The 247,956-nt window shown below is 38.9% G+C and overlaps 3 protein-coding genes and 2 non-coding genes across 12 annotated transcripts in view; all 5 read right to left on the bottom strand.

Annotated features, from left to right (window-relative positions):
- Positions 1–4,685: 4,685 nt before the first annotated feature.
- On the bottom strand, positions 4,686–155,539 carry ACAP2 (ArfGAP with coiled-coil, ankyrin repeat and PH domains 2). 8 transcript variants are annotated; one of them, XM_023551646.2, is made up of 25 exons: positions 117,579–117,707; positions 104,934–104,991; positions 103,618–103,681; positions 102,645–102,707; positions 95,694–95,813; positions 94,012–94,065; positions 73,278–73,336; positions 70,962–71,145; positions 66,673–66,717; positions 63,353–63,448; positions 58,399–58,473; positions 53,496–53,608; positions 45,454–45,505; positions 43,490–43,590; positions 42,759–42,864; positions 36,891–37,099; positions 36,480–36,549; positions 33,292–33,383; positions 31,063–31,247; positions 30,085–30,177; positions 27,283–27,467; positions 26,764–26,873; positions 17,026–17,136; positions 14,466–14,527; positions 4,686–8,635 (listed from the first exon to the last, which is right to left on the bottom strand). In XM_023551646.2, the coding sequence occupies exons 3-25, from the start codon at positions 103,639–103,641 to the stop codon at positions 8,535–8,537; spliced, it is 2,310 nt and encodes a 769-aa protein (XP_023407414.1). In that variant the 5' UTR covers positions 103,642–103,681; positions 104,934–104,991; positions 117,579–117,707; the 3' UTR covers positions 4,686–8,534. The 8 variants fall into 8 exon arrangements, with proteins under 8 accessions (XP_023407414.1, XP_023407416.1, XP_064125712.1 ...); XM_023551648.2 differs by lacking the exon at positions 102,645–102,707 and having other exon boundaries at positions 117,579–117,702; XM_064269642.1 differs by lacking the exons at positions 102,645–102,707; positions 103,618–103,681; positions 117,579–117,707 and adding an exon at positions 155,392–155,538.
- LOC111751457 (U6 spliceosomal RNA) lies at positions 136,270–136,376 on the bottom strand. The gene has a single exon (XR_002786576.1). It is a non-coding gene; the product is annotated as a U6 spliceosomal RNA (small nuclear RNA).
- A 29,791-nt stretch (positions 155,540–185,330) lies between the features above and the next one.
- PPP1R2 (protein phosphatase 1 regulatory inhibitor subunit 2) lies at positions 185,331–213,448 on the bottom strand. The gene is made up of 6 exons (XM_003412928.4): positions 213,117–213,448; positions 199,295–199,402; positions 196,955–197,032; positions 196,383–196,477; positions 188,440–188,613; positions 185,331–186,006 (listed from the first exon to the last, which is right to left on the bottom strand). Exons 1-6 carry the CDS (start codon positions 213,236–213,238, stop codon positions 185,969–185,971), a joined length of 615 nt encoding a protein of 204 aa, XP_003412976.1. The 5' UTR covers positions 213,239–213,448; the 3' UTR covers positions 185,331–185,968.
- LOC111751469 (U6atac minor spliceosomal RNA) lies at positions 195,464–195,588 on the bottom strand. Its single transcript, XR_002786587.1, has one exon. It is a non-coding gene; the product is annotated as a U6atac minor spliceosomal RNA (small nuclear RNA).
- Positions 213,449–242,059: 28,611 nt separating the features above from the next.
- Positions 242,060–247,956, bottom strand: part of APOD (apolipoprotein D) — an 18,693-nt gene continuing 12,796 nt past the window's right edge. Inside the window, exons 4-5 of the mRNA XM_003412929.4 lie at positions 245,771–245,859; positions 242,060–242,552 (exon numbers count right to left, since the gene is read on the bottom strand). Of these exons, the coding sequence (XP_003412977.2) occupies positions 242,317–242,552; positions 245,771–245,859 (325 nt within the window). The 3' untranslated portion in view covers positions 242,060–242,316. The remainder of the gene's footprint in view (positions 242,553–245,770; positions 245,860–247,956) is intronic.

The following is a 247,956-nucleotide window of genomic DNA, read 5'->3' as shown; positions in this document are numbered from 1 at the left end:
TCAAAATCACAATTCATCTCAATTTTAACTCTTGTTCTTTTCATGTGGAGCAACACATTTCTGAGAAGCACTAGACCTCTGACACAGGCTTGACGACAACTTCGATGCCTACTACTCACCTTGCAAAAAAAGAGCAGAATTAGCTTCTTCGAGTAACTCACTCTTAGATCATTTAATCCTCACAGCTCTGTAAGGTAGACGTATCATGCCCATTTGGCAATCAAGGAATTGAGATTTAGATATTAAATTGTCCAATTCTAGTTGGCTAGCAAATAATGGAACCAGCATCCCAACCCAAGTCAGACTACTTCCAAAGCGCAAGCTTTCAGCCAAGATTAGCTTTAAAAGCAGTAATTTCTTTTACCACAAAAGTCAGCAGGTTACACTGAGGTTAAGACACCAGCTCTGAAGTGGACTACCCAGGTTGGAACTCCAGCTCTGCAAGTTGTTAGACTTCAGGCAAGTCATTTAACTTCTCTGAGCCATGACTCTCACCTGCCCCATTTGTAAAACGGGGATACTACTAGTCCCCATGCCTCCTAAAGGAGCCCTGGTGACACAGTGGTTAAGCGCTCAGCTGCTAACCAAAAGGTCAGCAGTTCAAACCCACCAGCTGCTCCGTGGGAGAAAGACGTGGCAGTCTCCTTCTATAAAGATTACAGCCTTGGAAACCCTATGGGGCAGCTCTACTCTGTCCTATAGGGTTGCTGAGTTGGAATTGACTCGACAGCAATGGGTTTGGTTTTGGTTATGCCTTATAGGGTTAAAAGAGACAGTGGATACAAAACAAACAGTGCCTAATACATAGTACACAAATGTCTACTTAACTATGTTAGATACTCCAAACTCAAAAAAAAAAAAAAAAGTCTATCTGCCATGTACAAAAATATATTTCAGCAACCATAGCTTTTCTGAGGTATTCACAAATACTAGACTCTGAATTTCTCTTTAAAACTTTATTACATGTTCCACAGACTCTCCACAGCAATGTGCTATATAGCTGTGATTACATTCTAAATATTGTTCATTAATTTTTTTTTTAATAAGGAGGAAATAATTCTGGAATTGTGCCTTTTATGTCCCCACCTACACTCTCAAGAAGGTGGCTTTTCTCCTCTGCCACTTATTCTAGAATTGATTTATTCATTGTTTCATCTTTCAGACCTTTATAAAGGTCACTAGTCCTGCAGTTTATGGATATGAATAACAAAATAATAAAATTTTAAATGTACATAGGAAGTCAGTAGACACACAGGAAAATACTAAAGAAACTGGTTTTTTCTCCCAGTTCTTTGCCCATAAAGAAAAATGAATGTTGCAGGTCACCACCAGCTTCCTGAAGGATACTGCTGACTGCAAACTAAAACGGTGTGCTCAAGATAGCCAGTCAGTCATTTATTCAATAGCTAGTGAGCGCTTACTACATGCCAAGCATAGTAGCATCTAGGAATACAGCAATGAAAAAACAAAACTCCCTGCCCTCCTAGAGCTTACATTCCAGTGTGGGGAAATAGACAAAAAGTATGTAGTGTATCAGATAGTGAGATGTGCTGTTTCCTCAGCTTAAAATACATACCTTGGTGTATTATGACTTGGCTCAGTAGGCAAAGAACCCTAGTAGACACAACAACTGTCCAGTTCTAACTGTAACTTGCGCAAAGTTCTCTTACTTCTGACCAGAGGTTAGGTAATTTATTTTTCCTGTTGTGCGATGGCCGTTATTTGCAAAGCTAGATAATCAGGTTTTTAATTTTTTTATTGACCGTCACCTAACACTGTTAAAGATACAGAGAAACAGGTACTCTTCTATACAGCAGATGAGTGTTTGCATGTTGGTACAACTTTTCTGGAGAACACTTTGCTGATGCTAAAATGCCTCTGGCCTCTAACAAACCATTCAGTTCTCTTTCCTGTCCAGACCTAGAATGCTTCCCCCGAAACAGTGGTTCTCAAATTTTGGTTGGCATCTGAAATACTTGAGAAACTTGGTGAAAACACAAAGGTCCAGGACAAACCTGGGCTTCTGCATTCGTCAGATATCCAGATTCTTTTACAAACTGAAGTTTGAAAACCACTGCTCAAGACCTCTCCTTATGCTTGGCCTTGGCTTAGATGTTACTTCCTCCACAAGTGGTCTCTTAACAGCTCTCCACCCCGTATCTGGGGTGGGCACCCTGCCCAATGAGTGCCACCTCTATACCAACCTACCCCCATCTTTCTCCTTTGCAGGAATGCAAGGATCCACAAGAACAAAAAGTGTGTCTACCTTTTTGCCATAATATCCCCTGTATCGAGCACAGTAACTGACTCAAAATATACTTAACCTTTGAACCACCATTTTCATTTCTAGGTATTCATCGTAAAGAAGTAATTAAAAATATACTCAAATATTTAGCTATAAAGGTAAGTCAGAGCTAGGGGTATGGTAGCAAAAAAAATTATAGCTAAATGTTCACCATTAAAGTGTAGTCATTAAAATGTAGTCATTAAAAGCGATGTATTTGACAAATGCCAAGTGAAAAAAAATTTTTAAATGGAGGGAGAAACTACAAATTAATATTCAGGAGACATATTAGCCAATTGCAATGTACAGAACTTAAATGGATTCTAAGTTGAACAATCTGTTTAAAACATAACATTTGATTAACATTTGACACAATCAGACAGTTTGAACGCTAGTTTTATTGTGGTTGTTTTTAACAGTCCTTATCTTCTAGAAATATGTACCGAAAGACGTGTTGGTACAATGTCTGAAATTTGCTTAAGAAACATTCAGGGAAGAGGCAGAGTGGGTGGGAGTATAGATAAACAATGTTTGCCATAAGCTAATGGTCACTGAAATTATTTTTTGTATATGTTTGAAATTTTTCATAATAAAAATATTTTTTTTAATCCTTCCCCAAAACAATGTAGAATATTTCAGGACTCAGAAATTTGTTCCCTATCTATTAAGCGAAAGAAGCAGGTAACAAACCATTATGACCCCACTGTACAGATGTACAAATACACCCAGCAGAAGGTCTACAAGGGTATATACTAAGGTAGTTAACAGTTTCTCTCTCGGCGCTGTCCAGTAGAATTTCCTAGGATAATAGAAATGCTCTCTATTATCTGCCCTGTCCAAAACAGTAGTCACTGGCACCCTGTGGCTACTGGGCTTTTAAAATGTGGTAGTGCCAACTGAGGGACGGAACTCTTATTTTTATCTAATTTTAATTCATTTAAATTTCAACAGCTGCATGTGGCTAGTGAGAAGCATATTAGCCCAGCCAGATGACTGAATTATGGGTATTATCTTCTTTTTTAGTTATTTTTATTTATTTAAATATTTTTCTACAATGAACAGGTATTGCTTTTGCAATAAGGAAAATGTGGGTTGTCCGTTTCGTTTTCGTTTAAAACATTTATTGGCTCGGTGTTCATTCTCTGCCTCACAGAACCATTCTAACATGGAGATGAAGCTAACCGAAGCAGGTCACAGGCACATTTTATGTGTCTGCTCCCAATTCACGTGCAAAGGAGCAGCCAAAAGCAGATGATTTCCACTTCTGTTCTTTCAACTCTCCATTCCTTCCCTCAAAATTCATATAAAACCAGGCTTTTGCTTGCTGTTTGCTTACTGAAAGGGTTGCGTATGTCTGTTACCTCCATTAGAAACTTCAAAAAGGTAGGGACCATGCTCATACCACAGTATAATATCATTATTTACTTGTTTGGTTTTTTTTTTTTTTTTTAATAATTAGTACACGGAGCGGCTCAGGGACAGATATGCTGATCATAATGAGAAGAAAATTAGGGCTACAGCCCAAAACAAAGCCTTTTGTGGTTTTGAGCCACTGAACTGTGACCAGGCAGAAGAACATATTTAAAATACCAAAATGGATTTCTTAGTTGAAGCAATCAGCAAATAGGATCAGGCTGGGTCAATTGGAGGGGGTTGGAAAGGAATATAATACCTTAAACGTAACTGGTTAACTGCTATGTCTGCAGGGTCCTTCACAAGAAAGCAGGAAGGCTGAGCATAAAGGAACTATGCCAGAGAGATTTTTATTGACTCATTATCATAATTTTTCAGCATACAAAGTATTTAATCAAGTATAATATCAAGTATAATATTTACAATTCTTACATAATATACATTTTAGAATAACTATAAAGGTAATGTACTTTGCTCCATTTACAATGACAAGCTACAGTAAAACTACATTCATGTATTAGATACAAATCCTCTATAGACCAATAAAAAGTAAATGGCATGTTGGTTAAACATTCTTTAAAATATACCTTTTCACAGGTAGCAAGAAATATTACAGGTAACAAGTCTCTATGACTGGAATGATTCAGCAATGTCATAAAACACAGGTAAACACATACAGAAAAGTGGTTCACCGTTTCCAAAAGTTAACCTTTAGCCTTTATGTAAAATAAATGGTGCCAACAATCTTTGTAATGAAGCGAGCTTTCCCTGTTTAAAACGAACACTCAGAAGGGGGGTTGAGGAACAATAAGAAAATCTAGACCATTAAGATGGCAAAAAGACCAATGCAGAAAAAAGTTTAATCAAATATTGCTTTTTCCTCATTAGTCCATATTAAGTGGATAAATTTATGTAAACAGAAAACTATGTCCATTAACAAAACCATTATTATAGATGTCAGGATTCAGCTAAACTGAATCTCAGCCTATTAGTTCTCTATCATTTGGAAGCATCGAGAGATTTAAAAAAAAAAAAAAAAGTATATGGTGGATTAAAATTACCTGTACAATGTTTTACTTTCATCAGTGTTTGTTCCTGTGAAAAATGTAAAATTTATCTTCAAATCCCAATCTATTCCTTTAAAGTAATATTACATTCAAGTTCTCCAGAATATGTGGAGTCTTTGTTATCAAAACACAAGGAAAGCTTGCGGTTATTATCAGATTTTGCAGCTTTATGATTTCAAACCACTTCATGATACTAGGAAAATGCCTCTAGACTGGCAGTCAGTCAGACCTTGGTTCTGGTGTCACTTCTGCCACCAACTAGCAAACCGAGCAACCTCCTCTGTAAAACAAAAGGAGCAGCTAGGCTCAAAGATGCAGACAATGTTAGAACTCTTAGATTAAGATCTTAAAGTCCTACTGAATCAGGTGAGATAAAGTTAATATCAAAGTGCACCGTAAGTGGCAAAACATTATACAAATGGACATTATATTTTCACCTTTTCTCATCCCACTCACTGTATTTGTGAGGAGCCTGGAATCCAAAAAGGGTAGGGACTACCAGTCCAGTGCTCTTTCTAATATATCATGTAGCTCTGAAGTCATTCTACAATTGTATAAAAATATCATCTTCCCAGCTCATGTCCATGGTTCAAAGTATTATCAAATAGAAAAGTTAATTTGACAATGTAAGAGTGTTTTGAGAATGTCTTATTATTCAAAATGGGTAATAAATTTAGTCTTAAATACACCTTGGTTTATTGTGACCATACTTTACAACCATAAAATTCTATTTTTTTTAAATACTGTTTAAGGTATCACAAACTTAAGTTGTCCAGACTGTGAAGGTATAACCTTTTTACTAAAGTACATATTCCAAATTAAATCTGCATATTTTAGAAAGTAAACATCTAAGTTCATCAAAATCTACCATGAAGACCAGTATAAATTAGGCAAACACTGTAATGTAGTGAACCCCTGGAAACTTCTGAATTTCTAAGGACTGTACCAAAGGTAATTTTTTAAACCTTCGAGACCTTAAACATATATATAGTGTTGCAATGAAGCATTACAAGTAACTACTGAATTGCCTTTAATCTAGTTGTAACATGAGACTGTATTTTATGAAGTCTTCATATTTTTTTTTCATATTTAGTACTGCTATTCTTATTTTGATAATAACCTCATTTTTTAAGTGAAGGAGCTAACAGAAAAATGATAAGGAAGCAGAAAGTAAAATCTGTAGGTCAGTTATCAAAAGCAAACAGAGGGCAATCACACCGCCTTCTGAACCCCCAGAGTATTATTAACATCGGTTACACTGTAATTTCTCATAATGCATTGAATATTTCACAGCATAATAAAACCCAGCCTCATTACATACTATACAGTAAGAGTTCTTAGCTGACAGTTAAATCCACCTAAAAGCCAACCTACCTGATAACTACTCTGTAACTATTAATTTACTTCAGTGTCTTGCTGTTTACTCCATCATTTCTGCCAAAATAGTCCAAACTGAATCTCAGCATATTCAAGAAGTCAAGCCATTGAAATTATGTATTTTTGTTATGTCCAGCTTCCCTGCACTATCAGAGGTTTTGTTTTCGCTGAGGAGATCCAGAGCCATGATCATCTTTAGAGCACTTCGAATACACCTCTAACCACTACATTTGAGTAGACACGAATCACTGCCACATGAACAGCTCATGACTCAAGCCATAGGAGGGTAACATGTCACAAGGAATTGCCTTCACCACCACAGAGATCCCGGGCGTGATCTGACGCGCCAATTGCTGGATCCACAAGGAAAGCTGCCTAGGCCGCCTCAGAACAAACAAAACAAAACAAAAAACAACAGGAGCTCTCGGAGTGAAGTCCTAGGATTAAAACAGGAGTAGGCCCTGCAAAGGAGAAACAGGGCTCTCTCTTCTTTCCTCTTTCCTTTTTTCTTTATTTTTCTTTCTCTTGTTAATCTGTTTTTGACATTATTTATCTTTGAGCTCTTCTGACAATTAATTTCAAAGTACACTCTAATAAAGATGTTACAAACCAGACTTTTGTCTCTAGGTAAGGTACCTAAAAATCCAGGTGATTTGTGACTTTGAGGTGAAACACCAAAGATTTAATGTCCCTGTTTTTGCTGTAATTAAAATGCAATGCTTTAGAACTAGCCTTTCCTTGGAAATAATTCACAAATATATATAACACATTTTTATCCTTATTCTAATATACAATGACTATTACTAAACAAGCACCATATGCATGCAATTTGGGCAAATTATGCAGCCTTTTCTGTATCATGATTTTATTTCAGTAAAATTCCTGTTTATATAGATTCTGATTTGATACTTAATCAGTTTATAAAACCCTAGTTATTAGGGGAAATGTTAGAAAATTTATTATCTACCCAATTAAAAATAATTTCTCTACTTTTTAATAATCCAAGTTTTAAAATCTCTCTTACAAGACTGAGTATCTAGTAATATATACGTAATTTGTAAAAGATAATTAAACTTGACTATACTGAACGACTATACTAGAAAGGAACATAAGGCAAATTATTTAATTATTTAATTATTCTGTACTCCTGACAAGACAGTCAAAGCTGGAATCAGACTAACTTGTAGCATACACATAGATGGTAAATAAGTATATCCATAATGCTTTGGAATTGAAGAGTCTGTGGTTTGTAACCAAACACTAAAGCTACTATAGATGATATAATTAAAAAGAATGTACACTGTGTCTCACACATGTGCACTGGACAGATACAGAAAAAGTTAAAAAGTGAATTATTGCTATATAAACTAAGAAAAATACAAGGTTTTTTTCTTCCTTTAGACAGAGATTTTACTTTCACTAGGAACAACGGCAAAATATGTATCTTGAAAAGGACAAATATCAAATATAAAAATGTCCTATATGTTATGTTATGAATCAGCTTTTCAGGGAACATTACATTTTGATGAAAGCTTGATTTGGCAACATTCAGGTAGCCGCTGAAACTGTTTTATCATCTCAATAAACTTGGCAAGGTTTCATGAAATCAACCAACAAATGAAGAACTACCATTTCTACAGCTTAGTTTCTTCTGGTGATTAAAAAAAAAAAAAAAAAAAGTTTTGAGGGCTTCTTTTTTCTTCATAAAACAGACTAAGTCTAAAGGAGTGAACTATGTCTACCTGTAGAGCCATTACATATACGCTAAAGTACAGGGCAATTACCTTACCTCTAGAAGGATAACTGCATTTATGAGTAAATGGGGAAAACATATTCTCTATTTCTAATAATTAAATCGTATATTGTGTGTATGACAGCTAATCTATGAAAAATAACAACAATAACCAAAAACACAGTAACTATGAACCACCAAAAATCGTCGGAAAGCTAAAAAAAAGACATTTCTTGAGGCAGGCAGGACAGGTGACTCCCACGCAAGGCAGCCATGCTGACTGAATGACTCTGGGCATGCCGCATGGAGAAGCCACTGCTCTGATCCACTGGCAAAAAAGAGATTTGCCTAATCCCTTGGCCATCTTGTAACCTAGAGACGGCCTAAGGCTAGGTTTTACTTTTATCTATACAAAACAGCCTATTAAACAGGCTTCTTTTAAAAAGAAAAAAGAGGTCCTCAAGTAGGTGCCTCTCCTAACTATTAGAGATCCATATTTTAATTTATAAAAAATATCAATGAATGGGTACCTTTTTTCTAAACTCTTCAACATCTACCAAAACTAATTAAGTAAGCAGACTTAATGCGGTAAAAACTTGAGTTTTCGGCTGTACACATTAGGGGATCATCAGATTTAATAATTCCTCCTTAAAAAAAAAACTCAGAATTTCTGTGATTCTTGCTGGAAACGATTGAGTTTCTCTGGGTTATTGGATGCCATTTGGGAAAAATCACGGAAAATGTCCTGGTATGTTTCGTCACCTGCATGAAAATAAAATGACACTTTTAAAATTTATACAAATTCATGTGATTAAATTACTAAAAAACAGCATTCCTTTTTATGACCAGTAACTAGTTTGTAATTCATTACATTGAAAATTGGTTCAGATGAGCCTTTTTAGAAGGAAAGAGACCAACTAAACACAAATGCCAGAAAGTGTAAATTGAAAGGGGGGAAAAAAAACCAAAAACGATACCTGAAAAAAGCACCTCAGATGCAGCCATAGGGGAAAGCTCAGAGTTAGAAAAGAGCAAAGATGCAAGTGTTTTAAAGCAATGTAGAGAAATACATTTATTAACACATGAGAAATAAAAGTCGTTCTGAATGAGGTATCGTAAACAAGGCATTCTTTAAATATTTCCTTTGATAAAAGCCGAAAGAAGTGACCAAAACCAAATACTCATGTTTTTGATGGGGGCAAGTTACTACAAGGTAAACTGACAATCAGGTGGGGAATAAAGCCTCTTGTGTTAGTATCTTCTTTTAATTAAAAGCCATTTTCATTTAAACGGCATGTGAAAAATAATTCTTTAATCAAACTTCAATGCTTAATTAAAACTAAAGAACTCACCGACAGACACATTGCTGCCCACTAAGCTTAGAAAATAACAAAGTCTAGAAAACGACTATAAAATCATCATTTCGCATTTGGTAAGAAGCTCTTTGTTTACTGTCGATCATATGAGTAAGAATGCTCTGACAGAAGGAGAATATATACTAAAGACATCTGCTAAATTAAGAGTAATAAACAGGATTATGTTTAATATATGTACAAATATGCTTCTAGAGAAAAAATTATACTGATATTATAGCAGATTGAATACTATTATTCTTGCCATGAGAAGCTAAATTTATACATACATACAGATTAAGTCCTCAGATAAAGATTCTGTATAAAGTAAAATCTTCTTTTCAAGATCAATCACTCACCAGGAGAGTTTCCTGCTAAATTTAGCTTTATACACAAGCTTGGCTTGATACCATTTCTCCAGGTTCAGACCACCAAATACTATTGTAGATAACTACTGTTTCCACATGGTTTTATAATTATCTCCCAAAGGATACCTTGCATCCACTTAGAACAAACTCATTGCTACAGTTGTTAATAGTGCAGCAAGTTTTATCAGCTCTTAAAAGGCGAAATTTTTGAGGTAAGAGATGTCATACCAAAAGCTACAAAGTCAAAACAAGTTGAGGGAAGGGGATAAAGATCTACTGAAAAGGTCAAACAGCATAACCCAAGATTTTCAATGAAAATTTTGTGATCCTTTTAATATTAGTCTCTTCTAATATTTAGTATATGTAAAAAAAACAATTTATTAAAATCTCTATATAATGTTTTGTTAGCCCTGGAATTTTTTGGTGACCTGAACCTGAATCAATCAATTAGGCCTAATCACTCTAACTTATTAAAAAAAAAAAAAGTTTCTTAATAGGATGGCTGAGAGTAACCTCCACCTTGTGTTATTATTACCAAAACAGTAAAAATCAGAATTGACATGCTGGAGCAACTGTAAGGCAATCCAATTTCACCCATTATTTCTTAGAAGACAAACCACAATGTATTCCCATTTTTAGCCATTCTCAAAGATATCAAATAAACTGAGAAGGGAGCAACATTAAGTAGCAATTAACAAACCATACAAAATATTTTTTTAATTTTCTTATTCTTAGATGTTGAATTAAAATATTTATTGTAAACATTATAATTTTTTTTTTTTTTAAATACTACTCAAACTGGAGTCTGGAATTTTACTTTCCAAGAAAGTATAAAGTGCAGAGTATCATAATACAAAAATACCACACTGATTTTACCATTCAACATCAAAACTAACTTAAAAGGCACACATTATACATTCAAGAAGAATCAGGAAAAAAGGATCTAGCAGACGCTAATACCAAATATTTTACAGATAGCACCAGATGAGCACTCTCAAGTACTACGACAGTACAATGGCAATATATGGCTTCTACTATTGGCAATGCATATTTCATAGAACAAGCTGTAGGATCGTTTTCTTCTTTTTGTAGAGTCCCAGTTTTTGTTTTTAAATCATCTAGTACGTATTACACAAGGACATTTTAGTAGAACCATTGTACCATGCAAAACAAGTTATAAAGTCTTTCATTTGCTGAACTAAATGCTTCCTTGAAGGAAAGGGTTGGTGCTACTTGCTACGCTAATCATTGGTTTCACTGACTGAATCCATTTAAAAAGAGTTAATACAAGAAGTCTCCACCTTCACACACACACACATACACACACACACAAGAATTTTGTGTTAAGATTGTTTCTGACAAGACATAATTAGTGCATTGTCAATATACTACCTTCTTAGACCTCAAAACGTGTTGTCAAAAAAGCAAATGTTATAACAATAGTGACTAAGATATTTAATATAGTCAACACAAACTGGACTTCACTGTGATTCTTTATAATTTAAATATTTTAATCTCTTAAAATTTTTCCCAAGGCAAATAGAGTTTGTCTACACTGGAACACATAAACAACAACCCAGGATACTCCCAATGGAATGTTCACAGAAGTACATTTAACAGTTTATTATAAATGGTAGACAACTAATCACCCCATGTTTGTAACATATCCTTTGAAGTACTAAATCACGTTCTATTTTCCTTGAGACAGTTCACCTTCATATGTGCACAGATACTTCTGAGTTTCTAAAATGTGTGCTGCCGTCCTTCTGCTGATAGCTTAAAATAGTTTTTGCTTTTTGGTATTCAGAATATCCACTGCAACAGCAGTTATGAGGATCCAAGATTTTGCTCTTGAAATGCACTCCCTCAAAGGGGTGGCAGCTCCAGGTGATCATGCCCCTCCTGGGTTGCTAATAGCTTCCTTTCTGTAACTGATTAGATCAGTGATTTCCAGCCTCTGCCCACTACTTACTGCTATAGCCAGTTCACTAAAGCAGTGATTCTCAACGGGCTGAGGGGTCATGGGGCCAGAGACTGTGGGAAACCACCAAGCCGGTTTCCAACAATTGAGAGCTGCATGTGACAGACATTTCACTCATCAACCTGGGCCTCCTAAGAGTTGTAGGAAGTGATCATCAGAAAATGCAAGTTCTGATTTCCTCTTGCAAACCACTGGGAGTCTCAGGCCTTTACGGGGAGTAGAAAGTTCAGAAGTTAGGTTTTCTAGGAATAGGTTCATGATTGCCAAAGACTATATCTCAGTCTTTTCAATGGTCGGGCTCTTCACTATCAAAAGATTGAAAACACCTGCTTTTAAAAAATTACCTATAAATCTGAGGTTTTCTTTCTATTGCTAGGGACAACAAACAAATGATTCCTACAAAACATTCCTACAAAACAGTCAACCAAGGTCAATGAGAGAAAAATCTGGAGTAATAAACAGAGGGGAAAAGAATGAGCCGCTGCCTGTGCAGACATACCTGCTCTCCAAAGACTCATAAAGGAAAAGTAGCCATAGAACAACTGCTGTGCCATTTCCCCACACTGCCTGTGTTTGTATAAAACTGTTCCGCTTTAAGTATTAGGGCCTCAAAATGAGTTAAAAATCTAACTATTATCAAGATGGCCTTCAAACAGATCAAAATTTCATTTAAATGCTGCTGATACATCTAGAATTCTGATGTATTTTGAACCTCTAAAATATGAGAGTGGTGGGAAAAGTTGTTTTAAAATGAAGCTTTTTGTTGTTGTTCAATTTTCCATTCAAATAAATTGGAAAAACTACTTTTCGCCGATGAACAGAAAATATTCATGTGCTCATATATAAACTTATACATAAATGAAAGCGAAAGAACATCTGAATGCTCCTAATGGAGCCCTGGTGGTGCAGTGGTTGAGAGCAATGACTGCTAATCTAAAGGTCAGCGGTTCAAATCCACCAGCTGCTTCTTGGAAATCCTATGGGCCAGTTCAACTCTGTCCTATAGGGTTGCTATGAGTCGGAATCGACTCGACAGCAACGGGTTTGGTTTTTTTGGTTTAATGGTGGCAGCAGAAGCCCAAGTAATTTGGGTGGAACTACCGGTGGCGAGAACAAAGAAGGCCTTATCCTTTCAAGCTGCCCAACTCCAGAGAAGAGTCAACCACTGACCTTCTGGCTAATCACTTGGGTATAACTTCATCAGCAAACACCTTAAAGAAAGATCAGCTGACCAAACATTTAAGTTTAAAATTTCGGGAAAAGAAAATTATTTAACTTAAAATCTTGAAGTTCACTCTTTATCTCACAGATATCAGTTAATATATTCTTTGAACGATTTTTATTTTAAAGTGCTTAAACACAAAGGCCTCAAAAACGGCCTAGTAATACTATCGCTTGATTATATTTGTTACAAAATTATAACTTCTTTAAAATCTAACATTCAAGTTTAAAACAAACAGCTGAAATCCAGGATTAATGCTGGAATTCACCCTCATCAGCACTCTTAGACCGTGCGTCATGGGTCAGTACTGCTGTATGATCCACAGGATTAAAGGGGGGCACCCTAGAGTAGCGGCACCTAGCTGAAGTGCCTCTGTTCTCAAAATTCTTACCCGTTCCCTAATAAGTTTGGCCAAAAGTAAGGAGTAAATACAGTCCTCTGAGGAAAGAATGGCCTCCCGTTTACATTAATTATATGTTAATCTGGTTAAAAATAAAAGTAAACGGCTGAAGCTAGCTAGCATAAAGTATAGAGACTTTAGCACATATTTAAATAGGAAGCAAAGATGATATTACCAGGCCACTTTAGAAATAATATATCAAAATTCATTGGCAAGAAATCAAATATTTTCATTGCAATCTCAACATTCTCAAGGATTTCAGTCATGAACTCCTGAAACTTTGTTACTAATATGTATATAAATTTAAAACAGATAAATTAGTGATTCATATACTCCAACTCATGAAACCAGAGGTCCAATGGTGCCTCTCTTGGTGAAGAACGGCTGATCAGGATGTGTTCACCAAGGAGACGACTCTGACCAGCAACAATTCTTTCTTTTCTTGACATCTTGACTCAAAGGTAAAATTAATCAAAACTGAAACTTGAGCTGATCACGAGTTGAGATTTCTCTACTAAGTCTACTTTGCCATCAGGTTCACAAATATTATCCTACATAATCCACTTACCCAAGAGATACTGTACACAACTGCTTGGGGCAAAGCTACAAGACTGAATAAGACCTTTTCCCTCTGTCTTGTAAACTAATTATCACTCCCATTATGGGCTTGTTAACCTACTGATAAACTTTTATTTGAAACCTTCAACTCATTTTTAGATTGGAGTACAAAACTCTTAATTCCATAAAGTTTTTCTTGGTATCTTCCATATTGACTTTTTATATGCCAAACGTACGATGATTTGTTTTTTCCCTGAACACAATTTATAGAAATTCCCTGAATGACAAAAAGGAAACAGTTATGTTATATACACTTGACAGCTAAAAAGAATTCCAGAAAGGAAACACCTATTGTGCTGCTGTAAGTTTATAGAGAACACATTATCATTCCATTCACTTCACTGGAATGTATATGGAAGACATCTGTACAGCAGATAAAGGAAGTCAGCAGCCAAGAAGTTAAATACTGCACGTGAATGTGTACTGCAATAGGAATACTGGTGAATTTTTCACAATCTGGCATTAGCCACCCAAGAGTTCAGTAAGTACAGTACACAGCTAAGAAACTCACAATTTACAAGTATGTTATAAAAACTCTATAGTGTTAAGTTAGTTTGCTAAAGAACTATGAATCTTCCAATTGTAAACTGATAAATTCCTGAATGCATTTCTTATACTGCATTTCAGTATGATTATTAGTAGAATATTGACCTGGCTGTCCATAAAGTCCTTCTGACTCCCGCATCTCTTCATTCATTCTTGCTAAACGTAACCTGAAATTATACAGAAGGATTTTTTTTAGATGACAGTACACAACATAAATATTCATTAACTAATGAATTATATAGGCAGAAAATACACATACTAAAGAACTTATTTTCTTTTACTAGTAACTGGATTTTGGTTTATCAAACCCAGCAATCTGAGGTACAAAAATAACTATATCTTACTTCATACAATACTTATGAGAGAAGACGATAAAAGATTACTGAAACGTGCATTCCAGCTCTATTTAAGCTGAATCCCTGCAGCACCTCCAGCAGCTTGCTTCCTCCAGACTACAGAGAGTTCCTGGCTCCTACAGCAACTTGGCATACTTTTTAAGTGCCAGCTGCTGAAATTATTGCTCCTACAATGTGGAAGCAATAGCCTGTCATAAGTTTACTTTGGTTTACCCTGAGGGGAGATGGTTCCAGATGCACAAATAGAGTGTGTTATCTCTCAATACTGATTATTTGGAACTTGGGAATATATTTTGAAATGCAAACTTTACAATAAATGACCACAGGTTACTAAGATTTTCCCAAGACTACCATAAACCCGTAAAACCAAACCCATTGCCATCAAGTTGATTCCAACTCACAGCAACCCTATAGGACAGAACAGAACTGCCCCACAGGATCTCCAAGGAGCTGCTGGGGGATTCAAACACCAACTTTTTGGTTAGCAGCCAAGCTCTTAATCACTGTGCCATCAGGGCTCCGGGAAGACTACCATATTGCTTTTTTGGGTTATTAATCCCGGCAGCAGTAAGGGATACAGCATTAGATTAAAAAGTTAATAATTTGCTCCTGTATTCTTGCTGACTTTAAGCAACATTTGAAATAGGCAAATGTTGTCTTTGGTATCCCATTCCTACTTTGTACTGCTCGCCTGTCCTCCAGGCCCACTGCCTTCCCAGACCTCTAGCACCCTTTTCCAACATGGCCACACTGGCGACTGCAGCATCTAGCAAGGGCATTTCCTGTCTTCAAGGTACCACACAACACTCTTCATCTCTTCTCTCAACCAACCACTGTGTGAATTAACAGTAGCACCATAAATCTCCCTTTGGTATTATTGAGATTTTAAGAGAGGGAGTTTATTTTTGAAAATTCTTATGTGAAACTCCTAATCCTCACACAAATTAAAATGAGAAAATTTAGACCATTTGGAGACATACATTTTATAGAAAGGGAGTCATAACGACATAGAAATGGCCCAGGAAACTGTATCCAGAGTGCGTGCCTCTAGGCTCTCCCTATTTTTGTTCTTTAATAACTTATCTTTCTCCAATCCTAAATCTAGAATGATTTAACAGCTCTATTTTTTTTCTTTTTTCAAAATACCTTCCAAAATACCACCACCACCTCCAGTTAGAAAAGGGCATCAGCAGGAAAAGCATATTTTGCTGTTTTGTTTTGTTTTGCATTTGGAAGGGGTTAGGGTGGAGTGATACACAGCAAGTCATGGAAGGGGTTAGGGTGGAGTGATACACGGCAAGTCATGGAAGGGGTTAGGGTGGAGTGATACACGGCAAGTCATGGAAGGGGTTAGGGTGGAGTGATACACGGCAAGTCAAGAGTTCTCAGTGAGAGCTCTGGAGGTTAACTCTGGAGGTTCAAGTCAACTGAGGGAGTTTCTCTTTGTAAATGACTGCGATTCAGTAATGTAGATGGAACTCTCTCTACTCAAATGACAAGGGATCACCAATTCTGGGCTTCATTCAGCCTAGAATACAATGGAAAAGCAACCTCATACAAAGTACTCTTGACATTTCGTACATAATGAAACCTGGGTGACAATCTCACTTCTAGATTTCGAATGTAACATACTTTGACTTCAGACGAAAATCAAATTAAGAACTCAAACTTTTTTCTTTAATATATCATTAAATTCTGTGCAAACATTCACAAACAAGAATTTTCATTTTACAATCAATCTGCTATTCATGAGAAAAAATCAACACAAACAAATTTCTAGATATCATGGCCCAAGGGCAATGCAACTGCAATGGTTATTAACGTTAACATCAGTGCAGCTGCCCTCCCTACCCTCCCGACTTAAAATCCTCTAATTCTTGAGGAAGTGCTACCTGTTACTCTGTCAATCTCCCTCTGGTACTAAATTAAGAGATAACAAATCCATTTCAGAGAAATCACCGGTTTTTTCTTTCTACCGGTCATACAGTAGGAAGCAGCCTAGAAGTCAGATTTCTTGGTTTAAATCCCAGCTCCACCATTACTAGCTGTGTGATCTCAGACAAATTTCTCAAATCACCTGTGGATTAGCTTCCCCATTTATGAAATGAGGATGGTAATAACAATGCCTCCCTTATAAAGCCGCTGTGAGAACCAAATAAATTCATACCTTTAGAGTATGTAGAGAAGAACATAACACAAAGTAAATAACTGATTACTTTTGAAGTTCACCATGTGCATGAAACTTCACGTCAACACCCTGAACAAGCACCAAATCGGATGTGAAACATTAAGTGAAAAAAAATTCTTACAAGGTCACTATATCAGCGTTGGCTGCTTCCACAGCTATAGTCAAAGGGTCTTTCCCTTCTTCATCAGTGGCATGTTGATTGGCACCTCGTTTTAGAAATAAACATACCTGCCTGTTTAAGGAAACAGCATTTTTAAACAACAAAAAAATTAACATTCATCATAAAATAAAAACAAAAATACTACCTAAAGAAATAACATTTTCATTAGACATCTGATTCATTCTTCAAATACTTATTGAACACAGACTGTAGTATTTTACAAGTCTCAAGAAACGTTCGTATACATTATCTCTTCTGACCTCTCATGAGTCAGAATTGACTCAACAGCAAATAACAACAACCCTCAAAATCATCAAAGAAAGTAAAAGACCTATACAAACAAAACTGCAAAACATTACCGCAAGAAACCAAGAGATCTACATAAATGGAAAAAAGTACCACACTCATGGATAAGTAGACTCAACATTGTGAAAATTTCCATTCTACCCAAAGCAATCTACAAATACAATGCAATTCCGATTCAACTACAGACAGCACTCTTTAACAAGATGGAAAAACTGATCATTAACTTTACATGGAAAGAGAAGAGGCCCCAGACAAGTAAAGCACTAAAGAAGAAGAATAAAGTAGGAGGACTTGTACTACCCGACCTCAGAACCTACTATACAGCCACTGTAGTCAAAACAGCCTGGTGCTGATACGACAGTCACATTGACCAATGGAACAGAGTTGAGAACCCAGATGTAAATCCATCCACCTACGGTTACCTATCATTAAGGCCCAAAGTCCATCAAATGGGGAAAAACCAAAAAAAAAAAAACAAAAACCAATGCCGTCGAGTTGATTCCGACTCATAGCGACCCTACAGGCCAGAGCAGAACTGCCCCATAGAGTTTCCAAGGAGAAAGACAGTCTTTTTAACAAATGGTGATGGTAAAATTGGATGTCCATCCGTAAAAAAATGAAACAGGACCCATACATCATGCCATACACAAAAACTAATTCAAAACGGATCAGAGACCTCAATATAAAACCAAAACCTACAAAAATCATAGAAGAAAAAATAGGGTCAACACTAGAGGCCCTAATACAAGGCATAAACAGGATACAAATCATAACTAACAATACACAAACACAGATAAACTAGATAACTGGGATCTTCTAAAAATTATACACTTACGCTCACCAAAAGACTTCACCAAAAGAGTAATAAGAGAACCTACAGACTGGGAAAGAATTTTTGGCTATGACAAATCTGACAAAGGTCTCATCTCTAAAATCTACAGGAAAATCCAACACTTCTACAACAAAAAGACAAATAATCCAATTAAAAAATGGGCAAAGCATATAAACAGAAACTTCACCAAAGAAGACATTCAGGCAGCTAACAGATACATGAGGAAATACTCATGATCATTAGCCATTAGAGAAATGCAAATCAAAGCTACAATGTCATACCATCTCATCCTAACGAGGCTAGCATTAACTCAAAAAACACAAAATAATAACTGCTGTAGAGGTTGTATGGAGTCTGGAACATTTATACACTGTTGGTGGGAATGCAAAATGGTACAACCACTTTGAAAATCAATTTGGTGCTTTCTTAAAAAGCTAGAAATAGAAGTACCATACGATCCAGCAATCCCACTCCTTGGAATATATTCTAGAGAAATAAGAGTCCTCACAAGAATAGATATATGCATACCCATGTTCACTGCAGCACTGTTCACAATAACAAAAAGATGGGAACAACCTAGGTGCCCATCAGTGGATGAATGGATACACAAATTATGGTATATCCACACAATGAAATACTACCCAACCACAAAGTACCAGTATCTCATAACACTGATGAATCTGGAAGGCATTATTCTGAGTGAAATTAGTTGTAAAAGGACAAATATTGTATGAGACCACTATTATAAGAACTCAAGAAACAGTTTAAACACAGAAGAAAACATTCTTTGATGGTTACAAGAGTGGAGAGGGAGGGAGAGGGGTACTCACTAACTAGACAGTAGACAAGAATTATCTTAGGTAAAGGGAAGAACAACACAAAATACAGGGGAAATCAGCAAAACTGGGCTAAACCAAAAGCTACGAAGTTCCCTGAAGACAACCAAACACTTCAAGGGACAGCGTAGCAGGGGCGGGGGTCTGGGGACCATGGTTTCAGGGGACATCTACGCCAACTGGCATAACAACGTTTATTAATAAACAAAGTTTATTAAGAAAATGTTCTGCATCCCACTTTGGTGAGTGGTATCTGGGATCTTAAAGCTAGCAAGCAGCCATTTAAAAGTATTAATTGGTCCCAACTCACCTGGAGCAAAGGAGAATGAAGAACACCAAAGACACAAGGGAAACATGAGCCCAAGAGACAGAAAGGACCACATAAACCAGACAGTCCATCAGCCTGAGACCAGAAGAACTAGATGGTGCCCAGCTACCACCAATGACCACCCTGACAGGGAACACAACAGAGAGTCCCTGGCAGAGCAGGAGAAAAGTGGGGTGTAGAACTCAAATTCTAGACCAGACTTAATGGTCTGACTGAGACTGGAGGGACCCCAGAAGACATGGTCCCCGGACTCACTGTTACCCCAAAACTAAAACCATTCCCGAAGCAACCCTTCAGACAAAGATTAGACTGGACAATAAGATATAAAATGATACTTTGGAAGAGTGTGCTGCTTAGCTCAAGTAGATAACATGAGGCTAAGTGGGCAGCTCTTATCTGGAGGCAAGATGAGAAGGCAGAAAGGGGCAGGAGCTGGCTGAATGGACATGGGAACTACAGGGTGGAAAGGAGGCGTGTGCTATCACATTACAGGGAGAACAGCTAGGGTCACAAAACAACACATGTATAAATTTTTGTGTGAGAAACTAACTTGAACTGTAAACGTTCACGCAAAGGACAATAAAAAAAAAAAGCATTAAAAAACTAAAGTTTAGTTAGGGTTAAGGAAAGTAAAGGCGCAATTTTTTTTCCCACCAAAGAAAAAAAAAACTACAATGAGATACCATCTCACCCCAAAGTTACTGGCATGAATCAACCAAACAGAAAATAACAAATGTTAGAGAGACCGTGGGAAGACTGGAACTCTTACGCACTGCTGGTAGGAATGCAAAATGATACAAACAATTTGGAAAATGATATGGCGTTTCCTTAAAAAGCTAGAAACAGAAATACCACATGATCCAGCAATCCCACTCCTTGGAATATATCCTAGAGAAAAAAGAGCCATCACACAAATAGACATACGCACACCCTTGTTCACTGCAGCATTATTCACAATAGCAAAAAGATGGAAACAACCTAGGTGCCCATCAACAGATGAATGGATAAACTATGGACACCTACATTTAATGGAATATTATACAATGATAAAGATCAATGATGAATCTGTGAAACATCTCACAACATGGATGAATCTGGAGGGCAAAAGGACAAATACTATATGACACCACCATTACACGAACTCAGGAAAAGGTATACACACAGAAAGCAACAATCTTTGATGGTTACTAGGAAGAGGAAGGGTGTGGAGGGACAAACACTAAATAGACAATAACCAAAAATCAAACCTGTTGCCACTGAGTTGATTTTGACTCACAAGGACCCTATAGTGCAGAGTAGAACTGCCCCTATAAGGTTTCCAAAGAGTGGCTGGTAGATTCAGACTGCCAAGCTTTTGGTTAGCAGCCAAACTCTTAACCACTGTGCAATCAGAGCTCCAAATGACAATAGATGAATGGTAACTTTGGTGAAGGGTAAGGCAGTACACAATACTGGGGAAGTCAGCACAACTTGACCAAGTCATGTTGTCATGCAAGGTTCAGAGACACATCTAAACTCCCTGAAGGACAGAATTACTAGGCTGAGGGCTGGGGACCATGGTCTCAGGGGACATGTGGCTCAATTGGCATAACATAGTTTATAAAGAAAATGTTCTACACTCTACTTTGGTGAGTGGTGTCTGGGGTCTTAAAACTTTGTGAGCAGCCATCTAAGACACTCCACTGGTCCTACCCCATCTGGGGCAAGGGAGAATGAAGGAAACCAAAGACACAAGGGCAAGATTAGTCCAAAGACTAATGGACCATGACTACCACAGCCTCCACCAGACTGAGTCCAGCACAACTAGATGGTGCCCAGCTACCACCACCATGGACTGCTCTGCCAGGGATCACAATAGAAGGTACTGGACAGAGTTGGAGAAAAATGTAGAACAAAATTCTACCTTACAAAAAAAGACCAGACTTACTGGCCTGACAGAGACTGGTGAAACTTCAAGAGTATGGTCTCTGGACACCATTTTGGTTCAGTAATGAAGTAAGTCCTGAGGTTCACCCTTTAGCCAAAGACTAGACAGACCCGTAAAACAAAACAAGACTAAACAGGCACACCAACACAGGAGCAAGGACAAGAAGACAGGAGGGGACAGAAAAGCTGGTAATAGGGAACTCAAGATTGAGAGGGGAGAGTGTTGACATGTCATGGGTTGGTAACCAATGTCACAAAACAATGTGTACTAATTGTTTAGTGAGAAGTTAGTTTATTCTGTAAACCTTCATCTAAAGTACAACTGAAAAAAAAAGATCACTCAAGGTCATTATTTGGGAATCAGGGAAGTCAAGGCAATTTTAAATGTCAAAGTATATTAATGACAATGCATGAGCAAAGACAGGGAAGTTATCCTCCCGCTACACTCCACAAATACCATAGCAACTTAAAGAAACTGACAAAAATGGACAGAAGAAAAAAAAAATGTAAATGGAGTCTTTGAAGTGCCAAAGGAAGAATTAGGAGTGTTTACTTTATGAAAAAAAGGATGAATTAAATATCGTCGGTTTTAAGTATAGAAAAGTTTTTTTATGAGAAAGTTATTGATTGTATTAATAGAGGAAAAGAAAAAGTTATATTAAAAATATAAGATGCTGGGGATCAATCTATGGCAGCATGAGGAGCTCCACTGACCTGCTTCCCAGTGAAACTGGAGAAAATTATTCTTAAAAACAACTATTTAGAGCCTCCGTAAGAGAAGAAACTAGTCTACAGGGGTAACAGCCTACACGAGCTACAGCCTCATCTACTCTAAGACCAGAACTAGATGGTGCCTAGCTCTCACTACTGATCATTCTGATCAGGGCCAGAGTAGATGGACCCTGACAGAAGAGGAGAAAAAACATGGAACAGAACTCAAATTCGTAAAAAGTCTAGACTTACTGTACAAGTTGAGACTAGAGGACTCCCTGAGACTAGCGCTGTGAGATAGTCTTTAAACCTTGAACTGAAACTATCCCATGAGGTCACCTTTTAGTGAAATCACAGAGTAGCACACAAAATAAAGGATAGTACTCATAAGTACAGTGCTCTACTAAAAAACCAGCTATATGAGACCAAAAACTCACCTAAAGCAAAGATGAAAAGTTAAGGGGGCAGGGAAACCAGAGCATTGGAAACGGAATCACCAAAACGTAATTACAGGCAATGTTGACACATTGGGAATGAAAAATGTGACTAATGTCACAATAATTTTTGTACAGAAATTGTCAAATGAGAACCTAATGTATTATGTAAACTTTCACCAAAAACACACAAAAGAAATTATTAAAAGAAAAAAAAGAAACAAAGCCTCTGGAAATGGTCTTAAGGGCAAACAGCAAAAAAAGAAACACCTATTGAAGAAAAATCTATGAAAATTTTGTAAGAAAGGTGAGAGTCTGGAACTTTGACAAAGACTCGCTCCCTCCCTTCTTCCTCCTCCCTTCAGCTAAGCAAGGCAAAAAGTCCACTCCAAACTCCTACAACCAAGAACACAGGGCTCCCTCTTTCCCTAGCTCCCAGTTTTATCCCCAGGACAAAGCAGGACTTCTTCATTTCTCAACCTGCCCCCATCTGCCCCCTGCTGAGGTTAAGTCCTAGGTGAGTATGGTCAAGAGGCTGGGCTCCCTTCTTCTGCCCTACCCACACTCATGTAGCTGAGGCTCTCTCTTGGGCGTGGCACACGGAGAATACCGAAATAGCCCTTCCCAAGAGAGGACCTCAGGGTACTACTGAGCCCTCCACTGAGTGCTCAACTCCTAGAGCAAGGGACTCACTCAGGGAGAAGCTTTGCATTGTCCCTGTCCCCAGTTCCAGAGCCCCAGCTGAGAGATTTTGGCTGGAGGGAGAAACAGGCCATAAAACAAATAGCTTCTTATCTTTTCCCAGAAGAACTAAGTTAATTTGCAACTGAGATAGAGAAGTTTAAACCTAAGAGCATTCTTAAAAATAGTGGAGCTTGTGGTGAAGGGTATTGGGAGGAGATTCATAGATCTAATAAGGATACAGCCTAAACTGTAGGCCTGCTAGTTTGCAGGAGAGAACTAGAAAATAAGATAGCTTAGGAGGAGACCTACTGGGATCAGAACAAATATCAAATACTGACCTCAGAAACTATTCTGAAGAACACTACTGACTATATCCCTTTGTAGCCAAATTCATGCACCAGGCATTGTTTTAAACAACAGGGCAATTAGTGGAGCTTAACACCTTGGTGTGGTCATGGAAAGAATGAAGGCAAACATTATCAGTACCTCTGTCATTCCAGAGTGATTGTGGGTGTACGCAAAGCTGTACCCCCCTGAGGAACAACATGAGAGACTTAACATTGTGGGAGGGAAAAGAGACCTCAGTAAAATAATCCATCTTGTCATTAAACAAATAAGCAAATAATAAGTCCTGAAGGAAGTGGGGGATCAGTACCCAAGGTTGCTACAGTATATTATCTAAAATGTCTGGTTTACAACAACAACAAAATTACCAAGCATTCAAAGAAACAGAAGAGTATGACCCATACACCAGAAAAAAAGCAGACAACTGTCTGTGAGAATGGCCCAATGTTGAATTTAACAGGAAAAGACATAAAAGTAGCCATTATATGGTCTGACTGAGACTGGAAGGACCCCGGTGGTCATGGTCCCCAGACCTTCTGTTGCCCCAGGACAGGAACCATTCCCAAAGCCAACTCTTCAGACATGGATTGGACTGGACAATGGGTTGGAGAGGGATGCTGGTGAGAAGTGAGCTTCTTGGATCAGGTGGACACTTGAGACTATGTTGGCATCTCCTGCCTGGAGGGGAGATGAGAGGGTGGAGGGGGTTAGAAGCTGGCGAAAAGGACATGAAAAGAGAGAGTGGAGGGAGAGAGCAGGCTGTCTCATTAGGGGGAGAGTAACTGGGAGCGTGTAGCAAGGTGTATATGGGTTTTTGTGTGAGAGACTGACTTGATTTGTAAACTTTCACTTAAAGCACAATAGAAATTATTTTTTTAAAAAAGTAGCCATTATAAATATGTTCACAGAATTAAAAGCAGGGGTTAATTAAAGATGGTATGATGACAATGTCTCATCAAATAGTGACTATTAACAAAGAATAGTAATTTTTATAAAAAAGAACCAAATGGAAATTCTGAAGTTGAAAAGTACAATAACTGGAAAAAAAATTCATTACAGGGACTTAACGGTAGATTTCGACTGGCAGAAAAAAGAATTAGCAAACTTGAAAATAGGTAGAGATTATGCAAGCCACAGAACAGAGAGAAAAAAGAATGAAAAAAAGTGAACACAGACTCAGACATCATTAAATGCACCAAAATACACATAAAAGGAGTGCCAAGAGAGGGGGTGAGAGAAAGGAAAAGGGAACAATCGTCACATTCAAGAAGTTCGACAATAACCTACATATTCAAGAAGTTCAACAAACTCCAAGTAGGATAAACGCAAAGAGATCCACAAACAGACACCCAAAAAACCCACTGCTGTTGAGTCAATTCTGACTCATAGTAGCCCTACTGGACAGAGCAGAACTGCTCCACAGGGTTTCCAAGGAGCACCTGGTGGATTCGAACTGTCAAACTTTTGGTAAGCAGCCGTAGCACTTAACCACTATGCCACCAGCCTTTCCACAAACAGACAAATCACTGTATAAATGCTCAGTCAAGGATGGAAAAAACCTTAAGAGGAGCAAGAGAAAACTGACTTGTCACCTACAAAAGAATCCCAAAAAAGGTTAACAGCTAACTTCTCAGAGTAAACAATGGAAGCCAGAAGGCAACGGGATAACATATTAAAAGTGCTCAAAGGAAAAAAAGAACACCAACCAAGATTCCTATATTCAGCAAAGCTATCATTCAAAAATGAAGGCAAAATACTTACCCAGATAAACAAAAAATGAAAAAATTCATTGTTAACAGGACTAAAAAAAAACACAGATAAACAAAAAATGAAAAAATTCATTGTTAACAGGACTACCTCACAAGAAATACCAAAATATGGAAAGCAAGAACAGACAAAAATCCAACTATATCAACAGTATTAAATGTGAATGGATTAAATAATCCAATCAAAAGGCAGAAGTTATCAGACTGTATTGAAAAAACACGATCCAACTATATGTTATCTGCAAGAGATACACTGTAGATTCAAAGCCACAAATAAATTGAAAGTAAAAGGATGGAAAATGATGTATCATGTAAAGAGCTACCACAGGAAAGCTAAATAGCTATACTAATATCAGACAAAATAGACTTTAAAACAAAAAAAAGTTACTAAAGATAAAGGAGATTTTATAATGATAAAAAAGCCAACTCATCAGGAAGACGTAACTATTATAAACATATATGTACCCAATAACAAAGCACCAAAATACATAAAGCAAAAACTAGCAGAAATGAAGGAAGAAATAGACAATTAAACAATAACACTTGAAGACTTCAATACCCCCATTTTCAATGATAGCCAGAACTAGGTAGAAGATCAACAAGGAAATAGAAGACTTGAACAACACTATAAACCAACTAGACCTACTAGATATCTATAAAAGACTCCACCCAATATTCTTCTCAAGTACACAGAGAACATTCTCTGGGACAGACTATTTGCTAGGCCATAAAATAAACTTCAGTAAGTTAAAAAAAAAAAGTGCAAATAATATAAAGCATGTTCTCCAGCCACAAAGGAATAGAATTAGAAATCAATAACAGATAAAATTTTGAGAAATTCACAAATATGCGGAAATTAAGCACACTCCTAAATCATCAGCGAGTCAAAGAAGATAACAAAGAGAAATCAGAAAATACATTTAGATAAATGAAAATCAAGACAGAGCATACCAAACTTGATGCTGTATTAAAAAAACAATCAACTGTAACACAAGCTTTTCAAATAAGGCCAATATTTTTACTTCACCTATACCTTATAATACAGAGTCCATTTTCATGGCTTTATTGTTCTGTGAGTCTAAATATTGCTCCAGAAGCTACAATGTTAATAGAACAAACTACAAAGCTAGGTTAGAATATTACAAACTTTACCTACCCTATGTAAAACCTAAAAATTCCATAGTTACGGAATTCTCACATGTAAATAATTTATGTCCACAAGCATAAACACATACAAACAGTGACTGACAACGTCACCACAGTCTTAGTAACAGAGGAGGTCACAGTACTAAAACTGACCCATTTAAATGGCAAGTTAAGTTCAAAGTAAGCTTTGCAATTTTCCTACCTAGTAAGTTTTTTTTTCTGAATGAAATTTTTTTAAATTTCAAATTCCATCATGACACTATAAGTCATAGGACATCATCACTTTCCAAACTCTATCTAATGGCTTTAACCTGAGAAAAAGCAAAACATTTAAAGTAATTTCTTCAAATAAAAGCTACATAAATATTTGAGCAATATAGCTTACCCCGTGTGCCCTAAGACGGTGGCATGGTGCAGTGGTCCCCGCCCTTGTACATCTCTTTGGTTCACATTAGCACCATTCTGTAGGAGGAACTCGCATGTCACCAAAGAACCCTTCGAGAAAAAAAAAAAGATAATGATGTACAAAAAACAATATATTTCTTTTTTAAAATGGTTTTATTTACTTACTCAAATAGCCTTTCTATTTTATTCTCCAAAAAGAGAAAATACCCCACAAGCCCTACTTCTACCAGGGATTCAATTCGTCATTTGTGATCTACCAAGACACATCACTTTCATTATCAGAATTCTCTTCCATTAAAAAAAAAAAAATTGAGCTTAAATAATCAAATGTGATGCTCAGAAATCACCACTAACTGCACAGAGTCTTCTTCTATTTTGCAGCTCCACCTCTTAAAGCAAAATAACAATAACACTACTACTAAAGCCATGTTCAGAATGAATTATGATTTTTTAAAAAATATTTTACTATCACTGAAAACCTCAATGTACAAATTCATACCCCTAGTACGGCCTGAATAAGTGGTGTTGCTTGGTTTTCCTCCAAATTAGCCCAGTTCACATCTGCACCGTGAGCCAAAGCCTCAGCCATTTTAGGAAGATTTTTTTCATACGAAGCCCTATAAAGTTGAAGTCCTGGATTAAGATGTTTAGAATCAAGAAATGCAGAATCTTGCCTTTCTCCTTCTGAAAAGCAAGCACAAATACACCAATAAAAATGAGCTTCTTGCCTCGAGCACAGGCAGTGAACTACAACACAAAATTAGCCATGTGCTGGCAGAAGATAATAATGCGTAGAAGTAGGTCCGTAAGAAATACTTTTGTAACCATGATCAAAGCTAACACTTACATAGTATAGGCAGTGTTCTAAGTGCTTTTCATATATGAGCTCCCATTTGTCATAACAACACTATGGAGTAGGTACTATTATTAACCCCAGTTGATAGACCAGGACATTGATTCACAGAGAAGTAAAAGTGGTGACACAGCTGGTGAGTGGCAGAGCATGGATCCAGACCCTAGAAATGCGGCTTAGGAATGGAGAAATGTTTAACTGGAATGTGTTCCTCTCTCCTTACTACCACACGCACAAATATCTAGTTACCTTAAAAAAAATAAAAATAAAAAGTACATCTGATCTTTCCATCCCTTTACTTAGCTGCCTCTGTTAGCCTAGGATGGCACGCCGGGCCACGTGCCTTTTCAAGTACCAATTTCAATGCTGGAAAAAGCTATGTCCCCTTTTTTGAAAATACCCATTCTTTAAGACCAAGATTAATCATCATCTCTTTCTCTTCAAGTTTGTAACTCCACCTCTTGTCCTAGCAGTCACCAGTTTGTATTATAATTATCCACTGACATATGCCTTTTCTACGAGATTCAACTCCTTAAGGCAAGAACCATGTCTTATTCATAGTTGTATACTAATTGTTCAGTGCACGGTGAATGTTCTTCTACGTGTTGAACACCAACCTTTCTGTTCTTCATGCTATTCCAATTTTTGTACATAACAAAGCAAATTTTTTCACTAATGCCTTGTTTATAATACATTAGATCAAAACCCTCACAACTTTCTTCCTCACCATTCGCCTCATCCAAAAAAGACTTTTAACCCAGTCATTTGTTCAACATTCCCTCAGCATTTGCGTAACCTTTTGCAAATTCTAGTTACAAGTGAATAGGAGTTCCTGCGTAGAGCAAACGGTTAGGCGCTCAACTACTAGCGGAAAGGCTGGCAGTCCAAAGCCAGCCAGGGGCGCTTCAGAAGACAGGCCTGGTGATGATCCCTAAAGCTCACAGCCTTGAGAACTCCATGGAGCAGTTCTACTCTGTAACACACAGGGTTGCCACGAATCGGAAATGACTGGATGGCAACTAACGACAACAACAGTTGCAAGCGATGGAGTCCATTATATTAATTTGTAACTTTGTTTTCATTTTATTTTCCTCTTTGAATATTGCTCATAAAGCTATAGATCCAATACAGTAAGTATGTACGAAGTGTCAAAAAATGAGCTCTTAAATGTGTCATTACGTGAAAGCTGTAACATAAGAAATCACTAATTTATCATAAGGAGCTTATGGGAGTTTTTCACCCAGTGATCTTATATCTCACAGACTATTCAATCATTCCCCATGGGTCCCTGGGTGGCACAAACAATTAAGCGTTTGACTACCAGCTAAAAGGTTGGCAGTTCCAACCCACCCAGAGGTGCCTCGGAAGAAAAGCCTGGCAATCTGCCTATAAAAGGTCACAGCCTTGAAAACCCTATGGAGCAGTTCTGCTCTGCACACATGGGATTGCCAAGAATCAAAATCGATTCAATGACAACTAACAACAACAACCATTCCCCAACCTTTAATCTCTTATATAAAGACATAACTGGTATACCAGGCCTTCGGGGTTTTGCCAGTATTCAATGGGCAGGTTAATTACTCTGTATTAATTTAAAATTGTATATACTCCTATAAGCCTGAGCTTAAAACTAGACCAAACCTCACTTCTTTCTCAGGATGGTCTGATACCATCACAAATTGCAATATAAGCAGTTCAAGTAATTTGAACACTACCCTGAGTGTTCTTTGAGACCACAATCACTGAAATCACGGAAAGACTACAGGAATGAAGCATGGGTCAGAAGAAAAACCTAACAGGGAGGGAGTGGTTGCTTTCTTTCTCCTGGTAAGAAAAGATAACCACAAGATAAAATAGTGACCCTATGGGACAGGGTAGAACTGCACCATAGGGTTTCCAAGGAGCACCTGGTGGATTAGAACTGACCAACCCTTTGGTTAGCAGCCGCAGCACTTAACCACTACGCCACCAGGGTTTCCAATAGAATAAGAAGGATGATAATTTCATGTGGAATGGAAATTATCCTCAGCTATTGGCAGGGCACTTGTAGCACATATCATTAAGCTTGGAAGAACGGACAACTAGAAAAAGAACTTCCAAACATGAACAGAAGTACTGGCTTTCTCATTTAACAGTATTAAAAAACCTAAACCAAACCCAGTGCTATCAAGTCAATTCCGACTCATAGTGACCCCATAGCACAGAGTAGAACTGCCCCACAGAGTTTCCAAGGAGTACCTGGCGGATTCAAACTGCCGACCCTTTGGTTAGCAGCCATAACACTTAGCCACTACGCCACCAGGGTTTCCTTAACAGTATTACTCCTCCTTTAATATCTTCCGAAAGACTAACCACTCCCTTTAGAAACTATTTCATCAAGATCAGGCATTTATACATGTATTTTTCAGCAAACACTATCAGTTAACACTGAATTTCACCCAAACTCACCAGGCTCATACAAACTATTGGCTGACACCATGGAGGGTAAAGACTCTCTTCCATCATCAGAGCTTTGTTGGATTCCACTGTCATTACTTCTGACTGTTTTAAAGAAAAAATCAGCTAGTGATTAAAGTTCAAATCATTTAGAAAATAACATCCCACAAACAACAAGGTTTTAAAATGAGCTCTTATACATCAATGTAAGCTTGGCCACCACCAGTAGCATACATTTAATACAATTTTAATCCTTTTGAACACTTTGCTTATCAAGATATGAATCATCGCAAAGCCTGGAAATAAACATTTTCAGAGGTATAACACATCTCGTTACTTCATAATATGTCAGGGGTGGTAATAAGCTTAATTTACTGTATGACTGTAAGGATGTAACTCTGAGACAATGAGTAACATCTAGAGAAATGGCCACACCGCACAATGACCACTGGCACAGACTCGCAATGCTCCATAAGAGTAGTACTTACTACTACGCAGTTTTGAAGAAGTATCAAAGTAGGAGAAGAGTGAATCTAGCTCATCAGGACAGAACAGAGACTCCCGCCTGGCCTCGTCGCTATTAACAGCAACCACTGGGGACATGCAAGTTAGCAAAGCACAGAGCAGGCAGTAAGAAGGGAAAAGGGCAGGAGAAATCGTTATTGGGAAAATTTAAGAGGAAAAACTAGGAAGGAAAATAGGTAGTTAATCAGATACTTTGGGGTCTTTGGCATGGTAGATTTACACTTCCCATCTCCCCTTGCATTTTAAGCAGTATTATTCCTTAGAATACACATGTCAATTAGCGTGGCACTAGTTAAACTTAACTTTTCTGAAGACACAGAAATCCAGTATTTCCTTAAAATATACAGAAGGAAACAGATTTTTAGCATTAAAGAAAAAACCTAAACTGGCTATCAATCCAGAGAACATAAAAGAGATTTTCGACTTAAGAAAATATTTATATACACAATAAGTAAGCTGTACTACCTGAACTCTGGGCAGCTACTCTGACTTGGTCACCTGGCCCAGGTTTAGAAATGCTCAGTCTCTTTTCTTCACAACTTTTGGAGACAGTCTTCTCTTCCTGCTCAGGAGGTGATGCTGATATAGCGTATTTATCCACAAATTTCCTCTCCACATATTTTGCTCTGATATATGCCTCTTTTTCCTGTCTGGTACACACAAAAAGGTCATGATATACTGCTTAATCCATCAGCATGACTAAGATGGAAAAGAACCATGCTATGCTGAATTTTTTCAAAGTCACTAAAGGTAATATTAGTTAAAACTGAATTTGTGGTATTATGCAACATGTTTTGCTTCCAAATATTTAATCAACTATTATTTCACGTTCAAAGGAAATACAAATAACAACATAATTGAAAAATCACAAGGATTAACATGGTACCTTTTTATTCTCTTATTTCCTGTGCTCATTCTTTTATATACATACCCCTTCATGCTTTTTACAGAATGAAAAACATTGCCACAAAGACTATAAAAATTCCTAGAAATTTACTTTCATTTTTACTCAAAGACAAAATGTCATATACTAAAATACCATTATTAATAGCCATCATTTTTCATAAGACAACATTCTGAACTTTTCATTTACGATATAATCATAAAATGTCAAATATGTTCTATATGTTTTCTTATTTGTATCTTTTTAAAATGCTTAGATCTTTGGCTAAAATGGAAGCGTATTTCAAGCTCTTGAAATAACTCAAACAGCCATTCTTTAGCAAATAAATAAGAATCTGATTCAACTGATATTGCCTTAGATAGCAGTAACTTTAAAATAGTATTGTTTCTACAGAAAGATTCAGTCAAACATAAAATCCCGACACAGGCTTATGGTAAACAAAACTAAACTAAATAGTCATAAATAGTCATAAAGGCTAAAATCAACAAAATATAAGTATGTACCTTGAAGGCACTGACTTTTACCCACTTCCCTTATATATCTATATAGATATAGATATATAGATATATAGATATATAGATATATATGGTTTTGGTTTGGTGGCACAGTGGTTAAGTGCTCAGCTGCTAACCAAAATGTCAGCAATTAGAACCAACCAGCCACTCCTCAGGAGAAAGATGTGGCAGTCTGCTTCTGTAAAGATTTATAGCCTTGGAAACCCTATGGGGCAGTTAAATTCTGTACTATAGGATCAATATGAGATGGTATATATGTATATTATATTTTAAAAATTAATGAAATCTTTTCCTAAGTGTGTGTTTAAATCTTCTACTCTGTCCCATAGGATCACTGAGTTGGTATACACACATATATATATATATATATATATAAAATGAACTAAATCCGTTCCTAAGTGTGTGTTTACATCTTCTACTCTGTCCTATAGGATTGCTAAGAGTTGGTATGTGTATGTGTGTGTGTATAGACACACACACATACACACAAAACAAGTGAGAGCCATTCCTAAGTGTGCACTTAAGTCTTTAAGTCAGATTTGGAGGAAGTCAGAGCAGGTGCACATGTTCTTAGCCTGACTAGGGCGTAAAAGCAGCACATGCAGCAAGTGAAGGTGACCGTGACGAACAATCTGTTGCCAGTGCGGGTTGGTTCAGTTGCATCAAAGTGAGGACAAATTTACTAATATTAAAGCGCAAGTATGAGCTGTCCGGAAGTTGGACATTCAGGACCCAGGGACTTACTGTATACATATATTTGTAAGCACAATTTCAAATGCAGTAAATCAAGTACTCTCGACCAGAAGCTACCCTTTTTTTCTTTGATTCTTCAACATCATAATGCCATGAACGAAGTATGCGACTAACAAATATTTGCTGAACTAAGTCAAACAATGTAAAATTATTCATTGTACGTAGCAGAGACTTGATCCTTGGGAGACATTAATGAACAGATTATCTCTTTTTAAAGGCCTTCTACCTGCTTCTAACAGAACTTCGTTCCACTTTAATTGCTAAGAGTATTTACATGTCTATGTAGAGCCTTAATTTTTAAGATTTTCTCTCCTCTGGAGACTATAATTGATGATCTGTACAATAAAACATAACTAATTAATATACGAAGAAAGAGTTATCCACATTTGAATAGAAGCAGAAATGATCATTTCTAGATACTCACTCTTCCATCTCAATGTATCAATTATAATGATATAAAATCATAGCTACATTCCTGATTAGAAAAAGAAAGGTAACACACTAAGACAACTGAGATAGTACCTTTGTCCTGGTTGTGGTTTCTTTATTCCCATTTTTTCCACTTTAGCTTCATAAACTCGGTTTATAACATCGTTCCCCAATTCACACATAAGCTGTTTGGCAGAAAAATAGAAAAATTAGCCATACATTTCTAAAAACATCCTAAAAGTTCTTAATCCTCGAAACAAGTACAGCTAACTAATTCTTCATGCATATTATGCAACTTCTAATTTCACAAAGAAATTTAAAATTAAAATGAGGTACGGACTGAGAGCAAAATTATCGTTTTGGTATGCTACGCCAGACTACCTCCCCTATAAGACTAAACCTGTTGCCATCGAGTCCATTCCGACTCATAGCCACCCTACAGGACTCAGCAGAAATGCCTCACAGGGTTTCCAAGGCTGTAATCCTTACAGAAACAGACTGCCACATCTCTCTCCTGTGGAAGAGCTGGTAGGTTCGAACCGCTTACATTTCAGTTAGCAGCTGAGCGCTTAACTACTGTGCCACCATATTACCTCCCCTATAAGAAAGGGTTTCCACTCTCAGCTATTCCTTCTTTCCATCTATATGTCCACTGCAGGGCAAGAATCATGACAATAAAGTATTAGCTATAAATGAAGGTGCAGTGAATACTGGCCTTCACTAGTCTTAGGACAGGAAGTTAAAAATTAGATGTGCATTCTTTCACAGGTTTCTCCTCACTGTCTTCCAGTTCCTACAAATATTCAAATCTTTCCAATTCACAACCTGTTGAAACTAATCTTGGATGCTTCTTTCTTCTTAGGTTCTATCTCCAAATAACAACCAATTCCTATTTAAATGTTCCAAAAATTTTAAACTCTAGTTTTCCTTTCCATCTCTCCATGCACCTCTTCAATTCAGTTCAAACTCCCCTAACCTCAGTAATAAGTTATATTTGTAGCCTCTGCGGATCATTCAAACCACTTCCCTGACAAATCCTAGTGGATAAAGGAAACACTGGTGCACACTGGGCTGACCTCACTGGGAGCTGCAGAGAACAGAGGTTAAGTGGTTGGGACATATGAGTCAGTGGACAGCAAGAGGATAAAAATGCTGTCTGATCCAAGAAAGGGGCCAAGTCTGGGGAGGGCATTCTCTGAGAGTATACATTAGACAGACAGGAGACAATGGTTTCCCTTCTCCTCTTGTCCTTAGTCAGGACCCCTTTCATGATCCCCCTACTTTGACCACATCCCTCTTCTTTGCAGGGTCTCCTTTTCTTGTTTTTATTCTCTCTCTCTCCTCCTCCATCTTCTCCTCCCCTGCCCCCTTTCTGGCCTTCTCCTCCTCCCTCTTCCTTTCCCACTTCCTCTCTCTCTCTCTCTCCCTTGCCCCTTTCCATAGCCCAGCTACCTCTTGTAAATTTTAAGTGTGCTATTTTCTTCTTTGAGGAATTATTACCTTCAGTTTTCTATAGCATATTTTTCATTTTTAAAAAGTAAATATTCTAATTATTATATAATAGCCTTTAAAACAAAACAAAAAAAAACCCTGCACTGGTACTATGAGATAAGAGATTTACCATTGGATGAGAAATGATACCACAAAAATCAACCCTGTTTACAAGAATTTAACGGAGGGAAAAAAGAAAGAACAAGATGATGGGAAAGCACTGTTCAATAATTGATGCTGGGAAAGCTAGTTAAGAATTTGGAAAAAACATCAAGAGTTAGGTACATATTTTATACTATATGATAAATAAATCCACACGAATACTATGATTACAAATACACAAACTATTCTTATAAAAATATTAGTGAATTTCACCAAAAACAAATTTTATTAAGAAGAAAAGATTACGAGAGTTTTTACCTATTTTCCAAAATTTTAGTCATGTATATTACTGATTTATAATTTTTTTTAACTTTTAAAGAAATTATAAAGGAACAGAATAAAGATCTGGAAGAATATTTGGGAAAATATTAACAACAGTTATATCTGGGGTAGAATCATATAGGTGGTTACTGTTTTTTGGGTTTTTTATCCTTTTGCAATACCTGTTATTTTAAAGCTTTTCTTTGTTAAATGTGTTCTAATTAAAATAATGAAAGGTTTGCAAATCTCACCTCAATTGCCTCCAATTACTCCTCTTTTCCTACACTTAACTAACTGCCCAAAGAAAAAGAGTTCCCTATTTTCTCCCTAAAGTTTTAGAATAAAGAAATATCAAATCGAACCTAAGCTCGGCACTGTGGCACTCTGGGACCTCCAGAAGACCATTCTGCCTTCCATTTCTTCCTGTGCCATTAAGTTTTACTCATGTGAAGCTATGTAACCTACCTGAAGGATAGTTTCACTTTCCCCTAGAAATTTAACCCTTGAAGGCTTGACCCAGACTACTTCCATCTTTTGCTAAGTACCCTCTATACCAGCATCTCTTAATCTAAAATCTAAATTAAAATATCAAGGGCTCACACCTCTTATCTCACTTCTTTATTCCTATTTACATTATTTCCCCTAGCTTGACTTTAGGGTCTATTGGAGTCGGAATCGACTCAACAGCAACAGGTTTGGTTTTTAGTTTTTACTTTAAGCTCCTTCCGCATATGGAATCCATCTTGTACTGGTTTCCTATCCCCACTACGACTAGCACAATTCTGCATATTACTCACAAAGCCTGATGACTTAATTCAAAAAAGCACCTAAGGCCAGAGAGGTGAGTTTTAAACAACTAAGAACTAAAGTAAATTATTTTTTCTTTATAATTTACATTTAAGTATTTCAAAGGTTTTTTTTAAGTTTCAGTCATATTTTTGAAGTACCAGACAGATGAGTCTCAACCAATTTTTCTAATCTAAAAGGATACCTTGGTTTGATGACCCCTACCCTGACAAATCTTTGCAAATGGTCCTATGCTAAAATAAACCAATGGTCCCTTGTGCTAAACCAATCCATTATGGAGCTTTCTATAGCAATATATCACATATTTTTAACAAGAATCTATATAATTCTAAAAGATTAACACTGAGTCACAGAAGCTAGGATATTTTTTGCGAAAACAAAAAAAATGTATGAAATTTGATTTCCTTAGAGAGTGAACTGAGTTACAGTTGGGAATGCTACACACACATTGCAATTTAAAAAACCCATTATGAAAACACCAGATTGGCCAAAATAGCCTCAGATGTGCTCTGCAACACAAGTTAGCTCACTGTTAAAATGAGAAACTCATAAATTTGTACCTTTAAAAGTTCAGGTTCCCAGGTATCTAAAGTTAAAGATCGTACTTTTGAAAAATGAACCCCAAGACTCCTAGGTGGAAAAAAGAAGACCACATTAGTATAAGAAAAACATCAAGTCTCTGCTCTATTTGCATGTTCATACAAATTCTTCTTATCTTTCATTGTGACATCTCCAAGATGGCCCTCAACACAGATACAAATAGGGATAGGTCTTCTCGTTAATAACAAATGGTGTAGCAAAGTCCTCAAAAGCACTTTTCAAACTAGAACTTTATCCACCTTATGAAAGGTGCAAAAAGAGAAACTGGCAGTTCAATAAACAAAGTGGAGAAGGCCCTCAAACCAATGGGACACAATTCACAATGTGTGTTTGCCCAGAAGAAGTCTCTCACCCTGGGCAGGACTACCCACCGGTGAATCCCGGAGCACTCAATGCACAGGGTGATGCCCAGGTTGATGCTGGCCCACCGTGGGTCTGCCAGACCACAATCACAACAGCTGGCATTGCCAGGGATACACTGGACTCGCTGCAGTGCGCTTTCTCCTTTCAATAATTTTTCTTTTGACTCACTTCCAGACTCTAGGCTTCCTGTAGACGGAGATGATTTCTTATCCAGCTTCTAAAATAATTAAGAATTACTTGTTTAGGGGGAAAAAAAAAAAAAAGATTCTAATACTATGTTGCATGCTACATGTACCCAACAGAAGGTCCCAGTCAATAAGTTATTAAAGACCTAGCATGAGTCTAAGATAAACCTTCTGCCATCAATGGGCTTTTTGTCTAGTGGGGAGAAACATGCACACATGTAAAATTATATATAATAATGGATACAACGGAGATATGGACAAGATATGAGGGCACGGAGAAAGGGGAACACTAGTTTGATGTTCAGGATGGAGACAGAATGAAGTAAACACAAGACTATGAAGACTCAAGGAGAAAATAAATTATTTCTTTACACCAACTTTTTGCCAAAGTGTTCAATGAACTGTGAACAAGTCACTTCAATTACTGCAGTGAACTTGAGTAACCGGAAAAAGGTATGGTCTTGCACAGCTAAATACTATAGATCAATTACATAATTATAATTAAAGAGTCAATCAACAGAAGACACAACGTCTAAAATCTCACGGGCTATTACATAAGCTAGGAGATACTCTAAAGATGGCCGGTAAATAAAAAGTTAATTTTTTAAGCACACAAGCAAAGTCTTTATCAATAATAAAGAATATTGAGTAAGCACTTGTGTGTGTGTAGCGATAATGACCAAATGCAAAGACACAGTTCTATACGATATATAAAAAGTCTTATCCTAAAAGACATTTCAGCCTTAACTAACCAGTACTTTAGTATATAGTCATTAGAAATATAATCTGGCCTTTTCTTGCCCTTCCTGAAAACTCAATTCAAGAGTCACTAGGTGGGGCTGCACAAGGTAAGTACAGCAGTAGTTAGCTGACATCAAGATGGCCCCTGACTCATGGTGACCCTGTGCACAAAAGAATGAAATGCTGCCCAGTCTTACGCCAATCCATAATCGGTTGTGGATTGGGTTGTTATGCTCCATAGAGTTTTCTCTGGCTCATTTTTGGAAGCTGATTGTCAGGCCTCTCTGCCTAGTCTGTCTTAGTCTGGAAGCGCCACTGAAACCTGTTCAGCATCATAGCAACATGTCAGCCAACACCGTCAGATGGCTGGTGGCCACACATCAGATGCACTGGCCAGGAACTGAACCCGAGTCTCCTGTATGCAGGCCATGAATACTATCGCTGAACCACCACTGCCCCCCTTCATTCCTGTTATTTTTTGTGCATGATTTTGTATAGCACAGGATTTTTCTGAAATGCCACCTGGCTTCTTCATAAAAATGACCTGGACACACATCTAATTTTGCTCCCTCTCAAAACTCCACTAAAACTAGAGAGTTATTTTTTAAAGGCATTACCCAGAGCTCTTAATGGACAAAGTTGGGATAATATAACCATCAAAAAGGTAAATTATGTCAGTTGATTGGGATTCATTGTATTTATAAAAATCTATGAGTCTATATTGATACCAAAAAAGTTAGAAATCTGTCCCCATTTGAGGGAGCTAATAAATCAACCAAATATATACTTAAAGACAAAGGATTAAGCATTCTATTACAGCAGCTAAATAGCCCCAGTTGATGAGGACAAGCTATATTTTACATAAGAACACAAGTCAATAAATATAGAAGGAATGCCAGAATTAGAAATTATTTTCATTCCTAATGAAATTACAGATTCAATTGTTAAAATCATTAGATGAATAGATGATGGGGAAGTGGATCTTACGGTGTCAAAGTGACATCACGTACAGTAGAATAAGTTAACGTCACATTTATTTTGTAATATATACCTACGAAATCTTGTTTCTGTATGAACCAATGTGAAAATGTTTCACTGGAAATACATAGTCAGAGAAACATGAGAAAGACACACACACACAATGAGATTATCACTTCACACCTACCAGGATGGCTGTCAAACAAACAAAAACCAGAAAATAAATATTGGCGAGAATATGGAGAAACTGGAACCCTCGTGTGTTGCTAGTGGGCAAATGACGCCACCACTGTGGAAAACAGTTTGGTGGATCCTCAAAAAATTAAAAAAATAGAATTACCTTATGACCCAGCATTTCCACTCTCAGGTATATACCCAAAAGAATTAAAAGCAGGGACTCAAATAGCTACTTGTACACCAACATTCATAGCAGCATCGTTTATAATAGCTAAAAGGTGGAAATAACCTAAGTGTTCATCAACAGAGGAACAGATAAAAAAAATGTGCTATTTACATTTACATAAAATGGAATATTATTCATCCATAAAAAGTAATGAAGTTCTGATATATGCTACAACATGGATGAACCTTAAGGACATTATGCTAAGTGAAATAAGCCAGATGCCAAAGGACAAATGTAGTATGATTCCACTTATATGTCTAGAATAGGCAAATTCTTAGAGACAGAAAATAGAATAGAGTGTACCAGGGGCTGGGGAAAGGAGCTAATGGGGAGTTATTGTTTAACAGTATAGAGTTTGTTTGGGATGATAAAAAATATCTGCAAATAGATAGTAGTGATGATTATACAACATTGTGAATGTACTTAATGCCACTGAACAGTTCACTCAAAAATGATTAAAATAGTAAATCTTGTGTTATGTATTTTACCACAATTAAAAAAGCAAGAGAAAAATGCATTTGCCTACCACAAGAATAGAGAGAACAAGAAAGAAAATAAGAGCAACAAAATTTAGGGAGCTGAAAAAATAGCTGAAAGAATGGTAACTGACTAAAAAAAAAAAAACTGACTAAGCAGACCCAAAACAGAAATCGTCTCTAAGCCATATCTAAGGCTATCTAAGAAAACCCAAGAGTTATCCAATTTATATCACAACACTCAAAGGGCTCAAGGATTTCTACCAGTTAAGCCTGAAGTAGGGATAAAAGTATAAAGAACAATTAAGAAGCAGCTAGATCTCAATTTCATGTCATTTGAGGACTTCTCTCTCCACACATAAATACATGACTAAAGGTTTATTTTCATGAGTAAAACAAAACATCTCTGAATGTAGGTCACCTGAACAGTGGAAGGCAGGGGATTAAGTTGTACACATACTGAATGTTGCACTGGATGCCAGCATTTAGCTCTCAGCCAGTCCCTAGGTGAGAAATTGGAGAGTCTTCTCTGTAGAGTCATACCAGCCAAAAAGACTCCAAAGAGCCTGACTCTGGTTGTCCTCAAAAAATGGTCCAGCATTCATTGAAGCTCACAAGCAATAAGTGCTCAGAGCTTCTAAGGTGGTTTTAGTCCCTAATTTGTAATCACAAGCAGATTACCAGATAGCCAAAGAAACCCTCTAACACAGTGGTTCTCAATCTTGGCTGTGCATGGATATCACCCAGGAAGTTTTTAAAAATATTAATGCCTGGGTTCCAACTCTATTCAATCGCTCTGGGATACAACCTACCTGTGAGGATTCTGTAAAGCCCCCTCTGTTATCTAACTGTGCAGTCAAGGTTAAGATCCATAGATCTAATATTGCATCCATGCAAAAAAGAATGGGTTTATATTTATAAACATTCAGAGAACAAAAAGGAAGTCTTAAAAATTAAATATATCCTAGGAGAACTGAATAAGTCGATAGAAGATATGGAAGATTAACTAAGACTATCTCGCAGAAAGTAGACCAAAAAAGACCAAAAAAGGAAAAAAAAAAAAATACAGTTCCGAAATTCCAGAAAAAAAAAAAAAAAACAGAAATTGGAGAAGAGATCTTTTGAAAAGAAATTAGAAAAGATTAGTAATCAGAACTGGCAACTAGAAAAACAAGGTTTTTAACTTTCTTAAGAATAATTATTTCCAACCTAAAAATTCTATACCCAGCCAAACTATCAAACAAATACAAGGACAGAATAGAAACATTTTTAGACAAGACTCACAAAATTCTCATTTTCAGGTAGCTACTAACAAAAGTACTCAAGTGCTTCTTGATAAATCAAGAAGGATGAAGATATGGACTACAGGAAAGAAGAGAATACTCAGAATGACTGTATAGATAATCCCAAACTAACAGCTGTAGAGCAAGCTTAGAGGAAAAGTGGTCCAGATGGGAGTGTGATTCAAGAGATCAACATATTAATGGCTATCTTCACAAGATGCCCTTTGCCAATGTTCCCATCATATGTACCCAACAATGTCCAGGTGAACTTGGCCACTGATGAAATTTCTACACTCCTCTCTATGCCTTGCCGCTTGATCAGTTGAGTACTCTTATCTCCTACTGGAAACGATTCTGATTTGATCTACTGCTGGGAGCTGAAAGCTGGCCAAGATAGGCTTCGGGACACAACATATAGAGCAACCCATTCTGCCAACCACATGCCTGACAGCTATTTATCACTAGGTCCATTCCACGGTCACATCAGATGCTTCAAGAGTGGTGTGTTCCATTACCAAGTCTTACTCATGATCTTGCCCCAAAGAGTCTGTAAACTCTTTAGGAAGCTGAAGCTAGACATGACCCAAAGATTCCATATCAAGTTTATCTTCTCCAGGGAGTCTTCAGCTAAGAAGCAATGTTGCTCTCTCCTTTTTTGCTTTTTACTCAGTTTTAATTTTAAATACTTTCCACGTTCATTATTTCATTATTTCACATCCTTAACATTCATTATTTTAGGCGAAGGGAAGGACAACACACAATACAGGGGAAGTCAGCACAACTGGACTAACCCAAAAGCTAAGAAGTTTCCTGAATACAAACACTCTGAGGGACAGAGTAGCAGGGGAGGGGGTCTGGGGACCATGGTTTCAGAGGACATCTAGGTCAACTGGCATAACAAAGTGTATTAAGAAAATGTTCTGCATCCCACTTCGGTGAGTGACGTCTCCGGTCTTAAAAGCTAGCAAGCAGCCATCTAAGATGCATCAATTGGTCTCAGTCCACCTGGAGCAAAGGAGAATGAAGAATACCAAAGACACAAGGAAAATAAGAGCCCAAAAGAAAGAAAGGACCACATAAACTCCATCAGCCTGAGACTGGAAGAACTAGATGGTGCCTGGCTACCATCAATGACTGCCCTGACAGGAAACACAACACAGAATCCCTGATGGAGTACGAGAAAAGTGGGAAGGAGACCTCAAATTCTAGTAAAAAGAACAGGCTTAATGTTCTGACTCAGACTGGAGGGAACCCAGAGGTCATTCCCCTGGACTCTCTGTTAGCCCAGAACTAAAAGCATTCCTGAAGCCAACTCCTCAGGCAAAGATTAGGCTGGACTATAAGACATAAAACGATACTGGTGAGGAGTGAGCTTCTTGGCTTAAGTAGACACATGAGACTATATAGGCAGCTTCTGTCTCAAGGTGAGATGAGAAGGCAGAGGGGGACAGGAGCTGGCTGAATGGACACAGGAAATACAGGGTGGAGAGGAGTGTGCTGTCACATTGTAGGGAGAGCAACTAGGGTCATAGAACAATGTGCGAATCAGTTTTTGTATGAGAAACTGACTTGAATTGTAAACTTTCACTTAAAGCACAATAAAAAAAAAAAGGAAGTAAAACAAATTATTTTGTTATTAACTAAAATATAAACTATTGTTGGGGAAAACGCTAACATCAGAATGGCTCACACCAATCTGGAACACATATTCAGATATTAAGATTACAGGTAAAAATCAAGAGAATGAACCCAGACTTTCAAAACTAATACCGGCAACATACTATTTGGTACTGCAGTGCTGTTTACTCACCTCTGATTCATCGCTCTTATCTCGATAAGCAGTGGCAATACTGGTCTGAACAGCCTTAATCCACGCCTGGCGTAGCTTTTCAGAATCTGCCTGGAGCATACAACTTCTAAAAAGAAATAACGTATTGTTTTCTCAGACATTAAAATAACCAATAAAAAAAAAAAAAGCTTTAAATTTGTCTTCTTTGTTATTTAATATTTTTCTAATTAAAAAAAATAATAATTTCTGTTGAAAACAGGTTTTATTTCATCTATCTTTAGGGCAAAATATGCTCATGAAGAAATTAAGGTACCATTAAGACAAATTATCTAATGAAAACCAGTCGTCCATTCCCGTGCATTAAATTAAAAATAAATTCTTAAATTCACCAGATAAACATAACCCTAATTTTTTCTATTGAGTAGCTTTTTAAAACATGAAATTATAGTTCTCAAGGAAACTGACGTATGATTTCAGTTCATTATTGGGACAGCTAAAAAAGTTTTCATATCGGCATTATCAGTAATCTCTACTGAATTTTAAAGAATATGGTATATAAGGCAGAAGTTACATAAGTATATGACTGTAATATCTTTAATAATTAACTATTAAAATTGATTTTAAAAACACTTTTATCTTCTTTAGCTCTGATAATCATGAGTCAAAGGCACACCTTTCTCTGCTCTGGGGAGTTCTCCCGGATAATCTATAGAAACATAACAACAACTCTCACATTCTTTAAAGCCACTCACTTTGTTGGAGAGACCACCTCAAAGCAAAATCTTCGTTCTATGTCTTCACAATGTTTCACTGTGCAGAGCCTGAGATCTTCAACTACCACTGTGGGGTTATCCTACAAAAAGGAAACAAAATTCCCAGACTTACCAACTTAGGTTTTAAATACTACTACCAACAATTACACCTTTAAAAACATTACTTGGAAGAAATGGTCTACTTTCAAATGTTTATATTCTATATTTGATTACAGATAAAGGTCCGCAACCACAGATGTGACCAATAAAGGTAATTCTATCCTGTGAGTAATTGTATTTGCCTCATGAAATTGTTGCATAAGGATTAAATAGTTCATGTTAAGAGCTTAGCCCAACACTTGCTACTTAGTAGATGCTCAATGAATATTAGCTTCCTGTTAACATCCTTCCACTTACCTTCCTATCCATTACTGTTAATCCTCACGCACACATAATAAGAACTACTTTCCTCCCAAAAAGGAGCCTTTAACAAATCAATTTTAAATTACTCTTAGGAAAAATGAGGCTATATACCCTCCTGGAAATACTTAAGAAAATGAGAATGTTTTTATCATGTTCTACTACTTAATAAAAATATAAACTCAAAACCAAGTTTATCAGAGTAGAAGAAACCATGAAATAATTAGTTACACTAAGGACTCAGGATGAAGAAGGCTGCCTCAGTAGAACCTAGCAAGTAAAATTTCATATTGTGTCATCTCACAAGTGAATATTTGAAAATTACAGCTGAATAGATCATTCATAATGGCTAACTAGGTGAAAATCAAGTCATCAAAGAACTATTTTTTTTCCTAATTACTTTTAACACTTCCACATCATGTGCTTTTCTAATGAATAAAACTTTCTTACTCTTTGTTATGGATTGAATTGTGTCCCCAAAAAATGTGTGTTGCAAATCCTAACTCCTATACCTGTGGCTGTTACCCCATTTGGGAATAGGGTTTTCTTTGTTATCTTAATGCGGCCCTATCAATGTAGGGTACATCCTAAACCAATCACTTGTGAGACATAAAAGAGAAACTTAGGCACAGAAGCAAATAAGCACAAACAAGAAAATATCTATGCCATATGGAGACTACCAACAAGTGCTGGGCCTACACAAACTGAAAACGATCTTCCCCCAAAGAGGGAGGCTTCGCCTAGAGCAAGTGCCCTGAATTCGGACTTCTACCTTCCTAAACTGTGAGAAAATAAATTTCTGTTCTTTAAAAACCACCCACTTCTGGTATTTTTGTTACAGCAGTGCTAAGAAACTACTCTTAAAATAAGGTTGGGAAAAACAAAACACGTAAAAACATTAACAAATTTAGACGTTTCTATTTAAATTACTTACGTTTATAATTTAACATCAGTTTTAACTTTCCCATAGTATCAACTTTGACCCTAACATGATACTTCTTAAAAGGCTTATTCCCCTTCAGCCTCAAATAGCACTATGAAATGTCAGCGTTACTTCTATCACACAGTTAGACAGAAAAACATATAAAGAAACAGAAGTAATAATTCTGGGACACAGAAAAATCCATTCAAAACTAGGAATTCATAATTCACTCTGCTGCTAAGGATCAAATGTTGATCCTTTTTACTCTTGTTTTTGTTGCATTAATTCCAACTCAAAATGACCCTATATGACACAGTAGAACTGCCCTACAGGATTTCCTAGGCTGTAATCTTTACAGGAGCAGATCACCAAGTCTTTTCTCCCATAGAGCTGCTGGTGGGTTCGTACCACTGACCATCCAGTTAGCAGCCAAGCACTTAACCACTGTGCCACCAGGGTTCCTCACTTTTCACTCTAGAGTTCACTTACCTGTGGCCAAACATAAGCATTGCTTTTGCACAAATGAGTATTTGTGAACTTGTATCTTACAAGGCAAACTGGTAAAGAAATGAAATTTGGGGCTCACTAGGGTTTTCACTGGATTACTTAACAAAACACCTACCTTAAACTTTTTCTGGTAAACCAATTGATTGTTCTGTATTGAAAACCAGCGTCTAAACAAATATAAAATAGATTAAGTTTTCATAAACATAATTTCAGTTGCTGCTAAAAATGAAGTATTTGGGAAAGTACTGGATATCAGTTTGTGGTTAACTACATTTGACAAGTGCGTTCTTTTGCTTTCCTTTATATAAATCGATGTCAATATAAGAGATGTAGTGGAGGTAAAGAGTAAGCATTTTAAATCAGATTAGGAAAATAAATTCCTATATTTTTATTTGTTTAATGGCATAAATTTATTTCCTAATAAAAGTTGTTACCCTTTAGGCTATCACCAAGTAATAACAGTTTTAAAGCAAAAATCTATAGTGTTTTGAGGTTCCTCGAAAATAACTGAAATCTTTCCCTTGAAATAATTGCTTTTATTATAAAGGAGAAATCAATTTATATCATTAATAAAAATATCCATTTACACACAGTAAAACATATGAAAAAAGTGGTGTGCTACTTTCATCCTTTCTTCAGGTAAGTCATCATGTACTTATTTGTTAAACAAAAAAGGAAACTAAATAATCCTTTTAGAACAGAAATCAAAGAGAAGATAATCACCAATTAACTTGGCCTTACTTTCACATAAAATACTTCTAGGCAGAATAATCAAAGTTATCACTACAGATGGTTCATCCAACTATTTATACTCTTCCGTTGATTATTATAAATTATTAGACAATTTACTTAAAATCTTCTTTAGAAGAAAAGCTAAGCTATGGAAGGCATATTTACTAATTCTGATTTGTTTAAAAAAAAAAACAGTAAACGGACCTAAAGACTTTTAAAAAATCCACAGCCAAAAGCCATTCATAAAAGCAAAAATTCTCACCAAGCATGAAAGGTAAAATGATAATTGGGTCATTATTTTAAAATTAGTTTCATGTGAGATGATTTCTATGGTAAACATTAGTTATTAATCTATTAGCAGATAGAGATTCTACCTTTTCATTGATACTGATATAAAGCACTAGAAATACATATTTACAGACTCAGAATTTCTATTTTAAAAAATGAAGTTAACTCTCCAAAGCTGAGACAATAACTAGGAGGTGCTTTTTCATTTTTAAATCATTTTCTAGACAGACTATTAGTTTTTGCTGTCACTTAAAAAAGTATCACCTTTACCATTAAAATAAAGATTTGTTAAATAAGCACCTGGACAAAGCCAGGTGGAGTGTCTCTAAGTGCAAACCATCAAGACGCAGGCTAGAAAAGGAAGAACTTCTGGGTGTTTTGCTTTGGGACACATAGTTGGTTAGACATGTTAAAGGAAATACCTACAAACAAACAAAATGGTGCAGCCCTGCCACGTGGGATGACATGCAATGGACAAAATCTCTGATAATGATTAAAGTGGGTTTTTTACAATCATTTGAACTAGGGTGAACTACATAAAAATTCATAAGTATTTTATCAAATTATAATAACCATATAATTTGATGAAAATTTTCAAGTTTTTTTTAATGCACAGTGGAGAAGCACCTATGTAATCATGTAAACTTTTCATGCTTCTGAGGTCTTCAGAAAAGGAATTTCTTTTGACCTGCTGCATCTTAGCCAGCATCTACTACAAGTAATAATAAAATACTAGATAGACATGTTCTTTGTCAAAGACCTTTCTCTCTAATTACTAACTTTGCAGATTACCTGTATTTCTGAAACACCCTTCTCCTGCCATCTATCTGCTTCTGGGTGACTTTCTCACATCATCACTTTTTTACACTCAGGAAAATCCATGACCCGTTGTTGCTGAGTCGATTCCAACTCATAGTGACCCTATGGGAGAGCAGAACTACCCCATAGGGTTTCCCAGGAGCAGCTGGTGGATTTGAACTGTTGACCTTTTGGTTAACAGCTGAGCTCTTAACCACTGCGTCACCAGGGTGCCATACTCAGGAAAGATAAATTAATTTCAATATAAATTTATATTTATTTGACAATGTCTCCTAAAAGAAAAAAGTCATATAATACCCTAGGTAGAAAAGAATTTTGAAGTACTATGCTCTGTGTGTCTTATGACATTATCTCCCCTCCACTGCCATTTAAAAAAAAAAAAAAGAGCTAGCTGTATTCATTTAACTATGATTGAGACTTTAATCAAGCAGTTAAGTAAAATGGAATATAATCTTTAATTGTTCCTAAAAAACAATGCTAGGTATTAACAGTTCTAATAAAAAGAAAAATGAGACTCATAAATAGTTCATAGTCTACGGGAAAGAGAAAATGTACTGGTACCTGGAATTTGAAGGTACCAGGAAAAGTAATTCGATCCAAGGAAAGCATTGGGATGACAATCGTAGTCTATCTTACAAGATTAATAAACTGACCACAAAGCCAAAATAAAACACAGCTTTCTAGAAAGGAAAATTTCTTGCTTCAGTAAAAAAAATAAGGAACATTTCGTATCTATCCCAAATTGAAATAACTTGATAGAATGAAGACTTCAGGCTAAAATTGGGTATACTTTACTTATTATTAAAAAAAAATACTGGTTTTTACATACCAATAAGAGCTTCCTGATGACAAAACTTGGGGGGTGGGGAGGGAATATTTATATAAACATGTATTAAAAAACTATCTTTTATCCTGTTTGAACACTAATCCCAGAGCTGCAGTTAAAATAAAGAATCAAGGTATAAGTGAAAATTCAAATCTGTACAAGGTTTACCATGAACTATACAGATGAGGGTTTTGTGCACATATTCAGAGCAGTGCTGAATAAGTGAACGTTTAACAAAACTAAAAGCTTAAAATCTTATCCTCCTTTATTTCGAATTCAATTTAATTTTTCGCAGGGGGAAAAAAATGGTAAAACAAAGAAAATCTAGGAACTGATGTTTCTTCTGAACATAACTAATATGTTTATTACTACAGAGACTAGTTATCGTTTACTTTTTTTTTTTTTTTACATTTCCTAGCTTATTTCCTTTTAAAAAAGATACAAAAATATTCATATCACTCAATCCCTATCTTCTCTGGATAACTATGAACATATCATACGTTCTTTTCTAGATTTAAACAACTGAGGTGACGGGCAATTAAAAAGGGTATAATGACAGTCCTCAAATAAAATATTGACATTTTCTTCCCAATTTAAACTCCAAAGAGACTTTCTATCCATTGCAAGTAATCCAACTGAAATGCAGATTAATTATGAGCTTTCTCGTGCCAAAGAGAAAACTGGAGTAGGGTGGGGGGGGTGGTGAGGGGAAGGAAGCCATTTGGTACCTGATATGATCGGGCTTTTTCCTGTCATGTAAAAAAATGGGGCAGGATTAAAACATAAGGGAAAGGTGGTAAAAGAATGAAAACGCAAATGTGCAAAATAAGCAAAGGACTAGCATGATATAAAAATAAAAGCAAGAATTAAAAGGAACAAGCTTAAGCTCATAATCTAATAGTCAAAACTACTTGTTGAATTTTATTTACATATTATACATATATGCATTTATGCAATAAATTTCGACTCAGGAATCTCAAACGCTGATTTTTCACAAATATTCTTCAAGAATTACACCATGGAACATTACGGTGGGGCTTTGCATGCTTGGGCAGACCTCCGCTATTATTTTCTGCCTCTATGGTCATAGAACATAGCTAGTATCTCTCCTCATCTTAATAAGCTGCTCCTAAAAAATTAAGGGAAATAATCACTGCACGTACATCTATATAAACCTGAGACAAATAAAAACTTTTTATAAGGAAAGAGGGATCACTAATTAAGAATTTCAAAAATCATGAAATAGTACTGGCCAAATAAACCTATCACCCCACCCTTTTTTACCAAATGATAGCAGAGAAACTCTAAGGCCACACATAGCTATGGTTCATCCTTAATCCATATATACACTTATTTTAAAATGAAAAGCAAATAAAATATCAAACATTTCTATCCATACTAGCAGCATGTACAACTACCTTGCTTTAAAAAATACCTGTAATACATTTTCTGTTTTTAGCTAATATTTTCTCGTTCAGCACAGACTGGATAATGATTCAGCTTCTTTGTTAGTTTTACCAGCTTTTTACCAAATAAATTATGTTAATATTCACTTGTTTTTTCCCTGATTTTTCATCTTTTCTGAACTTATTATGAAAAGCAAAATAGAAACACAGGTTCTAATAATCCATCTAGCACTGGTCTGAGCTGAAGAGAAGCTGCCACGGCAAGAAGATGACCTGATAAGGAATGATTATTTTGATAGACCTCATGTGTCTTCCAAAAAACATATATATAAAACCTTAAGAGACACCACAAACTAGAAATCTGAAACCAATCAGAAATAAACTCAACCGCCCACACAAGACAGAAAATGTTTCACTCCTTATGCTATTCCAGTCACGTCACATAAAATATGACACATCCAGTTAAAATTCAGATTAAAGAATGATGTTTTCAAAATATAATTTATGAAGTATGCAGGTGAGATTTTAAAACTTTCTAGCAATTCCTAGTCACATTCATATTTTCCTCAGAAAGATTTTCTTTTTTTTTTTTTGTCATATTTCCCATTTTATTGAAGTATAAAATTCACATCAGGAAAGTTAAGACACCAGTCTTCAGTGTAAAACTTGATGAACTTTCCCATATGTGGATAATCACGGATCGGTCAGCCAAAGTGAGACTTAGAACACTTCCAACGCCCAAGACGGCATTCAGGAAGGGGGTATTTTTTAAAAGTTGCTTTTGAAAATATTATATGGCATAATTCCATAAAACTATAGATAAAGCAAATGTGTCATTAAATGGCTGGTACCGTATAGTGTCTACAACAACAAAATGTTCCCTAAAACAAATCCAAAAACAATGAAAAAAAATCATTAAACAGAAAAATCTCTGTATTTGGGTAGCTGGATTCCCGAATTTCTAAAGTTAAGACACAAATACCATGATAAATCCCCAGTCCTTCACCCAGAGGCCAGCAGAATACGTTAAATCAAGCTGGACAGAGAACTAATTAGAGAAGTAGGGCAGACTCAAAATTCATACGTGGGTAAAGAGAAACTATTTACAAGTGTTTCCTGAAATGAGGTTTTTGATAAGCCTCATGTAAGAAATTATATATATTGTACATTTTAAGAATTGAAACGCAGAGGAAAATTCTAAATAACATTTTATAGATAACTCTTTTCTTTTCCCTTTCATTTAAAAAAAAAAAAGTTGCTGTCAAGTCGATTCTGATCCCTGGTGACGCCACAGTTTCTATACTAAAACCTAAAAAATTTTAAAACTTAAGTTGCAGGGTTTTGACTTCTGCTTTTTGAAGAAAGTTTCAGATAACATTTATATGCTATATTTTTTATAAGTCCACTTTTCACTAGGTGTTTTAATCAAAGCCTTCTTTAAAGGCATATGAAAATGAAATTTATTTGCTATCCATGCTTTTCTTCCTAATAATGCAAATGAAAAAGTTTTTTTTTTAATAGTGAAATTTTTTTTTTTTAAATGAAGTTGCCGAACTTTTTATCAAAATACAAATTATTTGGAACATCATAGCAGTATTAAAATGTCAAAAGGCCACTGTGTAAGGCTTGGGAGTTTCAGGTTTTGTGCCCCAATTTTTTTTTTATTGTCATAAACCCCAGCTGTGACCCCGAATAAGCCATGTAATCTCTCTGTACCTCCATTTCTTTATTCAAAATTAGGATGCTGAACTAGAATGGTGTTAAGGCCCTTTCTTATTTTAATCATCTATGATTCTAATCAATGACTGCCACTCCACTACATATAGATGGCATTGCCTTTAAAACCAGTCTCGTGCCTTTTTCACTTTGAAAATAGTAACATGTCTACACGTTGAGAACTTAAGTTATTCCTTACTTGACTTTAAACCAAAAAAACCTAAATCCATTGCCATCAAGTCCATCCCAAGTCATAGTGACCCTACAGGACAGGGCAGAACTGACCCACAGGGTTTCTGAGGAAGGGCTGGTAGATCCGAACCGCCAACCTTTTGGTTAGCAGCTGAGCTCTTAACCACCGTGCTACCACAGCTTGACTTTAGTTGCATATTAATATCTATGGCAAGAATTCATAAAACAAATAATAAAAATAGGTGTATGCTTAAATCAGAATTAATTTTCCTCTCCTGCCCTCAATGGCAACAGAATTCTCCACTAACGCTCACTGAGCTTCAGCCTGATGCCTGAGGTCACTTCTCACAGGAGTAGTCCATGGAAGCTCACTTCATTGCTTCTCAACACAGTGGTACAGTTTCTACGGATTTACTGTATTTTCACTGTGTTAAACTTTAAGTATGTTGCTTTGAAATCTGAGGTTAATTCAATTCTAAGATCATGTAACATACGGGTTGGGTAACCTTTACTTACTATAAAGATTCACCAGTCACACTTTTTGCCCAATCATACTCTCTTTTACTTTCCTACTCTGACTAGGGAAATCTGCCACGGGAGGCTTAAAATTACTGTCTTCATTTCTCATTTTCACATAAAAACAATGTCTATTTTACCAACCAGACCATATTAGTAGGTCCTCATGCAGTCACGTGATATATATAAAAAAAAAGTTCTACATAACTCAAAAAAGCTTGATATAAAATATAATGATTACTCTTTCCAGTTTATATCCACTCTAAAAAAAAACAAAAAACCAAACCCATTGCTGTCCATTTGATTCTAACTCACAGCAACCCTACAGGACAGAGTAGAACTGCCCCATAGAGTTTCCAAGGAGCGCCTGGTGGGTCTGAACTGCCTATCTTTTGGTTAGAAGCCGTAGCACTTAACCACTATACCACCAGGCTTTCCATATCCACTCTAGGGTAGTGAAAAATCATTTCAAATATGAAAAATCATGTACCACTAAAATATCAAATGCTAGGAAAATGATCAATAATCACCGACATTTACAAATGTCAGTGAATTTTTTTTTTTCTTATGGCCAAGAAATTTAAATAAGCGCACTAGGAAACCACGTCAATAAAGCAGGAACACTTCCATTTAAATTAACAAGAAGGTATACTAAATTAAACTCAACAAGAAAATTCTATTTATTTTGTTAACGTCCATTTTTAAAGTGACACCTTCCCTATCATTATGTGAATTCACATCCTGTTTAACAAATGAAATCCAAACATTCCAACCAATATATAATATTAAATCAATTAATCAGAACCCAAATACTAAATTCAGTTACTACAATTGTTCTGACCATTTCCCCCCCCCAAAAAGAGAGGCATCCCTGAACAAAAAGGTTAATCACTGATATTCAGAAGGATGATTCCGAGATAACCCAACCTTCTTTTTGATGCCTTAATGTCTGAAATTACTTCACTGTGGTATGTTTAAAACATACAGGGAAATACAACAAAACATTTAATGCATTCTTTCAATAAACGTTCACTGGATTTATATATTTTTTAAAAACCATTTTAGTAAAAAGAATGCAAAGTTCTTGGTTGTCATCAAGCTTAGAATAAATGAGTACCTAGCAGCCATGCACTTCACACACTAAAAAATTCCCATTTCCTAAACATCCTGATTAACTGAAGTTACTGCAAGGCTGAAAAGATCAGGATCGCCTTGCTTAAAGATTCAGACACCATGTAAAAGAATGCATAAACATCAGATAGGGGAGAAACCAAAAGAAAGAAAAAAAGCTCACTTGTCCTACTGATCCATTATATTCAATACATAACGTGCAATTAAGTCTATTTTATAACAAATACGGGAGGAAGGTCGCATAAATTTATTATAATGACTTAGTCATATATGACCAAGCATTATAAAAATTCTTACTGGCTTCCTCATTTAAACCTTGCTCAAATTTTAGATTTTAGAATTAGTGTTGTCCTTTTTCACCCGTTTGTAAGGGCTCCTTTTCCTAGACAAGCATCTTCAGCGGACTGGGTTCCCCAAAGTACTGTCAACTGAGAATTCAGGGGATTACGAAGGAAAGAGTTGCCATATTCCATGGAAAGTCAGAAAATCACAAACATAGAAAGATCAAGGCCAGGTCATAAAATATATTACCTGTTCCAAGTTTTGAAGGCATTGCTGGCTCGTTTGAACAGATACCCTTCCATCACAATGCCATTCGCAGCGTCTACATTATATTCTAACTTAGAATCATCACTGGAGAAATCCTAGACAAAATAACACAAAAATATTCGTTTGATGTGACTCACCAACATACATATCCTAGGGAAATAGTTCAAAAGGAAGAAAATCTTTGCAGTAAGATAGTTATCACAACATATTCATAAGAAAGGGCAGAGGCCTAAATGTTCAATAGTAGAAGAATTCTTCAACATATTAAAGTGTTTTAAATTCAATGGACTAAGCAATTCTCATGATGATGATGTAAAAACATTAAAGATTATATAGAATACACTATAAAAAATAATAATTTTATATACACTCGGATTAAAACCACAAAGGAATATACATACAAATAGACAAAAGGAACCACTAAATATTATAAAGCATGTTACGTTTATAGATATTTTCATTTTAAAATGGCATTAAAAAAAATTACAAGTTGCTGTGGAGTCAGTTCTGACTCAAGGAAACCCCACGTAAGAGCAGTCCTGTGTTCCGCAAGGTTTCAACGGTTGGTTTTTCGAAAGTGGATTGCCAGGATTTTCTTCTGAGGTGCCTCTGGGTGAACACAAACTGCCAGCCTTTCTGTTAGCAGCCAAGTACATTAACCATCTGCACCACCCAGGGACTTCCAAAAGGGCATATAAAATCAAAACCAAACCCACTGCCTTCAAGTCAGTTTCAACTCATAGCAACTCTACAGAACAGAGCAGAACTGCCCCGTAGGGTTTTCAAGGAGCAGCTGATGGATTCCAACTGCCGACCTTTTAGTTAGCAGCTGAGCTCTTAACCACTACACCACCAGGTCTCCAAAAGGGCATGTAAGTACATTTAAGTGGGATTACTAAAATCTACCACTATTTTCTAAATTCATTACTACCAACTCATAGCGACCGTATAGGACAGAGTAGAACTACCACAGTAATTTTTTAATCTGGTAGGACTAATAACTCCACTGTCTGGAAGGGAACAGAGTTCATAAATAGGATGAAGGCTCCACAGTGTTTTTTCCCTATAACAAAATACAGTTTGGCAGAGGAGAACCCTAGTCCACAGTTTGAGGTGCGCATGTTGAGATCATCTGTTTATGAGGGCTCACACTCATTCACAGTCTTCCTCTAACTGCCCACGCGCTTGAGCGCAATTCAAACTTTCGATTCTCCTCCAAAGATTCATGAAGTTTGGAAATCAGAAATCCTATATTTAAATTATTTCCTGATTAACTTCCAAAGTAATTAGAACAAAACCGCAAGGTTGGTGCTACCTCCAAATAAAAAAACCCTAAAAATCAGTCCAAGGACTTCCAAAATTACTTCTGTAACAATGATTTTTTTTTAACAATGATCAAAATCAGGATGCTATCCTATTGGGCAACAGTGAACATCTGGTCACAAGAAACATTTTAGCAGAGGCTGGCTGGGTTGCCACCTGCTGAGAAAGCTGGGATGTGAGGGTCTGGTACCAGAGGGGAGGTGGGATAAGGGTCACCTCCGAGGAGAGGTGGAGTGAGGGTCACCTCCGAGGAGGGGTGGAGTGAGGGTCACCTCCGAGGAGGGGTGGAGTGAGGGTCACCTCCGAGGAGAGGTGGAGTGAGGGTCACCTCCGAGGAGAGGTGGAGTGAGGGTCACCTCTGAATCCAAGAATCCGTTAAGACGGGAAAAGGAAACAGTCTGAATTCAGAACTGAAAAAACCTTCCCTGACATCTTTCAAAATTTAACCATAAAAAACATATGCTAATTCAAAATAATCAAATGAAGTAGAATCTGTAAACAAATAGCTACATTTCTTATTTTTTCTCTGAGAAAAAAAAAAATCAGGAAAACTTAACTCCTTCATCTGAAATTTATTTGAAGTTATAATTTACTTAATTATGTAGACAGGATTAAGTCGGCAATAGATACAACTGAGTTTGGCAACATTATAAAGGTTTTATTTGTAGAATCAGCAGTTTTTTAATAACCTTGATGCTACTGAAACATAAGACTTCTTTGAAAGTGCAATACAAGTATTTTCTAATTTTCAGATACACTTCTTGAGATGAACTGTCTTCAATTTAATTAATATTAATATCAATTAATATTTTATAATACTTAGAGATAGTGACAGATTATATGATTTTATAATGAAAGCAACTAATATAGTATTGAAATCTCTTTAAATGAATTCATGAGCTGAGAAGTTAGGAAGGAATACACCAAAACCAAACTCACTGCCATCAAGTCAATTCCGTCAAGTAAACCTATATGACAGAGTAGAACTGCCCCATAAGAGTTCTAAGGAGCAGCTGGTAGATTCGAATTGCTGACCTTTTGGTTATCAGCCAAATGCTTAACCACTGCACCACCAGGGCTCCTAGAAAGGAATACTCAAAAGCAATAGATTTAGTGGAAATGGAAAGCCTAAGAGGTCAGCAGAGCACTGAAGCCAGAGTTCACCTTCAGGACATTGGCCTCATCAGGGAAACTTGAGCTCTGGTGTGGGGCCCAGGGAATAGTAGGCAAAACCAAGATTGGACAGGAATCTAATAGAAGCTTTCCCTTTAAAATTGCAAACAAGACAAGGCCCATTGTTACCACTTCCTTTCAAGATTACGTTGGGGTTCCTAATCAGCAAGAAAGCAAAAATGATATCAATTGTCTCCCAAATTGATTCATAAATCCAATGCAACCTCAATCAAAATCTCAAAAGCTACTTTTATGGGACCTGAAAAGCTGCTCCTGAAACTTACACAGAGATTCAAAGAGCCAATACCGGGCAAACCACTTTTAAGGAAGAAAACGCTTCACTTTATCAGTTATCAAAATTTACTATAAATCTGTGATAACTAAGACAGCATAGTATTGGCACAACTGGACCTAAAGACCAATGAAGCAGAATAGAGAGCTTGAAACAGAACTCACATGTACAAAAATGTCACGTAGAACAGAGGAGACACCGCGGATAACTGGGGAAAGAATAGACTTCTAATAATTGGTTATGGATCAACTGGCTACCAATGTGAAAAAAAAAAAGGAAACTGGAGCTCTAACTCACACCATACACAAAAACCCAATTAGAGATTAAATACACATAGGAAGCAGTGTCATTAAAGAAGCGTCAATTAAAACCACAATGAAATATCAATATACACCTACCACACTGGCAAAAATTAAAAACTCTCACAATACATTGGGATGAGGTGGAGCAACAGGAATTCTTGCACAATGCTGCCAAGAATGGTCTAACACTCTGAAAACAATTTAATGTTATCTACTAATGCTGAACATTTCTAAACCCTTGTGACCCAGCAGTCAGAAATGTGGGTACATATCCAAAAGGTATGCACAAAGATGTTCATAATGTCAGTGTTTCTTAATTAATCAGTAATTCTTGAAAAACTCAAATAACTACATTAGCCATCTTCCCTTAATTTTTAGATGACTGGATTTTTGTTTTTACCTGTAATGCAGCCTGTGCCAGCATTCAAGGGCAGAAAAAAGGTTAAGTATTCAGAATGCACAAAAATAACATTACTTTCTTTAAAAGGAAAACATTTAAGTGAGTACTATTTAAAATCAGAGAAGTTATTCTTAGATTTAATAATCTATATATGTTTCGGACTTTGAGTATCCCACTGAACCTAAAATCAATCCTTCACGTGTTACAGAATAGAAAAAAAAAGTTAAAAGATGTATAATATTCATTTTAAAATTCAATAAGCAAATATTCACCTATTCCTACAAATATCATGGTCTTTCATTTTAATTAGAAATGACTGGCCTCAAATTTTTAACAGTCTTTCAATAGCCATGTCATTAGACAAGTTAAGCAAACAAAGTGAATCTAACTTTACTTCAACAAAACAAAACATGGAGTTAGTCTCACAGGACTGTAACTCAGAAGTAACTAAAGATGATCTGATAGAAAATTACCCTTTTCTAGTACTTTTTCTCCTTGAGTACTAATAACCCAACATGAAAAAAAGTCTCCTTACTTCTATTACCACCTTCCCTTTCATTACTGTCACTGACATATCTTCTGTACCAGATCTAGTTTACTGGAATTTTAAATTCTAAAAAAAGCCATAAAAATACTTGACTTGATTGCTCAATACCACGAGAGAAGAATTTCTTAAAGCAATGCCAGAAGGCATCTTGTCAATACTTGTGTTATTACATTTGCCTGTGTTATTACAAAGCTCTTATTCTCAGATTACTACATAAAAAAATCACTGACCATACACAATATTATTAGGTTGAGTTTTGGGTCTATCATCCTCAAATCTTCTAGTGTGCAAAAATAAAAACTGGTTTAAAATTTAAGTGCTCATTTTTTAAAACATATTTTTCAAGTATTAGCGTACCTAGGCTTAGGCAAATTATGAAATGCCAGTGAAGTTTCAGCACCACGTGGCAGGCAGGGTGCCTCAGAGTGACAGCAACTATAAAGCCAGTAATAGCAAACTCACACACGGACCCCAAAGTACTCGCGTGCATGCGCATACAGACATCCTTTTTTACAAGGGTTGATGGTATCTTAGCTAAAACTAGGAATAGTGTTTTTAAATTTTCACTAAGGGTCACTTTTAACTTAGTGCCCTAAGAGGCTGATGTTTTACTGGTTCAAGAGCATGGCTTTCAGATATATTTGATACAAAAGAATAATAAAATGCATACCTTAACATCTGAAAAATATCGCACTTTTCACAAAAAGAGGAGGAATTTAGCTGCACAGTTTAATTACTAAAGCAACAAATAAAGGATTTGTTTCAACACAACGGTGCCTTGCTGAAACCAATCCTCAAACGATTTCGTCAAAGAGGGTTAGCCTCCTTTGAGCTTCTCCCTCAGGTACCTTTTGTTGAATGGTGGAATGTTTTTGCTCCATCTCTCTTTTCTCCTTTGCTGCATCCACAACCAGCTGATCCAACTGCAAAAAGGGGAAAAGGGAAAACAATTGCACAGACTTAAAAGTCAAAGAAAAAAACGCATGATTATTTTTAAAAATCATATTCCCAAATCATTTCACATATAGGCATAGCAAGGGGCTAGTCAATTTAAGTTTACTTTAAAAGACATTCTGGTTAGTACTTTAAGGTGGAAGTTCGTATTTTTTGCTGGTATTAAATCCTCTATGGAAAGGTCTATCTCTCCCTAAGGGAAGTATTTCTAAGGACAGCCGTGAAGCCAAGCACAAGCAGCACAGTGATGGCAGGTTCAGTCCCTGAATAAGGAAAGCTGCCTGCTGATCCAGCCGGCAAACTCTGGCAGTCACGGTCAAAGACAGCAACAAGAGATACTGGTCATTCTTTGCCAAAGAGCAAAAGGTAGCAGCTAAGCAAGTGCCGCCAGCTCTCAGATACTTCCCACCCATCACTCAAGTTGCTTCAGGTTCTCAAGTTGGCTTCCTAACGTTACAATCAAAATTTAATTTACTAGATAAAAGAAACAGCGAAAATAATAACAGAATAAAAATCACTGTGAGATCAAGGTATAAAATCACCAGTTTCTAAGATACAAGTACTTTCTTTTTAAAAACCTTAAAAAATTTAATGAAAAAAATTCCCATTTCCTTTTTGCTCCTTTCCTTCAGAAAAGATGATTTTCATTTCAGAAAAGAAGTATTTGCTGTACCACATACATGTATCACATGTATTATGTGACGAGAAACGCACTAGCTTCCTGAGCCCTTATTTGCTGGAACAGTAAACATTTGGCTATGCTAGAAACCCTGGTGGCGTAGTGGTTAAGTGCTACGACTGCTAACCAAAGGGTTGGCAGTTCAAATCTGCCAGGCACTCCTTGGAAACTGTACGGGCCAGTTCTACTCTGTCCTATAGGGTTGCTATGAGTCAGAATCGACTCGACGGCACTGGGTTGGGTTTGGCTTTAGATAGCCCATTATGCGGGTCTCCTCCTCTAAAAAAAACTGTGATATATGTCTTGTTTTCTTCTTTGAACTTCCATCACCTCTAACTGATTACTACAGGTTTGATAAATGAAATGAACAAAATATAAATATCAGCAGGAATATGGAGAAAGTATTAAATGCCCAAATGTTTATCCTTTGCAAACTACACTGGAAAAAGTCTTCTTAAAAAACTACTTCGTCCTTTATTCACTCTCTATCACACATGATTTTTTTTTTTTTTTCCTACAGGTGAATAGTTCTGGTCACAGAATCTTAATGTTACTGAATAGCATTAAAGAACCAAAAGAAAACACCACATTGAACAGAACTATCGTTATTATAATAAATATTAAATTTAGATGGCAACTATACTACCCTACTCAACCACCTAATACATGCGACCTTAGTGACATGTCACACTGATTTTACAGACAATGCTGGTATATGCTGCACCAGAAAAATGTGTGTCCCCAATAACTGCTTATAAAGAATCAGTAGGATAAACATTACACCATGGTTTTTAAAGCCTCTAATTGAATGGATTATAAATATTATTCATTCATTCAGACTAAAGTGCACTACAAGGCAGCCCCCCCAGACAGAAACTAATATGTACAAACCTGCATGTGAGTACCTTACACATGAGTACTGCAATGCAGGTGATGGTTTCCTGCCTATCAAACCGGTAGTAAATTTCTCTGCTGTATCCCCACCCCAACTCTACTGCCCAGAAAGAGGGGAAATTCCCTTCTTTCTGTTGGGGCACTGAGGCCCTGGTGGTGCAGTGGTTAAGAGCTTGGCTGCTAACCAAAAGGTCGGCAGCTCAAATCCACCAGCCACTCTTTGGAAACCCTATAGGGCAATTCTACTCTGTCCTATAGAGTTGCTATGTCGGAATTGACTCAACAGCAATGGATTTTGTTTTGGTTTTCTGTTGGGGCAGGAAGGCAAAGAAATATCTTTCAACATGTTGAGATGTGAAGGCCGTCAGAGAATAGTACAGTCTTCTAGATGCTGGGAGCTGCATCAGGAACAGTCTGGAGCACAGCAGGATATGCCCCATGTTTGTATCAATGTTAGACACTGAGAGTTCAATAGGCTCCTGTAACTAGCTAGGTACCCTCCTTCTCTGCCTGTGTTCTGAAATCTATTCCCTCGTATCACCTCAGATATCAGCCCTTCCCTTTATCTTTTTCAAATTCTCCCTCTCAAACTGGCCCATTCCCACCTATTCTACATGTGTTCAAATCAGCTCTGCCTTAAATAAACGACCCCTCCGACCTGTATTCCTCTCTAGCTACTACTTTTTCTTTCTTACCCTCACAGCAAAACTTCTTGAAAAGGTTGCCTATATTCTCTGTTCTCCACTTGCCTATTTTAGATTCATCCACCCACTCTAATTCAGCCCCTGTCGTCCGGGCTCACACTTCACTGAAACAGCAACTCTCACAGATGTCACAGACAGCCTTCCCGTTGCTAAACCCAATAGATATTTCTCAGTTGTACGTTTATTTGACCTTCTTTTCAGTATTTGAAACTGAAAAGCTTTCTGAGAGACTCTTACCTTGGCCTGTGATATCAGTCTCCTGGTTTTCCATATCCTTTCTCATCTATGTCCTCATGCCTCATGAAGCCTCTCTTCCCTAGCCATCCCTTCAAAGTTGGTGCTTCTTAGAGCCCAGTCCCAAGTCATCTTCTCTTCTTACTCTCCACCAGTAAACTTACAGAATCAAAATTTTTAGGCATAGTGCCCAGGTACCTACATTTTTTTTTATTTTTTATACCTCCATAATTTTGAGGTATCTATTAACTCTCCCAAGGCCAATATATCCTTCTACCCTAAAACTGATTATACCTTAAATATCCCTCAAGTCTACCTATTTCTCCCCATCCCTATTATTATGACCCCAGTTCCAGATGCCACTATCTCCTAACTAAACTACTAGAAGAATATCCTAACTATTCTCTCACATTCTAATTTAGGCTCTACCCAATGTGTTCTTCACAAAGTTATCTTCGTAAACTATAAATGTGATCACGTCATTCTCTAGCTTAAAACTGTCAATGGCTTCTCAGAGCTCTTAAGATAAAATCTAAACTCCTATAAGTAGTTCACAAGGTCCTATGTGAAACTGGTTTCCGATCAGTTTATCCAGCTTCCTCTGTTATATTCCACACACACAGTTTGCTAATCCTCCATCCTTCACATCTCAGCTTTCCTCTGAGACACCATGCGTGACACCCCAAATAAAGTCATATTATCCACTAAAATAAACAATTACTTCAACAAGTCAACCACAATTCATCTTACATTGTGTATAATGATACTTAATGTGAGATGAGGGTTGCAATCTAATGTTTGATAGGATGCAAGGGGTGCCTAGACATGAGGAAGATCTACATTAGATGCCCTGTCTGCATGTGCCTACAATACCTCAACTCTCCCCTATGTGGTAGTTGCTCCCCAATATCCATGCTCTCCTTTTCCCTTAACAGAACAACCAAACTCTAACAGGTCACCTGGCTACCTGGCATCAAGTCTACATTGCCCAGATGTGACCTTGTGGCTAAGCACTGACCATTGGGATGTACACTGAAGTGTATGTGCAAACTCCAACAAATGCCCTCATGCAGGGGAGTGTGTCTTTCTTTCCTCTTCCTCTTCCTGATAGCTGGAATTTAGGTATGATGGCTAGAGCTTGAGCAGCCAATTTGAACCATGAGGTAGAAGCAAAAAATAGAATAAACCTGGGTCACTGCTGATCAAGTGACCACCACACCAGGGCTTTGGCTTTACACAGGAGAAATAAAAATCTTGTTGAAGATACTCCCATTTTAAGTTTTCTTTCACTTGCAAACAAATCTAATCCTAACTATACCCAGAGTCAGGTCACTAAGGCACTCAGTGCACAGAGATTAGACACAGAGATTAATACCCAGGTGACTTGTTGGTTTAATTCTAATAGATTAACTTCTGTGGAGGCAGGTCTGCATGTAATTCATGGCATAGGCCCTGTGTGCCACCCCTCCCCAACACCATCCCAAGACACACACACACATGCTCTGATCAGAGACTCCTGTTCCCATTCCATGTTTACTTTTTACCCATTTCGCCAAACTCTTGTCTTTCAACTTTAATCCCCTCCCCTCAGCAAGTAGCCTGAACCATCTTGGAAAAAAAAAAAATCACCTAAATATTTACACTATTAAACCCAGAAGGGTCACCAATCAACAAAGGACAATGTCCCCAGAGCACATATATACATATATATATATATACACACCATATACATATATATACACTAGATACATATGCAAACACACACACCCCCAAAGCTCCCAGGACTTCTGTAGCCTTACACAAACTAAAACCAAACCCACTGCCCTCCAGTGGATTCCAACTCACAGCAACGCAACAGGACGGAGTAGAACCGCCCCAAGGTTCCTAAGGCTGTAAATCTTTATGGAAGCAGACTGCCACATCTTTCTCCTGCTCTATAATTTTAACATTCTAAAATTTTATTTATTCCAATGCTGAAACATAATTTTTTTTTTTTTTTAATAAAAAGGAACAACAACCCAAATGGAAAACTAATTAGGGGATTAACTCAATCGTCCAAATGTAAGAAATTAAAAATAAATTCAGCTCTATATATTATAGACATTTTATTTTTAAATTTTCCTTTTCAGTACTTTTATATACTATCCACAAAATAAAGTTACTTTTTCCTTTAATTTCATTTTTTGGTTATACATTTAACCTATACACAAATATGCTATAGAATCAAAGTTCTTCATTAAATAAATGAAATGTCAAATCTCCCAATACGCTTACTTTATTTTTAAAAATACAGGGATCCGTATATAATACCAATCAAGAAGTAAGAACCAAGATTACCTGTGCACCAAGATCCTTCATGTAGGGCCCAAGTTCACTAAATAGATCATATCCTTGATGAAAGAAGGCCAAATGGGCATACATAAAAGATAACATCTAATAGGGGAAAAAAATTCTCATTTTACAATCTATTTCTCAAGAAATATTCTGAAATTTAAAATCCTGCATCTTATTTAACGCTTAAAAATCATTCCAAAAGAACAAAGCACCAAGCCAATTTAAAATTAAACAAGCTGACTCATTTTTCTTAAGAGTATTTAAAAAATTTTTGTAAATTATTATTTAAAAGAAATTTCCCAGTAGTTTAAAATTGTGATGATTTCCAAAATTTTAGTGGTTTAGACTATATCTAGATGATAAAAATTTATGTAGTAATATTTCAAATAATCAAACTTTCAATAGCATCACCATCTTCCTAGGTATATTATGAAATATTTATGTGCTCCTTCACACAAACTCACCAGCAAACCTTAAATTACAAATAAGGCATAAAAAGGTTAAGAAGGGAAACATAAAAAAGGCATAAGAAGGTTAAGAAGGGAAACATAAAGCTCTCAAAAAAAAAAAACAATGACAAAACATTACAACCTACTAGATTCAACAAGTACAACCTGAAGGGAAAGCTCTTTTTTTCTTTTCTCAAGATGCTAAAATGAGTCAAGTCTCTTTAAATTTATTCTACAATGTTCATTAATGACATTCTAAAAATATCATTAATTTAAAGCTTGATTTTTTTCCCCACATTTTCCTCTATTTTGCTTATTTTATGAGAGCTATTACCCTATTTTTGCCCGTTACATTTTTACATATGAGGGAATTATATAATTAAATGCATAATACTGAAAGAATCCTCCAAATATCCATGCTATTTTTAGCAAAAAGAGACATATGTTCAGTTCTCTGAAATCTAAAATACCTTAATACCTTAATACTCAAGAACCCACCAAATTTTTTTCTTCCAAAATGAAAAGACAAATGCAAGAATCACAAAAAAAAAAAAGATTGTTCTGGAATTAGATAATGATTATCCAACTTTGTGAATAAAATAAAAACCACTGAATTGGAAAAAAAAAAGAAAGATTAATAGCTATGACTACATAAAAATGTAAACATGCCTGTATATCAACACACATAATAAACACATTAAAAGACAAATGATAAAACTAGGAAATACCTATGACAAGGGTTAATAGTCTCAATATATAGATGTTACAAACCAGCATGAAAAAGATGAACACTCAGAGAGACTAAAGACATAAATAGGCAACACAAGAAACAAAAAGATATATATATGTAAATATATATATGTGTACATATACACGGAAAACAAAATATTCGAACTCATTTGTATTAACAAAACACAAATGTGAACAACGAGATCATGTTTTCTATCTAACAAACTGGGGGTAGGGCGGTAGGGAACTGTAACACATAAAAGTGTGGGAAAATGTTCGCTCTCACACATCACTAGTGGAGATGTAAACAGTAGTATAACCTTGAAATTTGACAATATTTTTAATGATTATTTTTAATAATTAATGAAAGTTTAAACCCTTTGACTAAGTAATCCCTCATCTATGAGTCTATTCTAAGGAAATAATCAGACTACCCATTGGGATGATCATCACAATGCTATTTTTTAACACCAAAAAACATGGAAATTACTGAAAAATCTATTAACAGGTGAAGTTAATTTATGGCATATTACAGAGGTCAGCCAACTACTACCCCATCAGCAATTCTGTATGGTCTATAAACAACAAATGGCTTTTACATTTTTAAACGGGTGAAAGAAAATGGAAAGGATATAGTTTTATGACACAGGAAAATTATATGAGTTCAAATTTCTGTACCCACAAAATAAAATTTTATTGGAAGAGTCGTGTTCATTTACATATTCTCTATGGCTGCTTTCTCGCTACAAGGGCAGTGCTGGGTAGTTAACACAGAAACCATATGGCCCGCAAAGCCTAACATATTTACTATTTAGGCCTTTACAAAAAGACTTTGCTGACCCCTAGTATATTCACATGGTAGAATTGTGCCAGGCCACAAAAGTCATCATTAAATAAAAAGTATTTAATGATATAGAATGATTTTTCAGTAGTTGTGAAAAATGTAATTAATAAAACAGTATGTAGGAATGATTCCTATTTATTTGCTTTTTAATTTTAAAAGCTACACATACATTTTTACGTACACACTCACACAGAGACAGAGAAAAAGGCTAGAAGATGCAAATCAAAATATTAACAATGGTTCTCCCTTGGTACTAGGATTTATAAGTCGTTTTTATTTTCTTCTTCATACATTTTATTTTCTAATTTTCTACAATTAATATACATTAATGTCAATCTGGGGAAAAGGGGGAGGATCGACAGTATCTTTTTGAAAATATGAAGTACAAAGTACTTACCTCATAGGGTACTATGTGATTATAAACACGCACAAAAAAAAAGCTAGGGGGAGAGGCAAGGATCAAAAGCAATTTAAGTATAGCCTTTGGGGGGAAAATGACTTCAGTGAACAACTTCAGAGAGCAGAAATCTCAAAACATGAAAGACTGAGACATCAAACCACTACCATTCCCTGCCCACTTCCTTCTAAACTTTAAGGCAAAAAATGGGCAAATAAAAAATGGTCGTCACTATGTGTGCAGACGTTCAGGGGAAAAAAAAAGTGGTTCTCCAGTTTCACCCGGTTTGTTTTTTAACTGTACAGCAATGCACAAGCCAAAAGGCTGATACACCATCAGCCCTCAGGGAAAAGTTCTCCAAGGGATACTAGTCACGTTAAGTCCTCAGTCTCAAATATTTTAGATGTCCAAATGATACATAAAATTATCCAGGAAAATATAACTACTCTGAAAGAGGTTGAGCAGAATATTTTGAAAAGCAAATGCAAATGAGATGAAATTCAAAACCTAAATGTAACAGTATTTTATTTTTAAACTTTTCAAAACGAATCCCGAAATTCTCAGACGGGTTTACACCAACCATTTCCGGTTATTTCCCGGATAGCACTGGGCATCTACGACCTGTAAAGCATCTTATTAGGACAACAGAAGATAAAAACAGCAGCACAGAATCTGCCTGAAAGGAGCTCAGAGTGTACTGAAAGGTGGGAGGCACATAAAGAGCTATAGCATGAGGAAACCAAAGCAGTTAAGTGACTTAAGTATAAAGATCAGTACGAAGTTCAGGGCAATTATGAACTTGAGATATATACACGTATATTAGATGCAGTTTTAAACACTTGAATAAATATGCACGCTCTTTTACATTACAGTATTGAAAACATTATTTCAATAAATATCTTACTGATTTTAGGATTTCTGACCTCCTTTTTGATTGAAGAACATTAATCTGAGGGAAAATACAGTTGGTTAATCACTCAAGCATTATTTTAAAAACAAATCCATAATTCAATGCTGTAGAATTTCCTTATTTCTATAGTTTAACACTTTCCAGAAGAGCAAATAAAAACAAAGTTCAAGTTTTTTCATCCTTTGATCCTCTTTTTGCAAACACATTAATAAAATTCTCATCTATTTTTTACTTCAAAGAAAAATTCGCCATTTAAATTGTAACACTGTGGCTGACAGAACTATTTTGAAATTTGAACTTCTTGGAATTCCAACTCTTTCTCATCCTCCTATCTAACTGCTCATCAAGACCCTTCAACATACATCCTTAATACAACAATTTTTCAAATCTTTTACGCTGCCCTCAACCCCCATCATATTTTTTTTCCTGGACTGTTGCAATAGTCTGTGAACTGGTCTCTCTGCTTCCAAGCTTGACTCCCTATAATCCATTCTCCACACAGCAACCAGAGGGGGCTTTTAAAAATGTAAATAAGATCATGTTACCTCCACCTGGAAACCCTCCAGTGGCTTCCCATCAAACCTGAATAAAATGAGAATTTCCTACTGTGGCCTACAGAGCACTCTGTGATGTGACCCCTGCCTTCCACTCTAACACAGCTTCTACCGCTTCCCCCCTTTCTCCGTGTGCTCCAGCCACACCTCAAGACTGCTCCCACCTCAAGGCCCTTGTACTAGCTGTTCTCTCTCTGTCATGCTCCTCCACCAAGACTGGCACAAGCCATCTCTTATCAACCAGATCTGGCTTACCATCTCCTCACCCAGGTCTAAAGGAGCCCCAGAGGCGTCCTCTAGCACATCAACCCTGTTTATTTTCTTAACAGCATTTATCACTATCTTATATTTTTTGGGAAACCCTGGTGGCGTAGTGGTTAAGTGCTACGGCTGCTAACCAAAAGGTCGGCAGTTTGAATCTACCAGGTGCTCCCTGGAAACTCTGTGGGGCAGTTCTACTCTGTCCTATAGGGTCACTATGAGTCGGAATCAACTCGACAGCAATGGGTTTGGTTTTGGGGTTTTTTTTTTAATATTTTCTTCTTTAGCTGTATCTTCTCCAGCTATAGTGAAATCTGGGTCTTTTCCTTATTCCCAGCTATATTCCCTACCCGGCATGTGGTAAGCACTCAATAAATATTGTTAAATAAGTTAATGAATCTTAAATATTTTCATTAGACTAAATTTACTGAAAGATGAACATATTAAGGGATTTGCCTTTTGTGGGACGTCTCCCAATTCTACGGTTTTATAACAAACATGTTATTTTTTTCTCTTATTATATATTTTTTTTTTTATTATATAGCCGCCTCATGAAATGAAATTTTTATCCAAGAACCCTTCATTCTCTGCTAATATTGTCAAAAGGCTACAGAATATCTGCCTTTTTAACGTTTTTCCCACTGAATTCTCTGCTTTTTGTATTTTAAGATTAATTTTAAAGCACTGACCAGAAAATAACAGAAACAGACCAAGAAAAATCTAAATAACTCTGCTTAACGAAGCCCTAGCTTTTTCTACATGTCTGCTGCAAGGCCTAGTCTGTTTTGAGAACTAGAATCTTAACTTTTAGGTGCTCTAAGTAAAAGCAAAGGCAACAAATATTCACTCTATTATTCAAACTTTAAAAAATTTTTAAAGTGCCCCTTGTTTTATATGCCTTTTTCTTATGTTTGGTAATGAGATAAAGTATTTAAAGCCCCAAATAAAAAAGTAAATTTAAATATCTAGAGAACGTAAAGCATGACAAACCATACATATCTGAATATCTGTTATTTACTATTTTCTATTACCTAAAATAAGCTGTCTGGTCATAACCATAAAATGACAAACTCCTCTCTTAAGAAAAATCAAACAAATAAGCTGACAGTGTCTTGGGTTTTTTGTTTTGTTTTTGTTTTAAGTGGGGGCACACTTAGAACTACTGGACGGACACCAGAGGAAAAAAATTCTTGTGTGTTTGAAAATGAAAACTATAAACATTTACAATATTAAGTCACTCATTCTTTCCAAAATATTTATTACCTATCTATTTTACAACCTAACTAGAGGTTGGGCTACACTCTAGGAGTAGGAAAGACATATAAATAATTACAGTAAATGCAATAGGTGGTCGAATAGCAATGTGTCTAACAATTCTATGGAGACACAGAAGAGACAAAGACAAGAATGCTGAATTCTGCCTGGAGAAGTTTGTAACCCTAACCACAGAATAGAGAATAAATCAGTGATAGAACAGGTAAAAGCAATGCAGAGAAGATAAATTTAATAACAATACCTTAATACTCCAGACAAGAAACAGTAAGGACGGGCGTTAGGGCTACAGCAACGGTGAGGAAAGAAAAGACGTAAGAAAGTACATTAGAGGAGTCTTCAAGATTGTTTTGGTAACTAGATATAGCAGCTGAGAAAGAGGAGAGCATCTGATATGATTCTCTCATTGTCAGCCTGTATGATAGAGTAAGAGGGTGATGCCATTAGATAAGGAAAAAGGACAAAGAGAAAGCAGAAGCACTTTTAGAAGAAGACAGATTCCAGTGGCAGACATAGAAGTTTGAGGTACCTCTATGAGAAACAGACTTTTGTCATCTACATATAATACAGGTGATAACTCAAGCAAGGGCATGATCAGATTGTCAGGAAAATCATCAAGTAAAAAAAAGAAAAGGACCAAAGATGAAATTCTAAGGAAGGAGATTGAAAAGGTGGGCAAAGGAGAGAACCCCAAAACAGTAACTGAATAGATATGAGAAGAAGAGGGCCAAAAAAGTGGTTTCAGATAAATCAAGAAAAAAGTATGCTTCAAGAAGGAGAGTGAGGTCTGCCATTTCAGCGAAACAGAATAGTGAAGTTGGTCAAAATCTAAAATATGTCCCTTGAAAAAGACCTTAGTATGAGTCGTTTCAGTGGAATGGAGTAATGGGGGTTGAATATTCATACTATAGTAGAAAGCGGTATGAATGTGAGAAGGTTAACAGGAGACTGGCAACAGAGACTACTCCATTCTAGAAGTCTTTCATCCATAAATGGAGTACACCTCATTTTTAACATTTAAATTCCCTCTTACTAAGCAAGAACTTAAAATTGAAAACCATAATGTTCTTTTCTAATGTTTACAAAATTACCTAAAAAAAAAAAAAAATTGTTGTCAGTTCTGACTCATGGCAAATCCATAGAGCCATGATCCATAGGGTTTTCCATGGCTAATTTTTCAGAAGTAGATTGCCAGGTCTCTCTTCTAAGGCACCTCTGGGTGGATTCAAACAGCCAGCCTTTCACTTAGTAGCTGAGCACTTAACCATCTGTGCCACCCAGGGACTCAACAAAGTTACCTCAGTAGTTTTTAATTACTAATTTGTGTATGGTTACTTCTGCATTAAAAAATATATATATATTCTGTGATCACAGTTATGTCAACAATCTCTGTGAATTCCACTACTGTTTTGTAAAAGGAGATTTAAATAAGACAATTCTCTAAGCTTTAAAGCTCTTAAGCTTTAGACTTCCATGCTATATAGTAACACATAATGTACATAAATATCACATTTGAAATAACGTATAAAAAGAATCCCTTCATTTTTTATGTCTCAAATTCCTTTACAGACCATCATATTCAAGCTGGTGTCGATTGTAAATTGGACCAAATCACCAAGCAACTCATCACACACAGATCACTAGTTTTTGTTGTTTTTTTTTTTTTTCAAAGCACCTATGCAAACCTGAGAATACTAAATCTACAGAAGTATTTTCCATCTGGCAATCTGGTGAGCCTTAGAACTTGATGCAATTTTAACTGCTAACTCTACCTCTAAGAATTTACTCTAAAGAAATAATCAGAAATGTGGCAAAACATCTGTATACAAAGATGCCATTATCATTTACAATTAATAAAGATTATATTTTTTCTATTGCCAGTAAATGTCTGATAATCAAACATTAATTAAATCAACATAGCAACTTCATAAATTTTATTACATATCAATTAAAGATAACACTTTTTAAAACATCTTAAAATGGAGGAAAGTATAATGTTAAGTGAAAAAAGGAAGAAATCAGAACCAGATCGACACACACAAACACACACACACGTATGTACACATGGAGACACAGATACAAAATATCATGTTTTAATTTTATATTCAAAGGATTATTTATTCTTTTCAGTGTTATCACTCAAAAATAATAACCACTTTAGAAACCATTTTTTTGTAAAACACATAACAAACATACCTGAAGTACATAGTCGAGCGCTATGTGTCGAAAACATTTTCTTGTTGCTGTCAGAATGTTTGTGGCCTCTTCAACTTCGTGCTGTTTGTTTCTTTGTACTTGAGCATTTTTTACTAATGCATTTTCTTTCTCTTCACTGACTTTTTCAAACTGCTTCTTGGCATCTTTGAATTTTCTAAGATCTCTAAAAAGTAAGAACTTGGTGAAATTTTCACAAAACTTTCTTGAGCAAAAACTTCAGCAAAATATAAGTAAAATAAGTCAGACATAAAAAAACAAATATTAGTATGATCCCACTCATAATTAAAATCTCCAATAGGCAAATGCATAGAGAGGAGAACAGTGGTTACCAGGAGCTAGGGGAGAGGGCAATGGAGAGGTGTCGTTTAATGGATTCTGAACTGCTGTTGGGAGTGACAAAAAAGTTTTAGAAAAAGACAGTGGCGATGGTTTCACAACACTCCAAACGTCATCAATGTCATCGGATTGGACACTTAAATGGTTAAAATGGCAAATTTTCTGTTATATACGTTTTATCACAATAAAATTTAAAAACAGAAAAATTAGCAAAACAACATTTAGAATGAATTCTTATGTTTTGGCATTTGTTTCATTTTGCACTGACCTTCACCAGTTCTTCCAACCAAAAAATACATTGTTTCACAATTATATATTAATTCCAATACAGTCAGCTAACATTTCCTGATTTAAATCTATAAAATTTGAAGTGAAAATAAAATTATCAAATTAACATTATAGAACATAAAAAAAAAGTTTAATTTTTTTTTTCTAAAGACAAATTCAGGAATATATACCACTGTTTAACCAAATGATCTTTAAATAGTAGTTTATTTTATAAGTATTACTGTAGGTAGTTTATTTAAAATTAAATCCTAAGGCCCTTCTCCCAAAGATTACAATTCATTAGTCTTTGGGACAAACCCTAATAATCGGTTCTTTGGCTGTTTTGTTTTGTTTTAAGATACACCCTTGTTTTTACTGCTATGGGTGGTCTACAGACCACACTTTCTAACAAACAATAATTTAACTATTCATTTCTTGTTGGAGGGAATTACTGGGTCAAAGGGCATGAATATTTTATGTCTTAATATAGCCAATACAGAGCACTTTTCGCAAAGAACTGAGGTACCAGTAAAGGGTAACAGTATTCATTTAAGTAGCCTGAAAATCTTAAACCCTTGATTCATGAATGATTTTAGATAATCTTACTAATCTTAGGTGATCACAGCCTTCTTACAGAAGACTACCTAAAAAAAAAAAATCATTTAAAAAGAATCTGAAACCAACTTTTAAGCCAATTTCATGTGTCTCAAAAATAAAATTGCCTGTAATTACAGAGGAAAGCATTGCATTCCTTTGCTTTTACTTTTTCTACCAGGGAACTAGACACAATAATTTGGAGACAGATGATTTTGAAAAAATGAAGTATACATGAGAAAGACTTTAAACTCTATAAAAGAAGCCATAACTTTTAATGTAAATAGTCTCTGAGCAGCTTTGCTACCAGTGCTATTTAGTCTAATATGAAGTAACTTATAAAGGATCTGAAAGACATCACCCACAGGACAACAAACTCTAACCAAGTAAAAGAGCAGCGCATTAGGTTGATGGTACCTGACACTATTCACTGCTCATAATGTCTATAGTTTATATTTCTATAGTCTCATAATCAACTTTATCTGTATTTTTATGCATTCTTAATCAGAAATTAAAATAAAAAAACTGAACAATTAAGATGGAAAAGGAAAACTTGAGTCCCTACCTTGGAAAGTTCAGAACTTTTTATTTCTAGTTTCATTATATGAAACGTGACTAATGGAACACAAAAGGATCATGGGTAGGAAAGCAGCAAGCCCTCCCCTTAGTCATCTTCTTGTAGAATCCATTATCTTATCTTGAAAGAAAACACCAGATACAGATAATGGAAAATTTAGTTTCAACTGCAATGACCAATAGTATTTCAACCACTTTTTGAGTCTGCTTTGATTTTGAAACAGGATTAGATTGTTTACACACATTTAAAATAAAATTAAAAAAAAAACCTCTAACAATCCTAGCTATGTATCCTGAACACATATTTCATGATCTAAAGGATTCACTGAAAGACATGAAGTATTGTTTCCTTACAAAATAGCTCATGAACAAATGCAATATGCATTTGACAAAACAAAAACAGAGGGAAACAACTCTAATTTTTCAGTAATTCATGTTCATAACCTCTTTTGAAAGATACCAATTACCAGATGTGATCATTAACCGGCTCATCTGTCTTTCTCTTCAATGCAATTGACTTACTCTTTAACAAAGTTCTGAAGCTGTGCTTTAATTGATCTCTGAGTTTGATCAAACAGGATCTAAAAGATAAAATACAACATTAAACAATTACAAAAGTAACCAAATAATATAATCTGACATGTTCTATAGATACCACATCCCTACATCAACGCTTCGATTCTAATAATATCTATATTTCTTATTCAAGACTACGTAAGAAATAATCATTTTTAAAGAACCGGAAATTATTGTCAAGCCAATTTCAACTGCCTCAAAAATCAAACTGCTTCTGTCTACAGAAAAAAAAAAAAAACTGCATTAAAATTTAAATAGAATAATCAAAAGAGCTGCCTATTTCCTTGGTTTTAATTCAGGCTTTGGAAGACAACCTGAAAGAGTTAACAAATTCCATTCCATCCACTACAGAAGTTTCTTGCTCCAATATGTCAAAGCGTACCAAGTAAAAACAACTGGAGGACTGCCTTACACCTAGTTACAGGTTACTCACTTAGGAACTGGGGATTTAAATGTTTTACAGTTTTAATTCAAATCAGCATTATTTAGATTAAAGAAAAGAATAAAGTTTCATTCCTCAGGACGACATTTTGCCTCACTTAAATGATGCCATATAATTCTGATAGCTCTGTGTGCAGTAAATTTTACAAATCTTTTCCTGGGAATTCCAAGTACTTTCACAATTTACAGATGTACTTCATCTGGAGTTTGAAACAGATGTCAGATGAACAAGTGAAACAAATACTTTTTTAAATCTTGTGTTCTACCAACTGGGGGGAAAAAAGACTCACTCATTAGTTTGTTTTTTTCTTTTTTAACAGTACTGCAATTTAATTTTCTCTGAAATTTTGCTATTAGCGAAGTCTTATAGTCTCCCCTAAATACCAAATACACATACAAACATATACACATATTTGGATGTAACACAGAGTTTTAAAATCTGCCAACATACCTCCAAAGAGAAAACAAAATTTTTTTTTCTGTACTATGTTGAAGTACTAAACCCAAACTAAGCAGAAGACAATTAAATAGAAAACAGAAAATCAACAGAGAAAAACCGCTGAAACCAAAAGCTCGATTCTGAAGAAGATCTATAAAACTGATAAGCCTCTAGCCAAAATGATCAGGAAAAAAGAAGACAAAATTTCCAATATCAAGAAGGAAAGAGGTGACTTCACTACAGATTGCACAGATATTAAAAAGATAGTTGGGGATTTGGGGTTACAATTTTATACCAATAAATTTGACTGATGAAATGGAAAATTTCTTTGGAAAGACACAAACTACCAAAGCTCACTCAAGAAGAAATTGATAACATGAACAGAATTTAAAAAATAGAACTTGTGATAAAAGACCTCCCATATCTTATAAAATTAAGCCTGCATTTACATGTTGTTGTTGTTAGGTGCCATCAAGTCAGTTCTGACTCATAGCGACCCCATGTACAACAGAGGGAAACACTGCCCGGTCCTGCGCCATCCTCACAATTGTTGTTATGCTTGAGACAACTGTTGCAGTCACTGTGTCAATCCATCTCATTGAGGGTCTTCCTCTTTTTCACTGACCCTCTACTTTACCGAGCATGATGTCCTTCTCCAGGGACTGGACCCTCCTGATAACATGTTCAAAGTACATGGCATAAAGTCTCACCATCCTTACTTCTAAGGCACATCCTGGCTGTACTTCTTCCAAGGCAGATTTATTTGTTCTTTTGGCAGTCCATGGTATATTCCATATTTTTCGTGATACCGTAATTCAAAGCATCAATTCTTATTCAGCCTTCCTTATTCATTGTCTAGCTTTCGCATGCATATGAGGTAACTGCAAGTAACATGGCTTGAGTCAGGCGCATCTTAGTCCTCTAAGTGACATCTTTGCTTTTCAACATTTTAAAGAGGTCTTTTGCAGCAGATTTACCCTATGTAATATGCCATTTGATTTCTTGACTGCTGCTTCCATGGGCATTGATTGTGGATCCAAGTAAAATGAAATCCTTGACAACTTCAATCTTTTCTCCATCTATTATGATATTGTTTATCAGTCCAGTTGTGAGGATTCTTTTTTTTTTATGTTGAGGTGTCATCCATACTGAAGGGTGTAGTCTTTGATCTTCATCTGTAAATACTTAAAACTCTCTTTGCTTTCAGCAAGCAAGGTTATGTCATCTGCATTATCACTGGACGTTAGTGAGTCTTCCTCCAATCCACATGCTGCATTCTTCTTCATATATTCCAGCTTCTACATGAAGAAGCTAACTATACATAAGACCCAGCAATTCCACTCCTAGATATTCGCCCAAGAGGAATGAAAATTTAGGTTCACACAAAAACCTGTACGCAATGTTTATAGCAGTTTCATTCATAACTGTCTAACACTGGAAATAGCTCAAATGTACTTCAACCAATGAATATAGAAACAAAGTACAGTAAATACATATGATGGAATACAAGTCAGTCATAAAAAGGAAGAAACTATTAATACATGCAATAGCATGGATGAATCTCAAATGTATTTTGCTACATGAAATAAGCCATATTCAATGGGCTACAAACAGCATGATTCCATTTATATGGCACTTAGGAAAAGGCAAAACTATAGAGACAGACAGCAAATTGGAGATTTTCAGTGCAAAGGGGTGACAGAATCAACTGATTAATGATGGGGCAACATGAGAGTATTGCGGGCTGATGAAACTGATGTGGCTATCCAGCTGTGTGCACTTGTCAAAATATAAATCTGTACACCACAAGGAGCAAATTTTATTACGTACAAATTTTAAAATAGCTTTAAAATATGAAGAACATCAGTATAGATAGTACTAACAGACTTGAGAAAGAATTAAGAAGAAACAAACAACATGACTAGATTGACTGAAAGGACAGGTACAGAAACATAAGACCAATAAAAAGAGAATACCCATTCCTCTCTGGAATACTAACCAACCAAACCAAACCTGCTACCATCAAGTCAATTCCGACTCACGGCGACCCTACAGGACAGAGTAGAACAGTGCCATAGGGTTTCCAAGAAGCAGCTGGTAGATTCAAACTGCTGACTTTTGGTTAGCAGCTGAGCTCTTAACCACTGCACCACCAGGGCTCTGGAACACTAATTTTTGTCCATACAGTAAGGCATAAACCAAGAGGATGGGGTCATGCAGAACATGCTATGTGACCTCAATAAAATTTAGTTACACCACAAAATATTAAAAGGAGAGAACTCCTGACACCAGCAACAATATAAATGAATCTCTGAAAATGTTACGCCAAGTGAAAGAAGACATACATACACACACAAAATATGATTCCATTTATCTGAAGCTACAGGATGAGCAAAACTAATCTATGGAAGAAAACCAGAAGAGTAATTGGCTTTCGGGCTATGGACTGGGATTTTCTGAGCAAAGGCATGGGAAAACTTTTTCTGGGCGATGGCAACGATCTGTATCTTAAAATGGGGTTGGGTTACCAAAGCGTATGCATGTGAAAATTCGTTGAATAGTACACCTGGGATCTGTACATATAAGACTAAACCCTTTGCCGTCTAGTGGATTCCGACCCACAGCGACCCTATGGGACAGAGTAGAACTGCCCACAGAGTTTGCAAGGAGTGCTCGGCAGAATCGAACTACCAACATTTTGGTTAGCAGCCGAGCTCTTAACCACTGTGCCACCGTTCTAGTATAACCGCATTAAATTTTGCCTTGAGAACTAAAAAATAACTGTAAATAATACTCTGGTAAGTTCTATGCATGGTGAAGTGCTCAGTAGTGAAGTGTACGATGGTCTATAATTATTTTGAAATGTATCAATAGATGAACTGATACATGGACAGAGGGGTGGAGTAGTGGATAGTAATGTCATAAAGCAAAATATAGACAGAGGTGAGCATATGAATGTTCACTGTACAATTATTTCAACTTTTAATAACAGAAAAAGTCAACCTCCCCTCAAGGAGAAAAGAAAAACACCTCCAGCAAAGAAAACTCCAGTTCCAAGTATCTTCGCTGGTGAATTCTACCAAACATTTAACAAAGGAAAAAAGAATTCTATGCAAAATTCTTCCCAAAAAATTGTCTTCTATCAGAAAATCTATTCTATGAGAAAACTCTTATGAGACATAGACTCAGACAAAAACATTGCAACATTGCAAGAAACGTAAGCTACAAGCATGAACACAATACAAAATTCTTAACAATGATATATGACAAAAATACATAACAACAATATATAAAAATGACAACATACCATGAACCAAGTAGAGCTTATCTTAGGAATGCAAGATGAATTTAGTATTCAAAATCATAATTCATCATATTAATAGACTAAAGAAGTAAAACTGTATGATCGTCTCCGCAGATGCAAAAAAAAAGTATTTGGCAAACCCCAACATCCATTCCTGCTAAAAACTCTCAGCAATCCAGGAACAGAAGAAAACTTCCTCAACCTGCTAAAGGGCATATACGAAAAACCTACAACTAACACCGCATTAAATGGTGGAAGGTTATGTGCTTTCAGCCAACGATCAGTAACAAGGCAAGTGTGTTCGCTTTCATCTCTTCTATTTAGCAGTATACTACAAGCTGCAGCAGTGCTATCAGGCAAAAAAAAAGAAAAACTAAAAAGCGTGAGGATTAGAAAGGAAGAAATAAAATCATCTTTATCCACAAGCAACATGATCAATTATACAGATAAATGAGTTTAGAAAGGTTGCAGAAACAAAGTCAATGTACAAAACTCAGTTGTATTTCTAATTACTAGCAATGAACAGTTGGAAATCAAACTTCAAAAAAAAAACATTTACAATAACAAAAAACATGAAATGGTTAGGGGTGACTTTGACAGAACATATGCAAGACGTACATAGTGAAGACTACAAAACATTGCTAAAAGGAATAAATAAAACCTAAATACATGGAGAAATATTCTGTGTTCATGGATCAGAAGACTCAATATTGGTTAAATGTCAATTCTCACCAAATTGATTTACAGGCTGAATGCAAATTCGATCAAAATCTCAGGCTTTGTGTAGAAACGGAAAAGCTGATTCTAAAATTCAGAGGTAAATGCGAAGGACCTAGAATTGCCAAAACAACTCTGAAAAAGAGAAACAAATTTGGAACGCCTACATTATCTGATTAACTCGATGGCCTCGGGTTTGGTTTAAGACTTACTTTGAAAATTTGGGCAATCAAGACAGTGTGGCATTGGCATAAAGGTAGACAAAAAGAAAAATGAGCAGAACAGAGTCCAGAAATGGACATACACAGTGTTGTGGGGTGTTTGTCTGTTTACAAAAAGTACCAATAGAGAAAAGATAATCTTTTAGGCAAATGGTACTGGAACAAACAACTGGAAAGTCACGCAAAACAATGAACCTCAACTCCCACCACACAGCATGTACAGAAATTAAGTAAAAATGGATCAGAGACCTGAACTTCTAGAAGAAAACATAAAATAAAATCTTAGTGAACTGGGTTAGGCAGGAATTTCTTAATAGAACACAAAAAGGAAACCAGAAAAGAAAAATCAATAAATTGACTTTATCAAATTTTTAAAGTTTTGGTCTTTAGAAGACACTGCTATGGATATGAAAAAGTCAAGCCAAAATCTGGGAGAAAATATCTACAAAACATATATCCAACAAAAGACTTATACCTAGAATATATAAGGAACTCTTACAACTCAATAGTCAGATAATCCGGTTTTTCTTTTATGGGCAAAGGATCTGAACAGACATACCTCCAAAGAAGATACACAGATAGCAAGTAAACACGTGAAAAGATACTCAACATCATTCGTCATTAAGGAAACACAAATTAAAACCATAGTAAACTGAAGAGTGACCACACCAGCTGTCGATGAGCTTAGCGAGTAACTGAAACTCTCACACACTGCTGGTGTAAAATGGTACAATCACTCGGGAAAACCATTTGGTAGTATCTTAAAAAGTCAGACGTAATCCTACCTTACCAACTAGTTGTTCTATTCATAGCTATTTAAACAAGAGAAATAAAAACACACACCCACAGAGTTTTACACACGTTTATAAGCAGCTTTATTTGTAAGAGCTGAAACCTGGAAACAACCCAAATGTTCATTGTCATGGCTTTAAAATATGTCCATAAATGTTTTGACACTCCTCCCTTCAGAAACTCAAACCAAACTCTTTGTCGTCAAGTCAATTCTTACAGCAACACTACAGGACAGAGCAGAACTGCCCCACAGGGTTTCCAAGCAGCAGCTCGTGGATCTGAACTGACGACCTTCTGGTTAGCAGCCAAGCTCTTAACCACCGTGCCACCAGGGCTCCCTTCCCTTCAAAAATGGAGCCTAGTTCTTCTCCCCTTTAGTGTGGGCAGGACTTGGTGACTTACTTCTAACAAATAGAACATGGAGGAAGTAACAATGTATGAGAGGTTCCTGGGTGGCACAAGTAGTTTGCACTCGGCTACTAACCTGAAGGTTGGCAGTTCAAACCCACCCAGCACCACAGAAGAAAGACCTGGCAATCTGCTTCTACAAAGATTACAGCTAAGAAAACCCTATAGAGCTTAGTTCTACTCTGTACCACATGGGTGTCACCATAAGTCCAAATCAACTCAATAACAACAGGTTTGGTTTTCTGACAGGGTGTGACTTCTGAGACTAGCTCATAAAAGGCACTGTGGCTGCCCCCTCGCCCCTGCTCCTGGATCACTTGTTTTGGGGGGTAGCTAGATTCCATGTCATAAGGACACTCAAGGAGCACTATGAAGAGGTACCTTGGTGAGGAACTGAGGCCTCCTGAGAAAAGCCATGTAAGTAAGTCATCTTGGAATTGGGTCCACCAGCCCCAGTGAAGGCTTCAAATGACTGCAGCCCTCACCAACAACCTACAGCAATCTCGTGAGAGATTCTGAGTCAGAACCACAACCACCCCTCTATTCTCAAATTCCTGGCTCATAAAAACTGTGAGATAATAAATATTTGTTGTTTTAAAATATTAAGTTTTGGGGTAATCTACTATACATCAAAAGATAATTAATACATTCATCAACAGATGAATGGAAAACAAATTGATATATCCATACAATGGAATACTACTGACCAATTAAAAGGAACGAACTACTGAGTCTCAAAATAATTACTCTGTGAAAGACACCAGACCAAAAAAAAAAAAAATTACTCCATTTACATAAAATAATAGACTAACCAAATGAATTTATAATAAGAAAAAGCAAATCAGTAACAGATTAGGAATGAGGAGGCGAGGAGGGAAAGGAAAAAGCACAAAGGGGCACAAGACAACTTTTGGAGTGTGATCGTTCTGCTCCTTGACTGTGATGACGGTTTCATGGAGGTATACATATGTCATGACTTATCAAATCGTACACTTCCACCATGAGCCATTTATGTCAATTCTTCCTCAATAAACTTATAAAATTATCAATATATTCCAGCAAGAAAAAGAGAATTTTTTCTGTTTAATACTGTTTATGACTATTAAAAACATTACCATCTACATCTGCCAAAATATAAAAATATATATATATATATTTTTCATATATATATAGCATTACTTAAATTACATTTTATATGCATTTTAATAGAATAAAAAGTATTTCAAGAAACTGTCAAAATCTACATATCTTTAAACACCTTCATTAGAGGGGACAATGACAGGAAAATACGGTAATAATTTACTAACAGTTTTTACAGCCTAAGGACTAAAAGTAGAATGAGATGGTTTAGGTGACAACATTGGTTTATTCTTGTTGTTAATGCAGAACCAACTGAGTAAAAGCTCTGTCTCCTATTTGCCAATCTCAGACCACCCAGCTACCTAAAGCCTAACTCTTTTTCTGAGTGAACTGTTGGACAGAACTGTCTCAATTAGTCTGTTGGTGTCTCACTCAATTCCAAAGTCATTAATCTAAGCCACCCTAAGACAGAATTCACAGCATTCCTCTTCATGGGCTGTAAGTAAAAAGCTATAAAGGCTAGTAACACAAAGCTAAGGTTCAATTCTATTTCTGGAAATCAACAGTAGGATTTTTGGCAACATCTGTACGATGGATAATCGACCATGTCCTTTGGCCTATCTGCTAGTTATTAAAGGACCTTACTAAAGTACACAGAATAATACACGGCTGTTGAAAACTAATCGCTCACACTCAGGTTATTCCCTACTCGTGTCTAGACCCAGCTAAAGCCATGCTGTGTTCAGAAGAAGACGAAAGCCGAGGTGCACTTCAGAGATGGCAGAGCCTATACTCCAGGACGTTCAGTAGGAAAATGGGCTACATATCCATAGCCATGTGCACAGTGACTAGGATCAGCCCTGTTTTCAGTTCTTACCATGTAGGTGCCCTTGTATTTCTTTGTAGTTTAAAGCCTTTGTAATCCACTTAGATCTCATTCAGTTACCATAGCACTCTCTCCCAATGATTCTGCCTGTCTTAATCTTTCATGTCCTTTCCAAAACCTAAAGAAAGGAGCAGGCTGTCACTTTTGACCCTGGATTCACTGACTCTTTTGGTTACTCTCATTAGACCTATAATAAATAGGCCTATCACAAATAAGACTCTTCTTTGGTACAATGCTGGAATAGGCCATAATAATGGAATAGGTCTGATATGCAAATAACATTTATAATTTGTTCCTCTTATTCCATATGCTCTGGCTGTAGTAGCCTATCCTTTCCTCTAAACTCTCTCCTTCCTTCCTTCAAAGCAGTTGTTCTCCACTGGCTTAAGTGTGTGCCAAAACAACCTGGAAAACTAACAGAAAATCAAAACACAAAGGTCCAGGCTGGTTGAAGAGGGATAGGATGGTTCTGTATTTTTAGCAAGTTCCTTAGATAATTCTGTGATACAAAAATTGAGACAAATTGCTCCAACCCAGTGGGTCTCAAATTGATTGCACATTAGAATAACCTGGGGATCCTTTAAATTGGCTGATGCTGGGATAATCAGAAACACTGGTGAGACTCAGGAATCAGTATTTTTAAAGTTCTCTGGATATGAACCAGCAGTATCCATATCACCTGGGAGGTTGTTAGAAATGCAAAATCTTGACACCCACCCCAAACTTACTGAATCAGAATCTGCATTTACCAAGATCTCCAGATGGTTCGTTGTTACCGGAAGCGACGCATTGTTTCGCAAACTGAGATGCAGGCTGGAGTGACCTGGGGTGCTTTAAAAGTTACTGCTCCTTGGTTCTTAGCCCCCAGAGATTCTGATTTCATTGGCCTGGGATGCAACCTGGGTTCATTCATTACCACTTCGCTGACAAGAACTTATCAAAGACAGCTACTATCACTAAAGCTGAAAGGTATCCTAACAGATAGGGTCTTTGGAAATGGGCAAAAATAAAGTACTCCTCTAGAGAAGGGGTCAGCGTAGTAAATTTAAAGGGTCAGAGTGTAAACATTTTAGGTTTGTGGGCCACATGGCTTGTCACAGCTACTCAACTCGGACATCTCAGTGTGAAAGACGCTGCGGATATTACACATGAGTGTGTAGCTGTGTTCCAATAAAAATTCATTTACAAAAAAAGGCAGTGGGCTGAGCTTGGCCTGTGAACAGTAGTTCCCTAACTCCTGCTCTAAAACAATGGTTCTTCAACTTTAGAGTGCATCAGATTCACCTGGAAGGCTCCTTAAAACAGATTCCTGGGGGAAGTTCTGAGAACCTACATTTTTTACAAGTTCCCAGCTGATTGCTGACGCTGCTAGGCTAGGGACCACCCTTTGAGAATCACTCATCCAGAGCAGTCGTTCTCAAACTTTACAGCATGTCAGGATCACCTGGAGAGATTTTTAAAATTCTAATGCTACATCCAGATGGCTTATACCAAATCTCTGGGGGTGGGGGCCAGTTTACTACTGCAGAGGTTCCCACCCCTTGGGCCCTGGTACACACTACAGGTGTGTCGAAAGATGTAGGAGATGGTCTACATAGATGGCCACCATCAATTCCTCCCATCCTGCATATGCATACCACTCTCCCGCCAAGAGGTAGACTTTATTCCCCTTCCCTTGAATCTGTGGTGGCCCTGAGACTTGCTTTGACCAAAAGAACACAGCAGAAGTGATGCTCCGTGACTTCCAGGCCTAGGCATGAAATGGTCTTGCACCTTCTAATCTCACCCTCTTGAAAGCCAGCTATCACATTATGAAGTATGACTATCTCCTGGAGAGAAAGGCCAAAAGGTCCTAGAAAATGAGAGATACCAAAAGGAGAGAGAAGCATGGTCAGCCTCAGGCGTTCTAGCTATCTAAGCTGAGGCATTTGGGTCTTCTAGTCATGGAAACCCTGGTGGCGTAGTGGTTAAGTGCTATGGCTGCTAACAAGAGGTCAGCAGTTCAAATCCACCAGGCACTCCTTGGAAACTCTATCAGGCAGTTCTACTCTGTCCTATAGGGTCGCCATGAGTTAGAAATCGATTCGACGGCAGCGGGTTTGGTTTTGGTTTTAATCATAGACAAGCTACCCAGCCAATACCAGCTGGAGCAGAGACAAGCTGGCCCCTCCAAATCCTGCTCAAAAATAAATAGTGGTGTTGGTTTTAAGTCACTAAGTTTTGGGGTGATTTGTTAAAAACAGTCAGAAATAACTGAATCATCCCAATAAAACTGATTATTTTGTCACAATTTGTTACCAGTTCTTTGTTTTGTGCATATTGTAAAATATTTAATCTTCCTTTTGCTCTTTTCAAATTTTTTCTACTAACAATGAAGGTATGTAGCAGCATCATCATTTGGGATGAGATATCCCTAATAAAATATAATTGGTTTTGTTATTCTTCCGCTGGTACTTCTTGGTATTTATTTATTATTGGCTTTTTATATTAATTACCCAAAGTCTGACTTGATGAAATTTCATTCTTTTAATTTTTTAATTATTAAAAAGTTATTTCTGAAGATGAAATTTAATGCATATAATTAAATCATTTTAAATGGAACCGTAGGTCTTTACAGATTGAAAACTATTTTGAAATTTTGATTTTCTGATCATACTTGAGTATAATATTTATTAAGTAAAATTATTTACTATTTTCTATTTTACTTACAAAACATTAAATTTTTACCATCTTTCAATGCAAATTGTTTTAAAACATTTTAAGAATGCATAAAATTATTTACATACATATGTATATACACCCATACAGATACATATCACTTTCTGAACCTTAAGAAATAAATACTACTATACTTCATATTATTCACCTTTTTATTCATTGCCGTTTTCTCACCATAATGGACAACTTCTTCATTAAAGCTAGAAAGTCATTATATTCAGAAGACAAACACAACAATCCCAAATTCTCTTCCTCAGCCTAAATATCTTTTATATCAGATGGTTACTAAATAAAGCTATGGGACCGAGAAAATCATGCAGCATTTAACACAAAATATCCATTTCATACAGAAAAAGGTTTACAGTCCAAGTCTCTGCAAACATAAAAAAGAAACAAAGTTCTTTAATGATCAGTTATAACAAAATTAGACCAAGCAGCTAGTTACAAGGTTACCCAAACAGGAGCCAGAGCCAGAATCCCTCATGCATTGCTCAATATCCCAGCTTGAGAGCAAAATGTTAGAACTTTGTAGTTTCCAAAGAAAGAAACAGAAAAGATGCCGCACTGGAATAACCGGGTTAACAGATGCATCTGATGGCATGCCAGATAAATACAGCAATAATCACTAACCTAGAGGGTCACTGTAACCAAGTCTTCACTGCAAAGTGGTGATCCTACATGTTAGTAAATGTGCTCAACTTAGTAGTTAAAACCCCTGAACAGAAGATGATCTTGGGCAAGCACAGATTATTTTGCAAAGAAGTACAAACTTAAAAGGAAAACTTTAAAACAAAAAGATATTACAGAAACATTTAAGTTTGTATATTTCATAACATCTGGTCAATTAGCATAACAAAGTTTATTAAGAAAATGTTCTGCATCCCACTTTGGTGAGTGGTATCTGGGGTCTTAAAAGCTAGCAAGCGGCCATCTAAGATGCATCAATTGGTCCCAAACTACCTGGAGCAAAGAAGAACGAAGAACACCAAAGATACAAGGAAAACATGAGTCCCAAAGACAGAAAGAGCCACATAACCACAGACTACTCCATCAGCCTGAGACAGGAAGAACTAGATGGTACCCAGCCACCACCAATGACTGCCCTGACAGGAAACACAACAGAGAGTTCCTGTCAGGGCAGGAGAAAAGTGGGGTGCAGAACTCAAATTCTTGTGAAAAGACCAGACCTAATGGTCTGACTGAAACTGGAGGGAAACCAGAGGACATGGCCTCTGGGCTCTCTATTAGCCCAAAACTAAAACCATTCCCAAAGCCAACTCTTCAGACAAAGATCAGACTGGACTGTAAGACATAAAATGATACTAGTGAGGGGTGTGCTTCTTAGCTCAAGTAGACACATGAGACTAAGTGGGCAGCTCCTGTCCGGAGGTGAGATGAGAAGGCAGTGGGGACAGGAGCTGGTTGAATGGACACAGGAAGTAGAGGGTGGACAGGAGGAATGTGCTGTCACATTGTAGGGAGAGCAACTAGGACCACATAACAATGTGTGTAGAAGCTTTTGTATGAGAAACTGACGTAAATTGCAAACTTTCACTTAAAGCACGATGAAAAATAAAAAAAGAGTTATCAGCTACTGCTGTTTCATACAAAGATGCACCAGCTGTCAAAAAGAAAAATTCTGCCTAAGCTTGAGTTAAAAGAATTTTACAAAGTTTGGGAGGAATAAGTCTTAGCTTGCAGATTTGTTTAAAGCTAGTTACTGACTTTAAATTGATGACTTTCTTAACTGATGTTCTGAGAGCTGATTAACTCAACATAATTTGAAGCAGTATTTGAAATTTTTGATTAACATTTACCAACAAAGTTTATGGCATTGAAGTACTACAAACATGAGGCTGAAAATGAGTCGCTAGTGTGTCAGCGCTATAATCTGAATCCAAAGGGAGAATTACTGAAAGTGGATAGAGCAGCTCCTGTGTGTACCTGCTGAAAAGCTTCACCATTAATTCACTGAAAATCCATAGCCCAGAAAATTTAAACATTACAGGTGTCGATGAAAGAAAAAGGCAGTTCCAGTTAATGAATGATTGTGCCTTTGAAGTACAATTTAAGGAGGTGGAATTATTTAAATTTTAATTACATGTCAATAGGGGGAGGGCAATAAAAACTGCTGCCTTTCACTAACACGACTACTTTTACAAGCAAAGTTTCTCATCAATAACAATGACTGAGAATTTGAAGAGATGATCAATTTCAAAATGTTGATCAGGAATTTCCTGAAGTCATTTCTTGGAGAAAACCTCTTTTTAAAAAGTTGCGTTCACGGGAAGTGTTACACACATTCAATAAGTAGCATCTTCCCTAACACTCTGTATTTTGAAAACATTTTTTTTTTAATTTACCAACACCCAGATTGAAAAAAAAACAACCCAAATCCATTGCCGTCGAGTTAATCCCGACTCACAGTGACCCTACAGGACAGAGTAGAACTGCCCCATAGGGTTTCCAAGGAGCGCCTGGTGGACTCGAACTGCAGACCTTTTTGGTTAGCAGCCAACCTCTTAACCACTGCGCCACCAGGGTTCCAACACCCAGATTACTGTTGTCCTTAGGTGCTGTCAAGTCAGTTCCGAGCCATAGTGACTCTATGTACAACAGAACGAAACACTGCCCGGTCCTGCGCCATGGGCTTGAGCCCACTGTTACAGTCAATCCATCCTGTTAAGGGTCTTCCTCTTTTTCACTGACTGTCCACTTTACCAAGCATGGTGTCCTTCTCTGGGGACTCATCTTTCCTGATAACATGTCCAAAGTATGTGAGATGTAGTCTCGCCATCTTTGCTTCTAAGGAGCATTCTGGTTGCACTTCTTCCACACCCAGATAGGTGCCTCTATAGCCCCTGCAGTTTCCTGCAATGGCCCATACAAACAGGATCTTCAGTTGCTGCCCGTGCCACGAGATGAGCAAGGCTGGGAGGCACTGCACTACTGTATTCTCACCACCTAAAACCAGTTGTTGAATGAATGAATGGACAGCTCTAAGATCGAAAACCACACTTACAAAAAATGTACCAAAAGGGTTCACACATTTTCATAGAACATAAGCAGTAAATCAACTGTAAAGCTTCAATCAGCAAAGAGAACAGTCAAATAAATATTCCAAGTTTCTGATACCAACAGCAAATTAGAATCCAAAAGGGTCATCAGTGAGGTCACAGAACGCTCTAAATTCCAAGAAAACAAGGCAGTTAAAGCAACTCTAATATGTGATGAAATGTAACTAACACACGACCTGTTGTGAAAAAGTCACGTTAGCATCTTACAAAGATATGAGTACAAAAACCCACCCTCACAAATTATCATTCTAAAAGAAATGAGGATCAGTTCTATTCAATTTTACAGAGAAGATGAATCACAAAATAATCCAAATTATTTCTTAAGATGACTGGATAACCCAACCTCAATCTATGTTTAATCTTTATATGGCTAATAACTCAAAATGGTTCTATTATTTCAAAACATTATTTAAGCCCACAAAGTTATTTCATAAATGACATCTCTGGAATATTCAGACTTTTGTCATGACACAAACAGACACACAAAAACGTGTTATGAGCTCAGCTACAGACTGTAAAGCAGGTTCCGATGTTTATTACCTTCTAGAAAGCAGTTCGTCCCATCCTATGAGCCCTCCTTTATCCTCAAATGCTGTGTAATTAAAATGCCATTGTAGATAATGCTACTAAAATAAAGGATTTTACATAATTGGGCTTTCTCCACATTATAACAAATGGCTCTAAGGTAATTTTAAATCTTATAAAAAATTCTTCATAATTATACAACTTTTATAATTAAGAGTCGCCTAGTTAATCCTCTTCATTTTGCAGGAGAGGAACGTCAACTTAGAAAGTTAAATAACTTCATCAGGATGAGAATTATGCTAAGCACTAGTGATAAAAAGATATATTCCTATCCATAGTCTAATTAAAGTGATGTGCAATAGTGCTACGATGGGCAGAACTTTTTCCACAAATGTAAGAATTCTGATTCAAGTACACATGAGTCAGTTCTATTGGGAAAAATTAAGAGAAAAGTAGTGGTTAGCAGGACGGGAAAAAAAAAAAAAGGCCAGGTTAAAAAAAAATTTTTTTTAAAGCAGACAGCATAGCAACTACAAAAGGAAAGAAAGTAAACTAGGGGTTCACAATTCCATTGTTTTATCTATTAGCAGGAGAAACTCTGAGAAGCTGTTTAAAAAAATAATATGGGAATAAAGTTAGAAAGGCAATGGACAGCAGGGTGTGGTATCAGATAAAGTCTTTTTATGAATATATGTAAACACACACTGTACCAATCTATTGACCTACAAACCTCTAGGCAGACAAATATAGTTATTTCCTTAGTACGCAAATTATCTGTTTAAAGCAACAAGAATTTTACAGTCAGAACTGAAGTTTCTCAAGTGTAAAAACCTATTTCCATTGAGTCAATTCTGACCCACAGTGGCCCTGTAAAACAGAGTAGAACTACCCCATAGAGTTTCCAAGGAGCACCTGGTGGATCCAAACTGTCAACCTTTCAGTTAGCAGACATAGCTCTTAACTACTACACCACCAGGGTTTCCTTCTCAAGTGCAAGGATGGTAAAAGAAAAATTAGATGTTCAATATGCACATTGTTAATCAAAAGAACATTAAATTCCTTTGTCTATTTAGTGAGTTTTGTTACTGATTTAATGAATCTTTATTGACTTACTGACTATAAAATATATATATATATTTTTTTTTTCATAAGTTCATGACCTCAGTATCCCCTGCCCTGCCTTGAGGAACTACTTTTTATCAGCACTGTCCTCGGAACCAGCAGCAGAGATAAACATAACAAAGCACCTACAGGCCTGGAACTCAGAAGAATAAGTACAATAAATAAGCATATACATTTAAGAACTCTGTGTGTGCATGTGTGTTTTAAAGGCAGGGTAAAGTGATAGAAAGTAACCACAGAGTGGTCAAGAAAGACCTCTGTGAAGAGATAGTGACCTAAATAAAGCAAGAAAAACCTATAGAGAAACAGGATATTGTGAAGAAACTAGCTACACAGAGTTGTGGAGGAAGAACATTCCAGACAGAATATACAGCAAGTGCAAAGACCCTGAGATGAGACTGACCTTCTATGTTCAAAGAACAAATAAGAAGCCAAGTGGCTACAGCAAGGCAGATGGTGATTAGAGACGAGATCAGGGAGTTACAAACAGGGGCTTGATCATACAGGGCTTGATAAGATCACACAGGGCTTGGTAAAGGGTTAGGGTTTTATTCTGAGTATGATGGGGAGCAAGTGGAGAGGCAAGTGACGTACAGTAATTATACTGTTAAAAGTTCACTCTGGCCATTGTCTGCAGAACTCATTGCAGAAGGGCCAGATGAGAGGCAGAAACACAAGTTGGAAGCTGTCATAGGAGCCTAAAAAAGAGGCGGGTCCCTGGGTGGTGAAATGGTTTGTGCCCAACTATTAATGGTTGGTGGTTCAAACCCACCTAGCAGTATCACAGAAGAAAGGACCTGGCAATCTGTTTCCATACAGATGATAGCCAAGAAAACCCTATGGAAGAACTGGAGAAATCATTTAAAGAGAAGAAAACATTCTTTGATGGTTACGGGGAGTGGGAGGAGGGAGAGAGGGAGAGGGGTTTTCACTAATTAGAGAGTAGATTAGAATTACTTTAGGTGAAGGGAAAGACAACACACAATATAGGAGAGGTCAGCACAACTGGACTAAACCAAAAGCAAAGAAGTTTCCTGAATAAACTGAATGCTCCGAAGGCCAGTGTAGCAGGGGCAGGGGTTTGGGGACCATGGTTTCAGGGGACATCTAAGTAGACTGGCATAATAAAAACCTTTTAAGAAAACGTTCTGCGTCCCACTCTGGAGAGTGATATCTGGGGTCTTAAACGTTAGCAAGCAGCCAACTAAGATGCATCAGTTGGTCTCAACCCACCTGCAGCAAAGGAGAATGAAGAACACCAAAGACACAATGTAATTATGAGCCCAAGAGATAGAAAGGGCCGTATAAATCAGACAGTACATCAGCCACAGACCAGAAGAACTAGATGGTGCCCGGCTACAACCGATGACTGCCCTGACAAGGAAACACAACAGAGAACCCCTGAGACAGCAGGAGAGAAGTAGGATAGAAAAAAAAAATAAATTCTTGTAAAAAGATCAGGCTTAATGGTCTGAGTGAGACTAGAAGGACCCCGGAGGTCATGGTCTCCAGACCTTCTGTTAGCCCAAGATAGGAACCATTTCCAAAGCCAACTCTTTGGACAGGGATTGGATTGGACTATGGGACAGAAGATGATACTGGTGAAGAATGAGCTTCTTGGATCAAGTAGACACATAAGACTATGTTGGCATCTCCTGTCTGGAGGGGAGCTGAGAAGGCAGAGGGGGCCAGAAGTTGGCTGAATGGACACGAAAATAGAGAGTGGAGGGAAGGAGTGTGCTGTCCTATTAGGGGGAAAGCAATGAGAAGTACATAGCAACGTGTATATAAATTTTTGTATGAGAGCCTAGCTTGATCTATAAATTATCACTTAAAGCACAATAAAAACTAATTAGAAAAAAAAAAAGGGTAAAGCTGGTTACAAAAAAAGAAAACCCTATGGAGCAGCTCTACCGTATAACATCAAAAGTCGGGTCATCAAGAGTCATAATCAACTTGACAGCAACGGGTTTAAATGAGGTGATAGTGGTTTAGACTTGGAAGTGGCAGAGAACTACTGATAGTTGGATTTCTGGTATATTTTGCTAATATGTTATATATGGAGAATACGGAAAAGAGAAGAGAGAAAAAAAGTAAGGATAAAACTTTTAAGTTACAGAATAATTTTCCAACCAAAAGATTTTCCAATTACAGCCTTTGTGGTTGATACGCTGGTTGTTTACTGGCTCTCAGCTCCACGCTCACCCTTCCACAGTCTCCTCTTCTACATTGCCAGGCGCTAGAAACCTGCAAAGTATATTTTCCAGATTCCCTTGCAAGTTGAGAAGTTAAGTCAGCCCACGGGAAGCAATACCAGATTAGCAGGTAGGAGAAAAGGAGAAGCCCTTTTTTCCCCCGTTTCTGTTCTGACATAGCCATTAGTGAGCAGCTGTAAGCTCCTCCAAACTCCAGCAACATCAGTGGCCAATTCAGCAATATCAATGAGACTTCAGGCTTCCTAGTAACTGCATCAGCAACAGGAAGGCAAGCTCCTGGCTTCCTGCCACATAACAACGGCAGTCTCCTCGACATTCAGCACTAATGGGCCCTGGGCCACACTGCTTTCCATTTTGGTCCTCCAGCCTAGGGACAATAGTGGCTTCCCGTATTTACCGAGCTCTGGGTGCCATCGCCTTAGCCTTTTTATTCCTCCCACCCTTCAACACTTTTGTAACAAATTTCCTTTTTAAAACCTTTCTGCTTGAAATATCTTAAGTGATTTCTGTTTTCCTGAATGGATGCCGACCAATACGGACAGCTAAGGAAGAAATGTTGCTCTCCAGATAAATTTGCCCCTTAGATATAGGCATAGCAAATACTATTATTCCCTTTTACGGAAGAGTAAACTAAAAGAATAAAAAAATTACTAAATTAATTGACCCAAATTACACAGCTAACTCAATCTAAGCTATCTATGTTAATTAAAGTCAAGAAATACTGATTGCTTTCAATTTTAAGAAAAGAAAAAATTCTTTTTTAAAAAACATTTTATTGTGGTTCAGGTGAAAATTTACAGAACAAACTAGTTTCCCGTTCAACAATTCACACACATTCCATTTCATGAGTGGGTTGCAATCCTTTCAATATGTCAGCACTCCTTCATCTTCCTCCCTGGGTTCCCCGTTTATATTCGCCCAGCTTTCCTGCCTCTTCCGGCCTGCCCTCTGAATTTCGCTTTTGGGTAAATGCTGCCCTTTTTGTCTCCCATGGTTGATTGTTTTAAGATGCATATTCCTCATGGGGGTTATTGTTCACCTTATCGGCCTGTCTATTGTTTGGCTGAAAGGTGATTTCCGAGAGAAGGTTCAGTTCCAAGTTTGAAGAGCATCTAAGGGCCATAGTTTCAGGGGTTCTACCAGTCTCTATCAGACCAGTAAGTCTGGTCTTTTTTATGAATTTGAATTTTGTTCTACATTTTTCTCCCCCTCTGTCCAGTCCTTTCTATTGCGATCCCACTCAAAGTGACTGATAGTGGTAGCCAGGCACCACCTAGTTCTTCCGGTCTCAGGCTAGTGGAGGCTGTGGTTCATGTGGTCCGTCAGTCCTTTGGACTACCTGTACCCTTGAGTCTTTGGCTTAATAAACTGACTGGAGTCTGCACAGGTTAGGGAGCTAGGTGCACATGAAGAGTATTGGCACTAAGGAGACTAATGTCTGTCCCCTTGAAACAACCTATACATACATACCTATACATCTGTATGCATGTATATACACCATATATTTCTCTCAAAACAAAACTGACTTTTGATGACTGAATTTACTCCAAGAGAGTAATTAACACTTTGAATTAAGATTTCTTGACAAGAAAACTTCCCACATACGCATAAATATTTTATATACCAAAATTTTATATATACCATAACTTTTCACAGGTAAAACTATAGCACGGAGCAAAGTATTCTTATATGATGCAATAATATGAGACTTACTGGTTTAAAGAAAATATTAGAGACATGAATATTTCAAAAGATAATAATATATCATGAAGAAAACATTTAACTGATCATGTTCATTTAAAACCAATAATTTTTACCAAATAAAATTTTACAATGATGTTTAAATCCAGAAGGTCATGGGTCATTTGATTTAAAGAAAAATAAAATATGCTATACACTGGCATCTAAATTCACTAGAAGGTGAAGAAAGAATAAATTGTCCTTAAAAACAAATTGATGCAGCCAAAATTTGAACTAAAATTGAAATACACATTGTCAGATAACTTCACTCATTATATGTTAATCAAAAAAAAAAGATAACAAAATCAAATTAGCTAAGAACCAAGAATCAGCAAATTTTACAAAGAATATAAGTATTGATATTCTTATTATAGACAGGTGCTAATAAATTTTGAAGCACTGAATAAATATATGACAGACATATCAATTAAGATTAAATATATATATATATATGAAGCATATAGCTTACATGCATACATTTTCAGTAAACTTTTCACAACACGTATAAAAGGTATTCTTTGACATTCCAAGAGCAGTACATATCCCTCATTCTTGAAGGATAAAAAGCTCAAAGGATTCTGCAGTCTTTAACATTGGCAGCTTATTAGAGAAAAAGGATATGTAAGCATCATACAAATACTGTATTTAGAAATAGCTAAATTTAGAACAATGAGTTTTATTCCTATATTCTTAAAATAATGTTTTCAAACTTATAGAGCCACACTCAAAGGTAAAAATTAACTTTTATGAGTGTGCACTTTATTATTTAGGTCACTATATCAGAACTGGAAAGTATATACTTCTCTTTCAATTTCCCCCTCTCCAATGCGTGCACACACACACACACACACACACACGGTGTGTGTGCACATTTTAGATTCACCCCAATCAGTGAATTCCAACTTACGTTAACCAAAACCAGTGAATTCCAAGTTAAGTCATTACACAAAACACTGTAACATGGTCATAACAACACCTACTTACTGACACTTACTGTGTGAAAATTTATCATTTCCTGAAGACTGTCAGAAAACTTGGTCAAACTTGTCTACGAGAAAGAAACCAAAAGAAGTCATTAGGAGCTACTAAAATTGGCCACAAAAATGTTACTTCAGCATTTCTGACAGAAAGATCAAGTTACACTGTAAATAATAACATTTATTTCCAATGACAATCTCACTACCTCATGGGCACGCTCTGTAGAGAGGTCAAGTCTTTACATGTTCTAATATACAAAACCCCAGAAAAGTCAAAGAATTAGTATTGTCCTATCAACAGTATTATGCTAATAAAGAAGAATGGCATATATAAACGTAAAGGTAAATTGTTGGAGTGTATCAGGACTGTGCCCATTTAGGCAGCTATGATTAAATAGTTCTCAATCCTCATCCATTTCTTCACCAGTTCTTATTCTACACTAAAGAAAAATCATAACAGAACGCAGTAGAGAAAAGGATTTAAGCTAACCCGGCATAACTGGCTAACCAGAACGTTCCTATACGACCCCACAGAGTTAAATACAATTCTTAGGTTAATGCTCTCTACCTGCCCCAAGAAGCAGCTAGTAGACAGGATCCCACTCTCCCTGCTCCTGTCCTCTGGAAGGTGCTTCAACTCACCTAGCAGCAAGTAAGCTTAGCAAAACGAATGAAGTGACAGAAACCTGGTTTCAGAGAGTGATGCTACGTATTCACAGTGCAAATCAACCATCAGCTTCTAACAACATTAAAAGGTAGGATTCTATTCACAAGGGAGTACTACCCAAGGGTGAAGGACAACGGACCTGCGCGGCACCTCACGACGTGGGTGAACACGGACGGTATTATGCTGAGCGAAGTAAGTCAGGCACAAAAGGACAAATACTGTAGGAGACCACTATGGTGAGAACTCAGGAAAAGGTTTACGCATAGAAGAAACCCTCTTTGGCGGTTACCAGGGAAAGCGCCCGTCTAAAATACTCCACTAGTCTCACGCCTTCGGGAGCAAGAGAGAATGAAGAAAACTAAAGACACAAGGGAAAGATTAGTCCAAAGGACTAATGGACCACAACTACCACGGCCTCCACCAGACTAAGTCCAGTACAACTAGATGGTGCCCAGCTACCATGACTGACTGCTCTGACAGGGATCAAAATAGAGGGTCCTGGACAGAGCTGGAGAAAAATGTAGAACAAAATTCTAGCTCACAAAAAAGACCAGACTTACTGGCCTGACAGAGACTGAAGAAACCCTGAGGATATGGCCCCCGGACACCCTTTTGGCTCAGTAATGAAGTCACTCCTGAGGTTCACCCTTCAGCCAAAGATCGGACAGGCCCATAAAACAAAACGAGACTAGGGGGCCACAACAGCCCAAGGGGCAAGGACTAGAAGGCAGGAGGGGACAGGAAAGCTGGTAATAGGGAACCCAAAGTTGAGAAGGGAGAGTGTTGACACATTGTGGGGTTGTTAACCAATGTCATAAAACAATATGTGTACTGTTTAATGAGAAGCTAGTTTGTTCTGTAAACCTTCATCTAAAGTACAATAAAAAGAAAGGGTTATACAAGGTAGCGTCAAGAAATATCTTTTCTACTTCTAATTTTTTACGTCACTATGTTAAAAAGTGAATTAGTAAGGTAATACTTTAATGTCTTGTTGTAATTACCATTTTAAGCTATAATTTTAATAATACTAACCTCAACTACAGCATCATTACTAGAATACTGTGCCAGGTCTCTAATCCCATTCATGAACTGTTTATTTGCAACACAAAAGGCTTTTCCGGTGTCAATCATCGCGATACACAGCTTCACAAGCTGAAAAAAAAAAAATTATATCAGGTTGAATGCAATTTTACAAATGACATGTGTTGACAGAAGCCACATGAGTTAACATAGCCAAGATAAAGTATGGTTCATTAATAAACTCAAAATAGACTAAATAAAAGTTGTTTTTTCCTTGGGCTTATGAAGCAAATTCATAGGCAAACTAGACCAAGGTTCACAGACGAGAACCCAGAGGCTGTCTCATAACAAAAAACAAACAAATCACTTTGTCAATTCATTCAATCCATAAATAAACCCTCTAAATATTTATTAAGCACATCCTAGAAGGAAGAAAATGGTACTTCAGACAGGCCAAGCAGTATGATGAAAGGAATTTTTTAAACCATCTGATATGTTGGTGGAAAGGGAAATAAACCAGTGCAGTGCACTGGTCACGCTGGTCACTTCAATGTCAGTCTTCCAAAGCCAATGTCTGAACTGAGTCCAAAAACAAATCTCTCCAAGGCACTGTGCTCAGCCTTTACAGTGCCTTCCTCTTTCTCTCTTTCTTCCCTTCTTCTTTTTTACTGTCTTTCTTTTTCTCTTCTTTCCTTCCTTCCTTTTAGACATGGAACATCTTCTTCAAACAAAGTGTTGGGTGAAAGTCAAATATATATATATATACACACACACACACACATATATATACATACATACATATAATATAAAACCCAGCTATTCTAAACAAAGGAGGGAAGGTCATGCAGAGGGGTGGGGAGAAAGACACCAAAAAGAGGACAAAGAGGCCAGAGAATCTCCAGAAAACCCCCAAGGATCTCAGAGTATAATTTAAAGCCGTTGCTCTAGGGTCTAATCTCTGCTCTCAAGGAGCTCTTGTTCTAGCCAGGACACAAGCAGATAAATTCTATACAGCACAAACAAACCTACCAGGACAAATCATGTGTAAGGGAACAGAGAAGAACACCTAAACAGGCTTACTGGGAATCAGGGGAGGATTCCTGGAAAAGGCAACAATTGAGATAAGACCTGAAGACCAACAGGAACTGGCCAATCAGATAAGGGTAGCTGGAAGCTACTACTCTAGGAAGATGATGTGCTAATGCCCTAGAAACAGGGCAAACCTCAGGCACTAAGTGCTTATCAGAGTGTGAAATTGTGGGGGCATTAAAAAGCATAATGCTGGAAACATATACAAGGGCCAGATTTGCAGGGGGAAAAAAAAAAGCAAAAAACCTTGTATGTAATGCTCCGGCCCCAGTGTCACAGTGGTTAAGCATTTGGGTGCTAACCAAAAGGTTGGCAGTTGGAATCCACCACCTGCTCCTTGGAAACCCTAGGGGGCAGTTCTACTCTGTCCTATAGGGTTGCTATGAGTTGGAATCAACTCAATGGCAACGGGTTTTATGTAATGCTAAGGTGTTTGAATTTTATGTGAAAGGAAATGGGAAGCAATTAAAGACATTAATTGGGTGAGTTGATCAGAGTTTCACTTTAGACTGGTAACCTTAAAGGGGAAAAATAAAGACAAGAAAATAGAACGAGTAAAGACAAGGAGGTAGCCTGAATTAAATCAGCAAGCAGGGAGAGAAGCGGAGCAACCAATGCAAGAACTGCTGTGGAGGACTCCAGCACAGCTAAGCAGACTGCTCTGCCAAGGGGGAGGGTAGGTGCTGAAATCCAGCCTGCACTCTGCTTGCCAAGCTCTGCAGGAGCCCTGACACAGGCTGCATCTGCTACAGGATGCTAGTTTGCACAAAGACACCACACTGGCTAGCAGAGCTGAGACTCCTGTTTTAACCACGTTGGGCCTGAGCTATATGGGCCTATGAGACAAAAAAAAAAAATGAGACAAGCCAAGTGGAAAGTCTATCAAACACAACAGAAAACAGATGTTTGAAGCTTAGAACAGAGGAGTGGGCTGCAGATAGTGGTGGAGACATCAGCAAATACACAGTGTTGGTGATATATTCTAGAAAGAAAGCAAAGGTTGAGCATATAAGAAGACTCCCCAGCTGTGGCGACTATGGTCTCAGGGAACATCTAGTGCAATTGGCATAACATAGTTTATAAAGAAAACAGTCTACATTCTACTTTGGTGAGTAGCATCTGGGGTCTTAAAAGCTTGTGAGCAGCCATCTAAGATACTCCACTGGTCTCATCCATTCTGGAGCAAGGAAGAAGACAAAAGGGAAAGATTAGTCTTAAGGACTACTTTGGACAACTACTACAGCCTTCACCAGACTGAGTCCAGTACAAATAGATGGTGCCCAGCTACCACCATGACTGCTCTGACAGGGTTCACAATAGAGGGTCCTGGACAGAGCTGGAGAAAAATGTAGAACAAAATTCTAACTCACAAAAAAAGACCAGACTTACCGGCCTGACAGCGACTGAAGAAATCCCACGAGTACGGCCCCCAGGCACCCCTTTAGCTCAGTAATGAAGTCACTCCCCAGGTTCACCCTTTAGCCAAAGATTAGACAGACCCATAAAACAAAAGGAAACAAAAGGGGCACACCAGCCCAGGGGCAAGGACTAGAAGGAAGGAAGGAACAGGAAAGCTGGTAACGGGGAACCCAAGGTCGAGGATGGGACAGTGTTGACATATCGTGGGGTTGGTAACCAAAGTCACAAAACAATACGTGTACTATTTACTGAGAAGGTAGTTTGTTCTGCAAACCTTCACCTAAAGTACAGTTAAAAAAAAAAAAAGATTCCCAAAATAAGACTAAAGAGGAACAGGTAAAAGTAGGAGGAAAACCAAGAAAATGATTTCACCAAAGTCAATAAAGAACAAAGTGCCAAAAATGGATGACAGATAGGATGAAAATCCATAAAGGTCAAGTTTTAAAGAGATGAAAAAAGTGCCTAATGGATTTCATGACCAAGAGTCACCAGTAATCCTGGCAAGGAGAGTTTTAAGAAAAACTGGTTGTGGGGGAAAAGGGTGCAGCAGCCAGATTACGGTGAGTTATGCACAGTAGATAAAGAAGAAGACATGATCAGAGGTCATTGTTTCCCAACACATATGCTACTGACCATCCTGCAGGAATATTCTGCACCAAATAAAGATTCTGTGATCAAGTTAAGTCTGGGAAACTCTAAGTTTTTTGACGTTAAACAGGTTTTTTTAAGTTGTTGAACCTTTAAGAATTTCTGACATATTAATACGCACTATGAATCCAAGAGAGAAGGTATTATATTCAGCATTTCTCAAAAATACGTAATTGTGGAATTCTCTTTAGAAGAAACATCTCACAGGACCAGCATTCCATAAAACCCACTATGAGAAATGCTGGCAAAGTCCAGTCTTTTAAATAATTTGTCAGTTACCCAAAAAAAAAAAAATTCTAATAACTAGAAGAACTAATTCTATAAGTTCATATGTAGTAACCAACATGCACAAAAAGAAAAAAAAATTGAAAAAGAGTAGTATCCCTATAAAAACCAAACCCAGTGCCGTTGAGTTGATTCCGACTCATAGCGACCTGATAGGACAGAGTAGAACTGCCCCACAGTTTCCAAGGAGCTTCTGGCAGATTTGAACTGTCGACCCTTTGGTTAGCAGCCATAGCACTTAACCACTACGCCACCAGGGTTTCTAAAATATGATATTAAAATATGAAGGTACAGAAATTAAAGTCTGGTAATAGATGTGAAGAGACAAATGATCAATGGTACAGAACTGAGAAGTCAAGAAACAGATACCAGTATATAATATTTAATAAAAGTAATATTCTAGCAAGCAGGGGAGGGAAAGAGATTATCTAGTAAATAACAGAGACAACTAAATCGCCACCTAGAGAGAGAGATTTTAAAAAAAGAAGAAACTAAATTGGATTCCAAACCCTCGAATTAATTTCAGATAGAGTAAAGATCTAAACATAAAAAATAAAATCAAGAGGTATCCTGAGAAAACAGGAAGTTACATGTTTTATAATCTCAAAGTGGGAAAGGCCTTTCTAAGAAGATGTAAAACTCAAAAATCAGCAAAGAAAAAAATTAATAAATTCAGGTACATAAAAATAAAACATTTCTACAAGAAAAAAAACTTTAAAGACTAATGACAATATGGGAAAACAATATGAGCAATAAGTCGCACAAGGCTAATTTCCCTACTATAAGAAAGGCTGTATATAAATCACTTTTTAAGTTCAGAAAATTCGGCAAAGGGCTTGTACAGATAATTTCCAGAAAAGGAAATACAAATGTCTCTTAAACCCATGAAAAGTTGTTCAATTTCATTCATAATAAAAGAAATGCAAATGACTGCTTTTTTTTAACAGAACAGCAAAGATCAGAGAGTCTGAGAGCAAGCTGTTGTGGAGCACAGGTGTGGGGAAAGAGGCACTGTCATACGCTGTTGGTCAAAGTGTGAAAAAGCAGGCTGAAAGGAAAGTGAATTAAGAAGAAATCTGAAATATCAGAAGTGGACAGACTGAAAGACTAGAGGTCTGGGTAAGCTTGAAGAATAGAAGCAGAAGGAGTGAGAATGAGAACTGGAAGAACTGCAGAGGCAAATCAGAAAGTAAAATCTCAACATTGCAGATTTCAGAGATTAGAACTCTGCGTGACGAGGCGTAGAATATGGCCATGAAAGCAGGTACCAGAAGTACAATAGAGGTGACTATCAAGGGTCACTGTGAGCTGGAATCAACTCAATGGCAATGAGTATTTCTTGGTATCACAATAGTTAAAGAGAAAATCAACTTGTCATATTACTGAACCACATGTAAGCTATCCAGGATGAAGGTCTGACTTGGGGAAAAAGGGAAACTTTGTCAGCTGTCAAAATCCTTACTAGATGACCACAATGAACAAGATATAACTGAATAACATAAGCCACAAAGTGAGAAGATTTTTTCCTAAGAGTAAGAGTAAATGCAAAGTTGATTAAAATTATCAAGTAGTAGCCTCATACACTGAGCAAATTTTTTCTAAGTGATAATAACTATGTCCTAGGCATTTTGTCAAATAATGGGAAAACGAAACAACTTAGTTTTTGACTATCCTTGAATAAGTAACATTTCTTTAAGTCTCATTTTTTCATGTGCAAATTGGGGATAACACAAATTTGCAACGTTGTAGGGACTAGACATCATGCAAGTAAAACACAGGACTTGGTACACAGCAGTGCACAACAAAAGAGTTTTGGGGTTTTGTTTTTCCTTTAAAAACAGTCTCTGCCTTCAAGGAGCTAACAGTCTGTTGAAGAGCTATCATCATCACCACCATTAACATCTGGGACTTACATGTGCCAAGAACTGTGCTAAGCACTTTACGTGTATTATTTCATCTTATTCTCATAATAACCCTAGGACATAGATAGATATTCTTATTTTCCCCGTTTTGCAGATGAAAAAACTGAGGAACAAAAAGGTTAAGGAACTTGCCCAAGGTCACACAGCCAGTAAATGGTAGAACCCCATTCAAACCCAGGTATCCTTGCTTTAAGAGTTGTGCTCTTAACTACTACAGTATGTTACAAACCAAAAACTACAATAGTATTTTAACAGTTTAAATGGAAGCACGTACAAGAAGCAATGCAGTGTAAAAAAAAAAAGAACTGAAGTTTGGTTCAGCTGAGATTTAAAGGATTTCTGCTTAACAAAGAGGGGAGCAAGCTTTCAGTGAGAAGATGCAATAGATTAAGAAATTATATCTAGATGGCAGCTATGATACTCTATGATGCTGCCACAATGCAGAACACCTGCCAGGGCGGCTAAATAATTGAACCCAGCAGAGCAATACCACCAGAAAGAACGTAACTACTGGTGGCACACATCATAAACAAAATACATGTAACCTAAGTCACCAGGCTAGTTTAACCTGTCTCTGGCATGATTTACAATGATAGTACAGGTAGAACTTGCCCTGCAGAAAGTTAGGAAATCACTAAAACTGGTCTTGGGCACCACCACCCCTTCTTGTCCTTCAATGCCACCGCCTTCAATAACAGCCATTTCCTGTTTCTCTCAGGCTGTCTGTGCTAACTCCCCATAATTCTAATGTAGAAGTGATATACAATAGCTTAAGAATGTGGGAGAAACAAAAAAAAAAAAAAAAAGAATTTGGGAGGGAGTATGTTTTATAAAGGAGTGAGATTAAGTTTGGAATTTCCATTTGGGGGGAGGTGACATTTTAAAAGATGACAAGTTTCCATGATGCCCTCAGTAGACCTAAGAATGACTCTTTAGAAGGGCTTAGAGTTCTTAGCACTGAATGCCAATGTTTTCATACCTTGTTTAAGATTTTATTCTTCCAGTCTTAAGATTCAGCCAGTCTCCCTCACCCTCAATCAAATCATATAAAGAACAACAGCCACTCGTAAAAGCATTATCATTAACTAAAATGCTGCCAGTGGATTCTGGGTGTTTAGGTACTTTAAAATTTGAGGGTTTTTTTTCCCCCCTTCAAAGTGTTTCACATGATTTAGTTGCAGTTCTATCTAAGGAGGATAACCCCACTGCCTTCAAGTCAATTCTTACTCATAGCAACCCTATAGCACAGAGCAGAACTGCCCCATAGGGCTTCCAAGGCTGTAATCTTTAAGACAGCAAAATACCACATCTTTCTCCTGCAGAGCAGCTGGTAGGTTCAAATTGCCAACCTTTTGGTTAGCAGCCGAGCGCTAACCACTGCACCACCAGGGCTCTGAAGAGGATATCCTTATTATACTACTCTTTGATTCTTTTTAAAAAGTCTTGCCCATCTATAAATTCTCTCACAAGGCTACCAGAAAATCAAAACTAAATATTTAATGTTTAAGAAAAAACAATTTTTAAGTAGAAAACAAAGAAAGCCATTTGAAAATAACAGCCCTACGCATTATTAAAATTTTAATTTTTAAAAAACACTTGCCTGGAAATTTGTTAAGGTTCCCCAGAAAATCTCCAAGTGGCATGTGCTCCCCAAAAATGGACCCTGCAGTACAGTGGTATGTAAGAGCACTGGACTAAGAGTCGAACATATGGGTTCTAACCTTGGTTCTGTCTCTTCGAACTGTGATTTGAGACAAGTCCACTTCATTTTCTTGGGCTTTGGTAGCCTCATTTATAAAATGGAAATAACACCACTTGTCCTACCTAGCTTACAGAATTATTACAAAAATAAAAAAATATATACTATAAAAAAAATTCTTGAGTTGATTCCAACTTATGGTGACCCCACGCAGAGTGAAACTGTACTCCATGGGGTTTTCATGGCTGTGACCTTTCAGAAGCAGACTGCCAGGCCTTTCTTCTGAGGCACCTCTGAGTTCAAACCACCAACCTTTCAGTTAGTAGTGAGGCGCTTAACCACTTGCGCCACCCAGGGAACCAAGCACTACACAAAAATAACTTATTAATAAATATTTTCTAAAGTTCTATTTATTCATTTATTTTATACATATAATACTACTGCTTTATAAAGCTTCTGTATTACATATGTCTGTGTATGTGTGTCTATATATATGTATGTTCCATGATTTCAAAACAGTTGAAAACTTTCAGCCTAAGTAATACATTTGACATCCTTGCTACTCAAGGTGTGTGGCCCATGCACCAACAACACTGGCATGACCTAGAATCTGCTTAGAAACACAGAATCCCAGGTACCTCAGACCTACTGAATCAGAACCTGTATTTCCACCAAATCCCCAGGTGATTTCTACGCACAGTAAGGTTTGAGAAGCACTGCTTTATTCGGCAATACCATTTACAAAAATAATTATATTAATAAGAAATTAACTTCAGAAAAGGTATTTCAAATATATGCATCTGACTCCAGAATTTTTAAGAGAGAAATTTCACTGAACAATGGTTCCTGGGACCCGAAGTCATGTCTTACTTACTTTGCTGTCTCTAACACCCAGCATGATGCATGATACACGGCAGGCAGTCCACAGATGCAGAAAGCTTATCGATCGTTAATATAGAAGGTGGAAATCAATGTACATTTACACTCAGAAAAAATATAACCACTTAATATCAGTTATTGAATATATCGTAAGTATTTCTGTCATTAGCTAAAAAAAAAATTAGAATCAGTATTTTAACGTATATTTATATTAGAACCTGTACACATACAAATTTATAAACAAGAATGGTCAGGTTATGAATGAAATCCCGTAAGCATCAAAAAACATACATACGTATGAAATAGCTAGAACAGGCAAGCATACACAGACCAAAGTATTACTGGTTACCAGAGGCAGGCAGGAGGGAAGGAAAGGGGAACTCATTAGTGGACACTGAGCTTCTGCTAAGGGTGATAGACAAATTTGGACATGGATAATAGTGAGGGTTGAACAATATCATAAACATAATTAATGTCACTGAATGTTGAAACGGCAAATGCTTCATTACTTGCATTTATCACACAATAAATAATGGTAATAATAAACAAACAACAAAAAGACAGACACTATCTTTTTGACGGGGAAGGGATAACGTAAAGGATGTCTAGTGAGCTTTGGAGTCAGACATGAATTCAAATTCTTGCTTTGGCACAGAGATAAGATTTCGGACAAGCTACTTAATGAATGTCTCCAGCATCAGTCTCTTCATAAGTAAATTTGGGATAATAATAGCATTTATCCTCAAAGGGATAAAAGAAGTAATAGGATAAAAGAGACCTACATAAATGGAAGAACATTCCATCATACGCACATAATGCAATCCCGATCCAAATCCCAACAACATACTTTACTGAAAGGACAAAACAAATCGCCAACTTCATATGGAAAGGAAAGAGGCCTCAGACACTCCTTAAACTTTGTACTGAAACCACACCTCGAAGTCACCTTTCAGGAAAATATCAGGTTGGCTCATAAAACAAAGAATATCACCCGCAAGTAAATAGTCAACATTTACCCTAAAGCAAAGACGAGAAGGTAAGGGATCAGGGGCTGCAAGGAAGCTAGATTAATGAGGATAGAACCACCAGAGCAGAAATAATGAGAATGCAGACACACTGTAAAAAATGTAGCCAATGTTGCCGTATAGAACTTGTAAATGGAACCTAATTTGCTATGTAAACTTAGACCAAAAACACAATAAAATATTGTAATAAAAAAAAGTAATGCGAAGGATCTAGTATAATAGACACTAGTCATTATTTATGGAAAGCAAGGATTACTGTTTCCAAAAGTTACAAATGTAAATTTACCTTATCAAGTTTCAGTTCCAATTCTGCCACATCTCCTTCTACTTCTTCCAGTGCAGCCCTAGAAAAATCAAACATAACTTATTACATGTGCTTAAATATATACTTTACACTTCAAAAACAACTCTTGCTAAAAAAATAATATCTGAATGCTCAAAAATTACACTTCATAGAAAGTAATAATTACCTCAGGATGGAGAATGAATATTTCATAATCATGGAAAACAACAGACAACAGAATTCTTATGTAGGGCAAGGAGAGAACGCATTAGGCTGGTTTACACATTCATGCTATCCAAGTTAATAACACTAATTAGAGCTAAATAGCACGTATTTAAAAAAAAAAAAAAGAAGAAATGTTACAAGTTGAGCCTTATAAAGCATCAGATGTCTACACAACAAAGCATCACGCAGCAAGACAGTAAAGCAACCGGCAACCAAAAACAGGGGCGTTCACGAAAAACAGCTGAGAAAGAGGTTCCTTTTGCGTAACGCACCATTTTGTTTCCAATTTATTTTATAAAAATCAGTACCTAAAACCAATATATTCTAGTCTCACTTCTCCTAACAACCCAATTTTAACACAGAAAATTTAGCAAAGGCTAGAAACTAAATAAGGAGCTGTGTGTGGCGCAGTGGTTAAGCGCACGGCTACTAACCAAAGGCTGGCGGTTTCAAACTACACAGCAGCTCCGCGGGAGAAAAGACCCGGCAATCTGCTCACGTGAAGATCACAGCCTAGGAAAGCCTACAGGACAGTTCTGCTCTGTTACACAGGGTCCCTAGGAGCTGGAACCCGATGAGTAGGTAGGCTGCCTCTTACAAAAGCACTCCATAGTGTGTAAACTGAATCTGTACAGCTTGCCTGCTATAAGGTAATGTTTGTCAAACTGTAGGTCACAACTCATTAGAGGTTCATTTAACCATTTTAGCAAGTCAGGACAAATGTTTCTTTTTTATGAAAAAGAACAGAAATTTTGAGAGCATTATCAGAAATAAGGGTAAATGATGTTTCATGAAACATCTGTTTCATGTGTGCATGTGCACACATCTGTAGCATGTACGCGCACACTCGCTAAATCAGGATTCAAAATGTGATTCTTGCTGTACGTTGTGCTAAAAAACTTAAAAAGCCCCAGGTAAAAGAAATGCAAGGATCAAACAGGGGCCACGGAGGCAGAAAGGCTACTAATCCCAACTTAAATCTTATTAAACGTAGAATTTAACATTCTGAGATTCATCTCCCTCTGATAAATGAACAAAACACCTAATTTTTACAAAAATTATTTGGTATATTATATATCTAAATGCCTGGAATAAAGTCATCACTTGATAAATGAGTGCTACATCCCATTATTCTTTCTAAATCTAAGCCAAATAGAAAGTTATAAACCCGGTACTATACCGGCTATACAACTTGCTATTTGAATTTCTTAACATCTGTGAGCCTCACTTCTCCTTATCTGTAGGGAATTATGATATCAACATATCGCAGGGTTTTGGTAAACAATAAAAGTAATCAAAAAACAAAAAACCAAAATATCTTGCATGGATGACAAGAACAAAAAGGCTTTCAGTAAATATTAGTTTCCCCTTCTCCAACGCCAGCCAACTCTTTTGTATTAAGTAAAACACACACCACCCCACTCTGTGGGAGTGCACACTCCCACGGCATACCAGCTCCTTCGAAATAAAAGAAAAAAGATTGAGTTCCTTGGTTTGGAGGTTTAGGGTCATGTATCATTGGACATCCCAGTTAATTGGCCTAATAATGTGGTCAGTGCTCTGTTCTACCTCCTAGTTCACTGTGCAGTGCCTGGTGTTTTAAAAAGCTTGCAAGCAGCCATCCAAGGTACCACTGGTCTCTATTCACCTGGAGCAACAGAGGAAAAAGAGTCAGGAATAGAAGGAGGAAATGGAACATGTGGTTAATTGCCTCCATGAACAACTGCCTCCTCTACCATGAGACCAGAAGAATGGGATGGTGCCTGGCTACCATTACTGAACATTTTGATCAAAGTTTCTATAAAAGAATCCTGATCAAAAGGGGGAAAATGCAGAACAGAATTTCAAATTCTTACAGGATCCAGGCTTTCTGGAGCCATGGAAGCTGGATGAACCCCTGAAACTACTGTCCTGAGATATCTTTAACCCTTAAACCAAAAATATTCCCTGCAGTCTTCTTAAAAGCAAACAATAGTTCAGCTTAACTAGTAAAGAAAGTCTGCCTTGTGCACTGTGCTCCTTTAAGATCTATCTATATGGAATCAAACTAACAACAGCAACTTGAAAGACCAGATAAGACACTTAGGGGGCAGTCAGTTTATGTTAACGGGGGAGGGACAATTCAGAAAAGGACGGTGAAAGTGGTTGCACAACTTGAATGTAACCAATGTCACTGAATTGTATGTGTAGAGATTGTTGAACTGGTGTGTGTTCTGCTGTGTATATTTTCAACAACAAAAATAAAACAAATTATGAAAAAATGTTTTTAAGCTTTGGGGATTTTGAAAATGTATAAGGGATTAACATGATTTTATTTTTCTGTGTCTCTCCCTAGATTATAAACTCTTTGTGGGCAAGGATTTCTATCTTATTAGTCTTTATATCCTTGGCACTATGCATGGTGCCTTATCCAACAATCCTTATTTAATGCCTACCTCAATAAAATGTCAGTTAAGAGGACTTTTTAGAAAGACAAAAGTAACAAAAAGTATAGATTTATTCAAAAGAGTCAGACAGACTGACACATTGGCAATCAGAACTAGATACAATTATTATTCACTATAAAACTTTGAAAAAGTAATTTAGACTGTCCAAATAGTGATTTCTACAACTATAAGATTATTTGTATAAAATCTCATAGGTTCATGGAGTCAGTAAACTATAGCTCATCAGCCTAGACTGGTGTGTCACCTGTTTTTGTACATCCCATGAGTTAAAATGGTTTTTATATTTTTAAATGGCTGAAAAAAAAAAAGAGTAATATTTCATGGCACATGGAAATTGTATTAAACTGAAATTTCATTGTCCATAAAAAAAGTTTTATTGAAAAACACAGCCAAGCTTATTCATTTATATACTGTCTATCACAGCTTTCATGCTACAACAGCAGAGTTCAGCTGGAACGGAGACAGTATGGGCCACAAAGTCTAAAATATTTATCATTTGGCCTTTTACCGAAAAAGGGTATGCTGTTCCCTTATAATGAATATCAAATAAAAGAACATGTATGTACTTCATACACGAGAAAGAATTTTCATTCAAGAAAATAATTTTTAGGGGTTAGCTCTGGCTGGCTGTACCTGAAGCAGCTGAATTAACTGAGAACTCAGGGAAATAGAAGTTTCACTCAGAAAATATTTAATTCAAAACACTAAATTAGAATAGAAAAAACACCCAGCGGAAAAAGCTAACACTGAGCCACTTCTAATCACATAGCGATCACTCTGGCCTGTGAATTGAGCAAAGCTCTATGAGAAGCACAAAAATAGAACTCTCCACACCCAGATAATTGCATATTCCTAGCGTAGCAGCAAACTTTTGACACTACTGTTTTTTTTTAAAGATTACCCATAAAAATAACTAAATAGGATGTGTCATTTGAGCATTACATTTTCTTGATAAAAATACTATTTAAATGAAAAACGAAGTGCAATAAAGAATATTTTTTCAATCCGTTTAGAATCTTAAAAAAAGAAAAACTACCTCCACTTCTTCTTTGTCAATATCCTTAAACGGGAATTACCAAGACCAGGTCACACAGTGATGTAACCTTATATGCAACAACCAGATATTCAAGATCGTTACTAAGCACGCAAATACCCTCCAAAGCTTCAAGATGGATTTGAGGCTCTAAGTCCTAACAATCTCCTAAAGGATGATCAAACTAAAATAAATAAAATAGTCAAAATAGAGTGTGCAGATTTTGAAACTGACATCTGGACTTCTTGTTTTATAAAACAGATGTATTCCTAACATTTGCATATAAAATGAATAACCATTTACCTGTACATGTTCATCACGGTCTCTACCATGCCCAAGTGTAGTGAAATGAGTTCCTTTAGGTGGCCTTTTCCCTTAGTTCCTTGAATAAACAGCTTGAGAGGTTTTCTCCCTAAGCCCTGAGGACTGACTTTGTCCTAGTTCTTTGGAGAAGCAACTTGGGTGGGGGGGGGGGTGCTCCCAAGTTGTTTTCTATCCCAAAACATTTGTTACTTTTGTCCCAGTTGATTGACATGTCCTGGTAAACTGTAAACAGCATGATGGTGCTTTTTGTCTGGACCTGAGCTGCAGTCTACCTGTGATTGGTCTATTTTATGCATCTTTCAGGGACTGGTCAATTTGCTACACAAACAGTGGTACATAAAACCACCTAATAGAATGGAGTGATTTGCAGGGATTGATCAGTGGTCCTACTGCGAGGGTCATGCCTTAAAACTGACAAGGAGTTTGCTTAAATAAGCAGTCAACCCCACAGAGGCAAGAAGAGAGAAGTAACAAGAAAGACAGGAAGTGAGGAACCTCCTAAAGGAGCTGTAATACAGGTCAAGGGCTGTAACCCTGAAGGCAGTGACAGATCCAGAGGGGCCCTGCAGCAGAGTCAGCAGTGAGGGCAGAAAGCTACGGCTAGGAAAGCAGCTGAGAGAGCTGAGCAAGCTGCTATACTGGCTATGAGCTGGGCCAGTTAGCAGCGGAGAGACCAGAGGCAGTGTGAGGGCTGAGCTGGCCTGCTTTTGGAAGCAGCAGATGCCCAACTATACTGAGAGCTGTAACTCTAAGGCCAAGAGGAGGTCTGTCCTGAGGGGACTGAGAGGGCGTCTGCCCTGAGGGGGCCAAGAGGGGGCACGCATGGCCGAGAGAAGGGCTTGTCTGTTTGCACAGCCTAGAGAAGGGTCTGTCTACTTCTACGGCCAAGAGAAGGGGAGCTGAGAGAGCTATACTACATTGAAGAAGGGAGGGATGTGCTTTCCACTTTGGCCGAGCCTTCCAAATCTTACCTACTTGCCTCCCAACCCTGATCCTGAGTTCCCTAATTAACCACATAAGTATGAATACAGTCTTTGAGTTCTGTGTAGCCATCACAATGAATTATCAAACCCAGCAGAGAAGTAGATGGCTGGTGTCAGAAATGGTACACCCTCTCTTCACTTATAAATATGGTTAGAAATTCCAAAGCTCAGGTCATTATGCAAAATCGGTGTTATACAAAAATAGAGGATGATTAAAAAACCCGTTGCCATCAAGTCGATTCCGATTCATAGTGACTGTATAGGACAGAGTAGAACTGCCCCATAGAGTTTCCAAGGAGTGCCTGGTGGATTCGAACTGCCGGCCTTTTGGTTAGCAGCCATGGCGCTTAACCACTACGTCAACTACATCATTACATAGCTGCCAAATTACATCATTACGTAACTGCCAAACCACTGAAAACCATGGCCCAGCCAAGCAAACATAACCTTAACCATCAAAGCCAGTATTACTCTTGCCTTGCACCTTGGTGTTTGTTACTGCCAGGCATACCTTATACATGCACAAAATAGTCAGTAGGTTTTTTAATATTGTCATAAATGCAAAATGTTGGATAACGAGACAGTCAGTAAGGGAGAAGGTGTACAGAAGTTGGACAGCGGCAGTCTGTCTGTCCATCTCATAGGAACCACCTTTGTGCTGATCCTGATTCTTATCCTTCAGGCATTTAAACAAATTCTTACACCTCAACACACCAGCCAACTTCCTCTTTCAGCTCAACTCCTTTACCCACCAAAGCAGTGCTGGGCTATTCTTTGCAAAAAAGAACAATGGCTAGAACAGGGATAACCCACTAAACCACGGGAAGACTTGTGGCTCATTAAGTGGCATCAAGAAGGGTAAGAGAAATGTTCCACACCAAATGAGAGGGCTCACTCTAGGTTTCTGACCAGAGAGCACATACCCTGTAACCCAGCTTTTTAAAAGAAACTCCCCCATTAAATCATTTTATAATGTGAATGGCCACCTCTGATCTTGTTCAGTAAGTCCTAGGCCCTTTATATTGGGATCTGTAACACTTTTACGTTGAGAGGCAATAGAATTGCGTGGTTAAACGACTGCCTATGTTTGAATTCCTACTTTACTTATTTTTTGTGTTTCATCTACAAAATTCAGGTAACAGCATTCTCTCCCACAGAGATACATAATGATTAAATTTTAAAATACATGTAAAAAGCTCAACAAAGTGCCTGACACTCAGGAAGTACTCAGTGAATATCAGCTGTAATTACATTGTTAAAGAAAACACACAATTTCTTTTCGTTTTCATTTTATGGGACCAAGAGGGAAGAAAGCAGTAAGAGGGTTCAGATATTAACATACTTCCAACAAGAATTTGAAATGGTTTCAAAAAGGAGCACAGAAAAGTGACAACAGGTCTATGATCAGCAAATAAACAGCAAGTCCAGTTTCCTATAAGAGAAAATGCTTCAAAATTCTCTCCTCCTCCAAAAAACATGTCAAATACACATTGGAGTCTTCTCCTAACTTCATAATTTCTTGTAACTTCAGTCTAGGCCACAGGACAATATTATAAAATATCTGAAAATCCATGTGGTTTTCTGGGGTTATCAAGGTGGGTTCTATCCTACTCTTCTAAGATCCAAAAGCAGAGGAGAGCCAACACTACAATCGGTACTAAGGAGAGTTTATTGCATAAAAAAGAAGTTATTACAAAATCATATGCTACCTTTTTAAGAGCCTGTGCCTTTAAACAGGCAAAGGACACTTCACCAAATAAGACATTCAGGCAGCTACAGACACAGGAGGAAGTGCTCACAATCATTAGCCATTAGAGAAATGCAAATCTAAACTACAATGAGATACCATCTCACCCCAACATACTGGCAGGAAACCAAAAAACAGAAAATAACAAATGTTGCAGAGGCTGCAGGGAGACTAGAAGTCTTATGCACTGCTAGTGGGAATGTAAAATGGTACAACCATTTTGGAAAACAATATGGCACTTCCTTAAGACTCTAGAAATAGAAATACGGTATGATCCAGCAATCCTAGGAATGTATCCTAGAGAAACAAGAGCCATCACATGAATAGACATACGCACACCCATGTTCCTTGCAGAGTTATTCACAATAGCAAAAAGATGAAAACAACCTAAATGCTCATCAACAGATAAATGGATAAACAAACTATGGTACACACACACACATACACACATACACAACAATAAAGAACAATGATGAATCTGTGAAACATCTCACAACATGGATGAATCTGGAGGGCATTATGCTAAGTGAAATAAGTCAATCACAGAAGGACAAATAATGCATGAGACCACTATTGTAAAAATTCATGAAAAGGTTTACGCACAGAAAGAAATAATCTTTGATGGGTTTTGGGGAGGGAAAAACACTAACTACATAATAGATAAATGATAACTTTGGTGAAGGTTAAGACGGTACACAATAGTGGGGAAGTCAGCACAACTTGACCCAGGCAAGGTCATGGAAGCTTCACAGACACATCAAAACTCCCGGAGAGACCGAAGTATTGGGCTCACGACTGGGAACCAGGGTCTCAAGGGACATCTAGCTCTACTGGCATAGCGTATAGTTTATAAAGAAAATGTTTTACATCCTTCTTTGGTGAGTAGCGTCTGGAATCTTAAAAATCTGTGAATGGCCATCTAAGATACTCCACTGGTCCCGCCCCATCTGAAGCAAGGGAGAAGGAGGACAACGAGAGACACAAGGGAAAGATTAGTTCGAAGGACTAATGGGCCACAACTACCACAGCCTCCACCAGACTGAGTCCCACACAATTAGATGGTGCCCAGCTACCACTACCGACTGCTCTGACTGGGATTATAATAGAGGGTCTTGAACAGAGCTGAACACAAATGTAAAACAAAATTCTAACTCACAAAAAAAAGACCAGACTTGCTGTTCTGAAAGAGACTGGAGAAACCCCTAAAGAGGATGGCCTCCAGATATCCTTTTAACTCAGTACTGAAGTCACTCCCGAGACTCACCCTTCAGCCAAAGATTAGACAAGCCCATAAAACAAAATGAGGCTAAATGGGCACACCAGCCCAAGGGCAAGGATGAGAAGGCAGGATGGGACAGGAATGCTGGTATCAGGGAACCCAGTTGGTCAAGAAGGGGAGAGTGCTGACACGTCATGGGGTTGGCAACCAATGTCACAAAACAATATGTGTATTAATTGTTTAATGAGAAACTGATTTGCTCTGTTAAGCTTCATCTAAAGTAGAATTTTAAAAAGTGTTTAAAAAAAAAAGAGCAAGTCTGTGCTTTTATTTTTCAGAACTGTCAGTGGAATTAAAAGATCTCTCTCCTCCAAATATTATCTTAAAAATGTTGTCACTGCTCCTATTTGCTTAGATTGGTTCACTAGGAAAACCTGACAAGATCCATGAGAAACTCAGTCCTGTAATGTGAATATGAACACGGGAAAAACAGAGACCAGAAGTAGAAACCAAAACTTTAGTCCAACTCTCTATCAACCAATATGAGTGCCTGAGAAAATCACTGCTCATCTTAAAGGCAAGGAACAATCAAAGACCTAAATGTTAAAGCTAAAACTATAAAGTTCTTCAAAGAAAACACATGGACAAAATTATGGGACCTAATTTTTTTCAGAAACAGATTATCAAACACAACTAAAAATGCACAAACAGCAGTAGATAGATAACTGAGACCTCATAAAAATTAAATACTTATGCTTATCAAAAAACATTATCAAAACAACAAAAAGACAACCCTCAGACTGGGAAAAAATCTTCGTGAATGACATTTTATCTAATAAAAGTCTAAACTCTAAGATATATAGAAAACTTCAGCAACTCAGCAACAAAAACAGTAACAACCCAATTAAAAAATAGGCAAAGGGCATGAACAGACACTTCAATAAAGAGGATATTCAAGTGGCCAACAAACACATGAAAAGATGTTCATGATCGTTAGCCATTAGAGAGATGCAAATCAAAACTACAAGGAGATACCATCTCACCCCTGCTAAAATGGCCCTGATTTAAAATAAAAAATAAAAACAGAAAACAACAAATATTGGCTAGAATGTGAGGAGATTGGAGCCCTTACCCACTGCTGGTGGAATTGTAAAATGGTACAACCACTACAGAAAAGACTACGGCACTTCCTCAAAAAACTAGAAATAGAACTATCTTATGATCCGCCAATCCCACTTCTAGGAATATACCCTAGAGATCAAATAGAAGCGACAGAAACAGACATATGCACACCTATGTTCACAGCAGCATTATTCACAATAGCAAAAAGATGAAAACAATCTAAGCGCTCATCAACAGATGAATGATAAGCAAAATGTGGTACATACATACAATGGAATACTATGCAGCCATAAAGAATGGTAAGTCTTCGAAACATAACGTGGTTGAATGAAATAAGTCAATCACAAAAGGAAAAATCCTGTATGATCTCACTTTTATAAAAAGACAAGAACAGGCATATATAGAGACCAGCGTTCACTGGTGATTACCAGGGATGAGAGGGTGGGGGCAGTCACTCTCTAGATGGTAGACACTTGGTATTTTTGGTGATGAGAAATGCAACAATGAATGTGGGTGAAGTATGCACAGCATGACCTAGGTAAATGATGTTACTAAGATGTGCATAAGAAAAAAAGGACCTTTTGATAATCAGTACAGCATATATAATTTTGCAACAATAACCAAAAAAATGTAAGTCCAGGTATAGATGTATGTATGCATGTGTACATGTGTATATGTACATATATGTGTGTATATATAATAACAACAAAAAAAACCCCACTGCCACCAAGTTGATTTCGACTCACAGCAACCCTACAGGACAGAGCAGAACTGCCCTATAGGGTTTCCAAGGAGCGCCTGGTGAATTCAGACTGCTGACCTTTTGGTTAGAAGCAATAGCTCTTGACCACTACGCCACCGGGGTTTCTGTGTGTTATATACAGGTATATGTATATGCATATATGTGTGTGCATGCATATACACTCATATATATAATTAAGCACATAGTGGACACAGACACAGATAGCTCTTAGACATAATCAAATGCCTTACAGGATTGGTTTTCTGGGTTTGAAGGCTTAGGACCATCGTCTTGTGGTACAACTGAGTCAAATGGCATAATACAGTTCACAAAGTTTCTGTTCTACATCCTAGCCTGGTGAGTACTGTCTGGGGTCTTAAAAGCTTGTGAGTGGCCATCTAAGATACAGCGATTGGTCTCTATTCATCTGAAGCAAAAAAGAAAGTAAACCCAAGACTCAAAGAAGAAACGAGTCTACAGGACTGTCTACACGAACCATGGCCTCATCTACCCTGAGGCCAGAAGAACTCGATGGTGCCAGGTTACCAGTACCAATTGTTTTGATCAAGGCCACAATAGATGAATCCTGACAGAATGGCAGAAAAATGTGAAACAGAACCTCACTTTCTTCAAAAAATCCATAATTACTAGACTGGTTATGACTAGAGGACTTCCCAAGACTATTGCCCTGGGATACTCTTTAAACCTTGAACCAGAACTACCTCCTGAGGTTACCTTTTAGCTAAATAAAAGATTGGCTTGCAAAATACAGAATATCACCCGTGAGTACTGTGCTCCTTTAAAAAATCATCTGTATGAGACCAAAGGGCCAACAATTACTTTAAAATAAAGATGAGAACTTAAGGGGGTACGGAAACTAGATTACTGGAAACAGAACAACAAGAGCTGAACTAATGAGAATGTTCACGCACTGTGAAAAAAGTAACCAATTTCACTGAATAATTTGTGTAGAAATTGTTGAATGGGACCCAAATCTGCTGTGTAAACTTTCACTGAAAACACAATATTATTTAAAAGAAAAAAAAAGGCAAGAAAGGACTGGATCATCTTTAATATTACTTCTGTCATAGATTGAATTACGTCCCCCCAAAAATGTATGTATCAACTTAGTTAGGCCATGATTCCCAGGATTGTGTGGCTGTCCTCCATTTTGTGATTGTAATTTTATGTTAAGAGGATTAGGGTGGGATTTTAACACGACCCTCACTCAGGTCACATCCCTGATCCAAGGTAAAAGGAGTCTCCCTGGGGTGTGGCCTTAACCACTTTTTCTCTCTTAAGAGATAAAAGGAAAGAGAAGCAAGCAGAAAATGGGGGACCTCATACTGCCAAAAAAAGAGCACCAGAAGCAGAGTTAATCCTTTGGACGTGGAGTCACTGCGCCTGAGAAGCTACTCGACCAGGGAAGATTGAGGACTAGGACCTTCCTCCAGAGCTGACAGAGACAGAAAGCCTTCTCCTGGAGCAGACACCCTGAATTTGGACTTGTAACCTACCAGACTGTGAGAGAATAAACTTCTCTTTGTTAAAGCCATCCACTTGTGGTATTTCTGTTATGGCAGCACTAGATAACTAAGACAACTTCCAAATCTATTCTGCAATAAGTATTCAAAGTCAAGTCAGAACTTGGATTTGAGTCTCTCTCCCAAAGCAAGGTTTCCTCCAACCCCTCACTCATGCTTTCAACAGTTAGAAAAAAAAAAAAAGAAAGAACTTTAAAGAAATTTGGTATAAAATCCTCACCAGATTTTATACCAAATTTCATTCACCTCTCTCAAAAGTCTCCTGTGTACTTCTTAAAGGGAAAGGATAATGAATATAGATGAAAATAAGTAAGTTTTTTTGTTAAGTTTTATGTTCAGTTTAACATTGGGGGCAGGGGGGAGGGGCTTAGCTTTCATCCACCCGTCCAACTTTTTGAGCAAGCTCCATCATATTTCTTTTTTTTTTTAATTGTAAATGTTATTCAGCCATTTCCCAGAGAGAAAATTTTTTAGAAAAGGTAGCTCAAGGAACATACACTCGTTTCTTCAAACTCTCCCCTATCAGTACACAGCATCCAAAGTAAAACCATCAGGACTAGTCAAGAACGTAACCAAACCACAGCCCAAGGTTGAGATGCAAGCCAAGTAGGGCCCAGGTGAACGAATACTGCATCCTCAAGTCAATACTCAGGTGTCAATAACCTCGTAAATCTTAGCTCCTATGGAATGTACAGCTAAGTGCCTCCATAACTGCCTCCTTTGGCATGAGGCCAGCAGAAGTGCATGGTATCCACCTACCATTACTGAATATTTTGACCAAAGAGTCTATAGAAAAATTCTGACCAAAATGGGAAAATGCAGAAGAGAATTTCAAATTTTCATGGACTCCAGATTTCAGGAGCTATGGGGGCTAGATAAATCCCCAAAACTATTGCCCTGAGATAATCTTTAAACCTTAAAGCAGAAATATCTCTGAAGTCTTCTTAAAACCAAACAATAGCTTAACTTAACTAGCAAAGAATGTCTACCTTGAGCATTGTGCTCTTTTAAGAACTGTCCCTATGTGATCAAACTGTCAACGACTTGAAAGATTAGACAGGACACTTAGGGAGCAGTGCGCTTATGTCAATGAGAAAGAACAAATCTGAAAAGGTGGTGAGAATGGCTGCACAGCTGGAAGACTGTAATCAACGTCACTGAACTGTACATGTAGATAATTGTTGAACTGGCTATGTTCTGCTGTGCATATTCTCAACAGCAAAAAATAAATTATTAAAAAGGTAACACCATTAAAATATTACCTAGTTCATCACCCTGCATAGAGAAGTCAGAGTGGGAGAAGGGGAGACAGACAGGATCTTCTGTTCCTAGGGCTCCCAGCTTTTCACCCTACAGGGGTGTGACTATAGTAGCCACTTTCAGAATTTGCTCTGCAGAACAATTAAAAGATAGTTATTTTTTATCATATGCAGTGGCAAATATTTACTATTTACAGGCAAGTACTAGTAATGTTTTATCTTGATCAGATATGAAATTATTCTTTTATTTCTTCCTCACCAAAAAAAATCAGTACTATTTCAGAAAGCTGTTTCCATTTTCACCTTTCTCCTCTGACAGCCTGCATTTCTTATCCAGGGAGTTAGCATATTCAAACAGGTGAAACTGCACTATAATTATGAAAAAAACCACTGCCGTTGAGTCAATTTTGACTCATAGAGACCCTATATGACAGAACACAACTGCCCCACAGGGTGTCCAAGGCTGTAATTCCACAGAAGCAGACTGCCACATCTTTCCTCCTGCAGAGCACCTGGTGGGTTCGAACTGCCGACCTTTCGGTTAGCAATCGAGTGCTTACCCCCGGCACCACCAGGGCTCCTTCTATAATTACAGTGGGAGTTCACTTATGTCTGATGCCTTTCTTCTAGCTTTATGCTCTCTCTACTGTGAAAACTGGAAGTTATTAACCAGTCGTTTTTCTCTGATTTACTTATTCCAACATAACGGATGGTTCTCCCACCATTCTACTGTGCCATACAAGGAGAGGGTGGTGGAAGAAGAGATGAACCTACATCTGGGCCTTTGCACACGTAATTCTCTCTGCCAGAAACGCTTCCCTTAAATTCCTCTTTGCCTGGATAATTTCCAACCCAATTTGTCCTTCACGTGTCAGCTTAGATATTCCTTAACCTGGAAAACCTTCTTTGACCATGCAAGATGGAGGAGCTCAATAACCTTTCTTATCTGTTCCCACAGTTCCCAGGACTTAATTTGCTGTAATTTAAGTACCTATTTGATTTTCCATAGTCCCTACTAGAAGATAAGCTTCACGAGGGCAGGGACTGTGTCTTGTTCACAATTAAAGCTCCAAAACCTAGCCTAACTGATTAACAGGTTTAAATTTCTTCAAAAAGCAAGGTACCGCAATTTCTTGCAATTTGCAATTAACTTGCTCTCAGGTGGTTGTTCAGTCTGCCTTAAGACCCATCTTGAAGATTTTCAGTTGTTATTAATAATTTCTCGACTATCAAAAAGATAAACCAAAAATCCATTTAAAAAGCATTAATTCTTACAAAAGTATTTTATACAGAAGCATCATCCCCTAAGGGGAACCCTGGTGGAGCGGTGGTTAAAGTACTTGGCTGCTAACCTAAAGGTCAGCAGTTCAAACCCACCAGCCCCCTCTGTGGCAGAAAAATGTAGCAGTCTGCTTCCATGAGGACATATAGCCTTTGAAACCCTACAGGGCAGTTCTACTCTGTCCCGTAGGGTTGCTATGAATCGAAATCAACTTGACGGCAGTGGATTTGGTTTGGATTATCATCCCCTAAATATGTATTTGTATGGGGTTATTACAAAATCCTGAGAGACTGTGATAATATGGAAATATTTGTATTACTTTGTTAAGTGAAAAAAGTCTCAGGTAAATTTCTAGTAGAACTGCTGAAACAAGAATTTATAAGTAGAAACATTTAAGGTTTTTGTTACACAGGGACATATTACCTATCTTCCCAGCTCCCCATCAAGGCTGAGTCAACTTACATTTCCACCAATTCCATGTGAGCATACCCATTTCTTACATTCTGAGTATTAATATTTCTAATCTTTGTCAATTAAAAATTTATAATGATGGCATCTTAATGTGGATTTAACTCCCATTTATTTAATGGAGAGAGAAGGTTTACTAACCATCCACGTTTCTTTTATTCTACTGACTTTTTTATGATCTTAGCCCATTTTCTGTGGTGGTTTTGCAATAGAAAAATTTTAACAACTTTATTGAGATATAATTTACATACCATACTCATCTAAAGTGTACAATTCAATGGGTTTTCGTGTATTCACAGAGTTGCTCAACCATCACCACACTCTCAGACCCATTAGCAATCATCTCAGTCCCTCTCCCTACCTCACCTCCTCCCCCTACAACCCTAGGCAAACACTCCTGTTTTTTCTGTCTCTGTAAGACTGGCCTATTCTGGACATTTCATATCAACGAAATTGCAACAAGAGCTCTCTAAACACACAGGAATTGAAATCCTTTCAAATACTCCAAGTATTTTTTGCAGCTTTTATTTATTCAGGGGGAAGAATTAATATTTTTATATAGTCTAATTTATTTTCTCGAAGGCTTTTGTCTTTGGTGTCATGGTTAGACTTTCCTGTTCCCAAGTTAACATAAATTCTCAAACATATTTTTAATTAGTATATTTTATAGCTTCAATTTTAATACCCAAATCACTACTCCATCTAAAATTTATTTTGTAAAAGTGTATGTTCCACCTTGTTAGTCACCAAATAGTGAGCCAGTTGTCCTTCATTACTTATCAAGTAGCCATCCGTTTCCTATTGATTTGAAATATCATCTTTATCATACACTAAACTCTTACATACATTTGGGTCTCTTCCTTGATTTTTAAAAATTCTGTTCTTTTCACTTGTCTGTTCTGGGACCAATCCCATACTGTTTTAACCTATGTATTTCACTAATACATTTTAAAATCAAATAGAGAATGTCCTCCTCATTGCTCTTATTTTTCAAAATTTTCTTGGCTAGTGTCACATGTGATTTAGGAAATAATATTGGGGTCATTATTCCCTGTCCTTGAGCATAGAGAATGTGACCCAGCTGGCACTGGGCTCACAAGGACTCACAAGAACACATCAAATGGGCCCTGAGATAAAGACAATAGATAGAATAATCTTCGAAAATATCTTTTAGGGAAACTTTTACATAAGCCAGAACACAAAAGATTTTCCATTCTTGTCTTTTTCTATTAACATATAAAAAAAATTTTTTTTTTTTTTTTTAACATATAGTGAACAGAAATTTGTTGGACCAATGAAGGCCCTCCTGACTGTTACCGAAACCTGTCAATGATTGTTAAGAAAGACAATTCAAAATTTAGGATGGCAGTTTCTAGCCAATCTGTGAAAAGGTGAAGCTTTCAATGGTTTTCCCCATTTCTAATGCTAATATATACTGATGACTCTGTAACCTTCCTTGGACTCGGGCAGACATGGCTGTGGCAGTGTGCTTTTCCGTTTTCCCACTTCTGTCTACTCTGTGATATTCTCTGGCCTCGGGCAGACTTGGCTGTGGCAGCATGCTGGTCTGTTTTCCTGTTCTTCCCTCTTCTGTAATATTTCCTTGGACTCAGGCAGGCATTAGCTCTGGCAGCATGCTTGTCCGCTTCTCAACTTCTGTCTTTTTGAATATATGCCAAATAAAACTTTCTTTTTGCTTTACTCAATTTTGTGATTTTTTTCCCCCTACAACACATTTGTTCTTTCAGATAAACTTCATAACACTGACTAAAAATGAATTTAAATGTATAAATTTGGAAAGTTTATTTTCCAATGTTGTCTTCAAGTAACAAGTATGATTCTTTAGTCATATTTTCCTTTTTTTCCCATCAAGTTAGTTTTATAATTATTTTATAATTATAAATTCCCACATATTTCATACTGATTTCATTTCTATTTATTTTATAACTTTTGATGGCAAATCATTATTAATTTAAGTGGGATTTCCCACATGAATTTTTTTCCCCATCTGCTTATCGGTGTATAGAAGAGTTACTAACTTTATTTAATGTAGAAAACATGTTTAAAGGACTTTTTACATTATTCTATCAATTTCCATTATATCTGCCTTATACTTAAAGTATTAATAAACTGAAAAAGGCACACATAAATAAGAGCATAAAATACATTCACCTCTGCCCATATTCAACAAGCTAAATTTCCCAAGAAAGATCAGAGACATCCCAAATCCACAGCAGAACAGTACACAGCCACAAACCTGAGAGAGGAAGACCAAGGATGGAAGTAAAAGGAAAATAACCCCATTCTACCCACAGTCCATCTGACCTAACTTCCCATCAAAAAAAGTGACTTACTACTTAACTTTGAAATGCTCAATTTCTCTTACAAACTGGTAAATATTTGTTTACCCGGGGGGAAAAGAAAAACAAAAATAGAAAGAAAAACTTACTGTCATGCCACAAAAATGTATTCTTGTTTATGAGGAATCTTACTAAATCTGGAATAAATTATGATAGAAAAATCATGAAAATTTTTTCAGTGGGGAACCATCTGGGATGATTTTTGAGGTGTACTGTTTAATTTGAGGGGAGAGAGGGTGACTTTGTTGCTTTTCTTTCTTTTAGGCATTTGGTTACTCTTCCAGAGACTCATGATCAAAATAGCTAACCTGCAAATGAAGCTAATGATAATCTTTCCCACGGATGCCTTCCCTGTGATTAAGACTGGCAAAGGCTGACTAGCACCAGCGCAGGCCGTGTGAAAAGGTGGCACCGCTTCCTTTCGTTCTTCTTCCTGTTTCACCGTTGACAACGTTCTTCCATGTCTTTCACTTGAGTTTCCAGAGTCAAGTCTATGTCACAGGAACCTTCATGGGGACAGATTAGCTCTTAACTCAACACAGGCTCACCTCTTTCTAATATTGCTGATCGCCAAAAACTCCTCTTTTTTTCCTTTTCAAGTTATACTTTCGCAGCCTATGCAGTTAAAACAAAAGGGAACAAGAAAAAATATGCATAAAACTAAGCACTTAGAAATATCAATTATTTCTTGGTACCATGGTGGTTTCTGATTAATTTATTACTTTGACAACGCCCCACTGCATGACATAAAACAAAGAATATAAAACATCTAACAAAGAAGAGTTCTGAGAAATATAATCCCCAGTCCTACATCACCTGCTGCAGCAGTAACAAATCACTTATTGGGAAGGGAAGGTACATGTGACTTTTCTTAGGAAAGAGCAAATCATAAAGTTTCTAGCATCCACACAACAGAACACAGTTGATGTATTATTCTGTGTTCTAATACTTACTGTCATTATGTTCCTATGTCACACTGGCCCAACCACTTTACATAAGACTTGTTCATTACCTATAAAACTCTAAACTATATCACTTATGCTACTTCTCTTGAAGGGGTTTTGAGAATCCGAGAATTTCTGAGCTGGAAGGCATCTTTGTGATAAATAACCCATTTTAACTTTTCCATTCAAAACTAGAGAAATCAAAGAAATTCCACTACAGTACTTGAAAGAAATTAGATAAAACAAAAGATTAAAATTTGAAATAAATATAAATAACAACTATTACTAAGAAATAAATTCTACAGAAGTGTAAAGAAGACAGAAGTCAGTGAACGCTGTAATGGTGGGATGACTGTTTCAACAGGAAGAATTTGGTTTAAAGGGAGGGGATAGTCATGTCATGTTTACTTCCTTCCCTGCAATCTACTAACCTAAAGAAAAACAGCATTACAGGAAATGTCACCTATTATGAAACTAGGGAACAGCTACGATCCCATACCATAGGTAAGAATGCATGTCCAATAGCAGGAAGGAAGGACAAAATGAAAAGTAGAGCCTCCACAATTTCACTAATCTCAAGCACTGTCTGGCTTTGACATCAGGGTAAAGGTGCCCTCATAGAATGGATTGGGGAATATTCCCTGCTTTTTGATTTTACTTCATTCCTGATACTAGTAATTTATTTCTTCTTTTTCTCCTAGTCAGTCTGGCTAAAGATTTGTCAATTTTATTGATCTTCTCAAAGAACCAGTTTTTGGTTTCACTGATTATTGTTATTCTGTTTTCTGTTTCACTGATTTCCACTTTGTTCTCCATTATTTCCATCCTTCTGTTTGCTTTAAGTTTATTTCACTCTTGTTTTTCTAGTTTCTTAAACTGAGGTCACTGATTTGAGACCTTTCTTATTTTCTAAGTGTTTACGAACTATAAATTTTGCCCAAGAACTGCTTCAGTGGTAAACAACAAATGCTGACATGTTGTGTTTTCATTGTCATTCAGTTGAAAATATTTTCTAATTTCCCTTCTGATCTCTTCTATGTCTCAACGGTTACTTAGAAGTGATTTATTTAATTTTCAAATATTTGGATAGTTGCCAGGTATCTTTCAGCAAACAATCTCTCATTTAATTCCATTGTAGTCAGAGACCATTCTTTGCTGAGACTTGTTGTATGGCTTAGAATGTGATCAATTGTAATAAATGTTCTGGGTTTACTTCAAAAAAATGTACATTTTGCTGTTGTTGGGTGGAGTATTCTACAAATCCAATTAGGTCAAGTTGATTGAAAGTGTTTTTCAACTTTTCTATAGTTTCACTGGTTCTTTGTCTACTTTATCAATTATTGAAAGATAAGTATTGGAAACTCTGGTTATAATTGTAGATTTGTCTATTTTTTCTTGCAGTTCTATCAGCTTTTGCTTGATATATTTTGAAGCTTAGTTGTTAAGGGAATAAACCTTGGGTAATGTTATATCCTTTAGATTAACTGACCACTTTAGCAGTATGAAATGTCAACCCTAGTAAAAATTATTTGCTCTGAAATCTACTTAAACACTAATATTTTGACTAGTGTTAGCATGGTACATTTTTTTTTTTCTGCCATTGTTACCTTTAATCTACTTGTGTCTTTATAGAAATGTTTCTTTATAGGTATCATATACTTGGAACTTGCTTTCTTAATTCAATCTGAAAATCTCTTCCTTTTAATTGGAGTCTTTAGATCAAAATGATTTAATGTGATGATTAAAAACAGTTAAAGTCTGTCACCTTGCTACCTGTTCTCTTCTTGTCCCATCTGTTCTTTCTTCCTTCTTCCTGCCTTCGTTTTGGATTACTTTCGATTACTGCTTTTTATTTCCTTTGTTGTCTCATTAACAATCTTTGTTTTGTTATTTTAGTGGCTGCTTTAGGGTTTAGAGCATATATCTTTAATTTATCACTTTTTTTTTTACCCTCAAATTATATCATTGCACATATAGAATAAAAACCCTATATTAGTATACTTTCATTTCTCCTCTCCCGGAAACCCTGATGGCGAAGTGGTTAAGAGCTATGGCTGTTAACCAGAAAGTTGGCAGTTCGAATCCCCCAGGCGCTCCTTGGAAATTCTCTGGGGCAGTTCTACTCTACCCTATAGGGCCGCTATGAGTCAGCATCGACTCAACAGCAATGGGTTTGTTTGTTTTTGTTTTTGTTTTTTTATATGCTATTCTTGTCATATAATTTACTTACAGCTATGTTATAAACCTCACAATATGTTTATAATTTTTTAAAAACAGTCAATTATCCTTTAGAGAGACTTAAACAATAAGAAAAAAATTCTTATATCTTTATTTTATATATATCTGTATTTCCATTTTACACCATTTTCTTCCCCTTTTACACTTCTTTCAACGCAGGTCAAGTGATGATGAATTCTTTCAGCTTTTGTACGTCTGAAAACATCTTGATTTCACCTTCATTTCTGAAAGCTTTTCTTGGTGGAGATAAAATACTTGGTTTAAAGTCTTCTCCTTTCAATACTTGAAAGATGTTGTTCTACTGTCTTCTCACTTCCATTGTTCCCAACAAGAAACAGGCTGTCATCCTTATCTGTGTCTTTGTACTCAACACGTCTGTTTTATTTGTCTGCTTTTTATGATTTTGTAACGATTTTGAGCAATTTACTTATGATTTGCCTCAGTGTTGTTTTTCTCATGTTTCTTGTCCGTGGTATCTGTTGAGCTTCTTTGATCTGTGAGTGCTCAGCAAACATGGAACTTTTCTGGTCATTATTTCTTTCATCCTTCTTTGGAGAGCCCATGTATACTGAGGTTGTCCCACAGCTCACTGATGCTCTTTGCTTTTTGGTTATTTTTTGTGTTTCATTTTGGATATTTTCTACTGCTATATCTTCATAATCTTTTCTTATACAATGCCTAATCTGCCATTAATCTTATCCAGTATATTTTTCATCTCACATATCATACTTTTCACGAGAGAGGTCCGATTCAGGACTTCTTCTTTTTTTTTTTTTTTTTAATCTTTTATCTACCTACTTTTTTAACATAAAGCTGATACACGTTGAATGGAAGCCAGACATTGTGAATTTTAACTCTGTTGAGTGTGAGCCATATTAGCTATTGTTGTCGTTAGTTGCTGTTGAGTCAGTTCTGACTCATAAGCTTTGTACTAAGATGCAGCTCGGTCACTTGGAAGCACTACGATCTCTTTGTGTCCTGTTTTAATGGTTTGTTAGATGGGTATGGAGAAATGCTGAGTCTGGGGTAAATTACTCCCCATTATAGAGGTAAGAGTGGGGCCCTGGTTTTCCAGTGGTTTGCAGCCCTGGTTGCCCAATGGTTAGGTGATACAGCTACTAACCACAGGGTTGGCTGCTTGAATCCACTAGCTGCTCCTTGGAAACCCTATGGGGCAGTTCTACTCTGTCCTACAAGGTTGCTGTGAGTCTGAATCAACTTGATGGCGATGGGTTTACTGAGGCAAGATCTTCCTGAGTATTCTACCTAACACCCTGTAGTTAAAAGTTTTTTCAGTCTGGCTGGTGGCAACAGGCATTATTCCTGGCCCTGTATGAATACCAGGCACTATTCCCTTTAATCTTTTTGGATGGTTCTTTTGGAGCTCTGGTGGCACGGTGGTTAAAAGGTACGGCTAATCAAAAAGTCGGCAATTCAAATCCACCAGTTGCTCCTTGGAAACCCTATGGACTGCTCTACTCTGTCCTGTAGAGTTACTATAAATCAGATTCGACTCGATGGCAATGGGTTCCCTGACTTTAGGTAATTTTCTCACATGCATGAATTGATCAGTACTTGGAATACTTGAGGAGCCCCCTTTGCAGATCTCTGGGATTTTGTCTGTGCTGTTCTCCCTGTCGGGTATTCTATCCTACAAATTCTAACTGCCTCGGTCTCCCAAAGGAGCCCTGATGGCACAGCGGTTAGGCACTCAGCTGCTAACTAAGAGGTCGGAGGTTGGAACCCACCAGCCACTCCATCGAAGAAAGATGTGGCAGTCTACTTCCGTGAAGATTTATACCCTTGGAAACCCAGTGAGGCAGTTCAACTCTTTCCTATAGGGTTGCTATGAGTCAGAATCAACTCAATGGCAATAGGCTTTGGCTTTTGGGTTTTGGTCTCACCATACTGTCAGCTCCATCTCCTCAACTCAGGAAATCCACCAGTTCCACATGAGTTCCCCATCTTAGTGACCTAAAAATTCTCTCAAGGTGGTAAGCTCGAGCAATCATGAGGCTTATCTCATTTGTTTCCAGTCTATCAAGAATAACTGCTTTTTGCTGGCTGGTGTTCAGCATCTTGAAAATCACCGTTTCACGTATTTTGTCCAGGTTGTTTTTTGCTATTTCAGGTGGGAGAGTAAATCTGGTCCCTGTTAACAACATCTTGGCCAGAAACAAGAGTCTTCTCTAGGCTCTTGAGAGATCAAAATAGAGCAGAAGTTGCAAATGCTTACAGGAAGCACACAGACTAAAAACCACATAAAGCGGTGAGTATATAAGAGAATCACAAAGAAGTAAGCTCTCTCCCATTTTTATTGAAACAATTCTCCTCCTTCTTAAACTTCAATTTCCCTATTTTTGAAAGAAATATGTGGACAATAAATAATTACCTTTACTTATAAACATACTACATAAGCAATACCATGTCTAACACAATTGTAAACGGCAAATAATATGCAACCACAGAGTCAAAAAGGGAATGACGGGGACTGGGGTGAAATGGAAAGTTTGTGCCACATATGAAAGAAGCTGACTCTGCTCAACTCCAACCAACTACCAGCACACTAGAGTTGGGTACCAGGGAAGACAGAATCACCACATCTGAGGAACTGGAAATCCACCTATGTTTCTTAAAAATCTCCAAATTTTTAAATATTGGCAAACTTCTTAATATAATTTTTTAACAATATACAGGTCAACACAATGCCAAACCAAAAAACCAAACCTGTTGCCATAGAGTCGATTCCAACTCATAGAGACCCTATAGGACAAAGCAGCTGCCCCATAGGGTTTCCAAGGTGCACCTGGTGGATTCGAACCACCAACCTTTTGATTAGCAGCCACAGCTCTTAACCACTATGCCACCAGGGTTTCCAGCATAATGCAGAGCGAACAAAACATGTCTATGGGCCACATAAGACTATGTTTGCCAGGTTGCAACCTCTGATAAAGAGGAACTAAATAAGATTATTAATAAGGTTGATTCAACGGACATAAAGGTATGATTTAAAATTTACACCCTGCAAACAGAGTGTACATCTTCTATTTAAACATTCTGGGCCACCTTAAAAAGCTGATTTATTAAGCCACAAAAGAAATTCATAAATTTCATAAAATAGAAATTGAACTAATCACACTGACTGATCATAATATAATTAAAGATGCAAAAATAAAAGATGCAAACAAAAAAGCCCCAATTGCTTAGAAACTTTTTTAGTTCTCTCCTAAACATTTATTGGGTTGAAAACAAAATCAAAACTACATACTAACAATATTTTATACAATGATAACAAAATATTTTATATCAAAATCAATGAAATCCAGCAAAGCTAAGCTCAGAGGAAGATCTGTACTCTTAACAACTCTATAATAAATAATAAACAAAAGAATGTAAAGAACTCAGTAAGTTAAAGGTACTTTGTTTTGCTTTTCTAAAAAACAGTAGAAAGAGAAACTAATGAAGGTTACGGCATATTACCGATAAAAAATAGAACTATATAAACTCAAGAAACGGTTTAGGGCAGTAAATAAAAACATTACTTTTATAAAAAATAAACTGTAACAAGATAAAAAGGAGAAAGCATCAATTTACAAAATTAAGAGTGAAGAAGATGAAAAATCCACAATTCTTTGCATGACCTTATATTGTGTAAATCTGAAAGCCTAACTGAAATGTGTACTTTTTGGTAAGATAAAATATCAAAGGTTGAGAATCAGAAAAATGATAAGTGAGTTTATAAATACTTCAAGAAGTTTCCTGAATACAACCAAACACTTCGGCGGCAGGCGGAGGGGGGGGGTCCTGGGGACCATGGTTTCAGTGGACTTCTAAGTCAACTGGCATAACAAAAGTTTATTAAGAAAATGTTCTGCATCCCTCTTTGGTGAGTGGCATCTGAGGTCTTAAAAGCTAGTGAGTGGCCATCTAAGATGCATCAGTTGGTCCCAACCTACCTGGAGCAAAGGAGAATGAAGAATACCAAAGACACAAGGAAAATATTAGCCCAAGAAACAAAAGGGCCACATAAACCAGAGACTCTATCAGCCTGAGACCAGAAGAACTAGATGGTGCCCAGCTACCACCAATGACTCCGCTGACGTAGAACACAATAGAGAATTCCTGACAGAGTGGGAGAAAAGTGGGGTGCAGGACTCAAACTCTAGTAAAATGACTGAGTAAAAGGACTGAGACTGGAGGGTCCCTGGAAGACATGGCCCCCGGAATCTCTGTTAGCCCAGAACTGAAACCATTCCTGAGGCCAACTCTTCAGACAAAGATTAGACTGGACTGTAAGACATAAACTGATACTTGTAAGGAAAGTACTTCTTGGCTCAAGTAGATACATGAGACAATGTAGGCAGCTCCTGTCTGGAGGCGAGATGAGAGGGCAGGAAGGGACAAGAGCTGTTTGAATGGACATGGCAAATCCGGGGTGGAGAGGAGGAATGTGTTGCCACATTGTAGGGGGAGTAACTAGGGTCACATAACAATGTGTGTATAGGTTTTTGTATAAGAAACTGGCTTGAACTGTAAACTCCACTTAAAGCACAATAAAAAAAATTTTTTTCAAAGACTTCAAGAACAAAAACTTTCAAATTGAACCAGAGCAGAAAGAAAGAATCTGGGAGGTTTTCTTTTCTTTCTTTCTTTCCTTTTAATTCTGTAAAACCATTGTAACATTATTAGCAAAATCTAAGACAGAACGATTGCTGATTAAATTATTATAACCTACGAATATTAATGCAAAATCCTAAGTCTTAAATAAAACCCAGCTGTGTTTTTTAAAAATCATGCCAAATGGAATTTCTTACAGCACTGTAATGATATTTAAATATTAGGAAATTCACTAATTTAATTTACTGTAATAGGTCAAAGGAGAAAAACAACATGATTGTCTCAGATGATAAAAAAGACATTTGGCAAAATTAAACATCCACTCCTGATTTAAAAACCTATTTATTTAAAAATAAAATAGGAACTTACTTCCTTAAGATGATATACATACACAGAGAGAAAAAGAAACATAGTACTAATATTAAGTTCAACTAGGATATTCTCTTTATTCTTCTTTTATTGGAACAAAATTTAGCAATATTTTCTAAAATTTTAAGTGTATATCCTTTTTGACATAAATTGTGAGGAGCTTTTTAAGTATGTATGCTACAGATGCAGCAAGCAAGACACCAAGAGTATAAAGGCAAGCACATAAAAAATAAATAAATACCTAAAAAATTCATCAGGGCTCTCTACTTTCTGCACAGTTTTCCTGTAAACCTAAAACTACTCTAGTGAGTATGTTTAAAAAAGAAAAAACTCATCAGAGGACTATCAATCAAATTACAATACAGCCAATAAATAATTATCACACAGCCATTTAAAAGACTAAGGTGGGTCTATATATACTGACAGAGAAGGACAGATTATATTGTTCAGGGAAAAAAAAAAACCAAGTGCAAAAGACTGAATATGATCTGATGCCACTCATGTTAAGAAAAATGTATGTCAGCATAGAACGAAGCGTCTATAAGCATAACCATTAAGCTGTAACTCTTAGAATTTATTTTAAATGTCTGTATTGTATTATTTTCCAATATAAAGTTTTTAAAACCTTTAAGAGAAAAAATAAAGCTTCACAATTTTTTTTTTTTTAAGACAGTGTGAGAGTATGGCATTGCAAATTAAAGTTACAATACCTAAAAAACTTAAAGTGGTCACTAAAGCATCCAGGTAACGTGAGATAATTTTTATTAGTGAGCAGAGGGCAGGTAGGCAAGAAGGAGCACAATAGAAGGACCTGGCCAAGCTCACTTAACAGGCAACGGAAAGATACTCAGGACTTTTGTGTACGAAAGTAAAAATTAAGCAGCAGCTTTGCTGAGGCCGGTGTCACTCAGTGCAGTAACTCACGGTGTTACCACCCCCCATGCTAATTACCACAACATTGTAGCTAAAACACCAGAAAATATGACAAAATCGGTGACTGTGAGAACACCGACAGCAACAAAAACAACAGCGTGTGCTCATTGCTCGCGTGGGTGAAATCACGTGATTCAAACCATCATTGTAATTGGCCCATAATGACAGCTCTGACAGGAACACATTAGAAGGTTCAAAAAGTAAATTAGCAGAGAGAATTAGCCTTGTAGGGATATTGGTACACGTAAGCTGGGTTTACAAAAAACGTTTCTGCTGTTGTAACTAACTACAGGGATATTTAAAAAAAATACATTCCTGCTGAAACACTGTACAAAAATTTTATAGACTGTCATTTTGGTGTCACCCCTTTGACAGTGTCACCCAGCGTGGTCCACGCCCCCTGCACTTCTTTAGTGATGCCACTGACAGTAAGATCCCAGCAGGACTACTATCAGCACAATTCAGTAACAACAGGCTGGGCAAGGAACGGGTTCTCTAGCCACATGCTGCGATGAGGCTGTCTGCAGGGAGGGGGTTACTGAGATCAGTATGAGGTGTAACACAAAAAATCTGTTACCAATAACTGGATACAAATGTTATCATAACACTCAACTACTAAAAACACTTCAATGGCTACTCACTGCAATTTTGAATTGTTCACTTGCTCTACAGCCGAAGAATAAGGAAAAGAGTTACAACTAGTCAGTGGGAAACTGTGCCTGGCCTATTACTGTTACATTAAAAGAGGGGAGAGGGGTGCCGAAAAATCACTGTGTTTATATTACTTGTTTTCATATATTAAGGAAGAATTCTGCGACTCTTACAGCAGTGGCCTTTAAACAAAGGTTAATGTCAAAATAACCTAGAAAGCCTTTTCAAAGTATCTATGCTGTTATGTGCCATGGGGTCAATTTCAACTTACAGTGACCCCATGAGACAGAGTAGAACTGCCCCACAGGATTTTCTTGGCTGTAATCTTTACAGAAGGAGATCGCCAGGTCTCTCCGCCATGAAGCAGCTGGGTGGATTCAAACCACCAACCCTTCACTTAGCAGCCGAGCTCTTCTTAAATTTTTGCACCTATGCCTGGGCTCTATTCTTTCCAAAAGTTCTGATTCAGTACATCTGGGGCAGAGTCCAGTCAAAGGTGCTATGGAAAAAGCTCCCCGCGTGACTCTCACATGCATCTCTGGCTAAGAACTACCCATCTGACCACATGGATGGCTTCTCAAATGATAAACATTAAACAAAAAAGAAACTAAAAAGTTCTTAACAGAGTGTAAAGGCCTTGACCTAAGTCATCTGTTAACCTTCTTTCCTAGAATCAAATTCTACCTTAATGACATTGTCATATTTTTAGTTCAATGACTGCCACCAGCACCTGTGGCTAGAATACAACTGCTGGATTCAAATCAAAAGAGCTGCCATTGTCTACATCTGCTGGAATCAGAGTAAAGCAGTGTTAGTAACACACCAGTGCTGGCGTCACAGGGAAGATTTCACAAGGCTTACACAATAGCTGGTTGATGAGCAAGAAACTTCCTCTACAGTAGTGTTCTGCTATTTTGAGTGGTGGTGTGAATTAAACAGTTTCATATTTTATACAAAACTTCTGAAGATGCACTTCTGTGTTGTCATAGCTAGCTTTTTGCCATACTGAAAAGATTACACTTCTTGTAAATAAGGACTATAAAAGCAAGATGATTTCTTAATATCTTAATATGCTGGGTCATTCTGAAGAAATTCAGAAACATAACAAACTGGCTTTGCAACAATTTTCACATACAAGCTACCCTTCTAGTTCATTTTCAGATTTAAAAAATGAAGTGTCAGTGCTTATGTCTTTTTCAACCTTTTATGAAACAATTCAAACACAGATAAACACAAAGAATTGTATAATGCATTCCCATGTACCCATCTAGTTTCAACAATTATCAACACTTTGCCATTCTTGTTCCATATAGTCCTGCCCCTTTTTTTGATAAGGAATTTTTAGCAGAATCTGATTACTACATATAACAACAACAACAAAGCCCGTTGACATCAAGTTAATTCCAACTCATTGAGATCCTACAGGACAGAGCAGAAGTGCCCCCCAGAGTTTCCAAGGAGCACGTGGTGGATTCGAACTGCTCACCTGGTTAGTAGCCATAACTCTTAACCACTACGCCACCAGGGTTTCACACACAACATCTAACAATATTAACAATAATTCTTTAATAATATTTCATACCCATTTCGTGTTTGACTTTCCCAGGTTGTCTCAAAAATGTCTTTTTTAAGGATTAAACACAGAAGAAAACATTCTTTGACGTTACTAGGATGGGAAGGGAGGGAGCGGGAAATTTACTAACTAGATTGTAGACAAGAATCATCTTGGGTGAAGGGAAGGACAACACACAATACAGTGGAAGTCTGCACAAATGAACTAAACCAAAAGCTACGAAGTTTCCTGAATACAACCAAACACTTCGAGGGACAGAGTGGCTGGGGCTGGGGCCTGGGGACTACAGTTTCAGGGGACATCTAGGTCAACTGGCATAACAAAGTTTATTAAGAAAATGTTCTGCATCCCACTTTGGTGAGTGGCGTCTGAGGTCTTAAAAGCTAGTCAGCGGCCATCTAAGATGCATCAGTTGGTCACAACCCACTTGGAGCAAAGAAGAACGAAGACCGCCAAAGACACAAGGAAAATATTAGCCCAAGAGACAAAATGGCCACATAAACCAGGGGCTCCATCAGCCTGAGACCAAAGAGCTAGATGGTGCCCCACTACAACCAATGACCGCCCTGACAGGAAACTCAACAGACAGTCCCTGACGGAGTGGGAGAAAAGTGTGGAACAGAACTCAAATTCACATAAAAAGACCAGACTTAATGGTCTAAGACTGGAGGACCCCGGAAGACAAGGCCTCTGGACTCTCTGTTAACCCAGAACTAAAACCGTTCCAAAGGACCACTCTTCACACAAAGATTAGATGAGACTATAAAACTTGTAAAGAGTGTGCTTCTTAGTTCAAGTAGATGCGCGAGACCAAACGGGCAGCTCCTGTCCAGAGGCAGGATGAAAAGACAGGAAGGGACAGGAACTGACAGGATGGACATGGGAAACACGGGATAGAAAGGAGTGTCCTGTCACATTGTAAGGACTGCAACTAGGGTCACATGACAATATGTGTATAAAATTTTATATGAGAGATTAACTTGAGATGTAAAGTGTTTCACCTAAAGTACAATTTAAGAAGAAAAAAAAAAGAACTATCACCTGCTCCATGGTGAACTCAACAAAGGCACTGGCAGTTCAGAGGTAGAATTCTCGCCTTTCATGCAGACGACCAGGGTTCGATTCCCAGGTAATGAACCTCACGTGAAGCCACCACCTGTCTGTCAGCGGAGGTGTGCATGTTGCAATGATGCCGAACTCCCAGAGCTAAGACAGACTAGGAAGAAAGGCTTGGTGACCTACTTCCAGAAATCAGTCAGTGAGAACTCTATGGATCCCAACAGTCTAATCCATAACCGATCATGGGGACAGACAAGACTGGAAGTGTTTCCTACCACCTCGCATGAGGATGCCATGAGACAACGCCAACTTACTGGCAGCAACAGTCATAGCAGGAAGAGTCAAGAGAGTGATCCTGGGATGCACCGAATGCCATGCAGAAAGGGGCTGATTTTTAGGTATAAAGAGAAAGCAGTGCCCCATTCCAAGTGTGCCCTTAACTATTCTCAACCCATTCATAAAGCCCTGTTTTAAGGAATACCCCAAGACTGTATTACAGATTCCTCACCCTGAAGGCCCCACTTGATCATCAAAGCCAACATTTTAGTGCCAGGAGTGGCTCAAATGAGGGAAGCAACCCCTTTCTTCTTTTAAATAATTCAGTCACAGCAAGCCTTATTTCAGTTACACTATCTTTACAGAAAATGACACAACTAAATAGAAATGGAATCCTAAAACTACGTGTTCTGGTTTTTCAATAGGAAAATCTGCCAAAACAATTTCCAATCCCTTTATAACTTTACTTACTGTAGCCATGCTGTAATATACTCTTGCCATAAAAAAAGGCTAAAAATATATACTGTAGCTTGTAATATACAAAAATAAATTATGACTTATATTCCATCTTCAGCTAAAAAAAAAAGTCTTTTTTACAGTTGTTCCAAATTGTGACACACTAGAATATTTTGCCTCAAAAGTTAATGCTGCCTGTACTGTGCAAATTTGAATATGTTGCATCTCTTTGAGAATTTCCCACTGTTTCTATGACATTTGGGAGAAAGATGTCGCAGTCTGCTTCTAGAAAGATTTATAGCCTCAGAAACACTATGGGCACTTCTACTCTGTCCTATGGGGTCGCTATGAGTTAGAATCGACTCGATGGCAATAGGTTTGGTTTTTGGTTTTACTATAACAATGCACCAAAATCCTTAACACGACACAAAATCTTGCATGACTTGGCCCTTTCCCAAATCAAGGTGTCAGATGTGACTGAGATCTCTTCTAGCTCCATAATAATCCAGAATTTTCTTAACGGTTAAATCACCCCAGTGAGAGATAACCGAGTAAAAAATCAAGGATATACACATAGCTAAAGGTAATGAAAAGGCAACCTACTGAATGAACCTAGACTGGATCCTCAATCTGGCGGGGAGGGAGGGAGGAGTTGTTATAATAGACATTTGGGGTATCTGTTATAATGGCACAATTGTGAAAATCAGAATGTGCCATTGCTGTTAATGTTATAAATGTGGTTATGTAGGAGAACGTCTTTGTTTTTTAGGTGACACATGCTGAACTTTCAAATGATTCTGGAAATAATGTACATGCTGTGGGTATATATACATGTATGTGTGTGTGTACATAGAGATATATACCTATAGACATAGATATAGATATAAAGTAAATGTACCAAAATATTAACAATTGGCAAATCCAGGTAAGCTAAGATAGGTATTCATTGCACAATCCTTAAAACGCTTTTTAAAACAAAAAGCTGTGTGGGGAAAGGGGAAGACTGTGTTACCTCCCTGTCCTCCTGATATGTTTGCTTTTTCACTGACACCCTGTGAAAAAACCCTGTGCCGTCGAGTCAATTCCGACTCATAGCGACCCTATAGTACAGAGTATAACTGCCCAACAGAGTTTCCAAGGAGCACCTGGTGGATTCAAACTGCCGACCTCTTGGTTAGCAGCCGTAGCACTTAACCACTACACCACCAGGGTTTCCAATAGTGTCCCCCCAAAAATACTCAAACCCAGTGCCAGCAACTCGACTCTGAGTCATAGAGTCATAGTGACCCCACAGGGTTTCCAAGGCTATAAACCTTTTTTTTTTTTGCTAATTGTTTATTTACCAATGAGAAACTATTCCTTAGCCCACATAGTTATGGTTCATAGTTCAGGAACATAGGTCAGTGACAACTTTCATGGAACTCAATCCAAAGAAATTCTTTACATTCCAAATCATTTTGCACTCTGAAAAAATATGGAATGTTTCACCGATTTTCGCGTCTTCCTTGCACAGAGGCCATGCTGATCTTCTCCATATCACTCCAGTTTTAGCACATGTGCTACCAAAGTGAGCACCCAAGGCTGTAAATCTTTATGGAAGCAGATTGCCACATCTTTCTCCCGTGGAGCCACTGGTGGTTTTGAACCACCAACCTTTCAGTTAGCAGTCAAGTGCTTTAACTCCTGCACCACCAAGGCACCCTTTTTTACTGATAGCACTGATTACTGCAAACAAAACTTTTTGTTTACCAGTGATAAGATGTTGGCTCACAGGTAAAAATGCCAGCGTAATTTGTGCAGACTAGGGCAAAAAGAAAACCTGAGGTTCCTTGTTTAAAAATTATTAAGAATTTGAACACAGTGATGGCAGAGCATTAAAACAAGTAGGAGGCCCTTTTGAGGGTGGGACCGTGAACAACTACACAGATCACACACCCAGGAATCTGGCCCTGTTTATGGGCCACAAAGAAACAGGTAGTGGGCCATAGTTTGGCTTAGATTCTAGTTAAAATGCTAGTTAAGATTCTAGTTTAATTGCCAGAGTTCAAGTCCCTCCTTCACCACTTAATAGTTGTTGTTTTGTACAATGTTTCCTATATGTAAACCATGCTCTGATGTATATCCTTGTTCATATAACTGCATACTTGTCCTATTATTCCTTAGGAGGAATATCTAGAAGAGAGTCTGAATCAAAGAATGCATATGTATTTTCAAATGCCAAGACATTTTACCACTTTGTTCTTCAAAAAAGCTCTCTCTACCAAACAAACCATACTTTTGGTTCCAAGAATATTATGATGACTGTTGCTCTGTACCTTCCCCAACACTGGGAACTCTTAAAATTGCCAATCTGAGAGACAAAATAGCTCACTGCAGCTTTAGATATACAATCTTACTGCACCTTAAAAATTTTCCTCATCATGACCGCCAAAGGGCTTTTAGCCACCATTTGTTGCGTATTTCATTTGCCAAAGACAGCCACAAAAATGCCTCACATTCCACGTGCTAATCTGCAATGTGACCTTGCCACTTTCCCATCAAGATGTGGAGTCTACTTCTCTACCCCCCTGAATCTAGGGGACCCCTGTGCCTACACTGACCAAAAGAATAGACTGGAATTAAGGCGGTGTCTGTTCCAGACATAGCCCTTAACTGATCTGGTGGCTTCAGCTTCCTGCCTCTTAGAAAAAAGGTGACACATAAGTAAACTTACCCTTACACCAACATGTGTGAGAAGCCCAAGACACATGGAAAGGCCCTGAAGGATGAAACGCTATGTGAGAGAGGAGACAGAGGCCAAAGAACACCAGGGCATCATGGGAATGAAGAAGCCATTTTGGAAGGATCTTCCAGGCTCAGCCACCCCAGCTGTCATAATATGGATCAGAGATGAACCACCTAGCTAAGCCCTTTCCTAATTCCTGACCCATGAAATCATGCGTAAAATAAAATGGCTGTTTTAAGTCACTAAATTTTAGATTGGTTATTAATAGTAATAAATTACCAGAACATGATTTGAGGTAAAAGTCTGCTTTTTTAGATTATATAGTTCCAAATAAATATTTGCTTCAAAGGTCACCTTGGAAACACACGCTATTCCAACCATCCTGCAGTTGCTAAAAGCATTTAGGAACAACTCTTTTAAAATCACTGAAGGAGACTTAGTTACATTATATCTCTTTCAAATATCTCATTCTGATTCAAGTAGTCCAGAAAAACAGTTTGAAAAAAGACTCTTATATTTTCTAAGTAGACAGTCAACTAAAAAATTTCTAAGAGTTTATCAAGGGGACAGAATATAAGAGACATGCTCTTAAACTTTTCTATATAACTGCAACAATCATTAACTCTCTGAATATTCCAGTTTGTCAAAATGTTTGTGAAATGATAATACTTCCTTAGAAGCCCCATATATAAATATTCTGATAGCCTAGAAATGGACTAGGTCATAGAATATCTCGAGAACTATGACAACTGCCCAAGAGAACTTAAGGATTTTTATTTGACTTTATTACTTTGTATAAGAAATTTCAGTGATAGATATATTTATAACAATGACAAAAATACAGAGTAACTGCTGGGGCTGCTTATGTACAAGCAAACACCTCATGGGATTTGGTTCCTTGGTTTGGAGGTTTAGGGTCATGGTTTCATGGGACGTCCCAGTTAATTGGCCTGATAATGTCTTCAGTACTTCTGTCTCCTAGTTAATTGTGTAGTGCCTTGGGTCTTAAAAGCTTGTGGGCAGCCATCCAAGGCTCAACAATTGATCTCTATTCTCCTGGAGCAACAGAGAAAAGTAGAGTCAGGAATAGGAGGAGAATATGGAATGTGTGGCCAACTGCCTCTTTGAACGATTGCCTCCTTTGCCATGAAGCCTCAAGAACTGGATGGCAGCCAGCTACCATTACTACATATTTTGATCAAAGACTCCACAAAAGAATCCTGATTAAAAACGGGAAAATGAAACAAAGAATTTCAAATTCTCACGGACTCTAGAGTTTCTGGAGCTATAGAGGGTGGACGAGCCCCTGAAACTATTGCCCTGAGGTAACCTTTAAACCTTAAACCAAAAATATCCCCTGAAGTCTTCTTTAAACCATAAAACAGTTTAGCTTAACTAGTATAAAATGTGTGCCTTGTGCACTGTGCTCTTTTAAGAACTATCTATATGGTTGACAACAGCAACTGGAAAGATTAGATAGGAACCTTAGGGGCAGTGAGTTTATGTTAATGGAGAAGGAGCAACTCAGAAAAAGAGGGTGGGAATGGTTACACAACTCGAAGAATGTAACCAATGTCACTAAACTGTACAAATAGAAAGTGTTGAATTAGTGTATGTTTTGCTGTGTATATTCTCAACAACAACAAAATAGATAAAATTTAGGAAAAAAAAAAAAGAAATTTTAAGCAAGTCCTCTTGTCATTGTTTGCTATCAAGTTACAACTCATAGCATCCCAGGCAGCTATCATGTATTACTTACAGTTTTGCAATTTATCAATACTGCAATAATAGCAAGTTTCTGAAATAAAAGTTAGGATTTCTTATGTGAAAATGGAGAATGTATAACTATTTTAAGAAAGTAATACTTGGCATTAAAAGACTGCATAATTATTGTGTGCAAGAATTGTGCTGAAGAGTCAAGGGATACTGTCCACAAAGGGATTATAATCTAAAAAGGAGTATAGGACAGATCATATCAGATTATAGGGTAAAATTACAAAAGGTTGCACAGACATGCCAATCCTACTTAACAGCTCCCTTGGGCATCTACTAGGTATCTCAAACTGAACAAGTACGAAAATAGAACTCTCCGGTTTTTTCCAAAAAAAAAAAAAACTGTTCTTCCCTTGCCTTCCCATATCAGTAAAAAGTACCTCCACCCATCCAGCTGTTAAAGCCAAAATGTCATTCTTGATTCTTTTTTTCTCTATAAATAATCAATAGCAAATCTTGTTGGTTCTATCCTAAAACTTATCTCCACTACCTGCTCAGTCATCTCTTGCCTCGTCTACCCTGATGACCAGCTTCCTAGAGTGGCTTCCTTACTGGCCTCCCTGAATACACTCTTCCCCCTCTCTACAATCTGTTTTCCAAACAGCAGTCAAAATATTTTTAAAATATAAACTTTATCATTTCCCACCAGTGCTAAGAGCTTTCTAATGGCTTCTTATTGCTTGAATCATAAAATTCAAACTTGCTATAGATGACTTACAAGGCCCAACAAAATCTGATCCCTGATCTCATCTCCTACCATTCTTCTTGTTCACTCTGCTCAGGCCACATTAGTCTTCTTTCTGTTCCTTGAAGATCAAGCTCCTTCCCACCTCAGGGTCTTTGATCTATAACCACCCGCCTTCCATGACTCACCAACCAAACTTAGCATTGCCAACAGGGAAACAAACATCACAGGCCTCCTGAAGGAGACGATACACCACCATCTACGAGCATCTTAACAAAAATGTTTAAAATGAACCTGCCCAGAGAAAACCATCTGACAAATTCAGAATGTGGAACATTCTACAAGATAACTCCACTACACTCTCCAAAACAGTAAATGTCATGAGAATGTCAGCTGATTCATATTATCTACAACCCCCAAAACAAAGTTGATCAGGACCAAAATGCACAAAACAGGAGTAAGGAATAAATGTTATGGCATAATATCTTGATAGGGCATATGATGCAACCATTTTTTTAAAATCTTCCTAACAATACTGAAAATGTGCAGCATACTGTTCAATAAAAATACCAAAACTACCCAAAATTTACATTATGATTGTATGCAGATAATGTGTAACTAATGAACACAGACTAGAATTTTCCCAATACTCCAATTCAGATGAGTTGAAATTTTGGGGGACTGGTGGGATGAAGCGAATACATTTTGCAGTTGTAACAGTAGTGAATCTTTGGGGGTCAAAGGGTGGACTGAGGTAGAGAGAATAATGACCTGCCCATCAAAGATATCCACATCCTAATTCCCAGAACCTCTGAATGTTAGGTTACAGGACAAAGGGAATTAAGGGTGCAGGTGGAGTTAAGGTTGCTGATCAGCTCACCTTGAGATGAGGCCATTATCCTGGATTAAATGGTAGATGTCTTGAGAATTTTCTTAGCTTGTATTATGCATATAAAAATATTACCTGAAAATAACCAATAAAACCTAGTCTCTTTATCAGTAGTAGTAGTAGTAATAATATTATATTAGTTTAAATAGTTTGATTCAAAAATCTAGAGGGATGAATTTCTAATTTACTCTGAAGCTCTCAATGAGCAGAAAATGGGAAAGCAAAGTAAGACAGCATAGCAACAAGTTACAAGCCATTGAAAAGAAAGAAAAAGATCAACAGGAAAAGTTCTGTTTACTTAAAAATAAACACGTCTCTGGCTAGAACTAGAAAAATCCAACTGGTTAGGCTCACCAACTTTAATTCTGTCTGAATCAATAAAAACATTATACACACTCTACTCAAAGTTTGTCCAAAAGTAACCCTAAAACACATACAGCATTAAAGCTAAATCCTGAATACTAATCACCCCAGGGCCTCTCTACTATCTCCTTTCAATTAACTGGTTTACACTTCACCACTGGACTGTATTTTTTTAAGTAGTAAAGAGTTTTGTGTTTACATTTCAGTATGTCTGTGGCATCACAGAAAATGTAAAAAGTTTAAGTGGAAAAACTGATCATATTTGAATTAAGAGCCCTGATTTATTTCTCGTACAAGTTACAACAAGATTACAATCAAGTCAACTCCTTCTGTGAGATTTTCTTCATTCTGAATAAAGAACAGTGATATATTCATTTACCAAATTCTTTCTGGACTTTTAACTCACACAGCTCTCTATCCAGCTAACCTTCAGATGCTTCTAGATACAATTCGATGGAAATAGGCTTCATCTAAGTTCAAGTAAGTGCATACATTTTTTTATAGTAGTCCTCTTTCATGGCCTCTCAGCTCACTTACCCTTTGCTCCAACATCATTTCAGATTTAAATATTTAAGCACTGTTTCCTCATTCTTTTTTTTTCTTTCTTCTCTTCTTCTTTCGCTGACTTCATCTTTTTAAATACTCTAAACATAAAATCTACATATGGCCCTTTTGGGAGAACTTTACTATTCTCCTTCTACAAAGTTGAGTGAAAATTGTCCATCTACTTTTACTGTTTCATCACCATATATATTTTCATATCTACAAAAATATGTCTAACTTCTTTCATTGTACCTTATTTTCCTCATGTATTCTAAGATGCTTCCAACCAATAGTTTATTTCCAATGCTAAAGCCAGTATCCCTCAATGGATCCTCCAAGTGTCTCTTTAAATATATAAGAGAAAGAGGAAGGGGAATTAGCATTACTAAATTGATATTCCCTACCCCAAGCTCTGTGAAAGTTATTTGGAATTCTCAATAAGGTAGTATTGCTTCCATTCACTGAGCCTGAGGGAATGTAATACACCTGTTCAAGGCATTACAAACACTAAGTGAGAAAGACAGGAGTCAAACAGGCAATTTGTCTCCAGGGCCTACATACTTGGTCCATATTCATTACCCTGAAAGAGTGTTTTGTGGCATAAGTTATGGTTTGCCTATCAAGATTGCACAGTTAAACATCACAAATTGATTTTCTCCATTTCTCCATATTCTATAGAAATCCAGCTCAAATGACAGTAAAGAAATGGGAAAAAAAATTAATCTACAAGGACAAAGAACAGAAGAGATCAGCAGCAACATAATTTTGGAAACGGAAAGGCAGATAAAAGAATGGTAACTCACTTAGACCCAAGAAAACCAAAACCTAAGTCTACAAAGTGTACATCAAAGCAAAAAGATTCACAAAACAGAATTCCAAGAACATTAAATGCATAAAGACATCATATATCACTAAATACACGGATGGGGGGTGGGGGGGATCGGGTGAAAAAAGGAGGATTTGGCTGAAGGCCTGTATTTACAAGGAGCAATTAGACTGCTCCGGATCCTCACTCCACCCCATCCTGACCCTGACAAAAGATGAGAGCTTTATTTTCTGGAAAGGTTTACAAAATGAAAATAAGGGGACTGAGTAAAAGTCAGCATAGTGAGAACCCCCTGCCCCACAGTTCCTTCTCCAGCCCTCTTCCCTACCTCAGCTCCCAGAAGCAAGCACAAGCTTACATCCACCAGGCAGAAGAACGGCTCTTCAAGGAAATCCACCAGGTGAACACGAGAAAAGACCTAAAGATAACTGATATTTCAGAGTGGTTCCAATGAAAATGTTACCCATTAATGAAACCCACCAGTCAGCAAACCCTGCGCCCATGCAAACCATATTTCCAGTAAGCTTTTAAGTACCTCATTCTCTGATATGAGCAGAAAGCCAAGGATCAACAGAAACATTTAAAGGAAACGTCAAAAAGGAGCCCTGCTGGTGCAGTGGTTAAGTGCTGGGCTGCTAACCAAAAGGTCGGTGGTTGGAACCCACCAGCTGCTCCACAGGAGAAAGATGTGGCAGTCTGCTCCCCTAAAGATAAAAGCCTTGGAAACTCTATGGGGCAGTTCTACTCTGTCCTATAGGGTCACTATGAGTTAGAATTTACTCCACGGCAATGGGTTTGGCTTCTGGTTTCTAAAAAAATGAGAGACTGAAACAAACAACAAAAAAGAGGAGGACTTGTAGGAAAAAAAGAAATAACTCAGAGAGGAGGAAAATATGTTTAAAGAATAAATAATTTCTTCGGAGAAGGGAAGCTCTTAAAATAATAATGAGTTAATACTAAAGGAATATTCAGAGAACAAAAAAAAAACTTTTAGAAACTAGGGTTGGGAAATAAATTGGATAAATCATCTAGAAAGTAGAACAATTAAGGCAAAGAAACGGGAAATGAGAGGAAAAAAGGAAATTAAGGGATTAATCCAAAAGGTGAAAATAAAAATAATATAAACTCCAGGGGAGAAAAAAACAGAGGCACAGAAATTATCAGAGAAATAACAAAAGATCCCTCAGGACTAAAAAACATGAGTTTGCAGATTGAAAAGAAGATGTCCAAGACAATGAATAAAAAAGATGCTCATGAAGGCATACCATAATGAAATTTCAGAATACCAGAAATAAAAAGAAACTCTTAAAAAAAAAAAAACACACACACTAAGAAACCACTATACACCACACAATGGGTAAGATCAAAAAGTGATATTACCAACTGTTAGTGAGATGTGGAGCAAATATTGCTGACAGATATATAAATGGTAAATCTCTTTGGCAGTTTCTTATACAGTGAAAAATATATCTACCCTTTGATCCAGAATTCGACTCCCAGGTATTTATCCTAGAGAAATGAAAACCTACGATTATAACAAAAAGAGCTGTATGAGAATGTTCGTGAAAACTTTGTTCACAATATGTCAAACAATGGGAACAATCTAAACGTCCACGAACAGGAGAATGGATAAACAAGTTACAGTATATGCATTCATACAAAGGAATACTACACAGCCATAAAAATGAACTATACACAGAAGAACATGGATAAATCTCATAGGCAAAATGCTGAGGGCAAGTACCAAAATATTGAGAATAATTATTTATTCTATAAACAGAATTGCATGATTCTATTTATGTAATGTTCCCCCAAATGCTAAAACTAATCTACATTTAAAAAGAATCAGAATGGTGGTTGCCTTTGGGAGGTGGAGGGGAGCATCCTGGGGAGACAGAAATATTCCATAGGGTCAGAGAAGTGTATGTTGCACACAAAAGTAGCACTGTGCATTTCAATGTATGTACATTTTACCTAAGAAAAAAGAGCCACGAATAGCAATAATGAGGGAGAGGGGAGTACATAGAAATAGAGATAAAGCAAGAACAGTAAAATGTTGATACATGTTGAAGCTGTGTAACGAAGGTAGGTTAATACTATTCTGTTTAATCTGTACATAATTATAATTTTCCATAACAAAAATAAATTTTTTTTTTTTTTTAAGTGCAGAGGCATTGAGAGCAACCAGTCCAGGCTAGAGCAGGAAGAAGAAAAGGTAAATATTCTGACATGTTTAAATGTACTGAGAGACTTACAGTTCTTTCAGAGTTTGGAGATGAATGGTTACACAACATAGGAAATTAGCAAACCAAAACAGGAGAGAATTATAAACTCCAGGGAAATCAAAGATTATACAAGGAATACCAGCATAGTAAACTATTTAGCTCAGCTGTGAATAATATTTACATAGCCATAATCAATGAAAAAATAGTATTTCACATACAAATGGTAATAATTATATCAGAAAGATACAGGGAAAGAAAGTGCATGTATTAGTTTGTTTTACTGAGGTTTTTAAAATATTCTTTGGAAGGGAAGAAGGCATAGGTGCAAAACGCTACTATTCCATAAGAGGAGATCAATAAATTGTACCTGAAGCTTTAAAAAATAATAATAATAATGGCCATATAGATACATCGTATTTGTGTATGTGTGTGTAAATACATCAATTGTGTGTGTGTGTGTGTGGTCAGGGGTCACACTATTTTTTGAACTAGGTATAGTTGTTTCGTTGATAAAAACATTTTTACTTAAAATATTTCAAGAAACAAAAGTATGTTCGTATAGATAATGCTCAAGTGGCCATTTCTAGATGTGAAAACCACAAGATGAATGAGGAATGGGAAAATCCAATGAGGGCCACTATAATTCCCAGTGGAGTTGAGAAAAACGAATCGTTAATAAAATCCCTAATCTGCAAAGGTTTGGAAAAAGATAGTGACACAAAGGCAAAATCTGCATAGTTTCTAGTTGAGAAACTCACAGAACCTGAACTGAAAATTCAATAATATAAAAGATAACAATCAAAGTCCATGAATGGCTGCCAAATAAAATTCTTAGATTGATAATTTTTCTTTCCAGATATCTACAGGGATCTCTGATCTAAAGTCAGATTATGGTGAAAGGAATTCACCTGCTAGGGAAAAGACAGTCCTCTAAAATGACAACGGCCACAAAACAGTTCCCAAGCAAATTTGAGTAAGTGAATATGTGATGATATTAAAAAATTATTGTTATTTTTTTCTGATGTGACATAAAAACCAAACGTGTTGCTGTTGAGTCGATTCTGACTCATAGTGACCTTTTAAGACAGAACAGAACTGCCCCACAGGGTTTCCAAGGAGTGACTGGTGGATTCAAACTGCCGACCTTCTGGTTAGCAGCACGAGCTGTCAACAAGATACTGTGCCACCAAGGCTCCAATGTGATATAGGTGAGGTGATCATATGATTTTTTAGGTATTTTTAAAGATATACACATTAATATGTATCAATGAAATTATATACTGTCTGAGATTTGCTTCAAAATCATATGAGGACAGTGGGGGATAAAAGTGAAATGAACCCTGGGCTCTGTTAACCCAGAACTAAAACCATTCCTGAAGCCAACTCTTCAGAGAAAGATTAGACTGGACTATGAAACATAAAATAATATTTGTGAAGAGTGTTCAAGTCGATACGTGAGACTAAATGGTCAGCTCCAGTCCGGAGGTGAGATGGGAAGGCAGAAAGGGGTAGGAGCTGGCTGAATGGACACAGGAAACCTGGGGTGGAAAGGGGGAGCATGCTTTCACGTTACAGGGATTGCAACTAGGGTCACATGATATGTGTATTAATTTTTTTATGAGGAATAAACTTAAGCTGCAAACTTTCACCTAAAGCACAATACATTTTAAAAAAATGAAATAAGATCTTCATGCATTGTTAAAGCAGAGTGATAGGCACATGGGTGCTCAATATATATTTTCTACTCTATTTTTGCATTTGAACTGAAAATGTTTCATTTCAAATCTTTTTTAAAAAGTTTTATCAAGCTATAATTCACATAAGATAAAATTCACCATTTTAAAGTATACAATTCAGTGGCGTCTATAGTATATCGTAGTCATACAACCAAAAAAAAAAAAACCACCACCTAATTCCAGAACATTTTCATCATTCCAAAAAGAAACTCTAGGAAAATTAGCAATTACTCCCTACTTCCCCTCCTCCCAAGCCCTGGCAACTGCTAATCTACTCCGCCTCTAATGGATTTGTCTATTCTCAACACTTCGAATAAATGGAATCATACAACATGCTGCCTTTTGTGTCTGGCATCTTTCACTTCACGTGATTATTAAAGGTGCGCACATATTATAACATTTGTCAGTACTTCATTTTTTTTACTGCTGCATCATGTTCCACTGTATGGATATAAAATCAAACCAAACCTGCTGCCATCAAGTCGATTCCAACTCATAATAACCCTGTAGGACAGAGTAGAACTGCCCCGGAGGGTTTCCAAAGAGCGGCTGGTGGACTTGAACTGCCGACCTTTTAGTTAGCAGCTGAGCTCTTAACCACTGCTCCTATTTATCCATTCCTCCGTTGGTGGACATCTAGGTTGTTTCCACTTCTTGGCTACTGTGAATAATGCTGCTATGAACACTCACGTACAAGTTTCTGTGTGGGCACGTATTTTCAATTCTCTTGGGTGTATACCTAGGAGTGGAAAGGTTGGGACACATGATAATCCTATGTTTACTGGGTTTGCAAATATTTTATGGAAAAGAAGGAAGCATAGTTTTTGAAGGGCTGCCAACCTGTTTCTCACAGTGGCTGTACCATTTTACACTTCCATCAGCAACGTACAAGGGTTCCAATTCCTCCGAATTCTCACCCACACTGGTTATTTTCTGTCTTCGATTAGAGCCATCCTCGTGGGTACGAGTCGCTGGGTGGGGCAAATAGTTAACACGCTTGGCTGCTAATGAAAGGTTGAAAGTTCAGGCCCACCATGCACCTCAGAAGCAAGGCCTGGTGATCTGCTTCCCCATATCGGGCACTGAAAATCCCATGAAGTACAGTTCTACTCTGACACACATGGGGTCACCATGAGTCAGAGTCAATTCTGTGACAGCTGGTCTAGTGGGCATGAAGTGGTATTCTCACTGTGGTTTTGATTTGCATTTCCTTAATGACCAATGATGTTGAGTACATCTTTTTGTGTGCTTATTGGCCATTTGTAAAATCTCCTCTGGAGAAATGTCTATTCAAATACTTTGCCCATTTTTAACTGGGTTATTTGGCTTCTTATTGTTGAGGTGTAGAGTTCTTTGTATTTTCTGGATACAGATCCCTTATTAGATATATAATTTGAAAATATTTTCCCCCATTCTGTGAGTTGTCTTTACACTTTCCCGATACATGTCCTTTGAAGCACAAAAGCTTTTAATTTTGATGAAGTCCAATTTATTTTTTCTTTGGTTGCTTGTGCTTGTAGGCACCATATCTAAGAAACCATTTCCAAGGTCACAAAGATTACTCTTCAAAGAGTTTCACAGCTTTAGCTTTGAATTTTAGGTCTATGATCTATTTTTGAGTTAATTTTTACATATGGTGTGAGATAGGGGTCCAATTTCTTTTTTTTACATGTGGCTATGCAGCTGTCCCAGCACCATTTGTTGAAAAAACTATTCTTTCCCCATTGAATTGTCTTGGCATCCTTGTCAAAAATCAACTGACCATAAACGGAAGGGTTTATTTCTGGACTCACAATCCTATTCCACTGATCTATGTCTGTCCTTATGCCAGTACCACACTGTCTTGACTGCAAAAACTTTGTAGTAAGTTTTGAAATCAGGAAGTGATAGTTTCCAAACGTTTCTATCACCCTTAACAGAAGCTTAGTGGCCCCCAGCCCCCACGGTGGTCTACTTTTCTTATTATGTCTTTGTCTGGCTTTGGTATTAGGGTAATACTGGCTACCATAGAATGAGTTGGGAAGTTGTACCCCCTCTTGTATCTTTTTGGAAGAGTTTATGAAGGACTGGTGTTAATTCATCTTTAAACAACGGGTAGAACTCATCAGTAAAGCCATCTGGCCCTGAATTTTCTTTGTGGAAAGCTTTTTCATTACTAATTCAATATATTTTTCATAAATCTATTCAGATTTTCAACATAGTGGTTAAGTGTTACGGCCGCTAACCAAGAGGTCGGCAGTTCGAATCCGCCAGGTGCTCCCTGCAAACTCTATGGGGCAGTTCTACTCTGTCCTATAGGGTCACTATGAGTTGGAATCAACTCAACGGCAGTGGGTTTATTCAGATTTTCTATTTCTTCTTGAGTCAGTTTTGGTAGTTTTGTCTATGTAGAAATATATTGGCATACCATTGTTTATAGTATTCCCTTATAACTCTTTTAATTTCTGAAAGCCAGTAGTGATATCCTCTCTTTCATTCTTGAATTTAGTAATTTCAGTCTTCCTCTTTTTTCTTTGGTCAGTCTACTTAAGGTTGGTCAATTTTGTTGATATATTCAAAGAACACAAATTTTGGTCACTGATTTTCTCTATAGTTTTTCTATTTCATTTATTTTTGCTTTAGTCTTTACTATTCCCTTCCTTTTCCTTGCTTTGGGTTTAGTTCGCTCTGTTTCTAGCTTCTTAAGGTGGAAAGTTAGGTTGCTGATTTGACATCTTTTCTTCTTTTTTTAATACAGGTGTTTGCAGCTATAAATTTCCCTCTATGCACTGCTTTAGCTGCATCCCACAACTTTGGTGTGTTGTATTTTTATTTTCATTCACCTCAAATTATTTTCTGATTTCTCTTGTGATCTTGTCTTTGACCCACTGGTTATTTAGAAGTGCGTAGTTTATGTCTTATTTTTAACCAACCAGTTGCTGTTGATTCTGACTCAAGGCAACCCCATGTGTTGCAGAGTAGAACTGCACTCCATAGTTATCAAGACTGTGACCTTTCCAAAGCAGACCTCTAGCTGGGTTCAAACCACCAACCTTTCAGTTAGTAGTCGAGCACTTAACTGTTTGCACCACCCAAGGAATTCTAGTAGTTTGTTGTTTAATTTCCACATATTTGGTTTCCAAATTTTTCCTTGTTATTGAATTCTAATTTCATTCCATTGTGGTCATAGAACACATTTTGTATGATGTCAATTCTTATAAATTTATCAAGGCTTGTTTTATGGCCTAACATATGGTCTATGTTGGAAAATGTTCCACGTGTACTTGAGAAGAATGGAAATTCTGCTCTTGTTGTATACAGTGTTCTATACGTGTCTGTTAGGTCTATTTGGTTCATAGTGTTATTCAAGTCTTCTATTTCCTTGATCATCTGCCTAAGTTGTTCTATCCATTACTAAAAGTGAAGTATTGACATCTCAACTATTATTGTTGAATTATTTATTTCTTCCTTTGTCAGTTTTTGCTTCCCATGTATTCTGGGGCTCTATTAAGCGCATATGTTAATAATTGTTATGTGTTCCTGATGGATTGACCCTTTTATCATTACAAATGTGCTTTTTCTAAAGTAACAATTTGTCTTAAAATCTATTTTATCTGACATTAAATTTAGCCACTCCAGTTCTCTTTTTGAGTACTGTTTGCATGGTTTATCTTTTCCTATGCTTTTATTTTCAACCAATTTGTGTCTCTGAATCTAAAGTATGTTGGATCATCACTGAAACTTTACACAATAAAAAGTTCTAAATAAATAAGGCCAAAATACATAGAAAGACATATCGTCTTCTGAAACAGAAGAAATTAAAGATAAAAATATTCAAGAATAGCCAATAGATTTTTGAATAAACAGTAACAAGGGGAAACTTTCCCCCCTAATACCACAACAGACTATAAAGTATTTTGACTGAAGTCTATTATTGGTATTTGGACGAGACCACACAAACACAGCTATGGAAAAGAATGGAATCCAGAAAGGATCATTATATATATAGAATTGCAAATCAATGGGGAAATGATGGATCATACAAAAAAAAAGGTGTTAGGGTAAGTGGCTTTTATTAGGAAGAAGATAAAATTAGGTTATCTTCTATGCTCAAAACTAAACTCCAGCTGGATTACATAAAACTAAAAATTACTATAATAGAAAAATATTTTAAAATAATGGGATGGGGAAGAACTTTCTAGGCAATACAGAAAAGCCAGTTTTTTTTTAATTTTTGCATTACAGACGACACCATAAACAAACTTAATTAATGCAATTAAAGCCTTTGGCATAAAAGAATAAATGGATGAATTCATTTCCAGGTCCACTTGTAACATTGAGAAAGTCAATTATCCTCTCAAAATACCCAGTTTGGGTTTTTTTTTAAACTTTTGAAAAATGAGGATCATAATTTCAACCTCACAAGCTATTTTAAAGAACAAATGAGAGACCATATATAAAAGCATCTAAAATAATGCCTGGCACTTTCTTTAACTGAAGTTGATACTGCATTAAACGCAGAATTGAGAAGATGCAATGAGGGACATCAGGGCTTCTGTTATTCAGTTCATGACAAAATTACTTCATAATTCCATTTTACCACTTCTGAGATAAAAACACATTTCCTCTCATCCCTTGCCCATTATATCTTCCACATACAAGCAGCCAGTTGTTAAGAGTTTATCTGTTCTGCAGGTGGGAGGGAAACTGGCAAAGCAGCCAGAATTCGTACCAGCTTAATAGCAAAACATAAACAAGGTATAGTCACATTTTATTCTAAGGCCTTTCTCCCATTAACACCTTTTATCCAAAAACACCTTTTTTAAAAAAAAAAAAAGAAGATTTTAGCCTAAGCTTCTGGGCAAGGATTATATCTGAAATAAAATATATGAATAAAAAAACGTTCACGATGGTGTGCAATAAACATTATTAAAGGATAAAAATTCCATGGATTAGATAAAGACTAAAGTATTTGAAGGCTCACTAACTCCAACATTTTAATATTTGACCACTGCTTAGGGCAAAAATCTTTCACAATTCAGAAGGCTCTCATTAAACTTTGTTTCAAACAAAATATTCACTTCTTGAGTGAACCACAATATGTTTAAAGGAAAAGCACAATTTTAATTAAAATTTTATTGAATTTTAAAGAGTAAATGCACATACAATTTAACCAAAAAAAAACAAACATGCTGCCGTTGAGTCAACTATGACTCCCAGTGACCCTACAGGGCAGAGTAGAACTGCCCCCCCCCCCCGCCCCAGTTTCCAAGGCTGCAATCTTTACAGAAGCAGACTGCCACATCTTTCTCCTGCAGAGCAGGTGGTGGGTTAGAACCGCAGACCTTTTAGTTAGCAGCCAAGCACTTAGGCCACTGGGATACCAGCACTCTTACATATACAATTTAGGGCCCCAAAAGTTCAAACTTCTTCAACAAATGTTGATAAAATGTAAAATTCACACTTGGGGGGAAAAAAAGTACATTTAGATACATGTATGTTCTTATACATTTTTAGATAAACAAAATTTTGACCTTTAAGTTACTTTCGAACTACTGTTTAAAAAGCTAAAAAAGCAAGCCAAAACTACACAATGAAATGTGCCCTCTAATCTAAAAAATAAAAATAAAACAACGTTAATCAGAATGTAAAAGTAACCACTGAATCAAATTCCTAAAGACACTGTTGTAACCACAACATCCTCCTCTCTGTATTTCAACCAGTCTTCCTCCTATTCTCAGCCGTTTAACAGGAAAAATTAGTTTTTAAAGTTTAAATGGTGGGGAAATTTTTCTTCAGCAAGATCTGCCTTTTGCATTAATTCAGCAGCACCCAAGGCCATCAGATCTACGTGCCAAACTTAAATGCCACAGGATCATTTGAAAGGGAAGATTAAAGAGGAATCAATTTAAAGACAACACAATAGACCAGGACACTACATCATTAGTACAAGTTTTTGTTTTTTGTGGTTTTTTTGGCCTTACTACCAAAGAAACAAGCCCAGCCCTCACAAATTTTCTATTTTGATATCAAAGTTTCAATATATCACGCACAACATGCACAATACATTTGAAGTGAATAAAAAGACTATTTGGAAATGCTTTTTCAAATACCATACAAATCTACATAGTAATACTGTCACTGCTGTTGTCAGGTGCCCTCGAGCCAGTTCCAACTTACAGCGGCCCTATGTACAACAGAACAAAACACTGCCCGGTCCTGCGCCGTCCTCATAATCGTTATGCTGGAGCCCACTGTTGCAGCCACTGTGTCAATCCATCTCTTTGAGGGTCTTCCTCTTTTTTGCTAACCCTCTACTTTACCAAGCATGATGTCCTTCTCCAAGGGCTGGTCCCTCCTGATTACGTGCCCAAAGTACATGAGACGAAGTCTCGCCATTGTTGCTTCTAAGTAACAGGGTTATAGAAAACTGTAAAAATGAGGAATGTGATTGATGAGACTTCTATTTCTTGGCATTCTTCCCTCTATTGCAAACCTAAGCTCTCTCAAAACTATACAGAAGATATTTCAGTTTTTTGGGTCTCTCTTACGAATTTGCTGGATCCCTGGTGGCACAGCAGTTAAGAGCTCAGTTGCTAACCAAAAGGTCAGCAGTTTGAATTCACCAGTCACTCCTTGGAAATCCTATGGCACAGTTCTACTCTGTCCTACAGGGTTGCTACAAGCAGACAGTGGGGGTGGGAGGGGGTTGGGGGGGTTGGGGTAAGGTCAGTTTCCCAATTTGCAAAGAGCCCTGGTGGTGCAGTGGTTAAGCACTAGGCTGCTGAGAGGTTGGCGGTTCAAGCTGGCCAGCCACCCTGGGGGGGTGGGGGGGAGATGTGGCAGTCTACTTCCTTAAAGATTTACAGCCTTGGAAACCCTACAGGGCAGTTCTACTCTGTCCTATAGGGTTGCTATGAGTTGGAATGGACTCAAAGGCATCAGATTTCCCGATGTGCAGCCAACAATAATTGAAATACTGGAAACAACTCTTTCGAAAGTATCTAAAATCTTAATTAAAATAGATATTACATTCAAGTTTAACAAAGTTCACTGTAATGTTCCATACAATTAATCAGAATCTCTCCCCCTTATTTCACAAGTATTCAATGATGCTTTTATTTCAAAAACAAAGACATCACATGGTTTGTGGCCAACATCAGTGGCTAGAAGTATTTCCAAATCACTTCTCTCAACTTGCATTTTTTTTTAATCAAATGTAAAGTATGAAAGAAATTGAGCAAAAAGCCACATTCTCTAAGAGGAAAATACTGTGATTAATTCATTTAAAAATAAATCGCTGAGTCACATTAATGCAAATTTCGCAAAAAGCAGTACACTTTAAAAATGACTTTGTCTGACACACCATCTGAGAAACTAACCTAAAAGGTGGTTCTACACAACCCATTTATATCTCCTCTGAGTCCTTCGGTTCACGCAAAACATAAAAGTTTCAAAAACTAATAACAATAACAGCAATCAAACCAAGTGCCAATTTTTTTTTTTTACAAGCAATAGCTCTAAGCTCTAAATAAAATTACCACCAAAAAAAAAAAAAAGATCAAAAGTGAAAGACAAATTTAAAAAAGTGTTTTTAAATTCTCTCTCAGAAGTAGCAGTTCCTTAGTTTTAGGACTGTTTTGTTTGGTTTTCACTGAAAGGAGAGTGGAAAATTAAATTAACAGTAATAAAGATGAGAACAGAGAGTTCCCATGCAGAAAAAAAATGCAAGATCAGACAGACAGACAGACACACATACACACACACCTCTCAAGAGAAGACGCTTTCAAGATATGTCACTAACGGAAGTTTTCACATCTTATGTCTTTTGCGGCCTAAGGACGGCCCTGCACATCCCGCTGTAAAACGCAACCTAGAAAAACTCCATTCTCCAAACAATTCCAAAGAGTTTCTTATCACGCCCGACGCGGAACCAGCACACACTCTGGGCACCCTGACGCCTGCCACTTCTCCCATGGAAGGAAGGGCAGCCGGTGTCAGCGGGAGCGCCACCACGTCCGTTTAGGTGCCGGATCCACCGGGAGCACCCGCCGGGACCCGGGGCCCTCCAGGCCGAGGCTGCTGCAGGAGGAACCCGAAGGCGATCCTCTGGGCCCTCCTACTTCCGTCCTCAAACAGAAACGCACTCCCGCTCCCGGTCCTCCGCTCTCAGCCCAGGACCCTCGGCAGCCGCCCCCTTCAAAGCGCTCAAGTAGAAAGAAAAGCAGCGAGATGGGTCCGGGCGACAGCAGGCGGGTGGGCCGAGCACCCCCACCCCGGCCCCCGGGCCCCGGGCCCCGGCCCCGGGCAGACGCTCCGCCCGCGCCTTCGGGGCCCCTCCGGCAGGGGGCACAGCAGCGGCAGAAGCCGGCGTCCCTGCTCGCCCGGGGTCCCCGGAGCGGGACCCGCAAAGAGGAACTGAGCGCGCCGCGGGCGGGAGCCCCGACAGCGCCCCCACCGAAGGGGCGGCCGGGCAGTGGAAACAGAGAAGGAGCGCGGCGGAAGGGGAAAGGATGAGCAGCCCGAAGAGGAAGGAGACGCCAGCGCGCGTCCGCACAGCCCCCGGGGGCCCCGGGGAGGCGGCGGCGCCCCTTTCCTCGCGGCACAGGGGTGAGGAGGCGACGCCCCCCTCGCGGCCACGGCCTCGCCCTCGGGAAGGGCCAGTCGGGGGCTCCAGCGCCCTCGCCGGTTCCGAAGCGGTGGCAACCGCCGCTCGCCCCGTCGGAAGCGCGGACCGCGGGGCCCTCGGCCCATCCCGCCGGGCCGGTTCTCACGTCCCCTCCGCCGGGGCAGGCGGGCAGCTCCGGAGGGACGCCGGGCCCGCGCCCTGCCGCCGCGCGGGTTACCTGAAGCGGGGCGAGTCCTTCAGACACTCCTCGAAATCCACTGTCATCTTCATCCTGCCTCCGCCTCGCCTCGCCGGCGGTGCTGGAGCAGCCGAGGGCGCCGAGGGAGCGGCCGCGCTGGGGACCCGGACGGCTACGGCGGCGCACGGCCGGGACTAGTGCTGCGCCAAGCTGCGGAGGGCGCCCAGCTCGCTGGTCATAGCAGCCGCGAAGGCAGCGGCGGCGACGGCTCGTCAGGCCCCAGTCCGGCCCCTCTTCCTCCCGCCCCCAGCAGAGCCCGGGCCTCAGGGAAACTGCCCCGGAGTGACAGCTCCGGCCAGCCAGCCACGAACCCGGCGGCCGGTGGGCGGGGCTTCCGGCTGCACCGCCTGCGGGCGCTCTAGCAACGCATCTGAGCGACAGCAGCCCGAGCCAATGAGCAGCGCGACCGTGGGCCCCTCCTCGCTGGTGTCGTACCCTAAGCCAACGGGATGCGTCGGCGTCGTTAGGCGGGACGCACCGGTTGCTGGGAGGCCGGCGGCTGGAGCTCCGTGGGAAGGAAGTCACGTGACGGCGCGCTGCGCTTCCCTCGGAGCCTCGGCCTCCTCTCGCGCTTCCCCGGCCCCGCCCTACTGAGTCGCCAGAGCTGAGTAGCCGCTGCCTGCGGGGCTGAGGAAGGAGATTTGCTCTTTTAAAGCTGTTTTGGCAGAAATCTGAAGCGGTTAGAGGCAGAAGTTGTAAAAGGAAGAGATAAGCTAAACCATTGGTTCCTTTCGGTTTAGGGAAACTGAGGCCAGGAGAGGCGCCAGAGTAACCCCTCTTTAACATCTGGTTGCACTGCTTAATAATTGGGAAATTGCTTTAGGTACATCTTCTCCCATAACCAGACACCACTTCCTGAAGCAGCTGGCATTTGGTCGGAAGGATTTAGACAGGTGTGAGAGGTAAGGCGTTCCGTGTGGAGGAACCGCTCTCAGAACTGGACAGGACACTCCTCCCGCTGACACTGTTCTCCCCTAGCTTTGGCCTGTTCTAGGATGATAGGGTTCTGAAGATCAGGCCCACTGTAGCCCACCCTGCAACACCTGCCCTGTGATCCAGTTTTTCTGGCAGCGTGTTAAGATATTAACTGATCCTCACAATACTGCCAGGCAAATATTTACCATACTCATTGGTTTGAAGATGCCGTTGATTATAGAAAGTACCATGAATACAATATATGTAAATGTAAACTTTTTAAACCAACGTGAAAACCATACGCTTATCCATAAAACATGCATAGGTAGGCTGTTCTAACAGCCTACTGATTGGGAGAGGCAGCAAGCAAACTTCTCCCTCTCCGTAAAATGAAGGCAACACCACTGATCTCAGAGCGTTGTCTTGAGACTGAAACAGATACAGATAACAGCTGTAAAACAGTGCCACATAGTAACCATTCAATAAGTGTTGGCTATTATCATAACTGTACCACTTTCTTCTTCAGTAACATTATCAAAGGGTAAGTGTAAGCTCTCTCATTTGCACTGGCTAAAATCTTGTATAACCCTTTTGACCCTCTGGCTAAGTTTGGCATCACGGTGCCATGCCGTTTTTCATAACCTGTGGTTCTATCTTGATATCTTTAGCACCTTTAGAAATTAACAGTATAATTTTGAGAGATTTCAGAAACTACAGAGGTGTCATACATGTTTCTTCTGTGGTTATGAACTTGGTTTCTTTTTTTAATTGAATTCCATCTTCTTGGAATCTACACAGCTTCTCTTCATAGCTGGAAGTTACTGACTGGTAAATGTTCAGTGTCAGACACATCAGTTGGCCTGGTCAACCTCTAATAGGTGTGTAACTTCTGTGTCATAGTTATCAGGAGAGTTGGCAGTTTCTACTACACTTAATTGGATTGCATTCCCAATCTATGACACCTAATCTACACAATAAATTACTGTTTCAGTGGTTCATCACAGTGTATCCTTTTGGAAGACACCTAAAGTGACACTTTGGGGTTCAAATGAAAATTCAGCTGAATGGCACCTTCAATGCGAATAACTCAACCAAGCTGATTATCAAATGAACGTCTTCCTTCTGTGCTTGGCTAAATTTTCATATACTCAGTGGTAACATTGGGACGATTTCTTTTTGCCTATGGTAAAGAAAGAGTTTTGGAGTATCAATTGGAAGATATGTCCTAAATTAAGAAACACTAAAAGTGGAGTGGGGTGGAGGCAGTGGGTCTTACAATGGAAGAAATACAGTATTATTATTCTGATCTTATAATAATGGAAAACCCAGGCTCCAAGATATAAAAATAACTTGCTCGGTCACTCAGGCCAAGCACAGGCCCCATGACCCCAGTCCCTAACTGCAAACTGCGTGCTTTCCCCTTTTTAAGTCCTGCTGCCCTGTCTTTGCAGTTGTGGCCAGCCTAGGAAGCATTTCCCTTTTGCCTTCTCTTTAAAATGCAGCTCAGATGCCGTCTCTTTAAGGAAGTCTTCTCTGTTTGCTAAAATACAGACCTCTCTTTTCAACATACTGTAATAGTTAATAGACACAGTCTACACTCCTAAAGGATATAAATTTTCAAACTTAAACATCTCTCACATATCTTTTCCCCAGTCTTCTATCACTTCCGCCATACCCTCTGGAACCCTGGACATCCATAGCCCTTCCCAGAATGCATCTGATTTTCCCTGAGGATATTTTTGACCATACAGCCTCTTGAGCAGAAGTTGTTCATTCTCCCCTCCCTGGTTCTCCTGAGCCAGAGTTGACAGTCAGCAAGAACTTAAGTCTTGACTACAGTTTACAGACAAATAACCTTCCGCCTTCATGCAAGAATTTCTCACGAGGTTTATGCCATCTAGCCATTCCACTCTTATTTTTCTCATTGCTATTAACCTCCAGTTTCTCAGAATCTCCCTACCTTAGCCTGGCTAATTGTATTGCAAATTATTTCAAGGAAAGGGAGTATTATGAGGGTAACCTTGGACAGGCCCTGGAACTGGGAAGCACAGGAAGCCAGGCACCTTTGGAAATTGATTTCCCTCTCTCGTCCTCAGTATCTTATCCTTTCTCTCCTCCTCCCGCACCCCCGCCAAGGTTCCTCTGATCTCTTGTGGCTTCTGTTCTCCTATGAGCCTGGGGAACATCATTGCTACTGGTTCCTTCTACACATGGGTTATCAGTTAGCTACAGGGGCCACCAAGCCAGTAATGTAAATGAGAAACTGACCAGGTGTAGGCAGTGTGGAGTGCTGGGGGTTTGGTGAAGGTGTACTGCTCAGAGGTCCCTGAATGACACAAACACTTTAAGCTCAACTACTAACCTAAAGGAAACCCTGGTGGCCTAGTGGTTAAGTGCTACGGCTGCTAACCAAAAGGTTGGCCATTGGAATCTGCCAGGCGCTCCTTGGAAACTCTACGGGGCAGTTCTACTCTCTGCCGTAGGGTTGCTATGAGTCGGAATCGACTCGACGGCATTGGGTTTTAGTTTTACTAACCTAAAAGTTGAACCCACCCAGTGGCTCCACAGAAGAAAGGCCTAACAATCTGCTTTCATAAAGATTAGAGCCAAGAAAACCACGTAGGGCCGCCAGGGTTCAGAATCGACTCAGCAGCACCATGTTTTCGTTTTTCTTTTTGGGGGGAGTTTTATACTGCTCAGCTCCAGTTGGGTTTTGCCATACCAGACCTTCAGATTATACAAGTGAAGCCAAGTATCCAGATTTTAATGTGGAATCTCCCACTTTTCAAATGTTACTGGCCCTTTCAAAATACTATAAAATGGTGCACAGGCCATAAAAATAAGTTTCAGGGCTACTCTGCAATGTCTGCCCTGTATTTCTTGACAGTTCTTGATCTGCCCTTTCACCCCATGCTCCTGGAACTAATCACTTCAACGTGTCTCCCAATTCGCAGATCCCAGGAGAAAATCAGAATAGCCCTACTCATCTTGTCACGTAACGCCACACAGGTCATGGGGCTCTGGCAAACCTATAGAGGGATGGGATCAGTATACAAATGTAGTCATTCGTACGGGACTGAGGATGGAGCCAGGGGGTTCAGGACAGCTGGCCGGTGGGCGAGGCAGTTTCCCTAAAACAGGACCAGGCACCATAAAGCACAGCTAGCAAACTTTCACATTCATTGAAGACTTTGGCCTCTGACTCACAGTCCTCCACCTCAACTCCTAACATCAGCTAAGGTGACTTCAACACTCACTCATTCTTTCTTTCATTCAGTAGCATCCATTGAGCATGTACTCTGGCCAGACTCTACGATAGGCTCTGAGCTTTACAGATGCAATAAATAGTCTTTTCCCCTTAGAGCTCTCAGACTAGAGGAAGCAGATGATCGTAACACCACGTGAGAAGTTCTGTGCCAGGAGTATGCACAGGATGACTCTCTGACAGTCTTTTCTCCTGAGGGGAAGATAAGTGTGTTCTTATATCTACAGATCTGAGGAATCTTGAAAAAGCAAGATGCCAGAGAAGATGAGAAAGTTCTTTTCCAAGGGCCTTTAGTCACAGGAAACTGTGACAAGCACAGAAGGAAAAGAAACACATGATCATTAAGAGTGGCACAAATTGGTAAGGGCTCAACCGCTAGCTGAAAGGTTGGCGGTTCAAACCCATCCAGAGGCATCTCAGGAGACAGGCCTGGTTATTTGTTTCCAAAAGGTCACAGCCTTGAAAACCCTATAGAGCAGTTGTCCTGTGCACACGTGGGGTCAACCATGAGTCAGATTGACTGGACAGCAGCTAACAAGGACAAATATAGCAGATAGCTTTGGAAAAGGACAAAGAAATGAAGCTAGAGAGGTAAACAGTGGCCAGGTTACAAAGGGCCTTGTCTGCCCTGCTAAGGAATTTGTGTCTTAAAGTAATGGGAAGCCACTGGAAGAATTTAAGCTTGGGAATGTTGTGATTTGATTTGCATTCCAAACAGGAGTGGGGCAAGGGAGTGAAGGCTGCTAAGACTGAGACTAAATGTTACAAGGGATCTTTTCAGCCCAGGCAATTGCAGTGAAAAGAATTTTAGGAAATGCAATTGAAAGGATCTGATGGCAGACATAAAGTGAGGGAGGAGGAATAAGATTGAACTCTCTTAGGGTGAATCTAGGTTTCAGGCTTGAGTGACTAGGTGGGATGTGGTGCAATTCTCAGAGATAAAGAAGAAAGTTTATCTCTTTGTCCTAAAATACATCACTTCAGAAAGTCCTTAAGTGCTCCCACCTTAAACTTTGACCTGGAACATTCCATGAACAATCTCAGCCTTGGATCTTCCCAGCTCTCTCACTTCACATATTCAGTCCACTACCCACACTCTGGCCCCAGGATTCTTTTTGTCTCTCAGGCTGCTGGTATCCACCATGTCTTGCCTGCCTTCCCTTCACTTAACAACTTTCTTCACACTGTCCGCAAACCTCTCTCTGGATCATTCCCTAGCAGCTTCACACACCTAGCACTGGATCGATCCAAACATTCTCCTGCCTTTTCCCCTTCTGGTTGCTGAGCAAAACTGGATAAAATTCACATCTTAAAGCAAAGGGAAGCCATTGGAAAAATTTAATCCAGGGGAGTGATGTAATTCAGTTTGCCTTTAAATGGGATGAGTAGGTAAGGAGGTGAAGACTTTTAGAGCACCATAATACAAGACCTGGACCACTGCATGTTTAGGATTTCCAACTTCTGCACCATTCTGTCTTTGTATTATTTATCTATGGCCAGATCCTTGGGCACAGTGGCTATTTCCAAACCTTGCCATTCTCCTCAAGCCTCTCCCTAAGCCATGACCCACCCTTTTCATGCTTTGTGGATAACCTTGACTCTTCACAAAGAAAATGGGAGTTATTAGATGAAAACACTCTTCTTGGCCCCAACCCACTCACTTATCCACATTCTCATCATCCTTACTTCTTACCCTTCTGTCTCAGCCTCCAAGAACTGAGGTTCCAAGAAATTTCATCCCCCACTCCTTTCTTATGCTCCGAAGCCTACCCCCTCCAGCCTCCTCCCAGAGTGGTTCTATCAGTTATCCCCTCTCTCTGTATCTTCAACCTCTCTCTCAACAGACCAAGAAAAGAGAAAGAAAATCATACATGCTCTGCATCAGAAAGGATTATAATTTTCTGTGTATGTGTGGGTGTGTGTAGGATTTTCTTCTGTTTATATGGTTATATATATATTTTTTTAATTGTACTTTAGATGAAGGTTTACAGAGCAAATTAGTTTCTCATTAAACAATTAATACATGTATTGTTTTGTGACATTGGTTGCCAACCCCACAACATGTCAACACTCTCCCCTTCTCGACCTTGGGTTTCCCGTTACCAGCTTTCCTGTCCCCTCCTGCCTTCTTGCCCTTGCACCTGGGCTGGTGTGCCCAGTTAGTCTCATGTTGCTTTATGAGCCTGTCTACTCTTTGGCTACAGGGTGAACCTCAGGAGTGATTTAAGTACTTCATTTAAAGGGTGTCGGGGGGTTCAGAAAGGACTGTTTTGGTTGTACGAGAAATCATTTGAATTGAGTAAAAACAAAGGGTTCATTATTGATCAGGGGCTTCCGCCAGAACCCAGAGGGCAGGTTTGACCTGGACCTTGAGGTACTGGAACCAAGGCCTGTAAGGCCTGGACACTCCCACCTCTCTGTTCTTTTTACACATCCGCTTTGTTCTTCTGCACGTCTGCATCTCACTTTATCTGCCTATCCAGACCCTAGCTCCCAGGATTACCCAACCAATCAGAGAGACAGGGTTTTCTTTCTTGGCCCGAATTCTAAGTTTCCTGGCTCATGTACAGCAAAGGAGGCATGGTCACATTGTACAAATATGGCTTCCAGAAGCCCACTTCTATGATTATGTGGATTGGGGATCAGTTACCACAGAAGGTGGGCTTGTGAATTAGGTAAATACCCCTCTAAACAAAAAAACAAACAACAAAAAAAACAAACAAACAAACCCATTGCATTGAGTTGATTCTGAGTCATAGCGACCCTAAAGGGCAGGGTAGAACTGCCCCATAGGGTTTCCAAGGCTGTAAACCTTTACGGAAGCCAACTGGCACATCTTTCTAGCTGTTGTCAGATGTATTTTCATTGCTTCATACCTAAGACTCTTAAGACCGTAGTTTGTCCTCCCTGGATCCACATTTTCCCTTCTTATTCATTCTTCTATCCTGTGCTTTCTCTTCTCCACCTCAGCCCCTCCACCCACCAATAGCTGTTTTCAGCAAGGTCACCTTCCAATTGCCAAACCCAAAGGATACTTTTTAGTACTCATTTTTCTTGATATCTCTTCAGCATTTGACGCTGTTGGCAACTCTTTCCAGCTTGGAACCTTACGCCACTCTCCACTCTCTCACCACTCACATCACTGAGTATATATACTTTTCAATGGTTTGTCATCATCTAAAGCTAACTAAAGCCTTAATCACAGAACCCTTTGTTTAAAAGAGTAAGTCTTTCACTGATGCCCAACACTAAATTAAAGCAGAGCTGGTGTGGTTGAAAGGGGTGGGAGACCCAGGGCCCTGCCCACCTAGCTCTACTCCCCATCCCCAGATGACCCTCAAGTGAAATCCAAAGAACCTTCACTCAGCTCCACTGAGTACAGCTTGGAAACCACAAGTCTGTAGGATAAACTCCAAATTCCTTAATTTCATAAATAAGGCCCCTTTGATATCCAGCACTTACAGGCCTTTCCTGCCTCCTCTCCCACCAGCCTCTCTTCTCCAAATGGGTTCATCCATCCAGGAAGGAATTCTTTCAGTTGCTTCAGTGTGCTCCTTCCTTAGCCCCACCTTTGTACGTGGTGTTTCCTCTGCCCGAATGGGCCTTCTCCCTTTTGTGTGCTGGGGGAACAGTCCTTAATTAATTAAAACTTGGTATAATGCAGTCTCCTCAGGCACTTCCCATCACAGTGACATGAATTCTCTCTTGGGCACAGGCTGTCCTGTCACCCCTTGTACATAACTGTTGGGACAGGATACACAGTTCAGTATTCTCCTTTGGGGGTTTTATGCCCATGTTCTCTCTAAACCTGGAGCTCTTGGCAGTGACATTGTTCTTTTCATCTTTGTAGCTCTAGAAACTAGCCGGTGCCTGGCACTTACTAAGTGGCTAATAAATGCTGAATAAATGGATGTATTCCTCCCTCAGAGTGATCTATTCCTCATTCAAACCCCCATAATTACTTGTGGGCATGTATTATTTCCCCACCAGATTATAAACTCAAATAACGATCCCTGTCTGGTAGGGTGATGGTGAGAATTAAATAAAATGTAAATAATACCACACAGTGCTTGATGGTACTAAAAAAACTCATTGAGTTTCTGGTTTACATTTCCCTGATTATTAATGAGGCTGAACGTCTTTTCACATACATACTGGTCATTCATGTTGCCCCTTCTGTGAGATGTCTATTCATGTCTTCTGCCCAGTTTTTATTAGGGTTATTTTTCCTTTATTTGGAGAATTTTATATGTTCTAGATATCAATCCTTTGTCAATGATATGGGTTACAGGTATCTTCTCCCAATTGGTGGATACTCTTCTTGGTTTATAGTGCTGTTTGATAAGCAGAAATTATTAATCTATTTAAATGTATCAATCTTTTCTTCTGTGATTTGTGCTTTTTGTGGTTTAAGGAATTCTTCATATTCTTCATACCCTGAGATTAAAAAGACAGTCTTTTTCATGTTCTTCTGAAAGTTTTATTTCTTGCATGTAAGTAATTCCGTGTGAAATCAACTTTTGTGAATGGTGTCAGATAGATATGTTTTTTCTTTAACATATTGATAACTAATTGTCCTATATGAAAAGTTCATCCTAGTAGATACTTTTTGTTTACACGTCTGTTTCTCCTAATAGCCCATGAGTTCCTTAAAAGCAAGTTCAGTGTCTTATTTTTCTCTGTATACTCAATCCCTGGCATAGTTCCTGAGGAGTCCTGATGGTGCAGTGATTAAAGCAGTCGACTGCCAACCAAAAGGTCGATGGTTCAAAACCACCAGTGGCTCCGCAGGAGAAAAATGTGGCAGTCTGCTTGCATAGAGATTTATAGTCTTGGAAACCCTGCAGGGTCACTATGAGTCAGAATCAACTTGACAGCAGTGAGGTTTTGGCTGGCATCTTGGCACTGTGAACATTCAAAAAATATTGTCGGATATGCTTCTGTACTCTTAAATTCATAACACCATAGAAAATCTGAGCTAGAAGGAACCAAAAAAACAATCATCTTGTCCAGCCCCTCTGTTTTACAAGCGAGGAAATAGAGGCCCAGGGAGAGCAAGCTGTGTGCTCACAAGATCACATGGGGACTTGGCACCAGAGCCAGGGTTCAGTGTTCTGTTTCCTTCCCCTAAAACCCCAGCACTGAGTCCAGCTCCACTCACCACAGTCACGCAGTGCCTGAACAAAGTCAGGGTTGGTCAGCCAGGACAAAGAGGTAGGCTGGTGTCCACCACAGCAGCAAGGGATTAACAATGACTCACCCTTATACATTAGACATGGCGTTAGAAAATAACCCATTAGAATGTAGACTCCCTGACAGCAGGGGCTGTCTGTTTTGCTCACCACTTGTAAAAATGGTGGTACGGCAGTATCGTCTGAACTTCTCTAGCTTCACAAGGGGGAAGGAGAATCAAGATCAACATTAACAGCCCAAAGCTGGTTCCTATGAGGCAGAAGTCAGACATACCTCCTCTCTCCAGCCTTTTTACCGGTTCTGACACCAGCTGTCCCTCCCACGACTCTACTTCTTTGTTGGATTCGATAATTCATTGCAATGGCCACACAGAACTCACAGACCATACTCACAGTTATGGGGTTTATTAGGGAAGTAGCTGGCTACAATTCAGGATTACAAAGGACTCAGGATACAGTTCTTCAGCCAGGATAGCTTCTTTTTAGGTCATGCCCACAGGCAGGCCTCTCTCTGGCCCTTGGCCCATCTGCCCAGCCTCCGCCCTCCTTGGACAAGTGTTACAGAGCTCTTTAAACCAAAAACCTAACCCATTGTTGTCAAGTCGATTCCAACTCATAGCAACCCTATAGGACAGAGTAGAACTGCCCCATAGGGTTTCCAAGGAGGGCCTGGTGGATTCAAACTGCTGACCTTTTGGTTAGCAGCCATAGCTCTTAACCACTATGCCACCAGTGCCAATAAGTGCCTGATGGCACCTCACTCCGCCAGTGAATCCCAGTCCGAAGGCGCTCAGCACTCTCATTCTGTGGGTTGGTGAGCCTAGCTTCATCAAGTGCCCGGAAGCACCCTAATCTGCCAGGAAGCCTTCTGCCTGAAGGCACTCAGCTTTCTTACTCCATGGGCCAGGAAGTACACCATGCTGTCTCCTGCTGGTCTCATGGTTCTGCTGTCTCTGCTGCTGCCATTTCCCTGCCACTGCTTCTTGCCATGTCTCTCACCATCTTCCGTGTTACAGCTCACTCTCTCTGTCTCCTGGGTCTAAGAGGATCTCAGCACAGGAATCCCAGGTCCAAAGGATGTCCTATGCTCTTAGCTCTTTTCTTTTTTTGGTAGTGAGGTACCCCCATCCACCTCTGGGATGGCTCATTTTAAGCCTAGTGGGATGGCAAAACTGACTGGTCCCCTCATTAGGGTTCCATACACCTTATCTGCATGGTCCCGCACCCACAAGGGTACCATGCAACGTATTTGCATTATTAGCAAGCTATCTAATCCCCATGGTGGGCCACAAGCACCTCATTTGCATAGTCCCAATCATTCAGTGAGAATTACAAGACCATGGCTAGAAAGGACATGTAAAAGCTATCCATTGCACCATTTACCTATAAGGAGCCCTGGGGGTGCAATGTTTAAGGAGTCGCTGCTAATCGAAAGATTGGTGATTAAACCCACCCAGCATCTGCATGAGAGAAATGACCTGGTGTAAAGATTATAGCCTGGGAAATCCTATGGGACAGTTCTACTCTATTATATGGGGTAGCTATCAGCTGGAATCAACTCAATGACACCTAACAACAATATATCCCTATCATTTGGCACAAGGCCTGGTAAATAGTTAGGACTCAGTATTTAATAAATGAATGGAATATGGCTATGCCTACCATGCTTGCCAAATGTGGGCTTTCCTAATTACTAAGGTGAACTGACATAGTGGCTGCAATAAGGGGCTCAGACATACCTACTATTGTGAGGATGGCATAAGACTGGGCATCGTTTCTGTTGTGTATAAGGTCACTATAAGTTGGAGCCAATTCCATGGCACCTAACAACAATAATTGCTAAGGGAGCAGACAGATCGAAGCCCTGTGGTCTTCCCTCTGGCACACACAGTAGCGTAAGGAAATGCCTGCTCTTAAAAAGAAACGCAGCTTGCTCTGCTGCACAGTTCTGAAACCTCTGGTTCATGGGAAGATAGCTACCTTCAAAAAGGAAAAAGAAAACTTGCATAAGGGGAAAAAAATTAAGAAAATATTAGTGAGACTGCAGATAGAGATTTTCATACCCTGTTGGTAAGAGCATAGAACTTGTCTGAAGGACAATTTGGCAATACATATCAACATTTAAATTATGTGTATCTTTTGGATTTACCCTAAGAGGAGGAAAGGACAAAAAAAGACATATGCACATATGAGGAGTCCTGAACAGTGCAAATGGTTCATGCAGTTGCCTCAGAAGAAAGGCCTGGCAAACTACTTCTGAAAAACCAGCCATCAAAAACCCTGTGGAGCACAGCTCTCCTCTGACACACATGGGTCACCATGAATAAAGTCTTGGACTTCATCGTTTCTCTCCTTAGCTGCCAAGGTTCACCCACCCCTTTCATCATGAACATTTACTGCATGTCTTTTGGATTTCTGCCTTGTTTCTTTCTTTAACTGCCTCTGTCTTGGCGAGGATGCTAGGGAAGTGTAACCAATATTCACTGCCATTGAGGCAATTCTGACTCATAGCAACACTGTAGGACAGAGTAGAACTGCCCCCCTAGGGTTTCCAAGGCTGTAAATCTGTAAAGAAGCAGACTGCCACATATTTCTCCCATGGAGCAGCTGGTGGGCTTGAACTGCTGACGTTTAGTTAGCAGTCAAGTGCTTTAACCACTGTGCTACCAGGGCTCCTTTGGGAAGTATACCATACCAAACCAAACCCATTGCTGGCCAGTTGATTCTGACTCATTAGCAACCCTACAGGACAGAGTAGAAGTGCCCCATAGTACTCCTAAGGAGCAGCTGGTGGATTCGAACAGCTGACCTTTTGGTTAGCAGCCAACCTCTTAACCACCGTGCTACCAGGGCTCCTTCTTGGGAAGTCTAAGGCACTAGAAATAAATTCTTCCTCCTCCTCCTTGTTCTGTCTCCCTTCACTGTCTTCTCCTCCCACTCACCCCTCCTTCTTCTTGAAGTTTTTATTGTTTATGGAGGCAGCATCATGTAATGAAATGAGCTGAATCTGATCTCCAACCCTAGTTCTTCTCACCATCCTTGGGAAGTTTCTTTATCCTTGGGAAGTCACTTAACCTCTCTGAGGCTGTTTTCTCTTCTGCAAAATGGACAAAATCTCTGCTTGTCTCACACTGTCATCTTGAAATTAAATAGGATAATGGACGTGAAAGAGCGACATAAGCACAATTACTCAGCAAGAATTACTGAAAGATATGAATCAAGGTGGGAAAATCCATTGGTCAGGCAGCAACAGCTTATTCTTTCCATGTTCTGTTTAAAAATCTTCACTAACAATAATGGTATGTTGCCGCCAATGGAAAAAACCCATCTCCTTTTTGGCTTGGGGGAAAATGTGTTTCAGAGAACTAAAGGACACATCAAAACAAACACGGAGGCTGCCGCTATACCAGATAAAGATGGTGCCTTATGAAGTGGTTCCTTCTTTTAAGGGCGTTGACGTTTCCTGTAATTTATGAAGGAAGTCTACCTCTAACCAACAAGGACAATCCAGTTCAATTTAAAAATATTTATTTAGTACCTACCATGTACCAAAGTGCAAGGGATTTAGCGGTGAACAAGACAGACGTGGTTCCTGCCTTCAAGGAGTTTAGAGTCTACTGAGTATGGCAGACACTAAACACATAATTGCAACAAGGACAAGAGTAGAGGAAGTAGACGGTGCTGTGGGACTAGCAGAAGGACTGAACCAAGACTAAGAGACTAGATGGCAGCTAGCAACAACAATAAGGCAGGAAAGACCTCTCTGAGAAAGTGACATTTAAGCCAGAAACCCTGTTTAACATGGTATGATGGTTGAAGTTGTGTGTCAATTTGGCTGGACCATGATCCTCAGTGGTTTGGCAGTTATGATTTAGTCTGGCAGCTTTTTCATGATGTAATCACTTCCATGATGAGATCTGATATAATGTGATCACCTCCATGATGAGATCTGTTGTGAGCAACGAATCAGTTGAAAGGGAGTTTCCTTGGGGGTGTGGTCTGCATCTAATACAGGTGGACTTTCCAGCAAGGCTTGCTGGCTTTTGCTTGCTCTGGATCCCGCAGCTGCCTCCTGTTCATCTGACCTCTGGTTCTTGGGACTTGAGCTAGCAGCTTACCTACGATCTTACCTGCTGATCTTGGGATTTGTTGCCTCCACAGCCTGTGGACCATAGAGCTCCTATCTGACCTTCCGATTTTGTCTTCACCAGCACCTACCTGTGGCTACGTGAGCCAGGAGAAGCCTCCAGCCTGACCCATAAATTTGGGACTACAGCCTCTACAACTACGTGAGCCATTTCCTTTATATAAATCTCTCTATATATTTATACACTGCACTGGTTTTATTTCTCTAGAGAACCCAGACTAAGACACATGGTGAGGCTTATGCATCATATGCTAGTTGATAAAATTGGTATTGAGAAATAAAACCAAACTATTGATTTTCATGGCTGAAATTAATAGCATTTCTTCAGTTTTTATCAACAATGGGGAGTCAAATATGACTTGAACTAGAAAAGATAAACAGCTTTCTACCTCAGACTATGGCAAACATGGTTTATAGACGCCCCATTCCTTAATCTCTCATAATAAGATGGCCTATTGTAGAGTGGGCGGAGGGCAAACTTTATCCTTTGTATACACTGTCCTTCATTATAGTATAGGTCTATGAAGCAACAGGAGCCCTAGTGGCACAGTGGTTAAGACCTCAGCTGCTGACCAAAAAGGTCGGCAGTTCAAATCCACCAGCCACTCCTTGGAAACCCTATGGGGCAGTTCTACTCTGTCTTATACGGTCACTGTGAGTCGAAATTGACTCAACAGGAACGGTGTTTTGTTTTTTTTTTTTTTCGGGGATGTAACAATTATGACTTCAAAAAGAGTCTTTTAAAAGAGGCTTTGTTTGGCCAGAGGGAGGTATTCATTTTTAAAACATTCTAATGCTGGCATTACTAATAGTCCTTTCTTTCACCAAAACAAATTCTTGCCAAAATGCCACAAGCCCAAAACTACATATTCAGAACACCAGATGTGTGTGCTCTGGGAACGCTATGAGAAAATGGCATTTCAAGTTAGTAAAAATAGCCACAACGAGGACTAAACTGTTCAAGAAGTGGCAGAGTCCAGGAGTACACAGAGTTACCCATCCCACCCCAGCGTCAGTTCCCTGACTGTAATGCTATTCTGTGTACTGTGATTTTTACACGTGGTAGGTCACACCAGAGTTATGTTCAAGAACAGAAATTGTTCCATTCTCCTGGTGTCAGCCACCACTACTTCAGCTCCTTACAATTCTCACTCCTGTCTTTCTTACCTCTCTCAGAGAACTGGAAGATGTGTTAAAGCAGTAATAGGCGGGTTCATGTCAATGGCATGCTGCCACTGACAAAAGAGGTGTGTAACACCACTGGCATTAGTTAAATTGCTACAGACATCTCATTAGTCAGCAACAACTCTCCTCTCCACCCAAGGAACAGCTGACCTGCCAGGCAACCATCTGGCAAAGAAGTTCCGCAGAGATTACCATTGGCATGTGGGGACCTCCATTCTTCTGATGGACATACCAGCCCTCATGGTTCTCCTTGGCCGATTCCATAACTGGTAGCTGAAAGGAGGGCCAGGGTGAGCAGGGGCATTGCCACAAAGCTGTCAGCAGCTTGTCACTGTGACTCTCAAGGCAGCAGAGGTGGGTGGCACTATGGAGACAAGCATTCACACCTCCCCACCCTCCCTCCCACTCCCTCACTTGGAAACACAAGGTACTTTGGGATCTGGGACTGGCCTCCTACAGCTGTTCTGCTGTGGCTTGTGCTTTCCCAATTGCCTCCTCAGGGCTGTGCCTTAAGGAGTGGTTGGGCTTTGCCCTTTATAGATCACAGCAAGCCATTTGGCCACACACCCAAACGGAGGATTTCCTATATCTAGAGTCATGAGAGTTTTATAGAGCTGTAAGAACCTTGGAGATCCTGGAAAGGACTCACCCAGGATGACACAGCTAGCTTACAGAACAAGAACGAGAACAGGTCCCCTAAAGCAGTGTTTCTCAAACTTGTTAAACCAGGATCATGGTCAGAAATATATTTTACCTTGTGTCTTAGGCTGGGTTGTCTACAGCACCAAAATCAGTGAACGTATAAATGTATAAAGAGAGATTTCTATCAAGGAAATGGGTCATGCAGTTGTAGAGGCTGAAAAATCCCAAGTCTGTGGGTCAGGCTGGAGGCTTCTCTTGACTCAGGTAGCCAAGGGGCTGGTGAACACAAGATCGGCAGGTCAGACTGCAGGGCTCTTGCTCACAGGCTGTGAAGACCAACGAATCCCAAGATCGGTGGGTAAGACAACAGGTAAGCTGTTAGCCCAAGTCCCAGGAACCAGAGGTCAGATGGACAGGAACCAGCTGCAGGATCTAGAGTGTGCAAAAGCCCCCAAGCCCTGCCAGAAAGTCCACCTATATTGGATTCAGGCCATACCCCCAAGGAAACTCCCTTTCAACTGATTGGCTACTCATAGCAGATCCCATCATGAAGGTGATCACATTATATCAGATCGTATCAAGAAGGTGATTACATCAATATGTGACTCTCAAACTACATCATAACACCAAACCACTGAGAATCGTGGCCCAGCCAAGTTGACACACAACCTTAGTGATCATACCTGGTGACCAACGCATGTGAGCCTTATGTATACATACATAAGGATATATACAATTGAAATGGAAATATCACAAGACCCTTCCCAGATGCTGTGCTGTTTTCTTTTTTTTTAAGCTGCTTTGACCCACTAATTTGGCTTATGACCCACTAATGAATCACAACCTGCAGTTTGAAAAGTACTATACACATAAGCAAAAACTCCTTGTATCATTTCATACTGTGCCAGCTAACCCACTTTTAACTATGTAATAAAAATTTCTTTGAATAAGAGCGATCCTTACTTTTAGTTCAAAAAAGGTCTCATATTTCATGTAAAGCTTTTTTCAGAAGACTTAGCCTACTCACTTAGTTAATGAGTGAAATTCAGTCTTGTAAATTGTTTAGCCCTGCCCAAGTCATTTTATATACTGCAGCTATGTTGTTGTTAGGTGCTGTCGAGTCAGTTCCAACTCATAGCAACCATATGTACAAAAGAACAAAACACTGCCCAGTCTTGCGCCATCCTCACAATCGTTATTATGCTTGAGCCCATTGTTGCAGCCAGTGTGTCAGTCCATCTCGTTGAGGGTCTTCCTCTGTTTCACTGACCCTCCATTTCACCAACCATGATGTGCTTCTCCAGGGACTGGTCCTTGCTGATAACATGTCCAAAGTACATAAGACGAAGTCTTGCCATCCTTGCTTTTAGGGAGCATTCTGGCTGTACTTCTTCCAAGACTGATTTGTTCGTTCTTCTGGTAGTCCATGTTATTCAATATTCTTTTGAAAACACAAGTCCTGTCATGCCATTGCTTTGCGTAAAAATCTTCAGAGGCTTCCTATTGCCCATAATAATAACTAACACACCACACTTACAATGTACCAGGCACTATTCAAAGCATTTTATATGGGTTTCATTCATTAATTCCTCATGATAACCCTAGAAAATAGGGTTATTATCATACTTATTTTACAGAGATGGTGAATAACATGCCCACGGTCCCACAACTAGTGAGAGGCAGAGCCAGGAATTGAACCCAAGCAGCAGTCTAGCTCCAGAGTCAGTACTCATAGCCACTGTGCCATACATACCTAAGCAGTTAATAGTAAGTCCAAACTGCTTAAAATAACTTCCAAGGCTCATCGTTGCTGCCATCGTGTGTTCTAGCCTCCTGACCAGTTCTGTGACCTCCAGATCTTCGCACATGCTGTTCCCTACATGTGAAACGTTTCACTCTCTGCATTCAGTTATCTCCTATGCAAGCTCCACTTTCCTTCTTCCCTCATTCCGTCACACTGCTTCAGATGTCTTCCGTGTTCCCTTTGCACTTCCACTTCTCCCTTCTTTCCCTCCTTTCCTCCCTCACTTATCAATTCAGTTCACTCAATATTTGCTGAGCACTTACCCCATGCAAGGGGACAGAGTTGCAAAGGAGATACAGCCTCTGCCCACATGAGCTCTTATTTTTCAAGAGGGGGAGGAGGGGAGAGATAATAAACAAATGATTAACTAATATGTCAGGCGGTGACGAGTGTTAATGAGAAAAATAAAGCAGGGTAAGATGGGTAGGTAGAGTGTGTCAGTGAACAAGGGGCATGTGACTATTTTATCTTGGGAGGTTGAGGAGAGGCTGGTGGAGAATGTGATATCCCAGCAGACATCAAAGGAACCTAAGAGACAGTCATGTGGCTTTCTGGGGGAGGAAGAGTCCATGAAGAAAGCACAGTCAGTGCGAAGACCCTAAGACAAGAGAGTGCTTGAGTAGTCACAGAAGAGCAAGTAGGTCATTGTTGCTGAACCAGAGCTTGCAAGGGGTTATCTGAAGAAAGTGAGGTCAAGGAAGTTCAGGGGGCTTGTGTGAAATGAGGAGCCCCTAGAGGGTTCTGAGCAGAAGAGTGATGTATTAGTTTCTACTGCTGGTGTCATTACCACAAACTTAGTGGCTTTAAACAACAAAATATATTATCTTACTGTTCTGGAGGTCAGAAGTTGGTCTCACTGGGTTAAAAGCAAGGTGCTGGCATTCTGGAGAAGAATCCTGTCATGGATTGAATTGTGTTCCCCCCCCAAATGTGTGTTAATTTGGCTAGGCCGTGATTCCCAGTATTGTGTGATTGTCTACCATTTTGTCATCTGATGTGATTTTCCTATGTGTTGTCAATCCTACCTCTATGATGTTAATGAGGCAGGATTCAACTATATGATTAGGTTGCATCTTGAGTCAATCTCTTTTCAGATACAGAGAGAAGGTAGCAGAGAGACAGGGGGCCCTCATACTGCCAAGAAAGTAGTGCCAGGAGCAGAGGGTGTTCTTTGGACCTGGGTCCCTATGCTGAGAAGTTCCTAGACCAGGGAAGATGGATGACAAAGACCTTCCTCCAGAGTCAACAGAGAGAGAAAGCCTTCTCCAAGAGCTGGCACCCTGAATTTGGACTTCTAGCCTACTAGACTGTGAGAGGATAAACTTCTGTTTATCTGTTATAGCAGCACTAGATGACTAAGACAAATCCATTTCCTTTCCTTTTCCATTTTCTAAAGGCCATCCACATTCCTTGGCTCTTGGTCCTACGCCTCCATCTTCAAAGTCAGCAATGTCACATCTCCCTGACCCTTATTCCATAGTCACATCTCCCTCTGACCACAGCTGGGAAAGGGTCTCCACTTTTAAGGATTCATGTGATTAGGTTGGGACCACCTAAAAATACCAAAATAATCTCCCCATCTCAAGTTCCTTAACTTAATCATGTCTGCACAGTCCCTTTTGTAATGTATTCACAGGTTCCAGGAATTAGGACATGGACATTTTGGGGGGACCATCATTCTAACATGAATGGCACGTTCTGACTTAAATTTTACCAAAATCACCCCTGGCTGCTCTGTGGAGACTAAACTGTAAGGGACAAGGGTGGAAGCAGGGAGTTAGGAGGTTATTATTCGAGGGAGGGCTGATCAAGGTCTGAACCAGGGTGCCAGCAGTAAAGGTGGTGAAATGTGGGTAGGATTGTGGATGTTTTGTGAAGGTGGAGCTACATGATGGATTGGATGTGGTGTGAGACAGAAGGGTAACTCCAAGGTTATCACCCTCCCCTTAGAGTTTGTGACATATGTTGTTGTATTTATTTAACTATCCAGCCCATCAGCCTGAAAGCACTGAGGGAGAAGGGCCCAGATCTGGCTTGTTCGTTGCTGTATCCTCACAGCTGTGAGTGTATGGAACGTAGCCATACAGTTCATAACTACTTGCTATGGATTGAATTGTGTCCCCCCAAAATATCTGTCAACTTGGCTAGGTCATAATTCCCTTGTATATGTCTACCATTTTATCTTCTGATGTGATTTCCCTATATGTTTTAAATCCTATCATTATTATGTAATAAGTAGATTATCAGCAATTGTACTGATAAGGTCTACAAGATTAGGTAGTGTCTTAAGCCAATCTCTTTTCAGATATAAAAGAGAAGTGAGCAGAGGGATGTGGGAACCTCATACCACCAGGAAAGCAGTGCCAGGAGCAGAGCACATCCTTTGAACCTGAGGTTCCGGCACTGAGATGCTTCCAGACCGAGGGAAGCCTGATGCATCACAAAGACCTTCCTCCAGAGCCAACAAAGAGGTAAAGCCTTCCCCTGGAGCTGGCACCCTGAATACGGATTTCTAGCCTACTGGACTGTGAGAGAATAAACTTCTCTTTGTTAAGGCCATCCACTTGTGGTATTTCTTGTTATAGCAGCACTAGATGACTAAGACACTACTATTTATTGAGCCATTACTATATGTCAAGCACTTTACATAATCCCATTTAATCATTTTACCTTATGAAGTAGGTACTGTTATTATTCCCATTTACTAAATGAGGAAGCTGAGGCCCAGAGAGATTTAATGACTTGTGTTCTTAAATAGCAGAGCTGGGATTTAAAGCCATGTTGAATAAATGAATTCATTTAAATTAAACAAAGACTTGGATTTGGCTATTTTGACAGCAGATAGAACGGGAGATGGGGAAAAGGACACAGATTTATAAATATTTCAAAGTCTTAGCCACGGAAAAACCATGGCAGAAAATAGCAAAAGTTTAAATTCAAACACTATGGTCAATCTTAGCTGTGGTTTGGATGCTGTGATGAGTGAGACAGACAGTAATTTTAGAAACGTTTTGTGGCCACACTGGAGGCAAAGAAGAGAAAAACAGACGACGTCAGGCAGCCAGTGGTTGTACAGTGAAAATGCTCAGGCCTGAGAGTGAAGAGGGAGGGATTTTAGTCTCACTTTAGTTCCAACCACTTATTAGCCAATAGATTTGAGACATTTCATCTTTCTGAGTCCAACTCATCTATATAAAAGCTGTAATACTATCTACCTCATAGATTGTTGACAGGAGCTCCATTTATTCATTCAACAAACACAGAGCACCTATTAGGTGCCTGGTGCTGCTCTGGACACCAGAGACATGTCATGAACAGAGAAAATGCTTGCCCTTGTGGAAACTGCATTGTAATGGAATAGAAGAGCAACAAAAACAAGAACAATAAGTAGATAATTTTAAGACTGATAAATGCTATGAAGAAAGATAACAGGGTAGGAGACGACAATGATCACGGAGGAGGTAACATCAGGCAGAGATGTGAATAAAATGAGAGCAAGTTAAACAGTAAACTGGGGAAAGGGCAATTCAGAAAGAGGGCACAGAATCTGTCAAGTTCCTGGGGTGGGAATAGCAAAGAGTGGGGCGGGGGGGAAGAGTGGTGGATGATGCTGTGGAGGTAGGCAGGAGCTGGACCATGCAGAGCTTTGCAGGCCAGGACAGAGGGCTTGCATTTTGTTATGTATGTGGTAAGAGAAGATACTGGAAGCAAAAATATGCAGACTGCAACACAAGCAGCAGGTAAAGGAGGTGCAGCACGGACTTTGGCAGCAATATGGCACACCTGTTAAGAACACAGGCTCTGGAGACTGGCTGGGTTGGAATCTTGGATGCACCACTTACTAGCCTGTGTGTGACCTTGGACAGGTTACTTAATTTCTCAGGGCCTCAATTTCTGTACTTGTAAAATAGTGATAATAATAGTACCTTAGGGTTGTTTTGAAGGCACAGTGGTTAAGCGCTTGGCTGCTAACCAAAAGATCAGTGGTTTGAGACCACCCGCCATTCTGCGAGAGAAAGATGTGACAGTCTGCTTCCGTAAAGATTACAGCCTTGGAAACCCTATGGGGCAGTTCAACTCTGTCCCATAGGGCTGCTATGAGTTGGAATCGACTTTTTTTTTTTAACCTTTAGGACAGTTTCTAGAACAAAAGTGCAATAAATGTTAGCTTTTTATTATTATTATTAGTTACTTAGAGGTGCAAATGAATGAGTTTGAGGTTTAGATATGGTATTAAATTTCAGCCCTTTTTATAGTCAGATCTACCTCTGGGCTTTACAGTTATGTGAGCCGTAAAATTTCTATTTTGCTCAAGGATTTGATTTCTGTCACTTGCAACCAGAAGAGTCCCTAAAGCATACCTTCTATGACGGGCACTCTCTGATTTTCTACGGTATTTTGTAATATTCTGTATCTATACATTATTATTTATACACTACTTCAAGAAGTGGACAGTTTTTTTTAAGTGAATACTGATGTTACACCGTGGATAAAGATGAAAGTCAGAAACCAGTTTTCAGGTTAGCAGATAAACCACGGTACAGGCTTTGTCAACATTGCTGGTAACCATGTTTGCAGATCTACGGAGGACCTCATGCTGGCGTTGGAGGCACCTGAGAAATGACCTGTGTCATTCTCAGGCTTTCACTGTAGGTATGACTGCTCAGACTAAGCGATTCAGTCTCAGTAAATCCTAACCAGGCAGTAACCTGGTGCTACGTCGGCCATCTTTGCACGGTAAGAAAAAGGGATCATTTGTTTTCAACAATGTAACAATGTGAATTCCACAAATTCATTTTCATACTTTTATAAGTTCTCCCTCACTTTTACGATATTTAGCAAAACCTTATTGTTGCTGTTTGAATGTAAGAGGGAAATTACAGAGTAATGTGTAATTGAAGCAAACCAGATTAAGAACAAAGCTATTCTAAAACCCAGCTGCCAACCAGCTAGCCAGTCACCCAGGTTTTTAATGTATTCTCTTGGGATTGAATAACAGCCAAAAACAAATTCTCTTCAAAGCCAGATTCAGATGCATGTGGATAACAAACTGCTTTTAAACAATCCTTCTCATATCAATAAATAGCTTGAAAGGAAAGAGGCAGATGAAAAATGCCTGGGAATTTACCAAAACTTGGCAGAGATGTGTATCGTTTGGATTATGCAAGAAACTATCCTGATGACAAATAAGCACATTGAAGAAGTTTCTGTGTAAAGCATAGCATGTTTTGCCACCATTTGAAAAGTATGTGAAAATGTTTTTGTTTTTATTTTTAACCTTTCTGAATCCTGGCACTCATTGCCTTCACGAAGCTATTTTTGGTGCTGGTACAGTGTTCGGACACTTTTTTCCCTGAGTAAAATTGACCCATCTGCTGAAATTAACATTTTTATGTCCATGGACCCGCTGAAAAATATAAAATACCACTGTTTTCTTGCTAACCAGCAGTTGGAAGCAGACAGCTGTTCAAGTCAAACCTACTCCAGTCCTTGAGAGACCCCAAACCAAACCCGTTGCCGTCAATTCCAATTCATAGCGACCCTATAGGACACAGTAGAACTGCCTCACGGGGTTTCCAAGGAGCAGCTGGTGGATTCAAACTGCTGACATTGTGGTTGGCAGCCAAGCTCTTTGCCACCGTGCCACCAGGGCTCCTGAGACAGGATCTATGTATAGTTAATTCCTAGCATCTTAGAATATTTTAAGGCCTTGCACAGATTGGATAAACTCAGCTTAAACTAAACTGATGTTTCTGGGGTAGCCCAAATTCCATCTGTTGGAATTTGCAAAAACTACTACCTTGGCAATCCAGCAAGTTTGCTTGGTGTCCAGGTCTAGAGAAAAAAGAAAGGGTAATGCAGCTATAATGTTTTCTTACATCCAATCAGGAAATAGGTCCAAGGCACTAGAATTTATGCAACCTTTCTTCTTGGTTCCTCCGTCCACACCCAACTGTAAACTGATTCTAGGATTTCATCGTTATGAATGGAATTACAGACTAATGCTTCACAAATCAGAATACCTTAAGAACAATTAGACATTTGTTGTTCACCTTCCTATGTGTTAGGAACTATGAAGAAGGCATGATTAGCCCAAGAGAAGACAGGACCACAAATAATTATAAAACAGATCAGAATATGAAAATGGAAGAATAAATATAATTGGGATTCAAAGAGGAAAATACAATCGTAATATGAAAAAGCTTAATAAAGCAGGTGGGATTTGACCTAAAAGACAAAAAAGACCAGAATGGTACAGGGATGATATTAAGAGAGAAAAGAAGAAAGCAAGGACTATGCTTGAAATAAAAAAGTAATCCAGCTTCATGCAAGCCCAGGAGACATATAACCCAATATATAGAGGGTGGAAAGAAATATGGCTGGAAAAGCAGGCCAGGGACAGAGCAGAAAGGACTTAAGGGTAAACAGTTAAGATTTTTTACACAAGCTATGGGGAGCCAGGCACTTTTGAACAGAATATTTTAAGGCATGATTAAATTTGTTTTAAAAAGGGTAGTTAACAGCCAGGAATAGGATGGATGTAGATTTGCAAGCGTGACAGAAGAGACTGAAAGAATGAGGCTACTTGAGAGGTGGGTAATAAAGGGCTGGAGTAAGAGTAGTTACAGAAGCTAGAAAAGGATTGATTCAAGAGACATTCTGGAGGTAGTATTGACAGAGCATAGTAACTGATAAGATGTGGGGATGAGGGCAAGGAGGGCATCAGGATGACTTGGGAACATAGCATGGGTGACAGGAAGACACTGTTCCACAATGATACATTGTTTGATGGGGAAAGTTTATGAGTTTGGTTTTGTGCACGTTCAGTTTGAACAAAGGAATGTAAACTTAAGATCTGCTTTTTCTCAGGTATCTTTTTGAGAAGCTATGCTTTGACTGCTCAAGTCCAAAACTAGTTTCCAACTGTCTAGCTCTGTGCTCAACTGTTTTGTATTGGGGCATTGGAATATTCCTTTTCTCTAAGACCTGCCACGTTTACCATCCAAAATTTCATGCAATAAAAAAATAAGAGGTAGTAGTTTTAAACATTTTCCTCAATAGCTTTTTTTTTTTTGCCGTCAGTTGATAATTTTTATAACTAAAATCTGGATGTGTAAAGAAAGAACCATCAAATTTGGGCTTCTAACTTAATATATACCAAAGCCTCTGATCCTGAAAAAGACTTCTCAGTTGTTGTGCCATCTGCTTGGAAACTAATTAATGGTTTAAAAATAGATGATCTTTTGGAAGCAAATGACATGAAAATAATGGAAAATATTAATCTAGATCTCATAAGCCCACATTATCGAAAGCAATGATGTGCTTTTTAGGCACTGCATTGAGAAAAAGAGCAGGCTGAGAGGCTTAATAAACATCATGTGTGCATTATAATTTAATTAGAAATAAGACAGCTATTTCAAAGATTAGGAAGGCAGGGTTATTGATTAGGCAGTTTTATAGGTCTCTTCTAATTGCTACTGCTGGTGATTAATTTTTAAACACTATGTAGTAATGTGTGCACTCAAACCTATATACAGGAGATGAATTTTCTCTTCCCATCTCATAAGTTATACTAAATAAGTTCTAAAACACACAAATCATTGGCCCACCCCAGCAGACATTCCACCTCCATCTTCTTTTACAACTAAACTTCTGGTACAAGCTGCCTACACATGCAGTGGTGTTTCCTCACGTTCCATTCATTTCTCAACCCTCTGCAATATGGATTCCACCCTTACAAGGCCAACGAAGTCATTCTCAGCAAGGTCACTAACCATCTAGGTGACCTAAACCTGATGAAGCCTTCCTTCCTCACGTTTGCCCTCTTCGCAGCTCTGTTGTTGACAGCCTCCTCCTGGAAACATTCCTTCCCTTGGTTTCCATGAAACCACGCTGTCTTGGCTTTCCTGGTACCTCTCTGGATGCTTCTTGTCCCCTTTATTCTCTGCTCAGCTAGCCCATCTGACACATTCTCCCTGTGTCTCAGTTACTCCCCCATCTTCAATACAGTCTACCTGCTGATAACTCTGAATGTATCTTAAACCAAGGCATGTGTCTCTGAGACCCAGACCTGACTATGAGGAATCAGTTCCTGAAGTCTCAAGGGAATCTCAAATACAAGTTCAAAACAGAATTCATTATTCTCCCTGCCCCCCGTCCTAAAATGGCAGCAATGGCTTAACTGACAACAATCCACAACCTGCTTCAAATTCAATTTCTGAAATTCAACATTCTGGATTAATCTCTATGTGCTTAAAAAAAAATCACTGGCCACTTCTGATTTCTGTGTATCTATTTTTTTATCTTGCTTAGCAACCATTTTGTGGTAGGTAACTACCTCATTGCTGTCGATCAATTCCGACTCATAGGGACCCTGTAGGACAGAGTAGAACTGCCCCATAGGGTTTCCAAGGCTGTTATCTTGAAGGAAGCAGACTGTCACGTCTTTCTCCCAAAGAGTGGCTGGTTGGGTTCGAACTGCTAACCTTTCGGTTGGCAGTTGAGCACTTTAATCACTGAGCCACCAGGGCTCCTGGTAGGTGACTGAAGAGTTCTTGATTTGGTTTTAAGGGAAATGCATAAGAATTTATTAAGTAGCAAAAGCTTGGTAATTATAATCAGCCCATCTTTCCCAGTTTGTCTGACCAGAAAGACCTCCTCAGAAGGACTAGACGGTAAGCATATTTTGAATTCCTTCCTTGTTCTCCCAAAGCTGTGCTCTCTGCTCTGTAGACACACCATGTGTTATAATCTTTAAAGGCAGGGAAAGAATCTTATATCCATATCTCCCAACTAGCCAGGCACAGTGCCCTACAATAGAGAAAGTGTGCGCTTATTTTTCAGTTGGGTGTCACTTTTACATAAGGCAGAGGAAAAGAAAGTGTATTGTTTTTAAGTAATTGCTTATACAAGAGATACTTGAGAGACCAAGGAGTGTAATTAAACAAGTACCTTCCGTCTTCCAATGTTTATTAGCTCTATTGTTGGTTAAGGTTTTTTGGGTTTTCTTAGAACAAACCATTTTACTAGAATAAGGCATAATGCAAAGTTTACAACCCCTCTGCTTAAACAGTGAGGTCAGATGATAATAAGATTCAAAGATCAGCCTACACAATCCTTTTCCATTTCTGGTCAACACCATCATCTTCCCAGAAAGACTTAAACAGAGGGGAACAATTCCTAGGAGCTCCCTTCCAATTCCACTAATTCCCATTGGTAGTAGAACACTCCACACTCACCTGGCAGACTACTAGAAAAAAATTTCAGGTTGGGCAGTTGAAATAAAATCATGACTGAACAGTTGCCAAAACCACCCTCGACTTACCTACTCTCAGCATTACCTCCCCCCAATAATTCCTCAAATAAAAAACGGGATGAGTCAAATCCAAATTTAAAGCATCAGAGACAAAAAAAAAAAAAGAACACTTTGCTGGGGCAGCTAACCAAGGCTTGGGAGTGTGAGCCACAGATCACAGACACTTGCTCTCTGCTCTGCTCTCCCGATGAGCAGATGTGCTTGTCAATCAGCTATGCAAGGGTTGGTGGGCTGGACAGACGTTTTGGAGAGCTGCTTAGGGCAGCAAGCCGTGGAGCACATCGTATCAATACAAACCACAGCAGCTCGTAACTCACATCAACCACAGCAAGCACACCCTCATCTGTCCTGGATACAGTCTAGTTGCTTGCATGAATTACCAAAAATAAAAGCTGCATGCTTGGCATATTATATAGAATTCATGAAGGCTGTGCAGCTATTGCTACCATGCATTCCCTCTTTCATTGGTGAGCTGTTCTCGTCCTCCTTTAGGAGGAAGTTCAACTTTCATATCAGAGATCACTCGACTCCTAGCCGAAAGGTTGGCAGTTCAAACCCACCCAGAGGTGACTCAGAAGACAGGCCTGGTGATCTGCTTCCAAAAGGTCAAAGCCTTGAAAACCCTATGGGGCAGCTCTACTCTGCACACACACGGTTACCATGAATCTGAATTGACCTGACTGCAACTATCAACAGTCTATTCCCCGACTCCTATTTGGGATGTTACCTGTGGGAAAAGTAATGACAGTTACAGTGAAACAAGTGTGAAAAATGCTAGGTTAAACCAAGTTAAACAGGTTCCTTTAAGCAGGACTTCTCAGACCTTTTAATATAATGTGCGTTGTTACACGTCTCCCAGGGAGTAGAGGATAAAGGGTAGCATGTACAAAGCTTATTTGCTCATGGAATCCTTTTCATGGGACATCTCTGTAGGGTGACAGTTTCATGGACCACCTGGGAAATGCTGGTTGAGGTACGTTAGTTTTTATAGGCTAACTTGGTACTTACTTTATAACACAAATTCTATTAAAAATCATGTTCTGAGTGTGAAACATCTTGCTTAGAAACAAACCTGTAAAACACAACCTAATCACACAGACATTTCCAGACACTGAATATCTGTGCTTTTGATTTTTCCCAAATGTCCTATAAACCCCAATCAAATTGGTTTCCGTCTTTCAGATTAAAACAGACCGACATATGGAAACGCCAACTGAACATCTGAGAAGTGTTACTGCCGAAGCACAAGATGTGTCTCCATGACCCTAAGAAATGCCATCTGTACGGTGGTACCATTTCTACAACGAGAAAACCTTCTGTGTCTTAGAAAATAGGGACAAAGAGCGTGAAACTGTTCGTTCTGGATTTCCATCCTGTCATTTACCATCTATGAAACACTGACACCAAGTAACCTGGCCAAGGGCATTTCCTCACTGAAAAGGTGCTAGTGATACCTACTTTGCATAGTTGTTTTGAGGATGAGATATAAGGAAACTAGCACAATGCTGGGCAAGAATAAATAACAGGTTCTTAACAAATGGTACCCAGAAACCCAGTGCCGTTGAGTTGATTCAGGTATTGTTATTATTCCCACTACAACTAAGCAAAGAAACCACTCTGCCACAATGTAGTCTGAGATCCACTCCTGGTATCCAGAACACCTGGCCAAAGGAATATAGCTGGGCAGCAAGAAAACACAATCTACACACAAGCAATTTCACAGTATTGTGTTTTATTATTTAAAGGGAAAAAAATCTAAGTAAAACAAAAGTCTAGGGAAAATTGCACTTCACTTTAATCGTCAACTTAAAAGTTGTTTATACTTAAATGGATATTAAAGAGCCACCCCTGCTGAATTTCAAGACTGAAAAATGAATAAACAGGCAAGATGACATCAAAAGACTTAAGCAGAGAAGGTGATACTGGTAAAAGTTGGAAGTAAAATCTACTTTGGCTAGAACTGAATAGTTACAGGTAACTTTCTGCAAAGGAAAACCTAATTTGGATCATAAAGGCGCATTTTCTGCACAGTCCAATCCCATGTCAACCAGGCAGTGTGATGACTTGAAAACATTTTTACTTGATTCCATTTGACTGATTACCTACAGTCCAACAGAGCGTGCTATTCGGTGTATCTCACTCCTCTAGATAACATCTACTTTCTGAAGCCAGGGACGAGAGTTTCCTTGTGATTGAACTTTCAAGAAATAGTTTATAGAAAACACAAGAATCGGTTGTTTAAGGGTCTTACCTTTTCCTCACTGTAAAGCAGCTATTTCTACAAATAAAGAGAATCTGTATACTTTCTAAGACCTCAAAACGGGAAAACCAAAAACACAGAGGTCTGTGAGCACATGCACATGTAGGCAGGTACACAGGCTTTATTTCCAGATCTTCCATGAGGGGCTCCACAGATAACACCCTAAGTTCAGAAAGCAGAGATCAGCACTGTTGCCTTTACAAATCAGCGGTTTACTAGCTAGTATGTTTTAGTTAAAATACTGCACCTGTAGTTCAGAGGTACTTTGGAGCCCATTAAAAAAAAAAAAAAGACATTCAAAATAATAAGCACATTTTTCTAATAGCAAAAAATTCCCCCACTTTTTATTTATTTTGACATACTGCTATTTTTATAAACTTGCAAGTGGAAGATAAGCTGCTCAGTAAAAGCCATTTCATATATATAATATACATAATTTAAAAAGTCTGTTCATATAGTGGATTCTTTTGGTACAAATAAAAATTAAAATACAAATAACTGACTGGAAATAAAACCATCACCAAACCAAGATACACAGGAACTGCACTTGATTTCAGGAAAAAATTCAAATAATTCTTAATGTGTTAAAAGAATAAAGTTCATTTGTTACAGCATACCTTATCATATTCCCTTAAGGCAGGGACTATTCAAAGTTTTTCTATCAAGACATGTTCTAGCTTGCTTCCGTGTACATTCAGGAACTATAATCATAGCACCGGGTACACACAATTCTCTCATCATGCAAAAACCTCAGTTGTTTTCTAAGATCTAGTTACGTCAAACAATTAACTAATAACAGCAATAAAATTAGCAAGCTGTAAACCAGGGAGGTGTAGACATTCAGCAGCTGAATTGTATTTCTGTCTATAGCACTGCTGCTACTCAATTTATTTTCTCTACATATTAGAACCAATAGGCATTGATGGTCAAAATAAGAATTTCATTGTTGCAGCAAATGACAGAATACATAGGAGAAGAAAGAGTTCCCAATGTACTGACAATCTTTAGGATACTTTATAGAGAATTGTGTGTGTGCGAGGGAATGAGAAACACAGCAAGGAGGTAAAGAAGGTACATGAAGGGAATACTGTGACAGCTATTTTAGAATTATATTTGTTTTTTAAAGAAAAAAAAAAACCCAATGGATCTGAAATCTGCCCAACTAGTATACAAACAACAGAGCAGACTTACGTGCAAGTTTCACCCAATAATTTATTTGTGGAAAAAAAGCTAGTTTTGATGAGAAAAGGTTCAATCCTTTCTTTGTAAACACAAAGAAACTCAAGAATTTTAAAGGTAGTAGGCCAAGAAAATGCAACAGTAACTTAGAATCTTTTTCAATTAAACAGACAAATCAAGTTGAAGACAAGTGTTAAAATACTTTTCAGCCTGAATACTGGCCTATACAATCTGTTATTTCAATTGGCTTTTGATTAAAAACAAAAAAACCAAAAAACCTTTTTATAAGAGAACCACATCTAGAAGAAAATAAATTAGTTCCCCTCCCCATCAAAAGATAGTTTAACCTCTAAAGCATAAAAAGCTATATAATATACAAATTAACCAGTGTTCTTATAAAAGTAATGTCGTTTTGGGCTAATGACATTATGCTTTTTTTGTGGTGAAGTACTAGGCACAAGAATATATGTAGCAATTAGGCATTTTCAGTCTAATCAGTCTCTAAGGTTACCATTTAATTCTTGGCAATATATTATAACTGGTATACATTTCAGTACTTAAGTCATGAATTGTAGAGAACAAGAAGCAGTGTATTATAGTAACAGCGTTTGTATCTGACAACTGCGGTGCTGAACAAATCCCTTCTATGAACTATGATTTGTTCTGCTGCTGGTCACTCGTAGTAGACCCTGCAAAGACAAAATAAAGTCAATGTAATCTACTTGCTGTGCATTGCCAACTTTGGAACTACCTGAGCTAAAGTTCCCTACCGTTGGCATGAATGATAAAGATTTAAAATGCAAACAAGGTTATACTTCACATATGCTAACATGAAAGAACTGTACAGCTCCTAAGTATCCTAAAGTGCAGAACAGAAGGAGCCCCTTGGTGCCGGAAGAAACAGGTTCCAGACTGAACCTGTCTGTGAATAAATCATAGGCAGACAGCTAAGATTTTATTACAAGTAAAATGTACCAAGCAATAAAAACCAGATTTACATTTATTATCTCAAAACTCTATCTCTTCCGAGTCCAAGCATGCCACTCTCCTTTTTATAAAAATAGGAATAAGGAGGTAGGGATGGGGAGAGGGAGGAGAACTTTAATGCTCAAAAAGTAACGGGTTCCTCAAATTCTCATGGAAAGACCAGGCTTAATGGTCTGACTGAGACTAGAAGGACCCTGGAGGTCACGGTCCCCAGACCGTCTGTTAGCCCAAGACAGGAACCATTCCCAAGCCAGCTCTTCAGAAAGGGATTGGACTGGACTATAGTATAGAAAATGACACTGGTGAGGAGTGAGCTTCTTGGAACAAGTAGACACATGAGAACATGTGGGCAGCTCCTGTCTGGAGGGGAGATGAAGGGGTCAGAAGCTGGCCGAATGGACATGAAAATAGAGAGTGGAGGGAAGGAGTGTGCTGTCTTATTAGGGGGAGAGCAACTAGGAGTTATAGCAAGGTGTACATAAATTTTTGTATGAGAAACTGACTTGATTTGTAAACTTTCACTTAAAGCACAATCAAAATTTAAAAAAAGAAACTAAAATTTGGTAACAGTAAAAAAAAAAAAGGTAATGGGTTCCTGGAGATTTCAAGAGTGGTAAGATAAAAGTCCCAAAAGGGAAGGAGGGTTGGGAAGGCTCTGACTTCCCTAAGACTCTTTAGTCTTCCCTATCCTTGTGGACTTCATGATGTTAAAGAGGATATAGCCTACATAAGGAGTGTTTTATCTCCAATGAAAAAAATCAAGCATGAAGCTAATGAAAATTTTAAACATCTGTTACACTTAAAACAAATGAAAAAATATATTTTATATACAAAATCCGTGAAATATAATATTTTATAAGCAAAGATGGGTAAAAGCCCAGAGTTGTTGTTCAAAAGCCATGGCTCTTAAAAAAAATTAAAGAAATCCCTTTAAATCTCTGGCACAGTGGTGCTAGCACAAATTTCCAGTGGCAAATGAGGGGTACTCCTAGCATTCTGCTACAGTCACTAGGAATGGATACGGAGAAGTCTGAGTAGAATCTGATGAAAAGTTTTAACCAAAGTTAACATTCACTTTGAATGTATAAAGAAGCCACCAAAACATTAGTAAAACGGAAAACAAAGACCCTAGGGCAATTAGGAGATAAGTCAACTAACAAAGAATAAAAGACTTAAAAAGAGGGAGAAAGAAGACATGTAACAACTACTTAAGATGAAGTTTCCCCAAAATATATGGTATATACACTGGAAATGAAAATGGTGCGTGAAACGGTACAAAAGGCTAAAGCATAACATGGAATAAAAAAACCACTGGGACCATGAAATTATAGTGAGACAGTGACTCTTCAGGACCTGTCACAGAATCGCTGAGATTTCATACTGTGTTCACCCAAACAGCGTAATAACTACTTTCCTAAGACTTAATCATCCTAGGCACAACAAATTAAAGAGTTAAGTTATACCTCCACTAAAAAACATCACTTTGCAAGCACAAAGAGTAGGTAATGGGTACAAAAATTTGCATTAGTGGCACGGAAGATTACCCTTCACTGAATACCAGAGTAATAATTCATGAAAAATAAATAAACAAAATCTATTTCCTATGAATCTGATCAAGATTTGCTAGGCTGCAAAGACTATTTAAAAAAAAAAAAGATCAATCAAATAACTTGTTCATCCAACAGTCAAAAGAACCAACACTGGAAAGATACAACATACTTTGTAACTCAAGGGATGTCAAAACAAATCTTTCATATTAAAAATGTTTCTTTTTAAAAAGTTCAAACTTTAATTTAGATTAACAAAATTTAGATTAAATATTATGACAAATAAAATATGACCCTGAACACTCCAAACAAAATATAGACTACATCATCGCCTAAAGCCAAGTAAATCACTAAAATATAGCCATATGATCTAAGACCAACAAATGGTCTTAAATCATCTTTGGGCATAAAAGCTTTATTATTTGGAAACTGGCTACAAGGGCTGAAATTTTAGAAACTTTTGGCACAGTCAAAAAATGAATCACAGCAAAATCTTCTGAAGTCCTTCACAAGTTTAAAGCAAAACAGTATATTATTTCAGGCACAAAGGATTACAAAAGTCTTAGTGATATTTTCAAAACATCTAACCTTGATTTGATTCTTCCATATTCATCCTTTCTCCATCCGTAGCCTCCAGCATCTCTTCATCTTCATCATCCTCATCATCATGTAGGTCCTTTGAAATTAATTGTCTAGCTAATTTAATATTCAGTCCTTCGTTGTAGTGAAGCTTCCTTTTCATTTCAAACTGTCGCTTTTTTTCTATGAGACAGAGTAATAGCAGGCTTAGGAAGTCTTTAGCTCAAGAAGTGGCAAACTAAACTATACCCCAAGCCTGTTTTGTAAATACAGTTTTATTAGAACATAGTCATGCTCATTCATTTTTGTAATGTCTAACACTGCTTTCATGCTCAATAGCAAAGTTGAGTAATTTTAAGAGACTGCATGGCAGGCAAAACCCAAAATATTTACTATCTGACCCTTTACAGGAAAAGTCTGCCAACACCTGCTTGAGATGGTTCAAACACATATCTATGAAAGAACAGGAATAAGATAGAGACAGTAGAAATTATATTCGTGAGGAATATTTAAAGATATGGAAAAATTATCCAGAAAAGGCTGAATAGGAAAAAAGTAAGCTATAATAACATATATACGATTATGTATAAGCTCTGAAAGGAGCTGTGGTGGTGTAATGGTTAAGCACTTGGGTGTTAACTGAAAGGTGAGGGTTTGAATCTACCCAGAGGCTCCATGGGAGAATGACCTGCTCCAGTAAAGATGAGGAAACAATGGGGTAGTTCTGCTGTCACACTGGGTTGCTATGAGTCAGAATCAACTAGATGGCACACAGAAACAACAGAATCCCTGTGCCCATGTGCGTACACACACACCACACAAACACATATACACAAAAAATAAGACAATTAATGGCAGTTAATTCTGGGCCAAGGAACTATGGGATACTTCTCATTTTTCCCAGTTTTCTACTTCTTTATTTTAAAAATTCCTTTAAAAAAATCCTTATTATCCATTAAGAAACCACCACAATTTAAAAAACACTGCCAGCTAAAAACATAACCTCAGGATTTCCAGAATTTTTAGGAGCTAAAAATTCCCAGAGTAATTTTAAGAAAAACCTGTAATAAAGGAATGGCGAAGGGATTCTAGATTATTATTTCATTTATAGTCTTCACCACAGAAACATAAAGCTGGCAGAAATTCCACAAACTGACCACGTATTATTAGTAAACATCACTTTAAAGAGCAACTGTTTAAGAAATAATTACACAATCTTTCAATTTCTAAAAAAAAAAAAAAAGAGGGTCCACATAAAATTGTCAACTGTTTATTTTCTCAATTAAAAGCATTAAAATGCATTCACCATTGTTTATTAAAGTATTCATAAAATATTTTAATGCCAAGAAAGCATAGACATCTCTCAACATAAACATCAACCCTTTGAATTTATTTTTAGAAAAACTCAGTACACTGTCACTTCATTTTGATACACACTAATTAGCATCAAGATTTCACTTTGTAAGTGAGCAGATTTTTTTTTCAAGACTAAAGGTTATTCAGAGTACTTTCTCAATGTCTTCTAATTCCCTCTAAGCTTTTTTTTTTTTTTTTTTATCATCATCTACACTTCTATTTTAAAAACAGGTATTTACAGTTCATGTCACTAGCAATCCCTTTTCAGCCTCTCTTTGAGTTGGGAGAGAAGGAAAGTTCTGAGTCATCCATATCATCTTCCCATAAACATTTGCCTCACATGACCAAGATCTGGTCCAGCATCTCTCCTCTTCTCTACTTATAAATTACTCTGGTGATTTGTTTTGCTCTTTGAGGGTACCTTATTGTGGAGGAAAGTAAGAGAAAAAACAATAAAAAGGCCAAACCCTCATGACTAAATTTTTTGTGATGCCATTCGGGTAGTCAGATGATGTAAAAGCAATATTACAAAAATGACAAAAATAATGGTTCTAATTGCTTCCAATACCACTGATAAATTTAATAAAAAGGTACTTTTACTCATTGGAAACCCTGGTGGCATAGTGGTTAAGTGCTACGGCTGCTTACCAAAGGGTCGGCAGTTCGAATCCACCAGGCACTCCTTGGAAACTCTACGGGAGCAGTTCTACTCTGTCCTATAGGGTTGCTATGAGACGGAATCAACTCAATGGCTGCGAGTTTTACTCATTACAAAGTAACACATGTTCATAGAAGAAACTAAAAACCAAAAACCAACAACATAAAAACTTCTAATTTCTTTACTCAAAAATCACCATTAACAGTACTTTATGACTTGGCTTTTTTCCAAAAATATGTTTTATAAAAATTAACCATATATGGCTAGAGAGACTATTTTTTTCACTTGATACACAGTTGCCACAACCATGCATCCCAACTTACCCAGTGTTGTTTCAGTTTACGCCTATTATCTGATGTAACCATTAATAGCAACGCTTTAACTCTTAAAAGTGTCCCAGTTTAGACAATCACATATCTGGACGGTGAGGTGCAGAAAGCAATTTGGCCTTTGTTCTCAGTTCCTGAGAGCAGGACCACACTGAGGCTAATGAGTGGGGGCTGTCCAGACCAAGAGGGATTACTGGGGGGCTCAATGTTGACTAGCCTCAGGAGGCGTGATACAGTCTATCATGGCCACAAGGGGAGGCTGATAAAAGCCCTGAACCCTAAGGCTCAGATGAGCTTCCTAGCTGGCAAGAGTTTCCTGGTTGGTGAGAACATCTACTCTCGGGAGGGTAACGTGTTCCTTGGGACATAGAAGCTCCATGTTGGGAAGCTTCCCAGACCTCACCCTATGTGTCTTTTCATTTGTAATCTTTTTGGTTGCAGTAAATTTGTAGTTTTAAGTATGGTATACTCTCTGTGTGAACCCAAAGGGCCAGTAGGAGTCAGCAAGTCAGGAAGTGAGTGTGTCATGTGGACTCTCAAGCTTGTGGCTGGCATCCTGAGGGGGGTAGTAGGAAAACAGCCCAGAATCTGGTCAGCAGGTCAGAAGGTTGGGGTGTCCTATGGACTCCTCAAACCTGTGGCTGACATCTACCTATTTGGTAGTATGAAGGACTGTGTCCTTTTAACTTGTTAGTTCTGACCCAGCTCACGGTGGCTATATGCAGTGCAGTGAATTTCATTTATATGGCGTTTTTAGCCATGGTCTTGTAACTCCCATTATGTAAATAAGGTGAAATTCTTGTAGGGATTGGACAGTGACTATGCAAATAAGGTGTCTGTGGCCTACTGAGGGGATTGGTCAGTTTTGCTATCCTGCTAAGCTTAAAAGAGCCAATCCCATGGTGGTTGAGGGGGGACCTCATGATCATGAAGAAGAGCCAGGAGTGGAGCACGTCCCTTGGATCCAGGATCCCTGTGCTAAGAACCTCCTATGCTCAGGAGAGACAGTGCTGTAATAGCGGAAACAGACAGCATGGGACAGCACGAGATGGTGCAAGATGGCACGAGTGGCGAGAACCAGGACACTGGCAAGAGATAGCTGTGGTGGGCTTCTCAGTCCACAGAGAAAGGTAGCTGCAGTAGACTCACCAATGCAGAGAGTGAGAGAACTGAGTGCCTGCAGGCAGGATGCTTCCTGGGCACTTATTGGTGGAGCTAAAGAGCTGTAACACTTGCCTGAGCGGGGCAGACGCTGAGAGTGAGGGCCGCCAGCAGACACACCTGAAAGCAAGGCCTGCCTGCCTGTGGGCACAGCAAGAAGCTGAGAGGCTGAAAGCTGTTCTGACTGACAAACTCTATCCTGTCTCCTGAGTCATTCCTGTTGCTTCCAAATTGATCTTGATCCTGAATTGTAGCCTGTTACTTCCCTAATAAACCCCATAATTATGAGTATGGTCTGTGAGTTCTGTTTGGCCATTGCAACGAATTATCGAACCCAGCAGAGAAGGAGAATACCAAGGGAAGAACGGCTAGTGTCAGAATTTGTAAAAAGATTAGAAAGTGGAGGTATGTCTGATCTCTACTTCACAGGAATCAGCTTTGAGCTGATGGTGATTCTCATCTCCCACCCCCTAAAGTTTGGCGAGGTCTGACACAACATTTCATTAGGGTTGGAAAGAGAGTACTGCTTGGGCAGCTGGCGATGAGGATAAAGAAGTAGGACTGGATCAATCTCCACATTCTGGGGTTTGGATTCATACGCTGATCCTTACACACAATTAGAGATGAAGGTGGGGTTTGTCCCTTACTTAATACATGCCACATAGAAAATATTCTCCCATATGCAAAACAGATTTATATCATTTTAAAAGTTATACAGTATTGGTTAAAACTTAATCCCCTATTCTTTGTCAAAGATTTCTAATTTCCCCTTTTTTGTTTTCCATGTTTCCATAATGTAATATACATACATTCCTGTGTATTTCTTCTATTATTTTTCAATATAAACTAATGTTTTTCATACTATGCATGATGACTCTTCAGTGGGGTACAGGCAGTATTAAAAGAAAGAAAGAAAGAAAACAGAATAAACTGGAATGTATCACATATAGTGGAGCTCTGGCGGCACAGTCTGGCTGCTAGCCAAAAGGTCAGTAGTTCGAATTCACCAGTCACTCCTTGAAAACTCTATGGGCCAGTTCTACTCTGTCCTATAGGGTCGCTGAGAGTCAGAATTGACTCGACATCTATGAGTTTGCGTTTGCTTATCACACAGTAAAGGTGAGTATTGTTTTGTGAAATTTTATTTTTCTAATTGTATGTGTACGTGTATACTGAGTAGGATTTGCTTAAGGATTTGAAAAACACTGGACTAAACCCTGGGAAATGGAATTGCTAGATCAAAGGTGTATACTTCCCTTTAAAGCTTTTGGTGTACACTGTTACAGTGCCCTCCAGAAAGGCCAAAGCATTTTACGTGACCCACCAACAGTGTAAGTAACCTACTTCCCTACATCTACATCAAACGAGAAATTACCAGTCTTTTTAATTTTTATTGATCTGAAAGAAAAGAAAGGTACCAGATGCTATTTTAACTTGCAGTTTCTTATTCCCAGGGTTGATACTAAAAGTATTTCTCTTTTGTGAGTTATATTTCCACAGTCTAGGAAAGTTATTTCTTTCCAGTTCTAAGAAATATTCAACTTGGTTTTGCTTATTATATAGTTTTGGAACAGTTAAAATTTATTATAAAATTTAAAAATACTTAATATATTCATTTCATCGTAAGCTGCTAATATAAGCGGTCTCAACTGCCTTTGAATACTTATATTAACTTTATCTATAATCTTTGTTTGGCAGAACAACATAATGCACAGAGTACGAGAAGATTTAAGTTTTGGACCCAGCTTTAATAATTGCCAATCACGCGTGTGAACTCAGTAAGCGAATCATCCTCTCTGTACTTCCTTTTTCTCTTTTGTAAAATAATATAACAGGGAATCTCCTGATTATTTTAAATTATTGAAAGTTAGTATTTACTGAGCACTTACCATACGCCAGGATCAGTGTGAAGTGCTTTAAAATGCTTTATCTCACTTAGCTCTAAAGCAAACATTCTTATAGCTAAAAATCCAGAAATGAAGAAACTGAGGGTCAAAGAAATTGAGCAAATTAGCTAAGTGGCATACCTGGAACACAAATTTAGGTCTGACTCAACAGCCAATATTAATTGTTATAAGACAAAAGATAGCTTTTTTTATGTAGGAGTGCCAGGTCACAACTGTACCTTTCAAAATTATAAAAAAAAAACCCATCCAAACCCGTTGCCATCGAGTAGATTCCGACTTATAACTACCCTATAGGACAGAGTAGAACTGCCCCATAGGGTTTCCAAAGAGCACCTGGTGGATTCGAACTGCCAACCTTAACCACTACTCCACTAGGGTTTCCCCAAAATTATCATACATTCATAAAATAACCCATCAGTGCCTACTACGTGCCAGGCACATTCTCATGGAGATAACTTCTCTCCTGAAGTTTACATTCTAACGGTGAAAATCAACAATTTAACAAATAAATAAAACACATTTTCATAAATGCTCTGAAGAAAACAAAACAAGGTAACGGGACAGTGAATGACCAAAGGTGAAGTGTTTCTTTAGATAAGGAAGAAAAGGTTACCACTTAAGCTGAAATTTTAATACTGTTTTCCATTATACAGCTAAAACTCACTATATTAAAAATAGTGTAAAAACATAAAACTTTATGATTTTGTCAAATATATGTACTTTCAACACTCAAATGATTTTATACAACGTCTGGCTATAACTGACTAGGCACATGTTAATGAGCTTATTTTGTAAATGGGTTGATTTGCTAAGAATTTCTACCAACAATAAACAACAACAAATACCTATAGAAGTCAGTAACTCTGTCAGTGGGAATTAGAGGCATCGGACTAGACACATAGCTCCCCCTACTGGTTGAGTCATGGAACCACAATTTGAGGAAAAATTATCTCCTAATGAAAACCAACAGATAAAAAGGGTTTTAGGTTAATAAATTCCCTGATCTCAATAATGCATGCTTTTAGACAGTAATGAGGAAAAAACCTCCAGAAACAATTTCTATTTGGAACGTCTTTCAAGAACTTGTTGAGGTATTTTTTGGGAAAAAAGATAGGTAGTCACTGAGGGTAGAAGTAATATAACACAACTTAAACATTTGCTATGTGTAAAATTTCTCTCCTATGACAATCAGGCTCATAATGTCATTTTTGTTGTACAGGTTATAATACGAAGATTATAGGAAAAAACAGTGAATCATACTTCAGCAGCTAAACATGACAAAGATCCTGACAGTTAACTAGCAAATTACTAGCAGTCTTAGTTCTGAAGCTTGTGAACTTCTGAACCATATGGGTAGTCCCCACATTTCAAGGCTTCAAGTGCACTATGGCTGTACTTTTTTCCTTCTTTTTTTTTTAGGTGTGTGTGTTTTCTTGCATCTTTTTTCTTTTCCCTCTACATAGACACGGTTTTTCTTTTTAAAAACAGTTGAAAATAAACTATATAAACAATTTTTAAATCCTTGAGAAGATTTACATTCACATAGTTCAAAAGGAGAAAAAGCAACAAGGTGAAGTATCTTCCCTTCCACCTCTCCACCCACAGGTAACCACTGTGTATGTAAAACCAGAGAAACCATGACGTGGGTAACAATGCCTAACCGTGTGTATACGTGCTATACAGGCTATGAGACCCTCTTCCATTCCTATTAGAGAGAGGGCTATCTTTCTCTCCTTCCCTATGACACTCCTGCTCTTTTCATTCAATGGGCCCTAATAAAGACCTTCACTCTACGTCTATCAAATGGTTCACTTGATAAGTTTCACCATTGTTCCAAATAGTGCAAAAGCACAAGCAATTGGGAAATTACTTCTTATACCTACTTAAAGATCATCCGAACACTCAATGGCTCTCAAAACCAGGGCAGACTATCTAATAAGCAAGATAAGCACAGGCTTACTTGTGCTTACTAATCTGTAGTGAACAATTTCACATGAGTTTCATCACGCTGCCTCCAAATTATTAAATAAGCATAAGTAAGCCCATGCTTACCTTACTTACTGGGTCATCCACCCGTTAGGGACTGAACATGTGAAAAGAAGCTTTGATTCTGTAGGAAGTTACTGTGGGGCTGGGAGAGAGACAGATGCCAGCCACACCTAGAAGCAGAATCTTTCATGTGGTGAAAAAAAAGTGCAATTGTTCACTACAGATTAGTAAGTAAGCACAAGTACGCTGGTGCTTACCTTGCTTATTGAATAATCGTCCCTGATCTGCTCTGTACTAGGCACTAAAAAGTGCCAATGAAGGAGCATTTATAACTCCTTTAAGGATGGTAATATTTACCCAAATTCTTAAAACCAGGGGGAAAAACCATTATACAACAAACAAAATCTGAATTATAAAAATACTGCTCCCCATTCTCCCCCCAACCCTTGCACTTCCCCAAAAGGCCAACCATTTGCCAACCTTCCAAAGAAGGGGTTTCTCTTGGCAAAAATGATCAGGGTAATGATGAAAGCCCTGAAGGAAACAAACTACCTCGTTCTTCAGGCGAGAGGTCATCCTCCTCTTCCCCGCTGCTTTCTTGTTCCTGAATCCGGTATTTTGGCTCCGAGCCTTCAACAGCAGCTAATCTACAGAAGAGTCATTTACACAGAAGTCAACGTTGTGGTACATTAGTAAAGCAGCATATTCAACCACTGAGTCTCATAAAAGCATCTGAAGATCATTACTAACGCTAGCTGTGACCTAATGAGGAAAATGAAAAGCAAGAGGGTGGAAATGATGCTAGAAATCAACAACTAGCAAAGGAAGATAACGTTTGTTTTATCAATTTACTTATTTTCTCACTTCCATCTTTAAAACCCAGGTGGCAGGATATTAAAAACCCACAGGGAAGTGACACACCTTGGTATCTCAGGTTAAAGTACTCTAACCTTCCTGCCACCTGCGTACCTTGACTTTAATGAATAAGATGATAAAGTTGGTATAAAAATCCAGATAAGCTTAGCATGTTTCTTATTGCACAAGTAAAGCAAAGTAAAATATCTTTAAGTGTGAACGATTAAAAACAGCGCAAGTGAAAAGGCTTTACAGTCCTCAGTACTTACTTCTTAGCTAAGACATCAGGATTCATGGCTTCAGTGGCTTCGGAGTCACTCAACGCATCTTCATCATCACCGATCATACTAGGATGACAAGCATATTATCATTAATGATACCCGAAACACAATTTTGCCACCAGAAAAACAAGACAGAGAAATATCACTCTACTGCCGTAGTTAAAATACAAACATTTTTATAGCTCTGTTGTCATCTTTGAAGTTTAATGTGTTTCTCTTCAATGCAAATATTCAAAAGCATAGCACCAATCAAGAAAACCATCTAACTGATAACCATAAAATTACTGGAAACCTGAATCATCTAAAAAAAAAAAAATACTACCAAGCTTAAAGTATTCCACCTCATGGAAGGGAACAAATAATTTAAAAAAAGAAAAAAACGAACAAAGACAAAGCACACAACCCTGTCTGGTTTTAGAATATTTGTATATCAGCCTGAAGGCAGAGAAAAATTGTCTATCAGACATAGGACTAGATAAAATAACAAAAATTAGATCCTAAATATGTAATTCAGGAAATTTAAAAGCTTTTTAGCTTTCCAAGTCTATCCACTAATGAAAATCTTGCTCCCCACCTCACTGCAAAAATGGACATTCTCAAGCCACTGAAAGGTACACAAAAAGCAGAACTCAGGTATATATTTAAAAAACTACTGATGTAGAACTTCCTTGGTTAATTAGGGAAATAAATTAAGTGCACTAGTTTAGATGATGGTCTTTTTCCCAAGGCAAGTTGAAGCAAACTCATTTACATTATTGGATTGAATTAAATCGAGTAGGTAATATAAACAATGTGTCAAGTTGCAAATTGTTCTATAGAAAATACTAGGTTATAAAATTTACAGATGAACTGTGTGTGTCTGTGTGTATATCTATACAAGCAATGACTTTATACTAAAAGTTGAGTTTTTTGGGTAGTGTAACATGATCTTTATATTAAAAACATCATCTTCTATTACATAAAAAAAAAAAAAAAAAAAGCCAGAAAAGGAACTAATAAAAATCAAGTCCTGAATTGATAAAAGCTGGGCAGATATATTTGCGCATACATGCAAGCACTAGCCTCAATTACTTAAAGATCAAATCACTTTTCAGCAACTCTCAGAGGAAGGATCTAGGTAAAGTGAAGGGAAAAAAAAAAGCACTATCAAATTATCTACCATCCAAATTTATTATATTTTAAATATCAACACTCTAAAAATAATGGCTACTTTTTTTTTTTTTTTTTTTAGATTCTTCTAGAATAATTATCCCCAATCAACACAAATAAATAAGTGATGGCTACTACATCTATTGCAAAGGAAGAAAGTCCTGATTTGGCTTATGATACAATAAAAGTTTTAAAATATGTTTTAAAGTACCTGCCTGTACTTAGGGGAAAAATAAAGATATAATTTTTTTTTTTTTTTAAATAAACGATGTGTTTATTTCTTCCCTTGAACTTGACTACTATCCGGCTTTAGTACCTGCACCTATTTCCATTATCTTTCTACCTTTGTCATCGTCTTTAACATCTTCACGTTTATTCTAATTTTTACTGTTTTCGCTATTTCAAGTAATCTCAAGTGAACTTTCAAAGTTTTCTTCCACAGATTTAAAGTATAAAATTTAGCCCTATTTTTAGCAGTAATTACTAGGTTTATTTTGTGTTACTTCAATGACAAAATTAGTTTAGCCCTGGAAATTTTTATTTTCTCCAATACAAGTTAGGGAATAATTTAAATATTTCTACTTATTTAAAATCGCCATTTCTCATAATTTTTGTCATTTTATTTTTGTCTTCATACTGATTACTGTTACACACTATCATCTCACAATCCATTTTAAAAGCTGCCAAAAATCACAATGCAATTACCTGAACTAAACTATTATGTAAATTCAAAAATAAGGACATGAAACAATAGTAATGATCACTTGCCTTCCACTGTGTTAACAAAACACCTGTGCAGTTATCCCTTTCTGCAAATAGATTGCAAAAGCCCCTGATTTCTACCTGGGAAGCAAACAAGCCTAAATCTCATCTTCCTTTCCAGAAACAGATTATTCTAAGGGAGGGGAAACTACTCTCAGTGTCATTAGCAGCTAGGGACCACTGAGGTGCAACAAATAAATGTTCACTGTTGTAATTATAATGCACAAAATGCATTCCATAATTTTAAAATTATACATTATTTATACTGTTATACAAAAATATGTAGTTGGGTTATTAACTACTACTCCAGTACCAAACATAAAATCAAACACAAATTCAAATCAGCTGTTATCCAGAAGCTGAGCTCAAATGTAAAATGAAAACAAGTCAAAAAGTCGAATGTCGACGTAACATTACCTATGGTAAGGAGTGCTAGGTTCATCTATTTTCATTAGACCGTAGTCTTTGTCTGCTGGATGGTATGTTGCCAGGATGTTCATTTCATCCCACTTCTGGGATTTTTTACTAAAATTAAAGAGAGAAAAAAAAAAAATGTCCCCAATGCAGTAAAAGACTACAACTTTGCAAATCTAAAATTTACAAACAACCAAATTCCACATTTCAACTTCTATTTGACTGATAAACATTATTTTTACATACACTTTCTTGGAACAGAAACCAATTCAGAGTTAAAGCCATAAGCAATTATAATAAACTGCCAGTAAATATAGAATATTTACTTCCCACTATTAAAAACACAGTATTTAGAATCTACATCAGGCATTCAAAACACTCTGTCATGCTTAGTCTTCACCTCACCCTACAGAATTAATAACAGCAAAAATGGAAAATTTACACATTGTTGGATCTCAGTAGTTAGGAATTTTTCGTTTGATAACACAACACAGATATTTTCTTGGCCTAATTTCTTCAGGATAACTATGGCAATCAAAAGAATCAGATTATCAAACTTCAAGGAAAACCTCATTTAAATTCAGATCCACTAAATAATTAGGCTGCAAATAAAAGTATAGCTCAGTTTTTTAATCTATAAAGTAAGAGTTGAATTCAGATACATAGGGAGACTTTCTGGGAGACTCAACACTGCTAAAAATCACAATGCACTGATGTGAACTACAGTATTATGCAAGTTCAAAAATACGGACACAAAACAATAATGATCATCTCTCTTCGAGTTAAAAAAAAAAAACAGGCTGTATCTTTGCTGTGTACTTGAAAATAAAACTGCTTTAAAAAGAAAAAATAATGCAGATTTTACACTGTATTCTGCATTTGGTCCAAATTGGTGAGGTTTTACTGTAGATCTTTCCAATTTTCTTATATCTATCGATACCCAGATCCTGAAATGCCCTCGAAGAATGACAGACTCAGTTTTTAATGTCATATTCCCTTCTCCATGCATTCAAAAGGGTTTGATGAGTCACCTTAAACATTACACCTGCCCACTCACAGCAGCGAAACCTGACTTTATGTTCTCCTGCTTTCTACCCTGATGGACCCAGAGAGTGCCCATTGCAGACCAGGCACTTAGCCTTTGTTTTCTCAAGAGGCAAAGGTAGAAGGCTGGCCCTGACAGCCGTTGCACAAGTGACCAAGACTACAACTCTCACTTTTCCCCAAAGTTGCACAGAAGTTGCCTAATGTCTCTTTACCACGAAAACTAAAAATTAAGATGTATGAGTCATTACCTTTAAGGACAGGAACTAGATTTTGTTTTTAAATAACTCAGCATGGAATTCATTTGGATGTCCACTCAATTCACCTGATGTTTCAACTAATCAAATTAAAAAGTCACTGGAGTAAAAAAAAAGGCACTTGATTGACCTAGACTGGGTTTAAATACTTTGCTTTACAATATTGATTTCTTCAGACGCCTAGCTTCTGACTGTGTATCACAGTAATAGTTGGTCTTGTGGAGGGAAAGAAAAGACCTTAATTGAAAGATAGATGCTTAAGGTTCAAGTTCCAGTTATTTTCACTAGTCCTGTGGCTATAACAGCAAAGTCCAACAAACATCCCCTCTTGGTCTGTTTTTATTCTACAGGGAAATTATAATAAAATAGAGTGTTATTAACAGTCCTTATTACCTTATAGGGTTGTTGAGAGAATCAACTGAAATGATGTCCGCGAAACCATATTATAAAAACACCATACAGATACAAGCAGTTTTTGTCATTTAAAAATCTCATTTTTCAGGTTAGAAGTCCTGAAACCAGATTTCAGCACATAGGGAATGGGTTCAGATAAGCCATTCTGAAAAAAGTTTAAATTGCTTTTGTACTGAATTCCTTCTACCTTTGTCCTACAAGACTAGAAACTCAAAGTGCTTTGAAATACTTAAAATCTATCGCAGAATGAGGATTTCTAAAAAGTAATCAGTTTTCTATTTCTGACTAAACATACAGTTTTAGAAACTTCATTTGCTATTAACAGCTCTACTATATACAAATTTCCGTACATTTAGAAGGCAAATGATTACGTCTGCTCATGGTCATATTCTATAAAGGAAACTCTGTGAAGAGATACGTTCCTAAAGATTTAAGAAACTGACAGAAATGATCAAGAAGCTTCCGATCAGCACGATAATGAAAGAAAAGGAAATAAGCCTTAAGAGAAGCAGATTAATTTTGTGAAGAAAGCAATCCAATTAATAAACAAAAGGGGACCCAAGATACCATAATTAAATGTTCCCTCCTTATAAAAAATGCATCAGAAATGATAGCCAGTGTTAAGTCTGGGCCAGGATAGATAAGCATTAGGTAAAAGTTTCACAAAACCTATATTAATAGATAGTCCTATTAAGATTTCTTATTAAAGACATGGTAAAGCTATAAGTCCCCGGGTGGTACCAATGATTAACATACCCAGCTGCTAACCAAAAGGCTGGAGGTTTGAGTCTGCCCAGAACTGCCTCAGAAGAAAGGCCTGGCGATCTACTTCCACCAAAAAACAGCCCCTGAAAACCCTATGGAGCACAATCTGACACACATGAGGCTGCCAAGAGTTGGAATATGGCAACTTTTTTTTTTTTTTAAGAAAATTAGCATATCTCCACTTCGATAAAGTCCAAAGGCAGGGAAAACTAAAGTATTTAGGGATGTGTTCCCTGGTGATTACCATAAAAGTCAAGTTTCTATCAGGAGGAAGGAGAAGACTGCAACTACAAAAGGCAGACACATTTCTGAGGTGACAGAAATAGTTCTCTTTCTTGACCAGGGTAGTGGTTATGTGGGTGTTTGCTTTACAATAATTTCTTAAGCTTTACATTTATATTTAACACACTTTTTTCTGTATGCAAATACAGTACGATGGATCTCTTTTTGTGTGTGCATTACATGAACGCTTACAGAGCAAATCTGTTTCCCACTCGACAGTTTGTACAAAAAGTATTTCGTGATCTTGGTTTCATTCCCCACAATGTGTCAGCACTCTCCCCATTTCTGCCCTGGTTTCCCCATTTCCTTTAGTCCTGATTGTCTACCCCCCTCCCCCCATCTGCCTTCTCATCTTTGCTTTTGGGCAGATATTGCCCTTTTCATCTACAATTGTTTTATGGAATACATTCCTCTTGGGTGTTACTGTTTACTTTGCAGGCTTGTTTATTGTTTGGCTGGGAGGTGGTCTCCAGGAATGGCTTCAGTTCCAGGTCAGAAGGGTGTCTCAGGGCCATAGTCTTGGGGGTTCCTCCAGTCTCGTCAGACCAGTAAATCTGGTCTTTTTTTTGTAATTTGATTTTTTGTTCTCCAATTTTTCCCCTGCTCTGTCTAGGACCCTCTGTTGGAATCCCAGTCACAGCAGTCAACAGTGGATCACTTTTATATGGTCTTTCCAACAGGGCTTTGAATCGGTTCAGTTATGGCCAGACTCAAAGTTTTACAATTTGAGTGATTCACCACGGAACCTAGAATAGGAAAAATTACGGTCGAAGCCCTGGAATGGGAGACTCAGAAGAGGCGTAGTAAGCCCTTTCAGGAGCCTGCTGATTGGATTATTGATAAGACAGTAAAGAGCAACACACATCCAATGCATTGTGGTTGGCTGCCTTCTTTGAGCGGGACACCACCATCTTTAAGCGGGGCAGCGGTGTTTCCAAATGTGCTCAAAATCCGAGGGCAAGAGATTTGGTTGCTATGCAATGTATATGCTGCCCCTGTTTTCTAAGAGGGAGATTAAGTTTCTAGCTGGCCTTCCACCCATAATTTTTCCCATTCAGGGTACCACGGTAAATCACCCAAGTTTAAAAAATTCAGGTCTGTTCCAGTGATACCTCGTTGGCCATGATTGAACAGGGCAGAACCAGTTCAAAGCCTGTTTTCTACCCATGGTCTTGTAACTCCTACCAAAAGATTGGGTGGGACTATGCAAATAAGGTGCTTGTGGCCCACCAAAGGGATCGGACAGTTTGCTAATAATAATACAAATAAGGTACACGGCACCCTTGTGGGGTTAGACCATGCATGTAAGGCATATGGAACCTTAATGAGGGAACTGGTCAGTTTTGCCACCCTGCTAGGCTTAAAATGAGCCATCCCAGAGTGAGAAAGGGGGACCTCACTGCCACCAAGAAGAAGAGATAGGAGCGGATCATGTCCTTTGGACCTGGGGTCCCTGCACTGTGAACCTCCTAAACCCATGAGAGAGACAAGAGGGTGTGTGAGAGAGAGAGAGCTGTAACACTGGAGATGGCGCAAGACGGTGAGAAGTGGTGGCAGAGAACTGTCAGCAGCAAAACCAGGAGACCGATGCAAGACAGAGCAGTGAGCTTCCTGGCCCGTGGAGCAACACAGTTACAGTGGGTGTGCTGACCCATGGAATAAGAAAGCTGAGTGCCTTCAAGCTGAAGTTTACAGGCAGAGTGGAGTGTCCCCTAGACACGGTGGAGCTAAAGGGTTTTGCATCCCTTGCCTGAGCAGGGCAGAGGCTAGGCTTAGAGGGTGAGGGCCAGAAGGAGGCCTATCTGCTGGCGTGGCTGAGAAGAGGCTGTCCTGATTGAAGAACTGTATCCTTAGTCATTCCTAATGCTGAATTGTAACCTGTTACTTCCCCAATAAACCCCATAACTGTAAGTATAGTCTGTGAGTTCTGTGTGGCCATCGCAACAAATTATCAAACCCATCAAAGGAGTAGAGAGTGCCTTGGCAGTAATGGACGGCTGGTGTCATTATAAAAAAATTTTTTTTTTATAATTTTTTTTTTTTTATCAGAGTTGGTTAAAAGGTTGGAGGGTGCAGGTACGTCTGACCTCCACCTCACAGCAATCAGCCTTGGGCTGTTTATGCTGGTAACGATTCTTCTCCCACTTTGTAAAGTTAGACAAGGAGGTCTGAGGCTACCATGTTATTTTTACAGAATATAACATTATAATAAAATAAAATAAACACTCATCAGTGACCTTGCTGGGTACTTCCTAACCTCAAAATAAAACAAAAAAGTTACTTCCTAAATGATGTTAACAATACTGAATTTAAAATGACAATCTATCATCATTACTGCTTACAAAAAAACCCGATGCCGTCAAGTCAATTCTGACTCATAGTGACCCTATATGACAGAGCAGAACTGCCCCGTAGGGTTTCCAAGGAGCAGCTGGTGGATTCAGACTGCTGACCTTTTGGTTAGCAGCCATAGCTCTAGGAGAGAAAAAGAATGAAGGTGGACCTCTGGAGTTTAAAAGGCTGTCTCTTTGGAAGGAACCTAACATCCTGTAACTATTTTGCAAAATAATGACAGAAGAAAAAGAACTATAGAACACAAGAAGAAATGATGTTTTCAAAAAATTGGAAGAATAAATCCAATAATCATAATCCCAGCACCCTAAGCAATTAAAAATTTTCATTTCTGCATATTCTTTCCATTGTATAAAATATATATGAAAATATAACAGCTATCAGCATACTTATTTTATAATAAGCTGCTGTTCTATAGTCGTTTACCTTTAAAAAATTTTTTAATTGTAGTAAAATATATACAGGTAGTCTCCAACTTATGGCAGGGGTCGCATTCTGATGACGCCATTGTAAGTTGTTCTAACGTTAAGTCTTTTTTTTTTTCGTTATTATCCCCTTTTGTTATCAGTACCTTTATAAACCCGGCAGTGTTGTGACCAGTAAGTCACAAAACTGAACATCTGCAAGTGAACATACGAGAACGGTAACACAGCAACATATTACTGATGATAAGATGTACGAAAAAAAGGACAGCCGTGAGTGCCGATTGTCGTAACCTGGAAACGTCTTAAGTCGAGGGCTACCTGAATAAAATTTGCCATTTTAACCATTTTTTAAGTGTGCGATTCAGTGACATTAATTACATTCAGTGCTGTGGATCCATCATCATCGTTTATTTCCGAAACTTTATCATCCCAAACAGAAACTCAGTACTTTTTAAAGTACTAACTTCCCATTCCCACTCTCCCGAGTCCCTGCTAACTGCTAATCTTCTTTGGTCTCTACACATTTGCCTATTCTAGATATTTCATAAAAGTGAGATCATACAATATTTGTCCTTTTGCGCTGACTTATTTCATTCAGCATAATCTTTTCAAAGTTCATCTATGTTGTAGCATGTACCAGAAACTCATTCACTTTATGGCTGAATACTACTTCATCGTATGTTTATACCACACTTTATTCACTCATCTGTTCATGAGCACTTGGGTTGTTTCCACTTTCTGGCTAACACAAATAATGCTGCAATGAACAACGGTGTACAATATCTGTTTAAGTTCCTGCTTTCCATTATTTTAGGCATACAGTGAGGAGTGGAATTGCTAGGTCATATGGTAGTTCTATGTTCAACTTTTTGAGAAACTGACAAAATGTTTTCCACAGTGACTTCACGATTTTACATTCCTATCAGCTAGTCTTTACGTTTTTAATGACTGCATAATATTCGATAATAAACTACTCAATCAATGTTAGCTATTTAGATTGAATCCAAGGTTTTCCTATTCTAAAATAAGGCAGAAATGAACATATTTGTGCATATTCTATTCAATGATATTAAGTTAAAGTTTATAAAGAGCTTCATAATTAACTCATGTTGCCATATAGCTTTTTTCAAAGAGAGGACTATTTGTACTGTCCGGAATAATTACTAATACTTTGCCATGACTGGGAATTTGCATGTGTGTGTGCCTTCCACTTCAACAGGTATGTTGTTGTTGTTAGCTGCCGTTGAGTCAGCCCCCACTCATGGCGGCCCTATGCACAACAAAATTTGGCTGTTGTGACCCAAACGGTTTTTTCATTGGCTGATATTTGGAAATAGATTGCCAGGCCATTCTTCCTAGTCTATCTTAGTCTGAAAGCTCTGCTAAAACCTGTTTAGTATCATAGCAATACACAAGCCTCCACTGACAGATGGATGGTGGCTGTGCTTAAGATGCACTGGCCAGGAATCAAACCAGTATCTTGCATGGAAGGCAAGAACTCTACTGAATCACCACTGCCTTCTCAGCAGGTATAAAATGGTATTAAAATGTGTTTTGCATTTTTTTGCTCATTAATAAATAACATTTAAAAATGCTCGTTATTTTACTTTCCTTGTGTGAATAGATGTCTACATCCTTTGCCCATTTATTGGAAGCCTTCTCTTATAAATTTGTGTGAGTTCTTTACATTTATATAGATAAACCACACTATATAACCCAAATTTTTTCCAGTCTGTTCATTTAATTTACTTTCCATCAACAGAATTAAAAGTTTTGGAGATTTGAAGCCTCACTCCACTTCCTCAACACCATTGAAAGAGAAAAAGAAATTCTAAGAATTATTTGGATTCAAGAAAAATAATACCTTGCAAAAATAATTTAAATAAGGACCTAAAACAGGCTCCAAAGAATGCCAGGAATTCTTAGGTGGGAAATAGCGAAGTAGAAGAAACAGCTGGCAAAGGACACTAGATACAGAAAATTAGCCATCTCTAAAAGTTTTAGTGGAAACCCTGGTGGTATGGTGGTTAAGTGCTACGGCTGCTAACCAAAATGTTGGCACTTCGAATCCACCAGGCACTCCCTGGAAACTCTGTGGGGGCAGTTCTACTCTGTTCTATACAGTTGCTGTGAGTCAGAATCAAATCAACAGCAATGGGTTTTGGGTTTTAAGGTTTCGGTGGAATTAACATTAGTTCTGGAGTAACAAAATCCAAGGAGTGAACTTGAGCTTCAAACCCAATGCCACCTTAAACTTTAAGACCTTCTCTGCGTATCTCCACACAAAAATGGGGGTACTGCCACCTACTTCGTAGATCTGTGGGGGTAAAAGTGCCTGCTGGTTTTGGTTTCCCTTTCCCCTTGGGTGATTGGTTTTCCTACAGCCTAAATCTGGTCCTGAAAAAGTCACTTCTTACTTTCACTTTGCTAGCTCATATGATGCCATTTCAAAAAAAAAAAAAGCCCTACCTTATTGCTTGGCCAAGCTTGGAGTGGGGAGCAGGATTCTGCTTAAAAGTGATAAACTCTAATTGCATATTTTAAGAAATGCTTCTTTAAGTGCGGATTAAAGTTACAGAAGCTGATAGAGAACAAAACTTTTATGTTTGACACCATTACTGAACAATTAAATTAAGACTTAATAAAAGCAACTGCAAGCAAGCAAAAAGTTATTAGAAGATAAACTTTTCATTTTACTCAATAAGCCTTTGATTATATTCCACATCCCTTCATAGGCAGAAGAAGATAAACTTGGAGCATGCTTACATCTTTAATTATACTAAAAGAAATTAATTCAAGCACAATTTTTTTTTTTTAAGCACAAGTTCCCCGCATTGCCTAAGACTTACTAGAGGATTTGAATTGAACAGATTAGTGGACGCCAAAGCATATTGTGTAAAACCACCCATTATGATGTGGGGAATATTAGATTTCTATATTTCTTTTTGTGTTTTTTTAAATGAAGTAATGTTCACTCACATGTAAGTTGACAGTCATATGTGCCATTCATGATTCACTGATTTTTTTTTAATTGTACTTTTAGATGAAGCTTTACAGGGCAAATTAGTTTGTGCCCATTTAGTTTCGTTTTGTGGGCATCTTTTTAATCTTTGGCTGAAGGTTGAGCCTCAGGGGTGGCTTCGGTACTGAGTTAAAAGGGTGTCCACACTCTTGGGGTTTCTCCAGTCTCTGTCAGACCAGTAAGTCTGGTCTTTTCTTGTCAATTAGAATTTTGTTTTACATTTTTCTCCAGCTCTGTCTGGGGGCCCTCTATTGTGATCCCTGTCAGAGCAGTCAGTGGTGGTAGCCAGGCACCATCTATTTGTGCTGGGCTCAGTCTGGTGGCGGCTGTGGTAGTTGTGGTCCATTAGTCCTTTGGACTAATCTTTCCCTTGTGTCTTTGATTTTCTTTATTCTCCCTTGCTCCAGACGGGGTGTGACCCCTGGAATATCTTAGACACCTGTTCACAAGCTTTTAAGGTCCCAGATGCTACTCAGTCAAAGTAGAATGTAGAACATTTTCTTTATAAACTACATTTTGCCAATTGAGCTAGATGTGCCCTGAGACCATGGTCCCCAGCCCTCAGCCCAGTAATTCAGTCCATCAGGGAGTCTGGATGTGTCTACAAAGCTTCCATGACCTTGCCTTGGTCAAGCTGTGCTGACCAGTATTATGCATATTTATTTCTATAAAAATAAAACTGACAAAACCATTAAGAGAAGTAGACAAATCAACAATCACTGTGAAATTTTAACATCTCTCTCAGTAATAGACAGGACAGCTAAAAGAAAATCATTAAGGATATATTACATTTGAACAAACTAAATCTAACTGGACACATATAGAACACTGTACCCAACAACTGCAAAATGTACATTCGTTTCAAGCCCACACATAACTAAGTAGATCATATACTGGCAAATCTCAACAAATTTCAAAGAACTGAAATCACACAGCATGTTCACCAATCCCAGTATGTTTACTGTATGTTAACTATACCTCAATAAAGTTGTTTTTTAAAAAATAAAAAAATAAATAAAACTAACATTTGTGAGTGAGGTACTGGATTTAACACTCATTAACTCATTTAATATTTAAACTAAGGCACAGATATAATATATAATGCACCTAAAGTCACAGAGCTTTGATGGGCAACAGGATCTGAACCCAGACAATCTGGCTCCAGCGCTATTCTCACAAGATAGGCGGTAGGTACACTGTGGCCTCAGCCAGGGGCGGCTCCACAGAGGCAAACACAGCCTGCACCCCACTCCTGATACCTGTGTGTGGGACAGAAGGTGGAGCATGCTGGGAGAGAGCCAGGGTTAAATACCCTGGGAGCAGTCCCGCTTCTCCCTCCATGCACCCCGGATAAGCTGTGCTGCGAGGATGTGCAAGTCCGTGGGGTCATTAATGCACAGAATAATAGGATAGTAGATTTACCACTGTTGTGAATGTTAAATGTCAGATAATGAGATAGTCAATAATTGAAGAGTAGGAACAAGGAACAGGTGTACTCACTAGATAACTGTTACGTTAGACCTTAACGAATTATGAACTATATTCAAGGTATCCTGAAAGAAGAATGAGAATGCCACAATCATGGATGTTGACAGTGTTGTTTTCAAACTAATTGAACAGTGTATTCAGGTTTATCTACATCTAATTACGTGGATTTGCGGATTTTATCTGGGGGTATTTGTGGTTCAGTGGTAGAATTTTTGCCTTCCACGTGGGAGACTCGAATTTGGTTCCTGACCACTGCTCCTCAAGCACAGCCACCACCCATCTGTCAGTGAAGGCTTGCATGTTGCTATGCTGCTGAAAAGGTTTCAGTGGAGCTTTCAGACTAGGAAAAAAGGCCTAGCTATCCACTTCCAAAAGTCAGCCAGTGAAAGCCCTACGGATCACAATGGTCTGATCTGCAACCAATCATCGGGATGGCACAGGACTGGGCAGCACTTCGTTCCGTTGCACATGGGGTCGCCATGAGTCAGGTGCAGACTCGATGGCAGTTAACAACGTAACACTGGAATCTATCTAGTTTTAATTAAACTAACTCTAAAAAAAAGGACAAATGGTACCTGAAGAAACCACTCACTGAAGAAAATACTATCAAGGTAAGTATAAATAGAACAATAAAAAAATAACAGCACTGAAACATCTGATAAAAGGCAAACAAATCAATGATGGTTTGATCAGTTCTGGTAAGAACTTGGTTAAGAAAGGAAATACCGGAAATTGCTCAAGATTTGAAATATGGCTTTACGTGAACTTCACTTTAAGTTTATATTGAGCTTTGAGATACTACAGAAAAACAATAATATACATATATGTATTTTTTATATATATACATATATAGACCAAAAACACATATTTCAAGTATGAGTGAATTTTTTTTCCTACTAAAAAGATGCACAATCAAAAAATTTAGGGACCACTAGAATAGACAACTCAACTTCTGTCCTAAAAAAAAAAAAAAAAAATCCCTTAAAACATCTCTTTTTGTTAAATAACATCCCCTCACAATTGTGGAGGTGCAGAAAAAGAAAACCACCACAGCATTTTACATGACAAAGGCATCAATAAAAGGTAATTTTACTACCCTCCAGTCATTTACACTTCAACATGAGATTCCTGTACCCTGTATTCTGTTCCAACATTTCAAGTCAGACCAATATTATGTTACCTTTACTAGTTTCCAAATTTTAAGTGAATTGTAATTGCAAGAGCTATTTATTTCCAGTCATTTTTATATGAAAGGGGGAAATACGAGTTGTAATTAAAATTAAATATTATAAACAGTCTCAATTCAACTCTACTTTCATTGTTTCTGTTCAAAGACGCTCTCATAAATTTACTAATGTTTGGGTGAGCTGTAACTTATTAATAATAGTGTACATAGTATTACTAATTGAATTATTTTCTTTGCCTTACAATCACATAACATACTTGATGAAAAAGCCCACCCCCTTTTATCACTTGGAACCAAACATCATGAATTAATCATCACGAACATAAATGAATGAGGGTTTGGTAGCTCCCTCTGAAGCTACAAAGTTAGGACTATAACTCTTTCAACTAGACAAGTCAATCAAAGCTGCCCACCTTGCAAAAGGTCCCTTTTAAGTGAATCTTCCCTCCTAGCAGCTTCTACAGAAGGAACTGCCCTATGTAGGTGAGTCTGTATAGTACGGTGGCTCTTGAGGCCAAAAGACCCAGCTACTTACAGAGACAACCCAAGCATAGAGTGGAACCATGAAAAGTTACAGCAGGTTAATGTTGAGAATAAGAAGTTAAGGATGCAGAGAAAGAGGAAAAGTCACTTGGCAGTGGGACAAAAAGCACACACTGGAGAAGAGCTAAATAACATAAAGGCCGCACAGTACAAACCATATTCCTGTTGCTGAAGACCCTGGAGCTGCCGTAGAGCCCTCTATACTTCTTTTGTGTATTTTGTTTCTAAATTATCTTGGTTTTCCTTCTACAGCTATGTTCTGGTGAGATTTTTTCTTAATCCCATGACCCACAACCATCACCCTCATCCCCATTTGAAGCGGCTTCCCCCAAATGGACGTTGGCAAATTACACTGACCCCTTCCGACTCAAAAAGGCTATCATTCCAAGCTGTGATCCTACTTAAGGGTTTCTTCAAGGTTACACAAATCCCCATAAATTTACCACCACCAAGTAGTAGTTTCTTTTATGGTTTTAACTTTCATCCTTACACAGGTGTTTCCCTAATTCCAAAATTCTCAGATTTCATGAACATCCTTATTTTAGCTTCATGAGTTTATAAATTTCAATGGTAACTTTTCTTGTCTTATTTCCAGAATGCTTGTTGTTGTAGTTAGGTGTCATCAAGTTGACTCCAACTCATAGTGACCCTATGTACAAAAGAACGAAACACTGCCCAGTCCTGCACCATCCTCACAATTGTTGCTATGTTTGCGCCCACTGTTGTAGCCACTGTGTCCATCCATTGCGTTGAGGTCTTCCTCTTTTTCACTGACTCCACTGCCTTACCAAGCATGATGTCCTTCTCCAGGGACTGGTTCCTCCTGATAACACGTCCAAAGTAAGTGAGATGAAGTCTCACCACCTTCGCTTCTAAGGAGCATTCTAGCTGTACTTCTTCCAAGACAGATTAGTTTGTTCTTTTGGCAGTCCATGGTACATTCAATGTTCTTCGCCAACACCATAATTTAAATGCATTCATTCCAGAATGCAGAGCCCGTATATTTTTAGTATCTTATAACATCCAAGCCCCCTTTGCCATTTCTAACCCAGTGGTATGTTTTAATACCATATACACTGTACTGTAACTTTCTTTCATAGATGATTGCACCTTAGAAATCTTTCCTCATCTGTGCATAAACATTTACCTCATTTTTTTTTTTAGGCTAGTAGATTGTTCTATTACACAAATGTAATACAATGAATATTTCACCAGTCCTTTTTAATGGATGCTGGACTGCTTCCAAATATTTACTCACACACACAATGCTTCCGTTCAGCACCATTTTACAGGTGTTAGCTGTATGTAAGACCAACTAAAATATCACTGGCTCATTTTAAGTTGCTCCTCTCTCAACTGTTCTGAGCTTAAATATGTTTTTGAAGAGAAACAAAGCCTAGCAAACGCCCAAAACACTGGCTGCAGATGCAAAAATAATTAGCCATAAGTAGCCTTCTGTTAAATATAAAACCAGGACTTGGAAATTTTTGGTTTCTCTTAGTGCAGTGATAATGACAATCAGAACCCAAGAGATGAGTGTGGCACAGTTATTTTCATAATGTTCACGTAAAAAGGAATTACTATGGAAGAAAGGCAATAAGAAAAATGGGCAAGTGGTCTCTTTCTTTGAAGGGTCTCATCAGCTTCACTCTACATCTGATGGGGTTCCCAACCCAAGAAAATACGCTTTAATCACTTAAGAATTTTAGATAGCTAGGATATGAGAATTGAGAAATAAAAGCTGAACAGGTGAAGCTTTGAAACTTCAATTTAATTCTTCAACGTTACCAACTCCTGAAAGTTCAAAGACCGTAAGTTTTTTTTTTTTTGAAAAATATAACATCTGCATATAAAGAAAAAACACGACAAACGTCACCGCTCCTGCCTTCGTTAACATCACTCCCCCCCGCGGCCCGGCCGGAGGAGGAGACGGAGCCGCCGGCGCGCGGGGTCGGTAACGGCGGCCGGCGGGCGAGGCCACCCGGGTCAGGGGCGAGGCGCTTCCCCGGACCCACCCGGGGCCAAGGCTGTGCCTCCCGGTTCTCACCTCAGCTCTTCATCGACATTCCCGCCGGGCTGCTGGGCTGAGGCCACCACAGAGGAAGTCGCAGAGCTCTTGTTCTTCAGGATGCCTTTGATGGGCCGGTGCGAGGCCGTCGAGGCCGCCATAGCCCGTCGTTCCGGCTGTCGACTCAGTGTCGCTGTCTGGCGCCGGGTCGCGGAAGGGAAGGGCCGGACGCGAGAAGAGACCCGCCAGGCAGCCGCGGAGCCCGCTCGGGGCTGAAGCGGTCGCACCTGCTGTTGCGGAGATGGCTACCGGCGTCCTTGTTACCACACAACGACCCGACGCCACAGGCGACGCCGCGCGGCTGGCGGCCCTTTGCGCGCCCTCAGCCGCCGGCACCTAACGCGCGGCCCGCGGAGAGAGGCCGGCGTAGCGCCCCGGCGCGGGAGCAAAGCCGACGCCGAAGCCTAGCAGGCCCGCCCTCTCGCGATATCTAGGAAGAGGGCGGCGGGGCGGGGCGAGAACAAAGCCAACGTCCTCGGCCCGCCCACTCCGGCCCTCGGTTCTCCTCACTCTGTTCGCTCCTCCCCGGCGCGGCTCTGGGAGCCGAAGGTCTCTTCCAGAATATTCAGAGAGGTTTAGGACTTGGTTCTGTACAGGTTTACAGCTCTCCAGGCACCCTCACTCCCACAACCTTATGAGGTTGGTATTGTTATTTCTATTTTATAGGTTAGCAAACTAAGACTCAGAGGTGACATCACTCCCCAAAGATGTGAGGCGACTTTCAGGGAAATGATATATGTCACCTCTTTCCATATAACCTGCATAAAAAGTTCAACTCCCTATTATGAAATCATGGAATATCGGCGCTCAAGTGGACTTAGGGACCTGTTATGAAATCATAGAACATTGACTTTTATGATACCATCGAATGTTGGCATTGGATTAACCTTTATTTATTTATTTTTTAAACCATTGGAAAAGCCGAAAACCGGAAGGTGTCTTCGTTATCTAAGTGCTTCTGTAGCAGAAGTACCACAAGTGGGTGGCTTTAACATACAAATTTATTTTCTCACAGTTTAGGAGGCTAGAAGTCCGAATTCAGAGCGCCAGCTCTAGGGGAGGGCTTTCTCTCTGTTCGCTCTTTTCTTGGCTCTTTTCAGCTTTGGTTTCTGGACGATCTTCATGTGGTGTCTTCCCCACCTGTGCTTCCTTGCTTCCGTGCCTAATCTGCACTTTTAATGTATCAAAGTGATTGGATTTAAGGCCCACCCCACACTGATAGAGCCTCATTGACATAACACAGGAAGCCCTACTCCCAAATGGGATGACATCCACAGGTATAGAAATTAGGGCTTCCAACACCTATTACTTTCAGGAAGACACAAGTCAATCCACAAAAGAGGGGAAGTGACCCACCACTGCCACACAGCGCACCCACAGCATGTGAATGGTAACAATTTGAGACTTGTGACTTCTAGTCTAGTGTTTCCCCCATCTTACCACATTTCCTCTCTGTGGGTGATCTTGTGGATGGTATTGCTGGCAGAAGTTTCTGGAATTGGGGTTTATAATTTGTCTCCCCCAAAAAACTGCTAAGGAAATTCACTTAAGGTAACTATCTGCCCAGCACTGGCTGAGATAGGCCAGGAGCTTTAGGGACTGTATAGATCTTTGTGAGAAGCCCAAAATGAAAAAACAAACACCTCACACATGTTACCCTCCCCCCACCCCAGTTATTTTGTGCCTGGGTATAGATGAAAGATCTGAGAGAGGACTTTGGTAAGAGAAGAGAAAGCTTGAAGCTCTGGGGTGTGAGGATATGTGGGCACCCAGTTGGGGGTACTATGGCTGTTGTGAGGAGTAGTACTGGGTTCTATGGAGATAAGGGAAGGGCAGAAGTTTGAAGCCCTGGGAACGGTCTCAGAACTATGCTGTGTCTAAAGTCCAGAGCCAAGCTGCAGTCAGCAGAGATGGCGGTGTCCACTCCAGCCACCCTGCGTTTCCACGCAGTGCCAGTACCAGGAATTGTACAGATGGAAAAAGTGAAGATGTCAGCTATTGAGCAAGTTGCCCCCCCTCAGTCCCACCTCCAGCCTCCACTTCTCTTATCACCAGGCTTTTCTGCCAACTTTTCCTAATCAGACTTTTGCATCATCCTTCAGACAGGCCAGAGCAGAACTGGCTGGGGGACCCAGAACTGCCACTTACAGCTGGCTAAACCCCTGTATGGATTCACAGACCACTAGCCCTGGAAGGGGCCTTGTTAAACAGTCTTACCAGGTAGCAATTCAGTCTCCTCTTAAAGAACCCCAGTGGCCAGGAGCTCACCATTCCCCAGAGTAGATTTTTGGACAGCTCTGACTCAAAGTTTAGATTGAGCTGACCCCTGGTTCCTAACAACCTTGGTCCACCAGTGTGTGTGTGGTGGTGGTGCCCTGGGAAGAGAGGATGTGGATTGGGGGAAAGGGCTCCACCCTACCCTACACCTCTTCTCTCTGGCCCCAGATCTCATCTCCCGTAACACAAGCTCTGTGACTTGGGGAGCAGCACTCCATTTTGTGTTCTTAGGACTCTGCTCATCAGGAACAACCTCAGAACAACTGTCCTGTTCTCATTGTCCAGCTCCAGCTGATAGTTGAGTTCCTGGCACAGAACAGGGCCTCAAATAAGGGAATGAATGCTGACTGAAGATACCGAGGGGGAAGTGAGCAGCAAGGAACCCAGTGCTGTCAAGTCGATTCCGACTCATAGCGACCCTATAAGACAAAGTAGAACTGCCCCATAGAGTTTCCAAGGAGCACCTGGTGGATTCGAACTGCGGACATTTTGGTTAGCAGCCATAGCCCTTAACCACTGCGCCACCAGGGTTTCCGAGCAGCAAGGAGAAGGAAAAAGGCTATACCAGTCACAGAGCTGAACGTGCTCAGGAGGAATTTGCCTGTCCAACAGCCACCGGAAGCATCTCCCTCTCCTGGTCCCACCTCTCTTCCTAGTCACATGTCCTCTCTTCCCCTCCCTCCCTCTCTTCTAGTCCAGAACTGCCCCATGCATCTGACATCACACCTTGACAGTCCTGCCCAGCCCCAGGGGCAGAGAGAGGGCTCTCAATTGAAGAGGAAGCAGGATGGCCGCCTCCCTTCCTGAGTCCCCTTGCCCCCAGGTTCCAGCAGCTGCGTTACTTCTCTTGCCCTTCCATGAGAAGCCCAGGTCAGCAGTGGTAATCCTGTTTTCAAGGGAATATGCAAAACTTCCCTTCATGTTTTAAATTATAGGGCAGATTTGTTTTGTTCATGCTTGGGCCCAGCCGTCACCGCCCTGAACCTAACTGTGACTGGGCCCTTAATTAAGCATTGCCCTGCTTTGAGAGCCTCTAATGAAAAGGGCTACCACAGTATGACAATGTGTTTTACTGTAGTTAATAAAACCAAAAACGTTGAAACACAAGGTGAGGAAGAGTTCTTTGAAGAAGCCTGAAAAATTTTGTTTCCCTTAATAAAAATAAAAAGTTAAACTTTTGCTTCTTGTACTATCTCTACCACTGCCAACCCCACTAAAAGTAAATGGAGATGAAGAGGACTTCCTTAATATTAAAAAAGAAAAAAACAATGAAATATTTGGCCAGAAGATTGTGAGTGCCAGTCCAGCCTCACCTTGTGTTTTAGAATAGCTGAACCATTTTATTCCTCAGTGTGGTTCGGAGATTTCCAAATGCCTCTACCAGACCGAAACCAAACCTATGGTCAATTCCAAGTCATAGTGACCCTATGGGACAGCGTAGAACTGCCCCATAGAGTTTCCAGGGAGCACCTAGTGAATTTGAACTGCTGACCTTTCAGTTAGCAGACGTAGTTCTTAACCACACCACCACCAGGGTTCCAGTGCCTGTACAGAGCTCTCCTATTCCTCTGCTGAGATATGTTCTTGTAGGAAGTCATCGGGACCAAATAGCCCAAGCACTGGATCTGGTTCTATTTGTGCTACATTCCGTATATGTAGAGGTTTTGGCTTCTAAGAGATGGATTGTGAATGGAATCTTCCATTCTGGCTTCAGTTTCTGGAAGTAAGCTCAAGGCAAATCATGTATCTTAAAATACATATGTTGAAGGATTATCTGACAGTGATTTGTACTGTCTTTTTGAAGACTGCATCATGGTGGTCTGACCTAATGGAACATATTAAGAGGAGAGAAGACACTTTTAATGTACCCCCGTAGGTGGCTGAGCCAGTTGGCGCTCTGTTCGTTGGAACAGGCTACTGAGCCCAATACCACTTGGCCTCCCACCAAGAACAGAGTTCCAAAACTACAAATGGCTTCCATGGCTTGCCCCATCCAACCTGTCAAAGTCATCAACTAGGGCTCACGGAGCAGGGAAATGGATAGTGCTTCAGCCCTCCCCTCTGGAAAAATACCCAAAGGTTGTGACTTAATGACCACTGAGTCAGCAGCAGCTCTTCACTTAACCAAATATAGCACACTCTTCTTTTCCTTTTCAGGTAATACCTACACAAGACAGGCAAATTACCTGTTCTGTAGCACGTGGAAGAAATTCATGATAGGAACAGCAAGATTCTTTGAACAAAATACAAATATATGTATTTTTTTTTAAGTGAGAGAAAGACAAGGACAAAGAGAAATCATTTTCTGTTTAAAAAATGATTTGAAACTAAGAGCCCAAGAGACAGAAAGGGCCACATGAACCAGAGACCTACATCATCCTGAGACCAGAAGAACTAGTTGGTGCCCGGCCACAATCGATGACTGCCCTGTCAGGGAGCACAACAGAGAACTCCTGAGGGAGCAGGAGATCAGTGGGATGCAGACCCCAAATTCTCATAAAAAGACCATACTTAAGGGTCTGACTGCGACTGGAGGAATCCCGGCGGCAATGCTCCCCAGACCTTCTGTTGACACAGGACAGGAACCATTCCCGAAGACAACTCATCAGACATGAAAGGGACTGGTCAGTGGGGGGGAGAGAGATGCTGATGAAGAGTGAGCTAATTAAATCAGGTGGACACTTGAGAGTGTGTTGGCAACTCTTGTCTGGAGGGGGGATGGGAGGATAGAGAGAGAGGGAAGCTGGCAAAATTGTCACGAAACAAGAGACTGAAAGGGCTGACTCAATAGAGGGAGAGCAAGTGGGAGAAGGGAGTAAGATGTATGTAAACTTACGTGTGACAGACTGATTGGGATTGTAAATGTTCACTTGAAGCTTAATAAAAATTAATTTAAAAAAATGGTTTGAATCACAATTGTGACTCTCCACTATTACCCTTTTCTCCAGAGACATGTATCAGAAGGTCCCTTAGACTCACCTCAAAAGCCTCTGTCTTAGTTATCTAGTGCTACCATAACCGAAATACCACAGGTGGATGGCTTTAACGAAGAAAGTTTATTTTTTCACAGTATAGTTGGCTAAAAGTCCAAATTCAGGGTGTCACCTGGAGGAAGGTCCTTGTCCTCAGCCTTCCCATGGTTGAGGAGCTTCTCAGGTACGGGGACCCCAAGTCCAAAGGATGTGTACTGCTCCTGGTGCTGCTGTCTTGGTGATATGAGGTCCCCGACTCTCTGCTTGCTTCCTTTTCCTTTTATCTCAGGCCACGCTCCAGGGAAACTCCCTTTACCTTGGATCAGGAAGGTGACCTGAGTAAGTGTGGTGTTACAAAAAAAAAAAAAAAAAATTTTTTTTTTTTTTTTTACAAGCCCACCCTAATCCTCTCAACATAAAATTAACAACCACAAAATGGAAGACAACCACACATGGGGTAACCAAGTTGATACACACATTTTTGGGAGGACATAATTCAATCCAGGACAGCCTCCAAAGATGCCAAAATACCCTTTCTGTGAAGCCTTGCAGAGCATATGCACACTTATCAGGCATGCAAGGTTTCCTTAGTTCCTTGATGTTTGTGACCCTTTAAAGCCTAGTGTCAAACTCAAGGAATCTAGAGAAGTACTTACTTTTTCAAAACCTATCAGACAAAAACTGGAAAGGAAAAAGAAGACAGGCTAGGCTGGGTTAAGAGCTTTGGAATGGGGATAGGAAACATTAATTATGTTCTTTGCTAAGCTACTGACTTATCTTGTGCCTCCCAGAAATAACTCAGTTTTTCATGACTGTAAATTTTCCACGTCAACTGATCTGGTTAATAATTTTTTGCAAGAAGTAAGTAAAAGTGCCATGTAATGTAACTTTATTCTATTAATTTTGCTAAATTATAACACATTTTGTTATTCTATGAACTCATATTGGGCTAAACCAAACTCATAGCTCTTGAGTCAAATGTGACTCATAGTGACCCTATAGGACAAAGTAGAACTGCCCCATAGGGTTTCTAAGGAGTGGCTGGTGGATTTGAACTGCTGACCTTTTGGTTAGTTAGCAGCCAGGCTCTTAACCACTGCGCCACCAGGTCCCATATTGGAATAAGGAGTATAAAATTTGGTTCAGAATACATGTGATACTGGCATGAAGTCATTGTTTACAGTAGGGAAACTTTTTAGTTTAACATTGTATTTATGCTACCTTGAATTTGTCTTCGTTTGAAACTTCTCAAATATATAATTTTTATTTAACTGTTGTAAGTCTCCAGATTAGTCTGTGTGCCTCCAGTTTTTTTGTTTTTTGTTTTTTTTTTTACTTCTGTTCATATTTAAAAGAAAATAACAAATTTTGTTAGGTAATGATCTGCAGTTTATAAATTCACCTCCATTTTGCCAGGCACTATGTTAGACATGGAGCCCTGGCAGCGCAGTGGATGAGAGCTGTGGCTGCCAACCAAAAGGCCAGCAGTTTGAATCCACCAGCCTTTCTTTGGAAACCCTGTGGGGCAGTTCTACTCTGTCTTATAGGGTCACTATGAGTTGGAATCGACTTGATGGTCATGGGGTTTTTTGAGTGTTAGACGCAAATCAAACATTTAGCCTCTTCCGCCTTTGAGATTTTTGCTCAAGGAGCTCAATCTCCAGTGGCTGCTAGTGCATAAGATAAAGTCCAAGTATCTCAGGCCTTCACAGTCTGGCTCGGTCGGTTTCTAGGCTCCCTCTCTTTTCACATCCACCTCCTTACGCGCCATGCTCTTCACACCAGTCACACTAACCTTCTCATGGTGCCAGAGCACTCCCTGTTCCTTCATTGTTTCATGCCTATACTAAACTTCTGTCTGAAATGCCGGTTCCCGCCTTCTTGCCCTGGAATTACCTGGGTTCAAAGGTCACCTCCTTCAGAACTCCATTCCGGCAGAGAGTCTTGGCCTTCCTTCACTGGGAGCCCATGGGAGTGTTTGTGTTCCTCTATGGCACAGTATCATGATTCTCTAAGTGTCTGTCTCTCCCACTGTGCCTCTTTAGGAGCAGACGGATGCCTTTCTCCCCTTACCTCCCAACAGCATAACGTCCATAGAAGGCCTCCATAAGTGTTGGTCGAATCAGTGAATAAATGAATAACCTGTCCGGAAAAATTTCCTGCAGGTAATGGTGTCCTTAAAAATCATATTTTCGGAAAACAATCTGATGGTACACTTTGTTCTAAATGGCAGAATGAGGTATTAGCTATAATTTTAAAAAACCTGTTGCCTTTGAGTCCACTCGGACTCACAGAAATAAGAGAGACTGCTGAATAACGTAGAGAAGACATTGAAAAGGAGGATGTTGTCCTGTCATCAGTCTGTCAGAAATCTTTACTGAGGGCTTGTTATATGCCAGGGACTTTTCTAGGTACCATCGATTGCCTGGTTTCATAAAACAAACTAGCAGGTATTTTCATTTCTGGTTCAGGACCCTTTTTTTTTTTTTTTTCAGGACTCTTTGTAAAAAAAATTATTTTTTATTAGACACATGCAGAGATCTAGTTTTGATTAGATCTCTTTTCCAGCGTTAGTTGTATGCTCTGTGAGGGCAGTATTGCTGTTTTGTCAGTCAGGTGTTCTTAATCAATGGACCTGTGGTCTGAATAGGAGTCAAGACCCTCGGTGTCCTCCTGTGGCTAAGGCTTGAGGGGGTGAGAGAGCCTCAGTAGGAACCACAGAGCTTTCACAAGAGAAGTTGGGGCCTTGTTTTCTCCCCGGTGGACTTAAAGCCAGGGAAAGCTTTGGTAAGGAAGCCTGCAGAGAAGAGCTCAGGCTAGGAAAACCAGCAGCAGTGCTGCGTGGGCTGGTGGTTTCTGTGCAATATGTTCTCATCTAGGAAACATAAAACAGAAAATACGGAAGGCTCCCAATACTCCTTTCATATCTCCTATCAAGAACATGCTAGGGCACAGAAGAGTTTGTCTCTTACTGTTTCTCATATATGGATTTTTCTAGCCAGTGTCCTGAACTGAATTGAATTAAAAATGAAGCCAAAGTAAAAACTGGCTTTGTCCCCAGTTTTTTTTTTTTTTAAACCATGACACCTATAATGTGTTTCAGGTAACCAACTACAGTGTTCTTCCTGACTACCTGTGATTAATGGTTTACTAACTTGGAAACCCAACTCTGTCTAAGATAGGCCCCTAGCCAACACTAATTTTTATGAAGATCTACCACATGCCTAATACTTGCGACGTTCTTAAATACACTGCTAAGCTGTGCTTGTCAGAGGCAATTCCATTGCCACATTTCAGAAGATAGTCCAAAGCATATTTGCCTCTGTAATTGGCACAACTGCAGTACAGGATCCTGGAGTTTTAGGAGTGACTACGGCTGAAATTCACTTTGATCTTGCTAGATGCCTTCATACAGGGAACTATGAATTAAGGTTGTAGGATAAATCCCCTAAAACTTTTTCAGGGTCAAAGAGAAACTCACATGAACATTAACTGCTTTTGTTTCATGTTTTTCTTTCTGTAGAAAAAACCAAAAAACCAAACCCACGGAAATAAGACAGTTTATAAGGAGTGGGCAGGAATACAAATTTCTGGTTAATGAAGTTAGCATATTTATTGTATGTGAGATTATACTTCTTAAAAGATTAGGGTATAATAAAATTAAGTCAATACTAAAATAAGTCTAAGCAGAAATTTGCATAATTTTTTTTTGGCAGTGTCTCAAGGTCATCATTATCATCATGGATAGCTGCTTCCCTATCACAGACGTTGAACTTCACTTCCAATCTTTCCAGGCTCTGGTATCCAGCCAAGCCCTTCCCGTCAGGGACAGCTGCTTTCTGGAGCCCAGTAGGCTAGTGGTGCCTCTCCCTTGGCCAACCCATCCAGATTTCTGGGCAATCAAGTGGAGTGGTGGAGAAGTCCTTACACCAAGGCCAGCTGCCCTTACCAGGCTGCCGTCTTTGTCACCCTCAGCCTCCCTGCACATGCAGCCTCTTTCCTTACTGTCACCTTCAGGTATCTCAGTGCTTTTCCTCCTCAGCAATGTCTTCTGGGCCCTCCTTCCCCATTTCTCACAAACTGCCTATACTCAGGAGCCATATTCCAAGTATTTAAAAAACCAGCATGATGTGGGCTGGCCCTAACTAAGCAGAAAGGGAAATGGTCCATGCGGTGCAGGCTCATGTGCTGTACCAGGTGTACCGTTTTAGTTATTGGGATCGTGGGGGGAACACAGGGGCTGTCAAGAAATGGGGAATGCTCTGGAGGTCAGAAGTGTGGCTACCTACCAAGTGGTACTATTGTACTGGTACATACCTGCTGAGTATCAGCCTTTCTGAGACCCCAAATGCTTGCCCAGAATGTTGACTCCTGTCCTCACGTTAATAGAATTCTGGCTTTTCTCTTCCATGCAGCTTTCATAAGTGGTGGCTGGCATTGTGCCCATGCATCAAGGAGCACATGACCGAAAGGGGTTGGGCTTTCTCCTTGATTCTCAAGGCTGCTTCCTTGGTCGTCGCTCCCTCCATTCCTATCCACCCTGCAAGGTAAAAACTCCTCCTCTGTGAGACTTAAATCGGTTAGCTATGTATCCCTGTCTGCTCCTTTTGGTTGCTGCCATCTAGTAAGCTCCTGGCAATCCCTAATCTTCATCAGGGACTTTGACTCATTTTTTCTCATTTAAGATGTGTTTATTAAGCATTCACTGTGCCAAGCAGTTTGCTGTATGTACAAAGATGAGTAAAACATGATCCTTGTCCTCAAGGTAAGCTTGTAGTTTAATCAAGAAAAATAAAACAATTACCAGGCTAGATGGTAAATGCCTTAATGGGCATACAGTATTTATAAGTTGGAAACATAGACACAGGGAAATGGGTGGGTGGGAAGGGAAGGGTCAGAGAAGGCTGGACAGGATTGGTGAGCCAGTAAGTTGGAGTCATTCCGGTAGAGCAGGGCAGGGGGAAGGGCTTCTTTCATATCACCGGGAGTGGTATGTACAAATGGGCTGAGGCCTGAGAGGGAATGGCACCTTTGGTGTAAAGGGTTTATGTTAGGGAGTGGCAAGGGTAATTCTCAAAATGTAGTAGGAGCCAGATCATAAAACTTACCGTCTCCCCGCACAAGTAATGCCTTCACTCCTCTTCTCCCCTTTTTTGGCTGGGGGCAGCCAGCCAGCCCGGAGTCCTACTTCCCCATCAATTCCCACATCTCTAAGTCTGCAAGTCTGCATGATTCTTTTTTTTTTTTTTTCAATTGTGCTTTAAGTGAAAGTTAGCAATTCAAGTCAGTTTCTCATACAAAAACTTACACACACATTGTTATATGACCCCAGTTGCTCTCCCTACAATGTGACAGCACATTCCTTTTCTCAGATGTATTTCCCTTGTCCGTTCAGCCAGCTCCTGTCCCCCTCCGCCTTCTTATCTCACCTCCAGACAGGAGCTGCCCACATAATCTCATGTGTCTACTTGAGCTAAGAAGCACACTCCTCACCAGTATCATTTATGTCTTATAGACCAGTCTAATCTGTGTCTGAAGAGTTGGCTTCAAGAATGGTTTTAGTTTTGGGCTAACAGGGGGTCATGACCTCTGGGGTCCCTCCAGTTTCAGTCAGACCATTAGGTCTGGTCTTTTTACTAGAATTTGAGGTCTGCATCCCACTTTTCTCCTGTTCCATCAGGGATTCTCTGTTGTGTTCCCTGTCAGGGCAGTCATTGGTGGTAGCCAGGCACCATCTAGCTCTTCTGGTCTCAGGCTGATGGAGTCTCTAGTTTATGTGGCCCTTTCTGTCTCTTGGGCTCATACTTTCCAAGTGTCTTTGCTGATCTTCATTCTCCTTTGCTCCAGGTGGGTTGAGACCAGTTGCGGCATCTTAGATGACCGCTTGCTAGCTTTTAAGACCCAAGACGCCGCTCACCAAAGTGGGATGCAGAATGTTTTCTTAATACACTTTGTTATGCCAATTCACCCAGCTATCCTCTGAAAACATGGTCCCCAGACTACCGCCCCTGCTACTATGTCCACTGAAGTGTTTGGTTGTGTTCAGGAAACTTCTTGGCTTTTGGTTTAGTCTGGTTGTGCTGACTTTCTCTATATTGTGTGTTGTCCTTCCCTTCACATAAAACAATTCTTGTCTACTATCTAATTAGTGAATACCCCTCTCCCTTCCTCTCCACCCTCATAACCATCAAAGAAAGTTTCTTCAGTATTTAAACCTTTTCTTGAGTTCTTAAAATAGTGGTCTCATACAATAGTTATCCTTTTGCGACGAATTTCACTCAGCGTAATGCCTTCCAGATTCCTCCATGTTATGAGATGTTTCACCAATGCATAGTTGTGCTTTATTGTTTCAGTGTTCCGTTGTGTGAGTGTACCATAATTTGTTTATCCATTCATCAATTGATGGGCACCTTGGTTGTTTCCATCTTTTTGCTATTGTAAACAGTGCTGCAGTGAACATGGATGGGTGTGCATATATCTATTTGTGTGAGAGCTCTAGGAAATATTCCAAAGACTGGGATTGCTAGATCATATGGTAGTTCTATTTCTAGCTTTTTAAGGAAGCACCAAATCTATTTCCAAGGTGGTTGTACCATTTCACATTCCCACCAGCCCTGTATAAGTGTTCCAGTCTCTCCACAACCTCTCCAGCAATTATTATTATTTTTGATTAATGCCAGCCTTGTTGGGGTGAGATGTTATCTCACTGTAGTTTTGATTTGCATTTCTCTAATGGCTAATGATTGTGAACATTTCCTCATGTACCCATTAGCTGCCTAAATGTCTTCTTTGAAGTGCCTGTTCATATCCTTTGCCCATTTTTTAGTTGGGTTATTTGTCTTTTTGTTGTTGAGGTTTTGCAGCATCTTGTAGATTTTAGAGAATAGAGTGATCGGATTTGTTGTAGCCAAAAATTTTTTCCCAGTCTCTAGGTTGTCTTTTTAATCTTTTGCTGAAGTCTTTGGATAAGCATAAGTGTTTGATTTTTAGAAGTTCCCAGTTATCTAGTTTCTCTTCTGGTGTTTGTGTATTGTTAGTAATGTTTTGTATACTGTTTATGCTATGTATTAGGGCTCCTAGCATTGTCTCTATTTTTTCTTCCATGATCTTTATCATTTTAGATTTCATATTTAGGTCTTTGATCCATTTTGAGTTAGTTTTTGTGCATGGTGTGAGGTATGGGTCTTGTTTCATTTTTTTGCAGATGGATATCCAGTTATGCCAGCACAATTTGTTAAAGAGACTGTCTTTTCTCCATTTAGTGGACTTTGGGCCTTTGTCAAATAACAGCTCCTCATAGGTGGATGAATTTACATCTGGATTCTCAATTCTGTTCCATTGGTCTATGTATCTGTCATACCAGTACCAGGCTATTTTGACGACTGTGGCAGTATAAAAGGTTCTAAAATCAGGTAGTGTGAGGCCTCCCACTTTGTTCTTCTTTTTCAGTAATGCTTTACTTATCCGGGGCCTCTTCCATTTCCATATGAAGTTGGTAATTTGCTCCATCTCATTAAAAAATGCCTTTGAAATATGGATTTGGATTACATTGTGTTTATAGATCACTTTGGGTAGAATAGGCATTTTCGCAATGTTGCGTCTTCCTATCCATGAGCAAGGTATGTCTTTCGGCTTATATAGGTCTCTTTTGGTTTCTTGCAGTAGTGTCTTGTAATTTTCTTCGTATAGGTCTTTTACGTCTCTGGTTAGATTTATTCCTAAGCATTTTATCTTCTTGGGGGCTTTTGTAAATGGTGTTGATTTGATGATTTCCTCTTCAATGTTCTTTTTGTTGGTGTAGAGGAGGAATCCAACTGATTTTTTTTTAACATAATTTTTATTGTGCTTTAAGTGAAAGTTTACAAATCAAGTCAGTCTGTCACACAAAAACCCGTATACACCTTGCTACACACTCCCAATTACTCTCCCCCTAATGAGACAGCCTGCTCTCTCCCTCCACTCTCTTTCTTCATGTCTGTTTTGCCAGCTTCTAACCCCCTCCACCCTCTCGTCTCCCCTCCAGGCAGGAGATGCCAACATAGTCTCAAGTGTCCACCTGATCCAAGGAGCTCACTCCTCACCAGCATCCATCTCCAACCCATTGTCCAGTCCAATCCATGTCTGAAGAGTTGGCTTCGGGAATGGTTCCTGTCCTGGGCCAACAGAAGGTCTGGGGGCCATGACCATCGGGGTCCTTCTAGTCTCAGTCAGACCATTAAGTCTGGTCTTATGAGAATTTGGGGTCTGCATCCCACTGCTCTCCTGCTCCCTCAGGGGTTCTCTGTTGTGTTCCCTGTTAGGGCAGTCCTCTTGGGCTCGTAATCGCCTTGTGTTCTTGGTGTTCTTCATTCTCCTTTGATCCAGGTGGGCTGAGACCAATTGATGCATCTTAGATGGCTGCTTGCTAGCGTTTAAGACCCCAGACGCCACTCTTCAAAGTGGGATGCAGAATGTTTTCTTAATAGATTTTATTATGCCAATTGACTTAGATGTCCCCACACCCCTGCCCCTGCTACGCTAGCCTTCGAAGCATTCAGTTTATTCAGGAAACTTCTTTGCTTTTGGTTTACTCCAATTGTGCTGACCTCCCCTGTATTGTGTGCTGTCTTTCCCTTCACCTAAATTAGTTCTTATCTACTATCTAACTAGTGAATGCCCCTCTCCCACCCACACTCCCTCCCTCCCCACTCTCGTAACCACAAAAGAATGTTTTCTTCTCAGTTTAAACTATTTCTCAAGTTCTTATAATAGTGGTCTTATACAATATTTGTCCTTTTGCAACTGACTAATTTCACTCAGCGTAATGCCTTCCAGGTTCCTCCATGTTATGAAATGTTTCACAGATTCCTCACTGTTCTTTATCGATGCGTAGTATTCCATTGTATGAATATACATAATTTATTTATCCATTCATCTGTTGATGGGCACCTTGGTTGCTTCCATCTTTTTGCTATTGTACACAGTGCTGCAATAAACATGGGTGTGCATATATCTGTTTGTGTAAAGGCTCTTATTTCTCTAGGATTTATTCCAAGGAGTGGGATTGCTGGATCGTATGGTAGTTCTATTTCTAACTTTAAAAAAAAAAAAAAAAAAGTTAGTGGTTGTACCATTTGACATTCCCCAGCAGTGTAGAAGTGTTCCAGTCTCTGCACAGCCTCTCCAATATTTATTCTTTTGTGTTTTTTGGATTAATGCCAGCCGTGTTGGAGTGAGATGAAATCTCATTGTAGTTTTGATCTGCATTTCTCTAATGGCTAATGATCGTGAACATTTCCTCATGTATCTGTTAGCTACCTGAATATCTTCTTTAGTGAAGTGTCTATTCATATCTTTTGACTATTTTTTAATTGGGTTATTCGTCTTTTTGCAGTTGAGTTTTTGCAAATCATGTAGATTTTAGAGATCAGGCGCTGATCAGAGATGTCATAGCTAAAAACTTTTTCCCAGTCTGTAGGTAGTCTTTTTACTCTTCTGGTGAAGTCTTTGGATGAGCATAGGTGTTTGATTTTTAGGAGCTCCCGGTTATCTAGTTTTTATTCTACATTCTTTATAATGTTTTGTATACTGTTTATGCCATGTATTAGGGCTCCTAACATTGTCCCATTAGAGAAATGCAGATTCCATGATCTTTATCGTTTTAGTTTTCATATTTAGGTCTTTGATCCATTTTGAGTTAGTTTTTGTGCATGGAGTGAGGTATGGGTCTTGTTTCATTTTTTTGCAGATGGATATCCAGTTATGCCAGCACCATTTGTTAAAAAGACTGTCTTTTCCCCATTTAACTGTTTTGGGGCCTTTGTCAAATATCAACTGCTCATATGTGGATGGATTTATGTCTGGATTCTCAATTCTGTTCCATTGGTCCACGTGTCTGTTTTTGTACCAGTACTAGCCTGTTTAGACTACTGTGGCGGTATAATAGGTTCTAAAATCAGGTAAAGTAAGGTCTCCCACTTTGTTCTTCTTTTTCAGTAATGCCTTATTTATCCGGGGCCTCTTTCCCTTCCATATGAAGTTGGTGATTTGTTTCTCCATCTCATTAAAGAATGTCGTCCAACTGATTTTTGTGTGTTTATCTTGTATCCTGAGACTTTGCTGAATTCTATTAGTTCCAATAGTTTTCTTATGGATTCTTTAGGGCTTTATGTGTATAAGATCATATTATCTGCAAATAGAGATACTTTTACTTCTTCCTTATGAATTTAGATGCCCTTTATTTCTTTTTCTAGCCTAATTGCTCTGGCTTGAACCTCCAGCACGATGTTGAATAAGAGTAGTGATAAAGGGCATTCTTGTCTGGTTCCTCTTCTTGAGGGGAATGCTTTCAGGCTCTCTCCATTTAGGATGGTGTTGGCTGTTGGCTTTATATAAATGCCCTTTATTTTGTTGAGGAATTAAGTCCGTGTGATTCTGTCTCCTAAAAATCTCCATTCCGTCCCCATTGCCACTTCCTTAGTTCATGCCTCATTGCTCAGTATGGTATTACTACAATGGCCACCTCTCTGGTCTCTCACCTCCAGACTCACCCACCCCCTCTCCATCCTCCTCTGCTGACAGAGTGGTCATGCAATGTTTTCAGCTCAGGACAGTGCCCTTCCCAGGGGGAAGGAGTCTGGGCAGATGGTAGGTGTATCCCCATTGTGAAATGAATGAGGTTGCCTTAGCCTGCTGCCTGAGCTTAACCATCTCCTTCCTCACCAAATTCTGGTATCCCCTGTAGCCAGCCTGAAGGCAGAACATTTGCTTCCCAGAGGACTCCAACCTTGACCTTCTCTGCAGGAACATTTTTTGACTGTGAATTAATAAATTGGTATTCTGATTTTATTTTTAAATGCAGATTAAATGACTTCCTAGACTTAAATCCTTCAATAACCTTCCTTACCTTCAGATTAAAATCAGAACTTTTTATGGTTTACAAGGCTGTCAGTGATCTGAGCCTTGGCTACCACCACTCTTCCACAGGACCCTGGACCCCATATGCTGTTGAATTGAGTTCCTCTTGCGTGACAGTCTTTCTTCTGCCTGGGCTGCCTCCTTTCCCCTTTCCATTCCTGGCTTACTCCATCTCGTTGTTCCAAATGCAGCTTGGGATTTACTCCTGAATGAAGCCCTCCCTGACTCTTCCATGGCAGGATCAGGTGACCCTACTCTCTGCTCCCATGATGCCCTGTGCTAACCATTATTAAAAACATTGCAGCGTCCTAATTCTATGTGGTCTCTGAATCCTACATTGTAGTGGTTGGTTGCCTTGTTTGTCTTTCTCTTTAGGCTGTGAGCAACTTGAGGCAGCTCCAGGTCAATTCCGCTAATATCAGTGTACCTAAAATCGATTGCCTTATGGCATTTGTGTATCCTGTGTTTTTTCTTTTTTGGCCTAATTTTTGACATTTTAATTTTGCTTTTTTTTCGATGCAGTTGCTAGATTTTCACAGACATTAGGTGTGGACTCTAAGGCACCCTGCTTCCAAGAGGTAGTGTTTGCAGCCCCCCAGGACGGTTGCTGAGCAGCAAGGTCTGACTGAGGTGGGGATGGAGCGGTTAGCAGGCAGCTGATGCCACACTGCCGTGGGTGAAGTGTTGAGATTATAGGGAGACTCGGAAGACTGTTATCAGTGAGTGGATCCCAATTGGAAATGCTTGAAATAACTTGCTTTCAGTCATCCAAAATGTTTGGTACAGATTAGAATTTAAAATTTACAGTATTTACAATAAGTATTTCAGAGACCAGTATGTTATTCTAGGAACTTGAGATCTTGATTAATAAAAAATAAAAGAAAAATGACAGCCACAAGGGAACAAAATAGTACCATTATTCATAACTGTTACAAATCTATTATGAGCTTATTTGAATTACAAAGTCTTAGGTACCTGTGGCCAAAATGTTACTAATCCATTGCCGAGTCGATTCTGACTCATAACAACCCTATAGGACAGAGAACTGCCCCATAGGGTTTCGAAGGAGCACCTGGTCGATTTGAGCTGCTGATCTTTTGGTTAGCAGCCAGACTCTTTACCACCGCACCACCAGGGCTCCTTAAAATGTTACTAGAAGCTCTTAAAATTCTAAAAAGATGGGAACAAAATAATAGAACAGATTGAAAAAGTTTTCAAAAGGGGATTGAATTTTAAACAACGTTCCACACCCAACAGTATGTTAACTTTATTCCTGAGGACTAAAAGCTGAGGAGACAATATGAATAAGACAGGTTCCTGCCCTTAAGATACTCACTATCTAATGGGAGAGCCGGGCTGGTAAACCAATAGCTAAGAGTCAACGAGATAACTTAGTTCCGTAGTCTAGAGTTGACACAGTGGGTGTATCTTTGGAGGCAATAATTCTAAGAATGAGAACTAGCTACCTTCCTGCCAAAGGGAATATGTGAACTGTGGAGTCCTTAGGCATAATTCAAACAATGAGTCAAACTGGTCCTCAGAGCAGGTAACTGAAAGCATCACATAGGTTACCAGTCTTGGTCCCTCAGGCAGAGAACTGCCATAGTGTTTCTTGATCGTATTGAGTTTGGTGGATGCAGTGTTTGCTTAACCCGGTGTTTTCTGGGATGTTCTTTGGATTCTATATTTAGAAAGTTGCTCTTGTATTGTTCTGAAATAATTCTTTGTCTTAAATTGCCTTTTTGTTTTCTTTCAGTTTTGTGCTTAACACTTAAGGTACCATAATTTTATGCTGAAAAATTGTCTCTTAGGAAGCCATCCACTGGTTGCTCTTTGTGACTTTAAAGGGAGGTGCTTTTCTTTAGGATGGTGCTGGTAGTGCTTGTTACAGTACTAAGCATAAATTAATGTTGTTGTTAGTTGCCATTGAGTTGATTCTAACTCATGGCGACGCCAAGTGTGCAGAGTAGAACTGCACTCCATAGGGTTTTCAAGCCTGCGACCTTTCAGAAGCAGATCGCCAGGCCTTACTTCCAAGGTGCCTCTGGGTGGGTTTGAACCACCAACCTTTTGGATAATAGTCCAGCACTTAACCATCTGCGCCACACAGGAATTCATAAACATAAATTAATACATGATACCACTTAAAGAAGAGGTTCGTTTTGAGAGCTAGGAAAAGATTCTCTGAGGTAGGCTATTCTTTGGTAAGTCACTCATCCTCATAGGACCAGAAAAACCAAACCCATTGCCGTCAAGTCGATTCCGACTCATAGTGACCCTATGGGACAGAGTAGAACTGCGCCATAGTTTCCAAGGAGCGCTGGGTAAATCTGAACTGCCGACGTTTTGGTTAGCAGCCATAGCTCTTAACCACGGTGCCACAGGGTTTCCTCATAGAGTCTGCCCTTGCTGTGGGTAATTATTTTGCTGTCAGTGGGCAGCAGATTTACTTAGGAGAGGGTATGGCACCTCAGGGCTTTTGTTTGAAATGAAAAAATTTCTCTTTTCAATGACAGATAAGGTACTTTTCTAGTTTAACCCTTTCATTAGTAATGGAATATACGCTCTTGCACCTATATTTTCCACCTCTCAGGTTTATTGGAAAGCTACTATTACATTGGCTCTGTGGGTAAGAGCAGTTTGAATCCACCAGCTGCTCCTTGGAAACCCTATGGGGCAGTTCAGCTCTGTCCTATAGGGCCACTATGAGTTGGAATTGACTTGATGGTAATGGGTTTGATTTTTTTGTTGTTGTTTCCTGTTACATTGACAGTATGTGCTGCCACAGGCGGGACCTGTATAACTGAAACAGAAGCAGCAGGCATGTGCCGCAAATTACTGATTTTACAGCATATTGTATGAGTTGTTGCACCGTGAGATGTGATTGTGCAAAACATTTGTCTCTTCTGGCTTTTGTACAGCGAGATAAGCCTTGTATATTTCCGGGTTCCTGTGTATTATTTGGAAGTTGCGTTTCTTGTGATGATCCCATGTTCGTGCAAGTACTGCATTTTTTGGCGCCATGCGTTATATGTACCTGTCAAGGGATCTAGAAGGTGGTGTAGAGTCCAGAGGGACATATGTGTCCCACTAACCCTATGCCCGATTCCAGAGGAACATATGTGTCCCACACAATTTTACCCCTAAAGTCCAGAGTGACGTATGTGCCCCACATAATCCTACACCCCAAGTCCAAAGGGACAGAATCCATATTTCATAACAAATTTTCAGAAATGCTTCTTGATTCAGCATGCCTTCCATTAATGAAAACATATGGTATAAAAAAAAAATTAAAAAAGAAAAATTCATTTGTTCACGAAAGGGATAATTTAATACAGTGCTTCCAAAAGGTGACATTTTTCAAGGGGAAGAAAAGATGAATCAGTGAACTAGGTTACACTTTCTATAACTTATAAAGGGACAGAGAGAACCAGACACAGATAAAATATTTGCACTTATTAAGAAAATAATAATGAGTCTCAATGGGTGTATTAAGTCGGTGCAGTCAACGTTTGCCCCTCAAATCACAAGGAGGCAGCATAGCCTCGTGGGGTGGGAAAGGGAGGAAGTAGGTATTAGAAGCTCCTATTTTTCATGTGGAAACTCTGGTGGCGTAGTGGTTAAGAGCTACAGCTGCTAAGCAAAAGGTTGGCAGTTCAAATCCACCAGGTGCTCCTTGGAAGCCCTATGGGGCAGTTCTACTCTGTCCTATAGGGTCACTATGAGTCGGAATCGACTTGACAGCAACATGTTTGCGTTTTGTTTTTGGTTTATTCTTCATGCTTCCTGTGTTGTCCTTATCCAGGTACCTCAAGAACTGGAAAGGTCACATGAGGTCATCCAGTCCCTCTGCTTCTTGGTAGAGTTGCCCCTTAACCATATAAAATAATCTCTCTTGTGCTAAGAATAACCCGAGTCTGAGTCCAGGACTCAGATGTTGACCATCTCATGTACTTGGAAACCTGGTGAGCAGGCTGCTCTCCTCTCACTCATCTCTAACTAATGACAGGGTGTGTCATCAAGCCTAGCCAGGTCTGCCTCCTGAATAATTACTTTTTGGTTATAACCCCCTAACTAGTGGTTATTGATCTGCCAAACCGAACACTGTCTTTGAACCATAGTTTTTGCTCATGAAGGCAAAAGACACTTCTCATAGGAGGTGTGTTGTTGTATCTGTGGGGGGAAAGGAACAAAATGAGGCAAAACCCCGAAATCATCCTCTGAGTAAATTACTTCTCTCATAGAAGTTACGGTACAACTTCAAGTCTTAACTATATTTCTAACGAGCCACATAGTTTTGTTCAAGTCACTTCACTTCACTGGGCTTCAGTTTTCCCATTTGGAAAATGAATGTGCGTATGAGGGGAATGATATTTTAGTGGCAAGTTGTGGGGACATGTCAGAAAAAGCGAATTGGGAATCGATCTTAGCTGAGTGTGTTGAAGCATGTGAATATAAGACATACTTGGGTTCTATTTTCACTTATATATGTGATTGTGTCTGGGTCTTGAGACATTTTTTCAGCTTCTGCATTAATTTATTTACTTGTTCATTCATTTACTCCTTCATTCAATAAATATTTGAGTGTTTACTATGTGCCAGACATTGTCATAGGCTCTGAAGATATGAGTGTACCCAAAAAACAGGGTTCCTGTTCTCAGAGAGCCTACATTTCCAGGAGAGAAATGGACAATAAATACATAGGCTAATGAGTTAACAAGATAATTGTAGACTGTGAAAAACGGTTTTAAAAAAAGAAAAAGTTAAAAGGGTGATAGAATAGAAGGTAACCGGGGCAGTCACTTTTAGGTAAATGCCTGTAGAGATGCTTGAGCTGAGACTTGATGAATGAAATGTCACCAGCCTCAGCATCTAAGCCTGCCAAAGTAAAGAATTATTCTTAGTAGTAATCTGTAGGTATAAAAATGGCCCATCTAGATTGTTTCCCATGCATAGAACACTTTGTTGACAAAATGCACTTACGCAAAATGCCACTGCTGTCAGCCTGTAGATTTTGTAGCTTTCCATCGCATCTTCCAGTAGGGTTGGTCCTGGTCATTACCAGCCACTCCCTCATTTGGTGAGGGAGGACGCAGGAGTCCTCTGACTCTGGTGCATGCAGTGGGTCTCACCAGTCCTGCTTGGGACCAGGCTACAGGCAAAGAACAAACACGCACTTCCTCCAGCCCTGCCCATGCCAGCCAGGAAGCTCACCAAGCCCATTTGTCACTCCTGGGACAGAGCTTACTCACAGAGAGCCCTAGCAGCAGCTGTTACTGGGGAAGGGTGGGAGATGAAGGCTTGGATTAAAAGCAGGTAGAACTGGAGGCTGCCTCTGTGACATGACTGGGATTTTTTTCCACTGACTTCTCCACAATGCCCAAACTTAGCATTCAGTCCGCTGTGTGTGTGTGTGTGTGTGTGTTTGTGTGTGTGTGTACACGTATGCGTGTGTGTTATAAATATATAGACAACAAAACATTTGTCATTTCTACAGTTTTCACATGTGCAGTTCAATGGCATTAATTACGTTCATCATGTTGTTCAGCCATCACCGTTCCAGTGGGTTTTGAACTTTGGTTTTTTGTTCTAAAGGTCTCTTATTTAATATGAATTTTTGGAGGAGAGGCCACTCTTTAAATACCATAATTTAACATCTGAAAAGGGACTCACAAAAAAGTCCTAAAAATGACAAGTCAGGTTATAAGGGTCATGCCCTGGATCTTGTTTTATCTAGAATTGCCCCACCTCTGAAGTGACAAATTCATACCTACTCTTAGAGCTTGCCTCCTAGTATTCTAGCCTTCTCTCTGAGTTACTCTTATTACACTGCTCTCCAGGCTCCTGGAGATCTCTCTTTCCATAAGAAGTTCATGGTCTGTGTCTGATGTAAAGTGTACGCACAGGTAATTGTGACTCAGTGTAAAGGACATCATTCTGTCTGCCATTACTCACCATTCAGTCTAAGAATAAAACGTTACTGTGGTAGGCTGAAAACCGGCCCGTCAAAGATATTAAATCCCATTCCCTGAAGCCGGTAAGTGGTAGATTTGGAAACAAGGTCTTTGCAGATGTGTTTGAGTTAAAGATCTTGAGGTGGGGAGATCATCCTGGATTATCTGGGTGGGCCCTAAATGCAATTACGTGTCTCTGTATAAGAGGGAAGTAGAGAGAGATTACACACACACACACACACACACACACACACACACACACACACACACAAAGGCCCATATGGAGACAAAGCAGAGAGAGATTTGAAGGTGCTGGCTTTGAAGGTCGGAGTGATGTAACCACAAAGCAAGGAATGCTGGCAGCCACTAGCAGCTGGAAGAGGCAAGGAACAGATTCTCCCCTCGAGCCTCCAGAGGGAGCATGGGCTTGTTGACACCTTCATTTTGTTTGTTTCTAAGGATTTTATTTTCTTTTATTTATTTATTTTATTGTGTTTTAGATGAAGGTTTACAAAGCCAATTAGTTTCTCGTTGAACAATACACATTGTTTTGTGACATTGATCGCCAGCCCTCTGACATGTCAACGCTCTCCGCTTCTTGACTTCGGGTTCCCCATTTCCACTCGTCCAGCTTTCCTGTCCCTTCCTGCCGTCTCGTCCTTGCCCCTGGGCTGGTGTGCCCATTTAGTCTCGTATACATGGTTGAGCTACGTGTATTATTGTTTGTTTTATGGGCCTATCTAATCTTTGGCTGAAGGGTGAACCTCAGGAGTGACCTCAGTACTGGGTTAAAAGAAAGGGTATCGGGGACCATACTCTGGGAGTTTCTCCAGTCTGTCAGACCAGTAAGTCTGGTCTTTTTTGTGTTTACACCTTTATTTTGACCCATGGATGCTGCTTTCACATTTCTGGCATTGAGAACTGTGAGAGAATACATTTCTGTCGTTTTAAGGCAACAATTTTGTGGTAGTTTATTACAGCAGCAACAAGAAGCTAATACAATTACCAATGCAACGAAAGTCAGTTAGGTACCCCTGCCCGTTTGCAGCTCCCTCCCTCCACCCTCTGGAGGGAACAAGTACCTTGAATTTTGTGTTTATCATTTCCTAGATTTCATTATACTTTCATTACATATGTATGTATCCTGAAATAGCTTGTCATTATATATAGTACCATACTGTAGGTATCCTTTTGCATATTGCTTTTTTCGCTCAACATATTTTATAGATTATGTATGTTGGTATTTGTAGGCTTAATTCATTTTCACGGGTGTGCAGTATCGCACTATATACATACATATCCATCTATGTGCGTGTATGTATGTATATGGGGCCCTGGTGGTGCAGCGGTTAAGCATATGGCTGCTAATCAAAAAGTTGGAAGTTCCAGTCTACCAGCTGCTCTTTGGAAACCCTATGGGACAGTTCTGCTCGGTCCTATAAGGTCGCTCTGAGTCAGAATTGACTTGATGGCAACAGGCTTGGTTTTTCTTTTTTCCTATCTGTATGTATATGTGCATGTATATGTATGCATGTACATGTGTGTATGTATATATATATAGCAATTTTTAAATTAATTCTACTAATGGACATTTAGGTTGTTTCTAGTTCTTTAGTCTTTGGAACAGCACTGCAGTGAACATTTTGGTACACGTCTCCCTGTGTTCATGCGCAGGAGGTTTTCTGGGATATTTAGCTGAGAAGAGAATTGCTAGGGCAAAGGTTGTGTGCATCTGTGACTTTACTAGATGTTACCAAATTGCTGCTAGAAGTACTGCTTTACACTTGGTGATTTGGATTTGACAGGGGACATTTTGGCAAGAGGAAGGGTATGTGCCAAGGTATAGAAGTGGGCAACACGGGGTGATAAGTAGTCAGTTGTCTTTGACAAAGCAGTGCTTCTCAGTGGAGGCATGGGAGGAAATCTGAATCGCTTGAGGGGAATTTTTTGCGGTCTTTGCTCTTCTTTGCCTACTCTCTCCTCATTCTGGCATGTCTTCCCAAGGAACTGATATGATTGAGAACCAGCAGACTGGGTGCCTGAGGAGCAGAGGGAGAAGAGGCAAGAAGGCTAGGCTGGGAAGAACACTGGGGGACTGGAATGCCAGGCTAGGAGAATGTGTGGGAATCAGGCGCTGAGCACCTAAGCACCTGCCCCTCTCCAGGTGTCCAGAGCCATTGTTGGGGTTTCAGCACTCTTACGCTAAGAGACTTGGGATAAAGGTTTGCCTGTTTAACCATGGGTATGAAGCCTTGGCCTCCAATGGCCCTGGACTCAAGTCTCCTAACCCTGCTCATTGAGAGAGTTACTATATAATTCAACAAGCTCTTGCCCCACATGGGTCTCTAGATGTACTGGAGATAATGGGGAGTTGGCTCAGGGGTGACATTTTGTATTTTAATTATAATTAGCAGCCTCAGAAAACTCTGGAGAGAAAAATGTAGCATTTCCAGTGTATTTACAGAACACAATGTTTATACAAGTAAAATGTATGATTCCTCATGGAAAAACGCATACATCAAAATAATGTGTACTACAAAATACGGGTATTGTTATTTTAAAATGGTGCCAAGTGTTTATGTACATTGATAAGGTTTAGAAGAAGATACAAAATAATGTAAAGGGTTGCTCTTTTAAGTTATGGCTTTTTTCCCCTATAAAAGTACCGGTGAACCCTCTTCTTTTTTGCAGTTTTGCTTTATTAATTACATTGTTATCGTTGTTAGTTGGCTCCAGCTCATGTCGACCTTATGTATAACAGAATGAAACATTGCCTGGTCCTGTTGCCATCTTCATGATCATTGGTCTGTTTGAGTCCATGGTTTCAGCCGCTACTAATTACAAATAAAATGATAAATGTTTGACCTGGAAGAATCCTTAGACATACCTTTTTCTAGTTCACCTCTTTCAGTGTGCAGGGAAGAGACACACCTATACAGGGAAGAGGTCTGCTGGACTAAGTGGCTTAATAGTGGTGGGCTGGGACAAGTGCTGGCCCCCACTCCAGTGCTCTTTCTGCCACACCACTCCTTCGCATTACCAGTGAGTTCAGACTGCCTTATTCTGCTGGAAAACATTGGGTAACTCTTGATGAGTCGATTTTGATTTCATACTTGGCATTTAGCCAAAATATTGATTTCAGCATAAAGGTTGACCATATTTAATAAATATCAAAGTTTTTAGTAGTTTTTCATAACTCTACCAAGGTGGGAAACCCTGGCGGCATGGCGTAGTGGTTAAGTGCTACAGCTGCTAACCAAGAGGTCAGTAGTTCCAATCTGCCAGGTGCTCCTTGGAAACTCTATGGGGTGGTTCTACTCTGTTTTATAGGGTCGCTATGAGTCAGAATTGACTCAACGGCAATGGGTTTTTTATATCAAGGTAAAAATGATTGCTTTTTTGGTGAGGGGAAGTCTGTTATAAAAGAGTGCTTGGACAACTGTGAAACTAAAAACTTTCTGAATTACTCCCTTTATGTTATCTTCCTTTTATGTATCCTAGAAGTATACAGAGGACTTTGTTGGTAGTAGATAGATTGTTTTAATAAAGAAGTTTTTTTTAAAACTGCAACATGTCCGATATCCATGAATCTTGCCATCATCTCAGATGTATTGAGGATGTGGTGGGATGGGAGAATAGTCCAGAAACTTCTCAAATCTGAGGTAGTTGTTGGAAGAAAAGGCACATTTCTTTGGAGCTTGGTGCTAAACTTGCCAGAGATTCAAGGTGAACTTCGGGGTCTGAAGTTTTAGGGTCTACACTACAAACAGCAATAGCAAAAAGAAAGAAAGAAAGAAAGAAAAAATCACAGTTCTACCACACTAACACATTAATTGATTTCATTTTCTCTGTTCACTTTTAGTCCTTGATTTTACGCTATCGTTTTGTGTATCTATACAGACAGCATTGTTACAACGCTGTAGTTTGCTTTTTTTCATTCAACATAATATTGCAAATGCTTTTTTTTTTTTTTAAGGGCTATTCTGGTTCCAAGGAACTTTCATTCAGTGAAGTTAAATTACCTCAGAAGAAAGTTTGTGTGTGTGTGTATAACTTAGGAATTTTACAGAAATCCAAGGACAGGGAACCTAAGATAACTGGGCTCTGAAGGAATTGGAGCTAGGACATGGAAAGCCATTGCTACTGAAGCTGCTCTCTCAGGAGCCTTGACGGGATCTCTGCTTAACTCTGCATTTCTGCTCTGTGCTCTCATAACTTCAGTTGTACCACCACCCCAAAGTACCTGACCTTATAGTTCCAGAGTTTTCCATTATCCTTTCTCTCTGTCTTTCAAAGTCAAATCTTGATTAGATGGGCCCAATTTATCTTTTTCAGCCAAGCCACAAAAATCCAAGGTTTTTTTCAGCCTGTGGATTGGCTGTCCTGGCTCAGGTGGACACAGCCTGGTCCAGTCAAGTGTTGCCGTGGAGACGGAGTCACGTGCTCAACTCTAGCTCTTCAAAACAGCAAGGCCGTGGGCAGCAGTGAGTATGGCTGGGCAGGCACCAGCTCCTGTGTGGCTGTGTAATCTTCATGACTTCACATGCACAACATTATATCAAGTGGCTGCTCCATAGTGCATGATCCCATTTTTCTGTTGTTAGATAGTTTAGCTCTTCCCAGTTTGGGGGCTACAAATAAGCCTTCAATGAACATTTTTGTGTATACATCTTCCCTTTCATCTGGATTATATAATCTTTATATAGAGATTACAGTTTTTAAGCATGTTCAGGATATAAAACTTAATTGGCATTTCTTTGTTTAAAGTGTGTATTTACTGGAGATTTATAATTAGGTGGCTATGGGTGAGTAATAGGATGGTTTATAATTAGGTGGCTATGGGTGAGTAATAGGATGGCATATCTGGAATTTGCTTTAAAATACTTGAAGAACAAAGTTGGGGGTGAGGTGATAGTTGAAGCAAGATCAGTGAAATGTTGGTGACCATTGGGGCTGATGATGGGTAGGTGGGGATTTATTATACTGTCGTCTCTATTTAGATATTTACTTCCAGCTTCCCTTCCTCTTTTTCCCCTTCTGGCTTCTTTGCTGGTTTTTCCTCCAGATATGTGGCACCCCCGTGCTGCTATCTGGGTTTCTAAACATTTCTCTCAGGTTTGGTCACTCCCGAAAGGCTGCCAGCTTCATAGGTTCCTTTTCCTTCCATCCATCTCGCTGCCCACTCAGTAGTTAATTCACATTAAAAAACTGAGTCTCTGTACAGGTGCTGCACTTCCCTTGTTTGACATGTTATCAGATAGCTGTTAGAGGAAAGTGATTATATTACCTTCTGTCCTGTGTTGGCTTGTGTGTTGCTACGATGCTGGGAGCTGTGTCACTGGTATTACAAATACCAGTAGCGTCACCCACGGGAGACAGGTTTCAGCGGGGCTTTTAGACTAAAACAGACTGGGAAGAAAGGTCTGCTGATCTACCTCCAAAAAATCAGCCAGTGAAAACCTTATGGGTCACAGCAGAATATTGTCTGATACAGACACGTCATCAGTAAAGACTAATCGCTAGCAAACGACATTGTGGTCGATAAACCAGAGGGCCAGTGAAAAGGAGGGAAACCCTCAATGAGATGGATTGATGCAATAGCCACAACAATGGACTCAAACATACCAGCGGCCCTGAAGATGGTGCAGGACCAGGCGATGTTTCCGTTGGTTATACATGAGGTCGCCATGAGTTGGAGCCAACTCAGTGGCAGCTAACAACAAACAACAATATTAACTTATTTCCTACCACAGGACTTCAGAAAAGTGCCCTGTGTGTCTGGTGTGGTGGCCAGAGTTGGGGGTAGAACAAGTGAGGGTCTTCTTCATAACCTACTTCCTTATTACTGCCTTTTTGCCCAAAGGTTTTAAGTCTTTTGGAATTTTGAATTGCAAGCTACATTTTGAGGTCGTATTTATTTAGTTAAATGAAAATTGTACAAATTAAGATCCTTGAAATTTTTATAACTTTTAACATAAAGCATTAAAGAGCCTCGAGTACACAAGGACACTAATATTTTGCCTTCATGTTAAAAAAAAAAAAAAAAGGCAGAAAGCTAATCAAGAGGCTTAATTTTGTGTTCATCTCCTAAAACATTCATATATTGTCAATGCTGTGTGGGCTAAGTGGAACTGTGGGTGAGAATTCTGAGGTCTTTGTGATTTTAATAGTCACCCAAGGTGGCTCCTGGCTCCCTGAAGTTGGAGCCCCCACAGGTATGGCAGTACAACACTGTGGTCACCTGTGTCTGGAGGGCTGAGATTAGCTGGGGATCCGGTGGCACCCTCCATGTTCCCCTACCTTTGCACTCATAATTTTGGATTGTAGTTGCATATTTTACTTGTCTGTCTCCCTAACCAGACTTTGAGCTTCTGAGAGGACAGAGATTCTTTTTTAATGCCTGGAATTGCAGTTGAACTTTAGTAAATATCATTTGAAAGAAAGATACACACACAAAAATGATTTTCTTTAAAAAAAAAAAAATCCCCATATTTCCCTCTCATAGATGCTCTTCTTCCTAACACAGACCCCGAGATGGTCCCAGTCTCCAGTCTTACTCCGATGACCCTCTGGTGAGAAAGGGAAAGCTTCAAGGAAACTGCCTGTGGGAGGCTTAAAAACCCCAAACCAATGCTTCCCCCACAAAAGCGTCTACTGCAGGATAGGGGTACCTGGATTCAGGTCGCCCAGAATATGCCTTTGGCTTCAACAGGAACAAGACTGTTACCTTTAAACGAGGACAGTACAGTGCTTCATTTTTTTCAGCACAACTGCTTCAGGATTCCCAAGCATAAGCTTATAATTAAAAACCCACAATAATCAATTCAGAATCTGCTGTGAGCACAGCATGTCAGCAAGTTTATTGTTAGGCTACTAAGGTAACAAGGTGATACACAGCTAAGTGTTTGGGCCAACTTTTTTTGAGTTCCCCTCCAATGGCTTCTGCTGTCCACCTTCTCTTCTGGTATTTGAAATGGGTCATGGATGGTTGGTTGGCTTTCATGGGGGGCTGGGTGGGGTGGGGAAAAGCAAAGCAAAAGAAGTAACATGGAGTGGACCCAGCCTTCCTTCAGAGCCTCATTACAGAAACTCAGGGCAGTTCACCTGGTCTGTGATGGTCATTTTATCGATGGCGATGTCGTTAGAAGTCAGGATATCTTTTAGATAGGTCACTGTTTCTGGAGGGAGAAAAGGGTTTCGTCCCAAGATCCAAACATGATCCATGTGAAAAAGCCAGATGAATGTGGTACAGGAGTACACGAGGGCATAGTTCTCATAGTCCGTGGCCAGGACCCAGTATGGTGCTGATGGCATCACTAAGAACCAGAGGAGGGAGGCATTAAGAGGGACCAGCACAAGAGAAACTTTCATCTCCAGGACTGTGGAAGCCAGGCTCTGGGGTCCTATTTTTTCTAGATCAGTGGTTCTTAGCTCAGATTTCACGCTGGAGTCATTTGGGAGGTTAAAAAATACTGGGACCATCCCTCCCCAGATTCTGATTGTGTGTGATAGGTGCTTTTAAAAGCTCTCTAGTGGTTATAATGTACAGCTCGGGTTAAGAACCATCATCTGGCTCGTCCGTCCCTGATAACAGGTTGGTCTCTGGAAGCCCATCATAACTGGAGTGTTTAACTAGACCCCTTGGATTGAAAGATTGCTCCTGGTACAGTGCACATGGAGGTACCACTTAGCAAAGTGCAGTCAAGAATGTAAGAGCCCAGGCTGTCCTAGGCTGTACCACTTAACTTCCTCCAGAACGTCCCACCTAACTGCCTCCAGAACGTCCCTAAAGAAGGAGGCAGAGCTAATGTTTTGCTTTGTTTTTTTTTTTTTTTTTGCATGACCTTTGAAAATTCATCCACCATTAAGAATGTGGTAAATCAGCGGGTAACAGGTTATAAGCTCTTCCTCCCAACATGCCATGACTCTCCCTTTATTCATGGAATGACATCCGTAAAGTGTTGAAAGCCCAAGATTAAAGGGGCCCTTAAGTGGAGAGGTAGAGGATTTACCCCTCCATCTGGAACCAGAAATTTCCTCAGTCAGCCAGGGTCCAAGCCAATGAAAACTCAGAGCCCAGCTCGTTAACTGGAAGATGCACCAAATGGGACAAAACTAAGCTGATCCCATAAGAACAAAAGATTTAGGCACATGTGCAATCAGGGGTAATTTGCTTTCCTGAGTTTTAAGGATTCTGCTTCCTCCCGTCAAAGATAATCCCTGCCTTTGCCAAGTCATGATCATATCTCGGCATTCAAGAAAAACCAGGAGAAGTGCTGGGACAAAGCACGCTATGTGTGAGTGGCTAGAGCTTTTCTGGGTGTCAAGGACCCAGCTGCTTATCAGGAGGTGGTTCGATGACCACCCCCCCAGGACCCTCCTACCTCTGACTTTTGACCTGTTTATAAATACAGAAGGACAGTTGGAGGAAGTCTGGACAGAAGCTTGGACAGACTGCAGGGCCTGGATTGAGTGTTGTTTCTGACTTGCTCTTTCTAGCACTGTTGGTGCCCTGCCTGCCTGCCTCACTCACAAGAGCGTATTTTCATCATACATCTCCTCTCTCTGGATTTTAGCTGCTTTGCATATCCCCCCCAGACTGAGAGCTCTTCAGCCCTGAGAAATTTGGGAAAAATATGTCTCTAGCTCTTCCAGAGCAGCCTGATGCCCTACCCTGCGCATAGCTGGTCATGCATAATTCTGTCTCCTCTCACAGGGTCCAGTTCTCAACAATAGATTTACCAGCTATTTCCTTTTAGTACAGAACACATCCATGTCTCTCTCTTTATTACAAAACTTTAACAACCTGGTGGCGCAGTGCTTAAAAGCCACAGCTGCTAACTGAAAGGTTGGCAGTTTGAATCCACCAGCCACTCCTTGGAAACCCTATGGGGGCTGTTCTGCTCTGTCCTATAGGGTCACTATGAGTCGGAATTGATTTGAAGGCAATAGGTTTGGGTTTTCCTTTTTTTGGATTGCTTATGGAAGAAACTTCAAACTCTCTAAGATGACATTCAGGACCTTCCAGCCTTATCTCCCACTCCATGTACCCTCTATGATTTAGGCTTCTTTCTCCAGGCTTTTTCTCATGCTGTTCGCTCCACTTGGAATGTTCTTTCTTGTAATCTCCCATATACCCTACAAGACCCAATGCAAACATCTGATCCCTCCAACCAGAATAAATCTCTCCTTCCTCCACTTCCCCAGCCAACAGCTCATGTCTCTCTTTTAGCTTCTGTCACAGGTTCCCTTACAAAGGTTGTGCACGTAGTATCTGACCTGCACTTCCATCTCCATCCCCGATCAGTGTTATGGGACAAATAATCAAGGGTTTGGAGACCTAGGTTTTAGTCCCAGTTCTGCCCCAAATTAGTTCATGGACCTTGTGTACGTCACCCAGCCTTCCTGTGCTTCAACTTCCTCCCCTGTAGAAATAACAAGTGAAAGCAGTGTTTACAAACCCCTTCACAGTTTACAGAGCATGTGTGACCTACTTCATCTGCACAAAGCAGAGCAGTTACCCCTGACTTCTCGATGTGAAGTTAGTCATTTAAGAGTCATGTGTGGGAGGAACTCTTTTCTCCTTCTCTAAAATGAGACCTGCTCCTCTGCCCCCACTTGAGGGACTTGATGGTAGTGGTGATTGGGGGCAGAAGGAGCCATTTCTGTGACTTCGGTGTCTGCCCACAGGTGGGGAGAAGCACTTCCAAGCACCTCTGACATGACAAAGCCTCATAGTTCTGAGCCGAGCCTCTCAGTGTATCTATAAAGCCAAAACAAAGCCCTTTGCTGTCAAGTTGATTCCGCCTTGTAGCAACGCTACAGGACAGTAGAACTGTCTTATAGGGTTTCCAAGGAGAGACTGGTGGATTCGAACTGCCGACCTTTTGGTTAGCAGGTATAACTCTTAACCACTGCATCACTAGGACTCCAGTTTATCTATAGCAGCAAGAAAACTAATATTTGGATCTTTCTCTGTTGTCCAGATCCATTCCAAAGCTCAGAACTCCCAAGGGCAGATGGTTGTGATTAAATACCTCCCAGGGACCCCAGCAATGTGACTAGAAAGTGGCAGAGCCAGGACCCAAACTTGCTTCACTCTGGCCGTCTCTTGCTGCCAATCTTTTGTACATGCTAGTTGTTCTGCTAACATCTACTAATTTGGGGGCCTCAGTTTTCCTCTGGGACATGTCTTCCCTCTCCCTCATCCCTCCCATCAGGACTGAGTTGGATCTTCTACAGCTCCTGCCCTGTGTACGCCCACCTGGCCTTCCCCTATTGAAACGTTTATTGTAGTTTCATTGTAAACCCTCTGGGTCTTATCAGCATCCATACTGGGATGTAGGCTCCGTAAGGACAGGGGCCATGTCTGTTGTGCTCATCATTGCATTTCCAGTGCATGGCATTAGAAGATGATAGACAAATGATTATGGCCTGAGCGGATGACGCTCAGGTATGACAGGAGCACTCCTACCCAGGGCGCTGGCCTTCAGGGTCCTGTCCCTGAAATCTCCAGAGAGAAGTGGATACTCACACCAGAAAAACTTGACTCCCAGCTTGGCAGGCTCTGTGAGGTTGGCCTGGGTGGCCTCACCTTCAATTTGATTCAGTGTTCCATCAGGTCTGCAATGAGTTAAAAAAAAAAAAAAAAACTGAGCTGAAAGCCAAAAAGCAATGAAAGGCAAGATTTGTGATGCTAAGAGCAGTGGCAGCCAACATTGTGATTTGGGGGAAGAAAGGCTCTTGAAGGCAGGTCAGCCCTGGCTCCATTCCCTGCCGTTACCTTCATGACTGTCTCTGAGATCAAGCAGAGGAAGACAGTCTCAGGGTGATAAGAAGCAACAAAGTGCTCCAGGACTGGGTAATATGCTAGGTCCTTCTTGTACTGTTTTTTGGACTATGTGCCGTGGTCTAAAAGGCCATTCCTGCTTCCAGGTTCCAAAGAGAGAGAGTAAAAGAGAAGGGAACAAACAAAATAACTAAAAAAAAAAATACCTTTTAAAAAAAAAATGAGAAGGGGCCAAAGGAGGGGAAAAAAAACAACTGATTTAAATACTGAAAAGAATGAAACCAAGGGAGTCAAGAGGTCTGCAAGCGTTTCCGCCTCTTTGGGCCCCACTGACTTCCTGTGATGTGGCCTGTCACATGAAGGAGGTTGTATGCCTGAGCTCTGCAGCCCCTTCCAGTTCAACAAGCCTGCGATTACAAGTGGGAGATTTTGAGGTAGGCCAGGCAAAAGCAAGCGGTGAGGACACATTTACCTTATTTCAGTGACTGTCAGGTGTATCCAGATCTCAGAGAGATTATATGTGAAGAAATGTACATCTTACAATTGATGCCATAAATAAAATGGCAGCGTGTTTGAAAATAGACAGTGTCTTGGAATAAAATAGCTTTCACTTATTGAAGGGACCTGGCCTGTTTTTGGATAATTCCTAATGACCCATGACCTGGGGGGCAAGGGGCTTGGGGATGGAGGCAGTGATGGGAGGGTGCTCAGGTATCAGGGTGCTCTTGCTAGGAGCTGGCCTGTGCATCAATCCTGGGGCAGGGGGGTGTGGTGAGGAGCAGGAAAACAAATAGTAGAGCCACAGTGTGTGTTAGGAAGGCAGGAGACTGTGGGTAGTGTGATAGCCATCCTAGAGGCAGACAAGGTAAGGGAGGTTGGGAAATGCACTCATTGTCTGTTTATCACCCTGCTCTCCCACCTGGAACTCACACAGCTCAGGAAGGTGGTCCATTTGTGTTTGCATGCAGTAACTTAGCAACAAACCAGTCTCTTCCTAACAGACTTTTTTTTTCCCCACTATCATTCATGTTTTGCTCCCGAACAGTTTTCAAAACACCAATCCCTGATCGTAAACTCACAACGTGTTCATGGGGAAAACGTATTTGTATTTTCAAGAGTGGCAGCAAATTAACAATAATAGCTAATGTTTGTGAAATGATGATTATATGGGAAACACTGTTCTAAGTGCCTTACTTGTGTTACCTCATTTAATGCTCAGACAACCCTATGGCAGTAGGGTCTGTTATTATTGCTACTTTACAGGTGATGAAGCTGAGGTCTAGAGAATTAGCTAAGAACACATAGGTAGTAAGTGGCAGAGCCAGGGTTTGATGCCAGACAGCCTAACTCCAAAGCCTGAGCCCTTCAGCTTCCAACCCTGTGCCAGCTTTTTTGGCCCTCAAAGGCTCTGACATTGGCTAAGCATATCCCCCTGCTCAGACTTTTTGCAATGCCTTCTGCTCATTCTGAGTCCTCCTGGATGGAGAATGATACCATTTTCCTGAACTAACAAACTGTTTTCCATATGCTCTTGTGTCTTAAACAGGTGCAACCTCAGGGGCACAGCAGCTGGTTTTCTCAGACTAACAATCAGCATATAGTTAGAGAAGACCCCTGGCCAACTCCAGAGAAGAGGTGGGGAATCTCACGGGCTTCAGGGTCTGTGTCATTGGCTGACTCTTGGTCTTAGAGTGGGATAAAATATTTGAAATTAGGTCATTGCAATTTTGAGGGCCTAGAAATCCCTGTGAGACCTACTGTTGTGTCTGTGTCTCAATTCCTGGAGCCCTTCCCAGGCTCTGAAATGACCTGGATTTTTCCTTCAAGGCCTTTAAGATCCTGACTCAGTTTCTATGGTTTATGCAGGCCAGGGAGTCAGCCACTGTGGTGTGGCTCACAGGACGGTTAGTGGGTAATGGGGTGGCCACAGA

Source organism: Loxodonta africana, chromosome 1 (assembly GCF_030014295.1).
Source record: "Loxodonta africana isolate mLoxAfr1 chromosome 1, mLoxAfr1.hap2, whole genome shotgun sequence".
Taxonomy (NCBI): Eukaryota; Metazoa; Chordata; class Mammalia; order Proboscidea; family Elephantidae; genus Loxodonta; species Loxodonta africana.
This window is presented reverse-complemented; position numbering and strand designations above follow the sequence as displayed.

Coding starts and splice junctions, on each gene's coding strand:
- ACAP2 (XM_064269642.1), bottom strand. CDS start 155,444: ATGAAGATGACAGTGGATTTCGAGGAGTGTCTGAAGGACTCGCCCCGC. Junction 31,248..33,291: donor AAACCACAACCAGGACAAAG/GTACTATCTCAG, acceptor TGTGTGTACCAG/ACAGGAAAAAGAGGCATATA. Junction 14,528..17,025: donor AACGCTGATATAGTGACCTT/GTAAGAATTTTT, acceptor GTATAATTTCAG/GTTACGTTTAGCAAGAATGA.
- PPP1R2 (XM_003412928.4), bottom strand. CDS start 213,238: ATGGCGGCCTCGACGGCCTCGCACCGGCCCATCAAAGGCATCCTGAAG. Junction 199,403..213,116: donor AATGTCGATGAAGAGCTGAG/GTGAGAACCGGG, acceptor CTTTAATTTTAG/TAAAAAATCCCAGAAGTGGG. Junction 186,007..188,439: donor TATGGAAGAATCAAATCAAG/GTTAGATGTTTT, acceptor TTGTCTTTGCAG/GGTCTACTACGAGTGACCAG.